Source organism: Sycon ciliatum, chromosome 5, assembly GCF_964019385.1.
Source record: "Sycon ciliatum chromosome 5, ocSycCili1.1, whole genome shotgun sequence".
Classification (NCBI taxonomy): Eukaryota; Metazoa; Porifera; class Calcarea; order Leucosolenida; family Sycettidae; genus Sycon; species Sycon ciliatum.
In genome coordinates this window covers 24,236,836-24,464,335 of record NC_088647.1, presented here as the reverse complement: position 1 = coordinate 24,464,335, position 227,500 = coordinate 24,236,836, and the positions used below count along the sequence as shown (strand labels likewise).

Here is a 227,500-nt window from a genome sequence, read left to right as displayed (position 1 = left end):
ATGATGGCAGCAGCATTTTAGAAAATGACACAGCCATGCAAAACCAGCTCAAAGTGCACGTAAACCTAAGCCACCAGAAGCTACACCGGGATGAAGGAAACAAGTTCAAACAACAGCAAAGCAAACTAGGGACACCTCAAATTGCCAAAAGGGCAAAAAGGAACAGGCTCGGCAGACTTTGAAAGAAAAGAGAATGACTGAACATCAATGGTTGTGTATCCCCCCCCCCCCCCCCCCAACAATGTACTATCGTGGCCATGGAAATCCGGTCGCACGTCTAGCGGCCCCAGGGCGCTGGGCATGCAGCCGTGAGTAAGCGGTACACAAATTCATTTATTCGCTGCAGCGCGCTGGTCGCATCGGATCACCATGTGCATTGCACGCAGCGTTCTGTACGGGCTGAGGGCGCCGGCCCCGGTCAATCGACTGGATTTTCATGTCCGCTACAGTACATACCGTCGTCGCTGGATGAGAAATACAGCAGCTCCTTATTTTCACCTTCATTGACTGGACAGCGGTAAACAAGACAGCAGCAATAGACACAAACATGACTGAATTCCATGCACGAGTACTGACTATCCAAACCGTTCCGGGCAATTGCATTTCTGGAGGTGTTCAGACCAGGGATATACCGGTAAGGGCACAGGCTCGAATCATGATTGTGGCATTATATGCACACCATCATGTAGCATACATGGAACTGAACATGAGGAACTAACGACAAACTCAGCCATTATGCAACATGTTTGAAGTGAGCATCTTATATTATTATGATTGTGGAAATACTACCGTTGTCAACCTGCTGTTACACATCCGCCGCTTACCAGGGTTGAGTGCAGCAATGGCCGACGTCGCGGATGTTACCGATTTGATGCTGGTACGCTTGTCGGCCTGTGTAGACACGGCAACAAAGAAAGACATTGGTTACGCACGAGCTCAGCCACGTGAAGCAAAGTGTGAGATTGCGCAAGCATGGGCGTGGGTGCACATTGGAGCATGCGTACCCGCTTGCGTGTGTGGGCGAAAGAGATGATGGCGATGCCAGTGGATGATCGCATAAGGATAAGTACAGATGGGGGGCCAATGGAATCCGACCCATGGCACACAAGAGGGTAACCACGGTCCAGGTGCACGTATAGAACGTATCTGCTAGTGCGCTTGTTCCCCATATCTGAGGGGTATGACATAAGCTATAACTGTGAATGTGTAAGTGTGAAGCAAAGTAGAAACAGAACCCCACCACTAGCAAAGCATGGTGCCGTTCTGGGAAGAACTCACCAATTCGGACGCGCAGGGACTGTCGAAATCCACCATCAGCCTGTGTTCACGTTTACACACACATTTACACACACATACACACACACACACACACACGTGCACACACACAGAGCACAGCACGACAACATTGACAATTATCAAGATGAACAGAAAATGAGCCAATCTCTGGGTCAGTCGGGCAGACCCTCATCCACACGTGCACGCACACGCTACACTGGATCAGAAGCGGCCGCTGGGTTGAATGCTGGACTGCCTGACAGTCTCACACACCATCACACACTCTCGAAACCCGCACAGTGAAACTTCAGTTAGAAGTAACGTTAGCGTTGATATAACGCACAACTAGGACGGCATTTTAAGCACTATTTGGCAGGCATGGTGGTGGCCTGGCACGAGCGAAACTTCCTAAGCTGGTTGTGTTTCTCAATACAATTGTATAGCCGGTTGTAACGTGGACGTGCAAACTTTACTTTTATTTGGTAGTACAGTCAGACCTCGCTTAACCGCACACATCTGTTTTCCACAAAAATATCCGGATAGGCGAGGTAACCGGATAACTGAACACACATACTGTATATGCATGTGGCATGTCAAAAGCAGTGACATCGTACATACATGTAGACGGGTCCTATGCAGTACAACTAGCGTGCACAGTATGTAAAACAAGCGAGAAGAATGACAAGTGCATGCAACTGAGTGCTGTCCACATGTACCCAGCAGGTCGAGGACCTCATTTGCCTGTACAACTCCCTGATTCTAGCTTCTGCAAGGCACATGCAACCGGATACGACGAAGCTTTTTGTACACATTTCAACCAGTTTGTACACAAAATTATGCACCGGTATGCGGATCGCGAGGTCCGGTTATGTTGTATGCATAACATATGCTGCACATCGGTAACCAGCGATTTTCTTCCGGATGGCGAGGGATCCGGATAAACGAGGACCGGATAAGCGAGGTCTGACTGTACCGTAAAACCTGTCAAGGCGGCGACCACTCGGATAAGGCGACCACCTGTCCCAGAAGACCACTTTAGCCAGAACCAAGGGGTGTTATTTCCAGTCAAATGACCCCGGATAAGAAGACCACCTGGTAACAGAGACCAGATTTTGAAGGTCCCTTGAGCGGTCGTCTTAGACAGGTTTCACTGTACCATTACACAGAGGATATGCAACACACGTCACATAGTGCGTTGCCACTCAAAGTTCTTCTAAATATCGGGTTTCTGTACGCACACAACCCATGAATGGACATTTTGCCACTCAGCTAGCTCCCATAGAAGGCAGATTCGACGTCACTGCATACCCTCTACACCAAATCATTCGACAAAACTGGCGTGCAGGCAACAGAAAGTCACTCTTAAAATAATACGTACGTCGTGTAATCCATGAGTTGGAAGATGGGACACTCGTCGGGCACAACGGGGAACAGCTTGTCGTGCTCGTCGATGAGAATGCGAGTCAGCACATTCATATCTCCCGTGTCCTTCACCACTTTAATCATGTCGGCTACGCCCTGGATGGAATTCTCGTCTTGGTTCTACGCACGCACATGGCACAGCAAACAGAGATTAAAAGCTAAACTTCGACGCACCTCTAACAGACCCAACATCTGTACTTTATAGCACAAATGCACAAATACTAAATACAACTACGCACACACACGCGCGCGCACGCACACACATACACACACACACACAAACACGCATGTATGCACACAGCAGCATAAAAGAGAAGTCCAAGGCGAATGCCATAACACAAAATTAACGGATCAACAGGGGCAGGCGTCAATCCCACTCCTCACCTTTCCGGGCCTGACCAAGTTTGGACCAAACACAACGGCCAGATTGCTAGAATCCATCTTGTTCTTATCTGCATGTTCTTGCACGGTGTGCAGGAAGCGGCTGCAGGGGAGCCAACAGCAATAGCACACAAACACACCACTATCGATGGGTGGACATCCAGGCATACATCTAGTACCAGTAAGAAAAGAACAGTAATACAACCAGGGAGTAGTAAATCCCATACTTATAGTAGACATTTTACTACTCCCTGGTGACTACCGCCGCTGGAACAGTACTCTGTGCGTAGGGCACAGAGCTTTCGCACATAGAATTATACAGAAACCACTCGGGATTGGCTGCAACTCATAACGGCTGGTTTCTTGCCTACGACGCGTACGTGTAGCACCAGTTGAGGTATGACAGGTCTGCCAGCAAACTGCATCGATTATGACTTGGAGGCAGACAGCAGAACATGACCAGAGGACAGTTCGTGGGCATCTCTTCTTGAGTGCGAACTCCTGGACACCACAGCATGTGCACCTGGCTATAGACAGTGCCCCCGCTATTAGCTTTTCCGTGATTAGGGTGGACATAGTGATACACACACGCACAGATCCCTGGAAAAATACAGCACCCCCCCCCCCCCCCCAACACACACACACACAGAAATGCAGGTCGTACCATACGAATTTCAAGCAGTCGTAGCTAGCCTTGGGCAAACCCTTGAGCTGACCAATCATCACCTGGACGCCTTCTGCAGAGTTGAGCTCACGATAAACTGGGCATAGCAAATGTATTCATACACACGCACAAACATGCACAGATGCGGGCACACACACAAACACACACAACATTGCTCTTACAAAAATAAGAACGGTATTGAACGCATGGAACCAATCAACAATTACATTCATCTGCTAGGCAATTGCGGCAGCAGACTACCGTATGTAGAAAGCTCACATCTTGTAGCAGCGATGAAGCTGTCGTTGTACTCTTGGGGAATGATGGCTTCAGGGATGCTGCGCAAGTATAGCTTGAGGAGTGAAGCAACCGTGTGAACGTCAGTCTCCAGGGACGTTCCAAACTCTGGATACTGACCTGCAGATGAAAGCCAAGACAAAGCAAGAGAGAGAGAGAGAGAGAGAGAGAGAGAGAGAGAGAGAGAGAGAGAGAGAGAGAGAGAGAGAGAGAGAGATATTGAAACGTCATGAAAGAAGCGTATAAATTGATCGAAAAAAGCGCAGCCTTCATTTTCGATTCCGTCGGTTGCAGTCAAGTTTAAACCGACAACACGTCCAGCCAGAATAAAGTACATGTACCATTACAGTTGACGCATAAGCTTGTGTGGCAGAATGACTTCTCCACCACGTGCAAGACAGATTCGAAGTTCGTTTGTGCCCCAAAAGTTAGTACTCCATCCAAAAGCAAGTACAGGTGTAACCATTAAATTCGGAAAATAAGTGCGCACTTCTATACGGACTTTAGGGTATTTGTGAAGCAGCTTGAGAAGGCCAAAGTCACCGCACTCAACAAACCACGACACAAGTATGGAGAGCATTCAAACTTCCTCACCTCTGTCATACATTTCTTGAAATTGTTTGATGCGATTCGCTCGGCCAGATTGGCGAAACAGCCCGATCTCATCCAAGCCTGAAGGGAATACCAGAACAAGCAAACCGAACGCACATTGCAAGGTGGTTACTTCGTCTGAGCAGCACGTGTGTGTGTGTGTTTGTGCGCATACAAACACCCCCCCCCCCCCCCACCTCACCCATGCACGTGCACCAAACCCACACACGCACCCACAGTGCAAAGCTGCATACTGATACAGCACAAATCCTACACACGCGCACATTGAACAGGGGCGTCGGACACGGTACGGTCACTACGGTATTGACCGTACCACTTTTTGCCCCAGGCACCCCTTGAATCAATACAATACACTGATCCGGACTCTAAATTTCCAAAATTTTCGGCTCTGCCATCGAGGAAACTGTACTTCAGATGGCTGACCGTACCACACTGAAATACCTTCCAACTAGGGGTCAAACGGGTGTACCTTTAACTAACGAACGGGTAATTTTCTTACCGGGCGGGTTAACGGGTACCCTTTAGCAGCCATGTTTAATTTTTGCGCAATTTTTACATAAATCATGATTTTAATTTATCTGGTCTCAGGTTGCATTTTGATATCACATTGTGATTCGCAGATCGATTTGTGTCTGATAGTTGCAGAGGTAGACCTACTGGGTGCGAAAATGCAACAACAATGCAGACATCCAGGGTAGGGTTGTAAATGATTGACTCCCGCCGGGAATGCGCGATCCCAGGGGTGTTGTTCCGCACCGACTGGATCATCGAAATCCTAACGGGTACCCTTTTGCTAACGGTACCAGAGGTTAACGGGCGGGTACCCGGAACACCCCTTTGACCCCTACTTCCAACGCCCCTGTTGAACAACGTACCATACTGAGAGAGGAAGCAGCAGCACTGCAGGACGATGAGTGGGATAATACCACCATGCCGGCGGTTGACCTCTCGCTGAACCGTTTCCGAAATGACCTGCTTGAACATGCACTTCTCCTCCTGCAGTACAGTATCGAAAGCAACGCACAGGTACATGTGATCAGAAGCAGCAGTAGCAAGACTGGAAAGGAGCACAGCATGGCACAGCACTGTACATAGCTGCATCTAGATACCGAGCAGCTCAATATCTCAGCCTGCAGTATCGTCATTCTACACAGTTGGGGGGGGGGGGGCAGCAGAATCTTAATCATAGAACACATCATCTCATGACTCCGCTAGTAAACGTTCAAGTTGACATCATGTTCACGATGCAATGCGCTTTGTACACGTATTATCAGATGTACCCTGGACTTGTGGTGGACAAATCCTCATCTTGTCCTGTAACAAACTAGTTCAAGGAAACCCGTGCGATACATATTGACACCCCGTACAAAACATGACGTCAACTGGAAATTCTGCCGGGACAGCAAGGTATGCGCGAGTTGCACACTGTTGGAAGGGGAGGGTTAACGCATACAATGGCGCTGATTCGCCAGAAACCCAGTCCGGGTACAATACAAGGCGACACAGCCAAGACCAGAAGTCATTCAACCGTCAGGGCTGACACCACATACATCGCTGGCCTGGACACTGCTTGAAATGTAGGGAAACGTTTACCGTTTACTACATACACAGACAGAAGAACGAGCAGTTGCTATTTCGTAACTCTGACCGGCAGTTTACTCCATAAAATGGATTTCCTCATACAATAGGAATTCACACCTCGTTCAGTTCCAGATACGAATAATCAGATTGTGCACGTTCGGACTTAGTCACTACATTGTAGGTAGGGGTGAAACAATTATACCGAATACTCGAGTACTCGCTCGGTTTTTTCAGAAATAATCGTACTCGGAATAAATCAGAGTACTCGTTCAAACATGGTACAGGTCGTCCCCCGTTAATACGAGTCCGGTTAGTACATAAACCCCGTTAGTACATAAGAAATCTCAAGTCCCGGACGAAACGTGGTCACTTCCATACAAATTTTGTCGGTTAGTACATAAACCCCGTTAGTACATAACATTTCTCCGTACCCGCATGCCACCCACCTCAATAGTACATAATTTGTTGTTCTTTTGGCCTTCCAGTGGAGGCACATCGTGTTCTAGTTTCTACTTGTGGACGCAATTAGCTCAGAAATCAGAGCGCACATCAAAAACCGACAAAGCTCTGTTGTTTTTTCGAGTGACTACAGGCGCCGCTGGGCATGTATCATGTCAACTGTAGAATCTTCGCTGACTGTGACCGTTATAACATAATTTTTATGTTATATCGAGGGAATCAAGAATATCTCGCTCCCTAGTCATGGCAGCAAGAAATACTCAGAAAAGTTGAAAAAAGTGAAACATTCTGGTATACAAGCAAGCTATGTACACTGTCGTTTAGTACATAAACCCCGTTAATACATAACATGTGTCAAGTCCCAGAGATTATGTATTAACGAGGGACGACCTGTACATGCATTTACCACAGAAATCTGCAGTTTCAGAGCAGCAGTCGGCAGATATTGATGTGCAGACTGTGTGGTGAACATTTGTTCACGAGTAGAGAGAGCCCAAATGACCCACCAACCAATATACCAGAGAAAAATGACTGCCACTCGGTTCATCAGGGTTGTATCATGTGATTTTAAGGCCCTCGGTGTGCAATTTTTAGGAGATGAAGAATACTCGAATACTCGAATATTCGATCGGAGAAAATCAGAGTACTCGAACTCGGGATCTCAATGCCAACTTTCACCCCTAATTGTAGGACATACTGCCCATACCTTGGCTATGACATGAGTGATTTTTGTTATCCATTCCTCCATGTCCAGTTGATTGCTGGCGGAGAGAAGATAATTGCCGCGGTCCTTAGCAAAGCCTTCACTCCCTTCACCAGCTGCAACACACACACATACATACACACACAAGCGCGCACACACACACACACACACGCACGCACACCAAGAGTTGAAGAAATGCAAAATGATGAAAGTAGCCCAAAAGAGCCACACCAGAGAGGGTAATTATGACACGTACAGTGCTGCCAAATAATTTTCGCCCAAAATCGGACACCCTTCACCGCCAAGGCTGGCCACATGGTGCGAATTTTTCTCCTCGGCAATTTTTTTACAGAGAATTCAAAATATCGCCTAAAACACCATGAAAATTCGCTTCGTTGCCATGGTAACCCCAGAGTTGTCATGAATTTTGTAATGATGAGTGTGGTCGCACACTGACTCTGTACAGACTGTCAGTGTACATGCCATCCAGCCTGATCCAGGCATGTTACTTTGCACTTCCACAGCCAAGCGCTAGCCTTTTTAGAAGAAAATGTACAGTGATTTGTGCCTTCAGTTGCGCTGAAAAGTGAAAGTACAGGACTTCTGCATAGGAAAGTAATGATCTCCGACATTTTTGCTGCTTTTCGGACGTTTCCCTTTTCGGACCGGTTTTCGGAAGAGCCTTCAAAAATCGGACACTGTCCGAAAAATCGGACGGTTTGGCAGCACTGCACGTACGAAAGTCGATATCAGGTCTATAGGAAGCATGCCCTTACGCATGAAAACTGCACAACACAGCATACGAGTAGTATCAATACTGAATAGTAGGGGTGAAACGAAGGTCTCAATTTGCTAAACGAACCTTCTTCAGCAAAACGAACGAAGGTGTCGAAGGATTCTTTTACCAGTTCACAGTTCCCCTTGAAGCACACTCGGCGCATGTGCCTTACAAAGTACATGACTGAGCACATATTTGCTACGCAGTCACCACAATTGGCAGGCCCATAGCCTTTGCACTGCGCAGTTTCCATCTCAAACTGCCCAAGACTACGTACGTCTGCACACCGTGGCTGTGAATGACCACGCTCAAGCGCAGTCCGTAGCCTACTATGCACTACCAATGGCACCTACGGGAGCCAAGTGGACACAAAACTAGTCGACTGGACTGACCACAGTACAGTACCTCCTGTATACAAGGAAGATTATTTTAAACCTTCTTTTGAATTGAAAACGAAGGTTTGTTTCAAAAGAAAACGAAGGTTCTTCGAATCTTTGACACCTTCGTTTTACCCCTACTGAATAGTAAATAAGCTCCCAAGAGTGTGCGACTCTGCATACAGGGTCTCTGATGGCGAAAACTCACATCATGTGTACAAAATACAGTAGATGATATGCCAAATAAAGTGCAACTAGACTTGAGAGGACATCGCATACAAGCTGCATACAAATTATACTACAATGTGTACACGGTAGGCCCTGAGCTCTGCAGGAGTACAAGTCACAGGTAACTGTACAACTTTGAGCTTTGTATGCAACTACTTATTTGGCATATCATCTATTTGTACCAAGTACGTACAACGAAGGTTAGCATGCGTGCAGTACTCCGAATATCTGTCAAGATCATGCTGATGACTCGCATAAGCTGAGAGTGGGTTTCTGTCGGGGAGTGCTATTTTTTCAACTCCACTGGTGGCTAAAACGGGCCGGGAGCATACAACGGGAACACTACAAGTACAACCAAGAGTACATAAACCAGAGTGTGCAACTCGGGATGGTTCTGTCCCCTTGGAAAAACGCGATTCCGCGGCCGCGGCAAATTTCGCAGAAGTTGCCATCATCCGCGGAAATCACGGAATCCACACTTTTGCCTGCGGAATCTGAATTTTTTAGGGTAAATTAGAGAGGTTCTGCAAAACGAAAATGTGTACGAACTTTCGCTCTACGTCACAAAGTGAGAAACTTCGCACGAACTTTCGCAACTTTGGACGCGAAACTTGCAGGGAACGCGAAATGAACTTTCGTAGGAAGTTTCGTGAGATCGGATCATGGCGTACGTGCACTTGGCGCATGCAAACTACGAAAATGTGCAGAACACAAAGTTCGTGCGAAAATTCGTACACATTTTCGCAAGGCCTGTCGCGAAACTTCGTTCGAATTTTCGTTGTGCAGAACCTCTCTATTACTAAAATTACTACTCAGAAAGCAGCAGAAAAACTACTTTGCGATCTGTTTGAGCACATTTCTCTTGCCAGTGCAGGTCTCTACAAGATTCTTCACTCTTATTCAGTTCGTGACTGCAAAGGATAGCATGAAAAGTGCTCCTTCATGCAACTAGTTGTCATATCCTCTACAAGGAGGGTGAAAAACTTGCGGAAAGTGCCGCAGATTTTTGATTTTACTTTGCCGCAGAATTTTGAATTCTTGGCCGCGTTTTTCCAAAGGGACAGGATGGTTCCTGTGGGAGCGTAATTCGTGCACTACGTCATTTCTGACGGCATGGTAAGCCACAGGTACGGTGAAAAGTTGCGTAACCAGTCGCGGTGGTGCAGTTCACTGAGTTTGTCCTGATTTCGGTTTTATGAGACGGATAGCCTGGTGACTTTACTTGTCGGTGGATGTACGCAGCATACACAGTCACACAAAACACCGAAATCCTGAAACAGGACGTCTAAAATCAAGCAAACTTGGCTATGGAACATGAAAATTTGAGCTGTACGCAAGTCGCGGCTTGGCTGACCTCATCAGGGTGACGTAGTGCACGAACTGCGCTGTTTCAGATCTGATATGCACAGTTGCACACTCTGGTGTATGTACTCTTGGTACAACACATGATGTGAGGGAGGGGGCTAGAGTGTATGCACATGTACATGTACTATGGGGGGGGGGGGGGGAGGGGGCTAGAGTACCATGCATATGTACTATGGGGGAGGGGGCTAGAGTACCATGCATATGTACTATGGGGGAGGGGGCTAGAGTACCATGCACATGTACTATGGGGAGAGGCTAGTGATGTGCTGTGGGGGGTAGAGTACCATGCACATGTACTATGGGGAGAGGCCAGTGATGACTGATGTGCTGTGGGGGGTAGAGTACCATGCACATGTACTATGGGGAGAGGCCAGTGATGTGCTGTGGGGGGTAGAGTACCATGCACATGTACTATGGGGAGAGGCCAGTGATGTGCTGTGGGGGGTAGAGTACCACGCACATGTACTATGGGGAGAGGCCAGTGATGTGCTGTGGGGGGTAGAGTACCATGCACATGTGCTATGGGGAGAGGCCAGTGATGTGCTGTGGGGGGTAGAGTACCATGCACATGTACTATGGGGAGAGGCTAGTGATGTGCTGTGGGGGGTAGAGTACCATGCACATGTACTATGGGGAGAGGCCAGTGATGACTGATGTGCTGTGGGGGGTAGAGTACCACGCACATGTACTATGCACGGCTGTTTTTTTGTGCGATTTCACGCCACTTAACAATATGGCCGCCGAAAGTCTCGATTGGGCTTCAATGGCAAGAAAATTTGAATTTTCAAATCGTCAGAACACGAGTAGGCCATGGTTTCCCCTGGATTTTGGAGACTAGTCAGCCCGGACAGCCCGGGGAACACGCCGATCATCTGCGTCTTGTTTCAAGCTTTCCGCTCGTACCTCACATGACTGCCTTTCCTTCAAGAAACATTTGTTCTGTGTCGTGCGACTTTGGCTTCGTTCTGGAATACTCCTTGTGTCGTCGCTGACAAACTCGGCTCCGAGAAGCCCTTCCCGATTTTTTCCCAGCTTAGATCGATTTTTTCCCAGGTAGAGGACTATCCTCTGGTTGTCTTCCCCAAGTGTCATTAGAATACGCGCGTGAACTTCTAAATACGTGCGACGAGTCAGGAGCCTGTTTTCTCTTGATTTGGAAGACAAAATGGCGTGGCCCTTTAGTTGCTGTTGAGTGTAGAATGCTGCTTCCTGCTGTAAATTGCTTAGTCGGCATGTGGGATATTGTAGAAGAAGACAGCAGCCGGCCAAGTGAGCTTGAAATTGTGATATCTACCCTATTGTGCGTTGAACGATTACGAAATGCCTAACTTTAATGTTGTACACGCGAGCACGCCAAGCAGAAGCTGACAATCACTGGTGAGATCAATCTCCAGACTGCCAGGAGTACTTCGAGCAAGTTTGAAGCGGAAAGACAGCTAACTGGGCAGGCCAGGACGCCTTTCCACCCTCTTTCTCTCTCAAATTGCCGAAAAGTCGAGTATCTCGCTCGAGCGCTTTCAAAACTTTTCTCTTGGTTTCGCGTCCCAAATCGTGGAACCACGCGAGGATCGACATGACTTTCTTGCAAAAACGCAAACTCATCGCGTATTTGTACTATTCGCACAATGTTACATAAATCGCACCGAACGACGCCATATTGATAAGTGCCTGCACGTGAACAGCCGTGTATGGGGAGAGGCTAGTGATGTGCTGTGGGGGGTAGAGTACGAGGTGATTTGGCTTTTTTTAACATTTGGCATTTTTTAACAAATGTGTAAAATTTGCTTTTCTTCTGGCTGTTTCTCTGCTCCGGATGGCTGTATCGAAACATGGGTGGTGGCAAATGAGAGCCAGTTTATCGTAGATCAACATTGACCAGAAAATTTGGTGCATATAATTTAATTCTCCCTGCCACGTTGGTATAACTAGTGGTGGGTGCTTTGCCATTTTGTGTAAAATGTGTAAAATGAGCCCCTGAATGGACGAGGAGGGCAGTGAATTGCTTCCGCAGGGCCTTTGGACGACGTCAGGCCGTCTTGCCATCACTAGAGACAGTAATGAAGAACAGAAGGTCACGGAATACACTCTGTGAGAACGAAAACATCGCTGCGATGCTATGCTATCTACCCAATTCCACCGTATAACACAGCCACTAGTTACAAATACAAAAACACGGCTTTCGCAGCATACAATGCAGTTCACTCTTCTGTTGATAGATTAATTTTCATCCACTAGCAATCCTTGAAGTGATATCTATTAACTTCAGAACATTGATGACCGAATATCCCAGTTTGTGATGCCATTTTACAAATTTGTTAAAAAATGACACACCAATTATTTGAATCCTGAGAATACTATGAAAGTAGGACATGATTCAAGACACTTTCCAAAGTGGGATCATTCCCATTTTTGGACACAACGGGCATGAAGGATAGCACTTCCACTTGCAACAATTCATTTGGACGTAGCTTGTCTAGAAGTGACTGAAAAACGTCATTTTACAACCATGTTAAAAAAAAGCCAAACCACCTCGTACCATGCACATGTACTGTAAAGCGACAAACTTTCGCGGTGCGCAAATTTAGCGTTTTCATAAATTGGGCTGGTTCACGATGAGAAACTTTTGCGATTGTATCTCTTCAGTCGGATCTTGTACTGTCTACAATCAATGTACGGAGGGGTTTGCGGTGATTTATATTCGCGAATGTGTGATGGCCGCGAACATAGCGAAATTTAATCTCTAGCGAAAGTTTCTCACTTTACAGTACTATGGGGAGAGGCTAGAGTGTATGTAGTGATGTACTGTGGGGGGGGGGGGGGGGGTGTAGAGTACCATGCACATGTACTATGGGGGTATGGAGAATTCGCCAGGTACTGCTACCGTAAAGTCCGCTGCAAACGCCCACCCCAGCGGGTCCATACTATTTTCGTCTTTTTTCAGGTCAATATAGTTGTAGAAAACTGGCATGAAGGTCGAACGCGTACGAAAATGGCTGTATTGCCTACAAACTGCCTATGTCTTACCAGGAGGCTCTGCAAAAGCGATTGTCATTATCTTGCCGCAAAGAAAAACTTCTGTTGAGATTTCCTTTCATTCGATAAATGAGTCGTCTTTGTGGTAGTTTACTCTCCATGTGATATTGATGCCGTAGAAACTACTGAAGGGGCAGAAAATTTCGTCGGTCAATAATTTCGTCCAACTCCAAAGAAAGGGAGTTCGTCCAGTTGTAAATTTGATCCATGGATCATAAGAGTGTATTGAAAAGCTGGACAAATCAATATTTAATAGTCTGGCATTTCATTTAGTCCAACAGCTCGTTGGACGAAAAAGACGAAATCAAATTCCAGACGAATATTTCTGCTTGTACAGTATCTGATTTTCATGAAATTTCTGCAGTGCCACGATGTCTCGCTTTCAGAACGGAACAGTGATTGTTCTGACGAAGCGTCATTCAACGACTTGACTGGTCGCAGCATTGCGGTTGCAAGTCGAACAGGGTGTGTCACAGAAGCTACACCTACAAAGTCGCTGCTAATTTGTTCAAAACTCTGAAGTGCTCGAGAAAAACCCTTGCCTTTGAGTGTTGCGTGATTTGGAAATGATGGTTCGAAACACCGTCAGAAGTGTATTTGGTTCCTGCAATTCTCTGTTCTTCGCTACCTTGTTATTCGGAAGAACCTCCCATTTGGTTTTGCGAAATAAAGCAACCATCATCATAAAATCACTACAAGCTAGCTCGTGGCTAGTGCCCAAAGAGATTTTGAAACCAGGAAAGGGGACATAGTTTACCGTAGCGAAGCGCTCTTCCCGCTACGGTGTGAGATGCACTTTCGTACAGCAGGGGTGACAGTGCATGGGGTCAGTGTGTACAAGCCAGCAGATCTTGCAAAAATGGGGTGGGCGTTTGCAGCGGACTTTACGGTACTATCAAGAGTACATAACCCCCCAGAGTGTGCAACGCCTGATCCAGCTCTGCATAGGGTCTTGGTCGAGCGGAATCGGATCTTCTGATGTCATGCGTACACTCCACACCAGCGCAAGGCCGGTCTCGAGGCAGGGCACCAGTGTTTTTGATCCGAGAGTACCCGCGACTCCCCGGGTTACCCTCAGATGTGTACGGTATTATGACGCGAAGATCCGATTACGCTCGACCAAGACCCTATGCAGAGCTGGATCAGGCGTTGCACACTCTGGGGGGGGGGGGGGGTTATGTACTCTTGCTACTAGGTGTACATACGTGGCATGAGGTGCATGACTGTGATTTGACTCTCGAGCCCTCGGGGCGCGAAGGGACCCGACGTAAGGATCGGCGGGAAGCGGCAGGACAGTCTGACGGCGTCCAATGTGAACACCAGGAACGGGAACGCAATCGCACTGCCGTACGGATCGGGAGGCGACGGGAAGAGTTGGATCGATCCAACTTTTCATACCGTAGACGAGCGTAGACGGGGACGCAAGCGTACAAAACAGTTGCATTTTGAGTGTGAACAGGAGACGGCATCGTGCGCCGACTACTCCCGGTTCGTACTTGGAAATTTTTAGCATTTCGAAAGCTGCGCTTCCCATGATAACTCGCAGAATGGCTAACACGACTTGAGTTGAATTTTAGCAAGATATGGTCTGATGTCACTTATGGTATTTAGGGATAGTTCAGGAACGTGACAGACGAACTGTTTTATCATTTCCTGGCGCTATTATTTGAATGGCACACCTCTCGAAGCTACTTTTTTGGTGTTCATGAAAAACTGGTATTGTGAACTTGATTCCGCTTCATTCAAGGAGAAATAATTGAAAAGAAGTCCCGAAAAACAAGAAATTAGGTCTAAAAGTCACCCTGCCACGGACCGTGTCTTACGACTGTCGCCGTTCGCTATTGAACGACGCAACGACTGCAGTAGGTCGTGTCGTACGAATCGTACAAGATTTTACAGCTCACCCCAGCCTCCCCGACAGGCCCTTACGTCCCGTACCGTCAGCGTTCCGTCGAATGTGAACTAGGCTTTAGAGAGGAGCTAGGGAGGTCGGGGAGGACAGCCGCACTGTGATATTCATCACACACAGACACAAACTGGCTACTGCGGGTCACTCGTAGTAAACACTATAACAGATAGCAGCGCTCCTAACGTTAGTCTGAGGTCGAGTCAAGAGAGATGGGAAGGTGGTGAACACTCGGAAGGCCAAGATCGAGAAAGAACACTGGGTCACGGTTTGTGCCACGAGGTGCGTCGACAAGCAAACATGCAGTCCGCAGTGCCACGAGGTGCGGTGCAAGATAGTTGGCTCCCCTGTGCACGGAGCTTAAAGGTGCCGTGTTCCACCAAACTGCTCAAGTACACAGTACACACTGTAGTCAATCAGGCAGTTTCAACACTACTATACACACACTATAGGCTTTCAACATTACTATACACACACACTATAGGCTTGCAACACTACTATGTTCGCCAAAAAAACCTGGCCAATGCTGCACATGGTAGTCGACTACCATGTGCAGCATTGGCCGGATGTTTTTGGCGACGATAGTATAACTTGTTGGCCACCGGCCATTACGAGACTAAAGTTTAGAAACACAGACAAGAGGGGAAACGTACGAGCTATCTCAAAGAGAAAATTGCTTGGCGCTCCTTTGACATCGGCACGCTCACAGCGGCGTACGATATTGCCGGCGAGGGGAATTTCTCCCAGATGCTTCATGTCCTGCAACAGCGAATAGGGCGAAGAAGACAGGCAGAGTGATTGAACTGTATAGCATGTCAATTGTCGGGTAGGAAAATGTCGGTGTCGGGGACCTGACTGGTTTCAGGTGTAATGTAGAATTAGGTGACCAGCATTCCCTTCACAAGTTCACACACAGTGCACCCTCTAGTGCCTCTTGGTGTTATCAAAATTTAGGCGTCAGATTTCTCTACCGAACTCACTCTGAAGTTCAAGTTAAACCGAAAATAGGGTGTAGTACAGCATGCAGCCAGGTAGAACGTGGTAGGGAAAGATCAAAGGTGCATGGAAGGAGAGACTGGAGAAGGAGAAGGTTGTGGGGAGAATAGAGAGGTTAAAATGCACGTTATTTCTGACGTGACGAGAAAGTTCAGGTCGCGTCATTCGGCTCGCGCTTTGAAAAACAACGCGAGTGACATGCAGCTCACGCCAAATTTGACGTGAAATTGCGCGTCACGTCGGAAATAACGTGCATCTTAACCCTTTATGGACGGATTACTAGCACAGTATGCACCAGAATTACAAAATGTCAGTACAATTTTCAACTTTTCCATGTCATAACTTTGGTGTCCTTCACTTGATTTTCACAATCAAGGGCTCATTGGAAAGCTCTTGGCGAGAGCTACGTCAGGGTACCAATCTCCCTTATCCGGCCGCCACAAATCAGGCGCGGTAACACAGCAAAGTCGTCTCCAAGCCTGATATGCAAGCAAATTCGTCCCATCAACGCCATTCCACTCTCCTTCATCGCAGAACGCTCAAATCTGTTTGAGACGATTCAAACTTCAGCCGGCTACGTCATTATCATGTGCTGAGTCGCTCAAAGAGCACACGAAAAGGGATTTCCCCCCAAAATGGCGAAATGATCGATCAAAAATTTGAATTTGCCGAGGTAAGAATACGGCGTGCGATATCTCTGGCGTCCGACATTGTAACTCTTCGGCGATTGTTGCATTGGACAGCTTGGAGTTCCCGCTACCACGTAGACCCTTCGATTGTGGAATTTGCTCAAGAAACAATGGAGTTACGAAGTTACGAAGTTTCGATCTTATTAGATCGAAACTCGTACAGTCCGTCCACAAAGGGTTAACCTCTCGATTACATGCAAAACACCCAAGCAATGACACCACTCACGTCGGGCTCACGGAAGTAGAAGATGATATCGCCGCGCAGCACGAACCAACGCCGCCGCCAACTCGCAAAGTTTCCACCGCGTTTAGTCAGGTAGCCTTGATGGAGCTGGTATGAACATAAAACATAAATACAAGAGAGATTTCTCAACTCCAGACAGCTAGCTGTTTCGATCTGGTTACTGTAAATTGAGAAACTTTCGCTAGAGATTAAATTTTGCTATTTTCGCGACCACCACGCATTCGCGAATATAAATCGCCGCAAACCTCTCCGTGCATTGATTTTAGACAGTACAACTACAAGATCCGGCTGAGGAGATAGAATTTTTGAAGCTTCTTATCGTGAACCAGCCAAATTTATGAAAACGCTAAATTTGTCGCTTTACTGTAGATCCTGTCAGCGGAGCTCAGAGCTACTGGCTGAACCGATTGCGATGAAGTCTAACGAACGCCAAAGCATTTTTAAACCAGCTCACTGCCCCAAAGTCAGAGTGTTCCTCCAGCTGCGATAGACACAGCGCTGACGGAATTTTTCACATCGGCTTTGATGATGTACTGATAGTATAGTATTAACACGTGCCAAAAATAAATCCCTGCCGAGATGGCGAAAATTGTGAAATGCCGAAAGCTTCAACTTGTAGCGCCGAAATTTGTATATTTCCAGTATTGTACTCCTGGCACGACGATAAAATTAATATCTGACATTGCGGAACAGTCATGTACATGTACCAGATACGCACTGCCTGAAAAATGTACACACAATGCACGTTTCAAGCCAAAATAATAGCTGTACGCGCACGCGCCAGCTCTGCCCATGCATCTACGTACAGTTGATTTCCCGTTGATTGACGGCAGCATTACCGAATCTCTCCCCCCCCCCTCTCTCTCTCTCTCTCTCTGTTAGCAAGATCTCTCATTCTGAGTGTGTGTGTGTGTGTGTGGGGGGGGGGGGGGGGGTGTGAGAACAACCTAGTGTTGCAAAATAAAAATAAAAATTAATAATAATAAAAACGAGCTGCACAATTCCATATACGTACGCTAGTGCAGACATCAGGCGCATTTTTGAACAGTGAACCATCACTGGCAGATCTCGTCTTGGTTCTGGGCGGTTCCTCACGATTGGTATGCACAAGAAATGATGGTGAGCTGGGCCTGTCTCTAGCTCTAACAGTTATGCCTGTGCCTTTTCTTCCACCGGATGGAGACAATTCACACACTGACGACATATGTCCGTTCACGCGCCCATAAGCCTGATAAGGTGACTCGCGCACAAGCCGATCCGATGGAACTCCCTGAGCTATTTTAGGAGTTTGACTGCTGGAAGGTCGGCCAGGCGCATACGACCTTTGGTGTTGAAGGGCTCGCAGTGCTCCCCATCGCGCCGTGCGAGCAACTTCATTGGCAACTTCCCCAGGCTCTCTCTTGCGCGCGAATGGCTCCGGTGGAGCGCTCGGCAAGCAAACCGTCTGCGCCCCGTTCATTATCGATGAACTAGAAGCTCTTCCAAAGGCTTTGGCAAAGCTAGGAGACCACTTCTCACCAGCTCTCTCCTCAGCTCGCCTGTCCAGTGTGCTGTCCAAAACATCGGCGCAAATCGAAAGCTCAATGATGACATGAGAGAGTCCTTTGGCACGTGGCGGCATGCGAGCGAGTAAGCATTCTGCCTTTTTTTCTGGCATCGAGTACCGCACAACAAAAAGATGTTTGTTGAAAACGTACGGCATATTTGAAATTGAATGATACGGCGCGGCGCCCGGTACATCAAAATGCAGCCTGGACATGCCCTACCGGGAACGAGCTGCGCGACATCTTGATCGATTTGTACAAGAAGAGTCCATGGGTTATGGACTCTTGATTTGTAGGATCTACTCGCAGATTCTACGACACGATGGGACCGGGAGCGCGCGGCTGTCTTTTTTCAAAATTCAAATGAAGCGGAATCAGTTGAGGTCACAGTCACACTGCCAGTTTTCTGTTTGTCATGATCATGAAGAGAAAAAAAGTAAGCCAAGGGCGGACTTTGTGACAGAGGAAAGGGTACTTTATCAGTTCGTCTGCCACACCTGTCCTGGACTAGCCAATGAAAATAATCATACTTGTAGTACAGTCCAAACCAGGGAGTCGTAAAATACGACTCCCTGGTCCAAACTGCCCTCGATCTCCGTCGTGAGAGCCACGCAGTAATTACCGGTAGTTACTACATGTATTGTACATTGTAGTATTGTACGGCAAGAAATGCTCAATCAAAAAGGCAGGCCAACTCCTAGATCGACGGCGCAGTCCATGATCACACTCGAAATAATTAATTGGCCGTTTTGGAAGTTCGCGTCCCTCATACGGCAGTACGGTATGCCCCCACATGATCTGAGCGTGACTCAAAACAGTGCGGTTGACTTGATCGAGTGCCCCCCAAAAGCCCCGTCCCCATAACCAGATAACTGGACGTCCCCAAATAAAAAGTAGCAAACCAATAACCCCCCAAAATATGGACACTCGATTTGTCAAAGACTCAAATCATGATCAACTCAAAATGGCCAGTTCGGTATTGAATAGGAAAACGCCACTGTTTGCATAATCAACTCAAGAAAGCAACGTAATCTCTCCATCATCGAGTCTGCGTTGCAAGGTTCTCACGTGGGCATTGACTTGGGGACATACTTGCGAACAACGCCTTTTGTCTAGTGTTGCCTGATGTCCATCTGCAGTATACGTAGCGCAGTTTTAGTGACGGACTGTTCCTGGGCCTGGCTGGACCTTTTGATACAGCGCTTGGCAGAAATGGAAAAAAAGCAACGGTTATGCATTGTGTTGGGGAATTCTTCCGATATAGTGGGTGCCAATCCACTTTCAAAGTCGGTGGTAATGGTCTGAAGGCCAAGCACGGTTGAGTGCTCTAGCGGCTGCTTGGTCTTTAAGTGCACGGAAGACTCTGAGATCGACGTATGTCTGTCTGGCGTGTTTTTCGCGACATCCGAGTGTAAACCATTGGCACGGGCACTTCCCTGAACTGGCCATGATATGGATGGTCGTAAGTTTTGTATAGAGCAGGGGCGACTTTGAATGTTCCGTCCATGAACCAGGATTGACTGTTCCATGGCGTCTCCAGATCAGGAGGGGATACGAACACAAGAGTGTCATTCTCATGGCCGATGGATGCCAGGAAGAAGTCGTAACCTTCTTGCGTTTGGCGGAAAACATCAGGAATATCGATTGCTGCACGCGTTCGAGGCAGTGCAGGGTACTGCTCTCTTCGACATCTATACAGAGTGGAGTCCAGAGAGTTAAATGACGGCAAATGAGCGGCAACTGGCGCTGGCAGGTTGGTGGACTCCGCGTCAGACAGTGAAGCCTGTGTACAAAAAAAGTAAGACTCCCGCTCAAGGGACCTTGAAAACGTGGTCTCTGTAACCAGGTGGTCTCCTTATCCAGGGTCATTTGACTGGAAATAGCATCCCTGGGTCCTGGTTGGAATGGTCTTCTTGGACAGGTGGTCGCCTTGACAGGTTTTACTGTATATAGTTCTTACGCCTGCGCCTCCTTGCCAACAGCGACGCTTCATGCTATTCACAGCTCTCCTCACTTCTACCTGCTCGGGAATCGGCGGATGGTTGTGCTCTGTGGTTACTGCTGCAGTGTTGTCCTCTTCATCTTCGAGTATAACGTTACTTCCAGCTGTTGTCCGACGCCCACCACATGCTGGCCTAGTACATCGCCAAGTAATCCTGCCAGCTGCTTTCGTCTTGTCCTTCCTATAGGAGTAACCTTGGTGAGTAGCACCATAGCCTCCTTTCTGTCACAGTCAGAATTGCCGAAGCCTCGTCTTCGTCACTCCTCTCTTCGTTGTTGTGTTCAAGGTCCTGTCCGGGGTCCTCGCTTTCCCTGCTACTGGTGTCGTTAGGGCTGGCTTCGTCAATGCCCTCCGAAGCTCTTGGCTCTCGATGACATTGGACTCCTACTTGTAGTACCAAGAGTATGACCTCCCGATCCCCCCCCCCCCCCCTCCCCCCAAGAGTGTGCAACTCTGCATATGGGGTCTCCGACGGCGAAAACTCACATCATGTGCTCAGATACGTTCGTACTACGTACAAACGAAGGATAGCGTGCACGCAATTCGAATATCTGCCAGGATCATGCATACCCGCAGTGAGTTTCTGTCAGAGAGTGCTCCCCTGCTCGCTAAAAACGGGCAGGAAACGTACATCTGCGACACTGCACCACGTGATGTGAGTTTTCGCCTTCGGCGTACCCCATAGAAAGGGTATCAGGAGTTGCACACTCTGAGGGGGGGGGGGGGGGGGGTATTATACTCTTGGTAGTATGCGTGGCCGGTAATCATGGTATTTTCGCTAGTTCAAACCGGTCCAGTCCAGTCTACACAAGCTACCGCCATCATGAAAAGGAGAACAGAAGGCAGTTGTGCACCTCATTCTGAGAATTGCCAGCCCTGGCCGTCTCCAACTCATCCGCGGCGCCATATTCGTCTATCATGCCGCTATGGATTATAGGTGCCGTCTCAGTTTTGCCCTCCTCTGACCTAGTTCGGTTTGTTCAGGACATGATCGTTGATGGCATTATTCATTTTAATACAATCAATATAATTGAAGGTGAGCGTAGCGCTGCACATGCGTTGGTGTCTGCATAGTAATTTTACGAATCACGGACAAAAACTCAGAATCCACGGGCAAAAGTGTGAACTCCTTGAATCCTATACATTCGCAACGACGCTTCACGCAGCTTTATTATATTCAGCTCATCTTATGGCAACACTGGCCAACACTCGGATGCACTGCCACTTCACACAGTCAGACGGTTCTTTCTCAAATCCTGTAGAGATTAATGCGGCGATTTCTGCAGAAAATACCGTGGCCAGGGACATGTGGACTTCAGCTTGTAACTTCTAGTTTCGAAGTAATGCTGATACGCGTGATGCAGTGCGAGCCTGTTGGCAAGGCATGAGGCATGCAGTGGCTGTAGAATCGTGCACGATTCGTACGACGTGGTGTCGCCGAAAACAGTGCCGTGGGCCATGCCTTAAAACCATCAGGTCCATAGGACCCAGTCTGGCCAATCCGGCCAGGGCCGGACTTTATTTCGAAAAGGTTGACCCACCCAAATCGTACCAAGCGGGGGGGGGTCGTTGATAACTTGTGTTCATTTCCGGTCAAGTATCCCACTTGACCGGACCACCTGAAATCCCGGTGCTATGCCCTGAACACCTATCACAAAACCATGCTTCGGAGAAGACACATGCTCCTCAGCCCTTTCCCAGCATTGCTGAGAGGAAGTAAAAAGCCTCAACACTATTATCTTCTGGCTCAAGTAATCAACACCTATCATCTTCCGGCTCAAGTACTAGTTCGACATTAGGGAGGTTTCGCTCTACGGAATTACGTTTGAAAATAACGTATGAACTGCACGGAATTTTCATACGTAAAAATCAGAGCTGTTGGGTTTCGCTCTACGTGATTTCTCCACGACTGCTAAGCATGCGTTGTTGCTTTGGAGACGCGTTGACGCATAATCCCAAATCAGGTTCGGCCTCATTTTCTCTGTGCTGCGCTGATGAGTTCACAAAGAACGAAACAGCATGCTGTCCGCAGATTGAGTAATCCCAAGAAAACCGCTCTAGGCGGTGCACCATGTATACCACTGTACTCTTGATGATTATAATTATTATGACTCTGTAAGTATCGCCGAAGTTGCACCAACCTCTTCTTCAATTTCAATATAGCAATAAAATGGAATAAATAGAACTAACTCTGCCGCATCACCATGCATCAACAAAGTCAAAGCCGGTTTCCCAGAATCGATTTTCAGGTCACTTTTGATGCATGGTGATGACAGCAGAGTTAGTTCTGCTTATCGCTATACTTGTTGTCGCCGCGTCGTATATTTACATCGGTATAACTCTGTAATTCTACTTCAAACCTATCGTATACCATTACTTTTGACAGTACACGTCCCGAGTCACTGGTGGCAAGAGTACATAAACCAATGCGCGCAGCTCCGAGAGTACCGCAAAGTGCTGTTTACGTCATAGCAGCTCACCGTTGCTGCATCACACACCAGTTTTATGGTCATTTGTACCACTTCACCAAGGAAATATCTGTTGCGCACTACCGCAAAACTGGAAAATGATAATGCACACTAATTTCCTGTTACCGGTATCTTCTTTGTAACACAGTAATCCTGCAAGCAGAATTTTTTTCCAACCGTCGAAGTGTGCAATTGGATCCCAGTCACTTCTAGCCTGCTGTCGAGGAGCTCCCCGACGATTGTCTAAACAAGTGTTGTGCGTGCAGCTGCGTTGCCTTGCATTATTAGCAGACCCCGCCAGCGAACCCGCCAGCGAACCTGGCAGCATCTGCACATATGTGTGTGTGTGTGTGTGTGTGTGTGTGTGTGTGTGTGTGTGTGTGTGTGTGTGTGTGTGTGTGTGTGTGTGTGCGTGCGTGTGTGCATGTGCGTGCATATGTGTGTGCATGTGCGTGTGTATGTGTGTGCGTGTATACATCCTAATAACGTTAAGCTTAGTTCACATTCGACGGGCCGTGACAGGTGCCAATGGCACTGCCATGACGCCCGGGCGATTGACAGCGTCAAATGTAACCATCAGCATCGGCAACACGACCACACTACCGTACAAATTAGGAAGCGACAGAAGACTTGAATCTGTTCCCAAGTTTTCATACCATATGTGGGGGCGCAAGAGCAAAAAGAGGTACATTTAGAGTTTGAACTGGTGGCGGAGTCTTGCAGGGATCCCCGCAACAGCAACCTTGCCATTTGGAACACTATCCGTTCCACGATAACGTACCAACTGGCTCATATGGCCGAGTTGAATTTTAGCAAGCTAGGAATTCATGCCATTTGCTTTATTCAGGCCGGATAGTCCTGGATTTTGTGAGACGAACTGATGATAACAATATCAGTTTGTCCGGCAAATTATCTTTTCCTGTGGCTATCATCAGAATTGTACAAATTCCACCGCCAATGTTTTGGTCTTCTTGGCAAACAGGTAGCAGGGCATGATTCTGCTTCATTTGAGGAGAAATAACACCAAAACTGACGCCCTGAAAAACAAGAAATTTAATAGGGCCGAAATGTTTACCTGTCACGAACAGTACTTTTTGATATGCTTCGCACCAATGGAAGTTGAACATTGCTACTTGTCGTGTCGTACGATTCGTACAAGATTTACTGCTCCCCCGCGCGCGGCCCGCTCACCCCGCTGTCCCCAGATTCCCCGACAGGCCCTTCCATCCCGTATCGTCAGCGCTACATCGAATGTGAACTAGGCTTTACGATATTCTATGATTGGACTATTACAAACTACAAGTACAAGTAACTCATTACTGACTTACAACACCGAGCTGTTTGAAGACGGGGACGGAACCAGAGGCCACCAGATGCTTGAAAACTCCTAGAGTGCCTGGATACGGTCCGTCGCCGTTGCGCGAACATCCTGTAAAATCGTCCGACCTGGCACGATCCCGTATCTTCCTCACTCGATTTGCCGCAGATGGTCCAAACGGAAGTGATTCAGCCAAGGCGTCCATTCCGACAGCAATTATTTACAGCTCTAACACTGCCGTCCCACAATAGAAAGGTACGTAGATGGCCGAAAAAAGCAGGAGCGAAGCCCAGTACATTCCCTACAACGACTCCTGACATGCAACCGCCACGAACACTCATATAATACTACAAGTAACATTAGTTCGCCATGTCTGACAATCAGTTGGTTTCTCGATCCCTGCTCGAATAGTTGACCGAGGAACAAGAAGAACACCTTGTTTTGGCAGGTGAAATCAGCTGAGCCGGAAACATGAGCATGTAACATGACTGTAAACCATGTAAACAGTGCATTCAGTGAGCGGAGCATGCACATCACGTCACATAAAGCCGCTATCGCGAAAAATGCATCGCATGTTTTTTATACATGTTCAAGCGCCAACGCGACGTAACGATCCAGCGCGATACGACGGTAGGTGAAAAACTTTCAAATGAACATATAATAATCATTGGTGCCATCAAGAGTAGCTAAACAGTTTATCTACTCTTGGTGCCATGAATCATGATGCTAAAGAGCACTTTAGTTTAGGGTTCCCTGTAACAAGACGGCAACGTCTGTAGGGCCTTCCCTATCAAAATAATAAATTCTTCTACAGTGTAGATCTACTACTACTACTATTCTATGTTGATATCGATATTCATTCGAACATATTCCAATTCCGGCATTTCAATTTTAAATTATTTTTCGCAAGGAGCTGTATCTGATGTTGTACATGTGTACGTGTGATGCTTTACACTACAGGTTTTTTGTAGGCCACATGCCAGTAAAGGCAAAGTGTTCCAAATCCAGCAACATCACGGTTACATGGATCCTAGGCGGGTGCACACCTTCTGACCTTCCGGCGTTCCGCAAATACCGGATGGCATGCGATGATGCGATATGTACAGGTTCCTGCACGAGTACGAGGGCAGTACCGCGGAATCCAGCCCGCGCCGCGATAGCGGCAAGGGCTGGATGAACAGCGGTACTGCACTGGCCGAGTATACTAGTATGAGTGACTGGAACGTGTTTCCCGTGTGCACCCAAGCCAAATAAAGAGATACATGACAGACACACACACATATGTAGTACCTGCATATGTTTTGTGATTGTTTTCTGGTACAGTTTTTTGTAGTAGTCCATAGTGCTTTCTTTCTCGCGGTGCCATTGACATTGTCGACTGGGCATCGGGCATTCTGGCTGTTCTGTTCCTACGGATTTTTTCCCACGTCTTGATCGGAAACCTCGGCAAATTGCGCGGATCCTGCAGGTTGCTGAGCATTGCGCGCTTTGGTTGAGGCTCATCCGGCTCGTCCAAGATCTCCTTCGCGAGCGACTCCGCAATAAAAGTTTCAGTCTCTTCCTCAACTTTTCGGAGGAGCTCATTCAGATTGCCAATATGGTTCAACAAAGGGGCTTCTTTTCTCCCAGTTCCAGATCAAATGTTGGAGCGCCATGATGACAGTTGTGGTTGCAAACAGTCGCTCTTCTGCTTTAGTCATTTTATTAGTAACCGATGAAAGACCGTCCTTGAAGTAGAGAGTCAGTCCAGTGGCTACTGCCCGACGGGCAGTGGAATCCGTTCCTGCCCGTCGTCAAGTGACGACGGGCAGTGGAATCCGTTCCTGCCCGTCGTCACTTGACGACGGGCAGTGGAATCCGTTCCTGCCCGTCGTCACTTGACGACGGGCAGTAGAATCCGTTCCTGCCCGTCGTCACTTGACGACGGGCAGTGGATCCAGTTCCATTACCTTTGAGCAGGCAGGACCGCGCTTTCCAGCCCGCGCTGTTTGATCTGTCATTGGTCAACTCCAAGGCGACAATCACGTGACATACGGGAAGTGGCATATTCTTGCCGACCAGATTCCCCAACCATGTTTTATTATTGAATAGGACAATCCCCACAGGCCTAGGCCAGGCTAGGGCCTTCTTACAAGGTACCCTATGAGGCTATGTGAATACAAAGAGCGTGACAAAACTGCAAATAAGAGGAGCAAGAGCGAATATCAGCTGGGACATGTGAAGCACAACTAAAAACTCATAGATCACAAGTCATTGTTTTGGGCATCGACTTCAGAGTCTTTAGGTCTGCAGCTAGTACCTCGGTGCCATCTCTTCATACAGCACTGGTCTGCGCCTGCAACTACTTCATACAAGCCTACGTATCCCAAATGTTATTACCAAACATAGACTTTCTCCGGCGCTATGGCAGCCGCTCCACAATACCCAACACAAGTACTAGTAGCTGATAGCACCCCTCCTCCCGAAATCATCACCTCTTTCATTTTCACCACCAGACTTTATCAGTTTCACCAAGAGTCACACGTGTAGATCTACAAGTCGTGCCATGTACATGCATAATGATAGATTGAAATTATGAGTCCCATACTGTGGTGTGACGACGAGGTGAGATGAGGTCTTGATCTCACCCAATATCATCCTGGCGTTCTGAAAGTGACTAGCAGCTCCTGCGACTTCGAGGCTCTTTTAGCGCTAGAAATTGTTTCAAAAGGTCTCATTTTCGCTGGACCTACTAGCTAAACAGTGTAGATATCTCGCCAATGTCCATCCACTCTTGCACCATTGCCCACACCTCCACTACAACTAAACTGCTTTTCGAAGTACTGTATCACGAATTCACAATTGTCATGGCCAACATGGACATGTAGCTGTGATCTGTTTCACCCTTGACTGCCACCGCTTTATTCCAGTACTTCAAGTATTATGTCTTTGATTTCCATCTTCTGATGAAGCTACAGCAAGTGTACAGTAGCAGAACCAGTTCTGAGGAATTCTTGTGTGGCCATGTAGGACTCCACTTTATAACAATAATTATTGTCATGTAGCTGTACCTCAGTTTGCTCAAGTGCAGTAGTTGCAGGATGATGGGCGTTTGAGCCTGGGACTGTGGGAGTCATGCGCGTAAGTACCGGTACATGTACATGATGTTCATTTTCTCTGTGCTGCGCTGATGTCCACAAAGGACGAAACAGTTCTGTCCGCAGATTGTGTGCATGATTGTATAGGTTGGTTTCAGGAGCTCCCTGGTGACCATACAATTGTAGTGTGTGGTTCAAGTAACGGTAGTTGCTATTATCATACATGTACTAGTAATTGATCTCACTTCACCCATTGTCATTGAACAGGCATACATACAGTTGCCCTCTCATCGTCCCAAGGCCAAGGGCAAGGGTTGCTTCCTCCCAGAAATACGTGTCCCACTCATTGTGTTACAGTATGTGGGTGTTCGCCTTTTCGATCAGCCTGGTACTTCTACTACTGACTTCATCTTGGCCCTTGGGGGTGAGACATCTGACATGGGGAAGTTGCCATGCGGCAGAATGTGGTTACTGCAACGGTGTAAGTCATTAGTTACATACGATAATAACATTGCAACATGTCAGCGTTGGCTGCTGCCAGTGCAGGTTCTGCGACCTGCATGTACATAATTGTAGCACTGGAGGGCAGATACAGTAGCTACTTTAATATACAAAATTTCGGCGCTGCAAAATTTCGGCACTTCACGATTTTTGACGTTTCGGCGGCGATTTATTTTCGGCGTGGGGTAGAGGGCACGGTATAGTGCGACAGATGCTGTGAAAATTTTCATCGGCGTTTTAATTTAGGCGTTTTGGGTCGGTGCCGAATATAACCGAAATTAAATAGCTGCCGAAAATTTGTATATTTACAGTACACGAACATGTAGGCCTACGAGGTACATGTACATACCACCAGTGTACGTGCCTGTACTGGCAGGCAACCAACCTGCCAAGAGGAGCAGAACTACATGTACATGTACATGACTGCACATGTACATGACATACATGACATTGTATTTCTTTGGCTACTACTAGCCTATTAGCCTATTACCAAGAGTACAGCCATATTGCTCCCTTTTTTATTAGGGGTTGTGCATTTTTTGGCAGCTTATGTACCAGCACAAGTATTGAACGGTTTCAAAGAAACTCAGATGACCACTTGGTCGCAGTGTGTGCTCTAGGGGTGGGGTATGCAAATAAAAGCAAGTTTCAGAGACACAGTATCATGTTACGAAGACTGAATGAAACATGTGCTGTAAGTTGACCGGTTTTTTTGGAGTTTAGAAGTGAAGTTTGCTAAAATAATGTGTAACATAACAATTTCCCATTCCCTCAACTAATGAATAAAACATTACCATGGCATTAGCCATTCGCCGTGGTACAGCGGCACGCCTAAAATACAATCACAAGTGTGGTAGTCACTCACCACGTATGTCCGACGCAGCGATACCAGCTCGTCCGCGGACGGTGACGAGAACGCGCCGCCGTCCGGCACATGCACCCGGTCGGCGGGGAAGAGCCGGATATCAGCCATGCTCGGCCTGGCCGGGTGGGGACGTGTGTCGGGCTGCCCTGGCCCTGATCAAGATGCTGGTCAGTCCGGAGTGCTTAGCCAGTACTGATAGTAGTGGCGTGGGCCTTCACTGCCTTCAGCCTATACTAGCAGAGGCAAGGGAGATCGCTCAGCGGAGCACGCAGCCTCGCCGAATTACCGAACAGCAAGGGAGACTGTAGACGTACTCAAAGAATCATTATGACTGTAGTACAGTACTAGTAGTGGCCGCATCAAACTATTATTGACCCACAAACAACAGCTAGAAGCGATACACGACGTGTGCGATGAGACCTGAAGCCTGTGAAGGCCACGCTATGGGGGCTACGTTCTACGTTGCGCTCCACTTTACCTTGATCCGAAATGCTGTCAGACACGATCGTAACTGATGCCCAACACATGAAAAATAGTGTACGCCTCGGCGGTCACTGGCAGGCGCCCAAAGGCTTTCCCTTGGCCGAGCTAGGTTGCGCTGAGGTGAGGAGTGAGGGTCGTGCCAGCACAGCTGCTGACAAGACACATGAAGAGTACGTCGTATCATGTATACGAGTGACTGCGGTAGTGCTGCGCCACACATGCGGCCCAACTACAATGCAGCACAGTACAAGATTAGTATGAGTAGAGCTACTACTAGTGGTGCTACGACTAGTATTAATAAAAAAATTTAATGTGAACTGCCGCCGGGAGATGCCTGGCTTGTGCTTGAGCGGCTGAAGCCTAAAGGTGAACGACTTTAGCCTAGGTGAACGACGTATGAAGCCTCGAAGGTGAAGGTGAACCGTAGATCTACGAAGTACGCCTTCAAGCCTTGATTGAAGGACAGGTGATCGCTTGCTCCAGTGTGCCTATGCCTAGGATGACACTGACAGCCACAGACTCAGTAGACAGTCTGTCATAACTCATAACGCTGCGTATCCAGTGAGCTACACGTACGTAGAGTCAGCTTGCATCCACGGACGGCGAGGAAGACTTCCGCGAGCACCGGTAGTGCAATCGGAACCACGGTCCACCGACAGGAGTGTTGAGGACAGACAGCCATGTAACAAGCTCAGTCGTACCTGGATTGGAAAGGTCCAAGACTATCCCTGGGAGTGGACGTTGATAACGACCCACCCTCGCGTTCGGGATTAAGCCAGCTTCAAGCCCAAGGTCGCCAGAAGAGCAAGGGAGATTTACCGCACGCTGTTGCACCGGTGTGAACTGTGATCACTTGGAAACAACTACGACAAGGCCGGGGAATGGCGGAACTGGTAGGGTTGGTCAGGACATGGCCGGACCAACTGTTTGGCCGCCTACCCATTGTTTACTGCTAGAGAGGTAATGTATGATGTGTCCCTGGCTTATCCTACGCAAAGACAATGTCATGACCAGACCAATCAAAAACTGCGTCCGCCGATCCTGTGCACATGTGCGGCTCACTGCGATGATCAATAAACTGCACTGTCTGCAGGTCTCAGGTCTGTGTGAGACTGTGAGAGGAAACCGTTGGCATTGATCGGCCACGTGACACGCAATCATGCATGGCCGCACATAAAATGGGTGTTCGATTCCGGATCCGGATGCGCCGCAAGCTCTAAATATTCGGTGATTCATTATATCGATGATTATGCCACGCGAGATTCGAGCATAGAATTTGTACATCGAGATCTTGGTACACAAAGCACTACATGTATATTCACCTACAGTACATGTACATTGTAGATCTTAGCGCAATCTCTCCCAGCAGACAGTGCTCCATGCTGCGGTTTCAAATCTTTATTCTCACGATAGCCAATGGCCAATAAGAGAGTTTTTGTTGTTGTTGTTGTTGTTGTTGTTGTTGTTGTTGTTGTTGTTGTTGTTTATTTATTTATTTTACATCGCATGTCAAACGGGCAGTTCTGCTCAGTATTATGAAAGCGATGACAACCACAGTAAGAAGAGTCAGAAATGAAGAGAAAAAGAAATAAAAATACGAAAATACGAAAATGGAAGTAGCAATGGGGGGAGGCAGAAAAGGGATCTCAGGTTTACAAGTCGGGTCATCGTAGCATGATTCTATCGAGCCTCATCAGCAGGTTACATTTTAGTCCGCTGGAACCCATTGCCATTGTCGCAATCAACCCAGACTGAACGACATTATCCCGATTGTACTGACTGTTGCGGGTTTTAGTCCTGGCCACGAGCGAAGTATCGACGCCAAAGCGGTCCCTCCAGTATGAACAGGTGGCCACCATCTGCACATCCGGTGGCGGACTTGGATCGCGCTGAGCTGGGACAACGCACTGAACGACTACGTGTCCCACTGTAACATGTACAACTCAAGAAGTCTCAAGTCAAGGCAGGGCAGGGCAGGCAGGACAGGCGGAAGGAGTTTTTGTTTGACGTAACCAAGTAACCAGGCGTTGGCGGCCAAAAATTGTTGGTCCGGCCATGCGGCCTGAAAAACCGGACCAGACCGGTTCCGTCGGGCCTGCAAGGCAGGTACTAACAAAACAGTACTCCGAGTCCCCCTACTTGTAGTGGCTACCACCAAGAGTATAATTGTGTATGTGTGTGTGTGTGGGGGGGGGGGGGGGGTATATTCTCTTGCTACCACGGCACCAGGGAGTACTGCCACTGCACTGGTGGCCACTGTCAACACTACATGTGTTACCAATTTGGATATAACGACAGTCATTCGGGAGAAAGCAAAATGTCGATTTATATTCGATCTGTCACTAAACCCGATCTTCACATTTAGTATGCAATAATGTATTATCAAAATGTTGTGGAAAAATGACAGAAATGTATTGTAGATATACAATGTACGATTCATGTACATGTACAGGTACATGTGGATAACAGATGTGCATTTGTCTTGCATGCATTGTTCAAGGACGTCGACGGTAAAGTCATCCCGCACCGCTGCAATGCGGCTACAACGTGCAATGTAAAGCACACATAATTGAGTGACCCGGAGGTCCGGGCACGTGGCACAGCCATATACCATGTTCCAGACATGCCAGACTGCCTGATACAAGAGGAAAGTCGTTATATCCGATGTATTTTCACTGTTTTTCAGGTCTTCGGGCACCAAAACGTGTCAGTAAATTCGATCTGTCGTTATTTTCGAGGTCGTCCCGATCTGTAATGTACAGAAAGGACTTGCTAAACGACTTGGGCAACAGAATTGTGTCGCTAAACTCGATTTGTCGTTATACCCAAGGTCGTTATACCCAAGGTCGTTATATCCAAGGTCGTTATATCCAAGGTCGTTATATCCAATCTCCACTGTATCATAATAAATCATGATTGTGGTGCTGAACCTTACCTTCAAAGCCAACCCAGTTGAATTACCATGGCTACGGCAGTCACAGTGGCGGTGCACTGGGTGTATGAACCAATGCACGCAAGGTGCCTCCTGACAGTGACCGGAGCAGTGCTACTTCTTGGGAAAGGTATTTTCAGAACACGATCCATTATGATATCCCACGGTGTGACAGTGCTGCTAGCATATCGAAACATGGCAAGGATGTAGAATCTACTAGATGTGCGTCGTGATACATGTACTGCAGTATACGGATTCAGGGTTAACACAGTTAGAGTGGGTTCACAGTCATCAGGGAGTAGTATGTATTTTACTACTCCCTGGTTCACATCCATCACATAACCTTAACCAAACCCTGTTGGTTCCAACTCCCCACCTAACCAGCCAGGGAGTCGTCAAATACAGTGCCCGCTCACTACCACTAGATATGGCATGCTCTCTATTTCTTTCCTTGGCGCTGATAGGTGGAATTCTCTGCCTGTCTCGTGTCGTCAGGTTGAGCATCTATCCGTTTTTGTTCCCGCTCTGTAAAGAGCACTTAGGGTTCCCTGTAACAAGACGGCAACGTCTGTAGGGCCTTCCCTATCAAAATAATAAATTCTACTACTACTACTACTACTACTACTACTACTACTACTACTACTACTACTACTACTACTACTACTACTACCAGGCGCGTGCGCCAGTGCCCTTCAAGGGGGGTTCCGGGGGTCTCCCCGGGAACATTTTCAAAAAATGAAGCAAAATCCTGCATTTTGAGCGAAAAAGAGGGGGTTCTGGGCACCCAGGAACCCATACGGGGCACGCGCCCGACTACTACTAGTACATGCAGGTCGGTATTTGACGACTCCCTGCATCTACTAGTACACTGTACATGACTGTATGGGTCACAATCAGGGAGTCGTAATATACCGGTATTTTACGACTCCCTGATCACAATCATGATATTGGCCATGTTGGTTGCTGCAGCAACGCCGACACACGATGAACTAGCTGTGTTTGTTTCTCCTGAGCAGTAAATTTGAAAAAAAATACTTTACTACTCCCTAGTACATGGTCCCTGGTTTTTGCGACGTCAGATGCAGTGCATGATACCAAGAGGCCATATGCATGCACTCTTGATGATACGGTATGCCAGTACAGCTGCAGGGAGTAGTTTCAGTACAAACCATAGAAAAGCTGACAGGATCGTTTTTCTAAAAATAAAAAACCAGGTTTGTACGCCTGGCGTCTTGGTAGTCGAAGTAGAACGTGATTATGGCATGTGGACAGTGGAACCAACAGTCACAACTCAGACTCTTTGCCGTAGAACGAGTGCGCTCGCTTATGGCCAACTGTACTCTACCACTAAGCCAGGGAGTCGTAAAATACCGGTATTTTACGACTCCCTGCACTAAGCTTACCCCCACTCACACCGCCCACGCACACACGTGCAGTGCCACATGCGCCAGTATGGCATGGGAACACACGTTCTGTGTTCTTGCTTCGTTTTCGTCATGGACTGCATCGTTTCTTTCAAACAAATAGAAAAAATGGCGGTCAAGACTAGGAGATGCGAGAAATTGGAATTGCACAACAAAAAAACGAACAGGCCATTAGCAACAGAACAAGTGGTTGAAAGTTGAAACACATGCTGCATTGGCTTCACATTGGCATACCGAGGCTAAATTATCATTGTGATGGATGTCACCGAAGAAGAGAGGATTATATTATCCGATATGCCAGAACTAGTGCGATGCCTCAGGCACAGGGGGTTCAGGTGACGTCCGCCTGTTCCGCCGCAAACGTCGTGATGGGCACAGCGTAGTATCCACAAGGGCAGCAACCAGACCAGCCGGATGAGTAGTGAACGCACACACACACACACACACGCATACACACGCATGCACACACACACACACACACACACACACACACACACACTCTCTCTCTCTCTCTCTCTCTCTCTCAAGTGGAGAACCCAGCGAATGGGTGCATACCTGAAACCAGTTGACTAACTCGACGTTGTAAAGAATAGAGTCTCCCAATTTAAAAAACAAACAAACACATTCATTAGGACAGGAGATGGTAGTGAAATAGTGGAATCCAGCCACGTTGATTGCTATAAATTATACAGTGTACTCTGCTCCTACATGTCAACAGGTATCAGATTAAAAGAAAATAATGTGCTATCAAGTCAGCGTTGTGCAGAACAAAACAAAACGGACTCCGACCGACGGAGCGGACCTCTAACACACACGCGCACGCGAAGAAGTACGAATCACGAGACATAGTGGCGGCAGGAAAAGCGGCCGCCGTGAGGGGCGATGCAGCGTGCACAGTGCTACATCAGCGGCGCGGTGTCGGACAGATTGCACCAGGACAGATCCTCGTCGCTGTCCATCGGACACTCGTCCTCTGTGATGCCGCTCTTCAGATGGTCGACGACGTAATCGCACGTGATGGCCGTGCGCTGCAGGATGTCGACAGGCTCTGCGGCGGCCAACGAGGCGGTCGTGCTAGCGGCGTCCGCTCTGTCTGAGCCCGCCGTGGCAACACTATGCTGGGAACTCCCCGGCGCGGGTATGGACGAGCGATGCGACTGCGTGGGGCTGCTGCTGCTATTGGCAACGCTCGTCGCCAGCGGCCTAGGTGTGGCCGATGCAACAGTTGTCGTGGTGACGCCGCCTGCGCAAGCGGCTGCTGGGGCGGCGGAAGACGATGACGTCGTTGATGAGTGCTGCAGCGCCTGATCCGTTTGCTGTGCGCGACAGCTGACCGGCGTGCCCTGCGTGGATTGCGATGCTGCAGTGGTGCCTGCTGCTGCTGCTACAACAGAGCCGATGGATGCATCTCCTTGGAGCGGACAGTCCTCTGCGGCTACTTCACCGGACTCGGCAGTCGCAGACACGGCTTGCGCGCTGTCCAGAGTCGGAGAGGAAGCAGCAGAAGTCGGTGCATCCTGGTTGGGACTTGATGGCCGCGAGGTTGGGTTGTTACCGGGTGACAGGGGCGTAGAGGTTCTTGGCAAGGAGCCGCCGGAGACGTTAGCCATCTCGACCTCCTCGATCTGACTGATGTCAAGGTGGTAAGTCTCATGATACGTCGGCGGCGGCGCAACGCGAAGAGTCCGCTGGTCATTCAGGCCGTGGTAGCGTGGCTCGGTGGCTTCCGGCTGCAGCAGCTGCCGTTGCTGCTCCTGCTGCTCGAGCTGCAGGCGCCGCCAGCAGGCGATGACGGCCGACAGGAGTAGAGAGCCGATCAGACCGCTGCTGCAGGCGACGATGATGCGCAGGTTACGCTCCTCAGTGCGCTGCGCCAGGCCATTGTCCACGTGAATCGGTTTCTCTGCCAGCATCCACATTTTACAACAACACATATTGACACGCATGGCTTATCCATAAAAGCGGGGGGTCTCAACATATTTCAAACTTTCCATTGAGAGAGAGAGAGAGAGAGAGAGAGAGAGAGAGCAAAAGAGAGAACCGAGACAGATAGATAGATAGATAGAGAGAGAGAGAGAGAGAGAGAGAGACGGACATAGAGACAGACAGACAAAGAGAGAGAGAGAGAGAGAGAGAGAGAGAGAGAGACAGGGAGAGCGATACAGAGAGAGAGAGACAGACAGACAGACAGACATAGAGAGAGAGAGCCAATGCTGCCATACATACATACAGACAGACGGAAAGAGAGAGAGAGAGAGAGAGAGAGAGAGACAAGGAGACAGAAAGCAGGCTTCACTCACGAGGCTGTTTCACTGCGGCAGTGGGGCAAGGTAGTGCGTCACACGGTGCAGAAGTGGCCTGACTCGCTGCCTTTGGGCACACCTCATTCAACGGTTTCGCAGCCGGATTGAAGCAGGAGCGCCGGCGTCGCCGGAACCTACTCTGTCCGCACACTGGCTCACACACCGACCACTCGGACCAGGGCGTCAGGCCGGCAATTGCTGTGGACAGCAGGACACGTGCATAATTCGACACAGTAAAACTCGGTGCACATAGAGCGGCTTATACTACTAAACGGAGGAGATGTCTGTATTTCGTGACAAAAAATCTGGCTGCGGCTTATACTCCAGAAAATAGGGCACTGTAAGACATGTAAATATGGCGAGGAAGTAAATCTAACGTTTTTACTACAGTGACATTTCCTCGTTAAAGTTCTGTTGAGGCTGTAATGCCCGTATGTGTTATGTGCGGATATGCCTGAAGACTGCAAGATCGCTAACGACGGTTACGTATCTTCCCGTTAACCTTTGAATTTGGGATAATCACTAAATTTGCGACTCGTTATAATACCATGTCTGACAGACAGTACTTGAAGTCCATGTACATGGCATTGTATCTATGTGCAGTGAAGTGGGCGCACAAAGGAGATAGCGTCTGGGTCCAGCAGAGAATGACGTTTGGAACTTACCGTATAATACAACTTACCGCATAATACTGTTGACACCCCCCCCCCCCCCCCACCACTGCCACCACACACACACAGCATCGTTTTCCAGCTGGTGTTTCGACAGGGACGGCAATTCACCACCCAGGCTGCCGGTGCAGTACGGTGTACATATACAACAATACAAACAACCTTCAGCTCAGTAGGCGAGAAGCACGTGAGTGATGGCGGACAGTGAAATGTGACCCCATCAGGCGGGATTCTCAGCTTTTTTTTGCGATGCCCAATGCGAACTCGCGAAACGCCACACACGGAAGAAGTCAGCGATGTGACGTCGCTTTGCTGATTTGGCGCGAAGTTCAATGCAGGTGAGTACATCACCATGGTGCATGTATTCGCTTGGCTGGGCACAACTTTTACAAGTCTGGAAGCAACTCTTGGACCTTTGTACAACTTTGCTGCAGAAAAAGGTCAAAATCGTCCAGCGCATAGCATATCGCATCGGAAAAGTTGAGCCAAGCTCAACTTTTGCGATGGGCCAGTTTACAGACAGGGAAAGGAAAATCGTATGGCAGAGTGCAACAACGTTTGTACAGTGTGAGAACCTTAGCGCACTAAGGTCACACTTAGCAGGTTTTTGTGTGGAGCTCGTGTCCGCTCAAAGGCAAACTGAGTACGGATTACGTGCGTACAAGGTTCGTGTCGTATGACCCACAGACAGGACACCACCTCCACATTGCGCCGGCGAGAGGACGAGATGGCGGGGCGCTCTGGCGGTACTTTACGGTACCAAGTACACCTAAAATAACATGCTATATAGTACCTGCAACCTGGACTGTGGCCCAGTCGATGGGGTGTTGCGTTAGCTGAGTGCGAAGCACGCACTGGAGCGTCTGCGAGTTGACTGAAGCGTTGAGAGTGACGGTGGTTGAGATGTCGTTACCGAAGCCGGTACCACTGGCCAAAGTCAAGTCAGACGCCGCCGATTTCAGCTTCCAGACTACCGACACACCTTGCTGCTGTTCGAGCTCGTGGCCATTGTCATCGGCGATCGCCCGGCAGAAGACCTTGATGGGGTGCAGAGGGAAATTCACTCCATACTTGACCGAGTATTTCTGCCTGGACTGCTCCTCAGCCGTGCTATCTGCCCATACGTTCAGATGAGTACTTGCTGCAACGATACACACAAAGCACAGCACACACACACAGAACAACACATACGTACGCATGATGTAGCAACAACAGCACTGCCTACTGGTGCAGCTACATCAGAAGGCACCCGCGTACAGGCGTTGCCTTGGGCCTGGAGTTGCCTACCCAGGACCACAATTTTGTGAACGGCTCTCCACACTGAACACTGTACCGCAACTACTTACACGCTTGGAATGGACTTCTTCAAAGCGTCTCATGAACCACTCGCAGCAGCTTTGATTCTTGGTGCTGCACCTGGTTGCCTGATACTTGTGCCCTTGACAATAACACTGCTGGCTGGCACAGAACTCCTGGTAGGAGGTTCCAGGCCTTTGCAAAAACGATGCTTCTACTCAATCTCAGCAGGTGGGATCAACTTCTCCCGGGAAGAAATAGCGTAAAAGCCCGTAATAAGACCCTGGGCGGAAACGTTAGTGAAGGTCCAGAACATGGGCGTCAATTTGGGCCTGGGCGCTAATGTGGACCCAGGCGTTATTTCGGATAAGTGAAATCAAACTGATTTTCACATCAACATGCCGTCCTGTGTACCGAGTTAGCACTGTATACTGTACACTATACTACCGTATAACTAACGGATGGGACAGAGGCATTGTACAGATCCCGTGCATTTAGCACTTACCATCGACCATGAGTTACAAACCTATCGTCGTTGTCTGTTATTCTTGTTTTATTTTTTGATCTTTCGAATAGATCCCATGCATTGAGCACCTATCATCGAACATGCGTTATGTGCCTATCGCCTGCTGTCTTACATTTATTTTTTACTTTTATTTTTTGTTTTCCTCTCTGCCCACTCTGCCTGTCTTCTGGCACATGCGAATACGTGGACTTACTGTTGACGTAAACGTGGACGTGCGTATAATAATAATAATACTACCATATCGTACATACAAGTGGAGCTGCGTATGCACTCCACTGTGTTCTGGGCCTGTGATTTCGCCCATGGGCGTTCACACGGAGGTGGGCTAGAAAAAGGGACAAGAGTGTTGACAACCGGCATGTGGGCGTTATACTTGGTAGGCGTTCATACAGGCTTTTACGGTGCGCATTGGATTTCAGTCCTTCATGTACAAAATCAATGCACGCCGGTAGACCACCACAGAATCTGCATGAGAGAATTCATCACGGGACGGAGGCTATACTCAAAGGATGGCTCAAACTAGTGGTGTGCACAGGTAGCCGGGTACCCGTGAGGACCTCGGGTACTGGTACAGAATAGTACCCGAAAACCAGAAGTCACAGATGACATCATGTACAGTGTACGTGTACAAACGAGAGAGCTTGGAAGCTCAGCGCCCTACGTTATGCTTTTTTGCCTTGATGACCTAGGCAAAAAAGGCATAGGGATGTTATAGATTTTCTTATAAATTTCTCCTATTTTTTTTCAGACATAACCTGGGATTCGAACCCGCACTATCGCCCTGCATGCATCCCCCGATACACTTCACATGCATACTAATTCTTCCAAGTGGCTTCACGTTATGATCTTGCATTTCAAAGCCCTATTTGAATATTGTGGCCAGCTGTCTTTGATGGTACGGTACGGTACGGGGCAGGTACGGTCGAGGGTAATACGACAACGTCTACCGCCTTAAAAAAAGCATGAGGATGATATAAATTTTTCAATTCTCCTATTTTTTCAAGGCATAACCTGGGATTCGAACCCGCACTATCGCCCTACATGCATTCCCCGATACACTTCGCATTCATACTCATTCTTCCAAGTTGCTTCACGTTTTCATTTTGCGTTTGAAAGCCCTATTTGAATGTTGCGGCCAGCTGTTTGTGGCCAGCTGTCTTTGATGGTACGGTACGGGACAGATACGGGATAGCGCCAGGCGTGACACAAACAAACAAACACCAAATTAAAGCTGTGTGGACCCTGGCTAGCGCCAGACGTTACTGAAGTAACGTCTTCTGCATAGCTACGGGAATTACTGTAATACTCAGCATGTCTAACCAGTGTGTAAGAGAAGGGGCCGGTACGCGGTGTGCATTGTGGTGCTACCATGGAAACATTACCCGATCGGGTACCCGTGCTACCCATGGAAAACTACCCGAACCCGATACCCGAAGAAAATGCTACCCACCTGATCCCAAGCTCAAACCCATATAGAATATTCCAGTCGGAAAAGCGCCAGGCAAAATTCTCCCGTGCCCTTGCTGGTACAATTCATCCGGCACAGAAACTACTCTACTCTGAAGCCAGGGCGGAGTTTGACATGGAATGTTCAGCCTGGGACAAATTTGATCTCATTTTCACCTTTCAACAAGTTTATGAGTGGGCAATGAAAAATTGACGCCGACTTTTCACAACGGTAACATCTTTTTTCTTCAACTTTGGAACAAGCTTCATGCTACCTCCCCCCCCCCCCCCAGATCAAGTTGAAAATTCATAACGTGACAGCATGCCAACACTAGGCTGACAACCAAGTGTACAGCATGGTACAAGCAGGCACCATGCAGTGTTTTGTGAGCTGTTCTCAGGGGCGTGCTCGGCCCCCCAACTAGGGGGGTGCACGGGAGCCGAGGGGAGCCCCCCCGGCAATTTTCTGCAATTAAATTAATAATTTGTTTGCAACCTTTCTTTAATTTTAGAGCATATTTGCATACATTGCAATTGCCTTGGATCCCTGTAAGCCAGGTACTTCGCAAAGGCACAAAACAGCAGATTTGTGGATTTTTCCGGAGACTGACTCATTACCAACAATGAACAGTCATGGATTATTGATATGAAGTAACTGTTATAGCAGCTGAGGAAAAAAGTGCACCCATTTTGGTCAGGGGATGGCCCACGCCTGAAAATAAAAAGAGAAACAAAGAAAAAAGCAAAAAACGGCACCCATTTTTTCGCTGCAGCAACAGCTCCCGCAGCAACAGTTGCAGAACGACCGAACGCTTCACTTAGAGTTAGCTGCGGCAGCGTGGTAGCTTTGCGCTTCAATGACGGCGGTCGATTTGACATTATGAAAAGAGCAGCTCAGTCATAGTCAGATATCCATACTTCAGGAAAGAAATCAAAGAATCCAGACCTGAAAGCAAGAAATCGAAACCGGGATAGAATCTGACTGTCGCAAGGTATTAATGTTTATGCTGTGCACAGTGTAGATCTACATGTAAAATTCTTGTTGGCGCTGCACGTGTACGTGTAGAAGGCCGTTTGCATGTGTACGTGTCACATCCGAGGTGCAGTCTTATTTTTTTTTAAACCCAGATTGAAAATTTTGGGGGGGTGCACGTGCCCCCCGTGCCCCTTGCCGAGCACGCGCCTGTGTTCTGGACGTCCAAGGTTGCACTCAACTAGGGCAGAAACTCCCCGAGACTAAGGACAGCCCTGAATCTGGTTTCAATCATTGCAAGTCATTTCTGCCACTTTCATCCCTTTCTTGGATGGGGTCACAAGTAATAATACAATTGTGTGTGTGTGTGTGTGTGTGTGTGTGTGTGTGTGTGTGTGTGTGTGTGTGTGTGTGTGTGTGTGTGTGTGTGTGTGTGTGTGTGTGTGTGTGTGTGTGTGCATATGCATATGCATGCCTGTGTGCGTGTCCTGGGCATCACTCAACAGGCAGTCTGGAGAGTGACCAGATATCCACCACCCAAGTTCTGGCAAACTGGAATGACACCAAGCAGAATAACATTCCAACTCGCCTGCTTCGATGCAGGATGTAATAATGGCTTGGCCGCCTTGCCAGGATGGACGACGACAAAACTCCTCACCAGCTACTGTTCGGGTTCATTCTACCCACATGTCCTGCATGTGGTCCCCGGAAGCGTTGGCGTGATGCTGTCCGAAAGGACATCCGTCGCCTAAAACTTCCAAGGAAATTGGTTAATGTTATTGGAACATTTACAACTGCTTCACCGCCACAGCCGGCCTCCCGTGATCGGATACAGTGCAGAATTCGTATTCGTAAAAGGTCATTTTCGCAGAGCGGCCTGTCACGTCGCAAATGCACCCAAGAATGCCGCAAACCTATAGCAGACCAGGTCAGCAGCAGGCAATGCATCGATGTTGTCGTTGGTTCCGTAGGCCTGGCAGTCCACAAATGCCAGAATGTGCCCCCCCCCCCCCCCCATTTGCTACTCCGGTGCACGGCCATATCACCCCTGCAGAACCATCATGTGGCTCCTGTCAACAGCTCTCACTACCTTGCTGCCAGGCCCACTGCAGCTCATGCGATCGGTGCTCCAAATCAACTCCAGGGTTCCAGCTGCACACCTGCAACAAATGGCTCCAAGAAAAGTCCAGGAGATCTCGCTAAGGCGTCACTGTGAAACAATACCTCAGCCAAACTCTCCGTGTCTGTCCGCCTTTCCCATGAGGGGTCATGTAACCGGAAACGGCAATGTTCCGGACAGGACAAGACAGGTGTGTGTGTGTGTGTGTGTGTGTGTGTGTGTGTGTGTGTGAGTTGTAGTTGAAGAGGTCGGTTGCACTTTTCTGGGCTCTGACCGAAATGGAAGGATAGCTGCGTTTGCAGCCATGGCTGTGTGGTGTAGACCAGGCCATGGTTGCTACAGCATGTCCCAGTGGATTTGCGCTCTGCTGGGAGTAGGTACACAAGCATAAGCGAGACGAGGCAGTGTTTCTTGTTTGAAAAAATTTCAAATTTTCGAATAGTTGTGGACGAGGATGAGGACGATGCGGAAGTCGAGGAAGGAGCGAGAGACTCTCAGTCTCTTTGTGGCGAGCTGGAATGTCCAGTCCCTTGTAGAGGACACAGGTGATGCCAGGATATGTAGGAAAAACAGGCGCAATGGTACCACCTTGCTCAGGACCGGAGGGACTGGCGCGAGCGTATCCGTCAGAAGCCACCAAGCCAGCCCCAACCAAGAGTGTTTGTCTGTGTCTGCGGCCGAGACTTTCGCCGTCCAAATGACTTATCCCGACACAACAACTACTGCCTCGCCTAATAGCTATCATCGCCTTTGGCGATTGGCTTTCCAAAGGTCCAAAAGGTGTGTGTGTATGTGTGTGTGTGTGTGTGTGTGTTTGTGTGTGTGTGTGTGTGTATGTGTGTGTGTGTGTTTGCATGCAATGCAAAGGCCGCGGTTCTAGAGGCCACATGACTTGCGATGCGTGGATGTTACCGTTCGTTTTTTTCTCTTCTGGTCTCCCGCTTTTGGGAGTGGGGTGGCCCGACAGAGTACATGTAGCTGTATGGAGTACGAACTGCAGTAGTACAGTGTGTGTGTGTGTGTGTGTGTGTGTATGTGTGTGTGTGTGTGTGTGTGTGTGTGTGTGTGTATGTGTGTGTGTACGTGTGTGTGTGTGTGTACGTGTGTGTGTGTGTGTACGTGTGTGTGTGTGTGTAAGTGTGTGTGTGTGTGTACGTGTGTGTATGTGTGTACGTGTGTGTATGTGTGTACGTGTGTGTATGTGTGTACTGTGTGTATGTGGGTATGTTCGTACTGCAGTATAGATTCTTGGTTAACCGGTTGGAGGAAAGCGAATCAGCACACGAAGCACAGAAACCATACAGTTTCGACTAGGCCTTTCGAACCATTACTTTTCAAGTCGAATACAATGATAATTATTAACATTAATGTATGTATGCAGTACGTGAGAAAGTGTGCATGTAGTGCTTGCGTCGTGCTTGCGTACGCATACACACACGCCCCGGCGCGCGCCCGTACGGAACAGATCACTGAACCTACAAGGCTACATGTACTAGTAGCAAGAGTACATAAGAGTACTCTTGCTACTAGTACATTGTAAGATGGTGCATGTGTACGTGTGCTGTGCATGAGAGAGCAGCGAAACTGCTCTTGATGCCACGCGTGCATCCTGCCAACCACCAAGCAAACCGGTGGGTGCACACATAATCGGGCCAGAGGTAAAAATCATTGCATGGAGGGTTTCTACAAACTCAGAATCGGACGAAACACGAAGTTCGAAAAGCATGATAATGAAATTGATTTTGACTACTTATAAATACCATCACCCAAAAACGTCAACATTTACACTCTTACCGGCAACATCCAGTAGAGATAGCGATATGACTGTATAGGAAATAAAACCCACAGCATACAAAATGGTTGGTGTTGGCCAGCGTTCTCCCGCCGTGACGATCAACCACGGACGTACCGAGGAGAGTGAGTGGTGCTACCAATTTGAGAGCTCCCGCATATCTCTCAGGCGTCATAGCTTAGCAATTTCGGGACTTCCTGCTTCACGCACCGCACTCCAGATGGCAGTGACAACCGCTTAGCATTTTTGACAAGCGAGATCGTTCTACTAACAGTGCCAAACATGAAAACGAATGCACACACCTAACTACTGATCTACAATCTTCGGAAACTCGCCTGAGCATGAAGCTAGAGAGGTTTGGAAATCACAAAAAAACCATGGACTTGCATAAACTGCTGGACTACAAAATAGACTGCATACCCGATCCCCTGTGCTGCGAGGTCAATCGGTGTGGCGACCACGAAAGTTTCCGAAAGGGACGAACACGCGAAGGCGCGGCCGCTTGCAGTCCCGGCACGTCATGACATGAGTCAGGATCTAGGACTCAGGCCTCCATGCGTATGCGTAGCATAGATCTACACTGTACGAAAGTATGACAACAGCTGTGTGTACGGACCGGTAGTACTATAAAATTGTATAATAATTACAATAATGCTAAGGGACCATCGCAAAAGTTCGCAGAAGCCCCTGAAACGAAGAGCATACGTTTGGGGGGGGGGGGGGGGGGGGAGGGAGTCGGTGTCGAAAATCGCAAACCGGGCTTCAATTCAAAAAAGTATTAGAGAGGTTTCGACCCGCGTGATTTGTGCTCTTACGTGAACGTCAATTTTTTGCGTCGACGCGAGCTCAGAAAGAGCTTTCGTTTCACGTTGCTTGTGAAGCACGTCGTGTCGCTGACGACAGGAGCGAAAACTGGGAGCGAAAACTTCAAAAAGTGAAAAAAGCAGGGAGTCGTAAAATACCAATTTTTACGACTCCCTGGAAAAAAGTGATTTTTGGTGATGCCAAAGTCGCGCAAATATTATTTATAGCTAGTTTAGGCAAAATCGACAAATCGAGTCAATAATCCCAACCTGGTAGCAAGGCTAAATTTGCAAAAACTCGCGTTCACGTCGAACGTGAGTTGACCTCAGCTCACGTCATGAACGGAACTATGCGATTATTACCAGAAAAATAATAATATGTAGCGCAAAATAAAGAGAAGGAAAATAATAACCGGTCAAGCGCTAAATACAAACAGAAGAAAAAGAAATCATAAGCCAATACGCGCTAAACTGCGCTTAAATTATAATGAAGGGAGAAAAACTGGAATCCGCGGAAATTATAACATACAAAATGATACAGAGAAAAAAGGGGAAAAACTGGGGGGAACAGACAGGTTGTCTACAGATGACACTCGGAGACAGCAAGTGTGGCAGAATATGCATGAGGGTCATACCTGCTCGACTTGTGGCGATGCCCACGAAGGCATGCCACGGCCGCCTTCACGAGAGCAAAGGACAGCTGGGCTCTGATCAAAGCCATTGCCACAGAGAAAGGCTCACCATTCTTCTCAGACTTGATGCCTGCAATGCGGCCAAAGAGAGTGGAGGCTGCCTTCCCTTGGCCACCAGTCGTACTGAACACCACGGGGATAAAGGAAGCGTGCTCAACGTTGAGAATGCGACTCTCATAACTCCTCCGTTTCTCCTCTTCGTGCTTTCTGTAGCTGCCAGCGATCGTTGGTTTCCGATTTGAGGGGGCAAATGGGTTGAAAACCCGGACATCTAGAAAGGTCCTCTCAAACCGTCCACCGTGTAGACCGCTGACAACTACATCCAGCCGAGCTTGTTCTGCCGTGATGGTGGACCGCAGCGGAAAGCGCTCACCGGTCACAGGCTGGAGGTGCGGCTCAACATGAACATCATGTGCGACGTCGCGTAGCAGTGCTGCTGTGAGGTCTCGGACCTCGTTGTGCCGTAACGAGGGATAGCCACCGATGGCACATGACATGGCATGGGTGGTCGAGAATGGCTTTCCACACGCGCATGTTGCAGGTAAGCGATCAGGATCCCATCCATACCTGAGGCATATGGCATCGCGGAAGGCGCCCTTGTGCAGGGTGAAGCCATGCCTTCGCAATGGCCGACATGTCAGCCAACTTGAGGCGCCTTTCTCCGAGGCAAGCTGTAGGGTGCGTTGCAGGTCTGGCTCGAGTTGGGCCATCAGGGTGACGACATGGTCCTTCTCCTTCTTTCCAGCGGCTGTCCTAGCTGTTGCCTTCAGTACCCGCATCCGCCCTGATATGCCTTCCATGGATGACTGCTGTTGGATGATGTTATCAATGAGTGCGTCATGAACGGGAGTTTCGACGCCAAAATTTGCCACACCGACGTGAAATTTCACGGTGTAGTGCAGAACAACGTGAAGCGAAACCTCTCTATTGACTACATGTAGGTGCATGGGGAATGTGAAAGCAATATACACCAATCAACGTTCATTGTAATGCTCAAAGGATACAACTGCATAGCTCTAGCTGTTCTCGTTCTTAGATCACCCACTGCAAGGTGATATCATCGTTGCATTTATAAAGTGCTGTACATTGTTACACACTGATACAACAATGCTTGTGTAGTATATTATAATAATTATTATGTGTGAGCATCCAAGTGAAATAATGAAGCCCATATTGTGACTGTCGTTTCGTTTGAGGGGGGAGGGAGGGGGTCAGCCCCGAAACTAACGGTCTTCGTTTCGGGGGCTTCTGCGAACTTTTGCGATGGTCCCTAATGCAGTGAGGTTGGGCAATGGGCACAACGAGTTTGTATTTTTATTTACTTGAAAAGCACAAATCCACTAGGAAAGCTCACAACGAAAAAAGAGTAAGACAAATAAAGAGAGAGAGAGAGAGAGAGAGAGAGAGAGAGAGAGAGAGAGAGAGAGAGAGAGAGAGAGAGAGAGAGAGAGAGAGAGAGAGAGAGAGAGAGAGAGAGAGAGAGAGAGAGAGAGAGAGAGAGAGAGAGAGAGAGAGAGAGAGAGAGAGAGAGAGAGAGAGAGAGAGAGAGAGAGAGAGAGAGAGAGAGAGAGAGAGAGAGAGAGAGAGAGAGAGAGAGAGAGAGAGAGAGAGAGAGAGAGAGAGAGAGAGAGAGAGAGAGAGAGAGAGAGAGAGAGAGAGAGAGAGAGAGAGTTAGGGTACGGTTTTTGGGGAGGACAGGACATTGAATGGTGGTCGCCACAGTCACGGATAGTAGCAGTGCTGGTGAGACTACAGGCACTCCATTGACCTATACGGCAATAGGTGACGCACCAAAAGGCAAACACGGAAGAAATCAAAAGTACGTTATTAGTATGGACTCCTCATGTTATTTCTATAACTTTAGAACCTTCCAAGTTGGAAGGCTGTTGGAGCCGGTGCGCATCCAAGATGTGCTAGAGCTAGTTTAATAGTTGTAGAACGTCAGTACCGTCGGTCAGTGTCGTGCAATGTTATCGCTTGAGCTGATTGTTTAGTAACTGGTGGTCTTAGAAGGTTAGTATGGTGTGCTTCAACGCACATCCCTAAACCGAGAGGTTGGATCAGGAAAGAACAGTGTGGCGATCAACATGATGGGCTTCAAAGCACGGCCTTAGAGTCTAAGACCATGGCTGCTCTGATATGTGTTTTGTTTGTTTGTATTCTTTATTTAGAGTGGGAAGTCCAAAACAGGCCCTAGCCTAATAATAACAATGGTCCCACTAGTGAGGGAATGCAGTATATCTGTGCATAAGCCTAGCGGATCAGTTAGTGTAACAGCAACTAGTAGGGAAAGAAAAAGAGAGAAGAAAAACAACTCAAAACAGGAGTTGCGACTTGCATAGGGACGCCTTTTGTATGAACCCATCAGCACTCGTAGGTCGGAGGCTGGCAGCCTGGCACCCACTGGGCTAGCATTCAACAGCCAAAGGTGGGGCCATGATATGTGATGGTAGGTCATCATCATGATTGATTGATGATTGATTGATTTTATTTTACTTCGCAAGTTCAAACGGGTTCCTGGCCCAGTTATATGAAAGCGAAGGATAGAATTTGCCAAAATCCTAATGAGCAACAGCATAGGCAATATTATCATAGAAGTGGAGTACTATGCGAGCGAGAATACTGAGACGAAAGAAACATGTCAAACCTGACGAAACACAACCTATTTCAGGCATACATAAGGAAGGCAGGCTAGCTTAAAATCTTGCAATCTGGATACGGTGCGCACCTCTCTAGGCAAACTGTTCCACAGCAATGCTCCTGCGGTGGCGAATCTCGTTTGGCCACACCGACTGCGAGCTTGATCATTGAATAGCCTCTTCTACGGGCAAGCAAAAACGCAATACTAGTGCATGTACATCAAAATTCAATTAGAATGAAAAAAAAGAGGAAAATGAACACAAAGTGAACTGGAACCAAATATAAAAAGGAACGAAAAATGCAGGTCATGGTAGGTCATCATCATCATCATCATCAGCTTGGTGCGCGTGAAGCTCACCGCCAAGGGCAAAAGGCTCTTGTTCGATGGCAGGCGGGCCGCCAAATATGGCAATCAAGACGTTTATATCAATCATGACCTTACTCCACAAGAGCAGGCCAGACGACGAGAGATCGAGAGGCTCTCCCTCACCTCAAGGCCCTACGTGAGAAGGGGTTTCCGTGCACGCTACCCAGGGACGAAATCCTGAGCAAAGGCCGCCCGATGTCCTCGGAAGAGATCTCAGGGATTCTGGCTCACAGCCCATCGGGGCAATAGGATATGCATGGGAACCCCTCGACATATGCCATGGAGCCACCTGTGTTAAATGTTGAACTCTCTATCGCCCACATTAATATTGCTAGTCTAAGACACAAAGTGCATGACATTCATAAAAATACTGCATGGTCATGGAATACACGTTATGTCAGTCAACGAGATATGGCTGGATGATTCCATCAGTGATGCGGCCGTGCACATTCCTGGCTATTCAATCTTCCGCCGCGACCGGGATCGGCATGGCGGTGGTGTCGCCCTCTACATCCAAAGCACCCTGCCCGTGAAATTGCTGCCACTACCATCGCTGGTTACAGCAATGGTAGACTCTCCTGAGGTGCTTTTGGTGGAGATTCGCGTGCCCAATTCAGTTAGAGACGATCGGATCACTGTGGGAACTGTTTATAGATCGCCAGCACAACCAGTCGGTTTTTGGGACGGACTCTCCTCTGCTGTTAACTCTATCATAGCAAGAAATGAGAAAACAATCCTTCTCGGAGATTTAAAATGTGAACGTACTAGACACCATATCTCACCAGTATGGTCGCCTGCGCCAGTACTGTCAGGAATTTTGTTTTCGCAACCTTGTGACCCAGCCGACACGACCGCTTTCCGGAAAACGTCTTGACCTAGCGTTGTGTTCGGAAGATTTTAAGACAAACGCATGTAATGTCATTTCTATGCACGGTATAACTGATCACGACCTGGTTGTACTACAGGCTGCGGTGCCTGTTACCGTTCCAACCAGAGTGGTGCGGCAGGTACGGAAGCCGCCAGTGTGGAAGGTAGCTGCAGAGAAATGCAACGAGGCTATGTGCAATGCACTTGCTGACTCTGCCGCACTAACACCTGATTCGCCCACTCTGTAAACACCCTAGCAACAAGCTTCTCTGACGCATGCACTAGAGTTCTGGACGAGCAGTCACCTCTAAAGCAGGTTACTATCAGCGCCAGACCGAAGCCTAAGCCACAACCTTGGGTGAATGACAGACTGCGTAATTTGTTCCACAAGCGGAAACACCTCCACATGAAAGTCTTAAAACGCCCACATGATGAGTTGGTGAAGCAACAATACAGGACGACAAGAAGGGAAGGAACCCTGCTAAAAAATTCCCAACACCTCGCTATTTGCGGACGACACCACTCTGCTGGCTAGTCACCGGTCGCTCCCCGTCGCGTGTCAAGACCTGCAGGTAGGAATAGACTGTGTGGTCAAGTGGATGCGACGGTGGAAACTCCGGCCAAACTCCGCCAAGACCGAGATCATGGGGAGGGGGGGGGGGGGAGGACTACGATGAACAGGGTAACGGCATGCCAGCGAGTAGACATGAATACTGACAAGAATGTTTGCGCAGCTCTTTCTTAATACAAGCTGGATCGACATTTGTGTACACTGTATTCATGTAATGTAAAACTGTGGAGACAATGTGCAATGAAACGATGAAATGTGAAGAAATTGTGTCTAAGAAAACCTACATTAAGGGCGACACTACGGTAATGAAAACGTGCTTTCAGCGTTAGATTCAGAATATCTATCTGAGGCTGGGTGTATCTCGATTTAAAATATTATATTTTATATTCGAGATACACCCAGCCTCAGATAGATATTCTGAATCTAACGCTGAAAGCACGTTTTCATTACCGTAGTGTCGCCCTTAATGTAGGTTTTCTTAGACACAATTTCTTCACATTTTCATCGTTTTATTGCACATTGTCTCCACAGTTTTACATTACATGAATACAGAAACTGACCGTGGTTGGTCCCCTGGGGGAGGGAAAAAGACCCAAGTGCCATCAGTATGTGTGGCACGTGTTGTGAGCTGCCTTTGGAGTGAAAAACTTGTCAGCGCCTTCTAGGTTCAGCCTGGTCCCATAGCTCAGTGGTTAGAGCATTGCTCATGACAAGCAGGGTCCCAGGTTCGAGTCCTGGTGGGTCTGGCGTTTTTTCTCTTTTCAGGCAGTTCACTTCCCCGACTGATCCTTTGAATTTGAAGTTCTCCCATCCTTTCCAAATTATTATTATTATTAAGAAAGGGTTTGCTCCCCACACCGGAGCTCGCGCTATTCCGCCGACTTTACTTGACACTTGACTGACTCACGACTGCCATCCAGAGCACACGAGAAGTCCATCGAACCTTCGACTCGGCAAACCTGCAAGAAAGCACCACTCCCTGCTCAATACACAGTGTTTCGGGGAATTCACCCCTCATCAGTTGAGCTTGAGTAGGCTGAGGAAGATTGTGCCTGAAGAGCACCACTTATATAGTGCTCTCCAGGCACAAACATCACCAGGGACACAGACTTACAGAGACGCTCCGTTTCCAGCGCGACAAACACCTCGTGAACACCCGAGATAGCAGCGTGAGTCAGTGTCGCTCCTGGACGGTGAGACAGACGTCGAGGACCCTCGGTCATTCGCAACGCTGTCACCTCCAAACCAACTAGTCGCAAGCCCGCGCTGGGCACAACAGTACGAAGTAGTGGTTGCGAGTCTTCCAACTTTCTGCCCTTCCACCAGGCAAAGATTCTCGGCAGGGAGGCTTCGCTACCATCAAGGAAACTGCTTGAAGCTATCGAGATAAGGAAGCGCAAACCAGCAGTCAATTGCGATGACGGCTGGCGCCTAATTGACTGATTGGATGTCACCGGATCGTCACTGGAATCGACACCCATCTCCTCGAACTACCACTGGACTTTACCACCTGACACAGCACATACACATACTTTGCACATACACTGCTGTCATATACTTGTACATAGATCGCCTTTAGCATTCCCACACTTGAAAGTGTTCTTGTACGTGCTGTGATAGTCTTACTAGTCTTCTTTCTTCTGTTTAGGTCACCTTACAGGTGATGATTGTAAACTTTAGTGTTAGTGTTAGTTTTCTTGCCAAATTGTGTCTGTGTGTATGTGTGAGTTTTCTCATCTTTCGTTTTGTTTAGGTCACCTTACAAGTGATGATTGTTTAGTTTGCTGGCCTTGCCAATTGTGTCACCACGATGTGTTAGTTCTAGAACATTCATCTGCCTGCATTATTCGTCTTTATATTTCGTAATTTGGCCTCCCCTTCCTCAATGCCCTGATGATGCCCAATGGGCGAAATATTGGCAAAGTTATTTATTTGGTGCAGCTGAGAGCCTGTTGCCGGAATGGCGGTGTTTTCAAGTGCAAGGAATACGCTGCAATGGAGTTTGGGAATTCTGAAGAAATGTAGTTATCATACTATAATAATATTATAATGGACTCGGATGGAGAGCCAAGGATTTGTAGTTCCTTGGTATTTTTTGGTATTTTTTACTTTTTGTAAGTGATAACTCCACAGTAAAAAAATTCGCCTTTGGGACTTCATCAGGCCGGCATGGCAGGGAGTACATGACCTGTATATGTAGCTGTACTGTACAGTCATGTACATGCTATTACTACCGGGCTCTGCCAACCGCGGAAGGTTGTAGTAAACTGTGAGGTCACTGTTTCCGAACACAGTGTCCTCCACCTAGTAGAGTAGTACCTTGCTGTCAATCTAACAATTGCGTGAACTATAACAAGGTTTATCTAATATTAGCACTGGTTTTTAACCAGTGTTAGGTTATATCATAGTCATGTACATGTACCGGTGCATGTACATGTACATGTACGTGACAATAACGTCTGCTAGAGCTTGCACCTAAGCTATCATGTCATACCTGTACAAGTGCAAAAGCAGAGTTGTAGATTAACAAGCTAGTCACACACAATAATTGTTATACATGTTTAATATCTTACTCAAAGATTTACATGTAAAGCAGTCAATGTTAGTCGGGATCATTTGAAGAGGGCCTCAGGCACAACACGGATCCGCTGAGCTAACCGCGACCACATCGTTCAGTTTGGCGTGTTGGCGGAGCGAAGATATCTTTGCTGAAGCTCACATACGTTCCGAAGGTTTAGCCGCCAGAAATGGAAGATTTTAGGATTGTCGTTTACTATCCGTTTGCTTTGGACAATGATCGACAGATTATCAATATGGACTTTCGGCCTGATATGTCAGTGATTATTTCTGGCGCAGTCGAAACGAAACACTCCATTAACCTCATAATCAACATCGCTTTCCATGGACGCGCCGAGCAGTCACCTGTTCCCTTTGATGCAGAGAGGTTCAGGCATGCACTGCGTTCAATACCAGATTCCCTTATCAAGAAATGCGTCGTTATTACTATCGCTGCAAGTTGCTGGCCAGAAGAGTGGACAGGAGAAGCGGTGAGGCTCCTGTATGACTGGTTGGACCCTCCCGCCACCCGTCTGAGGTGTCAGTTGGAGGTACCTTTCCCATCGTTCCATGAGCACACACTCGCCCATTGTTTACACAGGTCTCTTTTGCATTGGATACCGCCTGCATTTTCTGCCAAGGATAATTTCGCAAAATACAAGATGGACTCGAGCTGCCCAAAATATGAGTGGCTCAGACTTGATTGTTTGGATGACGGATGGAGCGCAGATGAAGATGAAGGAGGGTTGAAAGCAGAATTCACTATAGAGTGCATATGTAAGGAATCATCGTGTATGGACCTACTCTGCCTCCTTCGCACAATGAACTTGGGTATTGTTCAGCTTCTCAAGTTGGCATACTCACTGCCAGCTTGGCACAAAGTAGTGACAATTTCGTTTAAGCACTGCCGCGAATGCAGACTGTTTGAGTTGAATCCAATCGCGTACCTTCTGAATATGTGCTCCTTTTTCCACGCGTTTTTGCCAATCAAGCAGCCTTCGGAGAGGAGAAATGGCCTTGCCAATGACGGCGCATGGAGGTCGTTAGTGTGGACTGAACGTTCGGTGTTTCATCATCTTCTTGGCCTGACATTTCTGGAAGATCAACCTACCGAGGTCGGAGGCGAATGGCTGGTTTTGAAAGCTGATCGCATGAAACTGGAGTGTTCGGTTTCGGAAACTGAGTACTGTGCGAAAGGTGCAGCTGCCTTGTCGCGACACTTCCGCCCAAAGCTATGAACTCTCCTACTATTATAGTGCTGGGAAGAAAACGCCAACCTTTTTTTTGCAAATCCTTCCTAGAATATTGTCATAAATCACGGCTTCATATCATCAGTACTCGGAATGATTTTCGGTGACCTTCCTCTTATAGGACCCGGAAATGATTTTCGGTGTGAACATGTTGCAAGTCTGGTGCTTCATCTATCCAACTGTTGTTGTTGTTGTTGTTTAGGTTGCGTTCTCCTACGTCTGAGCTTTTCTGGGAACTACTTCTCGACTAGTGTTAGATTACCAACCTTTGAGTTACTATAGTAGCTAACATTTGAGCCGGTTAAAATGTTTATGAAAACTGTAAGCCTAGTATCACAACGGCGCACTTCAACAGAGGATGACTCGTGGACTCACACGGTCAATTTCTTTTCAATTATTTGATTGGCGGATTCCCTGTCACCATGCGTGCAAATATTGTACGCCGTACTTATTTCCATGAAACCGCTGAAGTGACGTTTTATCATTATACAACGGTAATTGAATCGTTTGCAGGCAACCTACCTACACTCAAGAGAGCACTGCATCTCACACAAATCCATTAGGGGTATCGTTTGCAGTGCTCTCTTGAGTGTAGGCAGGTTGCCTGCAAACGATTCAAGTATAATGAAGCTGCGTGAAGCGTCCTTCAACATTTTGATACAATGTAATGTTGATAGAAAAGAAGAAGGACCAAGGAACTACAAGTTACGCTATAATGTCCACTAACACCACCAGTTACTAAACAATCAGCTCATGCGATAACATTGCACGACACTGACCGACGGTACTGACGGTACATGTACTGAACCTTCCAAGTTGGAAGGCTGTTGGAGTGCGCATCCAAGATGTGCTACTAGAGCTGTTAGCCAGTTAGTTGTAGAACGTCAGTACCGTCGGTCAGTGTCAATGTTATCGCATGCACGAGCTGATTGTTTAGTAACTGGTGGTGTTAGTGGACATTATAGCGTAACTTGTACTTGTTGTAGTTCCTTGGTCCTTATTCTTTCTTATGAATTTTTATTATAACTTTCCAAATTCTGCCCATGTCGTCTTTCCTGTCTCCCTAGGCCCTGGCCTCAGCTCGTCAGCTGCTCAACGGTCATTGTCATCACCATGGCAATGTCGTGAGAAGGACGTGCTCGCTGTAGCTATAGTAGGGGTGTGCGGATAATGCTCGAAAAGGTGGCAGATTCTGCTCGAAAAGCAGTGAAATTGGCAGAACCATACAAACCTTATGGCGGGCAATTCCTCAAACTCTGCTCCATTTCTTTATCCACATGCCAAACATGCATGAAACTTACCAGAAAAAGTACCGAATTCTGCCAATTTTTCTGCCGGCATTATCGGCATATGCCTAAGCTATAGTGTAGACCATGGCCTGGGCGTGGACCGACCCTCCATGGTAGACCATGGTAGACGGTGTAGTAGAGCCTCACTAGTAAGACACTAGTCGACACTGCCACTACTACTACTACTACTACTACTACTACTACTACTACTACTACTACTACTACTACTACTACTACTACTACTACTACTACTACTACTACTACTACTACTACTACTACTACTACTACTACTACTACTACTACTACTACTACTACTACTACTACTACTACTACTACTACTACTACTACTACTACTACTACTACTACTACTACTACTACTACTACTACTACTACTACTACTACTACTACTACTACTACTACTACTACTACTACTACTACTACTACTACTACTACTACTACTACTACTACTACTACTACTACTACAGTGAAACCTGTCTAAGACGACCACCGCTCAAGGGACCTTCAAAACGTGGTCTCTGTTACCAGGTGGTCTTCTTATCCAGGGTTATAATGTCATTTGACTGGAAATAGCATCCCTTGGTCCTGGCGGCAGTGGTCTTCTGGGACAGGTGGTCGCCTTATCCGAGTCGTCGCCTTGACAGGGTTTACTGAGTTACCGAGTGCTACAAGTACTAGTAGTAGTGGCAAATACATCAACAATGACCAGGGAGCCCTACACATACGTATATGTATATGTAGGTATGTGTAGGGCTCCCTGAACAATGACATCATAGTATTTTTTTATCTACGGTATGCTGATGAGTGATGTAACTAGTTACTTGTTCATTCAACAGCTCAACCTTCTCTGATCTGATGGATGCGGTCTCGATGACCGAAACATCTGTCAAAGAACTCATGTCATGAGGCAGGTCTTGATGTTGTGAGATTTAGAAGTGTGTGTGTGTGTGTGTGTGTGTGTGTGTGTGTGTGTGTGCGTGTGCGTGTGTGTGTGGTTGTGGCGCCTTGCAAGGAACCATCTTCAGCAATCCTGACCTTGATTTGCATATCAAGAGGTGTGTGTTTAATGCATGTGTGCTGTCGCTCCTCCTCTAGCTCTATGGGTCAGAGTGTTGGACACCATTGCAACACGATCTCCAACGTTTGTCAGTCTTTCATATGCGGTGCATCCGTTCCATCCTGGGTGTGTCCCGCAGAGATTGCTGGAATAATCACACGACCAACACCCAACTGTTGGAGATGTGGGGTGACTCTGATACCATCTGCGTGAAGGTCGCACAGCGTCGCCTAGAGTGGCTGGGCCATGTTGCCCGAATGGACAGTAGCCGGATGCCGAGACAGATCCTGTTTGGCTCACTTCTCACACGCCGCCCAGCACATGGCCCTCGCAAGCGCTGGAAGGACTGCGTTGTCTCCGACCTAAGAGTTCGTGGCCTCACCAAGGAATGGTACCCTATCGCCTGTGAGTCCCGCGCTGACTGGCGGACTATGTACGCCGAGCCTGTGGAGAATGTGCCTCAGCCTGACCCTGTAACAGTTCCCTGTTAGCGCTAACCTTATCTGCCCTCTAGCTCTGTATCTTGCACCTTTCTCAATCCTGTCAGCACTCGCGTTATCACCTTAGGGCACGAAGTGCCCTATATCAGTTGTGTTGCCTTGAGCAAGCATTGTCTTTTCCAAGAATACCTTCAAACGGTTACACTGGTAGCAGAGGATGGTTACGATGGTGTTCTTGGAGCTCGCCATTGTCGTGGCGATCCTTGTTCTTTCTGTGTTGCTATTCAGGTTGGCCAGCGAGGTCCGTGAAGCCAGTCGCCAAGTCAGCGCCCGTCTGAGCAACCGACAACAACCGCTCCCTGTGCCGCCCGCTCATTCGTCCGGGAAGCCTCGGCACGCTAAGGAGCCGCCGATCTTCGATGGCAAGCCCTCGCAGTTCAAGGAGTGGGCTTTCTCCATTGAGCTGGCGATTCGGTCACTGGGAATCACCGACTCATCGGTGATGGTGGATTACGCAGCGGGCTTCCTGAGCGGCAACGCCAAGCTATGGCTCATCGCATCGTTGGATACGGGTGTGGAGTTCTCGACGTGGCCAGCGCTCCGTGAAGCCCTCGCCAAGGTGTACGGTCCGTTGCATCATCAAGAGCGGGTGCGACTGGATCTCTTCGCTGTCAGGCAGCACTCAAGCTTGGAGAGCTATGTCACCGAGTTCTCACGCCTAAGCCTACAAGTGCCTGAGATCGACGAGCTGACCCGAGGACTGCTGTTCGTAAATGGACTGCACCCATCTGTCAAGACCCGGGTGCTGCGAGAGCACCCCACTGATCTGAGCCAAGCGATCAGGTCAGCGCAAACGGCGGACCAACAGCCGAACCCGATTCAGCACCGAAGGCTAACACCGGAGGAGAGGCGTCACCTGAGTCGGCAGGGTGGATGCTTCGCTTGTCGGAAGCCAGGTCACCTAGCTCGGGATTGTCCCAGCAATCAACACCCAAACGCTGGTCGCCAGTGAGGAATGGCGTGCGCTCGCTGGCGACCAAGCGGAAAGCACCCAACGGTTACACGGTTGACATACGCAACCGTTACAGCGTACTAGCTGGAAGAACCGACGCTGCAAGCTGATTCGGAAGATGTTGCCGAACAGGAATCCCAGGTCAGCAACGTTGATCTCGCAGTACAGGACACGGAGCTTCCTTTGGAGCATGACCTTCTCCGTGTTGAGGGCAGGATCAACGGCCGCCGGGCAATTATGCTTATTGACTCGGGATCGACGCACGACTTCATATCGGAAGCTTTCGTGCAAAGAAACGGCCTTGTTACGGAGAGCAAGGACGAAACACTGAAGGTAACCCTGGCTGATGGCTCATCGACATCATCGGGACTGCAGAGGACCGGTCCGGTAAAGGTTATCGTGAAAGACTTCAGCGACACCCAATCTTTCACAGTTTTTCCGTTGAGCCGCTATGATGCTATCCTGGGCAAGCCATGGCTGACCAGACACAATCCGGATATCAACTTTCAGACCAACGAAGTCAAACTGAACGGAGAGCCGCTCGTTGCTAAACCCCCTTCCGGCCAAAATAGTGATACGGAGCATCAGGAGTCGCCGCCAATTGAGAGCATGCTCACATCTGGTTCCCAGGCTCGCCGCGAGTTGAGGAAAGGCGCGCAGGGAATCCTGGCGTGGGTCAACGCTACTGACGACGAGGAGGAGGACAGCAAGCCATCAGCCGCCAGACAACACCCAGATCATCAAGAGCAGCTGGCTAACCTTCTGCGGCGGTACTCGGACATCTTTCCAGACGACCTGCCGACCGAGCTTCCGCCAGAGAGGGATGTCGACCATGAGATTGTGACTGAGGAGGGTGCCGTTCCTCCATCACGGGCTGCCTACCGTCTCCCCAAACCCGAGATGGACGAATTGCAAGCCCAGCTCACGGAACTCCTCCGCAAGGGCTTCATCGAACCCAGCAAGTCACCATCCAGTGCCCCAGTCTTTTTCGTTAAAAAGTCTGATGGCTCATTGCGCATGGTTTGTGATCGGCGGAATTTGAACAGGATCACCATCAAAAACAAAGCTTGCCTCCCAAACATTGTGACCTGTTTGATACCATTCAAGGTAGCTCATACTTCAGTAAGCTGGATTTACGCTCGGGATACAATCAGCTTAGGATCCGTCAGGAAGACGTACCTAAGACGGCTATCAATACTCCCTTCGGTCATTTCCAGTTCCGGGTCATGGGCTTTGGATTAACTAACGCCCCTGCCACGTTTCAGTCACTGGTGAACACTACAGTATTCTCCAACCGTACTTACGGCGGTTTGTGGTAGTGTTTCTGGATGATATTCTTATCTTCAGCAAATCCTGGCAAGATCATCTTGAACATATCCAGACAGTTCTTGAGACGCTCCGGAAAAATAGGCTATTCTGTAAGCAGTCGAAATGTGAGTTTGGTGTCAAGGATGTTCTGTTTCTAGGGCATCGCATCGACGGTGAATGTATCGCTCCAGATCCAAAGAAGCTTAAAGCAGTGAGGGAATGGCAGCCACCGACGACAGCTACGGAGGTGAGACAGTTCCTTGGTTTTGCGAACTACTTTGGAAGATTTATTGAGCACTACTCTACTATATCGCGGCCATTAGAGGAGATCACTGGCAAACATGCCAGGTTCGAATGGAGTGGCCCAAACGTGCAGAAGCCTTTCAGAGTTGCAACAGACGCAAGTGATTTTGCAATAGCAGGCGTCCTTCTCCAACAGGGGGAAAGCGATAGTGCTTGGCATCCTGTGGCATATGCCAGTCGTAAGCTGTCACAAGCGGAGCGAAATTACACTGCTGCAGAACGCGAAACCCTGGCGGTGGTGTTTGCACTGCGATCCTGGAGAATTTATCTATTCCAGCATTTTGAAGTATTCAGTGACAGCATGGCCGTAGTCTACTTGAGCACAAAAGCCAATCTCACTAAGCGCGAAGCTAGATGGGTTGAATTTCTTGCAGACTATGACTTCATAGTTAATCACAAACCCGGCAAGGAAAATAATATTATGGCTGATGCGTTATCCCGCCGCCCTGATCTGCGCGGGTCAGCAATTGGCAATGTAGTTGAGGAAAAGGATTGCCCACCCATCCTACCAGCACCCCATTTGAATACGATTGAGTTTGCTTTGGAACTGAGTGATAGTGTTGCTGAGACGATTTCGGAAGCATATCAGAATGACGAGCAGCTTTCCCCGATAATTCAGCGGCTGCGCGGCGATTCCTCTGATAATCTACACGAGCGGTACTATTGGGATGAAGAGTCCAGGTACCTATACCTCCGTGCAGCCCCAAACAATCGCTTGTGTGTACCCAAGTGTGCAGTAAGGCTTCAGCTCCTGCAGGAGTACCACGACTGTGTTACGGCAGGCCATCAGGGACGGGATCGTACATATTTCCGGCTTCGTCAATTCTTCTATTGGCCCAAGATGGGCCTTGACGTGAAGAAGTTTGTTAAATCTTGCGGCATATGTCAGCGCACTAAGGGTGGGTTGCCTAGATCCGGTTTGCTGCAATCGCGTTGGCTTACCCCAGACCCCTCAGGGCTTCGATGCAATTTATACATTTGTTGACCGGCTTACAAAATGTGTCCATTTAGTCCCCACGACTTCCAAAATTGACGCTAAGGGTTCTGCTGATTTGTATCTCCAGAATGTGTTTAGATTACACGGTTTGAGTTCCACTATTGTCTGTGATCGGGACCCAAGATTTACTTCTGAATTTTTCCGGGAATTGTTTCATCAATTAGGTACCACCTTGTCGTTTAGTACTGCCAATCGCCCACAGACCGATGGGCAGACTGAGAGAATGAATAGAGTAATTGAGGATGTGCTTAGAGCGTTTGTTAACCACAAACAAGATAATTGGGACAAGCTTCTGCCTCTTTGCGAATTTGCAATTAATAGTTCATATCAGTCTTCCACTTCTAGCACGCCGTTTTATCTAAATTATGGACTTAATCCCAAGTCCCCACCAGATTTCCTGGCACGGAGGGGAGGAGGGAGTGCCCCAGACTGGATCCAGGATCGGGCGGATGCCGTCAAGTTGGCAAAGGACGCCATGATTGCCGCTCAGGCTAGACAAGCTCAGTATGCAGACAGGGGAAGGGTGCCCAGCAACCTGAAGTTTGGCGACATGGTGCTGGTGTACAAGGATTTCCTAACAACCGCAGAAGCCCGGGATCAGCCTTCACAGAAGCTACGCCCTAAGTGGTTCGGGCCCTACCCAATCATCAAGAAGATCGGACCCAACGCCTATCAGCTGGATCTACCCAGCGCTATTCGGTGCCACCCTGTCTTCAATGTCACTGCTCTGCGCCGGTATGAGCAGAATACTATTCCCGGCAGGCGGCAGCCACCCCGCCACCGTTCATTGATTTGCACGGTCAGACCAGATACATGGTGGAGAAGATTCTTGACGATCGCCAGCGAAGGCATCAGACTCAGTACCTTGTCAAGTGGCAAGGGTACCCAGACGACGAAGCCACCTGGGAGCCAGAAGGGAACTTGCTGGACGAGGTCGGTAGGCCGATAGTTGCTCTGAGGCGTTACAGGGCGTCCAGGGCATGTTAGTGACACTATGGTTACCGCGAAATGTTACTCGCTCAAATTCAATTGCACGTGTACCTTGAGAATTCCCACTTGATCCTTGTTGTGTTAAGCCATCCATTCCCCTCCTGTTTTAGATCTTCCCCATTTCCGCTATCTTCACTCGCCTGACTGTCCTTGGTTACCTTGCACGGTGCTTCAATTAGATGAGCGTTGTTGGGTTGACACGATTTCATTTGATTATTCCCTTTCCACATATTCCTCGACTCCCTGGAGGCACCTGTGCCTCGCTTAGGAGGGAGGGATGGTGTAACAGTTCCCTGTTAGCGCTAACCTTATCTGCCCTCTAGCTCTGTATCAAGCATTGTCTTTTCCAAGAATACCTTCAAACGGTTACAGACCCAGTGGTATGTGCGGATTGCAATCGGTCATTCTCGCGCCCTGGAGATCGTGCTCGCGACAAATGTGTGGTTGAGCGGGCAAAGCCGATTGCTGAGCAGCGAGGGGCTTGCCACTGTGGAGATTGTGGGCGTGGGTTTCGCAGCAAGGGTGGTCTAGCTGTTCACCGCTGTTCCGCACCTCAGCCTCAGCCTCCCGAGCCCCGGCAAGTCTATGTGCAGGATGCCTGCTGTGCTGCGCACTGTGCTGTGTGTGCCCGCTGCTTTCGGTCTGTGCAAGGCCGCGATCGTCACCGGTGCTCGAGGACTGGCCCGCGCCCGACTGCCCAGCAGCGTAATTCGTTCAGCCATGTATGCGTGTGTTCTCGCCGGTTCCGTTTGCCCCACCATCTCCGGCGTCATCAGGCTGCGTGCTCCATCTTCCTCTCTGATGCCCCTCCGGGGCCCACGTGACCCCTGTGGCAGTGGCTCTACAGTGTGTGTGTGTGTGTGTGTGTGTGTGTGTGAAAAAAAGCCACTTCATAGCTGTGTGGTGTAGACCAGGCTGAATAGTGGCGGTCTTCAGCCTTGCAAGTAAACTAATTACTTGTTGAATGGTGCAATCCCTGCACAAGCTGCTATGGCTTCTGCTGTAGCATCGCTATCACCGCCTTCGGCGATGGGCGTCCAATGGTCCAATGCAATGGTCCAATGGTGTGTGTGTGTGTGTGTGTGTGTGTGTGTGTGTGTGTGTGTGTGTGTGTGTGTGTGTGTGTGTTTGTGTGTGTGTGTGTGTTCGGCCGCAGAGCGCAACCGTTGAGGTGCATACGCAGAATTTCCAACGGCCGAATGAATGCTGATGCTAACTTACTTTACCTTCCTCCATACATGCAAAAATGATAGCGCTCTGTCACCATAGTCACGTGCACGGCACAAATGCAACTGTGGATCAGGGGGAGAAATAATTAATTGCCCATTTTCTAACGACTAGATGTACAGGTATGTGCGTGCCTATGGTCGATACGACGTTGTAGGCTTCAGGAGTCGTTACGGCAATGGCATCCCTCCAGTGCAACGATTGTGGCTCATCGAGCACGGCCCTGAAATTTGTCTCCTGCCTGCACACGCTGTGCGTACCCTGTGTGCAGAACAGCATTTCCTTTGACGGTTCAATCAAATGTCCGCAATGTTTGTCCACCACTCCGTTGCCTATGAGCGTCGAGCCATTGCGATCGCTCCCGAGTGTTATGGCCAGTGGAGATTCTGTGGCGGGAGACGAGACGCAGGGGCAACCAGTGTGTGAAGAATGTGGAGATGATACCAAAGCCACAAGCAGTTGTGAAAACTGCAAGGTGAAAATGTGCGATGCTCACGCCGGTGTTCATCCATTATCCAAAGCCACCAAGGGACATGCAGTCAAGCCATTATCGCAAGTGGATCGAGCCTCGTCTTCTGCAGGGACCGCGACCAGCAGATCTGCTGCACAGCACAGGTGTGCACTGCATACAAGTGAGTTCGTTGATGGATTCTGCGTACAGTGTAACCAGTTGCTGTGCCCAAAGTGCAAACAGGCACATTTACACAAGAAAGATCATCAAGTCTTGGACATTGCCAGGGCTGGTCAAAAGACTCGGGATATGCTAGCAGATAAGCTTGCCAGTAGTTCATCAACATGTGATGGTGTTATAACCCAAGCATTGAACAATGTTCAAACCAACATTCAGAAGCTCAACGACCAAACAGAGCTGGCCTCAGCAAAAGTCACTGAGTTCTCCAAACTGTTGACAGAGGCTGTTGTGAAGCGTGAGAATGAACTCCTTGCAGAGCTGGATGACATGCGATCTAAGAAGACGCTGGCATTGGAGGAACAGCAAAACCGAGTCAAGAGTGTATATCCCAGGAGAAGAGTGCAGCGAATATTGTGAAGTCATTCACGGATGATGTGGACCTGCTCCGTATATGGACATGGGTCGATGAGTCATTTAACAAAGCAATCCGAACAGCGGAAGAAGACACCGTTCCATGTGTATCCAGTGGGCTTGTGTTTGGCAGCACTGACATCACACAACTACTGAATGACATTGGCAAGTCTGGTACTGTACTGGATGTAGCTGATCATGCTGTACTGGATTGTCCAGACAAAGCCACGACTCATGATGATGTCACACTCAGTGTTCGTATTACGTCATCACACACCGTAGATGCTGCCAGTGCCAGTGCTACCAATACTCCTGTATGCAGTGTCAGTCAGGATCAACTCGACAACATCGGACTGGAGATTTCCGTATTCAGTCTTCACAATGATGAGTTTTCCGCTGTGCTTTCTCGCTGTGAATCATTACCTGGCCGTGTAGAGATTGGACATGATCGATTGGCAGCTGGTCGCTACCGTGTATCAGCTATGATTGGCAACAGACATTTGCAAGGCAGTCCACAGCAACTTGTGGTAATTTCCCCTGCCAGTCAGCCACTGTTTGACAACAATCGATGTGGTAGTGGCTTGAAGATCACCAATGATGGTCGCACACTGCGTTGTACCACGCGGGGTGGAGATTGGTCATCAGCATGCACCGTGCCCATGGTCACTGATGCTGGTAGCAGTACACTGAAAGTGAGGATTGACAAGACCAGATGTGATGAGCTGTGTCTCTATGCCTGTTCATCCAGCAGTCCAAACCTGGAAGGTCTCGCATTTGATCAGGCACAGTGTTTTGGTTGGTATGGCGGTAGTACTAGTGATGATGACTACACCGGAACAGACCTTGGTCAACCGTGGAAAACTGGCGACGTCATTCAACTTACAGTTGATCATGATCGTCACACTCTCACTGGTAGACATGAGAGAACGGGCACCACAGAAACCATCCCGAACGTCACAGGTAACCTGTACTGGATTGTTACACTTCCTGGTCGGGGTGACCAAGTATCAATTGAGTGACAATAAAATGATTCTTGGTAACAAAAGTCCACTACTTGAAAAACGAAAACCGATCAAACACCACAAACGGTCAGCAATTGCTTTGCACGAAAGCAAGATCCTCTTTTGCTGGCTTACAACACAAATTTCTGCGTCTGTCAATCCAAACCTTTTGCCCATGCTGCTATATATGTGTATGTTCCTATAGTGTAGAAGTACGACCTGAGTCCTCACTGGTCAATCATTGCGGGTTTTTTTTTAAGTATTACTGTCCAAATGAATTGATTCCATTACAAGTATAGGCTTCTTGCTTCATTTCCATCGTGAGGTATTTATAACTATCGTAATCCGACATCATCATTATTCATTTTTCTCATATCTTTCTCATACATATTCATATCGCAGATTTCTCGTTTTTGGTAGGAATCGGAGAATCCTTTCTTCGGTGAGAAGGCAGTATTGCCTGTGCCCTGAGCGAATTGAAATAAAAGAATACATTTGAAGCAGGAGAGAACTTGACAGTGGAAAGAGCAATCTCCTTCCGACTACCATGCAATGACTCTATTTTGTCTCTCGCTTTATTTTGTTTCATTTGCCTACACTGTCACCGATGGTGAAATAGTTACACACTGAAATTGATGCTCTCTTCCAGTGTAGTTGTCCATTTTGTCATCATAGAACAGGTGCCCTGGTCCTGTTATGGTCGACCAAGTTACTTACGCAATTATCCTTTTAAAAATGAAAAACTTACCCAGAGCTGGACAGCCGGACTTCAAGATATGAAAGTTAAAATGCTCTATCTCCGCTCGAACATTCTCTTTTTCTCTCTGCTACAGTGCTGATCTCTCTCTCTCTCTCTTTTGTAGTTGTCTGTCTCTCTGGCTGTTTGTCTTCAGTATTGTCTGTTTCTCTCTCTCTCTCTCTCTCTCTCTCTCTCTCTCTCTCTCTCTCTCTCTCTCTCTCTCTCTCTCTCTCTCTCTCTCTCTCTTTCTCTCTCTCTCTGTCTCTGTCTCTGTCTCTGTCTCTGTCTCTGTCTCTGTCTCTGTCTCTGTCTCTGTCTCTCTCTCTGTCTCTCTCTCTCTGTCTCTCTGTCTCTCTGTCTCTCTCTCTCTCTGTCTCTCTCTCTCTCTCTCTCTCTCTCTCTCTCTCTCTCTCTCTCTCTCTCTCTCTCTCTCTCTCTCTCTCTCTCTCTCTCTCTCTCCTCTCTCTCTCTCTCTCTCTCTCTCTCTCTCTCAGGCTCTCTCTGTCTCTCTGCCTCTCTCTCTCACACACACACACATACACACACACACACACACAAAAAAACATACACGAACACACACACGAACACACACACTCCAGCCCAAACACACACCATGTACACATACACACACACACACACACACACACACACACACACACACACACACACACACACACACACACACACACACACACACACACCACCACCACCACCACCAAAGACTCACAATAAAGGGACTAGTACACACATCATGAGAGACTGTGTTCACAAGTATTCCATTCATGATCACACAAGTGCAGGAGGAGTGTGGTATAGCTGCCAAGAAAAAAAACTTAAGAAATCATCAAATTCGGGCAAAAGAAAAACACTTTTTGAACTGACTGGATAGGGGGTCAAGGTCAAGTTGTAGTGTCGGACTCTTCTCTCATACGTAAATACTCGTCTGGCTGTGTTAGAGCGAATTCTGTGCAGTGCGGCTGCATTCGAGATCGGCACTACAGCTCAGGGGAAATCACTCAATCAAGGTAGCACGCTATAACATTTGTAGTCAGCAGCAAGATGACTAGCACACTAGCATTTCAATAACGCGTCATGTGACTCATGTTCGTTTCAGCTCAACACACATCTGCACACAATCATCGGTTCTAACTTGAGAAGTACAGGCGACGAGACATGCACATGTCTCATTATGCTCCCACGGCCTCGACGTCCGTCCACTGCGCCCGAACAGCTATGGCGCATGCTTTGCTGAACGTTTGCGTAGATCTTTGGCTGCGAAGATGGAGGGCACACGAGGGAAATGAGCAGGGGCCATGTAGAACATGAACGAGACGGAATTTAGTTCCGCAACAGACTACCACAGCCAACACCACTCCGCCGCTGGTGGCAGTCTGTTGAGAGTCACACGTGGACATACGTGTCCGATGGGCGTACACGCACGCAGTCATGCCCCCCATGCACTGGGGTCTGGAACGTGGCCCTGTCTCAGCCATTCTGTTTCTGGCAGAGCGGTACGGAAACACATGCAGACTCGGAGCAGTGGCGGCGACCGGATACGCCAACTCACGTCAGGATCACAATTCCGTGGTACAGTACTAGTACTGTAGCCGGGCCGGCAGGCAGGTAGCGGTAACCGTTGATATTCCTGCCTTGTGAACAGTGTTCTTTCCGCGACGTGCAGACATCGGCGACAGCAGCATAGGCGGCGTGTCGACAGGAGCACGGCACGCGGCGAGAACCGACGGAATAGCTTACACGTCCGACTGGAGAAACTTGACGTTGCCGGGACTGCGCGACGGGGACCGCGCGATGGCGCTGTCCTCGCTGGTGGTGGTCGTCGTCGCACCGGCCGCCTCAACCGTGCTGCCGTTGGCTTCGTCGTCCAGCGTCGTGTAACTACCCGAGGGCACCAGTCCGCTTGTGTCCAGTTTGCCGGGCATGGCGTGAGCCGACAGCGGGCTTAGCGCCTGCATTGAAATGGGAGCGCCGTTTGAATTCGTCGTCGTGGGCAACGTGAGCGTGGCATGGCGAGACATGGCTGGCGAGGTGTCCACCACGTTCATGGCCAGCTGGCTGTTGGACGGCGTCTCCACGGAGTCGTAACCCGACGACGTTGTGGTCGTGTCCGAGCGCTTACGGCCCAAGAACAGGTGTTTGACTAGCGGCACGTTGACCAGGAACTCGGGCGAGAACGTCCAGGACGCGATCAGTGCCAGCGAGGCAAACTGCACGATGAGCGGGAATACTATGACGGCTACCTGCGGCGACGGCAGCGGAGTGCAGCTCTCCGGCTCACAGCTGGTCACCAGGCACAGGACGTGCGCCTCGGTCTGGTCCTTCCACTTGCCGCTCTGCACACCGATGTAGACGCCCAGGATCACCGTGCATATCACGTTGATGATGGCCACCAGGCAGTAGTACAGCATTTGGAACGCCAGGCGGTTGATCTCCTTGCGCGTCTTGCGCTCGTGCCGCTCCATGCCGCTCCAGCGCGCCTCCTGCTTGCGTGCCTTGCGCGCCATCGACTCCGCCTTGCGCTCCTTGCGCGTGCTCTTCTTGCCGCTGAGAGTGGAGGTGCGGCCTCGCTGCTTGATCCAGGCGACCACCCCGGACATGCCCTGGCGCTGCGCTTTCAGCACGCGCACGCCGGCCAGCATGAAGAGCGTCGCCAGCAGCAGCATCAGCGAGAAGTAGGCCACGAAGAACGTGACGTAGTAGTTCTTGGTCACGCTGAGGCTGCAAACGCCGTTTATCACGTTGCCCTCGATGCCACCCACGGCCAGCAGAACGATGCTGAGAACGAGCGGCATCGCCATGGCGCACGCCGCGTAGATGAAGTCGTAGCGGTACGTCAGGTAGAACACGTCCATGGAGGTCTTGTTCCGCCGCAGGTTAGGCTTGTTGAGCGCGCCGATCAGCTGGAACCAGGAGTGCGCCATGGCAACGAAATATCCCGACGTCACCGTCACAAAGAAGTAGGTGGAGATGGCGCCGAGGGTGCAGAGCGGGTTGCCCTCGGCCGGTTCGTTCAGGAGAATCGTGCCGTCGTCGTGGCAGAGCAGCGATTGCCGATCATTGTACGCCGATGAGACGTACGTGAGCGAGGCGATCCCGCCGGTAATGGTGAACGTGAGCAGGACACGGCGAACCAAACGCTGGCCAAGGCGCTTGCGGTTGAAGCAGAAGACGACGACGGAGAGGGAGACAACGACGACGGCGATTGTGCTGAAGACGGAGAGGAAGATGTGCGAAATGCGTACACTCTCGTCCGATATTCCAATCGCTATGCAATCCGTGCCGCAGGGCAAAATCGAGCCGTTGAACGGCGTAGAACTGCCGGGAAACGCGGCCTGCACTAAGCTATGAATGCCGAACACCACGCTCTGCAAGTCTTTGCTCCAGTGGGCCGAGTTGGTCGTGGCCCGCAGCGGTGACGGACAGGTTAGGTTTAAGCAGAACCGGGCTGGTGCTGTGCTGGCCATGGTGGAGTCTATCACAGCAATACCCACGCCGGTCGAAGACACGCTCAAAGATACGCACGTAGCTGACGCCGGTGTAGAGCTGTTTGCCGGGCACACGGCGAGCGCTTCTGTTAGCAGAGCAACGATCGGGATCGCCGAGACGTCGGCGAACAGCCCAAACACACCGGCGGCAGGGCGAAGTCGATTGCACACACCTGAACAGACGGGCACGGTGTGCTCCGTAACAACGCCACCACCGTAAGGTGCCGTTGTCGAGTTGGAGCAGAACGGGAACATTGCCGCACACACAAGCACTAAGGACTCGCCGGACGACAAGCTGGACGTGGTCACATCGCTCACTGTGCTGTCGCGGAACTGAGACAGACTGGTGATGTTGTTCGTCACGCGGTTCACCCCTTCCAACGACTTCACCAGGCCTGGCATCTGGGCGAAGAGGCTCAACGCTCCCGGCAGCCTACGTCGAAGGTCTTGCGCCAGCTGCCGCATTGTCGCGTCGCTGGCGCTGGTCTGACATAGACGCACAACCTGTTCTGACAGAGCCAAGATTGCCAGGTGGTGCTGTTGCAGGCACTCCACAGGGCAGGTCTGGCTGCTATTTGCCGTGCACTGGCACTGTTGCAGCTGCTGCACCAGTCGCGCTCCATTGTCCTGTACCTGACTGCAGTTACTACCACTAATATTATTCTGGGCCTGAGCTGCAGCTAGTGATGCCAGCGAAACGGAGTTGATGAATAAGCTGCCGATCGTGTCACGTACAGGACTGGAGGCTCCACTAACGCTATTCGTGGAATTACCAACACTAGGTGGACTGAGGACAGAGCTTACAAGTTGGAAACATCCATCAGCCGTCGTTACTCCATACGCTCCCAGGGCCGACCTGAGCTCCAGCAGATTCGGGCCGGGTGCTGGACGACAGTCCGCAGCGACACCGGATGATCGGCACAAGAGACACACAACACTGCATGTAGCTACTAATGCACAGTTTAGCAAGAGCTGCATTTTCGGTAGTCCTGCCGGTTGCGCCTCAGTGGAGGCGAGAATGATCGGGTGACCAAACTGCAGGCGTTTTAGCTACTACAGTACTACTACTAGCACTACCGTCACCCGCCACACACAAGCACGGCTGCAGAGCCGAGAACAACTCCACAGGCTTCTGCTGCTTCGTGGTGGAAATGGGACCCGGTGGTACACGAACGAGTCCGCTTCCGCGTGAACTACTATTTGGATGGCGGAACTGATGATGTTTCATCCACGCCACGGTGCGTTTTGCTTTGTAATAAAATAACCATCAAGGCCAAGTAAAGCTGCGGGCTCTGGCTCAAACGATTTGACAATCAATGACAAAATGACTGGCTGCGTAGTAAAACTCCTGGCACTTGACAGGGGTGATAGCTGAATATGAAAGGGGGCACTTCACAGCAATGCAGGTCACACTCATCAGCAGTAGCTCAAAGACAAAGGGAAGGTGCTATCTGCTAGTGTACTGTCTACATGGGTCTACATGACATAATGTACTACTGCTAGTTCTGGGTCAAAACAGTAGGTGTCCTTGATACACCATGGTACACGTGCACCAGGATCCAGGGAAACTTCTGACCTACAAAAAATGTGGTAACCCGTCGATCGACCGACCGTAGAATATCAACGCTACAGGATACGAGACAGAACACAAGCCACGAGGCACCACTGACTCAGTGAGTCGGGACACTATGACTATGACAGTATGACTTATGTTATGAGCTATATTATTACTTCGACACGTACAACGATCAATCTGCTCGCCAAGCTGGATAGGAACTGAGGTGATCAGTGAGACGGGAAAATGCAGCCTGTTGCCTTTTCACTTTCAGCTTTTGGCTTTGTGCACTGCGCTGTCGCGATCGAGAGCGTGCAGCAGATCAGAGTCATTGAGGGTTGACTCACTCAGTGCAGTGTTTATTCTTCTCTGGCACTGGCCCAGAGGCCAGATACAGCCAGAGGTACCATCGGCATCGAACCGAAGATCTCGAAACTGGGTCGAGTTTTCTGGTGCATCTCGTGTGCTGCGCCTGCGGTAGTGGCGGTCCCATCGGTCGGCGGGCAATAACTGAATAAGTAATCAGCTCGAAGGTATCGATCCCACAGTGTGAGTGTGAACAGCCCAAAACGATCAAGCCAGTCGTAGTCTGTCACATTACAATGTACATCTGGAAAGACTTTAGAACAATGGGCTTGACGGTACGGTGCACCGTGGTGGTGGCCGGGTTGTCACCAGGCGCAGTTTATGCGTCAATGAGCGCAATGTATCTCTGCGACCCACGCGCTGGCTTCAGCCAAGCGCCGCGAGGCCGCCCAGGTATCTCGCTTTTACGAATAGCGTTAGCTGTTTGCTGTTTACCATTACTACAATAGCATTAGTCCTTGTGCCCAGCTCGCCCTGTTCTGCAGCATGTCATTGTCAGGTACCCAGGTACATGGTTATGTAGACCAGCCTGCAGGGCGAGCTCGACGGCCATTCTGGCACAGCTCAGCTCACTGGATCATGGAGCGAACATATAGCTGCGTGGGCGAAGTAAAAGCAGTAACGTCATGACTGTACTTGACAAAACTTCAAAACAGACAAAAGCTTGGAATGTCCAACTCCTCCTGTCGACTGATGCATGTCCATGGCATGAGTAGAGTACACGTGGTCCAGGACCTCGATCGACGTCGCTGAACCCGAGAACCCGATCGTTGATAGCCTAGGAATTATAGCGCTAGTCTGTAGTCAATGGTAGTGGCGCAGGATGATGAGTGATGGTGAACTCTTAGTCTTAGTATTACTTGTGACATGCAAGCCGCTGAGACAGACACTGAGACCATCGACAGCTGACCAGAACACTGCGTTATCATGCCATGGTTATCATGGTTATCTGGTTATGGTACATGATTGCACTCGCCGTCGAAATCGCCGAGAAAATACAGTATTGGGGTTTGCACTACTTGTACATGTAGATGAAGACGTGTTATTATTATTTTATTATTATATATATTTGAGGATTTCCCAAAGACGTAGTCTAAATTGAAGGGAGTTCCATTATAATGGGAGGCTGTAGGGTTGAGATAGCAGACAGTGGAGGGCTAATAATTCGTAATGAACAGCCTAGCAAGAGAAATACAATTATGCTGAATGTTCCAGAATGGTCCTTTAATCAATGATACCTATAGCCTCGGGGTATGCCTTGAAATACGAAATGTACCGAAACAGAAACACAAAAATTAATAAGAATAAGCGCAACGCACAAAGAAGGAGGACAGAGGCATGTCAGTGCGGAGTGGCATTGTGTTTGGTGTCAGAGAAGTGCGTGCAAATGTGACTGTGAAACAGGGACTGCGAGGCTGTGGCTCTCAGGTCTGCGGGCAAGGCATTCCAGACAGTAGCGGTGCGGAAGAGAAATGACCTCCCGGCGTGTTTCCCAACCCGTGGCAGAGTGAATGCGAGTTGGCGGCGGCGAATACGCGTGGGGCAGTATCCCGCTGCTTCAAAAAGTTCTGGTTGGGTGGTGACCAAATGGAAGAATTCCATAAGGCAGGCGATCTTCCTGCGCCAGGATAGACTTGGCCACCCCAGCTGTTTAAACAATGATGACTTGGGCTCGTCTGATGGGCAAGGGCATCTCTCAAGCCGCATGACTGTGCGAGCTACTCTGGCTTGCAGCCGTTCAAGGGTGAGCCGCTGTGCAGCAGAGAGGGAGGACTCCCATACTGGGGCGGCGTATTCTGCTGTGGGGCGGACATACGTAAGGTACAGCTTCCTGACGATGTCTCCTGTTAAACGGTCAGCCATATGGCACAGAAGAACGCAGCGCTGTCTAAACTACTTGCTGTGTCAACGCCCGCGCCCCCACATCAAAAAATGGCACCGGGCCGTAGGGACCGGCGGATTCTGCTCGAAAAGGTGGCAGATTCTGCTCGAAAAGCAGTGAAATTGGCAGAACCATACAAACCTTAAAATGGCGGGCAATTCCTCGAATTCTGCTCCATTTACCAAACATGCATGAAACTTACCAGAAAAAGTACCGAATTCTGCCAATTTTTCTGCCGGCAGAATCCGCCGGACCCTACACAGGGGCATTTGGGTGACCACCAGTGCATCCGGGAATGACAATGATACCGCATGATCATAGGAGACATAGCCACAATAATGCCATCTTCCGCGTATGCATACAGGATCTAGGAGTGACCAGTGACGGCCAAGCAGTTTTCGGGCGCCTAGCCTGTACTGTAGACCAGACATGGTGCATGTAGTACTAGAAGCCTTCTCCAGCTACCAGGCCGGGTGGTGTATTGAGTATTTGAAGCCTTTTACATGTACATGTAGTTATTATTATTTATTACTTGCATGTACGCGTTGGAGTCAACCATGCAAGCATGATCCACAACTTCGCTTATGCTGAACATGATAAACAGGACTATGACAGGGGAAAGAAATTGAGCTAGAACGATGATACAATGATATAATTATCATATACCATGTAGCTCATGGGTATTGAAGATATGTCATTTATGAATATGTCTTTAATTATGTCATTGAATATTGCAGCCTGAGTGATAATAATAGTGCTATTTCCTGAGTTTGACTGTTTCAGGACCTGTCGGAATATCACGATGCACAGATCTTCATGCATAGATCTCGCCATGCGGGTCGGTCATGGGCAATGGCTCGCAGGCTCTGCAGAGCGTCTAAGTTCCCGAGCAATCCGGCATTGGCTTGGCGCAGATCTCCCACCAATGCCTGCGGCAGGGTCGTCCGCGGTCTACCCCTCCAGCATTTCTGTTGCTGATTGGCGAAGTACGCGAACATAGCCATAACAGCTGGAGATTCATCTGCCATCCGCAGGATGTGGCCAAACAGCCTCCAGCGTGATCTCTTGACCATGACACTCAAGGGTTCAGCTTCGCATCTGGCATAGAGAGCATCATTCGGTATTATTTGTGGCCATTTCACACCGATGAGTGACCTTAGCTGACGGCGGTGGAAGGAATCCAGGCGAGACAGAACGGTCACACTGACCCCCCACGTACCCGAGTTGTACGTCAGTACTGGAACAATAAAAGTGCTGTACAGCCGCAGACGCAACTTCTCGCTGATGTGCTGATGCCTCTTCCAGAGGCTCCATAGGGACTGAAATGCTGCAGTCGCCAGCTGTTTTCGTTGCATAATATCCTCTTCGTCGCCCAGCAGCGAACCCAGCTTGCGCGTTGTCCTCCACTCTTCATCGATCCTGTCCGCACTTCTGAAGATGTCCGTATACTCAGTTTTGTCCCGGTTCATGATCAGGGACCACTGTGGTAGCACCGTGCTGGCAGTCGCCTCCACGTCCGCCAGCCAGGACTTTGAGGTGCTGACAAAGTCTGCATCATCCGCATATACAAGTTCGAGCGGCAAACCGTTGTCGCTGAGAGGTCTTGCTGGCACCTCTTGCCTTAGTTGTCGGAGCGCAGCCTCCAGGTAAACCGTGAAGAGAACGGGGGAAAGGCAATCCCCCTGTGGCGTCCCCTTCGTTGTAGCAAATGATTCCGACTGGCACCTCCCAAGCTGAACACGAAGTCTGGTGTTAGAGATCAAGACCCTGATCAAGCGAACGTCATCGTCACTCAGAAACGCCTCCAGAACAGTCAGCAAGGTGTCTCGCTTGATCGTGTCAAAAGCCTTCGACAGATCAATGCCCAACAGGTGAACGGTGCTGTGGTAGCGCTGGGTCTTTGCCACAAGCCATCGATGCGCCCATACCACATCCGCGGTGGATCGGCCAGGGCGGAAGCCGCTGTGCGTCTGGGCTAGGTACTGGTCAACCTTGGGTCTGACTCGAGCTAAAGTGAGGAGTGACAGGGTCTTCCGCAGCGTGTTGAGAAGAACTATCGGACGTAAATTTGATGGTGGTCCCAGCGGCTTGTTGGGTTTCTGAAGTGGGATCAGACTGCCACTGCCTATATCAGCCACCTCGTGTTGCTCAAACATGCCGTTGAAAATGCTGGTCAACACAGGAGCCAAAGCATCATTTGGTTACAAACTAATATTATAACTTACATAGTTCGTGTGGGTGAGATGACACGCAGCGCAACACTACATGTACAATCATGTAAATAAGTAACTAGTTAGCTACTTGGCCCGAGGTAAACCATGGTAAACCAGTAAACAGGATTCTAGGAATGCAGGAACTGGACGGAAGTAATTCCACGCACGAGATCGAGGTTTGCTGGTCCACTACCCGACCGAGAATAGTTGACGTTTCCGGACCAACACTTGCCTAGGGCGTTGGCGAGACCAAATGTGGGCCGGAAGTCGAGAGTACGAGCAGTCTGTAGTCTGGTAGTGTAGACTACTGTATTCATGGTACTGTAAATATACAAATTTTCGGCAGCTAGTTAATTTCGGCTATATTCGGCACCGACCCAAAACGCCTAAATTAAAACGCCGATGAAAATTTTCACAGCATCTGTCGCACTATACCGTGCCCTCTACCCCACGCCGAAAATAAATCGCCGCCGAAATGTCAAAAATCGTGAAGTGCCGAAATTTTGCAGCGCCGAAATTTTGTATATTTACAGTACATAAACATGTACATGCATGTAAAGTTGTGACCACACTACAACTTTACACAAGTTACTTACTGTTGTTTGAAGGTTTATCAAAATTAATAAGTTCTAACCCAAGAGTCAAGACGAAAATGATAGTAGGCGACCGGCCGAAATAAAAAAATAATTAATATTAACTGGTTTTGAGGGAAAGAGACAAACGGGAAAAGTCTGAAGAAAAAAACTGTCACCACCAGCCGGCACCAGGACTCAAACCAGGGACCCTCGCTTAAATTAATAGTAAAGAAGAAGGACCAAGAAACTACAAGTTTAAGGGGGCACATCACCCAAAAATTCGCTGAAAAATCGAATTTGTAAATTCATATTGAGTGCTACGTCAGTTGAAAGAGCATGGATAGCTGCAAATTCTCTGAAAACTGTGTCCCTATCTGACCAGCCGTTCAAGAGTTATGGCCGAAAATGTGCCCTTGCAAGGAAAGATTTTGTTGTTGCATGCTGTCATTTGTTGGCAGCACTGTATTTGAATGTGAGCAGACCGTGCGCAACTTGTCGTATTATGGAAACACGCGAAAGTGTGCAGAATTTTGCCCCAAGTCCAAAAAAGTCCAAAAAATCACGTTAAAAAACCACGTATTGGGCTGCACGGCGGCGGGCGAAGCCCGCCGCCGTGCAGCAGGACTTTTGCCAGCACCCTCGTGACGTTGCAGATATGTGGCTTGATTATTGTAGTTGACGTTGATTTAGTGACTTTGGCAAGTTTGAGTCGTGTCAAGAAGTCAGGTAGGATTCAGTACTAGGCAGTAGTGAAACGTGAGTGGCAGTCTTTGCCGGTTTCTGAGGGCATCCTGGATTTGGTTTGCAGCGCTGTGGAAATGGCTTGCTGTGGAGGTCCCAGCACTGGATGTTGTATCAAAGGTACGACCTCGTAGCACGTGCCAAACCTAAAAAAATTCAAAAATTGCCTTGGGTCTGTGGGAGTCCGTGAAAGAACGCCCACTCGTTCCGTTGTGACAGATTCCAGGGCCACGTTGAGGGGCCCTACCCCACCACCCATGGCTGCTTCTGGACTTGTTTTAGGTTTGGGTCCCGCGCACGGACAGAATGGGCACGAAAATGTGAAAAAAATGTAAATGCATTTGTTTGGCTCCTGGGTGGCTCGCACACCGTAGCACTATGCCGGAAATTTGAGTTTTTCCGGCCTGGAAAGCCTGTCAGTGAGACGCAAGAACTTGTAAATCATGTCCTGAGGGCCAGCATAGTGGCAGGAGTGTGTGGTCAAAATTTCACTCAAATCCACTGAGAAACACCAAAGTTACGGTCAATTGAATGCCATATGAATGTTTTGGGTGATGTGCCCCCTTAATAGTACGCTATAATGTCCACTAACACCACCACGATCATCTGATGCGATAACATTGCACGACACTGACCGACGGTACTGACGTTCTACAACTGCATGACTGTGTCATGTAACCGGCTAGTAACAGCTCTAGTAATAGCGCATCTTAGATGCGTACTCCAACAGCCTTCCCTCCTCATGTTCTTCCCTCCTCATGTTTATAGTTCTGTACTGTTCGTCAGATCTGCTGGCAGGAGAACCCGTCATCAGAGGTCCAGTGGTCTGCTCAGTCAGCCATCCTCCACTTGCTCTGGCGCTTCTCGGCCGTCCGTCGCAGGATCTGCACTCTGGAACCTGCTGCCGGATGACGTTCGGACCATACTAGCAAGACAGAAAAAGTTTAGCATAAGTATTAAAAGTTGCCTACCATACAAGTATTGTTGCTCAGACTAGCCCTCCCCTAGCTCTCCTCGACCACCCTGTCACGTGTCACCCCTGATACTCGCTTGACTCCTCCGTCAGATACATGTACTTCTTCTTTCGTAATTTTCTAATTCCTGTCCTCTCTTTTCTAAATGCGGCTTGTCCATTCGCCTTTATATCATTGGGCCTAGTTCCCGTTTATTGTGCGAATTAAAATAAACCAACCAACCAGCTCTATAACTTAGAACCTTCCAAAATAATGGAAGGCTGTTTTCTTTACTGTATAAATTTATCCTTGGCTCTCCATCATATCCGAGTCCAAAAAATTAATAAGTAACGTTTGTTACTTATTGTAGCTGTAGCGGTGTTCACCTTTTCCTATTTTTGGGTCGTAAAGTTCACTTTTTACAAGCAATCAAGAACGAACAGAACTGCACTTGTGGTTCCAGGATGGAATCATGGAAGGAAGAAAGGCGTCCGAGTTCTGGAGACTCGCGGTCGCGGACCTGACCAGTCGCCGCATGATCATTGATGAGGCCAATGCACGTCTGCGCCGCCTAGTAAAGGCATTCGATTTAGAGTCGGTCGAACCATGCACACAGTGACACCGGGGCTGCCTCAATAGTAGTAGACAATACTCCCTCTTTTACCAGTTTTCCCATCCCACGTATCCTGCACCTGGTATCTCATCACTCAAGCGAAAACCGGAACCCCCCTCGACTAGCCCTTTCCCAAAGATGCTCGCAGCTTTTTTTCGCAACTTTTCGTTGTTTAAGAAGAAATCGCAACTTTCGCAACATTCTTCATTACGGAGGATTAGCAAGACGAAATTCGCGTTCGCGTTCGCTCTCCAAAGAAAGTCGAACTCAGTGACGGAATTCGCGTTATGAGAAGGATTAGCAAACAGAATTCGCACATGCATGATGTTGACACGACGTGGGCAGTACAGCGTGGTAAGTTTATGACTGCCCTGACACGAATCGTGGGATTCGTGTTCCTACTACTTTTCCGAACGAAAAGTGCGAAAGTTCGCAATCCAGTTCGCGAACTGAAAAATGTTTGCGAACGCGAACGCGAATTTCGTCTTGCTAATCCTCCGTATTTTCGCAAACTATTTCGCAACTTTTCCGCAACCTTGGCCCCATGGCCATGGCCGGCAAGGGGTCAAAGGGTCAAGTCGCGTACTACATGTCGGACAAAATGCAGACTCGCTCATATCTCGCCTGCCTTCAGACTCATTCAGAGAAAAAGTAGATAGTTACGATAATGTGCATTCCCTTTTCCACGCATGGAATGATGTAGGATACATGCAGCAACAGGCTACTGCCACTGGCACTGTGTAAAGTGGTGGTTCACAGCAGGTCCTGAGCAGGAAGGGGTGAACGAGTTTGCTGTCCCCAGGGAGTCGTCAAATACTCCCTGGCTGTCCCTGTACTTCTGCTATTTCTCCTCCTTTTTTGGTGGTTTTTGCACAATTTTTCTCCAATTTTAAGTATTAGTTGCGATAATAGCAACTAACGTGTTACTTTTGAGCTTTATCTAATATGGATGCGATTTCAGCAACTAGCACTTGGTTTGATACGGTTGCGAAAAGCATAAGTTGCGAAAAATTATGGCATCTTTGGGAAAGGGTTACCCTCGACAGGCACACTTGACTCTTCTTGTATGTGGTGTGTGTGTTGTGTTTTGTATGTAGTAAAGCCACTTCATAGCTGTGTGGTGTAGATCAGGCTGAATACTCAGAATAGTGGCGGTCAATTCTTCAGCCTTGCTAGCTGTTGAATGGTGCAATCCCAGCACAAGCTGCTATGGTTTCTGCTGTAGCATCGCTATCATCGCCTCCGGCGATGGGCGTCCAATGGTCCAATGGTGTATGTAGTCAATCAGCTGTGGCCTTTTGAAGGATTTGTTGTCGTGTCTTGTGAGTTGTGGTCCCAGTCACGGCATACCACTGTCGTCTCACTGACAAGTGGGAATGGGATGCATGAATGTTTCCATCCAGAGTGCATGACCCCCGTGGTGTGGGGCGATTTACTCCGAAAGAGTCATGTTTCCATCGTTGTTTACGTTCAGCCTTCCTTAGCCCATGGCTAGAAACCAGGACGTTGCCGCAGATGTCATCCCACGCACATCTGCCGATCTCTCCCGGCGTGAACTGGAGTGGAGGCACCCCCTAAGGGCCCTTGTAACGACGGCCGTTTGCCTTTCCGGCTAGGCAGCCTTTTCCGGTGAGTGTACACACCGGTAATTGTATTCGAGGAAGTACATGACTGTACATGCACCTGTACAATGCACAATCATGACATGTGGACGTAGTATCTTTGCGAGCAGTAGTAGCTACCACGCGCTGACCAGTGCCGACTGTCATGCAGGTTTTAAATGGTTATAGCTCCGATAGGCTATGCCTTTGGGAAATCCTGTGAATAATAAATATAAATATTATAGAAGCTGGACTACAGTCATCACGGTACATCGTACAAGGCTGTGCACTGGATTCAAACTCCGCATCTGATTGACGGGGAGGCTGTTCCTTCCTCTCCTCTCTTCCTCCTCTTTCATACCGCAGGAAAAACCCTCGCTACAGGCTCCAACATGCTACATTGTAGGCTCCAAGTCCAACAGCAGCCGTTGGCAAATCCTAAATTATAGAGTAGAGCGAGTAGAGGCTTGACAAGTAAGAAAAAGGCCCTAGGCCTGTGGGACTGCCCTATTCAAAATTTAATAATAATAATAATAAGTTAGTAGATCAATCAATCTTGTACATACGACAGGCTAGTGCAGAACAGAATCTACAGCAGGGAGTAATATTACTACCTGGACTCTACAGATTGCAATTTCAAATTTGGACTTCATGGAGAATTTCAAAGTTTTTGGGAAATTAGAGGCCATATGCCACGTACTGCTCTTTTCTCTCCGAAACTCAACAATTGCAAGCCAGATATGAAAGAAAGAAAAAATCATCAGCCACACCACCGACTCTACAGGTACAACAAGAGTCTATAAACAGTATTTATGGACTCTTGGTACAAATCCGGATATGACCTTGCACATGGTCAGAGACGTACATGTACACGTATGCCCTGAGGCTGTAATGTAATTGTTCCAACGACAAGCGTCTGTGTGAACAGGATACGTAACGCGGCCATCCTGCTATTGGCCTACACTGTAATTCATTGTATTCGGCTCCTAATCTTATCTGCTGTCCCACGCTCTGTCCTGCATGTACATGTACATTGTGATCATGGTCATTGACAACATACAGGAATGGTCTTTCGTGGATTCACTACTACATGTACATGTACATTATGTTTTTTTGTTTTTTTTTCTATTCGTATCCCGGCAAAAGAGTTGTACATTATGTACAATGATTATATAGTATCCTAGGCTATCAGGTGTCATGACTAGCAAAAAAGGAGTCCACTGGACACATTAAAGTCATACCCTGTAAACAAGGCTTTAAAATATGTTGGGGAAGCCGAGAAAAAACTAGGGTTGCAAGGAATATTCGAATATTCGATTGATATTCGTTTGGAACACGAAGGAAGGAATATTTCCCCCTTTAGAATAATTGTTCGTTCGTTTTGACACGTGCGCGCACTTTGCTCTTGTGTCGATCTATCGTAGTAATTCTTGAACGGATTAAGTGATATGTACATGTGTTATGTGTTGAGAAAGGGGACTATGACTCACAAGAGTGGTGGACATGACTCCACTAGACATCAACTGGGTCTAGAACAACCGGGGACTAGCCAAACTCTTTCTAAGATTCTTTTGGTATAAAATATTCTTCATTTACAAAAAATTCAATTTCGTTCCCATTATAATTAATTTTGTTTCACCCCTAGAAATAATTCAGCATTTTGAGAGAATATTCGTTATTCGTTCGTTATGGGTGAGTATTCGTTCGTTTGTGAAGTAGAATATTCGTTGCAGCCCTAGAAAAAACAAAAATAAAGTTAATAAACACATGTGCAAGTACGGTACAAGCAAGCGTGCAAACTGTTTGTGGACACTTGTACATTGTACAAGTACATGTAGAGTGCTGCTCGATGAAATCCAGTCGTGTCGTCACTCAAGTACACACCGCGCCGGGCGTTGTGCAGCCTGCGAGCACTGCACTGGGCTGCGAAATGATGCGAGGCGCAAGCTTGAATGACGCGACTGGATTTCATTGAGCAGCAATGTATACAGTCATGTACAATGTATGTACACAGGCGCGTGCGCCGGTGCCCTTCAAGGAGGAGGGGGGGGGGGTTCCGGGGGCTTCCCGCGGGAAAATTTTCAAAAAATGAAGCAAAATTCTGCATTTTCAGCGAAAAAAAGGGGGGTTCCGGGCACCCAGGAACCCATACGGGGCACGCGCCTGGTACAGTGCTGCTCAATGTCAATGATCTGGCCTTCAGTTCAGTCCACGGCAGGGCGTAGTGCAATACTACTCAATACTACTCAATACTACTCCCTGGTCTACATCATGATGGATAGCTTTTCCTATGATTCATGATGAAGACTTTGGAAGTGTTTTCTCCAGCATAGATGAGGAGTCGCACACTCTGGTCTAAGTATTCCTGGTAACACAGAACATCTAGAGTCAATGCGGATTCAGTAGCCTTTCGGCTGAGGGTTTCCCAACAGATTACAAGCATTGAATGAACAGGCATTTAAATGTCCCTAACAAGAAAATAGCCTAAGCTGTGGTATGTACAGATTATATACCAAACTACAGCATGCATAAATTAAGAAAACAGAGTTTGTCCATCAACTTTTTTAATAAAGCGCAGATAAAGTAGGACTTCTCCACTGTACAATACACACACACACACACACACACACACACACACACACACACACACACACACACACACACACACACACACACACACACACACACACACATTTATATACATGTACAATACGATACACATGTCATCATCGCAACGCAATACGAGTCATGATGAAACTCAGTATGCTATTTACGCATCCGCCGCTCGCCATCGAGAGGACGTCTGGGTCTTCTCCTCGCATACAGTCCAGCGCCCACTTGAGCTGCCAACGAGTCGATGTCCGCGACGCTGCCGGCAATCTTTTTCAGGGCTTGCGGGCTGACCGCTTGGACGTAGTCGGACATGTTTCTCACATCGCGCATGTTCAGTGTTGTGGACACCAGTTGCCACAACATGTCGTTGTGTGTCTCGCTCAGCTTCGGCGGAGATGGGCGCGACAGTGCCTGCAGCACGTCAACCAAGGCGGCGCGTGACTCATCGTACACCGTTATCACTGCATGTAAGGCACACAGACACACGGGACACTCATTTAAGAGCAGGACACTTACAATTATGAGAACAGGACACACGAGTACAGTCAGACCTCGCTTATCCGGATCCCTCGCCATCCGGAAGAAAATAGCTGGTTACAGGTGTACAGCATACGTGATGCATCTAACATAGCCGGTGTTCGATTATCTGGTTCCCACGCCTATCCGCAATTTTTTTTGTGGAAAACAGATGTGGGCGGTTAAAACAAAGATCGCTGACACAGACTCAAGTTAGCCACTTCAAGCCCATCCACACGTACTTAGAGAGAGAGAGAGAGAGTATCTGTGTGTGTGTACGTGTGTGGTGTGCATGCGCGTGTGCGTGAGAGTGTGTGTGTGTGTGTGTGTTTGGGTGAGACAAAAAGAGAAAACATAAGAGGTTGGTCTACACACACACAAACACACACACACAAACACACACGCAGAAACACCCCCCCCCCCCCCCAGATGCACACATGCATACCGGGACTACAGTCAACTTCGCTTATAACGACACTCGGCGAGGCATCAGAAAAGTGTCCTTATTCGCGAAGTGTCGTTATACCCGAAGTCTCATTATATGTGTCACAGTTGGGTGGGACTTTGCTCTGGGCATAAAAATTATGTCGTTATATCCGCAGTCGTTATTAGCGAAGTTGACTGTAGTACAAACATACATACACACACATGCGTACAGACATGCACACGGACAAACACATGGACAGACACAGACAAACATTCACACACACACGTACACGCAGGCATCACACCAACGCAAGACAAAAAAAGCGATGCACGTTCATACGCACACAAACACTAACATGCACACACTACTCGACACATAGTTCAATGGAGAGAAGCACGCGCCAACACACGCTTACCGCAGCCCCTGCGATACTGTACATGCCGACACGCCTCAAAGTAGTGCTGCGGGTCCGGCATGCCGTAAAAGATGACAGCGTCCAGCGGTGCCTGGAAATGGAGGCCGGTAGCGAAATCCTGCGTCGTCACCATCAGTGGCACTGACCCGTTCGAGAACAGCTTGTAGGATTCGCGCTGCAGCCGTGCGAACAGCGCCGACACGCGGAAGTTCTTGAACCAGGCCTCCTCCTTGCCGCCGACGTCGTGCACCATCTGCGGCTCGGTGACGACCGCCCAGAGGTTGGCCAGCGCTTCGGGATTCATCTGCCTGCTGGCGATGACCAGTACGCGCTTGCAGTGCGAGGCCTGCAGCGTGGTGTCGTAGTGCGTCGAGCGCATGCCGTGCAGCTCCGTGACCACCGTGCGAAGCGCCGCCTTCTCGTCCTCGGCGCGCACAAACAAGTGCGAGGAGACCCGGTACGCCGGCTGGCGCAGCTTGTCCGGGTCAGGGGGCGCACGCACCAGGACGACGCGCGGGTCGCGGGCGAGAATCGACGACGCCTGCCCGAAGAGCGTCATGTTGTCCACGATCCCGATCAGCTGACGGTTGAACGGATTCGTGTAGTCGTCTTCATTCTCGTCCGGCAGCGTCCCGGCCACCGGGTTGATGGCGGTGGTGCGAGGTGGCGGCAGGGCTAGCACCTGGTCGAGAACATACTTCTCACAGACACTGTCCAGGACGATGGTATCAATGCGACGCATCAGCGAAGGCAGTTCCATGCCGAGCAGCACCTGCGGTGTCATGACCAGAACAGCCGTCTCCGCCGTCATAACCAGATCGCTTTTCTCGTACAGGGCGCACGCGCGGAACGTCTTGCCAAAGTACTTGTTGAACCGCTTGGCGACCTGTCCAGAACCATAGTTTGCAGAGACAAAAAGGGGTACATGCACAGGCAAATACAAGCAGACGGACAGGCGGATGAGTGAATAGACAAGGAATAAAGAGACTCCTAGGTGAGACCCATCACACAAATCATATACACCAACAAAACCGGTGTAAAGCATACAGATACATCCGAATGCTAAACAGTAATGTAAAATTACTCATAGAAGCATCCACGCTCAGATTCCCTCAGAGACTTTTAGTATGCCAGGCCGGAACTGCGGCGCTGAAACACACCCTGGAAGAAAAATGGAGAACGTACTTACCCATAAACAGCAGTAACTTAGGTATGCAGATACATGTGTGACAGTGCCATACATGCACGCATACACGCACGCACACGCGCGCACACATACACACACACACACCACACACACACTGATAGACACGTACAAGTTGCACTTGGACGGCGTCCTTGACGAGGACGAGTGCCCGTGCTCCGATGGCCGTTGCTGATTGCAAGGCGTCAATCACATGCTTCTCCTCTTTCGTCGTCAACACACCAGGCTTCTCATCGGCAGGAATCACTTCGCGCCGCATCTCCGCATTAGCAAGTGACTTCATGATCCGATCACAGATGGCTATGCAGTACGCTGTGCAGGGAGCAGACACACATCAAACCCCGCAGTCAGTCACCAACTACTTCCCGAAGGGCGATACTGCCCAATATCCACCTCTTATTCATTGAGAGTCTAGCTGTATGGTCAGACGAGAAGGCAGAAATGCCTGTGTATTTAGTGAAGTAAAAATACAAAACAAACAAACAAATACCAGGAGCCGAAGGGCGTAACTTCCCAAGTGCCTGTCGCCAAAGAATGTCGTTGGGTTGACTTTAAAAATCCGTATAAACACAGAATGCAGAACGCTACACTCTACACTAGATATTGTTACTCCTGCATACACACTGTAAGTGTGCAGTACACGCCAGTAATACTCTGCTGTGCAGCTACCTTCAGCAGCGTGGCATGAGCTGAAGGCCCCGTAGATGTGTGTGTGTGTGTGTGTGTGTGTGTGTGTGTTTGGGAGGGAAATGGTACAAGCGCTAGGCAAGCACTGTCCAGTGCACACTAGGAGCACTTATTCATTTATTTACTTATTCAACATCTCCTGGCTCGTCGCGAGACTGCCAATAGTTACGAGAAGTCACTTACCCGTTGTAAGGCCAGATCCGGGCAAGGCGTGGACAAGAACATTGTGCCCTTGCAGCATTGGAGGCAAGCACTGCACACAGGGAGAAAGATGAGAGCGCATCGCATCAATCACAACCAAAACAAGACACGATCGGCACATCGCAACCAAAACAAGACTGAGAATCACACGAAACGTTTTGGAAATTAGTACATGGATATATATTTTACATTGTTATGAGTATGACTGAAGGGATGAATTTACTGTCATATTTTTGCATAGCAGTTTCTGCTATACGAAATCACAATTGTGTAGCAGTCTTTGATTTTGATTAGCACTTTTTCTTTGAAGGTTGGATGTTTGTCCTTCTTGGGAGCGATGCCTGAAAGCCCATTTGCAAAAAAAAGACAGAAGCATATATGTGCACGCAGATTGAGAGTACCTGCACCACATACACTGCACTGTATGCACTGCACTGTATGCATGTTACTTGACAGCGCAGGCTAGGCATGGATAGCCGGTATGCATCGCAATTTTCTGCGAGTCACAGTGACTTTTGAGTAGCAGTAGATCGATTTTGCATCGCAAACTGCGATGCGATACAGGATAAATTCATCCCTGGACTGCACAATTTGTTTTATTCATTGCTATTTTGCATTTACTGTCTCCTCGACGATTGTTCAAAACAAGACACAGGGACGAAAATGAAAAACACTTCTCTCGGGACTCCCGAAACACCAGGGCATCTGCACACAAACACATCACCTCGTTTCAGCGATGGCATCGTTGCATGCAAGCAGACAGTCACACAGTCATCAGGTGCAAACATGGTTTACGGAGCCAGTTCGTTTGGACTCGAAAAATGTTCGGAAAATGTTCACGTATGCCATACATGTACTTCAAAGTACTTTAGGGTACTGTACATACACATACAGCATGTCACAGCTACACAGGCTTTCGCCTCCATTGCATGTGTATATTGCTCTGCACATGTGTGCATCGAGCTGCACTCTGCTTCGAGCTGCCTCGACCAGCCTTGTTTGTACGTCAGAGTATTCTGTCCTTCCGGCCCGGGGCGCTACATACTCTGCGTGTGCATGCCTGTGTCATCTGCTCAGCTCATCCCTTTGCAAGGTCATTTCAATCCTGAGCTTTGCTGATTACAAAAACCAAAACGTTGAAAAAATGAAGAAAAAACCTTGGTAAGTTTCTCTGCTTTTGTGCGAACCATACCGAGGGTTTCACGCCGACTTTGGTGGAGATTTTCGACCACCGCTTCCAGAAGTCCAAGAGAAAGGAAAAGGAGTTCCCCAGACAACGAGTGGTTTATGGCACAACGTATCGTCGTAGGTATTTTGTAATCTGCTAGGCTGGGCCAATGCTGGCCAGTTATTATTATTATTTGAAACTCGGATGTTGAGCCAATAATAAATGTAGAACGGAAAAGGGAATATAGATACGAGATGAGAGTAACTCCATCACTGTAGCCAGTCCATCACAATGACTGTCATGCATGAGGAGTACTGTAGGAGTTTGGCTTTCGGTTTGTACAATTCGTTTTCGCAAAGCTTCCCTTTCTTTACTCATCTTTGATATTTATGACCCACCCAAGTTGGGTGGTGTGCTGCTTTGAATTGTAGTTAGACCGCTTTGTCAAATATCCTACTGGTCTCGTCATAGTCCAGTAACAATCGACATTCTTTGTTCCGTTGGGACTGTAGCGTGTGCTCATTTTCGTTGCGCTTGCCTTCCCCTTTTTGGTATTTCCATAACCTTGAACCTTCCAAGTTGGAAGGCTGTCGGTTAGCGCTACGGAGATGTGTTGAAGCTAGGTGTCAGGACGTTGAATGTCTCAGTACTCTGTCAGTTTTGTGCCTAGTTGTTGCACTTTCTGACTGTATATAGTATCTGGTTACAGTGATGGAGAGTTACTCTTAACTCGTATCTATATTTCCTTTTCCGTTCTACAATTATTAATTTGGTCTTTTCCATAACCTTGAACCTTCCAAGTTGGAAGGCTGTCGGTTAGCGCTACGGAGATGTGTTAAAGTTAGGTGTCAGGACGTCGAATGTCTCAGTACTCTGTCAGTTTTGTGCCTAGTTATTGCACTTTCTGACTGTATATAGTATCATGTTACAGTGATGGAGAGTTACTCTAAACTCGTATCCATATGTCCTTTTCTATTTTAAATTTATTATTATCATTTTATTTATTTTACTAGGGTGTTTCCCACAGACCTATGCCTATGGTCTTCTTACGTTGCACACTCTCATATATGTACCGAACTTGGCGATTAGGGTTGGTTCACATATCGCCGGGAGAGACCGGCGGTGGGCTTCTTGCAACCTCTCCCGGCGCATTGCGATTGTGTGAACCAGTGCAGTCGTAACAAAATCATACGGTAAAATATCGCAAGGGACCACCGGCAAAGTTGGACAGTGCCCAACTCTTGCGATCTGCCCCGGCGCCGATCCCGTACGATTTTGACCAAAAGTGGTTTGTGAACCGTTCGCGCCGGTGATCGCCGGCTGCCGGGAGCCGGACTTTGTCAAAATATCAAACCAATACTTGTCCTAAATTTTCCTAAATTGAAGCTAGAGAGGAGATCCGTTCGCCATTCTTGTAGTCGCTTCAAGGCGGCAAATAAGTCAGGATACCAGCCCGTCCTTCTCGGATGATCTGCTTGACCATTGTGCAACTTATGAGACAAATACAATTGAAACAAATATAAAATTATAATGGATACATTGGCAAGTTCTTGTGACTTCATCAACGTTTGCAAGCATAATTTCGACACAATCGCTTACTACTAGACTGCAATAAAATGTGTAGAAGTAGTTTCATGATCTCCAGTAAAAGGTAGCACCGAGTGGCCATCACCGAAAGACCTTGAACTACTGAAGAAACAAAGAATTCAAGCTTCAATTGGCAAACCTGTCGTAGCATTTTGGCACATTCTGTACTACTTTGTAGTAGATTTGGTACTCGAACCGTAGGCGCAACGGATCGGGAGCTGGCTCACCGCCGATGTCTTGCTGCACTGATTTTGCTTATGTGAACCAACCCTTATGGACTTTGATTACATTCAATCATGACATCATCATTGATTGATTTGATTGGACCAAACATGATTTCTTTTCGATTTTTTCTTCAGACTTTTCCCTTCCTCCAACTAATAAAATATTTGATTTCATTCCATTGTTTTCTTTTTCGTGGATACTTTATTGTAGTGTGATTTTGAAATGTACTTCGCGAAGAGCACATTCCGGTTATACGCACCTTTGCCTGAATCAAGTTTGAGTGTTTCTTTGCGCCAGTCTTCTTCATCATAACTCTCAGCTCTTCGTTGACTCCCAGTGCATACCAGCTAGGCGAGTAGGCCATGTCATGGATGCTGCTGGTTGCCTGTTGCGCACCAGCAGTGGCTGCAGGCGCTGGACTCACATCAGCATTCCTCTCGACAGTGGTCGAGTGATAGCTAGAAGCGTGCACCCGTCCAACGCCACAGCTACGAATCAGCTGTAGAGCACGGCGACCAGCTGTAGGTAGCACAGCCATCTTCGAGCTTCAGCCACGGTCACAACGGTCACAACGGTCACAACATAAACATAATAAGACTACGGAATTCACATACTGTACTCGACTCTACAAATCATTGATATCGTCTAAAACATTGATTCTTGAACATGAACCTTTCATTTCAAGATCCATGCCAAGAAAAGCAGGAAAGATCTCATGTACATGTGCATGTGGCGTCTTCATCTTCTTCATTTCTCGACAAAAAGGTTTTTTTAGGGTGTATGCGAGATCACACCATGTACCAGGGAGTCGTCAAATACCGGTATTTGACGACTCCCTGGATACTGTACACGTAGATCACGTATACTTATCCTGCATTGCATGCATATGCGCAGTGCCAGTGCTTCCATGCTAGTACAGGTCTGCTCTCGATATAACAACTCTCACTTGTACATAAACCTCGTTAGTACATAAAAAAGCCAAATCCCGCGCCGAAACAGCATCACTCCCATACAAATTTTGTTCTACACAACATAATCCTACATAACATAAACCTCGACATAACACACGCTACGGCGGTCCCCGACGTGCGCACTCTCGATACAACATAAATTCACGTGCACGGTATGATCAAGCGGTAGCTGTAGCTAGGCAGTTTAGGCCAGTTTAGTCCTACATAACGTAAACCTCGGCATAACGCACCCTACGGCGCAGTCCCCGACGTGTACACTCTCGATACAACGTAGATTCACGTGCGCGGCACAATCAAGCTGTAGCCGTAGCTAGCCAGTTTAGTCCTATTGCATTATATTCTGCGGCATTGATGGTATCTGATGTCGATGGTGGTACAGTGTGTATATGTTTGCACGGTTGAACCCGCCTTGTAATACCCTTCATTTTGAGGTGCATCTTGTATTTACACACGGTTTTCTACATAACATAACTCTCGATATAACATAATTTTTGCGTGGTCCCAGAGATTACGTTATATGGAGAGTAGACCTGTACAAGTGGCTGTACTGCGAGCTGCATGCAGCTGATTGCTGAAGCTCGTTTCGCGTTTCGATGTGGTGTGCTCTTTAACTTTTTTCGTTTTTTCTTGGCACAAGAAAGCAGGGACCCTCACTGCACACAGCGTAGATCTACAGCAGGTTTGAGTCGAGTCCAGGACATTCATGATTCCCTAGCCCTTCCTGGCTGTGTTGGTAGAGTTTTTTCAGTTGCTGCAGAGTAACCAAGAAGGTTGTTACGTTCTGATGTTTGTTGCGGGCATTCACTCAGGTCTCTTGAGTTGGACTATTGGGCTAGAGGAAGATGTCTCGTCATGAAGGTGATTGTGTTTGCGCCGAAAAAACTGTCCTTTCTGTTTCCCAATGCTTATCCTGGAGTTTCTTTGGCCCTGTTTTGCGTGCAGGGGTCTCGTGCGATGTGTGCGGCAAGTCTAACTTTCGGGGCAAGCGCTTCAAATGCTTGATTTGCTACGACTACGATCTGTGCAGCAGTTGTTACGATAACAATAGTGCATCCGGCTCGTCCGGTTCTCACTCCATTGACCACCCAGTGCAGTGCATTCTCACGCGGGCTGATCACGGTAGGTGGCTGTCTTGCAGCACGCCTCTGTGGGCGTCCATTAATTTTTATCAAGAAGCGGAGAAGCCATTGGTCCGAAAAATAGAATCAGGCGTGGAAAATTATACATTAATATTTTGCAATGAAATTTCAAATTCTGCGTCTACTATAAAAAGTTTCTACTATAATTTATAATACCAGGAATAACGAGTACATGACTGTACAGTATATACAGGAGTACGGTACATGTACACAGTATACGAGGCAGAACAACAGAGACCGAATCTTTCTCGTGACGCCGGGTTTCGTGTTGAAAAACACTCATCAGACGATGACCGTGTACACAGTAAAATGTAGGTGCTGCTTGTGAGATTACGTGGGTACCGTAAAGTCGCGGGTAGAAGCCGGGCTTATGTGCACGTAAGCCGGCCAGAGCAACAGGCTTGCATGCAAACAGGCTTATACATGTACGCCGCTGACTGTTTCACCACACAGGCTATGCACACCATTTCAACAGTTTTTCTCAACGTTTTTCAGTTCCAGTCAGTGTATACTGAGCACACGAGCAGGTGCCTGTGGATTGAGCGGTGTCTCAAATGCCTCCGCACGCCGCTGGCGTCCACTAGCTGCAGGCCGACCGTCCTTGAAACAGGAGATGTAATCTGCAGACACACCGCGCACCTGGCCACAGCACTTGAAGGAAGTATTGGTGAGCCTTGACAACCATGCCACCCAGGACGGTCTTGGAAACGGCACAAACATTTCTGGCAGCAGTCTACCGTATGTTTTCTGGCCAGTGCAGAGCCACTCGTTGTACTGCTCTTGCAGAGAACCCTTGAAGGGCTTGTTCCAGCTCACGTCTGGACCTTGAATCAGGCCAGTGCAGCCTCCGGGAACCGTTACACAGTCTGCATTCTGCTGTCGCCGTTGCTTTGTCACAGGCTGACTACGGTGGCATCTATACGAATCCCAGATGAGTAGCCGTTTGCCGAATGCGATGGTACCCAACACTCTCTTCAGCCAATCAACGGTGAGGCCAGTGTTGAACCAACCATTGTCCGAGAATGCCACCTGAATGTCACGCCTGGCCATCAGCAGTTTATCATCCGCCGTTTTTCCCTTTCCCTTGAAGATTATGAAGGGTAGTCGCTTGGTGCCGTCAGCTGCAGCAGTGAGGGCCACGGTGACATTCTGTTCCTCAAGGCCTGCCGACGCCAACGACACAGTACGGCTACCAACAACATTCATAGTCCAGTTGCTCACAGCATGAAACCAAACAGCTTTTTCATCCATCGCATACACCCTGCTGGACTGAACCGCCGAGTGAACGGCGAAATACGAGCGGAGATACAACATGAAGTCGATCAGCTTGGGTATTGAATCCTCTGGCACCTTTTCACTCTCATGAGTTTGGATTCGAGTGGCCAGCTGTTGTGGAATGAACAAGTTTTTGCACCAGTCCGAGCTTGCCTCAAAAGGCTCCTCAATCGCCATCTCGGTATGGAGTAACTTGGTTTTTCCCGGATGGATTTGCGAGTCACTCGTCGTCGCTGCTGGCGTTCACCAACAATCCATTCGAAGACTGCGGTTTCCAACTCTGCAAACTTCAAGGATCCACCACCTCCAGGCAACCTTGCCTGCGCGATACGCTTCACCTTTCTCTTGGGCAAGCAAACCAGCTTCAGTTCGCCTCCACCTGCGGACCATGCTCTCGTCAACTTCATGAGTGCGAGCGGCGACAGCATTCGACGAGCTTTTCGCTGACTTTGCTACGGTTAGCTTGAAAGTCAAGCTGTAATTTGTTCGTTTGCCAGAGTTCTCGGCAGGCATGGTGGATCCTGGAAGACAAACTACAAACAGTTCTTGCAAGCTTGACACACTTTGGAGTCAACACGTGGTGCACGTGGAGATCGTGACAAGTGGTTCCATAGAAGCCATGCACCTAGCGGGTACCGTACTCTGGTACATGTACTCGATTGGCATGCACGGCTTCGCACGCGACTCGCTGTGACTTGGCTTGTATGCACGACAGGCTTGGACGCAATAAGCCCGCACGATTTTTCGGCTTCTGTGCGACGCCGGCTTCTACCCGCAACTTTACGGTATGACAAAGATAGCATGTTGCCAGGTAGGGGACTCGCTATTCAGAACAGTGCTTCAGATCACAACCAGAAACTGGCATTCGGTCACACCATTGCAACGAACAATGCCCCGTCCACTCATGCACACACACACGCACACACTTGTACTTGTTGCTCACTGCCAAAACTGGTCACGTGGGTCTTCCCGGGAGAGGGGAGAGAGACTCAAAAGGAATCTTGGACAGATGACTCAATTGGCTATTGAACCCCCCAACGGCCGACGCCCTCTGAAATCCCCAAAACTCTGGGTGGACTTAATGATCCCACTTATGGGCTCACCACACCTCAGTAAGTGGGTGAGGACAAGGTGCAGAAAAAGGATTTGACGGCATCAGGGTATCCGTCCAGGAATCCAACTGCAGTTACCCCTGCCCCAGTGAAGGTAATACTTGCTACTAGTGTGGGTGGCTAAATCAGAGTGGGTCTGATACAAGCTTCACTAGCACATGGACCGCTTCTGGCTAGATTAATTCTTGTATAATCACACACACACACACACACATCCATGCACACACACGTGCGCACAGCCAGCTTCGGACCCTCGCTATGCTCGCTTGTTCTTCATCTAGGCCCTCATACGGACGGTTTATTCGGCTAATCTGGTGCTTAGTCACGTGTCGCATGTGAACACTACATGTATGCGCCCTGGCACGTGACATGCCAATATGCACAGCACACATACACGTCGATACCAACTTAAGCGATGTGGACCCTGGCTGGCGCCAGGCGCTACTACTATTCGTAACATTTGACTCTTCTGTATAGCTACGGGAATAAAAGTGACTGGACCCTGGGTACGCCAGGCGTACTACTCCCCTTACGCCAGGCGTACTGCTCCCCTTTATGACATCCCACACATTTGACGTAGCTTTTTGAACAACAAAAGTTCCGAATCAATTTGATGCGTGTTGCGTCTATTGTCTGCTTTTATCGCATCACAGAAGTCTACTTTGGTGGTGATACGATTAGCTATGAGCGTGCTCAGTGCTTCACGTGTCCGTTGTGCGGCCAAATGGGCTTCACTGAGCGTCGCCTACAGGAACACGTCGTCACTGAGCATGACAACGCCAGCAAGGAAGTGGTACGTGGCAGTGCGTTTGGTTTGCTGGTTTGTTTTCGCACACGTGCAATGCATGTGTGCACTGTTGTTCTGCCTGCACTGGCTACCAAGCACAGTGCCACTCCCTCTCTGTCTCTCTCTATCTCTGGTCATGAAGCATCAGGCGAAACATGCAGCCACACCAGTAGCCAATAAAGAGGCCCCAGCATTGATGGTGGGAGCATAAACAGGACCGCCGGAAGCAGTTTTTGATTGGCCCGGTAGTTTCATGGCCTTGCACACTTTGTTTATGATAAATATATTATAATACATGTACATGTAGTGGGTATACGTGCCCTCAAAAGTAGGAAACATGTGTTGGTGGCCAAAAAGGTTGGCCCGGTGATAACCTGACCAACCAGACCGGTTCCGGCGGGCCTGATAAATAACATACTAGTATCCATTGGCCGTTCACAATCCGAACTGAATACTGTGCCCAGGCTAATGCGAAGACAGGTAGGGAAAGCAAGCTGAGTTTGGAAATTTTTTGTGGTTGTTGATTTACTGGGGCGCTTTCGTCCGGGTGAGTGCAGGAAAGAAGTCGGGTGAAATCCGTGGCAGCTGTAAGGGGTGAGGAGGGGGTGGAGGCATCCGCTTATCTTTGGTTAAAACAATTGACCACCGCCGTGTTAGTTTGTAATTCTCTGGTCTCGCTCTTTGAAGGTACACTTTGACAGGGCTGCGGTCACTACGGTATTGACCGCTCTACCGTAATTCCCCGAATATAAGTCGCACCTTTTTACACTTAACTTCAGGGCCAACAAAGGGGGTGCGACTTATAATCGAGCATGACTTACTACTGAAGTGAATATGTCAAAACGATATGACATGGTCCTGGAAATGGGGGTGCGATTTACAATCGAGTGCGACCTATAATCGGGGAAATCCGGTACTCTGTGCGCCAGGTACCCCTTGAATTCATGAATTGCTAGTATTTAGTTTGCACAAGAGAGAGGGGGAGGGAGGGGGGAAGCTGTGTTGCAACTCCGAGCTTCGCATACTTGAAGTAGTCACGATCATCAGGCAGCATAGTTGTATGATTACATGATGGTCAGGGTGAGATCAAGGATGCTCCTGGTGCACGTCCAAAGGTTGACCGTGGCACCCGAAATACCTTCCGGTGGCCTTGTTTGATGCTTTGAGAGATAGGGCAGGTTAAAGCCTTCGGATGCACCAGTTTGACTAGCATTTCTGTGTCTGGGTGTTTGTGTGCATGTGTGTGTGTGTGTGTCTGGGTATTTGTGTGTGTTTGTGCAGGTATGTCCATTGTGTGCAACCCTTCCAGGTTGGGATCCTAACACGACAACGGACAGCCTGGTAGCACATCTGGCTATGGACCATCGTTCTCGTCAGCAGCAGACGGACAATGCGCATGTATCCTCAGATATTCTGTCTGTGTTTAGGGGGGGGGGGTAGGTGTGGAATTTCTTTGATCCCATCTACGCGCTCACCACACTGCAGCACCATGGTAGGAGGAGAGAAATTTGAAAGCCCACCTGCAAGATCATTTAGCATCTGGCGAATATTGCATGGGTTTTGGAACTTTTGGTACGAGTGCTCAACTTGCCCTCGCCAATGCCACCACCGTCGGGATTCTTGCTACTCTCTCCACTAATTCCTGAGTAGCGCGCACGGAGTCCATGAGATGCATGCAATTAAGGTGGCGTGTCAGGGAAGGTGTGTGTGTGGGGGGGGGGGGGGGGCTTTGCCATAGTGACGTATCAAGCAAAGCCACTGTCAGGTGTGTCTGTCAATTTAAAAAAAGGATGCATTGGAACAGTATCTGAGCATTGTGAAGTTCCTTAACTGATTTGCGTGTGGCGCACAGGAGGGCGAGGGCATGTCGTATCCATCTCACATCCGCCGCATGTTGCAAGCCCGAGCTGCCTCTGGCACATCATCCGCCACCCCTGCCAGCTCACTGGGACGATCGCCGTTCAGCTATGCCTCGCTGAGTCGCTCCCAGCCGCAGGCATTCGGCGGCTCGGAGTCAATTCGCAATGCAGGCAGTGGCGGCGCCTCCTCTGCGGCGTGGGGCGCCTCTCCGCAGTACTCACCCCCGCCGATGGCCTTGGACTCTGCTGTTCCTGTGTCATTACTGCAGCCTAGTCTTGGTAGTGGTGGCGGTGGCACGGGTTCTGGTGGTTCGTCTACACAGGCGGCGCAGGACAATATCAGCCAGGACTTGGTGGACTTCATCACGCAGATGTCACATGGCGAGCAGCCTACGTCGGGTGAGTGCACGCTGTGCTAGAGTGGGTGGTATCGGTCTGTAGGTGCTCGTGTGTATGTTTATTGGTGGTGGTGGCAGTGGCTATCTTCCAGGTGCGTGTTGCTCCTGCTGTTGATGTTTATGCACAATGGCATGGAGCAGCGTGCACTTGAAGGCGTCTGCTTATGCTGGCCTTGACTACTCGGTGTGCTGCTTATCTTGTACACATTGTATGCAAGGCTTGGGGGGGGGGGGGTAATGTCCCCTGTGCTAGGCACCTGCTGTACGAAGGGGCGGATCCAGGAGGGGTTCCACAGAACCCCCGAAATTTCGTAAAATGGCAACCATATGCGCGTCCATGTACATGTATCAGCTATTCAGTTTTGACTACTGGACCCCCCCCCCCCCCTGTAGAGATCGCTGGATCCGCCGCTGGTACATGTACATTATTTGTTTCAACAGTCCCAAACAACAGCCCCAAACAGTTTGACAGTGCGTGAATACCTTCAACGATCAACATGCCTGCTGGATCATTGAAAAGCGGGGCTTAACATACCGTAAAGTCTTGTCTTAAAGCCGCGGCTTCTATGACTTTCTTGGTGAAATTTTGCAGGCTTCTATACAAGACGGGTATTTCTATGTATGTCAACACTAAAACCAGGCTTATGTGATTTGATGGGCCCAAAATTGCGGCTTCTATTCAAGTGCAGCTTTTATTCAAGACTTTACGGTATTCATTTCAGTGACTACTGAATCTTGGCGTTCGACACCGAATTTACCGGGAAAAAATCGTATCCAAACCGTCCACTGATACAGCAGGCATCTTGATCATTGAAGGAGAAACAGCGTGTGCTCTTGTGGTGCCCATCTGGAGGTATCTTCCCGTGTAAACTGCCAAAACTTGGTTCCACCTATTATATCACGGCCATCTTGGTTTTCGATTCGTACAGTACGTTTCTCGTCATGTCCCCATTGCATCTCTATCTGAGAGGCTCTGCTCTGTTTGTTAGCTGTAACTGTATGTGGTGTACACTGTAAAACAGGTCGTTTTCGGTGTAACTTTAATTTTGGTGATTTCGGTAGAGAAACCAGGCACCTGAATTTAAATTACACCTAAAAGCCACTAGAGTATGCACTGTATGTGAAGGGAACGCTGCTCGCCTAATTCTACATTACACCTGCAACCTGGCAGGCCTCTGGCACCGAAATTTTAGTGCACCTAAAATTACATGTTTTACAGTAGTCTGGGGCTGCCGATGTGTACATCAGTAACATGGCTTACTCTATTTTCTTGTACTATTTCCTCCGCTCTATCCGTGCAGCATCCTCTGATGGCCGTTTGCTTGCAAGTATGTTATTGTTGCGTTTGCTAGAACTGCCTGTAGCTGCGATGCTCCCATGTACATGTGCAGTGTAACCCACCGAGTGCGTACTCTGATAAAGTTAGAGTATCTAGTGTGGTATAGCTCTGCTCATGTGAGTATTGAGCACTCTGTTGGACCGTAGGACTCGGCTGTGAGTATTGAGCGCTCTGTTGGACCGTAGGACTCGGCCGTGAGTATTGAGCGCTCTATTGGACCGTAGGACTCGGCTGTGAGTATTGAGCGCTCTATTGGACCGTAGGACTCGGCTGTGAGTATTGAGCACTCTATTGGACCGAGGAATCGGCTCCCGGCACTCTGATAAGACGTACTCTTGCCTGGTATAGACATTTTCCGGAGCACGGGCGTTTAATTCATACTTAAAAGTTTGTTGGGACAAGAAGTACATTGTATACTAAGTGCACTTTCCTGTTCCCCGGGCCGTGGGTGTACGTCGTCTCAGGGCTCTACTGTACATGTGCAAGCAAGAGTACATAACTTGGGGCTTACTCAATCTCCGGACAGCTAGCTGTTTCGACCTTTTTTAGCTCTCCTCAGCGGAGCTCAGAGTCACTGGCCGCACCGATCACAATGAAATCCAGTGTACAACAAAGTGTTTTTTTGTAATCGGCTCAAAGCATGAAAGTCAAAGTGCTCTAGCTGCGAGAAACACAGTGAGCTCTGCACGAGGGCAGGTAGGGTAGCTTTGACACTAACCAGAAAGAGTGTTCGGCCAAGCCAAGGGGAAGGAGCGTAACCTGAGGTTGTGTACTCTTGGTACAAGTGATTGCTTTTCGTTCTTTGAGCCCGCCACATGCGGTGGAGGCAGCCATGGGCTGTGAATAGTACTAGCGCCCTTCCTTGCTCACCTCCTCTTTTGTGTGTGTGTGTGTGTGTGTGTGGTACATGATGTGTGTGTGTGTGTTCCCATGTACATGTACAGTATCGTCCGGCGGCCAGTACGTCTTGCTATCGGGCAACGGCACGGAGGGAGCGCCGACAAGCGCCAGTGAACAGCGGCGTCTTGAGCGCCTTGAGCGGTCCAACGCCAAGCGGTTCTACTCTATGGCCGGTGGTGGTGGTGGCAGCAGCGGTGGTATGTCGCAGGGCAGAGGCGTTCCTTCCTCTCAGCAGTCCGCATCCAGTGGTCTGCAAAGCCAGTGGGAGTGCCTGATGGGCGCTAACGCACCGACCGGAGAGTTCATTCTGGATAGGTGAGTTATGTTATGTTACCTTTATTTTACTTCACCATAGGTACAGGCATTGCGATGGCGAGGTAAAAAGTGAGTGCCACGGTGACTACTGTCAAACTGGAAATTTTCGGTGGAGATTTATTTTCGGTACAGGACATTTTTATGGTGAAAAAGGAGAAGGACGAAATGTTACGAGTTATGACTAACTGTCCACCAACGTAACCAGATCTTATACAGTCACCATAATTTAATTGGCTCACCATCCGAGGAAATTGTTACCTAAACCGAAACGCCGCCTAAAATTCAACAAGCACACAGTGTGCAACATGTATTTTTGGATCTGGAAAACTGGTTTACCGAAATTTTCGCGCTACTGAACCGTTGATTTGGGAAATAGCGAAAATGTTTCGCCAGTGCAGGAACGCTCACGGCCCCGGTGTGTTGCTGACGGCTCTCATCCTGGCCGACTCACTGTCGTGTGCACAGGTGTCTCCCACTGCGAAGGAACATATCCAGCTGTAGTGGACTGAACCTATGTGATCTATTGCCTTCGCATACTGTTACTTTTTCACCCCTGGCAGGGGAACATTTTTGCTCCTATATGACCGCTAATTTTGACACGCCTGGCACTCCAGCAAGCACATCAATCTGCCAGTATAAAGTATATCTGTGTTACTGGTGTCAGAAACCTTCAGAAATAGACGAGCGGTTTGCCTGGCGAAAGGAAGAATTGTTCTGTTCGAACCACAGCAGTACAGCTGGGGGGGGGGGGGGGGGGGAGGAGGAGGCATGATCAGTTTTGGCTTGCGGCTCATGCCTCGTGACCGCCATTACTTGTGCAGTTTGTGTGATGATGGTCGCCAGGAGTAGGACTCTATATATTTGTAGTTGCAGACATGAACTCTCCCTCTCTCTCCAATATACATGTAGGGTTGGTACAGGTGACCCTACCCACACCATACCGTGTGTTGGTATTTAGTTATATATATCCCATAGTCATACGAACGGTTTGTCCCACTCTTCGGCAACCTCTTTTCTGTTGCCTTCATTTGTGTTCTCTGTTGACAGCGCACTCGAAGATGTTTCGGCTCGGCCGGCTGCGCCCGATAATGAAGCGGATCGAGAGCTGCGACAACAACGTGCCAGCTTCAGCCAAGAACTCGTCCTGTCCATGCTCGACGTGACTCTCGATAGCTCTCTTCTTGAGCACCTTGAGCAGCTCAGTTCTGAATCAGAGCAGGAAAGTTGATGTTGGCTCTTTGCTTTCCTAGCTTGTCTATCATGTTGTGCTATTCATTATGCTTGTGTGTTATTCTCATTGCGCCGCTTAGGTTTTATTTTCCTTTCAAATCACCTTAGAGAACATATTGATCGCCATGCTTTATCGTGAGCGTCTCGTACTTCGCCGCACTCACCAGCACGGTCCGCCGTGACCTACTGTGACGTCCGTCCTAACCTGTGCATGGTTAAAACTCTCGACCCCCAGCAGGGCGGAGTCGGAGAGGCGTTGATCTGGCCCCGCTGATCTGCTGTTGCTTTGCCAGTGATAGTAGCACTACACTAACAGCGCAGGCAGCACCGCCAGCTTTCTGATTCGTTCGAATTCTTTCTGTGTCGGAGTTGTGTCAGCACTCTCGAACCATCTCCATTGCTAAACACTGAACAATTCGCGTCCTCGTCTCCATTGAACAGTCCACGTCCCCATTTCCATTGCTAACAATTTGCCTTTTATCCCCTGCCTCTCTGACATTTAGCCCCGCTCCTGTGTGTTTGTTCTGATGTCCTTGTCCGGTTGCAGTATCTCCTACCCACCCTGTAAACAAGTGCAGGTCACTTTCCAACTAGTATGCTTGTGTGTGTGTGTGTGTGTGTGTGTGTGTGTGTGTGTTTAAAAAAATCACCAAACTATCATATTATGCTGCTGTTCTGTGCGTGTGTGTGTGGTCAATGTAAGCTGTTGAATGGTGTAATCCCAGCACAAGTAACAACGTTAGTTGCTATGTCTAACATAGCTGTTCGCTATCATCGCTTCCGCGATGGGCAGGTCTGAGGTGTGTGTGTGTGCGTGTGTGTGCGTGCGTGTGTGTAGCTGCGTGGATGCTGGTGTCTACCACCATGTACCATAGTACAGAAAGTCGCTTTCACTACTCCCTGCGGACCATCTGTCCATCATTCTGCCAGCGCACCAAGACCATGATATTGAAGACAGACGGAAACAATGTCATTCCGTACATGATGTGCGCGGTGAATTCATGACTGAGCATTGCATTGATATCTTTTCAAAACGAAACTCTCCTTGCAAGCTTGCAGCCAGGGAGTCGTTTGGGTACGACTCGCTATTTGTAGTACTACCCATGGCCCTGCTTGTTGCCATAACATTAAAAAAAATTGATATTAAATGGACCACCGGCGACCCCTTAGGGCGCGTTTGGTTGGTACGAACTAGAACAGGATTCACCAGAACAGCGCGTTTGGTTGGGACTGCACCTGTTCTGGGTCGGCCAGAACCAAGGAGTCGTAAAATAAAAAGTATTTTACGATCCCTGGCCAGAACATATTCATTCTGCTTGCTCCAGGCCGAGCATTTTCACTTTTTCACAGTGAAACCTGGTACATGGTGGGAACATCGATTTTGGTCCCAAATGATCACGTGCATACGCTTTTGGGTTGGACTCGTCGTACCGTACACAGTGACCATGGTGACCCGGTACCCATACACATTTTGAAGAAAGCACCATGTACCAGGGAGTCGTAAAATGGTATTTTACGACTCTCTGCCATGTACCAAGTAATAGTTTGGCATATTTTTCACAAAAATGTGCTCTGTTTCTGGAGTACCGTTTGGTTGACATGAGGCTGCGCCATGTTAGGCTTTTCCGGATTATGCGTTTTTTCTTGGTCTAAAATGGAAATGGAAAGTGTTTTGAAAAACCCCTATAAATCAAATTTTTTTCTAAAGAAAATGCAAAAAATTACCCAAAAAGCACAAAAAATGCCACCGTTGCCATGGTAACAAAATGGTGACAGCTAGTCGCGTGACATTTGGCACCATGGTGATCATTCATGGTGATCGTGAAGTACCTATCGCATGCAGGGAGTCGTAAAATACCGGTATTTTACGACTCTCTGGCCCAAAGTGGGTCAAAATGGACAAAATGCATTTTGACCCCCAAAATGCAAAAATATGCAAACACATAATCCGGAAAGGCCTACGCCATGTGCACCAGCTGTTCGATCCTGTTCTAGATCGTACCAACCAAACGCACCCTAAGCAGAAATAATTATAAAAGCTTCGAAACTTTTATTAATTTTCTGCGTGTTCCAGACCGTCTCATCTCTCTGCTCATGAGCTCAGCACCGTCCTTCTACGCTAACACAGCAGTAAAAAAGTCGTCCATCATTCGATCAGCAGTGCAGTATGTCCACTGAAGTGGAGTGCAGTGGTTGTGGATGTGGATCGTCCGCGACAACTCTAAAGTTTGTTTCGTGTCTGCACGCACTGTGTGCGTCGTGCCTGCAGAACAGCTTGGGATTTGATGGCAGCATAACATGTCCGCAATGTTTGTCCGCTACGCCATTGCCTGTTGGCGTTGAGCCATTGCGATCGCTACCAAACGTCATCCGAGCAAGCAATGCGGTGAGCATGGTGAGCGCAGCGGCTGCACCACAGGGATCGAGTGTCTTACCACCAATACAATGTTCGTGTGATGAGTGCTGGGATGAAACAGCTGCTACAGTAATTTGCGAGGTTTGTGACGTGAACTTTTGTGAGTGTCATGGTACTGCTCACGTGAGATCGAAATCAGGAAAAGGCCACACCGTCAACATGATCAACCCACTGTCTAAATCTTTAGGAGAGACTGAGTCAGCTAGCAGCAGCAGCAGCAGCAGCAGCAGCAGCAGCAGTGGCAGCAACAGTGGCAGAGTGGTCCAGCATAGATGTGCTCTACACACGAGCCAAGCGCTGAAGCAGTTTTGCTTTGATTGCAATCTGCTGTTGTGTACGCAGTGCATACATACTGGAGCACACAGACAAGATGAACACAAGGTGATGGATATTCCCTGTGCTGCACTAAACACCCGTGACACACTTTCCACAAAGCTGAGCAGTTGCACCGCAAACTGTGATGGTGTTGTCAAAAGTGCCATAGAAGCTGTGGAAAAGAACATTCGAATGGTACACAGTCAAACAGAGTATGCTTCAGAGAGGGTAGCTGATTTCTTCAAGCCACTTATGGAGGCTGTGAAGAAACGAGAGGACTCTCTCCTAAATGAGCTGGATCAACTGAGGTTGAAGAAACTGGAACCTCTTGAGAAGCAACTGCATCAACTTCAGGATTGTGTGTCGAAAGGAGAGAGTGCTGCATTCATATTGCAGTCTTTTGAGGACGATGTTGAGCTTCTGCGTGTGTGGTCCTGGGTGGATGCAGCTATCAGCAAAACCATGAAAGCTGCTGAAGACGAGAGAGAGCCATGCGTCACCAGTGGCATCGTGTTTGGCACGACGGACACTTCGTCACTACTCAATGACATCAGCAAGGCGGGGACAGTGCTGGACGTTGCTGATGGTACATTGAAGTGCCCCAAACAAGCCTGTGTCAATGACCATTTGCGCATCTCTATTGAGCTACCAGCGAGTGCGGTCTCCAGCACAATAAAGCAAGAACAACTGGACAGCCTTGGACTGGAAATATCAATATCCGGCCTCTATGACAACACACGCATCGTGTGTACGCGGCTTGAACTTGCTTCTGGACGAATACAGACTGAACGTATTAGATTGGCAGCTGGTCGCTACAACATCTCAGCCAAGATTGGCTGCGGCCGTCTGAATGGTTGTCCTCTGGAGCTCGAGGTGTGGATTCCATATTATGATTATGATTCCGATTCCGATTAGTGAAATCCTACTCGCTGCCTGTTCATCCAGTAGTCCAAACCTGGACCCAGGCTTTCCCACTGTACAAGGCACAGTGTTTTTGGTTGGAATGGCCATAATGCTGGTAGCCTTCCGAGTCACACCGGAGCAGCCCTTGGTCAATGCTGGTAAACTGATGACATGATTCATCTCACAGTTGATCGTGATTGTCACACTCTCACTGGTACACAGGAGAGAATGGGCGACATGGAAGCAATCCTGAAATCACGAGTAACCTGTACTGGATTGTTGCACTCCTCAACAAAAGACGACAAAATCAGTTTGTTTCGATATGTTCGAGGACATGTGCATTATGATTAGGGCTGAGTCGGGTAGCATTTTCTTCGGGTATGGGGTCCGGGTAGTTTTCCACGGGTAGCACGGGTACCCGATCGGGTAATGTTTCTATGGTAAGACCGCAATGCACCCCGGCCCCTTCCCTTACACACTGGGTAGACATGCGGAGTATAACGTGAATTATTTGTACACGTGCACTGTACATGATGTCATCTGCCACTTCGGGTTTTCGGGTACTATTCGCACGGTCCCCGTCTAGCGGAGGTCCTCACGGGTACCCGACTACCCGTGCACGCCACTAATTATGATGATGATAATTTTGACTGATTTGCCAATGCTGAACTAGAATAATATTACCGATTATAATTCCCCACTTTCCTTTCAGACAATCTTGCAGTTGAGTGAGCTGACTAGACCCTTTTTGCGCATTATTACTGAAGTATGATTTTTTAGTATCATTATTATTATTAAAAGGAGAAAGGGAAAAGGACATATGGAAACGAGTTAAGAGTAACTCTCCACCACTGTAACTAGATACTATATACAGTCAGAAAGTGCAACAACTAGGCACAAAACTGACAGAGTACTGAGACATTATTATTATTTTTTTTTTTTGGAAGGATTGGGAGACTTCAAATTCAAAGGATCAGTCAGGGAAGAGAACTGCCTGAAACGAGAAGAAAAAACGCCAGACCCACCAGGACTCAAACCCGGGACCTTGCTTGTCATGAGCAATGCTCTAACCAGTGCTCATGACAAGCAAGGTCCCGGGTTTGAGTCCTGGTGGGTCTGGTGTTTTTTTTTCTTCTCTTTTCAGGCTTCCCTGACTGATCCTTTGAATTATTATTATTATTTTTATTACCCAATGCTGTAGACGAATATGGTGGTAAAGACACACCTGGCAATACGGCGGTAAACACACGCCCCTGCCCACACACGCTCTCTAAGCTGCAAAGTTCTGGCACAGAGCTCTCCTTCTCACCACCACCACCACCACCACCATCAGTTCGCGCCTGGCGCCTAGTCGATGCATGGTATCCGACATAGCAGGCTGGTACATCAAGCAGCGCATGGCACATAGAAGATGACACAGCAACGGCATAGCTCGATTGCGTACTGTACTGTAGACATCACAATAATTTTGATAGGGCAATCCCCACAGGCCTTTAAGGCCTTCTTACAGGGTACCCTAGTGCATGATGCAAGGGCGTCGGAAGCGGTACAACTGGTACGGCTCGAGCCGTAGAGTAGAACCCGGGTTAGGGATCCACCTAACTCTGCGAGCTGCGCGGACATAGCTGGACTCAGTTGTACAGGGATGGGCAAAAAGATGTGCAAAATGACTTTTTGTGAGTAGATGGACCCCGGAAAAATAGTTTGGAGCGAAAAAAATTACGGCTTCCTCGGAAACCGACGCGACGGGGGGACCTCCCTTGGACTGGAAATTAAATCCCGGTATAAGGATCACCCGCACAATGTACGTGCCAAGTGCCCCCCCCCCCCCCCCCCGGGCTCCGATCCCTAATCCGGTGTGACCCTTAAAATAGTGGAAAAAAGAAAATATCTTGTAGCAGACTCCATCCACCCTGGCAATAATAATCACAATGATCTCATCTAAACTCATAGTCAAAAATATGCTAGAGAGTGGAACAGTGATGTTAGCGGATCTAAATCGTTGTTGCCATTTTAATTAGGGCTGAAACAATCATCCATTTAGCCCAATCGATTACTCTTTATCATGACGATCGATTATTCGATTATAATCTTTAAAGGGGAAGTATACCCTAAAATCAAATTTTCACCAGTTGTAGTCTTCGGGGTGCTGAGTCGAATGGTCTTGGTCCGAGGAAGCTGCGACGCTCCCTTCCTACTTGAATCCCAATCGAACTCGCGCACTTCCACCGAAACTGGGTGACTGCGCCCTACTAGATGGGGATTTGTATGCAAAATGTCACTAAAAGCGCCATTTCGTTCTTATAAAAGCACGGATGACCGCGATTGGCCCATATGTTGTAGTCTTTTGGACGCTGAGTCGACTGGTTTTGGTCCGAAAAGGCTGCGATGCAGCGTTCCTCCTTTATTCCCAATCGAACATGGTTGAAGAAGCGGTCACGTGCTCCTGGGTGCCCAAATCACCTGGTCACCGCGCCAGCAGGCGACAACTTTCACACCAAGGTTCAACTCGAGTTCAACTCGAGTGACAGGACTGCACCCAAAAAAGGTCAAACAGGCTAGTAAGTTGTACCCTGCAGGCACGGTGACCAGGCGACTGGTGTACGCACGAGCACGTGACCGCTTCTTCAACCATGTTCGATTGGGAATAAAGGAGGAACGCTGCATCGCAGCCTTTTCGGACCAAAACCAGTCGACTCAGCGTCCAAAAGACTACAACATATGGGCCAATCGCGGTCATCCGTGCTTTTATAAGAACGAAATGGCGCTTTTAGTGACATTTTGCATACAAATCCCCATCTAGTAGGGCGCAGTCACCCAGTTTCGGTGGAAGTGCGCGAGTTCGATTGGGATTCAAGTAGGAAGGGAGCGTCTCAGCTTCCTCGGACCAAGACCATTCGACTCAGCACCCCGAAGACTACAACTGGTGAAAATTTGATTTTAGGGTATACTTCCCCTTTAAGAGGCCGCACCTGGAATATGTACACATGTACGTGGAATGGCCAAGAGTGGAAATATGTACACAATTTTGCACAAAAATGCTATGTGGCATGATTGTTCACTTAGTAGATCTACTGTGTACTATACTATATTCTGCGCTGTATGCACTGCGTGTATGGAACTAAAAATTTAAAAAAACGCAAAATAATCGTAATCGGTAATCTAAACGATTGCTCGATCGTTAGAGTTATCAAACGAGTACTCGATCATTCGGTATAATCGTTTCAACCCTAATTTGAGTTCAGTCCGTCCATTCATGGTTCTTTATTAGACTAGGCGAGACCACACGGCACTTGAAGACACCGGCACAAGTAAGTTGTTGCTGCCACGTGCCCGCACATTGACAGTCAGCGCGCCACACTGCAGCAAATGCCTCTCAAGTCTGCGGCGGAGTAGCCGCAGGACTTCTCGCAGCCACCGCCGGACCAGAACAATTATCAAATGTAGAGATGGTGGATGTGTGGAATTAGCTGCAGGGTGGCATCTTCATTGCACGACTGATAGCAACTGCCGTATCTTTCGCTCCAGAGCCCAGTTGCCACGGCCACCTGGAACCAGCAGCTTGGCGGCGATGTGCACACAAAACCAAGATGGCATTGTTTGGCTGAAAGCGTTCCATTCGGAATGGCACGACGATATTATCCTGCTACAGTGTACTGCCTTCTCCATATCGGGACCAGAGCACAGTCACAGTTGTTGGCATCAATAGAGGCCAATCAATAAAGGCCAATCATTCCAGACACGTCGCCAGTGAAGCCGTTATCCTGAATGGAGTTGAGCCGCTTCTGGTACTCATCGGGCAGGCCGCAGTCCGCCGACCCGTCGCGGATCACGCGCAGGTAGTGCGGCGACGGAACGCCTTTCCTCTGCTCCGCAGTATACTCGACCATGGCGTAGGAGACACAGTCCCGGCAGCCACCACCATCACCGCCTCCGTCGCTGCCCGACATCTCCGCCTGCACCGGGTAACGCCGGTAGATGCCCGTGTGTAGGCTCTCTTGCCTGTGCCAACCCAAAGGAAATACACGTACCCGCGCACATGAGACTTGGTAATCCATGTAAGGCAAGTACACGTATTTTACATGATGATGTAAGGCAAGTACTACATGTAAGGCAAATATTATATGTAAGGCAAGTATTACATGTAAGGCAAGTATTACATGTACAGAACTGGCCAGAAAAATCCAGTCAGTGCTGCACATGGTACTAGTAGTCGACTACGATGCATGCAGCATTGGCCGGATGTTTTTGGCGAGTACTATATTGGTAGTAACACTCCACTTGCACAGCGCAACCAGCCACACGATTGTGTTTGAAAGAAGCACAACTAGGTATCTGCGGATGCTTCCCGGAAACCAGGACATCGCCGTGCCCGACAATGTACTGATGGCAAGTGCAGTGCATAGCGGCCGTATCTCACAAGCAGGCGCTCGGCAAGGGATGAAACCGTCGTTGACCGCAGGCCCACCGGAACCGGTCCGGTTGGTCATAACGTAATTACCGGATCAACCTTTTGGCCGCCAAGATGTGTGTAGGGGGGGGGGGGGGGGGGGGAGGGGGTTAGATACTACAGTATTCACTTCGTCTTGGGGGGGGGGGGGGGGGCAATTTACTTTCTCTGGTTGGGTATACAGTGAAACCTGTCCAAGACGACCGCTCAAGGGACCTTCAAAATGTGGTCTCTGTTACCAGGTGGTCTCCTTATCCAGGGTCATTTGACTGGAGATAGCATCCCTTGGTCCTGGTTTCAGTGGTCTTTTAGGACAGGTGGTCGCCTTCTCCGAGTGGTCGCCGTGAGAGGTTTTACTGTACTGGCCCAGTGATCTCTTTATGAGAGAGTGTGTGTGGGGGGGGGGGCTGGATTACTGTACCCTGTTGCAGGGTTCATGAACAGGCGCGTGCCCCGTATGGGTTCCTGGGTGCCCGGAACCCCCTTTTTTCGCTCAAAATGCAGGATTTTGCTTCATTTTTTGAAAATTTTCCCGGGGAGCCCCCCCCCCCCCGAAGGGCACCGGCGCACGCACCTGATGAATACAGGATTTGGGCTCCTTGAGACTATGACTGTCTATGATCTGGATCATGGTGGTGGAGGAGCGTGTGGCTGTCATGTTATGTGTTAAGACATTGTGTTGGATTAGCCAGGGACGAACAGTGCATGTTGTGGACAACTCACCACCACCAAGCTAAAAGGCCTCGAGGCCAGTGCTATGCTACAGTCCATTCACAAAAGGATGGGCCCTGGCTCTGGCGAGCTCCCGTATTAGGCGATTTTTCAAGATGTTATCGTACACAGTGCAGTGCTGCGAAATTTGAAATTTGAAAAAGGGTCCAAAAAGGGTACCTGAACTGGGGTTCGAACCGTACAATGCACTGTTGTAGGCAGGGTCAAACGGCCTGGATTTTGATGGGTTTTCCCAATTCAGTGCTCTTGGGGCAAAACCTGGCCGAAATCTTATTCTTGCTATGGCTTGCTTTTTGGACAAATAGACTTCAGAAACACAATTGGAAAAGGATTACCTGGTACACTGTACATAGGGGATTCCAGAAAAATTCTAACCATCTTTTCCTGAATGGACTGTAGTATCACAGACAGTACACGTGCAAAGGGCCTGTAGGTGAAACCCCCCCCCCCCCTGGTACTCTTGGTGAAACCAAGATTGCCGGCGCGTACCCCTCTGGCCTCAAACCAAAGAAACAGTGGCTTGTCAACTGAGAACTGCTCTATTCAATAAAAATACCGTAAAGTCCGGAGCAAACGCCCACCCCATTTTTGCAAGATCTGCTGGCCTGTACACACTGACCCCATGCACTGTCACCCCTACTGTACGAAAGTGCATCTCACACCGTAGCGGGAAGAGCACTTTGCTACGGTAAACTATGTCCACTTTACTGGTTTCAAAATCTCTTTGGGCACTAGCCACGAGCTAGCTCGTAGTGATTTTATAATGATGGTTGTTTTATTTCGCAAATCCGAGCTGGTTTTCTTCCGAATAACAAAGTAGCGAAGAACAGAGTATTGAAGGAACCAAATACACTTTCTACAGTGTTTCAAGCCAACATCTAGAGATCACACAACGCCCAAAGGCAAGTGTTTTTCTCGGGCACTTCGGAGTTTTCAACAAGTTAGCAGTGACTTTGTAGATGTAGCTTCTGTGACATACCCAGTTCGACTTGCAACTGCCATATTGGTACCAGTCAAGTCGTTGAATGACGCTTCATCAGAACAATTACTGTTCCTGACAGCGCGACATCGTGGCACTGCACAAATTTCTACGGCATTACTCGTACCACATGGAGAACGAACTACCACAAAGAGGACACATTTATCGAATGAAAGGAAATCTCGACAAGTTATTTCTTTGCGGGAAGATAATGACAATCGCTTTTGCACAGAGTCCTGGTAGGACATAGGCAGTTTGTAGGCATTACAGTCGTTCTCGTACGCATTCGACCTTCATGCCAGTTGTTTACAACTATATTGACCTGAAAAAAGAGAGGTTCTGCACAACGAAAATTCGAACGAAGTTTCGCGACAGGCCTTGCGAAAATGTGTACGAATTTTCGCACGAACTTTGTGTTCTGCACATTTTCGTAGTTTGCACGCGCCAAGTGCACGTACGACATGACCCAATCTCACGAAAGTTCATTTCGCGTTCCCTGCAAGTTTCGCGTCCAAAGTTGCGAAAGTTCGTGCGAAGTTTCTCACTTCGTGACGTAGAGCGAAAGTTCCTACGCATTTTCGTTTTGCAGAACCTCTCTAAAGACGAAAATAGTATGGACTCGCTGGGGTGGGCGTTTGCTGCGAAGTGGGCGTTTGCTCCGGACTTTACGGTATAAGCGGCTGAATGGAGGAGCGGTTCAAGGTCAGTTGATAAGCCATCCTTTCTACGACTAGAACTTGATCATGATCAGGGAGTAGTATACTACTCCCTGATCATGATACATTGTACTATTGCCCACATGATAACATGGTAGACCTACATCATGGTCCTTACTTGTCCAGATTGGCCATCTCGGTCTGCTCGATTTCCCACACAGCACCCCACACGTGATCGCCCTCCTTCGGCGTTATGGTGGCAACGGCACCCTGCCAGCGGCCCGACGGGCCCGTCTGTAGATCCCAGAAGCACAGAGAGTGGTTGTCCAGGCGTGCACAGCCAAACAGCTTGGCGGACGGACAGCTCTTTCTCAGCCGCCTCGCCATGAGATTGGATCCATACGCGAAATACAAAAATGTTGCCATTTCGTCCGCGACGGACTCCGACTCGACTATACTGCAGTTCTCACGGCAAACTGACTTCGGAGCTCCGTTCGTGCGAAGAACACTCTATATTGTCGTACTGAGACCTAGGAAAGTACTACAAATCGTCAAACGACTTCCTCAAGGATAACACTGAGGTTTAGCAAACTGTGAAGTAAAAGCCAGTTGGCAAGAGACAACTAATCGGACTACTAGTATAATACTAGTCGACTCTGCAGATATCTGTCCGGGCTTCAGACTCAGAGTTCAAAAGATGATTTTTTGTGCAAGATGATTGTTCAGCCGGGCCCCGGCCGGCCGGCCCATGCTAGCTAACAGTAGCAGCAGGACCAGCAGTACAATGATTATTAGCTCTTGACAGCTAGCTGTGTGATGCATGCTGTGCATGTGCTAGACAGCAATTAGGGCTAGTTATAACTTATGATGATGATGATGATGATGATGAATGCGTCAGGCGCTGTATTGTACACATCTAGAAAATGTGCGAACTGTCATTTTTCTATCCGAATTTTTTTCTGTATCAAAGCCTCTTGTACGGGTGGCTCATACATCAAGTAGCCGTGTGCAATGCCACTCTGTTGAACACAGTAAGCAAAATCGAGTCACTAAAACCCTATTTGCCAGATACAAGCTGTTGAGACTGATAGCAGCTGTATGATCTGATATGGATGGCGGTTCCACACTGACCAGCACATGTACACGCGCACAGGCAGAAGAACACACAAGTAATACACCTAACGTTACTTCGAAGTACACCGCGTACATCATGTAAATACAAGCGTATATACAAGCATCACTCCTTTTCTCCACAAGCGGCAGTCCTGGGCCACTCCAGCTGGTCAGAGTGCAATAATTTCTGCAGCAGGCTTGACTTGGAAAGCTAATCACAACTGCCATGGCTGCAACATGAGTATTACCAGCGCTTTTACAGTGCTACTTGTATTATAATATTGTCAATCCATTGTGGTGCATGGCACTCGTTTTTAACAACCGAGTTTATGTCATTAGTTGCATATCCAACGCCAGCAGAAAAAAGAGGGGGTGGGGGCAAATTACCACGGTTCAACACTAGACATATTGAACGGCGTTATGCCATGCCAGGCACGCACACAAAACGCCCGCGCGAACGCGCATGCTGGCAAGGTACGTTCGGGCCTGATTGGAAATTTTTATTTTCATTGCTATCAGGTTCGGCCTCATTTTCTCTGTGCTGCGCTGATGAGTTCAAAAAGAACGAAACAGCATGCTGTCCGCAGATTGAGTATATATATATATATATATATATACATGTACATGAAGATTGCCTAATTTTGCATACGTAATAAAATTGTATATGTATACACACATGTGCGTGCACATATAGATAAACTCAACGGCATACGCATGAGTGTGTGCCAGTAGGGCCACATGCCAATTATCGGATTAGTCTGTGAAAGTTGCACGGCACGACAAACTTTCGGACAGTCTAAAGATATGACACAATGAATGTGGAATACCCTCCAGTGTGTAAGACCATTTCATATCTATTTCGCAGCGTTTGTGATTTTCGGAGCGTCCCTGTTGATAATTGATGTCCTCACTTCAATGGTTGATGACACAGTCACAAATCATCAAATTCACCTCCAATGCCATCCAATCTGCGTTCCGCGATACATGTACAGTGAACGGTGTTGAGGAAAGCCATGCAGCAATAAAACAGTCGAGACTCACAAGCAGAGGATACAATTCAACAGCGTATTGAAGTACGAATTGTTCTAAACAATTTTCAAGACACAATTACAAAATTTGAAGTGCGTCTTGAAACGTGTTTGAAGTGCTTCGATGTATTTACCTTCGATCTCCCTGAATCGATCCATCCACAGTTACCTGGCGAATTTGCCAGTCAGTGCGGGAGATGATCGAGCAAGTTATAATATTTGAAGGTCCCGAGATGTCAGTGGCACTGGCAGGAAATCTACACAAGCGTGTTCTGAAATAATTTTCTAATACTCAGGCATGATTCAAGAGCGGACTTTGATTTCTCCCTTCTTATGGTACGAGCACCAGTCGACATTGCATTCTTGGAAAATCTTCTGCTAGTGCTGCCTTCCCCTTTCATAGAAAGAACGAGTGAAGAGGGACACTAGCAGCAGGTTCTAGCTAGGTCGCCAGAATTGCAGAAAAGCGAGAAGATGTTTCCTACAACGTTGCGCAAATCATCGCTACCGAAAAATTTACTGAAAATCTACACCAGGCCTTGCGAAAATGTGTACGAACTTTGTGTTCTGCACATTTTCGTAGTTTGCACGCGCCAAGCGCACGTATACGTACATGACCCAATCTCACGAAACTAATTACTTCCTAGATCTCGATCTACGAAAGTTCGTTTCGCGTTTTCCTGCAGGTAACAGTTTCGCGTCCAAAATTGCGAAAGTTCGTGCGAAGTTTCTCACTTCGTGACGTGGAGCGAAAGTTCGTACACATTTTCGTTTTGCAGAACCTCTCTAATTTTTAAAATTATTTTGTAGATCGCTATAAAAAGTACATTGTCATTGAAGCAAGAACACATTATGTGCACAGTGCTGTAGACCTGGTAGACTACTTTTGTTCTGGTCTTGGATGTTTGTGAAAAGTTGCTGTACCTTGTAGTGTTCGGTTGTCATTCATTGTGGCCAGCGGATTGCTTTGCTTCGTGGCAGTGAACCTCTGTACTGTTATCAATCTTCTGAAGGGTCGGTCAGTTGGCCAAGGCAACATACTAGAGCGGAGGGCTAACTCAGTCGTCCAGGAGCATTATTTTTTTGCAGTTTCATTCTCAATAATTTATTGCAATGTTTATGGATATAGAGTACGGCTCTTGGCTCAAAGTCGCCCAGGATGCTGGTCTGCTGAGCTTGGCCGCGATATCACTGAATTGTGCACTGAAAGGCGCAGGCTTATGGCAGCTGGCCTTCGCCATTCTGGCGTTGGCGACTCTTGTGGCTAGTTTCTCGTCAATATTCCATGGCGTCAAGTGGCTGAAAGCGTTGAGCGTACTACTCCAGTGCTTTGCGACATGTCTGGTGCCGCTGCTGTTTTTATTTGCGACGCTTGGCACCATCCCTGGTATCCACGTGTCGCAACAGAAGGAGAAGTCGTTCCTCTTCAATCTGTGCATGTCGCTACCTGTGTATGCGTTTCTGCGCCATGCGCAGCCCGTCCGTAAGCTGTGCATCATCGAAACCCTGCTCATGGCGGCGGTGGCATTGTGCGCACTGGCTGCCCACTTTGTGCCGGCCGCGGGACTCACTGCTGCCGAGGCAGGCAACAGGCTCGACGACGCCAATCGTCTGCTCCTCGGCGCTTTGCTGTGGCTCTCTCGCCTACTGCCGCAGCTCGTGATTTTGCGCTGGGTACGCGCGTCGGCACACACGCAGTTCATGGTTATCCTGGTAGACTACTTCAGCAAGGCATGCACGTGTGTTGTGTTCGTCACACCGCACCTGCATCCGAATGTCGACGTCATTGGGCAACTGACCGGGCGCGTTTCGTGGCAGTGAGGCGCCGCAGTGATCTGCTCCGTCAGCTTTCGTGCACGCCGTCGAGGTAGCATTCTGTGCGCCAGGTCGGCACACGGTAATGCATGGCGTCGGCATTTCCCAGTGGCATCGGCATCCTGGAGAGCAGTGCATGATTCGTGAGGCTAGTGGCTGGTTCATCCCAACACTAACCCATGACATTATTCACCCTGGTCGTAGTACAAGTCACGTACATCATGATTGTAATCGCGGCAGATTGATGATCGGTATGTACGCAGCTAGCAGTGGACCTTGCCATGGATTACATCGCCGTGATGTCATCATGATCCGCTACCTTGCCTATGCCATGGATTACATCATCATGATTCGTACACTGTACCTTGCCCTGTGCCATGGATTACATCAGCGTGATGTCATCATGATCCGTGTACCTACTCAAGATATGATACAGCTACTCCACTGCACCGGGTCATAATGTACATTGGGTGTCATCACATGCTTGGACCAAGCCTTGGTGCTGCAGCTGCTGGTGAGTAATTCCCATCTGGGTCATGGATAGCAGGCGTCAGCGTATTACTGCATGGTACGCCCACTGCTGTTCTCTTTCGTGAAGAAGTTGGCTTCTGGTATTGTGCAGGTCTTTTTAATGCCTACTTTGGACCAGAAGTGGTTGTGCTTGCTGAGCTGCTCCATGAGGAACGAAGCATCATTGACGCCCTAGGAGTAGGAGGTTCGCATAGTAGCAATATTGGTCAGCTGGCTTTTGTCCAGCACGTTACATGCATGGTGGGAATATTTTCAACAAAAGACTTGCGCTGTGCGTGGTTGGTCTTACGTAGTGATTTTTGAATTTAGGGCTGCGCCAGTGGACCTGGTGCTTTTGATATTACTGCCCTGAACGTTGGTCTATTTAATAATTATTATACGTTGTCAAATTCCGTTCCAAACATCCCGGCCCGAGTAGGGTACTGCTGTTTGGCCCGTCTGCGGGTTGTAAAGCTGGTTTAGCGTGCATTCCTAGCCCTGTCAGTATTATATTTTTATACTTGTTACTTGAATCTGTTGAACCCTTGTTCATATTCTTTGTTTCTCAAAATGGCGATTCGCACCATTGCGGCAGCTGTTGTTGTTGTTGTCGTTTCAAATCGTTATTCTCACGATGGCCTGTGGCCGCCAATAAGAGATATGTTGTTGTTGTTTGTTTCTTTCTTTTTTTGCTGCTGGCAGTGCCACTGACTAAACACCAGGGAGTAGTAAAATACCGGTATTTTTGTTACTTCTCCCGGCTAGCCACTGTGGACAACTTGTTTGCAGGCTTCCGAATTTCAAGATCAGTATTTTATCGAATCGCTATCACAAAGATTTCACCCACTTGTATCTTGATAATGTTTTTGAATGTACGAGGATATGATGGTTGTGGGCAAGTAGTGAGGTAAAACATGGCGCCCACGTACACATTGTCGTGGCCATAGAAAATAAGTTCTTAACCCTCAGCTGGGACTCAGAAGGGTCTTGTACTGTGATAAAGAAACTATTCAAGATAGACCAAAGGCGCCAGACATAACACGGTTTAGTCTTGTTATTGCTAGTGCAACAGAACAAAGTTCATGGCGCAGATAGGAGTGAAAGCGGACAGAAAGTATGCAAGGAAAATCAAGTCCCAGTGCCAGCTACTGAAGTGACAAACAGATGGGCTGGGCATATGGTGAATGAGACAACATCAGGCAATTGTGTCTGATGAAACGAGGTGGCATTCCGAGTGTTGGCCTCAACGCCATGGATAGCCTACACACACGCACACACACACACACGTACACACACACACACATACACCGGTAGAGTATCTGGTGTAGAACCTTTCTAAACGTTCCAAACACGAGACCGCTAGCGCTGCTCTGCATACCGCTGAGCTCAATCAGTCAAAGTATTCACCGGGGGGAGGTCTAGTCTAGTGCTGCGACTTGCTATCGCAGTGTCGACGGCTGTTCCAAAACCAATGTTGGATGCTGGCCGGGAGATGTTCGGACCTTGTGTGACACCTTCAAGTAAGTACTTGCAGAACTAGAACACTGGTATGTGTGCAGCTACGGACACTGAGCTGTCCAAGAGTACACGGACTAGTAAACACCAGGGCCATCAGTCGTACAGCACAAAACGCTGCTTGGTCCGGCGTTCAGGCTGACACATAGGCACAGGATTGCATTGTTGCGAGTCACTCAAATCATCGAATGACACGTGCAGCATCGGAGCAGAGAACCTGGGCGATGGGCTCCTTCAGTCAGCATACTGCTGGTCGTTCAAACGACCGCTGCTTCAGCTGAACTCAGGGCCCCGAGGCGTTGGCACTATCTGAGGTTCTAGTTTTGCACAAGTCCATCCCGACACAAGCAATAGCCGCATACTGTGTGGGCATCGGCCTAAGACAGGATCAAGGCAAGCTCTGTGTCCGTCCATACCTTACTTCTAGATGGCCATAGGCAAGGTGCAGTGATAGACTCATCACCAGGATGCAAGTACTATCAGACGTAGACCACCTTCTCTGCCGGTAGTGATAGGTGACCTCCTCCAGACCTCCTTCTCTGCCGGAAGTGATGACGATCCCCCTCTGCCTTCACTACAGTACAGCATCACCAATGCTGATGTGCGCCATGGCGTCTGGATCAGAGAGGAACTCAGGAAGCTGAAAGTCCTCATTTGCCCATGCCGGGACCTGCGACTCGTACTTGAATCCCTCACCCTGCATAGAGGAGAGAGAGAGAGAGAGAGAGAGAGAGAGAGAGAGAGAGAGAGAGAGAGAGAGAGAGAGAGAGAGAGAGAGAGAGAGAGAGGTCAGCCGCAATGGAAAGGAACTCATTCTAAATCACAGTCAAAATCTCACATTTCCACACCTTTAGTCATGGTCACAGCATGTCTGAAAAAACAATCCATACATTCTCGGCATCATACACATGTATACCATTATTGTTTTAAATGGGAGGGGAGATATCTCAAATTTTTCTTGATGTTCACATCAGAAAGAAAGGAACAAGAAAAGAAACTCGAAAACCTCACTTCCAACCCACGAAACCCTCCGGAATACTAGCCTGAATAAGTGAGTTTCAACTGTCATGGAGAGCGCGGCACCCCGTTTGGAGTTTTCAACAAAGACGCCGTGCGCACACAATCACACACACAATGCACGGTAGTTGCACGCAACCACCTGAGGACACAGCCTATATAAGCCCATTGTGCATTGCCAAATATGGGAGGTATGAGCAATGCATGTGAGTACGCTGGGATCAGGAGTGCACATACCACGACCATGCTCAGGTGGCTGTGTGGGGTAGGGATGTCCACAAAATGTTATTTTTTCCCCATAAGGCCATGGTAAAAATTATCTTTGATTCTCAAGTACGCGCGCACCGATTTTTGGCCGCGCACCGACGATTTTTTTTATTTCTATGCATGCATATGCGTGCATGAAAACGGTCAATGCGAAAGGCATGAACCCGGGAGTAGTAAAATACCAGTATTTTTCTACTCCCTGGCCTGAATAAGGGGTCGTCCACAAATATCGATGTTTTTTTAGAGAAGATATTCGTTCGTTTGGGGGGGGGGGGGGGTTTGGGCCCTGTTTGTCTCGTATTTGCAGAAAAAAATATCGAACTCTATACAGTCAGACCTCGCTTATCCGGTCCTCTTTTATCCGGATCCCTCGCCATCCGGAAGAAAATAGCTGGTTACAGATTCACAGCATACGTGATGCATCCAACATAACTGGTGTTTGGTTATCCGGTTTCCTCGCCTATCCGGATTTTTTTGTGGAAAACAGATGTGTGCGGTTAAGCGAGGTCTGACTGTATATGGACGGGCGCTGTTCGAACATGTAGTTCATGACCTACACAAAGTGAAAGTCAACCTCGTGAGCATAGCCATGGCAAGGTTGTGCGATCGTGGCAACATAAACCTAGGTGTATGGTGAAATTAGAGTGGCAGCTGGTCACGTTTCATGAGGAAATTGAACTTCATTAAAAAATATCGATCCCTGCATAAACATGTGTATGTTCGTTTTGAGGGGGGAGGGAGGGGGTCTGGGGAGAAATGAACAAATATCGTCTTGAAAAAAACATCGATATTTACGGACGGCCCCTAATAAAATAATTATAAATTAATTATGAACCTGTGACGTACACATGTGTGACCCTATCTTTGGAAATAAAAAAATTGTGGGAATTAAAATAAAAAATCGCTCGCTCGCACCGATTTTCACAGGCTCATGACCTGAGAATCAACTTTATTTTTCACCATGGCCTAAAATGGAAATGTAAAATGTGCAGAAAAAACCCAAAATGTTTTCGGGATATTTTCGAAAGTTCTCTATCAAAAATTGAAAAAATCACCCAAATTGCACGAAAAATGTGACTGTTGCCATGGCAACCAAAATGGCGCTTCATGTACCAGATCTACGAGTCGTCGAGCCGTATTGCTAGAATAGCTTCAGCTGTTACAGAAACATCGGTGGAAATGGCGTGCAGCGAGCCACGTGTGTTGACGGAGGTCCACTCCGACTCTAATGAGAAGAGCGAGGAAGAATCCGACACCATCTCCATCGTAGAGTCTTCCGGGCAAGCCGCGAGTGAGACTCCTGCGGCAAGTTTGCTGGATAAATTGGCCCAAAATGGAAAAAAGTGTGAAATTTGCCCAAATTGCAAAAAAGTGTGAAAATTACCCAAAATGCAAAAAATTCGAAAACATTTTGTGGACATCCCTAGTGTGGGGTGTTTATGGTACAAATCACGTCATTGCGCAATGGGCTCATTGAGCAGGCGCACTCACCTCGTACGATAGCGCGTGCAGATACATGACCAGTGATCCGGGCTTGGGGATGACCGCTGGCAGCTTGCACTTCCAGCACAGATCATAGTAGCCAGAATCACTGGTGGGAGGCGGCGTAGCTAGCGGCAGCTCATCAACAAGTCGAAATTCATCCGGCTGTTGCTGGAGCTCTACACCAGACGAGAAGTTTATGCCGAGCGCATCCCGTTTCTCCGTCACCTCGAACGCCTCGGTGAGCACAGGCGTCACACCAGCCACGGGGGCAGATCCGGTAGAGACACTGGAGCGGCAAGGTTGAGGCTCAGCCTGGTCACTCTGATCTGCACGTGCACACTGCTCTGGCTCGGGTGCAGCTGCTGGCGCTGGTGTGGCCACGGGCATTTCGGTCGGAGCACGAGAGCAAGACGCTCCCATGGGCGTTTCAGTCGGAGCGCGAGAGCAAGACTCTTCTGAACTGGCCGTCACCTCACGGCCCGCTGCCACTGCCGCTGTCGTAGTGCGCTCAGCAGCGACCGCCTGTGCTTGACCAGTGGCTACAGCGACAGTACTAGCCGCGCGGGAAGCATCGTCGTCGCGGTCTGCGTTTGCGACTCTATCAGGCTCATCTAGACTGGGACCGAGCGCGTCGTTCGCGCGCATGATCGCCAACACGGCGTCGTACTCTCGAGCACCTTCCTCTGGACCACACATACTGACCAGCAGGTGTTTTAAAACCTGCAGCATTGAGCACATGAACAGTACGGATACCATGGCCAGGACCAGGACCATAGTCAACATCCATACAAGTACAAGTACCAGATGGGCCGACATCACAAATAATCCACACTCAGCCCACATACTGACTTACTTACTCACACACACGCACGCGCGCACACACACCCGCGCGCGCGCGCGCGCACACACACACACACACACACACCCGCGCACGCACACACACACACACACATACACACCCGTGCACACACACACCCGCGCACACCCACACACGCACGCACACACACGCACACACCCGTGCACACACACACACACACACACACACACACACACACACACACACACACACACACACACACACACACACACACACACACATATATATATATATACACACACACATAATATACATTATTATACACACACGAGCACGCACAGAGGTCATCACGCCGGCTGCAGAGAATGCATGCACGAGGTAGGTGCAGCGCTGCATGGCGTGGATGGAGGCTAACAAACTGCCAATCTGTGCATATGATCATAGGCAATGCTCTGCAAGTCCATGCTGCTCTTGCAGGCAGACAAACTTGCCGATATACACGCAAAAATAAATACTATGTGCATTGACCTGAAAGTCCAAGCTACCAATAGAGCTTTTTCATCGTACTATAATTTTGGTCATGTGGTGTTTACCAGCGGTTGACCTTTATGTACTGTAAACCGCCCAATGTTTGCGTCACTAAATTTTCGTGATTTCTCATAACCAGCGAGTACACAATGGCAAATGTTTCGCGGAGCACGGTGGCCACACGTATACACCCACTGTTGAAGTTTAATTTCACGATGGTAATATTTGCGTAGCGCTTGTGATCCATATCTAGAACCTGTTCACCAGAACTCACACAGTGTTTTGAAGTTGAAATTTATCGTACTACAGTAAACTTCGCTTATAACGACACTCGGCGGGGCATCAGGAAAGTGTCGTTATTCACAAAGTGCCGTTATACCCGAAGTCTCATTATATGTATTACAGTTGGATGGGACTTTGCTCTGGGCATGGAAATTCTGTCGTTATTCGCGAATTGTCGTTATATCCGCAGTCGTTATTAGCGAAGTTGACTGTACGTACATGTACAGCTTAAGCAACCACCCCACGGTGCAAGGAAAAGCGGTCGTTAAAGCCAGGTGGTCTTTAGAACCAGGTCCCACAGTGTCTGTGTAGAACTGTCCGTGCATGGAAAAACGGTTGTTAAGAGCAGGTGGTCGCTAAAACGAGAGGTCGCTTACACCAGGTGTTACTCTAGTAGTACATGTACTTGGCAAGCATGAAAGAGCTCAATACAGCTCAATACAGCTCAATACAGCTCAATACAGCATCGTGAAACCAAAGGTCGTGTGTAGATTGCACTTACAAAGACAGCTTGCTGAACAGGATCAGATTCGGGGAGAGCTGGGTTGCGCCATGCCGGGTGATTGTAAATTGGATCGTTGATGATGGGGTGACCTGCAACAAGCGAGGAACATGGGCGAGAATGAAACAGAGAGCATGAGAGAGAGAGAGAGAGAGAGAGAGAGAGGGAGAGAGAGCGAGAAAGCGAGAGAGAAGAGGAGAGAGAGTGTGTGTGTGCTCGTGCGTGCGTGCGGGTGCGTGCGTGTGTGGTATGTGTGTGCACGGGCATGGGACAGAAACTTGGATATGTGTGCAAGACCATTCTTAGAAAGGTGACAGATGAGGGTAAAGACTTCTATGGTGAATATGCATGAAGGTTGCTGGTAGAAGAAAGCACAAAATGCATGTCCATACCGAGATGTAACAAGTGAACACGAATCTGATGCATGCGCCCTTGATGTGGCAAACCTGAAGAACACACACACACACACACACACACACACACACACGTGCGCGCACACACATACACACGTACACACACGTACACACGCACACACACACACGTACGCACACACACACACACACGTACGCACACACACACACACACGTATGCACACACGTATGCACACACACACACACACACACACACACACACACACACACACACACACACACACACACACACACACACACACACACACACACACAGATATACAATTATACATGCCACCATGCACACAAAGACATGCATGAAATTGACAAATTGTGTAACTGTTTCAAACACCTTGTGCATACAGGAAATTGCACTTGTGTACGCCTAATTCGGATTTGCAGGCGCAAAGCACAGAAAGATTAGGTGCATCCCGGTACAGGAAATCACCAGAAGGAGCACAGGAAACACATTTAATAGCAGGGTGTTGCTCAGAATTAGAGGCACTTTGCTGTGAGAGCGGATCATGATTAAGTAATCGCCCATGAAGAAAGCTAAAGTACTGCCCGGTGCCGAAGAACTGAGGGTCAGCCTCCTGGCCTAGGCCGTTCTGATTTTTGTCATGCACTGCAGTCTATGCACAGTTACGTCACCGTGTACACATTGGTATGCTGTGCTTGGTGAAATCTTCGCCCGTTTGTTCTTCGCCGCCCAACCGTACTGTACAATATACTGGTCTACTCTAAGTCTACACATTTTCAGCACATTCAAATAATTTCGGCCGTCCACGGTTAAAACACATTTCGGCCGCATTGAATTTTCGGCCTGTTCTGCTGCTGCCTGTACACACCGTCACACTGAACATTGAAAAACAAAATTTCGGCCGAAACAAAAATTTTCCACCAACTACGCCCAGGCCGAAAATAGACGAAAATAAATATGCGCCGAATAGTTGTTGACTTTAAAACAGTATAGTTATTTTCACAGCCCATTAACATTTCCCAGTACTGTAAGAGTTGAACAGGTGACGAGCCCATTTGCAAATTGTTCCCACTTGGCGGGCAAAAAGCTTAACGACCATGCCCTCACACATCCGTCGTATATTTCTCTAGTACTGGCGGGCAAAAAGCTTATTTTTTAACTACCCTGCCATCACACACCCGTCTCCTGTTCCTCTCGTACAGAAGAGAGAAGGAACAGCACACTAGTAACACCTTTTGCGTTAACAATGGATTTCTTCTCGCTAAAACGCTAGACTTTGTGCCCCGTCGGAGATGCAACTCTCACAGTACTCACTCCCCTGACAAAAGTCCGACCTACATTTCACTACGCTGGTGACGCCGTCGTAATGCAGGCGCTGGAACGTCGTCTTCGACGGCTTGCCATCCTTGTGCACAAGCACAATGGAGAACTTGGGCGTCAGGCCACCGATCGGCTCATCCACAACCACCTCCCCACTAAGCACAGCAGCAAGGAGAAACATGTAAGAGAATGCAGTGCGGCCTGCGTTAATTAAGACCAATCATCCCAGGTCAAACAATACTGTGGAATTATCCCAGGCCACACAAGCGATTATGACTCTATGAACAATTTGACTTGAGTGCCTAAAGGGTTTTTTGAGTAGCTCTCAAGCTCCACTGTAGCCTTGTCATTCTTGCAATTAACCTCCAACCTGCAACATACAACCAGTCTATGGCACACCATGCGGCGGAATGATGAAATCCAATCGCGTGGTGTAGTCAAAGACTGTGTGTGTGTGTGTGTGTGTGTGTGTGTGTGTGTGTGTGTGTGTGTGTGTGTGTGTGTGTGTGTGTGTGCGTGTGTGCGTGTGTCTGTGTATGTGTGTGTGTGTGTCTGAGTCTGAGTGTTGCAGGGGATACTTGCACAGTGCAGGTTTGACTTTAATATAGATTGCTACAGCACTGTCTGGTGCCGAAGAACAAACAAGCCATAATTTCACCAAGCACATCATACCAATGTATACACGGTGACTCAACTGTGCATAGGCTGTAGCACATGGAGATAAGAATGATCTAGGCTACGAGGCTCTCTATCTCTATCCCTTCAAACACACTGGCATGCCGAGGGAAGATACAAAGTGAGTATGTATATGCCAGAAAGCGCATGATATAAAGTAGGCTGAGGCAATTCACGAGCAGTACAAACACTCTCCCATGCACCTTGTCATGCACAGGCACACACACACACACACACACACACACACACACACACACACACACACACACACACACACACACACACACACACACACACACACACTTGTACTGTACTTGTACTTGTTCCTCACTACCAAAACTGGTCACGTGAGTCCCCCCGGGAGAGGGGAGAGAGACTCAAAGGGAATCTTGGAAAGATGACTCAATTGGTTATTGAACCGCCCAACGACCGACACCCCCTGAAATCCCCAAAACTCTGGGTGGACACACACACACACACACACACGGGTGCGCGCACTTGAGACAACACTGACCTCGGAAACTCTCCGACAACACGTGCAAGGTAGGTTTTCTGCATCTGCCGCTCCGCAAATATCTTCGCCAGCTCCCTCACTTTCTCATAGCTCCTGCACAAACACACACAACCACAATGCAAAGAAACCAAACGATCAGACGCAAGCAGAGAGGAAGACGTTGCCACCGTCAATGCCCGCCATCACAGGCCCACCGAAACATACCCGGTTGGTCGGGCCATGGCCGGACCAAACCTTTGCCCACCAACGGGTGTTTACTGCTGAGTAATGCCGTTTGTACGCACCACCATACAGACAAAGTACAGTAAGATAGAATGACCGAACGAAACACAAGCTGCGTGCGCCGGTCCTGGATCATGACTACCACCATCACTACCCAAGGCCGCCGCAGCCATTGCACCAGACAGTTAAGTACGGCGAGAGCGCCCCACCTTGGTTTTACAGAAGGGAAGGAAAACCGTATGACAGAGTGCTACTAATAAAGTTTGTATGTTGTGAGAACCATAGTGTACTAAGGTCACGCTGTGCATGTTTATTTTTTTGGGTGGAGCTCGCATCCGCTTGAAGGTAAACTGAGTACGAATTGACTGCACAGTGTGTGTGTGTGTGTGCAGTGTGCGTGTGGTATGACCTACAGACAGGACAGCACCTCCACAACATGACCAGGACGAGATGGCGAGGCGCTATCGCGGTACTCTGCGGTACAAGTGGCCTCGGTAGTGGTGACATCACTAGCAACTTCAACACAAGTTTTAAGTGCAAATGCTATGGACGGCCATGGGGTGCACTTCCGCACCGTGAACTCATATTACGTTTTAGCAGAAACAATAACAGCAACAGCAGCAGCAGCAGTCACGTGGGAGCAGCTCAAGAGCAAACTTACTTGGCAAATATCAGCACTCCGGACGTCAGCCGATCCAGGCGGTGTATAGCTTCAATGCAAGCAGTCAGGTACAAGAAAATCAACAAGGGCATATACACACACTGCATATACATGTCCCCACAGACAGATGATCTTGTACACAGGTTCAAAGCTTCAAATATCTACAGTGAAACTTGTGTTTGCCGGACCCTGGACCAAGGGAAATCCTGTACTGACCGCACAAATTTCCATGCACCGAAGTGCTGTGGATCGATTGTGCATCCCTGGATCAAGCGGAATCCTGTCATATCAGGACAGTTTCCGCTGCACCAAGGGCATTGGGCTAGGGCAGGTTTTACCTGTACCTTGAGCCCTTGGTTTTTGCCCGATACGGCCACGGTCTCAAAAGACAGGTGGCCTCAAAACGAGTCAAAAGACAAGTGGCCTCAAGAGTCAAAAGACAAGTGGCCTCAAAACGAATCAAAAGACAAGTGGCCTAAAAACAAGTCAAAAGACAAGTGGCCTGAAAAGACAGATAGTGTCTTACTCAATAGTAGTCAATACTATGGTGGATGTCTTCAAAGATGTCCACTGTACTGCTTGGTTCTTCCACATGTTTAATCAAGCTGAGGCATTACAGAAACACTACCGATGCATTCTTCTTTACAGCATGCTGTCAGTCTAGTCGATGGTGGACCATCCTGCAGACTTACTGCGTAAGTTGTGCAGACCAAACTCTCGCTCCAGGATCATCTGTATCGTGTTGTGTCGATATGGACCAGTCGGATGAACCTGGCAGAGAGAAAGAGAGAGAGAGAGAGAGAGATAGAGAGAGAGATAGAGAGAGATAGATAGAGAGAGAGAGAAGAGAGAGAGAGAAGAGAGAGGAGCACTTAGACATTACCCTTGACGTGAGCCCACAACCCAAGGGCTCTCAGGGGCACAACAGAACAGAAGAACGGAAGAGCACCGGGGGAATGTACAGTTTCTGGTCTGCACTTTATTTCACTTCAGAGAAGGGAACAACCTGTGTATGTGGACCAGATCCTAACAATCACCGGAGCAATGGCTGCACTGTACCTGTAGTCTGATGGGGAGTGTACAGTCAGCCGTGCGAAGACCGACCTCCGCTTGGGCATGAGAAAAGTGTTGCTATTCGGGAGTTGTCGTTATTCGTGAGGCTGAAAGACTGCAGTCAGCGTAATACTAGGTGGAAAACGAGAGTCATCATTCTCGAGTTGTTCTTATACGCGAGGTTGTTACTCACGAGGTTGACTGTACATGCATTATATCTAATACAGAAGATTCCCTCCGTAGGCTTTAGTGTTGCGGAAATTCTTTGATAACACAGACAACCATGAACTGCATGAAGAGAAACAGCAGTTCCGAAAAGGAAGTGTGTTTGAACAGCACCAGCAGTGTGCCATGCTGAGCTCATGCTTGCGCTGGAACGTACCGGAATGGAGGAGGGCTTGTCGATGACCGTCACGTCATCGTCACTGTGAATAATACTGATGCGCTGGCCGGTGACCGGCGGTTCGTGCCTGCACGCGCATACACAAGTGCACACAAGCAGAAGCACACACACACATACGTGCGTGCACACGCGCACGCACACACACACACATATGCGCACACGCACACACACACACACACACACATATGCGCACACACACACACACATATGCGCACACGCACACACACACACACACACACACACACACACACACACACACACACACACACACACACACACACACACACACACACACACACACAACAACAAGAACAACAATACGATTGCGCAAACATCGTGTTACACATTCCACCACATAAAAATGTACAGTTGACAAAGACCAGAGAATTGTTACTGTCACAAACTCGTACTTGTCACACAGAATTACTAGTATGTACTTTAAAAAGGAGTATTTATTATTATCGTGACCATCAGGCTGCTCAAACCTTGGACTAAATGACCAAGTACGATGGGGTAGTCACTAAGTAGCAGGGAGTCGTAAAATACATGTAGTCGAAAATTAGGGGTGAAACTTGGCACTGAGATCCCGAGTTCGAGTACTCTGATTTTCTCCGATCGAATATTCGAGTATTCGAGTATTTTTCATCTCCTAAAAACTGCACACCAATGGCTTTAAAATAACATGATACAACCCTGATTGAACCGAGTAGCAGTCATTTTTCTCGGGTATATTGGTTGGTGGGTCATTTGGGCTCTCTCTACTCGTGAACAAATGTTCACCACACAGTCTGCACATCACCATCTGCCGACTGCTGCCCTGAAACTGCAGATTTCTGTAGTAAATGCATGTACCATGTATGAACGAGTACTCTGATTTATTGCGAGTACGATTATTTTAGAAAAAACCGAGCGAGTACTCGAGTACTCGGTATAATTGTTTCACCCCTATCGAAAATACATGTGCAGGTAAGCCTGGCATGGTTCTAGAACATACCGGTGCACTCTGCTGTTCAGGAGGTCGCCTTGCAACACGACAGAATCAGCCTGGGCTACCTTGCCACTCACTGGATAATGCGCACAGCCATGCATGCACCATGTACATGAATATACAAACATGCGCGTGCACACGCACACATACACACACACACACATGCACACACATGCACACACGCACGCACGCACACACACACACACACACACACATACACACACACACACACACACACACACACACACACACACACACACACACACACGCACACACACACACACACACACACACACACACACACACACACACACACACACAGAAGGTCAGCACACGGTCAAACAAGCAAAGCACCAAACTGTCAGTGGCTACCATGCTACACACACAGTTCAGAAACAGAACCAAGTACATGTCTTCTGGCTGTTGAGATAACTGTTAAAAGTGATGGTGTCATAAGTGAATTAATAACAACTTTTGAGTCGTGGCTGCGCTTTGGAACTGTTTTCGTTGCCTATGTCCCCATTTCTCTTTGTTTCTATTCGCTTCGTTTTCGTTGCCTGTACCCTCATTTCTCTTTGCTTGCATGTATTGCTGAGGAAACATATGCTGGTTTTGTATTCGTGGATTCCCATGTCGCATGGGCCATGCGTACTCATCCGGCGGATATGTATGAATGAGTCAAATTGGATCCACTCTGACCAAAGCAAAGTACAGCGTCTCACGGGTAGGACCCTCATGTCGCCTGCTACAGTCAGACCTCGCCTATCCGGTCCTCTTTTATCCGGATCCCTCGCCATCCGGAAGAAAATCGTTGGATACCGATTTACAGCATATGGCATGCATACATACAGTGTGCGTGTTCGATTGTCCGGTTCCCTCGCCTATCTGGATATTTTTCGTGGAAAACGGATGTGTGCGGTTTAGCGAGGTTCGACTGTACCAGTGAATGTGTCATCCGACTTTGAAGGAAATCGCTCAAAAAGAACATGGATCCATACAAAAACGGGATCCATGTGGATAGAAAAGTCAGCATTGGCATCACTCTCCGGCCTGGCTGTGATGTACAGTATTTTCCGGAGTATAAGCCGCTCTTTAAACACAAGTAATTCGCCCAAAAAAAAGTCGGTGCGGTTTATACTACGATGATCAAATTGGTAAACAGGGAGGATGTCTGTACTTCGTGACAACAAATCTGAGTGCGGCTTATCCTCCGGAAAATACGGCAACACGCTCAAGCTATACTCTCTGTTTCCGTTTCAGAGCACCCGCTACGCTCAGCCAGACTGTTGCATGTGTAGGACTAGCTATCCCTGTGTCCACGGGATACCTTGTCTTAGCTTATACAAATGTGACGCCATTTTATTAACAAGGCCGCTTTTTTAATCGGCCCAGAACTGTCCTGAGATAATCAGACAAGAGAGAACAGTGGCAATTCAGACTTTCCAGTTCTACAGGTTCACAAACAATACCGGCTACTAACATGACATGTTCCCTGCCTCGATGTTCAACAGAAGGTTCTCCTTGGACCGGACACGGAACTCTTGCGTGAAGACGTCCACGATACTGCGTCCAAACCAGCGCTCCTTGGCGCTGGTGGCGAAGACAAACATATAGGGCCTGACAATGCGCAGTCCTTCACATTGCCCACATGCACGCACGTACACACACACAAATACACACACAAACACACGAGCAAAGAACACACACACACATGCACACATACGGTATCAATGAAACTCGTGCACACCAAGCAGTGCAACAACCCAACTTAAAGAGGATGAGAGTGTGTGCCTATGCATGGCGAGAAAGTGCACACACTAACGCAACTGAAGCCATCCAACGGCGGATACATGTGTCTTGCTGGCTGCCGCCGGTGTGGCGTTATACATCGGTTCAACAAAGACACCAGCACACACACACACGCGCGCGCGCACACGTGCGCGCATGACTGTCCACTACTGACGGATATAAACATAAATAAGACAGGGAGGTTGACCGACTTACCATTTCTGTACGATACCGACGTCTCTGCAATAGTATTTCGGAGCTTTTCAACCTGGTCCCTTTCCTTCTTCCGTCGTTTCTGGTGTATCAGACGGGTCACAGCGGGAAAGAAAAATGAGGAAGGAAAGTGCAATGGCAAGGGAGACGGTATTCACCACATCATTTGTGCGCCTTGTCTCTGCCCCGGAGGAACTCAGGATGGCCACTATCACTTCAAATACTCTGGCAGTAGATTGTAGCGCTTACATTGTGGGGTTGAGGGAATGTGGCTCATCGTGCCCCGTGACTAATTCAATATCATGCCCTTTCAGTGCATGCGTCAACCGTCACATTGTGCTGCAGGAAAAGGTTTGCAATGAAAAAGGCGGAGCGCCACACACTGCTAGTGTCTCATGCTCACAGTTGCATGCTCTTGATTGTGGACTCTTTGATGATATACCCCATGCAGAGCCGCGGGAAGCAGTTTTTGATTGGTCCGGTAGTATCATGGCCGTTCATACTTTGTGCATGACATGGTGGGTACACATGACCTCCTCAGTAGGAAGTATGACAAACTATTGGTGGCCAAAAGTTGGTCCGGTATTAACCTGACCAACTGGACCGGTTCCGGTGGGCCTGCGATGCAGTGAGGCAGCCATGACTGCGCTGCCGAAGGAGAACAATGTACGATAGTGGAGAACAATGTACGATAGTGGAGAATACGTGTGCACGTGATACGCCGGCATGCGTATTTGCATTTGTATGACGTGGTCCCCCAGCAATAGCCCTTCGCGTAAACAGTCTGCTACATGTACTACTATACTGTAACAGTTAGTATAGTACACGTCACCCCCAAGTGCAAAAATTGAGTAAAAAAACTACACACAAAAATCTTGAATTTCTCAACAAGAAACGTTATTCAGAAAAGAAAAGGTGATCTTCTAGATATGCAGCGATGGATTAACTACGTTTGGCGTACCCTTTCACTCGCCATCTGGTGTCGTTCTAGATTGGACAGCTTGCGCTTGACTTGGCCGACCAGCGGAGCTGGATCCTTCTTTGACGAAGCATTTTCTGAATGGTTGGTGGTAGGTACTTCAAGAACTGGATCGCCATCAGCAGACCCTGGCGATCGGACCTGCGCCGCCGCCGACATGCTTGTCCGAATGATCACAGATAAACGGCGTTCGAGGCATAAGCAGCTCAACGAAAACAACACCATAAGGCCTGGAAAGCTGGACTGACACAATTATGGCTATTTTCTGAACAATACAATACTGAATCATGAATCGAATGTGTTTCATGTCGTGTCTACATCACGAGTTGGCGTAGGGGAACCCCCCAAGAGACATGCACACGTGGGACACGTGCGCGGTTTGTAATGCTTTTCCAAAAAACGAAAAATTCAAACTACCGGTACTCTGATGACTTTGCTGTCTCCTTACCTGTCCTGTCTCGAATGATACTGTTATTACTGAGCCTTTGCAGCATTTGTAGTTGATCCCGATTGTCGACTGAGCTTGAGTCAGACCAGGTAGAAGCAAAGGTGAACACAGGGTAGGAACGAAGATGGTGAGTGAATCACGGAGCGAGAACTGTTCATCTGGACTTCGTTTCGGGTTTCGACGTATTGTCGTTGGTCTACGGATTGTCAGCTCAGAAATATTTCCACCATGGCTCACGAGTCACGGTGAAGTAAATGGAGGAGCCTGAGACTCGCTGACGCCGGTGAAGAATCCAAAGCGCTGGCGCAAGGAAGACTGTACCGAAGTAGGAGGAAGGTACACTTTACTATGTACACAAGGCAGAACAACACTATTATTGTACATGTATAAGTAAAACTACGCATACCACATTCCAAGTACAAGATGAGGAAGGGAGGAAAGGAAATGAGATACTGTACTTTGAAATGGTGACCAAATACTGTACTCCCTATTGGCACAGGGCTTGAAAGTGCTACATGCAGGTCGCCGGTAGCACAGTCCTGCTCAATGAAGCCCAGTCGCGTCACTCAAGTTTGCGCCTTGCACCATTTCGCAGCCCATATGGCCGGGGAAGTTTTAGCTCCCGTACTGGGGTGTGAGCCACGTCCCTACTCTACCGTAGGCTGAGTGAAGAGACTGTGACCCACATCGTGCTCTGGTGAGCCGCGTCATGGGGATTTGCAGTCAGATATGCGACCGCGGAGGGGGGGGGGGGGGGGGGGAGGGGGCGCGAGTCAAACCCGCGACCTCTCGGTCCGCAGGAAAGAGCAGTACACAATAGAGAGGTTCCGCATAACGTAATTACGTAAGTGAAAAACGCAGTCGATCTACGGAAAGTCTTACGGAAACTGCATGCGCATCTGTGTTCCGCCATGCGGAGTTTTCAAATCATGTAGCTGCCCTTGGCAACTCCGAACGCGGCAGTGTACGACCAGATCAACCCTGGGGAGCGAGCTGCTCTTACCTCTGAAAAGAGAAACGGCCAGTATTCTGCCACCATGGCGTGGATTCGCACTCGGCTGTGCTTTGCGCTGGTGAGGTCGAGCATCATGTGTTTGCATGGTGCCAGATCGTCCAAGTCACGCTACCTCCAGCGAGATCCGGTTGCGGTTGTCGTTGCGGAGGCACGCCTGCGGCCTGAGGCATCTGACTAGCTTAAAAAACCCCACACACATTTAAAAAGTTGCTTGGACTGAATTTCACTTGTTTTATTAGTGTATTATACTGTAGTTACTGTGCAGTACTGTGCATGCTAGCTACATAATCATAATAACTATTTTTGGTTTTGCCCGTACAAGAGGCTTTTCTACACTTGGGAAAAAACCCAGGGGAGAGAGTCGTAAATTTGTACCCCAATCCACAATACGGACCAGCTATGTTATCAGAGGCCTGCCTACGTATTCTACATAGACAACTTTCCGTAAGTGGAGTGCAAACTCGCGAATTCACGGGTGTTTCCCGCCCACTATTAAACGTGAAGTTGCTCAACTTTTTTTGCTCAACTTTACGTATTGCGGAACCTCTCTACTGTACAGTGCTGCTCAATTAAATGAGATCCAGTTGCCTCACTCAAGTCAAGTACTTACACGCCGGGCGTTGCGCAGCCCTAGACCTTCGAACACTGGTATGTCTCACCCCCAAGCCAGTGTTTGCACTGATGATTACACTGTACAGTACTAGATTAGGGCTGCACACTGCTGCTGTGCAGCGCATGCATACAGAACTATTGTACAGACTACAGTGCCCGGGCGCCGAACAACGAACTGTCCCCGGGGGAAATCGCGATTCCGCGGCCGCGTTTTTTCCGCGTTTTTTTGCGATTTTCTAAAAGACCGCGTTTTCCGCGATTCCCCCCCCCCCGCATTTTTTGTATTTTTTGTTGCACTACACGTACACACAGTACACACGTACACACAGTGCGGTCAGGAACGTCTCATCGTGGCGGCTTTGTAATCAAATATGACGAGTGCTTGCACCAGAGACTTGTATCTGATTGATTTCACTACATACTCACTGATTGCCTCATATCAATAATATTCACAGCATATCAGTAATATTCACAGCATATTTACCGCATATTTACCGCGAATTCAACGCAAATTATGCCATATTATGCCGCGTTTTCCCCGCGTTTTTTCCGCGATTTTCCCCGGGGACAGATCGAACAGGCTAGACTATCACCAAGCAGCATACCAATGTGTACACAGTGGCTCGACTGTGCATATACTCTAGTGCATGAAAATAAGAACGGTCTAGGCTACGAGACTGACCCTCCCCCCCCCCCCCCCCCCGTTTTCTCACGACGCCAAGAATAGCCGGCTCGAGGTAGATGCATCATAGCTGCCACCATGGCCGCCACTGCATTGCAAATCCAATGCCAGGGCGCTCCCGGTGTCTCCAGAGTTCTGAAATGGCAACAGGAGCCATGAGAACCTGATGCTCCGTGTGGGTTATGCCTTGGAGCTTGGAACAGTTCCACGTTCACATTACCCGCCTTTTGTGCTTTTTTTTTACAAAAGCCTAAAATTGGACTTTGGCACAAGCCAAGAGATAGCACTGCATTTCCCGGCTAGGCTAGGCTTGAACATTGCCATGGATAAATCTGGAAATTTGGGATTTTCATACTCAGGGCGAAACCTCCCTATTGAGCATTGTATGCAAAGTCTAGTCTCCCAAACGGCCCATACCCCCCCCTTGTTTGTAAATGAAAAATAAAATTAATAACAATTTAAGAATCGAATGTTTTGGACTGTTTTCTTGCAAACATAATTATTTTGAAGTACATGTATCATGACTGTGTAGATCTACATGTAGGTCCTGGCTTTGTACAACTAAAGTAATTAGTTAGTTACTTACTGCAAGGCTGCACTGCCTGCAGCCAAAAATGCAATGATTAGATGATACGATGTGGCATACAAGTACAAAGCCAGGACCTACAAGTACAAGGCTACATGTAGATCTACATCATTGGCTACATGACTGTATTGATGTGCAATGACTTACACTACATGTATGTAGCCAATGTAGGGCCTACATTTGTAGAGTTGTTTGTGTGAGAAAGCATTTGTAGATCGACTCATGATTTACTATGATTGGTATCAGGTTGATGAACCTCCACACGCGCGCCAACACTTCTACTTTGTAGATCTACTTGTAGACGTCTGAACTGGTGCTTGGCAAATGGGGCGATGTTTACTTCAGTCGCTCGCGCGCTTTGTCTATGCCCAGCACGTGTAGCACTAACACTTCCGCTTTGTCGTCGGGCGCTCACAGAAGAATGTCGTCCAAGCAAAAATGCAATGAACCCGTTTGATCGTAGCTTCCCGTTCGGGAGTCTCCGTGCCGTGGCGTCGATCCTTGTTCGCGCGATGCTCTCTAGTCTCTTCCAAGGACTTAGGTAGATCTTCAACTGTGAACCGCAAACGTTTCTGTTCGATGCCGATGGAAAGCTAGCTTCGACTCGAGGCTCCTTAGTTTCTTTATCATAGGCTATTATCACCTTGTCGGCGGCGGTGATCGTTCCAAAATAGTAGCGTCGACCAGTAGCACACGAGGATGGAGGCTGTAGCATGCAACGGCAGTGCGGACGAGCCGCCGAAGAAGATGCTCTGCTTGGGAAACGAGTGGTAAGGTCTGTGATGAAAACGTTTCATACTCTACCCGGACGTATTCTGCACTGTCTGTTTATGTCAAGAAACGACGTCACGTATGCGACACGCTGTTTATGGCGATGCCGATAGGTTTGCGTGATAGGTTCGTGCATCTCCGACGGTGTCTTTTGTTGCATATCGACGAGTGGACTAGACTCCGCAACAACATCGGTTTTCCAGGTTTTCGTTGTGTGTGTGCGTGCGTGGGTGAAGCGGAGGGAAGACTTCGAGTTCCCTGGAAAACATCGTTGTGCTGGTGTTGGCGAGGACAAGGATCGCGACCCCCGTCTTCTGTCAATCATTTAGCCATCCATGTGTTTGTTGATGCAATGATGGTCTCGCTTCCCACAGTCTAGTAGCCAGTTTGAGTCTCCTAAGTAAAGCGCTACCTGTGAAGTATCTGAACAACAATCATGTTTACATGTTGGCTGGTTGAGGTCAAAGTGCAGGTCAAAGGTCATGTCTGGTCCCTACAGAAATTCTATTCCTGACGAATGTTTGTGCATGACATCAAGAGTAGATAAACAAGAGTGTGCAACTCCGGATCTCTTCTGCACAATCTGCAGATACCCCTGCCCGCGGCGGAATTTTTTGTTGACGTCACCTTTTTTTCAGAGAAATGCGCATTTCTTCTGTCAATCATTCAGCCATCCATGTGTTTGTTGATGCGATGATGGTCTCCTTCCCACAGTCTAGTAGCCAGTTTGAGTCTCCTAAGTAAAGCGCTACCTGTGAAGTATCTGAACAACAATCATGTTTACATGTTGGCTGGTTGAGGTCAAAGTCCAGGTCAAAGGTCATGTCTGGTCCCTACAGAAATTCTATTCCTGACGAATGTTTATGCATGTCATCAAGAGTAGATAAACAAGAGTGTGCAACTCCGGATCTCTTCTGCACAATCTGCAGATACCCCTGCCCGCGGCGGAATTTTTTGTTGACGTCACCTTTTTTTCAGAGAAACGCGCATTTTGCCGCAGAACAGTGAGAGCACGTGCTGGGCACCGACCTTGTAATGTAAAGCCCGGCCAAGTGCACGAGGCAAAACTTTCCAAAAGACTCGCAGCGCGTGCGTCGTCGAAAAGATTACGTCAACAAAAAATTCCGCCGCAGGCCAACCCATCCCAGAGTTGCCCACTCTTGTTTATCTGCTCTTGATGTCATGCACAAACATTCGTCAGGAATAGAATTTCGTCATTTTCGTCCTTGGACGATATTTTCCACCAGACAAATTGTCTTACTTCGGAGTTTGGAGTTGGACGAAATTATTCACTGACTAAAATTTAATGTTCTGCTCCTACAGTACAGTAGAATCCCGCGGATAAGCCCATGGGCTTATCTGTTTCACAAGGACATTTCGGTGCGCTTATGCAAGAACATGGACTTATACGCCGACAGCAAAATTGTGCTATTGAAAAGTACAAAGGAAGTGAGAAGTACATTGCTGAAAACCACTGTGCAAACAAAACAACCGATAATTGTGTTGAAATGTACAACAAAAAAGTTTTAAAACTAACAAAAAAAACTACATGTACTACGTACATGGTACGACCTACAGTCCATTTCAAAATTATAGACGCGTAGTGTTTTGCAAAATTCGATGGGATTTATTTAAATATTTTTAGTTTTTCTCCAGATTCCGTCTCTGCATCGCTTCACAATTCTGGCTATATACTTTGTTTTCGCTACAATTGAAGTTTATTTTTAGGCCAGGTTTTCCGGTTTTACATGTAATTTCTGTTTTGAAGGGTTTGACCAGTTTGTTTCGGATTTTTGCTCCTGCTGAGACAGTGCTGCGCCCAGACCATCGCGGGTGCATTTTTGTACGGGTCCTGGTAGCCTCGTGGTTTCGATCCGTGATTTCCAGTACAAGTGTGGGGCATTCGAATCCCATCACGCCTCCTGCCTTTTTTTTCTCTTCTTTTCTGCACGTTTTGGATCTTGTTGGGTGAAATACAGTAGAGGTGATAATTATATTATTTTCTCTTTTTGATTTGATTTGAGCCTCCCTGTTCCCTTTGCCTGACACAACGAGTGACAGTGGTTTCACTCACGCCAGTTGCAAGGTGAGTTCGACGACGAGGATTTCGGATACTCAAGCGTCAATCAAAATCCACCTCTTGTTAGGGATCTCAGCGCGTGAACTGCGCAGCCAGTCTGCACAGGTGAGATTTTCGATCCCAAACGCGTCCAGTGCAGAAATCGTGGAAAAGAACATTTTTTTCGAAATAAATCAAGTTGAAGAAGACAGTAGAAATGGCTGAATATTGCGTCCAGGAAAGCACGTTCTACGGCCATTTCCAAGCTACCTATCTCCCAGACACTCTCTCAGAGGAACTATGGAGGGTTAAAGAGCACAATCTTTCACTCTTGAACGCAGCGTGAACACCTCTTCTACTGAGCGGGATGTCTTCTCTCTGAGTGATAATGGCGGCGATGTTCGCGATGGCTGATGCACTGAAAATCGAAGTTAGGACAATCTAACCGGAGAAAACGTCTAAATTTTTGACTGAATCCTCTCTGAAGTGGGTTCTTGCCGCATGGAAAATTATAGGAAAATCGACCGGGGCAATATCGCCTTGGCCACGCTGTCCTTCGGCGGGAATTACAAAGTATGTTCGAACGACGATGAAGATGACGATTCCGCTAGTGTCCACCGCGTCCCCTAGTGTCGAAAATCGACCGTCGCCATTTTTCTGCTGTGTCCGCGAGCTGCACTCAAAACTCGATGACGCAATGTATGCGCAAACACCCTGCGCACTGCACGCGCTGAGATCCCTACTCTTGTTCGAAGAAACAATGAACACGACTAATCATATCTTTCTCGGCATCACTGAGATTCTTACGGGTCTTGGAAGCCATTACAGTCAGGCACTCAGAAAATGCAAACAAGAAGAAGATTCATTTGAGACTTTCATTTCTTTTGAGACTTTCCTCACACCTTTTCATTTGCGACTTTGCGTGTTTTGCATCTTTTGTATTTCCCGCGGCGACGAAGAAAAACCTGAAAACACATCTGAAAACCAGAAAACACTCATGCAAAACTCACGGCTGTCGTGCGCTACAGTACGTACGGCTCGTACGTATGAGTTCACGCGTCTATAGTTTTGAAATGGACTGTAGGCTCATGGGCTTGTACAACGAAGCTTTGCGCTGTTCGAACTTGGCCTGGGCTTATGCTCAAGCATGGGCTTATCCGCGGGATTCTACGGTTATACAAAAGGGAGGTTACTTATTGCTTGAAGATTGTACTGGTAGGAACTGCAAATAATTTTCTTTCGTATAATCCGCGCTGTTGGATTTTGCTCTACGTGATTTCTCGACGACTGCTGAGCATGCCTTGTTGCGTTGGAGACGCACCAGCCACATGCGCCCTCGAACCGGAACCACATTCTCCATATTTGTTTTCCATGTGCTGTGGACCTTGGGTTTCGCGCGGCTTCAACGTTGCCATGATAAATCCGGAAAACGAAAAATCAAAAAGTCCCACAGAGGAGGGAACATAGGAAAGCACTTTCCTACGGAAATCCGTAGAGAAATTTACGAGTGAAAGTTGCCCTCCTTGGCGTGTACGATATATGGATTTTCATACGGAATTATGTAGAGCGAAACCTACGTCAGTCCTCAACGTTTGTATGCATTACTGACCTTGCCATTAATTATACCGATCGTTTTGCAGAGATACTCAAATGGTCAAGAACGAGAGAGCATGCAATATGGATGTTATCGATTCATGCTACCATTTATCCCGTCCCGAATCCCTATACGCTGCAAATCGCATCGAACACCTGTAGTGATTTGCGATAAGCCTCCGGTTTTAACGATTTGTTTTACGGAGATTTTCCATGTGTTTTGAAATTAAATTATTTGCATTCTTTTATGATAATATGTTATTTGATATTTCTTTGCCTAAATATGTAGCGTACGGTACTCGATTAGTACCACGTGGATCTACGTTAGGTTTGTCCACTTTTGCTAGGGTACTCATGCATGCACGTGTCTTTCTTTACCGTACACCATTCGTGTCCTTTGCCGGATATTTGTACTCCTTTTATTGCGCGTTGTAATTATTACATGTTTGTACATACGCTAACTTTGGCGCACTACACATTCTGTATTTTCTCTTTGTTATGGCACAAGGATTCAGAGAATCCTTCAGTAGTCTAGACATTAGTCTTCACCATGCGGTTTGGCCTTTCGGTGTTCTTTTGCAATGGATAATAACAGTGTAGTCGAAGTAGTTTTCCTGTGGATTCCTGGTGGATCAAAGTTTAGAATTGAGATGTGCTAGACGCATCAATTGGTGACCCCTCGAAACGAACTCGGATGTCCTCCTCGGGCTTAGGAATGGACCAAGCTGTCACCCCTGCTCGTGGTGACCTTAGCAAAGGTCTCTCTTTTCGACTACATTCGCCATATCTGAACAAGACAGTGCAGGACAGTACCGGTAATGGCAGCGATCCTTCAAGTTCAAGCACCGCTACTGATGTAGCTACGAGATCCCAACCTGCCGCTGCAGCACAATCGGATCCTGCTCCTCGTCCTGAGACTGTATCAACCGTTAATTTGAAGATTCCACCCTTCTACATTCAAGACCCAGCTCTGTGGTTTCTTCAGGTAGAGTCTCAATTTATCACACAACGAGTAACTAGTGAGCGCTCCCGTTTCCACCATGTGGTTGGTGCACTGCAACCGGAGATGGCCATGCAGATAAGGGATTTACTGCTGAACCCACCCAGCGACAGCCCTTACACTCACCTGAAGGAAGCATTGGTCCAGCGTACTTCTGCCTCTGCTCAGCATCGGATCAACCAGCTCCTATCTGCTGAAGAGCTTGGTGATCAGAAGCCTTCTACCCTATTGCGCAGACTGCAACAGCTAGCTGGTGATACTCCAGTGGATAGCCAATTCCTCAAGGAGTTATTTATGAAGCGTCTGCCTGATCAGTGTAGAGTAGTACTTGCAGCCAGTCGTGAGTCTGATATACAGCAGTTATCTCTGCTGGCTGACCGTGTCATGGAAGTCATGCCAGCCCATGTCCGTGCTGTTACGGTGCCAGAACCCGTTGCTGAACCTCTGGCGGAGTTGCGTGCCGAGGTCGCAGCCCTCCGCAGAGAGATGCAAGATTTGAGTACTCGTGGGCGTTCAGCATCTCGATCGCCCACACGAAACTACGGTCGTTCGCGCAGTTCGTCGCAGTCCCGTAAGTCCTCAGGATTGTGCTGGTATCACGACAAGTTTGGCGACAACGCTCGCCGCTGCGTCCCACCCTGTGCCAGAGCAGCTACCTTTGTGCAGCCGTCAAACTCCCAGGCCGGTCGGTGAAGGCGACCACTGCCCCCGGCCCTGCACCGTCTCGTCGCCGATTATTCATCCACGATCGCTTCACCAAGCACGATTTCCTCGTGGACACCGGCGCCGAGGTCAGCGTTATACCACCATCTGCCACTGATTCTCGCCATGCAGTTGATTATGCGTTACAAGCAGCGAATGGTTCTCGCATACCGACGTATGGTACACGCTCAGTAACGGTGGATTTCGGCCTGCGTCGTAAGTTTCAATGGGTGTTCATTATTGCTGATGTGACATCACCTATTATCGGTGCAGATTTCCTGGCACACTTTCGGTTAAGTGTAGATCTACACGGTCGTAAACTGTTAGATGGCATCACCAGTTTGAGCGTGTGCGGTCTAGTCTCGTCCTCCGCTGAGCCGACGTGTTGTTTGCCAGTCTCTGGTGATAGTTCGTTCAACGCTCTTATTAATGAGTTTCCATCTGTCACCCGCCCCTGCAACTACGACACACCTGTGAAACACAACGTCGAGCACCATGTGGTCACCACGGGCCCACCGGTATTTGCCAAGCCTCGCCGTCTCCCTCCTGATCGTTTAGCTGTAGCTCGTCGGGAATTTGACCACATGCTCGCTGCGGGCATCATACGACCATCGTCCTCCCCATGGGCCAGTCCATTGCACATGGTTCCCAAACCAAATGGTGACTGGCGCCCATGTGGTGATTACCGTGGCCTGAATCGTGCAACTGTGGCTGACCGGTATCCGATACCGCACATCCATGATTTCTCTGCCAATCTTCATGGCGCCTCAGTCTTCAGCAAGATAGACTTAGTTCGGGCGTACCATCAGATACCAGTGGCAGAGGATGATATCCCGAAGACGGCCGTTACGACCCCATTTGGTTTATTCGAATTTGTTCGTATGCCCTTCGGACTCCGGAACGCAGCCCAATCATTTCAGCGTTTCGTTGATCAAGTGTTGCATGGCCTGGATTTCTGCTTTGTGTATATTGACGACATCCTAATTGCCAGTTCGGATCCTGAGACGCACCGCAAGCACGTCCGCTTGGTCTTACAGCGTCTGCAAGAGCACGGCCTCGTCATTAATCCTTCAAAGTGCGTATTCTCTGTTTCTACCATCGAGTTCCTCAGCCACAACGTCAGTCGTCATGGTATTGAGCCGACCTCCCAACGTGTTCAGGTTATTCAGCAGTTCAAACCACCAACTTCTCTCCGTCAGCTTCGTGAGTTCCTAGGTATGGTGAATTTCTACCGTCGTTTCCTACCTAACTGTGCTGCTGCCGTCAAGCCTCTCACGGATCTGCTCATCGGCAAACGTAAGCATGACTCCTCGTTCTGTTGGACTGAAGCTGCTGAATCTGCATTTGGTCAGGTGAAATGCCTTCTAGCTGCCACTACATTATTATCGCACCCTAACCCTGTGGCACCCATCAATGTCATGTGCGATGCATCTGACTATTGTGTCGGAGCTGTGCTTCAGCAGTTTGTCGATGGTGCATGGCAGCCGCTAGCTTTCTTTAGCAAGAAGCTTTCCCCTACTGAATGCCGCTATCCTACTTTTGGTCGCGAGTTACTGGCTATGTATCTAGCTGTCAAGCACTTTCGCCACTATGTTGAGGGCCGGTCATTTCATATCATGACCGATCATAAGCCGCTGACCCATGCCATTCACTTGCCGTCAACTCGCCATTCTCCCCGTGAGGCACGACACTTGTCCTTCATAGCCGAATTCACCACTGATATCCGCTTTGTCAAGGGCACTCGGAACGTCGTTGCCGACACGTTGTCACGACCACTGGATGCTATTGTCCAGCCATCCTCAGTCGATTTTGCTGCTCTCGCTACCGCTCAGAGTAACTGTCCTGAATTCATCGCTCTCCGAAATAATGATTCATCCAGTTTAGTGTGGCAAGAAGTTGCTTCGCCTGTCTCTTCTCAGTTACTATGGTGCGACACCTCCACTGGTTCACCTCGTCCGTACGTACCTCCCGCCTTCCGCCAACCCGTATTCGACATGCTGCATAATTTGTCTCACCCTGGTATTCGTGCTACACAACGTCTCGTTACCGCTCGATACGTCTGGCCTTCCATGAACCGTGATGTGCGCAACTGGTCTCGTTCCTGCCTGTCATGCCAACGATCGAAAGTGCATCGTCATACTAAGACCCCTCTTAGTCGCTTCATGCCACCATCTGCTCGTTTCGACCATATTCATATTGACCTGGTCGGACCACTCCCATCTTCACAAGGTTTCACGTACCTACTCACCTGTGTTGATCGCTTCACTAGATGGCCGGAAGCCATTCCTCTCCATGATTGCACCGCGGAAACCGTCGCATTCAATCTGGTCTCTGGTTGGATTGCCCGATTTGGTACGCCGTCAACTATCACGACAGATCGTGGTCGACAGTTTGAATCTGTTCTCTTCCAGTCAATATGCAGTCTTCTTGGCTCTAATCGCATTCGTACGACAGCATATCATCCACAGAGCAATGGCACTGTGGAACGTTTCCACCGCCAGCTTAAATCTGCTCTGACCGCTACCCAATCAGCCAACTGGTTTCACCGTTTGCCGCTCGTTCTCCTCGGTATTCGCTCCGCTTTACGCACCGATCTAGATTGCAGTGTTGCCGAGCTGGTTTATGGTACAACCCTCCGTTTGCCTGGTGAATTCTTCACATCCTCGTCTGAGTCTCTTCCGTCAGCTGCTCCGTATGCCATTGCCCTACGGACCATGATGCGTGACATCCGCCCTGTCGAGCCGCGAGATGCTCCTGCTACTCGAGCTACTCACGTTGCCCCTGCTCTTCAGTCCGCCACCCATGTCTTCATTCGTACAGATGCTGTGAAGAAACCACTGCAACCCCCATATACTGGCCCACACCCAGTCATCAGTCGTGCTGAAAAGTACTTTGTGGTCAATGTCAATGGTCGACGGGACACCATCTCGCTTGATCGGCTGAAGCCAGCTCATATGCCTTCGCCATCAACTGTGCCCACTCCAGCTGTTCCTGTTCAGTCGCTTCATGCCCAGCGACCTCCTCAGCCTATCCGGTACGTACACTTTGAAGCTCATTGAGTGACTGTTGATTCTGTGGCTATGCTATTTGTACATGACTTGTAAATATTCACCATGAACATTCTTGTATATAACAGTTATCACTATTCTTACATTTCACCATTGTCGTTTCTCTCTCCTCTCAGTCTTTTCGTGGACTTTCTTTGCATTTCCGTCCACTGGTGGGGGAGTATTGTAGTGATTTGCGATAAGCCTCCGGTTTTAACGATTTGTTTTACGGAGATTTTCCATGTGTTTTGAAATTAAATTATTTGCATTCTTTTATGATAATATGTTATTTGATATTTCTTTGCCTAAATATGTAGCGTACGGTACTCGATTAGTACCACGTGGATCTACGTTAGGTTTGTCCACTTTTGCTAGGGTACTCATGCATGCACGTGTCTTTCTTTACCGTACACCATTCGTGTCCTTTGCCGGATATTTGTACTCCTTTTATTGCGCGTTGTAATTATTACATGTTTGTACATACGCTAACTTTGGCGCACTACACATTCTGTATTTTCTCTTTGTTATGGCACAAGGATTCAGAGAATCCTTCAGTAGTCTAGACATTAGTCTTCACCATGCGGTTTGGCCTTTCGGTGTTCTTTTGCAATGGATAATAACAGTGTAGTCGAAGTAGTTTTCCTGTGGATTCCTGGTGGATCAAAGTTTAGAATTGAGATGTGCTAGACGCATCACACCGTACGACATTATTGTGAGAAAAACCCGCAGTCAATACTTGGCAAGTATGAACTTTCCCGAAAGTTCATATTTTTTTCTTTCTCTCTCTCTCTACTCTGATTCCAGCTTGATTTGTCGCTGCTCCTTCATTGAACCCTACAAGGCAGCATGTGGCCACATTTTTTGGTAAGTGCTTGTGCGTGCAAGAGCACACCATCCAGAGTGTGAAATTCTGACCCATGCTCTCGTTGAAATGCAGCGGTCATGGTTGCTGGATACTTGTGTCACCCGTGCACGTAGCTTCACTTGTGTTCAGTGTCCAGTCAGAGTTCGATGTGTGCACCAAGACCCTCACACTTCGTAGTTAGTTAATGTAGTGTTAAAAAGGCATGGCGATAGCAGATTTTTCGTTACATAGACCAGTCAGACAGGCTCAGCCCGAAGACGTAGTAAGCCTCTGGTTTACCTGCTCACAACTTTGGGAAATCTTCACCCCGGGCCACGGAATTGCACCGCCAATAGGACAAGGTAGATGGCAAATCATGATTTCCTAACTTTTTGGCAAAAATAAAGCATTTCTATGCTCTTGGTGCGAGGTAGTATCAAGAGTACGTGATCCGCAAGAGTGTTCAACTCCACTGTCAGTGTTGTACTAACAGAATTTAAGTTGACGCCATTCTTTTTATGATGCAATGCGCGGTGTACACGTGCTACCAAACGTATTCTGGACCCGTGGTGGACAAATCTTCATTCGATCCTGTACAAACTGAAGCAAGCAACCTCATGTGATGTGTTCACAGCCCATACAAACGTTGTGAGTCACTTGTTCGAGGAGCGCATCGGGTCAGCACTGCATTGGGGGTTGCACACTCTGGGGGGGGGGGGGGGGGGGGGAGATACATATTCTTGCCAGTATGGTCTGGCATTCTTTTTCTGGTTGTTTATGCTTTTTGCGACTGGTAACATGGCTGGATCCAGACATTTATAAAGTTCTGCTTATGCTGGCTGATGAACACCACTACGGTAAAAGCCCGTAGTAAGGCCCTGCGCGGAAGCGTCAGTGAAGGTCCAAAACATGGGCGTCATTTTGGGCCTGGGCGCTAATGTGGGCCCGGGCGTTATTTCGGATGAGTGAGAGCAGACTGATTTTCACATCACCATGCCGTTCTACATACAGCGTTAGCACAGTATGCCGTACACTATACTACCATATCGTACATACAAGTGGAGCTGCGTGTGCACTCCACTGTGTTCTGGGCCCGTGATTTCGCCCCGGGGGCGTTCGCACGGAGGTGGGCTAAAAAGTGGGACAAGAGTGTTGACACCCGACACCTGGACGTGTATACGGGCAGGGGGCGTTATACTGGGTGGGTGTTAGTACGGGATTTTATGGTACGACGTTACAGCAAAACCTGGCAAGGCGGCCACTCGGAAAAGGCGACCACCTGTCCTAGAAGACTGCTGAAACCAGCACGAAGGTATGCTATTTCCAGTCAAATGACCCCGGATAAGGAGACCACCTGGTAGCAGAGAACAGGTTTGAAGGTCCCTTGAGCGGTTGTCTTCGACAGGTTTCATTGTAGGCTGCAGGGGCGTAGCACCCGCTACGACTGGTACGACCATGGCCGTACCAGTTTTTCGAAAAGTGTGGTCCGTCTGGAACGTGCAAAACCGTAATAAAAAATCAGGATCCATCGATATGCATACATATGTATGCCCATCAGACTTTGACCATCATTTTCTAGACTCGTAGATCTACTCGTAGTCGTACTCGTAGATCTGTTATGCATCTGCAATCGTACTGAGTACTGTACTCGACTCGACTGCACACTGCGCCTTAAGTGTGCCAGAAGTTCCCAGAACGCAGGATTTTGTTCTTTTTTACAAAATTTTCCCGGGGGACGGCCCCCGGACCCCCCTCCAACACGGCCTTCGCCCACACCGACCTTCGGTCGTACCGCTTCCAATACCCCTCCTACGCCCCTGGGCTGGATAGCCCTGTAGTAGAATTATTCTTCACGTGCACAGGCTCCACACAACATCAGGCCACAGCAACTACAGGAAATAAAATAATCTACTATCACGGTATTAAGAATGTATAAAGGTACTAGGTTGAGACAAGGAAATAATCAGAACTGTCGGAAGACTCAAGATTCAAGAACAACAACAAGCCAGACCAAGACCTCGCTGACTTCACTGCTGTCGATGCGCGCGTTCGTGCATCAGAAGAACAAAAAAACTGAACTGTGATTGTCACCGACGTCATAGATTACGTAGTGACAGAAATAATTAATCTGACATAAAAATATCAAGAGTATGAAAAAATACATTATCAAGACTGGAGAGACAAAGTCACAGTCATAGAGTAGGAAGACATGAATGACAGAGAGAAGTGAAATGTTATCACAATGCTCAAGATCAGTGACCATTTTATAACACCTGTCCCCCTGATAACATGTTCACTGACAATGGCTAGTCATTGTAGCGAGCAGGGCGTTGCAGGTCAGCTCTGCTTCGGAGGTTGCGAGCGGGCTCATCATCAGTGGCAGTTGGTGGGTCGAAGTCGACGCTCATAGCCATATCAGTCTCAGGATCGTTGTCATGCTGCTCGACATTGGCATCCAAACAAGCACCATCTTCGGAGCCATTGGAATCTCGCTTGAGGAGATCGACGTTCACAGTCTTCTCAGCTCCAGAGGTTTGATGACGAATGACGACAGTGGATGCACTGACGATGTCACGAACACGCCAGCCACGCTCGTATGGTGCAGAACGCTTCTGCCGTCGTTCAGGACGTCGCAACATCACTGCATTGCCAGGACTATACAGGCATAGTACGTTAACATCAGGACTATCGCCGCTCGATAACTCTTCTTCAATCAGATCGCGGATAGCCGCGGATCTCTGTGCAAGCTTGTCTACCCATGCACTTGCAGACATCGTGCCGTTGGCAATGGGTGACTCAACAATGAACCTTGCTGGCTGCCATCCGACCATGGCTTCCATTGGCGATAGATGGGTTGCCGAGTGGGGTCTGTTACGATAGTAGAAGAGCAGGGTACGGAGATCAGACTTCCAGTCGGATGAGTATTCAAGGACCTTCCGGATCAATCCAATCAGGGTGCGGTTTGCCCTCTCCGCTGCGCCTTGGGATTGTGGGTGTCTCACAGCACCTGTGCGTACTCGGACTCCAAGTGACTCGACGACTGCATTCGCGAACTCTGTTCCATTGTCACATCGCACAACATCAGGGGCACCCCACATCTGGCAGACCTGCACAAATGCACTGGCGACTGAAGCAGCATCATGACGACGAAGGGGTACCACTTCAATCCACTTCGTGAATGCATCCACACACATCAGTACACAGTGGTAATCATTCGTGCCATCCGAACCCAACTCCAGGGTATCGATGACAACTTCAGACCATGGGCGGCAAGGAATATCAGGGCGAGTAGCTGCAATAGCGGGTGCTCTGCTTGGGTTAGCTGCTACACACTGCCCGCAATTCGCAACATACGCTTCACAAGCAGCAGCGATCTTCGGGAAATAACATCGACTGCGGATCATCTCATACATAGTCGACCATGACGCATGTCCTGAGTTGGTATGCGTTACATACAACACTTTCCGTACGAGAGCAGCTGGGATAACAGGGACTTGTTTAACGCCGTCTAGTGGCAGCTTGAGGCTGCGATACAGGACGCCATCTTCCACCACCAGCTGAGAGCGAACTCTTGCGTAGGACTCATCGACAGGCAGATCATGCTGTATACCATGTATCACTGCTTGGACTACGTCATCTTTCAGCTGTGATGCCTTGATACTCTCTAGCGTCACGGGACCGATAACACTTGCTCGAGGCGTTGCAGCTGCTGTGACACCATTGCTAGGTGGATTCTTCGATGCTCGGTAAAGCTTGACCCAGGTAGCCGGGACACGTGTTAGTGCGTCGGCAGGATTCTGCTCGGACGGGATCCAGTCTACCTCCACTCTGGTTTCAGTGGTGACCATCAGGTCTGCAATGATCTGCAAACGTCGCTGTACGAGTACATCGTAGAGGCCACTCGTCCTGACTCTGCGTACGTTATTGGCGATGGTGTCGATCCAGGCAGCAACAGTCTTCGAGTCTGTTACGAGACGCACTTGCTTGAACTGCCAATTGATAGCCAGGTTCAAGCCCTTGATCGCTGCGTCTAGTTCGGCGACGTTGATATGGCGTTTATCGTCATGCTGCCGCAGCCACGATCTATCTTCGATCTTCTTGCCATCCACCATTAGCACAGCACCATAGCTCACGTCAGAGGCATCGACATACAGCGTGCACTCGACGGGGTTAGGGACATGCCAGACGCCATGCGCAGGATCACCATTAGCGCTAAGCCTGGAAGCCAGCTCCTTGCAGCACTGAACGAGCGCGTCGGATAGTGGCTGGTCCCACGACGCGTGCGGCTCAACCATCCTCTTCAAATAACTGCAATACGGCCGTAACCACCCGCACAAGGGTACGTGCCCGGTCAGCTTGCCACACCAGCTTGCCAAGGTGCGTCGTGTCAGGTTCTCAGGAAGGGATACGTCCAACCCAGGTCGACGAGACCAGTACGTACTTCCGTCGTCATCTTGGTGCAGTTGCAAGCCCAATACTCTTGTAGCAACCAACGGCTCGGCAGGCTTTGTCGGCAGTCCATACTCCAACAACTTGGCTGCTACGGCATCGGAGCAGGCATTCGGGCTTCGGATATCGTCGATGTAGCTATCGACGGCTGGAAACAATCGGGTCACCCACTGGACAATGGCTGTCATAATCTTAGGGGCGATGTTGAGGCCGAATCCCATTCTCGTCATCGCATAGGCACGGCCCTGCCACACCACGGTCTGGTAGCGCTGTAGCTCGGGAACAACGCGTACTTGTAGGTAGGCTTTCTTGATGTCGAGGAGGCAGAAGTCCTCAGGCTTGCCATCACGCCTCCATTTCCGGAGCGTATCAGCACATACTGGAGCCTCTTGTCCTGGTTGTGACTTGAGTCGATCATTGAGTAGACGATAGTCAAGGCACGGTCGTACGGGGGTGGAGGTCTTGTGCTCTTGGACTTGTGCCAACAGAGGCAGTACTGCAGCTGGTTCACCATGTATCTTCGGATCGTGCGGCACAAGCCAGTCATCATCAATCCATTGCTTGATGGCATCCTGGAACAATTGTTCCTGGTCTGCGGAGAGCTTGTTACGGGAATATTCTCCAATGCCATGACCAACCGGGCCATTTGGAGGTAAGCCGTCCTTCCATGTCCACTTCACTTGCCAGTACTTCTTATCAGCCAGCCATCGCGCCTCGCCATCAGGTAGGGTTAGTATGGTATCTTGGCCATCACGGGATACACTGACATACGGCGACGGATGTGGAAGATCTGCTGCAGCGGTCACGCCACGTGGCGGCTTGCCGGGACCGAACACAATACCGCTCAGCACATTGTCGTCATCATAGCGAAGCTGGAGACCAGACGAGGCGGCGATGACGTCTGCTCCAATCAGGAACTCTGCCTGAATGGCCTCCAAGCTGTCAACCACATGGACTGTGGCCCCAATGGCAGGTAGCATAACAGCATCGTCCAGGCGCTGCAGTTGTAGCGAGGTGCGCCCGTGAATCTTCAAGGGCTGGCCATCCAGTGCCACAAGACTGTCACTCTTGTCGGGTACGATTGGCAGCTGAAGTCGGCGGGCACATGCCAAATCGATTAGTGTATGGGTGGATCCAGTATCGACGACAGATACGATACGTTCCCACGGCGCTGCGTCAGACGGACGAATATCGAGAAACATCCGGACCAGGGACCCGCTGGTGGTTTGGTTCATTGTGCAGAGCACATGGTTCCTCCGCTTTCCACCGTCCTTGACAGCAGCTGCCTTGCCTTTCTTGGAGGCCTCCCACTCCGTTCGATCGCGACAGTCTGCTCTAGTGTGGCCAGGGCGCTCGCAAAACGAGCAAATCACATTGCTCCTTCTGGATCCATCTCTCGTCTGCCGCTTAGGGCAGAATCTACGAATGTGGCCCACTTCCTGACAGTGATGGCACATCACACTGGATTTGGTGGTACTGCTGCCAGGAGCCGCCGCTGCTGCTGCAATGCTTGGAGCTTGGGGCAGATCAGATTGGCGTAGTGCTCGCACCTTGCTCAAAAGTGCGGCCATCTTAATTTCCTCACCGGCAAAAGACAATCGCACTTGTTTTGGAAAGTCACTAGGCAGACCCGCAATGAACTGTTCGACTACCATGGGGTCATCTCTGCCACCACTGTTCCCTGCAATCTTGGCCAGGCGTTGCAAGTCTGCCGCAAATGCGTCTGCAGATTCATCCGTCCGTAACCTACGCTGCACGAACAGTCTGTAGGCTTCTGATTTCGAAACACAGAACGCTTCTTCGAATTTCGCTTTCACGTCAGCTGGCTTCTGTTTACTGGAATCCTCCATCCCATCGTATACTAGGAAGGCATCGCCGGACAAGAACAGCGGAAAATGTTTCATCTTATCCGTGTCCGAGGTCCATCCTTGAACAGTGCATAATACTCTGAACTTTTCCCAAAATTCAGGGAAGCTCTCTCCTGGCGTGCCCTTGAAGGCCCTCAGGAACGAATCTAACTTTATCGACATTCTCCGAATCAAACTCCCGGGTTTCGGCACCAAGTCGCTGTAGTAGAATTATTCTTCACGTGCACAGGCTCCACACAACATCAGGCCACAGCAACTACAGGAAATAAAATAATCTACTATCACGGTATTAAGAATGTATAAAGGTACTAGGTTGAGACAAGGAAATAATCAGAACTGTCGGAAGACTCAAGATTCAAGAACAACAACAAGCCAGACCAAGACCTCGCTGACTTCACTGCTGTCGATGCGCGCGTTCGTGCATCAGAAGAACAAAAAAACTGAACTGTGATTGTCACCGACGTCATAGATTACGTAGTGACAGAAATAATTAATCTGACATAAAAATATCAAGAGTACGAAAAAATACATTATCAAGACTGGAGAGACAAAGTCACAGTCATAGAGTAGGAAGACATGAATGACAGAGAGAAGTGAAATGTTATCACAATGCTCAAGATCAGTGACCATTTTATAACAGCCCCCTGATGGGACATGTTGTTTTTTTCTGTTTTATTCCCCAACGCATGCCACAGCCATTCCTGCATCAAGGCATCATTGGAGTGCTCGCCATCGTGTCCGACCTGCCACAGCTTCATCGGCGACATTGCCAGCCTGGAGTGCGGCCACACCGCCACCAGCATGACCGGTAATTAGTGGTGAAACGAATGTCAAAACCTAGTAGTCGAAAATTCTTTGGCTTAACGAACGAACGAACGAATATTCTTGTGGTAACACAGATGACATCACATGCCCTCCTCTCAGTCATTTGATGGATACTGTCATTACAGGTGGAATCCTGATAATTCGAATATGGCTTAATTCGAACATACCGCTTAAAGGGGAAGTTAAGGCAAAAATCAAAATTTCACCAGTTGTAGTCTTCGGGGTGCTGAGTCGAATGGTCTTGGTCCGAGAAAGCTGGGACGCTCCGTTCCTACTTGAATCCCAATCGAACTCGCGCACTTCCACCGAAACTGGGTGACTGTGCCCTACTAGATGGGGATTTGTATGCAAAATGTCACTAAAAGCGCCATTTCGTTCTTATAAAAGCACGGATGACCGCGATTGGCCCATATGTTGTAGTCTTTTGGACGCTGAGTCGACTGGTTTTGGTCCGAAAAGGCTGCGATGCAGCGTTCCTCCTTTATTCCCAATCGAACATGGTTGAACAAGCGGTCACGTGCTCCTGGGTGCCCAAATCACCTGGTCACCACGCCAGCAGGCGACAACTTTCACACAAAGGTTCAACTCGAGTGACAGGACTGCACCCAAAAAAGGTCAAACAGGCTAGTAAGTTGTACCCTGCACGGGCCTGCAGGCACGGTGACCAGGTGACTGGCGTACGCAGGAGCACGTGACCGCTTCTTCAACCATGTTCGATTGGGAATAAAGGAGGAACGCTGCATCGCAGCCTTTTCGGACCAAAACCAGTCGACTCAGCGTCCAAAAGACTAAAACATATGGGCCAATCGCGGTCATCCGTGCTTTTATAAGAACGAAATGACGCTTTTAGTGACATTTTGCATACAAATCCCCATCTAGTAGGGTGCAGTCACCCAGTTTCGGTGGAAGTCCGCGAGTTTGATTGGGATTCAAGTAGGAAGGGAGCGTCTCAGCTTCCTCGGACCACGACCATTCGACTCAGCACCCCGAAGACTACAACTGGTGAAATTTTAATTTTTGCCTTAACTTCCCCTTTAATTAGAAGTTTTTCCAGGACCGATTTCTATCAATACGATTCCCACATAAAAAATTCTGATAATTCGAACCTCGAACTGGACATATCTGGTTAATTAGAAATCCCACAGATTCCACTTACATAGAACATGTGTGGGATTTGTGCTGATAATTCGAAGTTAGCAAAGTGTAATTCGAAGTTCACTGTACACTGTACTGGTCAGTTCAGTTTGCACGAGCAGGCTGTGCCGGTCAGTTCAGTGTCCGTAAAATTTGTGTCTGAGGTCCATAGCGCAACTCTGCGTGACCATGAGAGCATTTTGACATACATATTGTGTTGTGGGTTCATGTTTGGATAATTAGAATGTCCGGATAATTAGAAGTTTTTTCCTGGCATTTCGAGGTTCGAATTATCAGGATTTCACCTGTATTATTAGGTATGACAAACGGTAGCGCCACATAAAATGCACTGCCACATAATTAAAGGCTACTTCAAAGTTCATACGTGTTACCGGTATGTCACTTATGTGCAACATTGGCTGTCCAGTATGCGCATGCATGTGCAAACATGCAGTACAAAGTCACAGGCAGGCTGTACGCACTGCACTGTACTGTGCTGTGTTCGGCGTGCATGTATTGGAAAGGCTTCCTGTCTGAAGCCTTTCCATACTGGTACTCGATGTTCCAGTTTTGTGACACGAGAATGGCACGAGAATTAGTGTACCGCTGAGTGTACCGCTATACACGTGGTCGACACGTAGTCGACACTTTGTTGATACTATTTTGACACGTGACCCCGTCAACGGTCTGCTTTGTGCCAATGCCACTCGGTAAACGCCGATGTCGCGTACGACAAAGACGACTATCCCGTACGCGAAATAGTTGAGAATTGCATGACGTGGACCTGACGGCAAGGACAACTGCGAGGAGGCCCCTTTCGGTACCCCTGACGGGAAGGAGAACTGCTAGAAGTCGACGAAGTCGAACGAGGAGGTCCCTTTTCCGTACCCCATACTGCAAAGTGCCATTGATGGATACCTTTTGCACCTGGAACGACCCCTTAAACGCTGTCGCGGCGACTATCCCGTACGCGAAATAGTTGAGAACTGCTGACGTGGACCTTTTGCACCTGGAACGGCCCCATAAACGCTGTCGTGTCGGCGGAGTGAATGTGCAGGGTACTAGGGTGAAAAGAATTGCTGCAAAGACGTCCCCTCTACTAGGCTCTAGGCCTTTGCCTTTGGAGACATCGTCGGCGAACTGAATGCGCAGGGCGAAAAGAACTGCTGCAAAGACGTCCGCTCTAGGCCTTTGGAGACATCGTGGGAACTCCTTCCGGTACTATACAAACTGCTGACGTGGCCGTGGACATGTACATGGAGAGTCATGGTGGGACTTCATGTACATGGATACATGGTGGGAATTCCTTCCGGCACCCCCGTACCGCAAAGCCAACGGTGGGGAAGGAGAAGTGCAGACGTGCAGGAAGACGAACGAGGAGGAACCAGGACGAGCGAGCAATGGCAGGACTAGCTGGACCGTAAGTAATAGCTGAATTGTGCATGACAACTTGACATCCATGCGGCACTCGCCACTTGCCACTGCATATTTCTTGTCCACTAACAATGTCTCTCTTCTGCCCCCTGTGTGTCCACGGCCCTGTTGCTGAATTGGCCCGATGAATCGAATGTCTTCCGCAGCTGGAACGGCCCCGTGAACGCTGTCGCGTCGGCGACTGAATGCGCAGGAGGGAAAATATTGCTGCGAAGACGTCTCCTCTAGACGACGGTAAGGCACCCCATTGATATGTTGCCAGTGTGTGCCAGGGTATCGCGCGATGGTGAATGAGGAATGATGAAGGGTACGGTGGGACTGTAGACCTGTTACCTTCTACTAACACGTTATCAGGTGGAGAGTGTCTTGTACTCACGTTATCAGGTCGAGAGCGTATTGTAGTCACTCTCTCTATTCCTGTACTTCATTACGTTTAAGGTGTACGTATAACTTCTCAAAAAAATGTAATGGTCTACAGTCGTGTCGGAAGGGTACGGTGGGACTGTAGACATGTTACCTTCTAACACGTTATCAGGTGGAGAGTGTCTTGTACTCACGTTATCACTATATCAGGTCGAGAGCGTATTGTAGTCACTCTCTCTATTCCTGTACTTCATTACGTTTCAGGTGTACGTATAACTTTCCCAAAAAATGTAATGGTTCACGTCTTCAGATAGAGAGCGTATTGCACCCACTGTCTAGTCTCCGTAGTGCATTGAGATTTTGTTGATCGAACATGAAATGGATACACAGACAAAGCCAGGCCAAGTACATGGCGAGATGTCGCCAGAAGAACGTCTTCAGGTAGAGAGCGTATTGCACCCACTGTCTAGTCGATTTTGTGGATCGCACATGAAATGGATACACAGACAAAGCAGGCCAAGTACATGAGAGAGTGGACAATGTGCAGATCGACACGGCCTGCGGGTACTTCATTAAAGTTACCCGTGACATATAACTAGGATAAAAGTTAATCACTGCAAAAACATTGCCAAGTATGTGAGCACTTTGGACTTGACAGAAGAGTGCACGGGCGACGTTGACAAAACATAAGGCGGTGACTGTCACTACCATGACAGCAGGGCACATCGCACGCAGCATCGCAGATCGTGTCGAATTGCGTATCATAATATTGCAAAATTGTATTGCAAAATTGCTCCTGTGCATGCAAGTGGATTTCATTGCACTTCTCAGTTTGGGAAATGCTCGATTATGACAATTCTGCGTGTGAGTGCACTAGCCCTGAACAGACATGTAGGTGAACCGTTTGTGGTGTCTCATAGCCTACCTCACGACCTTCTGCTTTCTTTCTTCATCACTTGTATCTTGCAGGTATATCATCCCGTGACGACCACATTGAAGTCTGAATTTGAAGTGTGAAGATGCTTCAGCAACCACATCGTACTTTTCCATTGCTTTCATTGTACTTCTACTGTGCATGTGTGTAACTTGTGGGGTAAACATGTGATGACATTGTATGCTGGCGACACAGTCAGATGTCCATGCGTCTAACGTACACCTGCATGTTATGCATTGAAAAGGGTTTACCACTTGCGATCCTGGGACGAGTATCAGGTCCGCTTTGTCCTGTGTGGGCTGTATCAGATTGCTGTTCACTTCTCTATCTGTTGGATATGTGACTTTCTGCAAGTTTCTGGTGTATGATGGCCACGTCCTTGCTTGTCACTTTGTATGATATTACATTCTGTATTCGCTGCTTCCATGGCATGGTCTGCAAACTACAATCCTTGGGCAAATGTCATGTTTGCTATGTTGTGCTTTGGCCGTCATCTTGTCTACACGCTGTAGTTGAATTCTTTTTGTTTCACAACTCACTTCCTCAAGTACGGTGGCCACTGCTTTGCATGGCATTATACATGTTGAATTTCCTGTTTGTGTCGTGTGCATGTGCGTATGTGTGCGTGGCCACGTGTGTGTGCCGCGTGCATACACATGTTTGTGTAGTTGGGGTGGGGAGGGAACGGAAAAAGAGCTGAAATTATCCATATAAAAATCGCTCTGTGAGCGGTTCTGAAAAACCTTTACTGGTACTGCCCCGTCGTAAAAGTAAGAAATTAGAACTGGCCCATTGTCCCCCAAATGCGAACTGATCCACCTAAATCGCGAATGACGGGACCCGAACGCACCAGTAGCACGAGGTTCCTACCTGTGGATGCAGATGGGGACGTTGGTCCGGACCATAGGCCATGTACTGTACTAGCGGTAGGCTTCCCTATCAAAATAATAAATTCTACTGCTACTACTGGTGTTACCCTATGATAATTGCCGTGATCCTGTGCCCTCCCGACCTCGTGCTACTGGTGCGTTCGGGTCCCGTCATTCGCGATTTAGGTGGATCAGTTCGCATTTGGGGGACAATGGGCCAGTTCTAATTTCTTACTTTTACGACGGGGCAGTACCAGTAAAGGTTTTTCAGAACCGCTCACAGAGCGATTTTTATATGGATAATGTACATACACTGCATTCGAAGTGACGTCGTGAATACTCGAATGTGACTTAAAGAATATTCGAATGTGACAAACCGAACGAATATTCGAATATTCGTTTCACCAGTACCGTAAAGTACCGCCAGAGCGCCCCGTCTCGCGAGAGCGCCTCACCTTGATTTTACAGCCAGAGGAAGGGAAATCGTATGGCAGAGTGCAACGAAGTTTGTACGATGTAAGAATCTTAGTGTACTAAGGTCACACTTGGCAGGTTTTTGTGTGGAGCTTGTGTTCGCTCGAAGGTACGGATTGACTGCAAAACGTGCAATATGTGTACAAGGTTCATGTCGTATGACCTATAGACAGCAGATCACCTCCACATTACGACCACGAAAGGATGAGATGGTGGGGCGCTCTGGCGGTACTTTACGGTACCGGTAATTCAGAAAAACACACCACGTTCGGGCTTACCACATCCGGGGAGGGGCACGGGCTGAAACGCTCCCGGAAATCAGGCCGTCCGGGTCCCATGGTCCGGTTGCCCTATCCCGGGGTACAACCTCCCGGCTGACCAGCTAGCCGACCGTGCACCCAGAGAAAGGGATGGGGCTATCCACGGGCTGCAAGGATGTACAGTTGTTGGGATGTTAGGATGTAAAATAGAAGAAGAAAACACATGTTAGTTAGTTGCTTCTAGGGCTGAAACAATTATACCGATAACTCGCATATCGATCGTTAAGAGTGCAATCGATAATCGTTAGTGTTCAAAACGAGTGCTAACAATTTTTTATGCATGTATATGAGTGACAGTATTCCAGCCCTTGCACTCCATCCGATAGTGAATACGAGTACAATCATGTACTTTCAAGCGCAGTAAAATTGATTTGTGGCTTTGAAAGAGATCGGAAGAGAGCACTCTTTGTCTTTTCAGTTCATTTGCGGGAAAGGTCAGAGATAAGAGCAGTTGCTGGAGGGTAATGACAAGATTCTTCCCTCTAGAAACAACATGAAATTCTCTAGGTCATGTTCATAAACCAGTCAGATGTCTACAGATGTCAACAGCGCGGTGCCACAAATTTCTAACGTAGCAAAAGTATCGTGGAATTTTTTCATAAACTGGTGTTCGAGGTACACGGGTAGAGCCGACAAGAATCGATAAAACCAATATATCGATCGTTAACCCTTTCCGGACTGATGCCGCACATGTGCGTCAAAACGTCATACCCTGATTTCCTGATGCCGCATATGTGCGTCAAGTAAAAGCGCATACTTGTACAGTGCATATACATCACTGTTCAAATTGTCGTAACTCCATTGTCCTTTATCCGATTGTCGCGAATGATGGCTCATTGGAAAGGTGAGAGAATAAGCTTTCCAGTGGTATGTCGTTTGATATAGCGCGGTGCGGAATCACTGAGTATCGAAGAATGAAACACGGATACGCTTGAAATTGTTTCGAAAATTTGTACGCAGAGCGCTTCAAGTGCGTCGGCGTGCCTCAAACGGGGGACTTTCCCATTGACTCATCGCTGCACAGCGCATGCGAAGTAGAGATCAAATGAATCGCTTGAGCTTCATGAATCTGCAGGACTTTGAATCATCGTTCTACGTTGAGTAAAAATTGAGAAACGATAAAATTTGTGGAGGTGGGTACAGAATCTCGCTCAGGCGCAATAGGGCAGCTCTCAACAGGCTTGAAGGCGATTCTGTTGCTCCTGCCGGGTGTCTAGTGGCGATATTCAGAGAGAGAACATCTGTAGCTTTCCAATGCGACCAAAAAGAAATAATTACGAAACTGGTGAGTGAAATTATATAATTTTCAAATGCATACTGGGACTACTGCGTATGGCAGGACGGCCGGTGGCAGGAATCAGGGGATTTAGCACCAGGGCGCAAAAGGTTAATGATATTGGTTGATCGTTAAGAGTTATTGAATGATCGTTTCAGCCCTAGTTGCTTCATAACTTGTTTCCATGTGTTTTCTTCTTTTACATTTATTACTGGCTCATTATCCGAGTTCAATGTTAGGATGTGGTATTTATTATGCAGCTGTGTTATCTGCCGGCTAGCTCAAGGTGTGTCTGTGTTGTAACGGAATCACAGCCATTCCGTTCCCCGGGACGCAGGACACAAAGGACAAGACTGGTTTGTATTACATTATTTATATTGACATTACGGAAATGGAGACAACACTCAAAGGGACGAACAAGAAGACTGACAAAAGGACTCTCGACTACAAAATCGCGCATGCTCATATCACACATGCACGCGACTAGACGAGACAGTTTGGGGAATGCCATCACACAGGAAAACAACACATCATTTTACAACAGTGTGATGATGATGATGATGTGTGTTATCTCTATGTCACTGCTCTCTAAGCATTGGCTGACAGCATGGAGGCGGTGGCGACTAGCAGTACATCTGGCCCTGCAAGCGCCAGCACTCCGCAGGCAGCATTCACCACTGCAGCTGTCACGGCATCAAACAGCCTGCTGGACCTGGTGCTCAACACGCCACACCTGAAGACTGATGGTAAGCTGGTGTTGCGGTCAATGTGGTCCCGTGACCAACTATGGTACTGTGTGTTGCGAAAGAAGAATCCACGAGCGGGATTCGAACCCAGCACCCCTGTCTTTCCGGGACAGTGCCCTACCGATTAGGCTACCGCAGATCACACACGCACGCACGCACTCCTTCCTTTTTTCTTGCTACACTGCCCCCCCCCCCCCCCTCCCCCGCCCCAACAGGCGCGATGTGTAAAGAAGAAATGTACCTGTTGTGAAGTTATTGCCGTGCCGATGTGGTGGCCAATGACCTTACAGAGCTTTGCAGTTCAGTAGCTTGCCCATGGTTCGAAATCGAACCATGGACGCCAAAGGGTTAATTGTCGTTGTATTCAATCCTGCGGGCATTGCTTGGTGTTGAATCTCCTGCACTGGGTATAGGATACCACCAAGCGGCCAACAGAAGAGCGGGTACTGCTGTAGCATTAGTTGGGCACTCCTAGTAATACCAAGAGTAATTTAAAACCGGAAAGTCTAACGAGTCACAAAGTATAACGTTTTAACGACCAATTATTTTTCGTTATTTGGGAAAAAACGCTACTGCTAGATGTCTGTGTAAAGATGCGCCTACAGATGGGTGGCCAGGTAGCCATCGTTAAACTTTCTGCACGTTATCATTCCAAAATTACAAAAACGTTAAACTTTTTGGTCGTTAAACTTTTTGGTCATTAAACTTTCTGGTTTTACAGTACATGAACCCCAGAGTGTGCAGCTCTGACGGGTTGCTGTCGTGGCGAAATTCCGGGATTGTTACATCATTTTAGTGATGTAGTGCGTACAAGCAGGATGCAAACCGGTCTCTTTCTGCACAGCTGCAGCTCAGTTGTACGCACCACGCCACGTCCCACCGGCCTCAGATCTGCACCAATTACGACGCAGTCCCAGAATTTCACCGTGACAGACAGCCATGCAGAAAACGTCAGAAGCTGCACACTCTGGGTTTCATGTACTCTTGGAAATACTCACAAATGTGTTCATGCTGCGTCAGAACGTAGTTCTTCATCTCCCAGGTGTGCGCACTGCTGTCAACTCTCTTGTTGTGCTTCTCTCGTGACCAGTCTCTGTCTGCGTGGTTATCGCTGTCGCTTGCACTGCCGCTTTTGACTTTGTCCCCCGCTTGTGCGCAGAACTTACCACCTCACCCTCGCTGCTAGGCGCTGCATCTGCCACCTTGGTATACCAGGCATGGTGGTGACCTGGCACAAGTGAAACTTCCTAAACTGGTTGTATTCTTCAACACAATTGTATAGCCGGTGGTAACGTGAACGTGTGAGCTTTGCTTTCTTTCTTTTTTGTGCGCAGAAATCCGGGAGCTTATCAAGTATCTCCAGGCCGAGCTGAATGCGCGAGACACAAAGGTGACTATCTATTCACTCGCTGTGATGTCTGAATGGTTGCTGTGATGTGCCGCAATGATGATATGAATGCCGGTCCATCACGCTACCCTCGGCAACCCTTTGAGAGCCGTCCCGCACTTGAATGCATTGTAAACGACGCATTCAATCGTGAAGCTTCAACAGATTGTATTTTAACTCGCTGGAATCAAGCTCGAATTCAAGGATCTAAATATCCAGATCAATTCTAAAACTCTCAGCCGTCCGTGGAAACAATCGTAAACGACGCATTCAATCGTGAAACCACAACAGATTGTATTTGAACTCGCTGGAATCAAGCTCGAATTCAAGGATCTAAATATCGAGATCGATGCTAAAACTCTCAACCGTCCGTGGAAACAATCTGCGAAGATCTTGAGATCAATGGTTCCCGATATAAATTGTTCGTAAGTTGAGATGCAATCGCGGCAGCTCCGTAAGCGTGCAGCACGAATCAAGTGATAAGGAGTTCAAGACTTTTTGTCGTGCCAAATTCCTCGAACTTGCACTTGTTTCAGGTGTGAGATTCTCGAGAGAGCATCCAGCGAATCTGTGGGCTCGACTACCACCATAATCGACTATGACATGTCTCCACGTGCCAACAAGTGGTCTTCCACGGGACTCTGGATTCCTACTCAGTTTGAGCCAAAGAATGGAATTTAAAAAAAGTTGCTAGATCAGCTTGAAAATGCATTGAGATGATCTTCATGTCACAATAACGCGAGAAACCAATTCCGGGTGATATATACGTGTCAAGGGAAGAAATGGCTATTCGAAATATGTACAATTTTGCTATTTTCCACAATTTTATTTGCTAATTCCATCATGTACAGTGCTGGTTCAAGTATCAGGCTTCAGCTGCATTCAACACTTGGCTTGTGTGTGGTACTGGCCCCAGCAGGGGACCATTCAGAGGGTAGGACGCCCGGTGCAAGTGCCGCAAACGTAGCGGGCATCGCGCCGATGCCCGTTTACATTGCATACAACGCAAGAGTGTGTTGGCAACACTGTCAAAGTTTCTTTGCCGTGAGTGGAATCTTCTCTGGTACGTGCTGGCCAATGAGCCTCTCCTGCACTCCTGGGCACGCTACACCAGTCGCGACCACTTCTTTGTCTGCAGCAACCGAAAGTGCTCGCACAAATTCCTTGACAAAGGCGTAGTGGTTCGGTTTACCATCCGTTGATTTTTGAATATGCGACGTAGGCATTTTGCAGTACTTCTTAAGTGAGGTGGAGCACCAGCTTCTTATACCAGTTCACGGTCTTGCGGACGGTAGAATGCGTTGCGACCATGGCGTCGTTCTTATCAACACCAGCCATGTGAATGTTGTACTCCTGGTTGATGCAAAACCGGCTGAGGTGTTGGCCTTGGTGACTCTGTTTCCGCGTCCGCATGGCGCATGCATTGTGCATTGTGGGCAGCAGGTAAACCACTTTGCGGCCGTGAAGTTTCACGATCCCCACTTATTTTTTCGATTCTTGATTTAACAAAATGTGATTAAGGAAAGTGTATGCTCCCACCGTGGAGCTGGCGCCAGCTCCACGGTGGGAGCATACACTTTCCTTAATCTTATTCACATTTGTTAAATCAAGAATTGAAAAAATTTCTCTTCGGGGCACGGCGTGGCCCTCCAGAACCTGACAAACACAAGCTGTAACCCACACATGCATGCAAACTGCGCGTGCTCATAACAACGCAAGAGAAAAGTTGGTGTTTTTAATGTGAGTGTGACACGCATAAAAATTCGCGTGCACTGGCTGTTGGCTTATGGTACTCAGTTGATTGTGTCTATATGCTGCTATGTGCAGGGAAAGGTGCTGAGAGACATGGCTGCAACGCATTTCCTGACGCGTCTTTACAAGGAGACGAAGGAGGTAGGCATCCGTGAGCACAATAAGTGTGTGTGCGTGTGTGTGTGTGTGTGTTGGGGGGGGGGGGGGGGGGGGGAGGGGAGGGGGGAGTGCGTGTGTACCATTCACCCCTCATCAGTTGAGCAGGGTTTTAAGCTGAATAATGCTTTTATAGAGAAGATACTGGCACACGGTGTGAACACTCAACTAACTCACATACTGTAAATATACAAATTTTCGGCAGCTATTTAATTTCAGCTATATTCGGCACCGACCCTAAATTAAAACTCCGATGAAATTTTTCACAGCATCTGTCGCACTATACCAAGCCCTCTACCCCACGCCGAAAATAAATTGCCGCCGAAATGTCAAAAATCGTGAAGTGCTGAAATTTTGCAGCGCCGAAAGTTTGTATATTTACAGTATGTGACAACTGCTTCTCCCACGGCTGTTATGCATGCATAATCCAGCGACATTATGTACGGTACGACATTTTCCCGTCGCCCCAGTGATCCATGATGCTGTCGTACGCGACCTTGCTGCCTTTTTCAAATCTCTGGAAATATTCGGCAAGGTTTCGTCTATGTTTCTGTCCATTCCAGCCGTTTTCTACGCTGGATTCGCGAAGTCTAAGCAAATTCACCTTCCTGCCTTCAAGCTGCGCAAGCAGATATTTTGATCGTCAAAATGCGCAATGGGAAAGTGAAGTTACGATCTTTTTCGTTTCGTTCTTCCTCGTCGTGCCGGCCATTGGCGTTTATCAGGATTGGCTCACATTCGAGGCTTCCTCCTAAGGGGTGCAGAATTTTTGGCAGCCTTCACGCCAATTTTCATTGAAAGGTTTGTCCTTTTCCTACGTCGTAGTTATATTTTCATTGCCGCCCAGATTATCGTTTTCGTGCCCAAGTCGATTTGCTTGGCGTACTTGGAAGTCAATTGCAAGTTTTTGCTGATATATGCAGGACGAGTGGAGGTGTGTTCTCCTGCCTCAATGTCTAACGAAGACCCCGGTTTCGTCCGCCATAGGAGGGATCCGTGCATGCTTCGTTCTGGATGTTAGCAAGTACGAATCAGACATGCATCCAGGGTATATTCCAGGACGAATTTCCAACCGGTTACGGTCCAATGAAGAGTTGGGGGGTCCGGGGGTCCCCCCCCGGAATTTTTTTTCAAAATACAACCCAAATATGGCACTCGACAGCAATTTAAAGGGGAAGTTAAGGCAAAAATTAAAATTTCACCAGTTGTAGTCTTCGGGGTGCTGAGTCGAATGGTCTTGGTCCGAGAAAGCTGAGACGCTCCCTTCCTACTTGAATCCCAATCGAACTCGCGCACTTCCACCGAAACTGGGTGACTGCGCCCTACTGGATGGGGATTTGTATGCAAAATGTCACTAAAAGCGCCATTTCGTTCTTCTAAAAGCACGGATGACCGCCATTGGCCCATATGTTGTAGTCTTTTGGACGCTGAGTCGACTGGTTTTGGTCCGAAAAGGCTGCGATGCAGCGTTCGCCCCTAATTCCCAATCGAACATGGTAGAACAAGCGGTCACGTGCTCCTGCGTACACCAGTCACCTGGTCACCGTGCCTGCAGGGTACAACTTACAGCCTGTTTTGACCTTTTTTGGGTGCAGTCCTGTCACTCGAGTTGAACCTTGGTGTGAAAGTTGTCGCCTGCTGGCGTGGTGACCAGGTGATTTTGGCACCCAGGAGCACGTGACCGCTTCTTCAACCATGTTCGATTGGGAATAAAGGAGGAACGCTGCATCGCAGCCTTTTCGGACCAAAACCAGTCGACTCAGCGTCCAAAAGACTACAACATATGGGCCAATCGCGGTCATCCGTGCTTTTATAAGAACGAAATGGCGCTTTTAGTGACATTTTGCATACAAATCCCCATCTCGTAGGGCGCAGTCACCCAGTTTCGGTGGAAGTGCGCGAGTTCGATTGGGATTCAAGTAGGAAGGGAGCGTCTCAGCTTTCTCGGACCAAGACCATTCGACTCAGCACCCCGAAGACTACAACTGGTGAAATTTTAATTTTTGCCTTAACTTCCCCTTTAACAAATTTCTTGGTGCTGGAGTGTAGCAAAGATATAAGCAGAGGAAACTCGTGACCCTAGTACCAGCCCACGCGGCTTCGCTGGAAGTATCCGTCCAGAAAAAAGCGTTTGACCATTCACAGCTCCATTCACCCACAGAAAAGTACGGGCGGTTGGAACTGATTTGTAACTTTTCAACCGGTCGCCAACAATTTCAACCGGTCGAAAACCGGTTGGGGCGGTTCTAGAAAATTCCCTGGCATCCAATGAACATTTTTTGAAATTCATGCTTTCGAAATGTATGTAGAAACAGGACATTGTGTAGAGATTTTAAATGTCAGAGATGCAAGATTCCCCATCTGTCTGAGGCCTTACGTGTACACACATAGGCATGGGTTTTTGTATTACTAGTGGTACTGCAGATTTAGGCCACGCACAATGTAGTCTTTCGACGATCCTGCTGAAAAGCACACACTTGCATGCGTAAAGACCATACTGAAATACTTCAAGTAATTGAACAACAACAAACGACAACCATGATGCAGCTTATATATCTTGCACTACATCAGCACTAAGCACAGCATGGCACTCAGGACAGGGCCCCAGCCGCTGGTGATGGCCGTACCCGGTTTTACCACTCTCGGCGTTCATGATAATTACATGTAATATGTTCAATATGCAAATGATTATGTAGAACACTCATAGGCTATCCTCGCACACTCCTCACTAGAGTCCCTTCTAAACTGCTTTCTTCTTTAGTGAGGACTACTGTACAAGCTGCATTATGCAGAGTATCTGTTGCTACCGGAGTGTGTAGCCGAAACAACCAGGTTATTATTCTGATGCGAAGAAGATACACAGCATCACGCATCTTCATGACCGTGCCATTCCTATGGAGCTGGCTCAGGGCTTGATGGCAATGCAGTTCACCTGCTGAATTGACAGATGTCCATGAATTCATTTTAAAATAACAAGTCGGTCAAGTGAGAATTCAAGTCGGCAGGAATAGCGCAAGCTCCCACGTAGGGAGCAACACACAATTCCCCAAGTATTGCCGAAGTCGCATCAACCTCATCTTCACATTAATTACAATACGGCGAATTAAATCAAAGCTGTAAGAAGCTAAATAATTCTGTGACTTGAAACAAGCATTGATAGAAGAATAACACCTATAGCAGGTCCATGTGCTTTAAAAGTTGGAGCGCAAATAGAGGATATCTTCCAGTCTCCAACTGGAAGCGTTGCGGGCAACCAACTCCGCCATGCTATGACACTTGATGATGTATTGTGGTACTTTGCTTACCACTGCAAGCCCACTGGTTGACTTGATCATCATCCATTGCTTCTTTCATGACGAAGATCAGCAGTGCAACTGTGGCAATAAATATCACCGCCTCCAATGCCGCACTTATTGGAGGAGCACATTCTACTGGAAATGAAACACTTCAATGTTCAGTTAGTGCTGATCTGGAATAGTATGGAGAGTAGGGTGGTGAAGGGTTACACGCAAATTCAACATCCTTGCCGATGAGCACTGTGGAGCATGTGCAATGCAGAAACTGCTGTCCAATAGTATACAGAATCTGATTTCCAGCAATCCTAAATTCCTCACATTGATCCCAAGGTGAAGAGCACACGCATGAAGAGACGTACATGTAGCTGCTATGTCATCAACTTTGCGTTGAGAGAGTAGCAGACGATCGAATTCTATCCTTCTCCTTCTCCAAGATGAATTGCAATCAGTCTAACGATTTATTTGTGCTCTTTTCTTATGCACGGAAATCTGGCTGTAAGCTGTCCTCAGGGGAGAACATGTTCTAGAATAAGAGCAGTGGGGTTCCATCTGTTCACGTCATGATGGTAGTGAGTCAAGCAAACGTGCCCCCTTCTTGTTCCGAAGTTTCAAACACAACTAATTGCATGATATGATGCACCGGCTACATTACTAGAATTTATTCCACTGCATCGTCTTGAAAACAATTCCTGTATTGACTCCAGGACATACTAACTTCAGTACTTCGCCGAAGGGAGGCTTCCAGGTCTTGGTAGACTTATTCTCCTCCAGCATGGCCTCATACGACCCCTCCAAGGCACGAATCCATCGCCTCAAAAACAAAAACTTTCTTCGATAAATTTGAAAAATGTGCAGAAAGACTGCACGCGTCGGCACGCTGTGCGTACGCGAGCTGTTGCGATGCGGGTTGCTACGGTACGCCGCCATATTGATAAATGTCGCACTCGGAACAGCCGTGCTCCTTTGATGAGTTCCCGGCATCTTTATATGGAACGAAACAGGACTTGTCAGGAGTAACACTACTTGCTTTCGTGGAGTATGGCTGGTGGACTGTTCGTGCTGTCGTCTGCAAGCGCTGTGTAGTCTCGTTGGGTCAAATGAAAAACCTATTACTACTTTCTGACGGACCTATTGAAGATGGCAACAAAGAATTGTATACTGTTTGTTGCAGCACGGTTGAAATCACTTTCTGCTTCTACGTGTGTAGCAGATCTATTGTAAGGAGTGTGAAGAAGAGTGTGTGCTAGCCTGGATTACAGCACAAGTATAGTGCATCCACTGGCACAAGCTAAACGTCGCCAATAGTTATTTTGATTTTGCAGTGAAGCCAACACCAATGAAAAAAAAGAGAAAGCAAGCGTTCGCAACACATGCAGGATCAATGCCATTTTGGTTGACGTTTCCATGGTAGATACATGTGACGTCAGGCTAGGCGTGCGCAAAGCTCTGAGCTGGCAGTGCGAGTGCAGTGCCGCAAAGCTCTCAAGTAGCGGTGCGTGACAAATGCAAACATGGCATTGTGATCGGTGGACGCTAACACACACCAACTACATTCCTGTGACATTATTAATGACTAGTCTTCAATGAGATCTTTAAGTATAAAAAAAGGAAAAGAATTGAGGCCCGGCGACTGGTCAAGATGCATATGTGCATTCACGTAACATTAGTGCGAGCCTGTGTGGGAAACTTCGGAAAGCATGCAGATTCCTCACGTGCAACACCACACGACACAGCAAGCCAGGGGCACCAGAATTACATGAATATACTGAAGTTCGGAGAGAAGAACGACAACCGTCTTCTAACAACCAAGGGAAGAAAAGCACTTCTTGTCGAAGGGAGAATACATGAAAGGGAAGAAGAAAGCCCAAAATGGGTATGTGGCATAAGAAAGTACGACATTGTCGTACCACGCAATACGGTGCGAGAGAACCCCGCGCACGGATACGCGGGATCGGCAGAAACTAGAGGAAGAAGGACATGCAGCTGAGGATGACTCGAAAAGCCTAGCTTGAAACTGGTCGTGAGAACATGGCAGTAGAGCTGATGCAGTAAAGCTATCCGTTCGGTATATAGTCCAAACGGATGTCAATGCTTGAAACAACATTCAAACGCCACAAATTTATTTAAAAAAACATTCTGCCGGTTCCGACAGCATATGGGACAGCAATACACAACCCAGCACAGTCCACACGACACAGCCATGGTGTGAGCTAGCAACCCCAACAGTTCGATCATGTTTACACACTAGCTAGGGAATCTGCTACATTTTGGCAGTCGTGTTTCCTCCGCTCACGCAGGAAGTATAAAGTGAAATGAACCTAGGAATTTTGGGGTTTCGTGGAAAACTGCTGAAATTCGGCGACAGAAGGAGGAAAGCTAAGAATATATGTGAACGGTGATTACTATACAATCGGGCTACCACTGAACGAATTTCCAGATTGTTCTAAGTGCTCGTATGACTGATGCATACAGTGTTGGTTCTTGAAAGCGTTAACAGCTATGATCTACAGTATCGTGACTTGATCATCTTCCCAGCACACGCATACATACCAGCAGCATGTACCGGTGATGCCGTGAAGTACCTCCCTGCTGTCAGTGCGCTCGTGATAACCGGTTAGTGTTTGATTGTCATGGTCGAGCTCCAGAGAGATGATATCACCTGCTACCCACCGCTGTCCAAGTTGACCACCATTGCACTCTTTGTAACCGTCACAGCCATTCCAGCCAAATACCTCCGTCTTAACACGGTGTACATTATCTAGTCGTGGTACAGTGGCGGAACAAGCGCAGATATACATGTAGCCGTTGTGAGTTTTGTCTATTCTTAGCCTGATGCTGCTGGTACCATGGTTAGTAGGGATAGATAATGTGCACACTGATGTACACCCATGTTGCCCTTTTCTTACGGTGCAGCCTGCATTGCTGATGGTGATATCTCCACAACAGCGGCTCTGATCAAACACCGGCTGTACATAGGGGTATACGTTAACTTCCATGGGACTGCCCTGCACGTGTCGCTGTCCGTACTGAACCGACACCGTCAACTGACCAGTCTCTTTCAGCTGCTCGCACTTGGACTGCAGACAATCTGATGAGACCTGCTGCAGTTCTGCTACAGGCACTTCTTCATGACTGCCATCATGGACGGAAATCTTGAATCGAAGGCGATCAGCACACTCTTCAAATGGTACTGACAGCGTGGCACCCTTCAACACAATACTCATATCCGCATTCACACGTGTATCTTGTGCAGAAACGGTCAATGCATCCGAGAACTGGGTGAAGTCGACCACCTTGCCGATTTCTTCAATCTCCTTGGTAGCATTCTTTGCATTGATACCGTGATAGCTGATGTGACTGTGGACACACGGCTCCGCATCCTTCTCGGCCACATTCTTTCTTTGATCAATAGCACTGTTCAGCCAATGTGCAATCTTGAGGAAATCTGTCTGGTCAGAGCAGGACTTGAATATTGTCGAAACAGTACTACCATGGACAAGACTATCCTGTAACCGACACACCTGAGCTTCAAGCTGCACGAGTTTGCCGTTCTTCTGTCGATCCACCTCATCTAGGAGTGTCTTCTCCCTGGCTTCCAATACCTCCTTCAGCAAATTGAATTGCTCTGTGATCTCCTTTGAGGCAAACTCTGCATCATCATTTACAGTACTAATCTCAGCTTGCACTTTTCCAAGAGCTGAAGAGATCACACCCTCACTATCAGATATACAACTGCTGATGTTGCCCTCCACAGTTTCATGCATTTTCTGTGCTGCTGCTTCAATGGGCAACACTTGGTGGTGAGTGTCAGTGTCACTGTGAGCTCCAGCGTCCATGCATTTCTGGCACGCCAGTTGATTACACTGAACGCAGTATCTGCTCAACACCTGTCTGGGATGAACAGCACAATAGTGCTGAATAGAACCCCGCTCGCTGGGAGTCTCCTGTTGCTCAGCAGAGAGTGATGTCAGTTTATGATTGCGTGTGGCTCGAAAGAGTGGATGGCTGACAGCATGCGCACTGCAAAGATTTACTCCACAGTCTTCACACCTAGCTGTAGCATGTTCATCATCAGCACAATCATCACACATCACCTGTACATTGGTGGCTGATGCTCCCGTCTCATCTCCATACTGCTTTGGATAGCTATCCGGCAAGTGGGTCAAAGGAAAGGCTACAGTTGGTATGGGTGTCTTGCTAAAGCATTTTGGGCACTTGATGTAGCCATCATGGTGAATGCTCTCCTCTAAACATGCTACACAGACTGAGTGCAAGCAAGACACTGACTTCAAACGTCTGCCTGCACCGCCACAGGACACACAACACACTCGTTCAGATGACATAACTCACAACTAACTCTACCAGGTACAAGAAGATTTCTGCGTCCTCTTCCATGAGCTAACGGTAAAAATTCCAAAAGACTTGTTGCAGAAGATAGGGCATGTGTACACATAGCACAACTAGTGCTACGCCCCGTGCAACTTCTGTTTTCTATGCTGCTGCTGCTGTGGTCACTTCTGTCTGGCTGTCACCTTCACTTGGAAAGATGTCAGCTAATGGACAGGAGTGCTGTCAAGTGACGTTAATTATGCACTGGGGAAAGCTCAATGCAGTGCAGCCTTGTGTCTTCATGTTCTCAGTACAGTACAGTTCTCTGTACTTCTAAAAACGGTACTAAAACATTCAGTGATTTGAAGGAAAGATGCAAACGGGAAAAGTCTGAAGAAATATTTGACTCTCACCATCAGGACTCCAGGGACCTTCGATCGAAGTGTTGTACCTGCCCCTTTTGGCACGTGTGTGCTGGATTCGTGCGGTCATTGTGTGGACCGTGCGCGGACTGCGCAGGTTGCGCATGCCTGCATTTGTACGCATTCTTGTTGTTGTTCTTGGCCTTCTTGCTGAGACTCTCTTTGGAGTAAAGACAATAATCAGTCCTCTGAGTGTGGTGTACGTGGGAAGTACCTGTGATATGAGAGAGCAATCGGAAGAGCTATCTGTAGTGTTATCTTGTATGTGTGTGTGTACCCATTGTGCATGCCTGTTCTCTTATTTGTACTCTTCTCTTTATAGATCTAGACTATCCGTTACGGTATCCCTTTGATGATTCATCCCATATCTAGATGTATCATGGACCGTAGCGTACCCTCAAGTACTCTACTAGATCCCGATATGGAGTACCCGCGACTGTCTTGCGGGATTATGTTTCTTTCACTACTATTTTGTGTTCTTGCACTGATAATGAAAAGGGTTCTTTGCCTCACAAGGAGACCGTGTTGAGTTGGTATTTTGGTGTGCTCTCGACACGTACTAAGGACGTCGGGAGAGCATTACATGGTGGACTGATCCTGTTCACGGCGCCATGTAGCGGTAGCTACTTAGAGTAGTTTCGCCTGGCTGTTTATTGCAAAAGGGGGAACATTATCGGACACGGAAAAGCACAACTAACTACAAGGAGAGCAGAAACGAAGAGGCTGATTCCAATCGGGAATCACTGTGTAAAGAAGACAGAGAGCGGAATAGACTACGGCGCTGCGTGCACACAACAGCGACCGGAAGCAGCGTGCCCAGTACGGGCTGCCATGTATAGATGGAGCCCGAGGGCAGTGCACTCAGACATGAATACGCACGCGCACCCGAGTACTGCATTCAGTGCGGGGACTGTGCCATAGAAGGGGAAGGGTTAGTGATGCGCAGCCAGCAAGTCCAGCGGTACATGAATGCATGAGTCAATGGTACAGCAGGCAGGCTGCGATTCTTATACAAGTACACACGTTAGATCAATGCGAGTGAGTGTAGGGAGTAGGAAGGAGAAACCTGGAGACAGACAATGATATGCCTAGGGTTAGAGTTCTGTCATGATGCTACTCATTACACTACAGCAGCGCTGGGATTTCCTCTTTGACAGGATGGCGACAGGCGTTTCAAACAACCCTGTTTCCACTCCCACAACTACCTCCATCACGGTTTCCTCAGGTCCAAGTAATACTACGACTACTAGTAATGCTAGCTCGTCAGGAGCAGTCACTGTCTCGAGTGTTGGTCAAGCTGCACCCTCTGTCGTTTCCTCCGCGGCTTTGCTATCCCTCCCCACGGCATCATCTCTGGGCCCCGTGGCACCCCAGGTTCCGTCGATGATCCACCTTACCCAGGTAGCTCCTCCAGCCCCATTCGACTTCAAGTCCGCTGATGTGTGGGAGAAGTGTAGCAAGCGATTTACGAGATACAGGCTCGCCTCGGGTCTTCATATGCAGGCACAGTCTGTGCAAGTAAACTCTTTGTTGTATTCGATGGGCGACGAGGCTGACGACCTCCTACTGAGTTTCCATTTATCAGACCAGGATGCGGACAACTACGACATTGTATTCCAGAAATTTGCAGACCATTATGGCAGGAAACGCAATCTGGTGTACGAGCGTGCGAAATTCCACCAGAGGTCCCAATAGCCCGGAGAGTCGATTGATGGCTACATAACTGATTTGTTTCGTTTGGCAGAACGTTGCAACTTCAAGCAGCTCCACGACGAGATGATCCGTGATTGCCTTGTTGCAGGAGTTGCAGACACTGCCCTGTCCCAGAAACTGCAACTGGACCCATCTCTTACACTGGACAAAGCTTTGTCACAAGCTCGCCAGAAAGAGACTGTTCGAACACAACAGTCCACTGTCCGTCACAGTTCGTCAGCTGGTGCAACTCTTCACCAAGTCCACGCTTTTGAACAGCAGCGTCACTCTGCATGTGAGTCGTGTACCTGTGCACTGGAGCTGAATGCACTTAGCATGCGACCACAATCTCACCAAGGTGTGAAACATCCGGCCCAGTACAACTGCGATTCAACTGGTCATGCTTCACAGCCCCCCCCCCCCCGCAGTACACACAGTTACAGTGGTCATCCTGGCTCAAGTCAGTCTGCACCCAGGCACAGCTCTGGCGTTGATCAATCTAGTACCTGTCACTGGTGTGGTAAGGAACGCCATGCACGCACTCAATGCCCAGCTCGTCAGGCCAAGTGTTCATTTTGCAGCAAGATTGGACACTTTGCTGTTGTTTGTATGCAGGAGCACACTAGTACTAGCTCTCAGTCTGCCTCCAACACCAGTCACATGCATAGTCTGCAGTCCTCTGCTGCTAGCTCTGGTCCATTACAGTCTGCTGACCAGTGGCACTATCCTCCAGCCTACCTAGGTGCATTGTCCGCTGATACTGGATGGTCTATGCCCATGCTGCTGCAGTCAGTACCTGTTACAATGAAGGTCGACACTGGTGCAGACGTAACCGCCATCCCAGCCAGCTTATATGACGACATATCTGCTCACCATCAGCTCAACCTCCAGGAATCCGACCGTACGCTGAAAGGTCCAGACAACGCGACTCTAGCTGTTTCAGGCCGCGTCACACTCAGTATCTGCCGTGCTGCATTTTCCGACTTTGCAGTAGACACGACAGTGTACGTTGTACCGCACCTGAAAACACCTCTGCTCGGCCGGCCAGCCATCGAAGCCCTAAATATCTTCAGTCCACCAGCAGATTTGCTCAGCACAACTACCGGTACTTCTGAGCAGTCCTCTGTCAAAACGCAGTACCCTGAGCTCTTTGCGGGAGTTGGTTCGTTTGGCAGCGAGCACACGATTCGGCTGGTCGATAATGCACAGCCTTACTCTCTGCCTACACCACGCCATATCTCTCTACCGATGGAAGCCAAAGTTATCAAAGAACTGCAGGCCCTCGAACAGAGTGGTGTCATTCGCAAGGTGACTGAGCCAACCGGTTGGTGTGCCGGTATGGTAGTGGCTCCTAAACCCAACGGTAACGTTCGCATCTGTGGCGACTTTACCCGACTCAACCAGGCTATCCGACGGGAACGTCACATCATGCCAACAACCGATCACCTGCTTGCTCGCCTCGGCACAGCCAAGGTCTTCTCGAAGCTGGACGCGAACAAGGGCTTTCACCAGATCCCCTTGTCGCTGGAATCTCAACTGCTAACAACATTCATTACGCCCATCGGTCGTTTCTGCTTTCGACGACTCCCGTTTGGCATCTCCTCTCCACCTGAGTACTTCCAGAAGCAGATGTCTGACCTGCTGAGCGACCTGCCAGGCACAATCTGCATGATCGACGACGTTCTAACCTTCGATGACGACGAACACGAGGAGGAGAATAATCTGCATGCAGTCCTACAGCGTCTCTCATCAGCTGGAATCACACTCAACCCAGACAAGTGTGCTTTCCACCAACGTTCAGTCAAGTTCCTGGGACACATCCTTGACGACAACGGCATCCACCCTGATCCCCAGAAAGTGCGCGGTGTTCAGGGGCTGAAACCCTGCACGGATGTCCCAGCAGTACGTCGTTTCCTCGGCATGGCGAATCAGCTGGGAAAGTTCGTACCTGATTTGGCAACGATGTCTCAGCCACTGCGTGCTCTCCTGATCAAAGGCCAGGAATGGTCCTGGACCGAGGCACACCAAGCAGCATTCGACGCGATCAAGTCAGCCCTCAGCTCGCATCCAGTACTGGCGATGTACTCGACTACCCTGGATACGATCATGTCTGCAGACGCCTCATCATTCGGCCTGGGAGCAGTCCTCCCCCAGGTGCAGTCTGACTGCTCCATTCGTCCAGTTGCATATCAGTCCCGTTCTCTGACACCAGCTGAGACCCGCTATTCTCAAATCGAGAAAGAGGCTCTTGCTTCTACTTGGGCATGCGATCGTTTTGAACATTTCATACTTGGCAAGCCGTTTACAATCCAGACCGACCACAAACCGCTCATCCCGCTTCTAGGCAGCCGTGCTCTAGACGACCTACCGCCTAGAATTGTCCGTTTCCGTCTGAGGCTCCTTCGTTTCAATTTCCGCATTGTTCACGTGCCAGGCAAGGATCTCGCCATTGCTGACGCTCTCTCCAGAGCACCTGTTTCATCAGAATAAGTCGACAGCCAAGATGTTGATCTCCTCGCAGCTGAGACAGCAGCGCTCGTCGACTACGCCGTAGATTGTCTGCCTGCAACTACTAAACGCCTCGATGACATCGCCGAGTGGCAAGAGTCTGATCAAGTGTGTGAGTCGCTTGCTCGCTAGTGCGCTGATGGCTGGCCACACTCGTCCGACGCTCCATCTGATGTTCGACCATACGTAGAACACCGGGCACACATCACACTTACCGATGACGGTCTGCTTCTCTACAACGACAGGTTGATCATTCCCGCATCTCATCGCGACGACATTCTGTCACGGCTCCACACTGGACACCAGGGCATGCCAAGTGTCGCCGTCTTGCCCGCAACTCTGTCTGGTGGCCCTCCATCAATTCGGATATTCAGCTGCATGTTTCAAATTGCTCGACGTGCGCCCGCATGCACACTCAACCAGCTGAACCGCTCATCCCAACAACACTCCCTTATCTACCATGGCAACGTCTAGCTGCTGACCTGTTCCACTTTGGTTCGCTTGACTTTCTCATACTGGTAGACTACTACTCTCGCTACATCGAAGTCGTCCAGCTGACGTCAACATCATCCAAGGCTGTAATTACGCACCTGCAAAGTATCTTTGCCCGTCACGGTATTCCCGAGACATTGATGTCGGACAACGGTCCACAGTTTGCGTCTGAGGAGTTCCGTCGATTTGCCGAGGAGTTCTCATTCCAGCACGTAACCAGTTCTCCGCTATATCCGCAGGCTAACGGTCTCGCCGAAAGATCCGTTAAAACCGTCAAGCATCTATTCACTGCCTCTCCAGATTGGTACAGTGCGTTGCTCACGTATCGCAATACTCCTCTGGAATCCGGTTACAGTCCTGCACAGCTCTTAATGGGTAGACAACTCTGTTCACGTGTCCCCGTTTCCAGCTCGCAACTGCAACCTCAGTTGATTTCGACATCTGACTTTGCCGCCGCCGATGCAGCTCTCAAGGCCCGGCAAACCAGCAACTACAACGATCGGCACCGTACTCGTTCTCTACCGCCTCTACAAGCTGAGCAACCAGTCTATCTCACGGATCGCCATGAGACTGGTACAGTACTCCGTCAACCCGCCATTCGCTCATACGTTGTGTCTACACCCTCGGGTGAATATCGTCGCAACCGTCGACACATTGTTGCTTTGCCGTCGGCACCTCCGGTTGCGCAGGTTCCGAAAGCAGCTTCAGCACCAGATACAACACACCGCGTCCACCACAACCTACGACAACAAGTACCACATCGTCTACAACCTCTTCTACACACTCAGCCATTCCTACATCCAGTACAACATCAGCAGGCACAACCATTACTCGTAGTGGTCGTACAGTGATGCCTCCTGATCGTTATGGTTTCTCTGACTGAACTCTTGCTCTGATCTACCACTGAACTCGCATCATCATTACCTCTTTCATCTCTTGCTCTGTTGCTCTACTCTTCTCTACGCTTTTCTCATATGTATGTGTGCACATGTGTATGCGTGTATGTGTGTGTGTTCTTCTTCTTTTGCGGAAGGGAGGGATAGGATTATACATAAATGTTTTGCATTATTTGGTCTTCCCGTCTTGTCTTTCTCTTTCCTACTTTCTCTGCTATGCTCTTTCTCCTTTTTGAAGAAGGGGAGATGTAGTGTTATCTTGTATGTGTGTGTGTACCCATTGTGCATGCCTGTTCTCTTATTTGTACTCTTCTCTTTATAGATCTAGACTATCCGTTACGGTATCCCTTTGATGATTCATCCCATATCTAGATGTGTCATGCACCGTAGCGTACCCTCAAGTACTCTACTAGATCCCGATATGGAGTACCCGCGACTGTCTTGCGGGATTATGTTTCTTTCACTACTATTTTGTGTTCTTGCACTGATAATGAAAAGGATTCTTTGCCTCACAACGAGACCGTGTTGAGTTGGTGTTTTGGTGTGCTCTCGACACGACCTAAGGACGTCGGGAGAACATTACACTATCGTCTGGTCATAAACCCCCCGACGACCGAAGTACTAAAACAGGTCCCATAATGGAACAACTTACAGCATGTCGGGCAAACTTTGGGCGAGTTTCTGTCACTCGAGTTGAACCTTTGAACCTTTGAGTTGAACCTTGGTGTGAAAGTTGTTGCCTGCTGGCTCCGTGACCAGGTAACTGGTGTACGCAGGAACACCTGGCCGCTTGTTCAACTATGTTCGATTAGGAATAAGGGCGGAACGCTGCGTCGCAGCCTTTTCGGACCAAAACCAGTCGACTCAGCATCCAAAAGACTACAACATATGGGCCAATCGCGGTCATCCGGGCTTTTATAAGAACAAAATGGCGCTTTTAGTGACTTTTTCCATACAAATCCTCATCTAGTAGGGCGCAGTCACTCGGTGGAAGTGCGCGAGTTTGATTGGGAATAAAGGAGGAAGGGAGCATCTCAGCTTCCTCGGACCGAGAGCACTCGAGTCAGCACCCCGAAGACTACAACTGGTGAAAATTTGATTTTAGGCTTAACTTCCCCTTTAATGACTAGTCTTCAATGAGATGGACTCGGATGGTTAGCCAAGGATTAATTTATAAGAACGTCAGTATCGTCGGTCAGTGTCGTGCAATGTTATCGCATGAGCTCATTGTTTAGTAGCTGGTGGTGTTAGTGGACATTGTAGCGTAACTTTTAGCTCTTTGGTCTTTTTTCTTTCTTCAATGAGATATCAAAGTATAAAAAGAGAAGGCAAAGAATTAGTGCCCGGCGGCTGGTCAAAATGCATATGTGCATTCACGTAAAATTAGTGCTCACGCAGGAAGTACAAAGTGAAATGAACCTAGGAATTTTGGGTTTCATGGAAAATTGCTGAAATTCGGCGACAGAAGGAGGAAAGCTACAAATATATGTGAACGGTGATTACTATACCATCGGGCTACCACCAAACGAATTACCAGATTGTTCTTAGCGCTCGTATGACTGATGCATACAGTGTAGGTTCTTGGAAGCGTTAACAGCCATGATCTAGAGTATCGTGACTTGATCATCTTCCCAGTACATGCTTACATACCAGCAGCATGTATCGGTGATGCCGTGAAGTACCTCCCTGTCGTCAGTGCGCTCGTGATGACCGGTTAGCGTTTGATTGTCATGGTCGAGCTCCAGAGAGATGATATCACCTGCTACCCACTGCTGTCCAAGGCGATCACCATTGCACTGGGTGTTTCCCGTCCCATAACCATGCCAGCCAAATACCTCCGTCTTAACATTGTGTACACCATCTAGTCGTGGTACAGTGGCGGAACAAGCGCAGATATACATGTAGCCGTTGTAAGTTTTGTCTATTCTTAGCCTGATGCTGCTGGTACCATGGTTAGTAGGGATAGATGATGTGCACACTGATCTACACCCATTTGACTGTACTCTTCTTACGGTGCGGCCTGCATTGCTGATGGTGATATCTTCATGACAGCGGCTCTGATCAAACACTGAGTGGGTTACTCTAACTTGCATGGGACTGCCCTGCACGTGTCGCTCTCCGTACTGAACCGACACCGTCAACTGACCAGTCTCTTTCAGCTGCTCGCACTTGGACTCTAGACAATCTGATGAGACCTGCTGCAGTTCTGTTACAGGCAATTCTGCATGACTGCCATCATGGACGGAAATCTTGAATCGAAGGCGATCAGCACACTCTTCCAATGGTACTGGCAGTGTGGCACCCTTCAACACAATACTCATATCCGCATTCACACATGTATCTTGTGCAGAAACGGTCAATGCATCCGAGAACTGGGTGAAGTCGACCACCTTGCCGATTTCTTCAATCTCCTTGGTTGCATTCTTTGCATTGATACCGACGTAGCTGATGTGACTGTGGACACACGGCTCCGCATCCTTCTCGGTCACATTCTTTCTTTGATCAATAGCACTGTTCAGCCAATGTGCAATCTTGAGGAAATCTGTCTGGTCAGAGCAGGACTTGAATATTGTCAAAACAGTACTACCATGGACAAGACTATCCTGTAAGCGACACACCTGAGCTTCAAGCGGCACAAGTTTGCCGTTCTTCTGTCGATCCACCTCATCCAGGAGTGTCTTCTCCCTGGCTTCCAATACCTTCTTTAGCAAATTGAATTGCTCTGTGATCTCCTTTGAGGCAAACTCTGCATCATCATTTACAATACTAATCTCAGCCTGCACTTTTCCAAGAGCTGAAGAGATCACACCCTCACTATCAGATATACAACTGCTGATGTTTCCATCCACAGTTTCACGCATTTTCTGTGCTGCTGCTTCAATGGACAACACTTGGTGTAAAGTGTCAGTGTCACTGTGAGCTCCAGTGTCCATGCATTTCTGACATGCCAGTTGATTACACTGAACACAGTATCTGCTCAACACCTGCCTGGGATGAACAGCACAATAGTGCTGAATAGAACCCCGCTCGCTGGGAGTCTCCTGTTGCTCAGTAGAGAGTGATGTCAGTTTATGATTGCGTGTGGCTCGAAAGAGTGGATGCCCAACAGCATGCGCACTGCAAAGATTTACTCCACAGTCGTCACACCTAGCTGTAGCATGTTCATCATCAGCACAATCATCACACATCACCTGTACATTGGTAGCTGATGCTCCCGTCTCATTTCCGTGCTGCTTTGGATAGCTATCAGGCAAGTGGGTCAGAGGAGAGGCTACTGATGGTATGGGTGTCTTGCTACTGCATTTTGGACACTTGATGCAGCCATCATGGTGAATGCTCTCCTCTAAACATGCTACACAGACTGAGTGCAAACAAGACACTAACTTCAAACGTCTGCCTGTACTGCCACAGGACACACAACACACACGTTCAGAAGACATCACTCACAACTAAGTCTACCAGGTACAAGACGATTTTTGCTTCCTCTTCCATGAGCTAACGGGAAAAATTCCGAAAGACTTGTTGCAGAAGATAGGGCATGTGTACACATAGCACAACTAGTGCTACGCCCCGTGCAACTTCTGTTTTCTATGCTGCTGCTGCTGTGGACACTTCTGTCCGGCTGTCACCTTCACTTGGAAAGATGTCAGCTAATGGACAGGAGTGCTGTCAAGTGACGTTAATTATGCACTGGGGAAAGCTCAATGCAGTGCAGCCTTGTGTCTTCATGTTCTCAGTACAGTACAGTTCTCTGTACTTCTAAAAACAGTACTAAAACATTAATTGATTTGAAGGAAAGATGCAAACGGGAAAAGTCTGAAGAAAAATTTGACTTTCACCATCAGAACTCCAGGGACCTTTGCTCGAAGTGTTGTCCCTGCCCATTTTGGAAGGTATATGCCCCTTTTGGCACGTGTGTGCTGGGTCCGCGTGGTCATTGTGTGGACCGTGCGCGGACTGCGCAGGTTGCGCATGCCTGCATTTGTACGCATTCTTGTTGTTGTTCTTGGCCTCCTTCCTGAGACTCTCTTTGGAGTAAAGACAATAATCAGTCCTCTGAGTGTGGTGTACGTGGGAAGTACCTGTGATATGAGAGAGTTATCGGAAGGGCTATCGTCTGATCATAACCCTCCCGACGACAGAAGTACTAAAACAGGTCCCATTATGGGACAACTTACAGCATGTCGGGTAGGCCCAGACAGATCCTGCCGGCAATTCTTTCGGTAAAATATCGAAGAATTTAAATAGCGGAAATTGCCGGCAAAATCGGAGCAAAATATCGAGATGTTGTGGTAAAATCGATGCCTGACACTGTACAATGTAATTGGATTTCCTTGGTTTTTACCCGTTCAGCAGGATACATTGGCGAGGACGAGATCATGTCACCGAAATATCACTGGGATTCCCCGTGGATCGACATGATTTTGGAAGAACTCAGAGACACATGCGTGGAAACCCCTGTTGAGAAACCGGCCCTGCGATTTTTATGAAAAGCTGTACGGGATTGTACGGGAAGTAGATAAAATACACGTTTTTCCGGAGCAAATTGAAGCAAAATATCGAGTTTCTTGTACCAGGCTCGGCAACATATCGAAGATTTCGTAGCAACATTTTGCGGCAAAATATCGAGGCGAGCGGAGCAGAATCTGTCTGGGCCTAATGTCGGGCAAATTTTGGGCGAGTTTGTGTCACTCGAGTTGAACCTTTGAACCTTTGAGTTGAACCTTGGTGTGAAAGTTGTCGCCTGCTGACGCGGTGACCAGGTGACTGACGTACGCAGGAGCACCTGACCGCTTGTTCAACTATGTTCGATTGAGAATAAGGGCGGAACGCTGCATCGCAGCCTTTTCGGACCAAATTCGGTCGACTCAGCGTCCAAAAGACTGCAACATATGGGCCAATCGCGGTCATTCGGGCTTTTATTAGAACGAAATGGCGCTTTTAGTGACATTTTGCATACAAATCCTCATCTAGTTGGGCGCCGTCACCCAGTTTCAGTGGAAGTGTGCGAGTTCGATTGGGAATAACGGAGGAAGGGAGGGTCTCAGCTTCCTCGGACCAAGACCATTCGACTCAGCACCCCGAAGACTACAACTGATGAAAATTTGATTTTGGGCTTATAAAGGGGAAGTTAACCCTTATCCGTCCGACAAAATCGCTGCGCAGGCCCAAATTGCAATTTCACGACATATTTTACCTTCAAATTATCGAAACTTTAGTCTCCATTGGCCGAATTCCATGATCTTGCGCTTCTTGGAAAGGTCCGTCCGCGATGAATGCACAGAGCGCACATTCGACATCTATAAAGCCACAAGTCGAGCGCCGCCACTTGCCAAACTTGCCCCAGCGCCAGATCTGCGAGCAGAATCCAAATTGTCTCGCCATTTCACTCTCCTCCATCGCTGGACTTTGAATTTTTGTGTACAGAACATTTATTTGGTTTTTACGTCATGAGCATGCGCTTGGTGACGTAACTGTCATGCAAAAAAGAAAAACTGACTTTGAAATGTTCCCGAGCGCATAAAAATCGCAATTGCCGTGATTTTACTTTCGGCGGACGATATCGTTGCAAGGGAGTGTCGTAGCTCTTCGGCGATTGTTTAAGACGATAGCCTGGTGTTTTCTAATGGCGATAGATCCTTCGATCATGGAATTTGGTCAAGAAATGACTGAGATATGATGGATTTACTGATCGACGGATAGTCGTAGATTTTTGACTGGTCGGACGGATAAGGGTTAAGGCTGAAATCGAAATTTCACCAGTTGTAGTCTTGGGGTGCCGAGTCGAATGGTCTTGGTCCGAGAAAGCTGAGACGCTCCCTTCCTACTTGAATCCCAATCGAACTCGCGCACTTCCACCGAAACTGGGTGACTGCGCCCTACTAGATGGGGATTTGTATGCAAAATGTCACTTAGCATCCCCCCCACCTCACAACAGAGCAACCGAGTTTTGCATTAAGCTGGGAGTGCCGATTCGAGCAACTGGTATAATGGCTCGCAGCTGAGCCAGCAAATGACTCCGCTTGGAGCAGGCGAATGACTCCGCATGGAGCCGGCAAATGACTCCGCATGGAGCCGGCAAATGACTCCGCATGGAGCAGGCGAATGACTCCGCATGGAGCCGGCAAATGACTCCGCATGGAGCCGGCGAATGACTCCGCATGGAGCCGGCGAATGACTCCGCATGGAGCCGGCAATTGACTCCGCATGGAGCCAGCGAATGACTCCGCATGGAGCCGCCGAATTACTCCGCATGGAGCTGCCAATTACTCCGCATGGAGCCGCCGAATGACTCCGCATGGAGCCGCCAATGCCTCCGCATGGAGCCGCCAATGCCTCCGCATGGAGCCGCCAATGACTCTGAATAGAGCCGCCAAATGCTAGATATATAGAGATGCATAACCAGTTGAGAGCATATATTCTCATGGACTATACAGATACCGTCATGTGTGCGCCAAAAACATGAGTTGAGCTAGTGGGTGGGAGGGTGGGAAGGAAATTGTTTCGGGAACACCTGTTCCGCAAGTTGCACGCTCGAAAGTCCAAACAGCAATGACATGAAAGAGACATTGTACAGGATTTTGAAGGGTGCGTGCCCACGTGACTCGCGCATGCGTGCAGGTTGGGCCAGCTCGCTGGGCTGGCTGCTAACTCGCGTTAGCATGCTAACGCTCATTTAGCACCCCCCCCACCTCACAACAGAGCAACCGAGTTTTGCATTAAGCTGGGAGTGCCGATTCGAGCAACTGGTATAATGGCTCGCAGCTGAGCCAGCAAATGACTCCGCTTGGAGCAGGCGAATGACTCCGCATGGAGCCGGCAAATGACTCCGCATGGAGCAGGCAAATGACTCCGCATGGAGCCGGCAAATGACTCCGCATGGAGCAGGCGAATGACTCCGCATGGAGCCGGCAAATGACTCCGCATGGAGCCGGCGAATGACTCCGCATGGAGCCGGTGAATGACTCCGCATGGAGCCGGCGAATGACACCGCATGGAGCCGGCGAATGACTCCGCATGGAGCCGGCAATTGACTCCGCATGGAGCCAGCGAATGACTCCGCATGGAGCCGCCGAATTACTCCGCATGGAGCTGCCAATTACTCCGCATGGAGCCGCCGAATGACTCCGCATGGAGCCGCCAATGCCTCCGCATGGAGCCGCCAATGACTCTGAATAGAGCCGCCAAATGCTAGATATATAGAGATGCATAACCAGTTGAGAGCATATATTCCATAAATCGGCACTCCCAGAGCGGATCACAAAGTGCAGCTACCTGTGATATTTGTAAGCAGTGCAAGCTCGGTAACGATTGACTAACAGGAACTCGATATCATGGGCTGAGGCCATTGCCACAGCCACCCATGCTTTGGCTGCTGGTGGCCTCTGAATGTTACTCGGGCAGACATGGCTTTCCACCTTCCCGCCTCTCTGAATATCGAGTCCGGCAGCTGATTCGAAACGAGTGGCCGGTGTATAACGCCAGGCCATAGCCACAACTGATGAGCAAGATTTTCGCAGTTGCTGCAAAGCCGATCGATTGGCATCTGCTGCTGGTGCCGCTAGCTTTCCCAGGTGCTGCCACAATTGCAAACCACTCTTTGCGATTGGCTGGTCTGCTTGATTGACTGCAGTGGCGTGCACCGAGTCTTGAAAGGGGGGTTTCTAGAGTTGGTAAATTTTTTTCTGGAGACCCACTGTATAATATTATGTATTTGTGCACATGCGCATCCCCCGGACATCCCGTCGAAGATAACGGCGAGGGCTAGGGAGGAGGGAGGGGGGACTCAAGATTAGGGGTGCAGGGCACCAATGAACACTGGTGCTGATGAGATGCGGGGCTCGTCCGACTGCTTTCACCAGGATCATGAATGCGTCTGAAAGGGAACCAGGTACAGGGGTAGAAAGGACAGAAATAAGAGTAATGAGGAATGGAGGGAGGGGACGATGTTGCATGGAAATGTTGGTACATGACACCGGTAATACTAATAGGATAAAACGGGTTACCTTTTACATACCAGCACTTCAAAAAGCATTTGCAAAGAGGGTGCAAAAGTCAATGTACTCGTATACATGTTTGTCATATTGAACACGTAAAACTACTAAAAGTTTGATAGGCCTAGCCGCCCAGGCTACTCGTACAGTCTATAAGTATAACACTATGACTGTCTATGGTACTTCACTAGTCCACACCAGGCATGTTTGTTTCATCAAAACACTGCTTACATTCGACGGATCTTTCTTTCTGTTCTTATGACGAAGTTTTCAGCATGTATTGGCAATGTTCCACATGATTTCAATAAAGAGTTATGGGCCTTGCTTCGATGGAAGCTCGCGGAAGAAAAGCGAAGCCCCGCGCCCTTGAGTCGCGGCCGGAGCAGCGCTTCGTTCTGAAGCAGCGCAAGTGGATCATGGACGCACATATTTACGTCTTCTAGTCGACAACGTTTTTGACGAACATCTCTGCTGCGCACATGAGCGAGAAACGAAAGGCTGTGGAGATCTTGATTTGGGTCAACAGTTTGGAAGGAGATTATCGTCAATCATATCCTTGAACTGACTTGCATCGCGCGTGCTTGACTCAAATTTCGAGACAGAACGGATTTCTTGAACGTCATCGCCAATCCAGGAGCGAACCAGAGCTAGAGATCGATCTCTCTGTCGCTACTCTCCACTGAAGAAAGAGAGAATAATGTATTTTGAACTGCATGCAAAGCAACTCTCTCTCACTTCGAAATAAGAACATAGTCACTGTACTGTAAACTGCCCGTCGATCGACGCGTATAACCACGATAACCAATCCAGTAGGCACGCTTTTCCTTTGGCAAGATTGCCCGAAAAAAGGTGGTTTCCAGACACCAAAAAACTCATACGGTGCACGCGCCTGGACTGTCCATTGCCCTATCCCCGGTTGCAATTGTTTGCGCACCAGCCAAGTGCACCACTTGCATCAGTGAATAGCAGCAATTTGGGGGACGGCGTCCACTTAGGGTGTAGGAAGAAGGACCGGCCGTTCTACTATTCCAGGAGCTCAGGCCATCAGCGAAGGTATTTGAGGCACTCTTCGGAGAGCTTGATCAGGTAATACGGCTGCCGGTACCAGTTGGCAAGTGACCACAATCTGCAATGTGCGTCCTGGGACTATCACTCTTGTAGCAAACGAGAGCTTTCCCAGAAGATACTCGAGTTGACATTGGGTAATTGAAGCTGTGTTGAGAGTGGCCCGTAGGAGGTCGTGAAGCTTGGCAAGTTCGTCCATCGGCAGACTGATGTGAGCGCGCGGGTGTCCAGGATGACGCCGATAAACGTCAGGACGTGGGCTGGACCCTCCACTTTTGCTGACGCCAGAGAAACACCGAGGTATGTAAACGCACAGTGCCGAGTAGCGAGTTGCTGGCGAGCTAGCACAGGTCCAGAGCATACATCGAGGAAGCACTTTTGCTGACGCCAGAGAAACACCGAGGTATGTAAACGCACGGCGCCGAGTAGCGAGTTGCTGGCGAGCTAACACAAGTCCAGAGCATGCATGGAGACAGAAACGTTAGTCGAGGTATTTCCCGTAATGGGAAGATGCCAATAACGTCAGGACTTGAGCTGGACCCTCCACTTTTGCTGGGGCCAGAGAAACACCGAGGTATGTAAACGCTCGGAGCAGAATAGCGAGTTGCTGGCGAGGTAACACAAGTACAGAGCATGCATTGAGGAAGTAACATTAATTGAGGTATTCCCCGTAATGCAACAGGCGTGGGAGTGCGAACTGCCAGCACACAATCCATTCACTGGCGGATGCGACAGAGTTCCATATAGCTGGCCTGGAGCGTAGTACAGTCTGAAGGGCAGGACGCTCTCATAACAGTATTGATCCTGCCAGCGGTTCAACAAGGGCCACTCCTCCGGGCAGACGGGAATTCGGCAGAATGCTCTTTTAACATTGAGCTTAGCAAGATACAGCGGGGCGAGCAATTGTCTAATCATGTTTGCAGCATTGTCGTCTTGACATTGTGGAGAGATACGGTCTGCTGGAATGTAATCGTTGACACTTCGACCCTCCAGGCTTTACAAAGGGTGTGTCGTGTGTAACTTCCCGTTCGTCTAGGAACCGCATCTACGCCGGAACAGCACAGAGGCGAGAAAGGGGGTGAAGAACACGGGCCAGCTGTTTCAAGCCTGCTGCAAGAAACGGATCGGCCAGCTGTTTCAAGCCTGCTGCAAGAAACGGATCGTTGCGCAGAAATATAATCTGGGTTAGCATGTGACCGTGTTAAATTCAATGGATCCCAGTTAGTTGAGTGGTTGCCGATGAAACCTACCACAACCCCACAATTACGACCATGTGCAACATACCTCCGGAGCATAGGATCAGGATGTGAGTCCAGTAATTTTGAGAAGTGAGAAACTGAGTGCTTACACAGTTACTGATGAGGCCTTACACTTTGCCCTGGGGTGCTCCTGTCGGCACTGGAGGTAGCACTGCCTGAGCTGGCACGTGCAAGCGCCGTACTCGTAGTAGCGGCATACGGTTCCGGTACGTGATGCGGATCTGTACTGGTGAGTAGGACGAAATGCGCACGGAAATGCTGGCGAGTGCACTGAGCTGCACTGCTGGCAGGCGGGTCGTGCTGTTCCAGTACACCGCGAGGCGCAGTTGCCACAAGTTGATATTGATAACCTGGCTTTGGAGATTTATTTTATTTTATTTTCCATTGCTACAGGTTCGGCTTAATTCTCTCTGTGCTGCGCTGATGAGTCCACAAAGGACGAAACAGTTGTCCGCAGATTGAGTATTGATAACGTCCAGTTTCTAGGTGGCAAAAACTGGCGATTGGCCGCGACGATCGTGGCCATATACGTCCACAGGCACTCGTGAAACGCGGTGAGGAACAGTGGAACACAGACCATTCATGAACACTGTCCAGGTCTCAACTCAAGTGCTACCGTCATGCAGCCTACGAAGCGCAGTTCTGGGTTCGGATTCAAATAAATGCTAGTGCGCCAAAAGAGCAACATATGAGGGGTTACGGAGTTGGAACGTCGCCGGAGCTGGACTGACTGCAACTGTATCGGGCAGCAGGAAATCGAAGTCCACGAACTCGCCTCTCTGGACACGATCGAGAAGGGCCCGTATAGGACAGTCAGGTTCACCTGCTGTTGGTGCTGCATGCGCATATGGCGGTCGTCACTGCACCGGGCTCCCAGTAGGGTCCGGCCTGCTGGCGGCGAGCGGTGATATGGATCCAAGTAACTATTTAGTAGAGCGAGGAGAAGCTGGGTGGCGTTGGTGACGGCAGTGGACAACTACCGTTGTTACTTCCAACAGAAAATCAAAGTCCACGAACTCGCCTCTCTGGATACGAATTACGATCGTCAGGCTCGCGCCTGCTGTTGCAGTGGTGGTGCTGCGTGGCGGCCGTCGCTGCGTTCGCAGTAGGCGGGCGGCGGAGCCAGGTAGAGCGAGGCGATCCGGAGAGGCTGGACGCCGGTTGGTGACGACGACATTGTTTCAAGGCACAAACAAGGGTCGCTGAGATCGCGTGGAGGTACTTCATTTCAGGAAACCTGATGATGGCGCAAGCTAAAAATCCACAGTCGACGTTCCACTGTAGACGACGACATTGTTTCAGGCACCAACAGGCGTCATTGAAGTCTGAAGGAAATTGTTTCGGGAACACCTGTTCCGCAAGTTGCACGCTCGAAAGTCCAAACAGCAATGACATGAAAGAGACATTGTACAGGATTTTGAAGGGCGCGTGCCCACGTGACTCGCTAATGCGTGCAGGTTGGGCCAGCTCGCTGGGCTGGCTGCTAACTCGCGTTAGCATGCTAACGCTCATTAAAAGTGCCATTTCGTTCTTATAAAAGCACGGATGACCGCGATTGGCCCATATATTGTGGTCTTTTGGACGCTGAGTCGACTGGTTTTGGTCCGAAAAGGCTGCGATGCAGCGTTCCTCCTTTATTCCCAAACGAACATGGTTGAACAAGCGGTCACGTGCTCCTGGGTGCCCAAATCACCTGGTCACCACGCCAGCAGGCGACAACTTTCACAACAAGGTTCAACTCAAGTTCAACTCGAGTGACAGGACTGCACCCAAAAAAGGTCAAACAGGCTAGTAAGTTGTACCCTGCAGGCACGGTGACCAGGTGACTGGTGTACGCAGGAGCACGTGACCACTTGTTCAACCATGTTCGATTGGGAATAAAGGAGGAACGCTGCATCGCAGCCTTTTCGGACCAAAACCAGTCGACTCAGCGTCCAAAAGACTACAACATATGGGCCAATCGCGGTCATCCGGGCTTTTAGTGACATTTTGCATACAAATCCCCATCTAGTAGGGCGCAATCACCCAGTTTCGGTGGAAGCGCGCGAGTTCGATTGGGACTAAAGGAGGAAGGGAGTGTCTCAGATTCCTCGGACCAAGACCATTCGACTCAGCACCCCGAAGACTACAACTGGTGAAAATTTGATTTAGGCCTAACTTCCCCTTTAATGACTAGTCTTCAATGAGATCTCGAAGTATAAAAAGAGAAGGCAAAAAATTAATGCCCGGCGGCTGGTCAAGATGCATATGTGCATTCACGTAACATTAGTGCAAGCCTGTGTGGGCAACTTCGGAAAGCATGCAGATTCCTCACGTACAACACCACATGACACAGCAAGCCAGGGGCACCAGAATTACATGAATATACTGAAGTTCAGAGAGAAGAACGACAACCGTCTTCTAACAACCAAGGGAAGAGAAGCACTTCTTGTCGAAGGGAGAATACATAAAAAAGGAAGAAGAAAGCCAAAAATGGGTACGTGGCATAGGAAAGTACAACATTATCGTACCACGCAATACGATGCGAGAGAACCCCGCGCACGGGTACGCAGGATCGGCAGAAACTAGAGGAAGAAGGACATGCAGCTGAGGATGACTCGAAAAGCCTAGCTTGAAACTGGTAGTTAGAGCATGGCAGCAGAGCTGATGCAGTAAAGCTATCCATTCAGTATGCAGTCCAAACGGATGTCAATGCTTGAAACAACATTCAAATGCCACAAAATTATTTAAAAAAAGATTCTGCCGGTTCTGACAGCATATGGGGCAGCAATATACAAGCCAGCACAGTCCATAAGACACAGCCATTGTGTGAGCTAGCAACCCCAACAGTTCGATCATGTTTACATACTAGCTAGGGCATCTGCTACATTTTGGCAGTCGTGTTTCCTCCGCTCACGCAGGAAGTATAAAGTGAAATGAACCTAGGAATTTTTGGGTTTCATGGAAAATTGCTGAAATTCGGCGACAGAAGGAGGAAAGCTACGAATATATGTGAACGGTGATTACTATACAATCGGGCTACCACCGATAGGATTTTCAGATTGTTCTAAGTGCTCGCATGACTGATGCATACAGTGTAGGTTCTTGAAAGCGTTAATAGCTATAATCTACAGTATCGTGACTTGATCATCTTCCCAGTACACGCATACATACCAGCAGCATGTCCCGGTGATGCCGTGAAGTACCTCCCTGCTGTCAGTGCGCTGGTGATGACCGGTTAACGTTTGATTGTCATGGTCGAGCTGCAGAGAGATGATATCACCGGCTACCCACCGCTGTCCAAGTTGACCACCATTGCACTGCTTGTAACCGTCACAGCCATTCCAGCCAAATACCTCCGTCTTAACACCGTGTACAATATCTAGTCGTGGTACAGTGGCGGAACAAGCGCAGATATATATGTAGCCGTTGTGAGTTTTGTCTATTCTTAGCCTGATGCTGCTGATACTATGGGTAGTAGGGATAGATGATGTGCACACTGATCTATCCGTATTGCGCCCTGCTTTTCTTATAGTGCGGCCTGCATTGCTGATGGTGATATCTCTATAACAGCGGCTCTGATCAAACACCGGCTGTACATAGGGGTATACGTTAACTTGCATGGGGCTGCCCTGCACGTGTCGCTCTCCGTACTGAACCGACACCGTCAACTGACCAGTCTCTTCAGTCAGCTGCTGCTCACACTTTGACCGCAGACAATCTGATGAGACCTGCTGCAGTTCTGCTACAGGCAATTCTTCATGACTGCCATCATGGACGGAAATCTTGAATCGAAGGCGATCAGCACACTCTTCCAACGGTACTGACAGTGTGGCACCCTTCAACACAATACTCATATCCGCATTCACACGTGTATCTTGTGCAGAAATGGTCAATGCATCCGAGAACTGGGTGAAGTCGACCACCTTGCCGATTTCTTCAATCTCCTTGGTAGCATTCTTTGCATTGATACCGACGTAGCTGATGTGACTGTGGACACACGGCTCCACATCCTTCTCGGTCACATTCTTTCTTTGATCAATAGCACTGTTCAGCCAATGTGCAATCTTGAGGAAATCTGTCTGGTCAGAGCAGGACTTGAATATTGTCAAAACAGTACTACCATGGACAAGACTATCCTGTAACCGACACACCTGAGCTTCAAGCTGCACAAGTTTGCCGTTCTTCTGTCGATCCACCTCATCCAGGAGTGTCTTCTCCCTGGCTTCCATTACCTTCTTTAGCAAATTGAATTGCTCTGTGATCTCCTTTGAGGCAAACTCTGCATCATCATTTACAGTACTAATCTCAGCCTGCACTTTTCCAAGAGCTGAAGAGATCACACCCTCACTATCAGATATACAACTGCTGATGTTGCCCTCCACAGTTTCACGCATTTTCTGTGCTGCTGCTTCAATGGACAACACCTGGTGGTGAGTGTCAGTGTCACTGTGAGCTCCAGCGTCCATGCATTTCTGACACGCCAGTTGATTACACTGAACACAGTATCTGCTCAACACCTGTCTGGGATGAACAGCACAATAGTGCTGAATAGAACCCCGCTCGGTGGGAGTCTCCTGTTGCTCAGCAGAGAGTGATGTCAGTTTATGATTGCGTGTGGCTCGAAAGAGTGGGTGAGCAACAGCATGCGCACTGCAAAGATTTACTCCACAGTCTTCACACCTAGCTGTAGCATGTTCATCATCAGCACAATCATCACACATCACCTGTACATTGGTAGCTGATGCTCCCGTCTCATCTCCGTGCTGCTTTGGATAGCTATCCGGCAAGTGGGTCAAAGGAGAGGCTACTGATGGTATGGGTGTCTTGCTACTGCATTTTGGACACTTGATGCAGCCATCATGGTGAATGCTCTCCTCTAAACATGCTACACAGACTGAGTGCAAACAAGACACTAACTTCAAACGTCTGCCTGTACCGCCACAGGACATACAAAACACATATTCAGAAGACATCACTCACAACTAACTCTACCAGGTACAAGACGATTTCTGCTTCCTCTCCGATGAGCTAACGGGAAAAATTCCAAAAGACATGTCGCAGAAGAGAGAGCATGTGTACACATAGCACAACTAGTGCTACGCCCTGTGCAACTTCTGTTTTCCATGCTGCTGCTGCTGTGGCCACTTCTGTCCGGCTGTCACCTTCACTTGGAAAGATGTCAGCTAATGGACAGGAGTGCTGTCAAGTGACGTCAATGATGCACTGGGGAAAGCTCAATGCAGTGCAGCCTTGTGTCTTCATGTTCTCAGTACAGTACAGTTCTCTGTACTTCTAAAAACGGTACTAAAACATTCATTGACTTGAAGGAAGGATGCAAACGGGAAAAGTCTTAAGAAATATTTGACTTTCACCATCAGGACTCCAGGGACCTTCGCTCGAAGTGTTGTACCTGCCCCTTTTGGAAGGTATAATTATGCCCCTTTTGGCACGTGTGTGCTGGATCCGTGTGGTCATTGTTTGGACCGTGCGCAGACTGCGCAGGTTGCGCATGCCTGCATTTGTACGCATTCTTGTTGTTGTTCTTGGACTTCTTCCTTGGACTCTCTTTGGAGTAAAGACAATAATCAGTCCTCTGAGTGTGGTGTACGTGGGAAGTACCTGTGATATGAGAGAGCAATTGGAAGGGCTATCGTCTGGTCATAAACCCCCCGACGACAGAAGTACTAAAACAGGTCCCATTATGGGACAACTTACAGCATGTCGGGAAAACTTTGGGCGAGTTTCTGTCACTCGAGTTGAACCTTTTAACCTTTGAGTTGAACCTTGGTGTGAAAGTTGTTGCCTGCTGGCTCGGTGACCAGGTAACTGGTGTACGCAGGAACACCTGGCCGCTTGTTCAACTATGTTCGATTGGGAATAAGGGCGGAACGCTGCATCGCAGCCTTTTCGGACCAAAACCAGTCGGCTCAGCGTCGAAAAGACTACAACATATGGGCCAATCGCCGTCATCCGGGCTTTTATAAGAACGAAATGGTGCTTTTATTGACTTTTTCCATACAAATCCTCATCTAGTAGGGCGCAGTTACTCGGTGGAAGTGCGCGAGTTTGATTGGGAATAAAGGAGGAAGGGAGCGTCTCAGCTTCCTCGGACCGAGAGCACTCGAGTCAGCACCCCGAAGACTACAACTGGTGAAAATTTGATTTCAGGCTTAACTTCCCCTTCAATAATCAATGAGATGGACTCGGATGGAGAGCCAAGGGTTCTTTTATCAGAACGTCAGTATCGTCGGTCAGTGTCGTGCAATGTTATCGCATGAGCTGATTGTTTAGTAACTGGTGGTGTTAGTGGACATTGTAGCGTAACTTTTAGCTCTCTGGTCTTTTTCTTTCTTCAATGAGATCTCAAAGTATAAAAAGAGAAGGCAAAGAATTAATGCCCGGCGGCTGGTCAAAATGCATATGTGCATTCACGTAACATTAGTGCACGCCTGTGTGGGACACTTCGGAAAACATGCAGATTCCTCACGTACAACACCACACGACACAGCAAGCCAGGGGCACCAGAATTACATGAATAAACTGAAGTTCAGAGAGAAGAACGACAACCGTCTTCTAACAACCAAGGGAAGAGAAGCACTTCTTGTCGAAGGGAGAATACATAAAAGGGAAGAAGAAAGCCAAAAATGGGTACATGGCATAGGAAAGTGTAACATTATCATACCACGCAATACGGTGCGAGAGAACCCCGCGCACGGGTACGCGGGATCGGCAGAAACTAGAGGAAGAAGGACATGCAGCTGAGGATGACTCGAAAAGCCTAGCTTGAAACTGGTAGCGAGAACATGGCAGTAGAGCTGATGCAGTAAAGCTATCCGTTCAGTATCTAGTCCAAACTGATGTCAATGCTCGAAACAACATTCAAATGCCACAAAATTATATAAAAAAAACATTCTGCCAGTTCCGACAGCATATGGGGCAGCAATATACAAGCCAGCACAGTCCACACGACACAGCCATTGTGTGACCTGCCAACCCCAACAGTTTGATCATGTTTACACACTAGCTAGGGAATCTGTTACATTTTGGCAGTCGTGTTTCCTCCGCTCACGCAGGAATTATAAAGTGAAATGAACCTAGGAATTTTGGAGTTTCATGGAAAGTTGCTGAAATTCGACGACAGAAGGAGGAAAGCTACGAATATATGTGAACGGTGATTACTATACAATCGGGCTACTACCGATAGGATTTTCAGATTGTTCTAAGCGCTCGTATGACTGATGCATACAGTGTAGGTTCTTGAAAGCGTTAACAGCTATGATCTACAGTATCGTGACTTGATCATCTTCCCAGTACACGCATACATACCAGCAGCATGTCCCGGTGATGCCGTGAAGTACCTCCCTGCTGCCAGTGCGCTCGTGATGACCAGTTAGCGTTTGATTGTCATGGTCGAGCTCCAGAGCGATGATATCACCTGCTACCCACCGCTGTCCAAGGTGACCACCATTACACTGGTTGTTTCCCGCCGAATAACCATTCCAGCCAAATACCTCCGTCTTAACACTGTGTACACCATCTAGTCGTGGTACAGTGGCGGAACAAGCGCAGATATACATGTAGCCGTTGTGAGTTTTGTCTATTCTTAGCCTGATGCTGCTGATACCATGGTTAGTAGGGATAGATGATGTGCACACTGATCTATCCTTATTGCACCCTGCTTTTCTTATAGTGCGGCCTGCATTGCTGATGGTGATATCTCCATAACAGCGGCTATGATCAAACACTGAGTGGGTTACTCTAACTTCCATGGGACTGCCCTGCACGTGTCGCTCTCCGTACTGCACCGACACCGTCAACTGACCAGTCTCTTTCAGCTGCTCGCACTTGGACTGCAGACAATCTGATGAGACCTGCTGCAGTTCTGCTACAGGCAATTCTTCATGACTGCCATCATGGACGGAAATCTTGAATCGAAGGCGATCAGCACACTCTTCCAATGGTACTGGCAGTGTGGCACCCTTCAACACAATACTCATATCCGCATTCACACATGTATTTTGTGCAGAAACGGTGAGTGCATCCGAGAACTGGGTGAAGTCGACCACCTTGCCGATTTCTTCAATCTCCTTGGTAGCATTCGTTGCATTGATACCGTGGTAGCTGATGTGACTGTGGACACACGGCTTCGCATCCTTCTCGGTCACATTCTTTCTTTGATCAATAGCACTGTTCAGCCAATGTGCAATCTTGAGGAAATCTGTCTGGTCAGAGCAGGACTTGAATATTGTCAAAACAGCTTGACCGTGGAACAGACTATCCTGTAACCGACACACCTGAGCTTCAAGCTGCACAAGTTTGCCGTTCTTCTGTCGATCCACCTCATCCAGGAGTGTCTTCTCCCTGGCTTCCATTACCTTCTTTAGCAAATTGAATTGCTCTGTGATCTCCTTTGAGGCAAACTCTGCATCATCATTCAAAGTACTAATCTCAGCTTGCACTTTTCCAAGAGCTGAAGAGATCACACCCTCACTATCAGATATACAACTGCTGATGTTGCCCTCCACAGTTTCACGCATTTTCTGTGCTGCTGCTTCAATGGACAACACTTGGTGTTGAGTGTCAGTGTCACTGTGAGCTCCAGCGTCCATGCATTTCTGACACGCCAGTTGATTACACTGAACGCAGTATCTGCTCAACACCTGCCTGGGATGAACAGCACAATAGTGCTGAATAGAACCCCGCTCGGTGGGAGTCTCCTGTTGCTCAGCAGAGAGTGATGTCAGTTTATGATTGCGTGTGGCTCGAAAGAGTGGATGCCCAACAGCATGCGCACTGCAAAGATTTACTCCACAGTCGTCACACCTAGCTGTAGCATGTTCATCATCAGCACAGTCATCACACATCACCTGTACATTGGTAGCTGATGCTCCCGTCTCATCTCCATGCTGCTTTGGATAGCTATCAGGCAAGTGGGTCAAAGGAAAGGCTACAGTTGGTATGGGTGTCTTGCTAAAGCATTTTGGGCACTTGATGTAGCCATCATGGTGAATGCTCTCCTCTAAACATGCTACACAGACTGAGTGCAAACAAGACACTAACTTTAAACGTCTGCCTGTACTGCCACAGGACACACAACAAACACGTTCAGAAGACATCACTCACAACTAACTCTACCATGTACAAGACGATTTCTGCTTCCTCTCCGATGAGCTAACGAGCAAAACTCCAAAAGACTTGTCGCAGAAGAGAGAGCATGTGTACACATAGCACAACTAGTGATACGCCCCGTGCAACTTCTGTTTTCTATGCTGCTGCTGTGTGGACACTTCTGTCCGGCTGTCACCTTCACTTGGAAAGATGTCAGCTAATGGACAGGAGTGCTGTCAAGTGACGTCAATGATGCACTGGGGAAAGCTCAATGCAGTGCAGCCTTGTGTCTTCATGTTCTCAGTACAGTACAGTTCTCTGTACTTCTAAAAACGGTACTAAAACATTCATTGATTTGAAGGAAAGATGCAAACGGGAAAAGTCTTAAGAAATATTTGACTTTCACCATCAGGACTCCAGGGACCTTCGCTCGAAGTGTTGTACCTGCCCCTTTTGGAAGGTATAATTATGCCCCTTTTGGCACGTGTGTGCTGGATCCGCGTGGTCATTGTTTGGACCGTGCGCAGACTGCGCAGGTTGCGCATGCCTGCATTTGTACGCATTCTTGTTGTTGTTCTTGGACTTCTTCCTTGGACTCTCTTTGGAGTAAAGACAATAATCAGTCCTCTGAGTGTGGTGTACGTGGGCAGTACTTGTGATATGAGAGAGCAATTGGAAGGGCTATCGTCTGGTCATAAACCCCCCGACGACAGAAGTACTAAAACAGGTCCCATTATGGGACAACTTACAGCATGTCGGGCAAACTTTGGGCGAGTTTCTGTCACTCGAGTTGAACCTTTTAACCTTTGAGTTGAACCTTGGTGTGAAAGTTGTTGCCTGCTGGCTCGGTGACCAGGTAACTGGTGTACGCAGGAACACCTGGCCGCTTGTTCAACTATGTTCGATTGGGAATAAGGGCGGAACGCTGCATCGCAGCCTTTTCGGACCAAAACCAGTCGGCTCAGCGTCGAAAAGACTACAACATATGGGCCAATCGCCGTCATCCGGGCTTTTATAAGAACGAAATGGTGCTTTTATTGACTTTTTCCATACAAATCCTCATCTAGTAGGGCGCAGTCACTAGGTGGAAGTGCACGAGTTTGATTGGGAATAAAGGAGGAAGGGAGCGTCTCAGCTTCCTCGGACCGAGAGCACTCGAGTCAGCACCCCGAAGACTACAACTGGTGAACATTTGATTTCAGGCTTAACTTCCCCTTCAATGATTAGTCTTCAATGAGATGGACTCGGATGGAGAGCCAAGGATTCTTTTATCAGAACGTCAGTATCGTCGGTCAGTGTCGTGCAATGTTATCGCATGAGCGGATTGTTTAGTAACTGGTGGTGTTAGTGGACATTGTAGCGTAACTTTTAGCTCTTTGGTCTTTTTTCTTTCTTCAATGAGATCTCAAAGTATAAAAAGAGAAGGCAAAGAATTAATGCCCGGCGGCTGGTCAAAATGCATATGTGCATTCACGTAACATTAGTGCAAGTCTGTGTGGGACACTTCGGAAAACATGCAGATTCCTCACGTACAACACCAAACGACACAGCAAGCCAGGGGCACCAGAATTACATGAATAAACTGAAGTTCAGAGAGAAGAACGACAACCGTCTTCTAACAACCAAGGGAAGAGAAGCTCTTCTTGTCGAAGGGAGGATACATAAAAGGGAAGAAAAAGCCAAAAATGGGTACGTGGTATAGGAAAGTACAGCATTATCGTACCACGCAATACGGTGCGAGAGAACCCCGCGTACGGGTACACGGGATCGGCAGAAACTAGAGGAAGAAGGACATGCAGCTGAGGATGACTCGAAAAGCCTAGCTTGAAACTGGTAGTGAGAACATGGCAGCAGAGCCTTTGCAGTAAAGCTATCCATTCAGTATATAGTCCAAACGGATGTCAATGCTTGAAACAACATTCAAATGCCACAAAATTATTTAAACCAGGATACACCAGGTGACTGGTGTACGCAGGAGCACGTGACCGCTTGTTCAACCATGTTCGATTGGGAATAAAGGAGGAACGCTGCATCGCAGCCTTTTCGCACCAAAACCAGTCGACTCAGCGTCCAAAAGACTACAACATATGGGCCAATCGCGGTCATCCGGACTTTTATAAGAACGGAATGGCGCTTTTAGTGACATTTTGCATACAATTCCCCATCTAGTAGGGCGCAGTCACCCAGTTTCGGTGGAAGTGCGCGAGTTCGATTGGGACTAAAGGAGGAAGGGAGTGTCTCAGATTCCTCGGACCAAGACCATTCGACTCAGCACCCCGAAGACTACAACTGGTGAAAAGTTGATTTAGGCCTAACTTCCCCTTTAATGATAGCTTGCATAGCGTCCTACCGGTAGGACGTTGCGTCCTACCGGTAGGACGCTGGAAATCACGCTGAGAAAATCTGAACGCTTGAGAATTTTTTTTGAACTGGGTTGTTGTAATCTTTGGACTCCTTAGCAGTGGCGCAAGACGCGAGCACATGTTCTGCGCACTGCGCATGCGCAAATTTTCATTTTCAAAATGCCTACATTGATTCAGGTCGGAACGCGAGTAACTGTGCCAGCGACGACTTTTGATCATGGTTTTTACGCACATGATGAGGATCGATGGTCATTCTCCGCTTACGGAGACAGCTGGAGAAGTGCGGAGTTTTTGGGCACTGTTTTGAGTGTGACTTTTGATCGAGAACGATGCAGAATAAAGTGGGATTTGGACAGTACTACATCGATTGTAGCCGTTGCTGACGTTCGTGCAGCTGTAGAGTCCGACCCGTGTGACGACGGAGCAAGAGGTAAGCGTAGAATTGTTCGTCCCAAGCGTTTTGAGGACAGCGACAGCGATGTAGCCGATCAGCCTAGTAATAGTCGTACCTGTGCAAATAGTCGTAGTGCAAGTTCTGGATCTGTGCGTGCTGCACGTTCTGCTCTGTCGTCCAATGTTCCATCGAGAAAACGCCGCCGCTCTCAAACTCCGGAGCCTGCGGAGATACATTCGATTGACGACGGCGACGATACTTCAACCGATCGGCCTAGTAATAGTCGTACCTGTGCAAATAGTCGTAGTGTAAGTTCTGGATCTGTGCGTGCGGCACGTTCTGCTCAGTCGTCCAATGTTCCATCGAGAAAACGCCGCCGCTCTCCAACTCCAGAGCCTGACCAATACTTGTTTGAAGACGACGATGATACTTCACCGTTGTCAGTAAATCCGACTTCCCAAGACCCCGTATTGACGCGGCGACAACCTGCACTAGCTGCACTCGATGGCGTCGACAGCAGCTCAAGTAGCTGTTGCAGTGACAACGATAGTGATTCGGATTCATCGGAATGTAGCAGTAGTGAAGGTTCGAGTCTTGAAGACGCTCCCACTGTTCTTCAGGCACATGGTTTGGACTGGACATTGGGTGACATAGTGATCGATCGTACAAGGATATTCCGTACAAAGCGAAAGTAAATGCTGACAATTTGCACACAATGAATGAATTGGACGCCTGGATGCTGTTCTTTCCGCACGAGGAAATGGATGAGATAGTGAAGTGCACAAATGCTCACCTGCGTGACAAGCGGAAATCTGTAACCCGCGATGAGTTTTACAAGGTGATAGGTCTCCTCTACCTGATGACGCTGTGTCCAGGACGTTGCCAACGGCGTGACCACTGGAGTGTGACCGAGGGTCTCCTTCCAGCACCAGCCTTCGGACGTCGATACGGCATGGGAACAAATCGCTTTGAGGAAATTCTTGCTGCCATGCACTTTCGTCCACCAGTCAGCGGAGACACCAGGCGCGGCTGGAAAATTGTGAGCCCCCTCATCGACATGTGCAATTTGAAGTGGCAGACTTCAATCCGGCCCGGCCACAAATTGACGGTGGACGAGTCAATGTTTGCTTGGTACGGTCGTGGTGGCGACATTGGCGGGATGCCCACAGTCATCAAAATCAAGCGGAAGCCGAAAGGTGTGGGCTGAGAAATTAAGTCCGTTGCTGATGCGTCCACCAACATTATGCTTGCGATGGAGATCAACGAGGGCAAAGACACCATGGCTACCAAGAAGTGGCAGAAAGAGTTCGGTGCTGGAACTGCCACAACTTTGCGACTGACGGATACATGGCATGGCTCGGGAAGAATCGTGTGCGGCGATTCCTGGTTTTCATCCGTCAAGACAGCAGTCGCTCTTATGAAGCATGGGCTCTTCTTTGCGGGTGTTGTCAAGACGGCGCACACAGCCTTCCCGTTGAAGCTCCTGTCCGCGATGTGTCCTTCTCCGAAAGGCCGCTTCGTGTCCACAACCGCGCAGAGGGACGGCATAGCACTGAATGCCGTGGCATGGCGCGACAGAAAGGTGCATTCGTTTGTCAGCACGTGCGGGACGACTCTTGCCGGAGATCCTGCCAAGAAAAAGCGGTATGATGACAACTTGAAGCTGTACTTCAAGACAGTTGATCGACCGAAGTTGGTGGCAATGTACCACGATGGCGCGCCTTCCATTGATGTGCACAACCACCTTCGGCAGGATGGCTTGGCTCTGGAGCAAGTGTGGCGCACGGACACCTGGCACCATCGTGTGTGCCTCAGTGTTTGGCATCATGGAGACAAATGCTTACCTTGCATTTTCCCATTTCTGCTGTGGCCTCGACAAGATCACCCACTCGGCATTCACCACTTGTCTTGTGGAGCAACTGATCCGCTACAACGCCCCGCAGCAGCCGCAAAGTCAAACAGGTGCTGCAGAGCCTGAAGCAGATCAGCCTGACGGCACCAAGCATCGGTTGGTATCCCTGTCCGAGGTCAGCGGCAAGCCACACACACAGCGTAAATGTGTTGTGTGCAGGCATGTCCGCGACTCGGGCAGGAAGGCGAGCTACTACTGCTCCACGTGTGGGCCGAATGCCGTGATGTGCTCTTCGGCCACGGGACGCACGTGCTTTCAATACCACATCGTCCATGGCCTGCCACACTGAGTGAACGTGTGTTAAGCCTGCTATGCTCATGCTTGCATCTATATTATTTATTTTTCATTATAACTCCTTTTTCCTACTGTTGCCAATGGCGTTCTACTGTTGCCACGGGACGTACATGCTTTCAATACCACATCGTCCATGGCCTGCCACACTGAGTGAACGTGTGTTCAGCCTGCTATGCTCATGCTTGCATCTATATTATTTATTTTTCGTTATAACTCCTTTTTTCTACTGTTGCCAAGGGCGTTGCCATGGTACCCGGCAATTCAACATTCGACACGGTCGTTATAATGCATTGCTTACATCAGTCAGCCTGCTATGCTCATCTTACATTCAGGGCTCACCACGACCATACAAAATTCAAAAAGCGTCGACCACCATTTTGAAAACATGGCGATGCCGCCAAGGCCAGAGTTTGTGCAGTCATAGCGGCTACGCACCCGAGTTCATGCTCATCGATGTACAGCGATGTACAGTCTAGTCGTAAAATACCGGTATTTTACGACTCCCTGGTCTACTCTGTACAGCGAAGGGCCAGTGCCGAAGCGAATCTTGTTGTTTGATGTCGGGAAAGACACGCGGAGAAGACGTCTTTTCTCCAAGCCATCTTGGTCATTTTTCTCAATCCGCTGGTGGGTGTCGACCAAGATATGTCCGTGAGGTACTGGTGAACTTGAGTCCTGGCATCTACAAGAATTTGCCGCGCCTAGCTAACCAATGTTGTCAGTAGAACTCAGCGTTTCCTGATCGCGACTCGGCACACTCTTTTCTGTTTGGCCTCGCAGCTTTCACGCTGCGAGTGGGGAGTTTCCTGGCCACAAATGAATCCTTTAGTCATGACCATGATGAGAGGTGACTGGTATGATCCCTGACTGGCATGAGTCCTTAGCTTGAGTCAACACGAAGGTAAACTCTTCACTTGGAACGCTTGCTGTCTCCTCCGTCCTTTCTTGTTGCACTTGCAGATATGCGCACGGCTGCCAGTTTTTGTTGGTGCGCGCGGCGACGCACGGCCGACCTTGATGTCTTCAAAAAAGTAGAACAGCGGTTCTCCTTGGCCGATTCTCACCATCGATAGCTCATTTTCAAGGTCTTGGAATTCTCTGTCGGTTTACCGTCCCCGATTTCTAATTTTCTCTTCATTCACTTGTTCGCACGCCTTCGCGTTTGAGTGATTTCACCATCCGATCTCAGCCAAACGAAGGCCAAATCGAAAAATTCGAGACGGTAACCCTCCAAAGACACACCTTCTGAACACGAATCCACAATGGCCTAATGTCTAAAACCAACGAATACAGCCAAGCTCCACTCAGAAAACACCCCACAATTGCAAGAAACAGCCCGTTTTGCCGTGCGTTGATTGGTCAAATCCAAATGACCGTTATTGACGCTTTGTACGGTCGTGGTGAGCCCTGACATTATTTATTGTTCAATATAATTATCTTCTTTTGTTCTGCCGCTTCCATGGGCGTTGCCATGGTAGCCTGCGGTAGTACTCCTCCAACCACGTCCAAATTTTCAGAACTTCACCGAATGGCTCTATGTAGTGTGTGGTTTCAATTTTATGAAAGACACTGGTATATAGCCAGTGTGGCATGTCTGTGTATGATGGTCCTACCGGTAGGTCCTACCGGTAGGACCAGGGTCTATGCAAGCTATCATTAATGACTAGTCTTCAATGAGATCTCGAAGTCTAAAAAGAGAAGGCAAAAAATGCCCGGCGGCTGGTCAAGATGCATATGTCGAAGGGAGAATACATAAAAAAGGAAGCAGAAAGCCAAAAATGGGTACGTGGCATAGGAAAGTACAACATTATCGTACCACGCAATACGGTGCGAGAGAACCCCGCGCACGGGTACGTGGGATCGGCAGAAACTGGAGGAAGAAGGATATGCAGCTGAGGATGACTCAAGAGGCCTAGCTTGAAACTGGTAGTGAGAACATGGCAGTAGAGCTGATGCAGTAAAGCTATCCGTTCGGTATATACATGTAGTCCAAACGGATGTCAATGCTTGAAACAACATTCAAATGCCATAAAAATATATTTTTAACATTCTTCCGGTTCCGACAGCATATGGGGCAGCAATACCCAAGCCAGCACAGGCCACACGACACAGCCATTGTGTGAGCTACCAACCCCAACAGTTTGATCATGTTTACACACAAGCTAGGGCATCTGCTACATTTTGGCAGTCGTGTTTCCTCCGCTCACGCAGGAAGTATAAAGTGAAATGAACCTACTTCCTCCGCGGCATTAAAATTGTCGCTTCGCACATCGCAATGTTTGTGACTTGGCTCGTCTTAGTCAGACTGTCGGAATCGCTGTTTTCTGTGTTTGAACATTGGTGCGACCCTTCCTGCGCAGTGTCTACTTGTTACTGAAGCCATGGTGGTCTCAGACTTTGTCGGAGCTCTCTTCCGCACCAAGCAAATTCATCGCACTCCGCACTATTCCGCCCCAGAGCGCATATCGTTTTTCTGGAGTTCGTGCCGTCCCACATCGTTCACGTGGGCATTTATCAAGACTGTAAGCTCGGGCATAAGAATCCTGGTATCTCTCCCGAATACGAAATGCTGAAGTTGACGATGGCAAGAAAAAAGTGTTCTCAAATTCCTAAAATGTGACTTGTGGCGCGTGTTGCTGCGAAGGTAGCAGGTCTGAAAACACCCACAAAATCAGCAAAGAGCTTGCCAAGGAAAGAAGGTGCGGAACTGCTTACCCTATCCCGCTGGAAGGTCGTTACAGTGTACTTGAAAAATGCTAGCTTGCCTTCATCGCCTCCCACCTGGAGGAATGGATCGCTTGAAAACGAAGTAATAGTTTCTTGACCTGAATTTGAACGCGCGTCTTGTTCAGAGTATTGTTGAGTGCTGAAGGGTCTGCCTCAAACTCTGATGAAGACGCCGGCCTTAGCTGCAAGTGCAGCGAAGCGGGAGGCCACACACTAAAGCTTGGTCCGTTGACAATGCTCTGCCTCAATTTCTAGCTGATTTCTTTGCGCTTCGAGTGGGCAAAATAAATTCGAAAAGTCGCTCTGGGAAGCGACAGTTTTAATGACGCGGAGGAAGTAGGAATTTTTGGGTTTCGTGGAAAATTGCTGAAATTCGGCGACAGAAGGAGGAAAGCTACGAATATATGTGAACAGTGATTCTATACAATCGGGCTACCACCGATAGGATTTTCAGATTGTTCTAAGTGCTCGTATGACTGCATACGGTGTAGGTTCTTGAAAGCGTTAACAGCTATGATCTGAGTGTAGGTTCTTGAAACAGATTACGGCGGGTATGATCTACAGTATCGTGACTTGATCATCTTTCCAGTACATGTTTACATACCAGCAGCATGTCCCGGTGATGCCGTGAAGTACCTCCCTGCTGTCAGTGCGCTCGTGATGACCGGTTAGCGTTTGATTGTCATGGTCAAGCTCCAGAGAGATGATATCACCTGCTACCCACTGCTGTCCAAGGCGATCGCCATTGCACTCGGTGTATCCCGAAAAACCATTCCAGCCAAATACCTCCGTCTTAACACTGTGTACACCATCTAGTCGTGGTGCAGTGGCGGAACAAGCGCAGATATACATCCAGCCGTTATACGTTTCGTCTATTCTTAGCCTGATGCTGCTGGTACCATGGCTAGTAGGGATAGATGATGTGCACACTGATCTATATCCATTTTGCGCTTTTCTTATAGTGCAACCTGCATTGCTGATGGAGATATCTTCATGACAGCGGCTCTGATCAAACACCGGCGGTACAGGGTCGGTTACTCCTACTTGAATGGGACTGCCCTGCACGTGTCTCTCTTCATACTTCACCGACACTGTCAACTGACCAGTCTCTTTCAGCTGCTCGCACTTGGACTCTAGACAATCTGCTGAGACCTGCTGCAGTTCTGTTACAGGCAATTCTGCATGACTGCCATCATGGACGGAAATCTTGAACCGTAAGCGATCAGCACACTCTTCAAATGGTACTGGCAGTGGGGCTCCCTTCAACACAATCCGCATATCCTCATTCACACGTGTATCTTGTGCAGAAACGGTCAATGCATCCGAGAACTGGGTGAAGTCGACCACCTTGCCGATTTCTTCAATCTCCTTGGTAGCATTCTTTGCATTGATACCGACGTAGCTGATGTGGCTGTGGACACACGGTTCCGCATCCTTCTCGGTCACATTGTTTCTTTGATCAATAGCACTGTTCAGCCAATGTGCAATCTTGAGGAAATCTGTCTGGTCAGAGCAGGACTTGAATATTGTCGAAACAGTACTACCATGGACAAGACTATCCTGTAACCGACACACCTGAGCTTCAAGCTGCACAAGTTTGCCGTTCTTCTGTCGATCCACCTCATCCAGGAGTGTCTTCTCCCTGGCTTCCATTACCTTCTTTAGCAAATTGAATTGCTCTGTAATCTCCTTTGAGGCAAACTCTGCATCATCATTTACAGTACTAATCTCAGCGTGCACTTTTCCAAGAGCTGAAGAGATCACACCCTCACTATCAGATATACAACTGCTGATGCTCCCCTCCACAGTTTCACGCATTTTCTGTGCTGCTGCTTCAATGGACAACACTTGGTGTTGAGTGTCAGTGTCCCTGTGAGCTCCAGTGTCCATGCATTTCTGACACGCCAGTTGATTACACTGAACACAGTATCTGCTCAACACCTGTCTGGGATGAACAGCACAATAGTGCTGAATAGAACCCCGCTCGGTGGGAGTCTCCTGTTGCTCAGTAGAGAGTGATGTCAGTTTGTGATTGCGTGTGGCTCGAAAGAGTGGATGGCTGACAGCATGTGCGCTGCAAAGATTTACTCCACAGTCGTCACACCTAGCTGTAGCATGTTCATCATCAGCACAATCATCACACATCACCTGTACATTGGTAGCTGATGCTCCCGTCTCATCTCCATGCTGCTTTGGATAGCTATCAGGCAAGTGGGTCAAAGGAAAGGCTAGAGATACAGGTGTCTTGCTAAAGCATTTTGGACACTTGATGTAGCCATCACGGTGGATGTTCTCCTCTAAACATGCTACACAGACTGAGTGTAAACAAGACACTAACTTCAAACGTCTGCCTGCACCGCCACAGGACACACAACACACTCGTTCAGACGACATTACTCACAACTAACTCTACCAGGTACAAGACGATTTATGTTTCCTCTCCGATGAGCTAACGAGCAAAACTCCAAAAGACATGTCGCAGAAGAGAGAGCATGTGTGCACATAGCACAACTAGTGATACGCCCTGTGCAACTTCTGTTTTCCATGCTGCTGCTGTGTGGACACTTCTGTCCGGCTGTCACCTTCACTTGGAAAGATGTCAGCTAATGGACAGGAGTGCTGTCAAGTGACGTCAATGATGCACTGGGGAAAGCTCAATGCAGTGCAGCCTTGTGTCTTCATGTTCTCAGTACAGTACAGTTCTCTGTACTTCTAAAAACAGTACTCCTTCCTCCGCGTCATCGAAATTGTCGCAGTTTGACTAGTGACTTGTCACTTGTTGCTGACAACTCCATAAGCTAAGCTATTCAAAACTTATTACACAGTATTGTAGGATTCCCTTTCCTAATAGTAATACCAGACACTCAAAGTGTTCATATCGATAGTAAAACTAATGTTGCTTGTCATGATGACGGAGAGAGAGAAAGGCAAGAAACACGTGGGCATGCGCACAGCTTACAGGGCCAGAGATTCGTCACGTGGACAGGAGCAGGAAATATGAAATACAAATGTAAGAAATAATAAGTAAGTAAAAGCCTATACTACACAATTCCCCTCCTCTCACCATTCACGACCTCGTGAATAACAGGCAAGAAAGGCAAAAACAATTAAATTTATACTAATTACGGGTATACAATGACCTAACTACGAAACATAGTCATCAATTCTCGCAGGAACAGTGCGGATCCGGCCTGATCGACGAGAAACAGGAGAAGAAGCACGGACCGGATCAGACGACGGCGGCTGTAGCGGCGGAACGCAGCGCGGCAAATCATCATCAGACAGCGTCAGCGGGTCAGGACTAGAAACAGTAACGGCAGGCGGTTGACAGTCGGGAGAACGGGAAACGGCTTCAGGCGGTCGAACAAACTTGCCACTGGCAGCATCATATCTGGTGAAACACTTAGACAGAGCAGGATCAGCATACGGAGCAAGAAGACTCTGAGGCTTGAAACAATCCGGTGACGGTCCAGCGGCAGAGGCACCAGGAGGACGAACAAAAACGGCCGGAGGAAGAATCTCGGCAGCCAGAGGAACATCAGCAGCAAGTGGCATTTCATCAGCAGCTGACAACGGAACATCACGGGCAAGAGGCGGCGGACTCGGCGGAGGAGACGAGGCAGCATCTTGCGGCGGCGTTGGTGCCAGTGGCGGAGACTCACTGTGCACATGTGCTTCAGGTTCGGCTAGCAAGCGCGACAGACCATCAGCATTCAGATGTTGGCGACCTGGACGGTGGACGACTCGGAATTCATATTCGGATAAACAGTCAAGCCAACGTGCTTTCCGTCCACGGGGTTCCTTCAGGTTCAGGAGTGCAGTCAACGCAGTATTGTCCGTCCTGGCAACAAATGGTCGTGCCAACAAGTAGTGCCTGAAATACTCCGCAAAATAGACCAGAGCAAGGGCCTCACGATCGCTAGCATCGTAGTTGCGCTCAGCTTTCGTCAGTACACGGCTGCCGTACCCGATTGGTCGCTCAGTTCCATCCTGGATCTGGCTGAGGACCGCACCAATCGACACATTGCTGGCATCGGTGTCCAGAATGAATGCACCTGCTGAATCTTCAAACTGGGGGTACACCATCACCGGCGCACTGGCAAGCGAACGCTTCAGAGCCTGGAACGCCGCTTCGCAGGCTTTCGACCACGCAAAGCGAGCATTCTTGCCTGTCAGAGCAGTCAGCGGAGCAGCACGCTGGGCGAACCCACGGATGAAGCGGCGATAATATCCAGCGAAGCCAAGGAACTCGCGGACAGCTGTGACAGATTTCGGAGTCTTCCAGTTCCTGACCGCAATGAGTTTGGCCTCATCCGGGGAGATGCCCTCCGCTGACACGCGGTGTCCTAAGAAAGTGACCTCCTCCTGGAAGAAGGAGCATTTCTTCAGATTGAACCGCAGTCCAGCTGACCGAACTCGCGCGAACACGGGCAGCAGAATCTGGAGTTGGCCAGACAGCGTTTCGCTGGCATTCAGGACATCATCAAAGAACACACGGCAGAATGGCTGGGCCGGTGTGTTACATAAGCCACTCAGGACTGCTTCCATTACGCGCTGAAATGTCGCTGGGCCATTCCTGCAGCCCATCGGCAAAACATTAAACTCAAACAAGCCCAGTGGCGTGGTAAATGCCGTCTTAGCCTTGTCGCTTCCTTCCATTGCTATTTGCCAGTACCCTGACGCTAAGTCAAGGGACGTGAAATACCGACAGCCAGACAGGGAATCAAGCATGTCATCTGCCCGGGGAATCGGGTAAGCATCAGGCTCGGTGACAGAGTTCAACTTCCTGTAGTCGATACAGAGTCGAAGAGAGCCATCCTTCTTTGGCACCAATACTATGGGTGATGCCCACGGACTAATCGATTCTTGTATTATGCCTTGCTTCAACAGCGTATTCAGTAGATCTTGCAGAGCCTTCCGGCGGTGATATGGAATCCGCCTGGTAGGTTGTTTTATAGGGTTATTTTGTCCAGTGTTAATTTTATGAGGGAATATGTCACAGTAGCCATAGTCATCATCATGCAAGATAAATAAATCGTGGTTATCATGAAGTAGTTCAGTGAGCATGCGAGACTGTTCTGTGGAGAGATGATTTTGTGCGTTGATATATTCATCGATGACTTTCTTACGTTGCTCAGTTAGCGGAATCGTGCTGGGTGAAACTGAGGAAACCATAGCCTCAGTGTCGTCAATATGTTCACAGTCTGTAGGAATTTGATGAAGTTCGGCAACATTGGTATTTTTATGAATGAGTATAGGATGATTTGCATGATTTTCAACAGCCACAACCACACGTGTTTGGTTAGGGCCAACAGTCACAAGACTAGGAGTCACTGCCACATCTGGATGCTTCGCCATAAAGGACTCCAATGGATCTGCCACGCAATCCATCGCAACCGTGCACACATCAACAGCTGCACAAGGCACCAAGACGACATGTCCTGCAGGTACCGACAACTCCATCTCAAACACCACACGAGATGAGTATACCACAGGGTCGGCCACACTTTCGGGCGCACACGCCGGGACAACGCCAGGTTGAGCCATGGGTTCAACAACCCGTGAAGACAATGAATCATCAGACAGATCAGATGAGGATGATGTATGTAGATTTATATGATGAATATTTTGAGGATGATTGGATTTTGTATGATTGTTTTCATGATTTTTATGGTCCGGCCCAGTGTCGCTGGTGTCAGACAATGGCTTCGTAGCACACAGTGTCTGTGAGGGAACATGTCGTGGGCCACTAACGCACACAGACACAGACTCCTCGCCAAACGTCAACATTCCTTGGGCAACATCCAGCACGCCACCATGCTCAAATAGGAAATCTGATCCAAGAATGACATCTTTGTGGATGGCATCAGACAACACAAAGGAGTGCACAAATGAGCAGTTGCCCAGGCAGAATGCTAGCTCTACAGACCCCAACACAGGCAACTGTTCTCCGTTCACCGCACATAAACGTGGAGCAGACTCGAGTGTTTGCTCAGAGTCAAACAACGAAGTGAACAAATTTGCGTGCAACAACGATACACTTGAGCCCGAGTCGATTGATCCAGACACCGTTCCAGTCCGGAAACATACATCTACATGCAAGACAATTGGCGAAATAGCATGCACACATACATCATGCAAATGGAGGGGCTCGTTCTCCTCGACTGGCTGCTGCCCCGCGTCACCAGTCAATTGTCGTTTTTTCGGTTCATATGAGGACAATAAGCGAGGAAGTGGCCAACTTCTCCGCAGCCATAGCACGCGCGGTCGGGCTGCATGGCTCCTCGCAAACCTCCGCGTCCGAAACGGCCACGACCACGGCCACCCCGCGGCTGTCCTTGCTGTTGGCTGACAAAACCGTTCGTGACACCGACAGCTCTCTCCAGTGCGGAGAGACGAGAATCAAAATTTTCAAGGATGCCGGCCAGGCGATCACGTTCTGTGCCTTCCTGGTCGCCATTTTGGTTCTCCGTGGCAACGCGCGGCCGGATGGGGCTGTACTCCGAGTGCCTGGGTCGACTGGGCGCGGGAGTCGACTGCTGTTGGTGTTGCGGAGCTGTTGCAAACACCGGCTGAGCGTATCCCGATCGGGATTGTTCGCGGGCGTGGATGGCACCCACCTCAATCGCCTTTTGGACGGCTGCATCCAACGACGCAGGCCGTGGAGATGCAAGTGCAAGACGCAGGTCTTTCGTTGCCTGGCCGTCGATGAACAACTGGAGCAGCATTGAGTCCAGGAGCGGCCCACTCTGCCCGGGATAAGCCTTGCGTGCCAGACGTCGCAGCTCCTGCGCGAACGCATACTGGGTTTCAGTGGCCAACTTCACTCTCTGTCGGAGCGTCGCCTTGTGCATAAGGGCCAGTTGCGGAGGTTCCAGCCTCGCGCGCAGCGCTTCGACTGCCTCGCGATATGTGATGTTGGGCGAGTTGGTGACGATGTCCGTCAACATCTCGTGTGGTACGCCAACCAGACGCGCCGGCAACAGGCGCAACCATTGTTCATGGGTGTAGCCTGACAGGGCACATGCGTTATCAAAGTGGCTCATATAATTTACAAAATCTTGTCCAGGTTGACTGCCAAAAGTGTCTGGGAGCAAGATCGGTTTGGGCAAGGATGTGGTGGCGGCTTGAGCATGTGAGAACTTACTTGAACTTGCTCGTCCTGCGGAGACTGGCGACTGTGGTGGTGAGGGTAGTTGTTCGTCGCGTGGTGTGCTGCTTGCTGCTGCATATCTGTTGATATCATGAAAACTCATCTCTTCTCTCTTTTGTGCCTTCCGAGCCTTTTTCATCGTTGAAAAAAAATTCAAAATTTTGAATCCACCAAAAAAATTTCCAAAGCACAAAAAAAATGTGGAGCTAGCTAGCTGAGCCGCGCGGCCGCACGGATACGAAACCGAAGGCGGCAAAAACAGTGTACGCTTTTGTTCAACAGCAAAAATGGAACGCCGCGTACGCACGCTGTTCAAAAGTTCACGTGGCAGACAACCTAGTTACGTACACGTATATCGATATACATAAGCCGATGTAGCAGTGCAGTTGTTGTAGTGCATGCACGTAGAGGTCTACCATGCAAACAGAAAACAAACAAAATGTAGACAGGCAGGCGCCCCGCGATGTTGCAAAGACAGGCAAACACTGAAGCAATCAACAAGCAGGCACTCTAATTATCATGCACAGAAAAGAGCGAGCAGCAAGACTGAGACGACAGGAACATCATTGAAGTTACTAGTAGTTTCATCAAGAAAACAGGCAAATGGACGACATCTCGAAGGTAGAAACTTGCGTGGTCCAGAGTGTCAACGACTCAAGGCTTCTTCGGAGACGATCCACACGATCCACAGCTCAGGAGACGAGATCGAGAGCGTTTACCGCTGCCACCAATGTAGGATTCCCTTTCCTAATAGTAATACCAGACACTCAAACTGTTCATATCGATAGTAAAACTAATGTTACTTGTCATGATGACGGAGAGAGAGAAAGGCAAGAAACACGTGGGCATGCGCACAGCTTACAGGGCCAGAGATTCGTCACGTGGACAGGAGCAGGAAATACGAAATACAAATGTAAGAAATAATAAGTAAGTAAAAGCCTATACTACAGTATGATAGTCTGAAGACTAGAGTAACGTTCCAGGACAGTTGGACTGAGAGTTTTCATGCAGAGATGAAGTCCTCGTCGTCGCTGATGTCAATGGACGCAAAAATATCGTTCCGAAATATTTCAAGGAAGGTTGAAAGTTGGTCGCGCCTCATCTCAAATGCTTTGACTTTCTCCACAGGACAAGAGCTGCTATGCCTGTCGTCTGCTAGCTCTGGATGATTTCTACTTCACCACCAACGAAGCCTAGTAAGAATACACGATCGTTGCGAGGTCGGTTGATTACTGTCGGCGGAATCACCTCGATCTTGAAATGAACTTTTTTTTAGCCGTGGCATGCCCATTTATTTTAGCTGTGTGGTCACAGCTCATGCAGGTAAATGTACTATCACGTCCAGCGCGCCCTCTTTTTCAGCATCACTGGTATACCATGGTACGGCACCTGCGCGTGCACCACTAGCACTACGTATAGAGTCTACACGGCTCTTGCAGGTACAATCATGTACTGAGTGTCTCAGCGACAAATTTTATCGCTGTTGCAGGCATTTAGTTTGCTGACCCCTCGATGTTTCTCCAAGCGCTCCCACTTGTTCCACGAAGTCATTCTCACCCCAGCTAAGGTAAAACAGTGATGCGGCTTGAGTGAATGGCCATAAGCACGAGAAATGTGCAGGCTGCAACGCCCGACTGATCTCAGCGAGTCGAAATTACCATCGCAGCGACATCAGCGAAGAAATTGCATCTAGTTCAAAATTTCCAGCTTCCAATAACAGAAAATAGAACTTTGCCGTCACCCTATACTGATGACTATCGCCTATGTCTGATTCCTTGCCTCTGGTACGAGTGCTGGTGAGTAAATACCCCGTTTTATATCAAAAGTCAAACTGCAACAATTTCGATGACACGGAGGAAGTAAAACATTCATTGATTTGAAGGAAAGATGCAAACAGGAAAAGTCTGAAGAAAAATTGGACTTTCACCATCAGAACTCCAGCGACCTTCGCTTGAAGTACTAAAACAGATCCCATACAGGGGCGGTGGAAGGTGTTGGAAGTTGGTTCGGCCAGTACCCCCCTCCCTGTTGTATTATGATGTAATGCATTACGTAGCCATGCAAGAGCATGCGCGAGATACGCATCTCGCAGCTGCCTACTTTCATGCAGGATCCCTTAGATGTCGTTGTTCTTATGATTGCCTACAATGGCCAAGTGAGAATATAATCCTGTCGTAAACAACTAACTTGTTTACCCCGAAACATGGTGTCAGAAGTAAACTAAATAAACGCCCTAGAATTGTCGCAGTAGCGACACCGGCGCAAGAGGTAAAATGGCAGAAGCAGCCGGATTTACCCCGCCGTCGATGGATTGGCAAGCCGCAGATTTACCTGACGAATTCGAGCGGTTCCAACAATACTGCCTTCTAGTTTTCCAAGGGCCCTTTTCCGACAAGTCCGACAAGGAAAAGGTCGCCTATGTCATGCTATGGATCGGGAGAACTGGTGTTGATGCTTTCAATAGTTTCGAGTGGGATAATGCAAGCGACAAATCCAAAGTAGCTGCCGTCTTCAAGAAATTTAATAAGCATTTGCAGCCACGGGTAAATGCACGACTGGCTCGGTTTGAGCTTCAGAAATACCGCCAGCAACCCGAGGAGTCTGTAGATGATTTCTTTGCGAGGTGTAAGAAGAAGACGTCCAAGTGCAAGTTCAGGGACGCTCAGGAGACAAACGATCGCCTGATAGAACAGCTAATCGTGGGGACGAAGCACTCGAAAGTGCAAGAACGCCTGCTGGAGGGTGGTAGTGATTTGACTCTGGACGAAGCGCTTGACAAGGCCCGTACTTATGAAGCAACACAGCGCCACATGGAGCAGCTGTCCACCGCCACCAGCAGCAGCCGTCTACCTGAAACGGTTCACGCCATTTCCAAATCTGTGGGACACGCAGACTGCGGCAAATGTGGACGAACCCACCACCCAAGCAAGTGCCCAGCGCACGGCTCCACCTGCAACAAATGCGGGAAGGCGAATCACTGGGCAAACGTATGCCGTTCGCAGGGGAGAGACGAGGCACATGGAAGGGGCCAGCAACGCGGACGCTGGCGCCAGAGGAGCCCCAGCCCACGGAGACGCTTCGACGCACTGCATTTCGACGCCGTCATCATCGACAGCGTCGAGCGTCACCAACCGCCACTAGAGCGAGAGGTGTTCGCGACCCTCAATGTCAGCCTGGACAACACCAACAGACCGGCCACCTTGAGAGCCAAGGTGGATACGGGCGCTCAGGGCAATATATTGCCGCTGAGAGTGTTCTGCCAAATGTTCCCCCAGCACGTCGGACCAAATGGATACCCAAAGCCGAAGTCCGTGAAGCCGTCAAGTACCACCCTCACAGCGTACGGCGGATCCAAGATAAAGCAATGCGGAACCCGTCCTATTCCGTGCTCTTACGATGGCAAGAGTCAACTCGCTGACTTCTACATCACGGACTGCCCTGGCACTGCTATCATCGGTCTCCCGACAGCGACAGCCCTGCAGTTAGTCACGCTGAACTGCGCTGTCCAGGAGAAGCCAGCGAGCATCCGAGACAAGGACCACCTGATGAAGCCATACCCGAAGTGCTTCGATGGCATTGGGAAATTCCCAGGCAAGTACCACATCACGGTGGACCCCAACGTCGTCCCGGTTGTACACCCTCCACGCCACCTCCACGCCATCGCACTGAGAGACGAGATCAAGACGGAGCTGGAGGACATGATCCAGAACGGCATCATCACCAAGATCCAGGAAGGCGAACCAACAGCGTGGGTGAACAGCCTCGTGTTCCGCCTCAAAGACAATGGCAAGCTACGCCTGTGCCTAGACCCCAAGGACCTCAATCACGCCATCCTGCGAGAGCACCACGTGGTCTCCACCATTGAGGAGATCACCCCGAAGTTGAGAGGTGCCAAAGTGTTCTCGATCGTCGACGTCAAATGTGGGTACTGGAATGTGGAGCTCGACGACGAATCCAGTTACCTCACCACCTTCAACACACCATTCGGGCGCTACAGATTCCTTCGCATGCCATTCGGCCTCAAGATGTCGCAAGATGTCTTCCAAGCAAGGATCGACCAGACGTTCGAAGGGTGCTTAGGCGTCACCGGAATCGCAGACGACATCGTCACATACGGGACGTCAGACGAGGACCATGATCTCAACATGCACCAGATGATGGTTCGCTGCGAACAATCTGGTCTCAAGTTGAACCCAGACAAATGCCGCATCAAAGAGGACAAGATCAAGTTCTTCGGCATCATCTGCAGCGCTGACGGAATACAGCCCGACCCGAAGAAGGTCTCAGCGCTGAAGCAGATGGAGCACCCCGAGAACGAGGACGAGCTCCAGACGTTCCTCGGGCTAGTCACGTACATGAGCCCGTTCATACCGAATGCCAGTACACTGACCGCGCACCTGCGTGAGCTGACCAAGCCAGATACACCGTTCGCCTGGACAGACAGCCACCAGCGCACCTTCGACAAGGTCAAGGCCGCCATTTCGACAGAAGTAACGCTCAGTTACTTTAACCCAGGCAAGGCAACGACACTACAAGTCGACGCTTCCATGAAAGGTCTCGGCGCCACTCTGCTGCAGGACGACAAGCCTGTTGCATTCGCCAGCAAGAAGCTTACCGAGACGGAGTCTCGCTACGCCAATATTGAGCGTGAGCTCTTAGCCGTCGTATCGGATGTGAAAGATTCCACACCTACCTATTCGGTCAGTCATTCACAGTAGAATCCGACCACAAGCCGCTGGAGTCAATCAAGCTCAAGCACCTCCGCGCAGCCCCGCCGCGTCTACAGCGCATGCTGCTGAAGCTGCAGCCGTACGGCATGACCATCAAGTACCGCCCCGGAAAGGACATTCCGATCGCAGATGCGCTATCCCGACTGTCGCCAGAGGAAACAGAGCCAATTGAGGACCTCGACGTCAGTGTACACGCCGTGTTCCCGCAATTCAGCGATGCAGCGATGACGAGGATCCGCGAGGAGTCGGCTAAAGACGCCGAGATGTCAGCACTGAAGGAGATGATCTTCAGTGGCTGGCCATCAGAGAGGAGCGCGGTGCCGGCAATTCTGCTCCCGTACTGGAATTTCCGCGGCGAGATGAGCACCGAGGACGGTCTCATCCTGAAGAGCAGTCGCGTCCTGATTCCCCCGCCAATGAGGGGGGAAATCCTCAGCAAGCTGCACGCCAGCCACCAAGGCATAGAGAAGACCAAGCTGCGAGCCAGAACGTCCGTCTTCTGGAAGGACATCAACAAGGATATCGAAGCAACTGTCTCATCTTGCACGACGTGCCAGCGCCACCAGAGCAGTCAAGCCAAGGAACCACTGGTGCAGCCCGATATTCCGCCAAGGGCATGGCACACCTTAGGCACGGACCTGTTCTACCTCGGCGGGTCAGAACACCTCATTGCCGCCGACTACTACTCCAAGTACTTCATCACCCGGAAGCTGCCTGCCGGACAAGCGACCAGCAGGGCCATCATCCAGCACCTCAAGGAGATTTTCGGTGAGCACGGCATCCCAGCCGTGCTGAAGTCGGACAATGGGCCGCAATACAGCAGCCATCTGTTCGCGGAGTTTGCTGCCGAATATGGATTCCGCCACAGTACGTCGTCGCCACATCACCCGCAGAGTAACGGGTTTATCGAATCGCAAGTTAAGATCGCTAAGAGAGCTCTCGAGAAGGCAAGGGAGAGCGGGACCGACCCGCACTTAGCACTGCTGTGCATTCGCGCCACCCCAGTGTGCCAGGGCTTACCGTCGCCGGCCGAGATGCTGTTCGGTCGTCAGGTACAGGACAACCTGCCTCGCAAACACCAGCGCGACACTCGGGACGAGGCCATCCGACAGAAGCTCGAGGAACGGCAGGACCAGCAGAAAGTACACCATGACCAGCGAGCGCAGTCTCTCCGCCCCCTAGTTCCTGGTCAGCACGTCGGCATCCGCAGCCCGACCACGCACCTGTGGGAACCTGGTATCGTAACCCAGTCTGTCAACGGGCCACGGTCATACATGGTGCAGCCTGACCATGGGACAGAAGTGCGGCGCAACCGTACCCACCTCAGAGAGAGGCGGGTCCACTTCCCGCCGGATGCCAGTCTCGCAGGCCCTCAGCCGTCGACGCGCAGCGACATTGGCGAGCCTCAGCCGCCGAGTGACGTGCCGTCGCCGTGGAGCGACGCTAGCCAGTCTCAGCCGCCGTCACCGTGTGACGTCAGCCAGCCTGCTGAACCTGCCACCCAGCTGTATCGAACACGGTCTGGCCGCGCAGTCGCACCCAGGTCAATCCTGGATGTGTAAGGCCAGAGAGGCCTCATGGACCTGTTCGCTTATGTCACAGTAGCTGAGGTGCCATTGTTATATTGTACATAGAGCTATTGTTGGATACTATGTCTCTGTATTGTTAGTACGCCGTCGTGTGCCATTCATGATTGTTATCTTGTACATAGAGCTATTGTTGGATGTTATGTTCTATATTGTGAACACGCCGTCATATACGTACGGTATGTTATGTAGGTTGTTAAACTCCTTTATGACGAAGGGGATGTTGTATTATGATGTAATGCATTACGTAGCCATGCAAGAGCATGCGCGAGATACGCATCTCGCAGCTGCCTACTTTCATGCAGGATCCCTTAGATGTCGTTGTTCTTATGATTGCCTACAATGGCCAAGTGAGAATATAATCCTGTCGTAAACAACTAACTTGTTTACCCCGAAACACTCCCTACACACACACACTCGCACACACGTAATTTGAGCCTCCACTTTCCCGATGATTTGCACATGTATTACTAGTACGTAACGTTTTTTAAATGTCCTATGGCAGACATGCACATCAGCTAAGTGAAGTTCCCATCGCTGTCGTCGCCACTTCCACAGATTGGCAAACCCTAGCGCGCAAGAAACTTCAGGCTGGGTAAGATTTTCAACAAGCACTGCAGATTGTCAGCTTTCTGACGGGCAAGCAAACTAGTTCGGAGTTTATCATCTCAGCTACATCCAGGCTGCTTTTCGGGGCTAAAGCGGCTAGCACAGCATCGACGTGGACAGTAGACAGCATGCTTCGGGTTTTCTGAGTGAAATATTGGCATCTTTCCAGGTACAGAATCCGTTGGTGACAGAAACTGGATCCCCATGCTTGGAAAGGACTTGATTGCTCCTGGCAGCCACCGTGCAGGTGGAACAAAACACCGTGTCCTCAGAATCCTTGTGCGAAAGCCAAGGCCATGTCGTGAAGTATGCCCCCTGGCAAGAGCATTTGACTATTTTCGTTTCCCCAAATTTACTCGTAAAAGAAGAAGGACCGCGTGTGGGACGAGCGAATGGGACTGTGCAGGTACCAAAAAAAAACACAAACAAAAGTTTGTTGTAGTCACACAAGTTGGTCCGGTCATGGCCGGACCAGCCGGAAGGGCTGCGCCGCTCCAGAAGCATACTGCCATACTGCAAGTCTCCCCTAATCCAGGCACGTCCCTAATCCGGGCACGTCCCTAATCCGGGCACGTCCCTAATCCGGGCACGTCCCTAATCCGGGCACGACCGTCTACCGGGCACCTTTCTGACCCATCTAGAGTCACAAAAAATCACCTTTTCAGTGAAAAGAGGCCCTAATAACTTGTGATTGGCATAGAATGTGTCTACTTGCATGCGATAAATATGTATGTTCTGAGTTACTGGCAATTCCTGGTTACGGGCAGACGGTGCTCGGTCCCAACCTGCCCAGATAAGGGGAAACAAACTGTACTTCATGCAACGGTGAGTTGGAAGAGAGGGGAAGATCACGAGACAATCATTAGCAAAGAGAGCAACTTCAGATGATATGTATTTGATTCTCGTGTTTTTGGCCTCTGTTCATTGTGCAATGCTAAGTCCCCGCTAACCTTTGGTTTGCTCTTGTTCTCGTTGTTTATTGATCCCAAGGTAAGCATGGAGAGTTTGATCCAGCTGGAGGCAGTGGAGAAAGACCTTGCCAAGCTGAAGGTGAGCTAGTGTCAGAAAGGCGTTGTTGCATTTGTTCGTGCCAGTGCTGGCTCAGTATAGAGGGGATTTAATAGTCATGTGATAGTACACACTCAGTAGTAGCACAAGCTTCAGGTTCTTCAGCAACATTCTGAAATGTTTTTCACGAGTAAACTTCCGTGCCTTCTCTTCCTGGTGATATACAGGCAAGGGGAAACATTTCAGAATGTTGTTAAAGAACCTTAACTCCTAAAATTTGTGTTACTGCTAAGTGACCTTACCTATATGGCAAAATGACCGTCGTGTGAAACTGCCGCTTGTTACTGCTGCTTATTTTTCCATCTAAATTTTCTTGGTTGAAGTACTGTTCTGCAGTACTGAGGCGTTCGGTTCTTCACGATTCTTGTTCGCTTAGCTTCATTCCAATCGATCTTCCAAATTTAACCCTTTGTGTACCAGCCCCATCTCCAACCGTACCATATGGTACGGTTCGCTGCACTCCAATCAAGCGCGCCGTTCCCCGCCGCCGTAGCTCCGATCGACCCGCGGTTTTTTGCGCTTGACAGCTGAGATCCCACTGAAAATTTTGATGTATGATATGGGTAGGTTACCATTTGAAAGTATGGAGAACGTACGCGTTCAAAAGTATGCTTTTCAGCGCAAACAATTGTCGCTGTTTCGATCGTGTTCTCGCTCAGTTTCTCTGCTTGTAGCGAAGATGTAGCTTGTTCTAGGTCATGTCGACGTCTTCTAGACGTGGTGGACGATTGGAGAGATCGGCTGTGGCGATATCATCGCGGAATGCGACTCGAAATTGAAAATTTGTATCGCTGATCCCATCGTAGTATTCGCTCTCAAAACAGGAGCGAGAGGGAGGGTAGCGATGGCCTAAAATCGTCAAGGCAGGCATAATTCACCAGCCAGCGACTGCTTCTTGTCTTCTCTTTCACTTACATGACGCTGGATGTGAGTAGATGAAGAAAAATATAGATTTCGAATCTGAGACAAGAATTCAAAATTTGCAATTTTGAACCAATTGTTTTACCTCAAATGTGTGAAAATATGACCATTTCCCTGGTATGTTGTTACTCTTCATGCACTGAGACAACGCTTCTGAGGTTGTTTTGTCCCTATGTTCCCAGTACACGAGCACAAACTAATTCTCAGTCTATTTGTTTGTGATACCCTGGTTGGTCAGAAATATGCACAATTGGCGCGTATCTTTGGTATTCCACCTATGGCCTTCATATACTACTGCATGCTGTACCAATATCCATGCTTACCTGGGTGCAGTAATACATAATTATGGAGTCAGGAAAACACAACTTGCATATACAAAAGTTGTCTAGATTTGATACCATGGTTGCTTCTTTGGCTGCGATAGCCCTTTACATACATTAGATGGCTGGTACATAAAGGGTTAAGAGCCACACAAATTGTGTGGTATGTTACTATGTGTCCTTGAATCGTGGTTTGACCGTTTTGTCTTATGGTCTTACCAGTATCGTCCTTGACATACATGTACATCCGCCAACGTCCTTCACAGCTGAGACTTTCAGCTCGTGCTCGTCTTGGTTGCGCTCACCTTCCCCTCCTTATGTTATTTCTATAACTTAGAACCTTCCAAGTTGGAAGGCTGTTGGAGTGCACATCCGAGATGTGCTAGAGCTAATTGCCAGTTAGGTGTAGAACGTCAGCACCGTTGGTCAGTGTCGTGCAATGAATGTTATCGCTTGAGCTGATTGTAAAGTAACTGGTGGTGTTAGTGGATATTATAGCGTAACTTGTAGCTCTTTGGTCCTCTTTCTTCTCATATACTAAGTGTTATAGCTTTTTTGTCTCCAAGGACATTTTTTACATAATTGATAGTACAGTTGCTAAGTACACGCTTCACCCATATGTAGAAGACAAGCTGGCTTCATCATTCATAGTTGGCAAGATTTAGTTGCGGCTGGCTGGTGGTGAAAACCTACGGATAAAAAAAGTGCTGTCACATGACGATGGGGGGGGATCTGTGTGGCCTGGATCCACCAGCGTAACCCTCCTGTAACACAATTAAACTCAACACTCTTTGCTCACTTGTATCATTATCACTCATGATGTCCCGAGCTCCGAGCCCATAGACTTTGCAACCGCTGCACTTGTGTGGATGCGGGTGTATATGTGTGCATTCGTGGATGCTTGTGTTAGTATGTGCCCATGCGTGTCAACATGCAAATGCACGTGCGTGTATGCGTCTCTGTATTTTGTCCCATGCTTTGCTTTCAGGACCTGTCCGGCAGAGATCAAAACGTGACATCAGCCACCAACTGCACACCGCACTCCACGAAGTAAGCGTGCCTCTGCGTACAATGCAATGTTCTTTGTTTCATCTCGGCTCACTGGCAGTAGTAGTAGTATTTATTATTTTACTAGGGCAATCCCCAGGCCACAGACTGTAAGTCACCATCTTCCGACTCATTAATGGTTCCGTAATCTTCTACACCATCGATGACGATTTTGGGCAAGTGCTGCTGCCTTCCCCTGACGTCCAATACAAGGCCGGTCACCCTACACAGGTATTTAGCCGCTGTGAGGGGCGTCATATCGGCACGTCTCGGGCGACGTATTTGAGGATAGTAGCTGGTAGAATGAGGTGGTGCACACCGGCCGACAACTGGCCATACAGGTGTTGTAACTACCTTTTCTCCACCTGCTCCCAGCCCCGTGTCACCTCCACACTTATACAATGGGACGACTATTGTTTAGAAGAGTATCTCTTTGTCGTTGTTACTATAATCGAGTGGCACATTCGCACTACAATTCTACGAGTGCTAGTTTGAAAATACGTTACGAATTTGAGCAATTGTTACGTTGTACAGCAGGTACGAACAATTAATATTTACATACTCACCGGTTTTCGTTTCGGAGTCCCGCGCTGTGACTCAGCTAATTTCTATTTCGTTTGACTTGTATTGTCTGACTAGGGGCGCTGTCACCCCGTCGGGTGCAAGCACCCTTGGACAGAAGCACTTCACTTCACGACAAGTGTTCATTTTCGTTTTCCTCTTCTGCTTCTGTTGCACAGTTTGAACTAACTTTGAATGTGTGCTTTTTTCGTACTCTGCTCTCGATACGTCGGGTGCAAGCACCCTTGGACAGAAGCACTTCACTTCACGACAAGTGTTCATTTTCGTTTTCCTCTTCTGCTTCTGTTGCACAGTTTGAACTAACTTTGAATGTGTGCTTTTTTCGTACTCTGCTCTCGATTGAACCATGCGCGGATCGATCTCCAGCTCCATGCATAATAATATTTATCTCCCGTTGCCATGACTGGCATTAGTACAGCGTTGCGTACTCACTCGCTGCTTGGCACGCTTGCAGCGCGTCTTTCTTCTGTTGCAACCCAGTGCCTGCGTGCACGGTACGGGATTTGCGATGCCACATCAGCGTTGGTGTGTCGTTGTGCTTCGTTGGTGTTTTTGTTCTTTGCTGAGTGTGGTCGTTAAAACTTCTGAGAAAGAACGGGTCGTTGACAAGGCGTGGTTTCGATGTGCATGCCCTTCTGTCAACTCCAAACTATTGGTAGCAGAGGATGATTTTCACGGAGCCATCATGGAGGTAAAACTAGAAGACCTCGCACGGAAAAAGCGAGAGCTGAAAACGGATTTCACAAATACGAGGAGAAATTTGACAGTGGAGTCAACGAATGAGGTGCCGAACCAAGATGACGTAAAGGCATGGAGAAGCCACTTGACGACAGTGTATGACGAGACCAAGAAGGTCATCATGGAGTACATGGAAGCGGTGGTGGACACTGACTCTAGGAGACATGCTGGTCTCCAGAAGCAGTACAAGCAGCTGGAAGGCCAGTATTCAGATGCCATGGAATTGGCCAGGAGTGTGCTCATCAGGAGCAGCAGAGCGAGCCTGGCAGCGTCGACCACGCAGACTCCCAGTCCCAAGCAATCGCCACTGAGAGGGGCAACGCCGTTACTGGCGTCAGTGCGCGAGGAAAGCAGAGAAATTCTAGATCTGCGTGCGGCGCTCCAAGATGCACCGTTTCTTGGTCGTCAGGACGGTACGCGGGTTATGTTGCCCAGGGCTGCAGACTATGGAGAACGGGTCAAAGTAGAGCCGGACAGTCGTGTTGTAATGTTCAGTGGTCAGCGTGTGGGGGAACCTGCCGAACCATTCCCGACCGTTGCCATGGCAACCGCGTCAGCACACGCGCCACCGCAAACGGATATGATCAACAGCAATGCATGCACCGCTTTATCTGCAGCAGCCGCAGAGTACCAGCCACGTAGTTCAGTGCTGCCAGCGTCATTTGCAACTATGACCACGGGCAGCAACGCTCCTGCTATAAATCAGGAACAAGGCTTCCTGATCCACGATCCTGCTGATCAAACACCTAGTATGATGTATGCAACGTATGGCAACAATAGTGCTAGGCCGCAGCAGGCATACATGTACCAACAACAGCAACCGCAGTGGAGTGCGAGCAATAGTGCAGTCGTGTACAACTCACCTGTGTCTACTGGACCGTCGCACACCATCTCTGCCGGAGCGTCACAGTACGATGCGAGACCCAGTGCTGGCATGCAAGCACCCCGGACAGCAGTATTCGCCCCAGTTCCGACATATGTCGGAGGCACCGCAGCTCGACCTGCGCCACGGACTGCTCCAGCGGCAGCTGCACAGATCAACATCGCCAGCAAGTTGAAGCGGATCGAAATTGCCGTGTTCACCGGAGAGAAGCGAAAATACGAGCGCTGGAAATCCGCTTTCAGCGTTTGTGTGGACCAGCAGCCGCTCTCCGCTGAATTCAAGCTGCTGCAGCTCCGACAGTACGTGGCGGGTGAGGCACTGGATGCCATCGAGAGTCTCGGCTACTCGGCAGCAGCATACGATGCTGCTCTGCGGCGGCTGGAGCGACGCTTCGGTGGGAGTCGCCGGCGCCTTGCGGTTAGGATGGAAGAGCTGGAACGATCTCCACCTATTCGATCCGGTAGAGCCCAGGACCTGGAGCGCTTTACCGATGTGCTCGACATGGCAGTGGTGACGTTAAAGGATGCCGGTATGCACACCGAGCTAGGTACCGGCATTCTCTACCAGCGGATCCAGCAGAAGCTGCCGGTGAACTTGTTGGCCCAGTATCGCCGCTGGATAGTACACCACCAAAAGGACGAATCGGTCGAGGTGCTGCTGGAGTGGCTGAATGCCGAGGCAGAAGTTCTTGCTGCCGCCACGGAAACTATCGAAGGCATCAGCCAGCAGCATCACGTCAGAAGCCAAATGTCAACCAGCGGGACAAGTCGAAATCAGCCGACTCGGACGGCAACTGCTCACGACGCTGTGCAACCGCGCACGACCACGTTCGTGACAGCTACAAACACCGCTGGCAACGTGCCGACCGCAAGGTCCACATGCCAATGCTGCAATGGCGGCGGGCACCCGATCTGGCGTTGCCCAGAGTTTGAGAAACAAACTGTAAGCCAGCGCTGGGCAGCAGCGAAGCGAAGCAAGTCATGCTATAGATGCCTTGCGACTGGACATAGCGGCAAGGATTGCCCACGGGACCGGGAGTGCGGTATCGACGGGTGCACGCAGCATCACCATCGCCTGCTGCACAGTGAGCCCCGTCAACCGCCTCCAGCGTCGTCAACCCACGCCTCCGGAGAGACTGGAGCCATGCAGCCGGAGAACTTCAGTGCTGTCTCCCTCGGAAACAGCACGAAGGGAGAGGAGAATAGAGTACGGACGGTGACGTCGATTCGGACAGTTCCCGTTCAGCTATCCAATGGCAAGCGGTCGCTAACTGTTAACGCGCTGCTGGACGACGCCAGCACGCGCTCGTACATAGCGAGCAATGTTACGGCAGAACTCGGCCTGGTTGGATCAAGTATGTCGCTGACCATCAGCAAGCTGAATGGACAGCAAGAGACCATTCACACTGTCCCAGTATCGTGCACTCTGCGAAGTGTTGACGGAGCCACGTCGACGACTCTCCATGCGTGCACAATCGAGCAGCCAACAGGCAACATGGAAGTTGTAGACTGGCACCACCTGGGAAAGCAGTACGCACATCTAACCAACGTTGAGTTTCCGCCGCTACCGTCGAAACGCCACATTGACGTGCTTATCGGTGCCGACTATCCGGAGCTTCACATGGCGTATGAAGAGCGCTCGGGTAACAGCCATGAGCCCGTGGCGCGTCGGACGGCATTAGGTTGGACCTGCATCGGCCCAGTCAACCAACCAAAGGACGAGTCCATCGAGCTGACTGCGGTGACCGTCGACCAATGCCACAGCGAGCTGAATCGTCTAGAGCCAAGCCGCTACTCCGACTGGGTACGAATGTGCCGTGTTCATGCTTGGTGTGTGCGATTCGCTACGAATTGCTCAGTACCACCCGCACAGCGAGAGTTTGATGAATTATCGCCACAAGCGATCCGAGACTCTGAGGAGTTCTACATCAAGCGAGCGCAGCAACAGTCGCTACCAGAGTATGCTGCAGTTAAGGCAGGCAAGCCGATCCCTGCAAACAGCAAGCTAGTCTCGCTCAAGCCGATGATTGACGACGCCGGCCTGCTACGCGTCGGAGGTCGACTACAGCATGCAGACTTCTTGACTGCAGAACATTGCAATCCGATCGTCCTACCACGAGGAGATCATGTGACACAGCTGATTGTCAAGGCATGTCATGAACGAGGATATCACACGTTCGGTGTCAGCCATACGCTAGCCGAACTCTCGTCGCGCTACTGGATCGTCGCTGGCCGCGAAGAGGTGAGAGCTTGGGAAGCCAAGTGTGCGAGGTGCGCCCGGAACCGTACGAAGCCGGCAATGCAGGTGATGGCGCCACTACCTAAGGTCCGAGTCAGCCTGCCGCTACGCGCATTCGGCCGAGTCTCTGTAGACTACGCTGGACCGTTTATGACGAAGCAGGGTCGCGGCAAGACACAACACAAGCGGTACCTGTGCTTGTTCACCTGCTTGCAGACGAGAGCAGTGCATCTCGAGCTGTCATACGCGTTGACAACAGACTCGTTCCTGCAGGCGTACGTACGCTTCACCAATCGACGGGGAGTACCGATCGACGTCATCTCCGACAATGGCACGAATTTCGTCGGCGCCACCAACGAGCTTGCTCAGCTAGTCAAGCAGCTTGATGCAGAGGCGATTCAGCGGCAGACAGCGGATCAGCAGACTAGCTGGCGTTTCAACCCTCCAGCAGCACCACATTTCGGCGGAGTGCATGAGGCATTAGTAAAATCGGCAAAGCGTGCTATCTCGGCGATTCTGAAGAACGCGGAGGTCACAGACGAGGAGCTATTGTCTGCTATCGTCGGCGCGGAGGCGCTCATGAACTCACGGCCACTGTCCTACGTGTCGGCAGATGGTCGTGACCCGACTCCGCTAACGCCCAATCATTTCATGTATGGCCAAATCGGTACTCGGTTCGCACCTGCAGGAGTGGACGAGAGCGAGTTCAACCCTCGGCAACGCTGGCGTGTAGTGCAAGACCTCGTGCTGCACTTTTGGCGGAGATGGATGCAGGAAGTCGTGCCAGAGCTGAACCGGTGACTCAAGTGGAGGACGGCCGAGACAGACCTCAAGGTCGACGACATCGTTCTAGTGACATCCCAAGACAACCCACGGGGCACTTGGCCAATGGGTCGCGTCACCGAAGTCCACCCTGGTCCAGACGGACACGTGCGAGTTGTGAAGGTCAAGGTGGGCGACAAGACCTACACCCGCCCAATCGTGCGTCTTTGTAAGCTGTTCTGTGAGTAGCTCCTTGTTTGCCTATTTCAGAACAATAATCAATTTCGAATTTTTTGGTCACTGTGAATTTCGGCACAGTGAGAAGGGAGAGAAATGTTTAGAAGAGGATCTCTTTGTCGTTGTTACTATAATCGAGTGGCACATTCGCACTACAATTCTACGAGTGCTAGTTTGAAAATACGTTACGAATTTGAGCAATTGTTACGTTGTACAGCAGGTACGAACAATTAATATTTACATACTCACCGGTTTTCGTTTCGGAGTCCCGCGCTGTGACTCAGCTAATTTCTATTTCGTTTGACTTGTATTGTCTGACTAGGGGCGCTGTCACCCCGTCGGGTGCAAGCACCCTTGGACAGAAGCACTTCACTTCACGACAAGTGTTCATTTTCGTTTTCCTCTTCTGCTTCTGTTGCACAGTTTGAACTAACTTTGAATGTGTGCTTTTTTCGTACTCTGCTCTCGATTGAACCATGCGCGGATCGATCTCCAGCTCCATGCATAATAATATTTATCTCCCGTTGCCATGACTGGCATTAGTACAGCGTTGCGTACTCACTCGCTGCTTGGCACGCTTGCAGCGCGTCTTTCTTCTGTTGCAACCCAGTGCCTGCGTGCACGGTACGGGATTTGCGATGCCACATCAGCGTTGGTGTGTCGTTGTGCTTCGTTGGTGTTTTTGTTCTTTGCTGAGTGTGGTCGTTAAAACTTCTGAGAAAGAACGGGTCGTTGACAAGGCGTGGTTTCGATGTGCATGCCCTTCTGTCAACTCCAAACTAACTATAACTACATTTAGAAAGACTGAACTTAACCCTAGGATCAGCCGCACAACTTTCGATCCCCTGGGATGGGAACTTTTCTATTTCTCAATTGATTGCAACTCAGTCATTTCCTGGTTAGGCCATACCGAGTTATTTCTATGTTTCGCGTCACCGCGCGCGTACCTTTTCGAATCCTCGACAAGAAAAAAAAGAACCGAGACGAGTCAATCGATGGCTGTTCTGGCCAACATCCTCTAGCCAGTATGGCAGATCAGAGATTATCAGCTTCTCGATAATCTTGCCTTCCAGGCGATGGTATGTAGAAGGTGAGAGCGGTGAAAATTTCTATTTTTCCTAGCCGTACTGTAGGACCTGCTCACCAAGCGAGCGGAGATTCCAGGTGTCAAGGACTTCGAGATTTTCCACGATCGTGATGGAGCGGAATTCCACTCCACTCATGTCAAAGTGCAGAAGGAGCCATCAATGAAATATTTTATTGTATCGCTTCAGCCCAGTCTGCCAGCTGTCCTGTGGTGACTTGTTGTCATTTTGGACATAAGGCCACACCAGTTTAATTCTATGTTCCGCATCAGACATTCTCTGGAGAAGACACGCGGACAAAAAAAAACAAAAACAAAACAGAGGAAAAACAAAACTCCATTCTATACGTACTGTTGCACACAGAATAACACTACTTTTGTACTAAACTGCCACTCATATCCAAAACGACAACAAGTCGCCACAGGACAGCTGGCAGACTGGGCTGGAGCGCTACATGAGATTTCATGGATAGCTCCTTCTGCACTTTGACGTGAGTCGAGTGGAATTCCGCGCCATCACGATCGTGGAAAATCTGGAAGTCCTTGACACCTGGAATCTCCGCTCGCTTGGTGAGCAGGCCCTACCGTATGGCTTGAAAAAAATAGAAATTTTCATCGCTTGCACCTTCTACGTACCATCGCCTGGAATGCAAGATTATCAAGAAACTGATAACCTCTGATCTGCCATACTGGCTAGAGAATGTTGGCCAGAACAGCCATCGATTGACTCATCTCGGTTCTTTCTTTTCTTGTCAAGGATTCGAAAAGGTACGCGCGCTGTGACGCTAAACATCGAACTAACTTGGTGGGGCCTAAAAGACAGTTTAGGAGTGTGTGTGCAACATGGCTCAGTACACATAGAATGGAGGTTTGTTTTTTCCTCTGTTTTTTTTTTGTTTTTTTCCGCCCGCCCCGCACGGCTGTTTTTTTTTCGCGAAATTTGGACATTTAACAAGATGGCAGCCAAAAGTCTCGATTTGGCTGGATCGGCAAGGAAATTCAGGGCTAGTACTTGTACAGAAACACGTGGGCGCCATTTTGGTTCATGTGACATGTGTCACACCATGCTGTGTACAGGGAATCTTGCCGTACTTCGCGTCGTCTCTGGCCTGTTCAAATCCACGCAAGTGAGCCACAGTTCTCTCTAGCAGGCTGAGATTTTGCAGGCACCGAGTTCAGATGTGGGCAAGGGGATTCACCGAAGGATTTTTTGATTTTCGCAATTTAGACCTCAAATAACACCCTCAAACTCGGTAAACGTGTCCCACCTCTAGGATCGTTTTGGCGAAATTCGCTTCGGTCAAAGTATGGAGCATCTCCTACTGAAAATTTTGAGCCATCGATTGTCAAAATCGGCTCATGTGGAGCTCACTTGTGTCGTTTTGAAGGACGCCGCGCCACGCGCGACTTGCGCTGGTTCTTTCACAAACGAAAGACACCTTCCAGTCAGAACTGCAGACTGTGACAGTGCAGTGCGCACGGCAAGGAAAAGAAGGAGACGTGCATTTTCCATTTGTTGCACTGTGTCCTTTGCTTTTATTGTTCACTGATAACATGTTCGCAAAATCTTGAGCTAGAGAGTAGACTGACTTACAATCTGATTCATCTAGGCTTCAGCGTGATGCACGTATCCAGAC

General features: G+C 48.8%; 8 protein-coding genes across 11 annotated transcripts in view; 2 read left to right on the top strand and 6 right to left on the bottom strand.

The window, feature by feature from the left end:
• LOC135818121 (rho GTPase-activating protein 24-like) overlaps positions 1 to 29,388 on the bottom strand; it is a 32,105-nt gene extending 2,717 nt beyond the window's left edge. Inside the window, exons 1-13 of one of the 3 annotated variants that reach the window (XM_065331450.1) lie at positions 28,786 to 29,388; positions 16,993 to 17,097; positions 15,735 to 15,840; positions 7,398 to 7,510; positions 5,527 to 5,647; positions 4,634 to 4,711; positions 4,022 to 4,159; positions 3,743 to 3,839; positions 3,082 to 3,181; positions 2,654 to 2,817; positions 1,279 to 1,318; positions 825 to 891; positions 457 to 507 (exon numbers count right to left, since the gene is read on the bottom strand). In XM_065331450.1, the coding sequence (XP_065187522.1) occupies positions 457 to 507; positions 825 to 891; positions 1,279 to 1,318; positions 2,654 to 2,817; positions 3,082 to 3,181; positions 3,743 to 3,839; positions 4,022 to 4,159; positions 4,634 to 4,711; positions 5,527 to 5,647; positions 7,398 to 7,510; positions 15,735 to 15,840; positions 16,993 to 17,097; positions 28,786 to 28,893 (1,288 nt within the window). In that variant the 5' untranslated portion in view covers positions 28,894 to 29,388. Of the gene's footprint in view, positions 1 to 456; positions 508 to 824; positions 892 to 1,278; positions 1,319 to 2,653; positions 2,818 to 3,081; positions 3,182 to 3,742; positions 3,840 to 4,021; positions 4,160 to 4,633; positions 4,712 to 5,526; positions 5,648 to 7,397; positions 7,511 to 15,734; positions 15,841 to 16,992; positions 17,098 to 18,025; positions 18,647 to 24,352; positions 24,781 to 28,785 lie in introns of those variants that run through there. The other 2 variants (XM_065331449.1, XM_065331448.1) reach the window with 2 other exon arrangements.
• A 4,312-nt stretch (positions 29,389 to 33,700) lies between these two features.
• Positions 33,701 to 44,138, bottom strand: LOC135818120 (uncharacterized). The gene is made up of 5 exons (XM_065331447.1): positions 43,869 to 44,138; positions 43,754 to 43,783; positions 37,392 to 37,739; positions 35,925 to 36,125; positions 33,701 to 35,527 (listed from the first exon to the last, which is right to left on the bottom strand). Exons 1-5 carry the CDS (start codon positions 43,924 to 43,926, stop codon positions 34,524 to 34,526), a joined length of 1,641 nt encoding a protein of 546 aa, XP_065187519.1. The 5' UTR covers positions 43,927 to 44,138; the 3' UTR covers positions 33,701 to 34,523.
• A 37,182-nt stretch (positions 44,139 to 81,320) lies between these two features.
• On the bottom strand, positions 81,321 to 88,627 carry LOC135818119 (uncharacterized). The gene is made up of 5 exons (XM_065331446.1): positions 88,225 to 88,627; positions 84,968 to 85,037; positions 84,210 to 84,409; positions 82,894 to 83,779; positions 81,321 to 81,996 (listed from the first exon to the last, which is right to left on the bottom strand). Exons 1-5 carry the CDS (start codon positions 88,501 to 88,503, stop codon positions 81,689 to 81,691), a joined length of 1,743 nt encoding a protein of 580 aa, XP_065187518.1. The 5' UTR covers positions 88,504 to 88,627; the 3' UTR covers positions 81,321 to 81,688.
• A 921-nt stretch (positions 88,628 to 89,548) lies between these two features.
• Positions 89,549 to 99,915, top strand: LOC135818117 (E3 ubiquitin-protein ligase KCMF1-like). Of its 2 annotated transcripts, XM_065331442.1 has the most exons (8): positions 89,549 to 89,794; positions 89,879 to 90,055; positions 93,116 to 93,255; positions 94,531 to 94,647; positions 95,102 to 95,507; positions 96,808 to 96,834; positions 97,790 to 98,060; positions 99,108 to 99,915. In XM_065331442.1, the coding sequence occupies exons 1-8, from the start codon at positions 89,779 to 89,781 to the stop codon at positions 99,286 to 99,288; spliced, it is 1,335 nt and encodes a 444-aa protein (XP_065187514.1). In that variant the 5' UTR covers positions 89,549 to 89,778; the 3' UTR covers positions 99,289 to 99,915. The 2 variants fall into 2 exon arrangements, with proteins under 2 accessions (XP_065187514.1, XP_065187515.1); XM_065331443.1 differs by lacking the exon at positions 96,808 to 96,834.
• Positions 99,916 to 105,849: 5,934 nt separating this feature from the next.
• LOC135818116 (gamma-glutamylcyclotransferase-like) lies at positions 105,850 to 110,502 on the bottom strand. Its single transcript, XM_065331441.1, has 2 exons — positions 109,920 to 110,502; positions 105,850 to 106,926 (listed from the first exon to the last, which is right to left on the bottom strand). The coding sequence occupies exons 1-2, from the start codon at positions 110,165 to 110,167 to the stop codon at positions 106,641 to 106,643; spliced, it is 534 nt and encodes a 177-aa protein (XP_065187513.1). The 5' UTR covers positions 110,168 to 110,502; the 3' UTR covers positions 105,850 to 106,640.
• Positions 110,503 to 114,949: 4,447 nt separating this feature from the next.
• Positions 114,950 to 130,092, bottom strand: LOC135818118 (pseudouridylate synthase RPUSD2-like). The gene is made up of 13 exons (XM_065331444.1): positions 129,809 to 130,092; positions 128,851 to 128,929; positions 128,327 to 128,479; positions 126,853 to 126,922; positions 125,838 to 125,925; positions 125,095 to 125,173; positions 124,403 to 124,451; positions 123,520 to 123,612; positions 122,349 to 122,485; positions 121,013 to 121,066; positions 120,621 to 120,712; positions 118,498 to 119,211; positions 114,950 to 116,419 (listed from the first exon to the last, which is right to left on the bottom strand). Exons 1-13 carry the CDS (start codon positions 130,049 to 130,051, stop codon positions 116,297 to 116,299), a joined length of 1,974 nt encoding a protein of 657 aa, XP_065187516.1. The 5' UTR covers positions 130,052 to 130,092; the 3' UTR covers positions 114,950 to 116,296.
• A 3,377-nt stretch (positions 130,093 to 133,469) lies between these two features.
• On the top strand, positions 133,470 to 220,224 carry LOC135816914 (uncharacterized). Its single transcript, XM_065330017.1, has 9 exons — positions 133,470 to 133,939; positions 143,146 to 143,205; positions 150,198 to 150,310; positions 157,725 to 157,877; positions 159,212 to 159,267; positions 161,092 to 161,157; positions 216,974 to 217,033; positions 219,281 to 219,342; positions 220,215 to 220,224. The coding sequence occupies exons 1-9, from the start codon at positions 133,869 to 133,871 to the stop codon at positions 220,222 to 220,224; spliced, it is 651 nt and encodes a 216-aa protein (XP_065186089.1). The 5' UTR covers positions 133,470 to 133,868.
• Positions 166,597 to 168,958, bottom strand: LOC135818114 (uncharacterized). The gene has a single exon (XM_065331440.1). The coding sequence runs from the start codon at positions 168,809 to 168,811 to the stop codon at positions 166,973 to 166,975; it is 1,839 nt and encodes a 612-aa protein (XP_065187512.1). The 5' UTR covers positions 168,812 to 168,958; the 3' UTR covers positions 166,597 to 166,972.
• Positions 220,225 to 227,500: the final 7,276 nt, after the last annotated feature.

Coding starts and splice junctions, on each gene's coding strand:
- LOC135818120 (XM_065331447.1), bottom strand. CDS start 43,926: ATGACGCCTGAGAGATATGCGGGAGCTCTCAAATTGGTAGCACCACTC. Junction 37,740..43,753: donor ATCTCTACTGGATGTTGCCG/GTAAGAGTGTAA, acceptor GTATCGTTGCAG/CAAGTACTCATCTGAACGTA. Junction 36,126..37,391: donor GGCCACAGTCCAGGTTGCAG/GTACTATATAGC, acceptor TGCTGTCCACAG/CAATTGCCGGCCTGACGCCC.
- LOC135818119 (XM_065331446.1), bottom strand. CDS start 88,503: ATGGCTGTGCTACCTACAGCTGGTCGCCGTGCTCTACAGCTGATTCGT. Junction 83,780..84,209: donor ACGCCGTCCAAGTGCAACTT/GTACGTGTCTAT, acceptor GGTTCTGGACAG/GTCGCCAAGCGGTTCAACAA. Junction 81,997..82,893: donor ACAGTATCGCAGGGGCTGCG/GTAAGCGTGTGT, acceptor CCTTACATGCAG/TGATAACGGTGTACGATGAG.
- LOC135818117 (XM_065331442.1), top strand. Junction 90,056..93,115: donor TCTCACGCGGGCTGATCACG/GTAGGTGGCTGT, acceptor ATCGCATCACAG/AAGTCTACTTTGGTGGTGAT. Junction 96,835..97,789: donor TGATGGCCGTTTGCTTGCAA/GTATGTTATTGT, acceptor GTACATGTACAG/TATCGTCCGGCGGCCAGTAC.
- LOC135818116 (XM_065331441.1), bottom strand. CDS start 110,167: ATGGCAACATTTTTGTATTTCGCGTATGGATCCAATCTCATGGCGAGG. Junction 106,927..109,919: donor GAGATGGCCAATCTGGACAA/GTAAGGACCATG, acceptor GGGTTGGCACAG/GCAAGAGAGCCTACACACGG.
- LOC135818118 (XM_065331444.1), bottom strand. CDS start 130,051: ATGGTGTTGTTTTCGTTGAGCTGCTTATGCCTCGAACGCCGTTTATCT. Junction 125,926..126,852: donor CTGAACAGCAGAGTGCACCG/GTATGTTCTAGA, acceptor ATGCGCGTGCAG/GCACGAACCGCCGGTCACCG. Junction 120,713..121,012: donor TGTTCACTTGTTACATCTCG/GTATGGACATGC, acceptor CGCTTGTTGCAG/GTCACCCCATCATCAACGAT.
- LOC135816914 (XM_065330017.1), top strand. CDS start 133,869: ATGGAGGCTGTAGCATGCAACGGCAGTGCGGACGAGCCGCCGAAGAAG. Junction 133,940..143,145: donor CTCTGCTTGGGAAACGAGTG/GTAAGGTCTGTG, acceptor CTCTGATTCCAG/CTTGATTTGTCGCTGCTCCT. Junction 143,206..150,197: donor GCATGTGGCCACATTTTTTG/GTAAGTGCTTGT, acceptor CGCATGCCACAG/CCATTCCTGCATCAAGGCAT.
- LOC135818114 (XM_065331440.1), bottom strand. CDS start 168,811: ATGTCATCTGAACGAGTGTGTTGTGTGTCCTGTGGCGGTGCAGGCAGA.